This window comes from Chlorocebus sabaeus, chromosome X (assembly GCF_047675955.1).
Source record: "Chlorocebus sabaeus isolate Y175 chromosome X, mChlSab1.0.hap1, whole genome shotgun sequence".
NCBI lineage: Eukaryota > Metazoa > Chordata > Mammalia > Primates > Cercopithecidae > Chlorocebus > Chlorocebus sabaeus.
Window position 1 is genome coordinate 21,713,894 of NC_132933.1, and position 288,358 is coordinate 22,002,251.

At 38.6% G+C, this 288,358-nt stretch overlaps 2 protein-coding genes and 1 pseudogene across 4 annotated transcripts; 2 read left to right on the forward strand and 1 right to left on the reverse strand.

Moving 5' to 3' along the window:
* The first annotated feature begins 9,838 nt into the window (after positions 1-9,838).
* On the forward strand, positions 9,839-11,108 carry LOC103232574 (acylglycerol kinase, mitochondrial pseudogene; annotated as a pseudogene).
* Positions 11,109-13,095: 1,987 nt separating this feature from the next.
* Positions 13,096-64,854, forward strand: FRMD7 (FERM domain containing 7). 2 transcript variants are annotated; one of them, XM_007992715.3, is made up of 12 exons: positions 13,096-13,347; positions 41,117-41,221; positions 42,346-42,388; positions 44,301-44,379; positions 47,344-47,441; positions 55,408-55,522; positions 55,714-55,861; positions 56,850-56,945; positions 58,914-59,077; positions 61,032-61,100; positions 61,217-61,292; positions 62,339-64,854. In XM_007992715.3, the coding sequence occupies exons 1-12, from the start codon at positions 13,291-13,293 to the stop codon at positions 63,431-63,433; spliced, it is 2,145 nt and encodes a 714-aa protein (XP_007990906.3). In that variant the 5' UTR covers positions 13,096-13,290; the 3' UTR covers positions 63,434-64,854. The 2 variants fall into 2 exon arrangements, with proteins under 2 accessions (XP_007990906.3, XP_007990907.3); XM_007992716.3 differs by having other exon boundaries at positions 44,346-44,379.
* A 528-nt stretch (positions 64,855-65,382) lies between these two features.
* Positions 65,383-117,777, reverse strand: STK26 (serine/threonine kinase 26). 2 transcript variants are annotated; one of them, XM_007992717.3, is made up of 12 exons: positions 117,603-117,777; positions 117,352-117,502; positions 86,596-86,826; positions 78,095-78,151; positions 73,282-73,390; positions 73,037-73,194; positions 71,980-72,165; positions 70,417-70,565; positions 69,285-69,378; positions 68,450-68,512; positions 68,232-68,368; positions 65,383-67,192 (listed from the first exon to the last, which is right to left on the reverse strand). In XM_007992717.3, the coding sequence occupies exons 2-12, from the start codon at positions 117,391-117,393 to the stop codon at positions 67,168-67,170; spliced, it is 1,251 nt and encodes a 416-aa protein (XP_007990908.3). In that variant the 5' UTR covers positions 117,394-117,502; positions 117,603-117,777; the 3' UTR covers positions 65,383-67,167. The 2 variants fall into 2 exon arrangements, with proteins under 2 accessions (XP_007990908.3, XP_072869498.1); XM_073013397.1 differs by lacking the exons at positions 117,352-117,502; positions 117,603-117,777 and adding an exon at positions 116,566-116,588.
* Between the last annotated feature and the right edge of the window lie 170,581 nt (positions 117,778-288,358).

A 288,358-nucleotide genomic window follows, 5' to 3' on the forward strand; every position in this document is an offset into this window, starting at 1 on the left:
CAAATATTGGTTAGTAGTTGTGTTCAAACATCTTATGCCAGAAAGATTTTCTCTCTCTGCGGATGGATCTGTGTGTGTGTGCTGGGAAAACATTTAAACTTCAGACTGTTTTGAAGTGTTCCAAAGGTTTTGCTTTTTGCCATGATTCCTCTGGAGGTGTTTACTGTCTCCATCAACCAGGTATGTGTGGGTGGCTTAAGTCTACTACAATCTCTGCTGCACATGTGCACATCTTATTAAGCCAAGATATGTGGAAAACATATCAGCACCCTATGTCTGTCACCTCCCCAAAAACCCTGTTACATTCCTAGCTAGTCCACTGGTATCTTGCTTGCCCAAAATAGGCACACAACCTCAGGCTAATGGAGCCATTAGCTCTTCCTATTCACTTGTTACCTAGTTTGCCACTTTCACTATGAATGCTGCCAATCAAGTAAGCCCCTCCCACTGAGGCATCACAACTGCTGGTTTGCACAGCCTTCCTCATCCTGGGTTCATTACACCACATACAGAGCTGGGAGATGGTGTCTAGAACTATCCCCAGGCAAAAATACCAGAAACATGCTGCTCTTGTACAAAGTTCAGTAGTTTTCACAAATAATTCTCAGTTTGCTTTGTACCTTTGTTTGAATTCCAGAATGTTGAAATGGTTGTTTTTCACTATCTTGTATAGCTTTATAGTTGCTTTTTTAGGAGAGAATTTCTCAACCTCCTGTCATGCCAGAATTCCTGTCCTGTAATAAATATTTTAGAATGACTTTTATCTTTTGGCTTTCCTAAACTCAATTATTACTTTTCATAGCTTTTTGTATATTCCTTAGCATTTTTTGCATACAATCATACCATTGGCAAAGTGGGTAATTTTACTTCCTCCTTTCAAATCTGTATGCTTTTAGTTTTTCTTGCCTTACTGCAAGAGCTGAGACCTCCTGTATTAAATTGCATAGGAGGGGTGAGATCAGACAACCTGTCTTTTTCTCTGATCTTATAGAGAAAGAATCAGTTTTTTACCATTAATTATTATGTTATCTTTACATTTTTTATAGACAAGCAATGTTTTGAAAAACACACATAATTCTTGGATAAATGAGAAAATATGATGAATTGTAAGAAGATAGTAAACTGTGGCCAAAAGGCAAAATCTTCTATTATCTAGCTAAATGACCTTGAGCAAGTCTCTCCACCTCAGTTTCTTCATCTCTAAAATGCAGAAGGTTGAACTGACCACAGCTGATCAGAAGTTTTCAAAGTTAAAACAAAACAAAACAAAAAAAAAACCTTTCTTGAAAGTTTTTTCCATGAAATTCTAATATTTAAAAAGAATAAAATAAAATCTGATCTGGTCCAGTAGAAGTAGGAGTGGTAGTACCGGATCCCAAGTTACTCATGCTTTCTACCTGTCCTTTTACAATGGGAGGTACTGCCACAGAGGCGGTAGGGTTCTGTGAATGGAATGGAGTTTGAAAGGAGCACATAACATTATTAACATGACTTGGAGAGGTATAAGTGGAATAGGAGATCAGCATTTACAATAAAACAGCATATAATATGTAATATATGTATATATAATGGTTACCATTATATAAATATAATATTACATACATACATATATATGATGGTTACCAATAGTTATATGTATGCAATGATATACATGGAATACATATACTTATACAGTCATGTGTCAGTTAACGATGGGCATACACTCTGAGAAATGCAAAGTTAGGCAATTTTGTCATTGTGCCAATATCATACAGTATACTTACACAAACCTAGATCATATAACCTACTACACACCCAGGCTATATGGTATAGCTTATTGTCCCTAGGCTACAAACCTTTACAGCATGGTACTGTACTGAATACTGTAGATAACTGCAACACAATGGTAGGTTTTTGTGAATCTAAACATATCAAAACATAGAAAGGCACAGTAAAAATACCATATTATAATCTTATGGGGCCACTGTTGTATGTGTGGTCTGTCATCGACCAAAACATCATTATGTAGTGCATGACTGTGTATAAGCAAGATATTAATGGTGGTTATTTCAGGTTGGTGTCATTAATTTCAGGTGACCTGACCTGAATTCCTTCTTTGTGTTTTGGAGTTATGAAACTTTTTAAAAATGGATTTTATTTTTATTTTTTGAGACAGGGTCTTGCTATGTCACCCAGGCTGGGGTGCAGTGGTGCAATCACAGCTCACTGCAACCTCCACCTCCCGGGCTCAAGGGATCCTTATCACCACAGACTACTAAGTAGCTGGGATCACATGCATATGCCACCGCACCCAGATAAGTTTTTTCATTTTTTGTAGAGATGGGGTCTCACTATGTTTCCCAAACTGGTCTCAAACTCCTGGGCTTAAGCAATCCTCCTGCTTCAGCCTTCCAAAGTGCTGGGATTTTAGGTGTGAGCCACTGCATCTGTCCTATTTTGCACATAATCAGTAAAAAAGCTATTTTCATGGGGGTACAGGAAATAAAGAAAAATACACATAAGAAAGACCCTTTAAGTTGTGACATTATATTAACGTCACATTAAATTAATTAAATTCACTATTAAATAATAAGGTTGACTAACATCCAAGAGTGTTGGCAGTTTAATAAGGGACCCTATAAACGAACAGACTAACCCCAAAAGGAATAAGGCGCTAGTGAAGAGATGCCAGGAACTGGGGCCATAATTTTTATCAGGACTTTTAACTTATATCTTCCAAGTTACACCACAGTGGTAAAAGACTACTCTTTGAATCTTAGGTAAAACCAGTTGTGTGGTGCTTTTTAGTTTTTATTTAAGTTTGTTTTATTTATTTTTAAAGGATAATGGTAAAATCTATGTAGACTCACTCTTCTATTTCTATCCGGCTCACAAACCCTGGAATTCATTTACCAATCTCCTCGTGCTGCTATTCTGGCCTCCTGCCCATCTTTCCTGCTCCACTTCCCTATGTGTGGAGAGACTAAGTGAAGACAGACTGGCCAGACTAATTTTTCCAAGGGTGAGCTCAACTTTGGATTTTTACTTTAAAGTAGAATATGAAAATTCCCTTTAGGACAGTTTCCTGTTTTAGATCACAGTCTATTTAGTAAAAATTTTGCCAGTAAATCTGAAGGAATAAAGTCTAGGTGGAAAAAGAGAGACGAAAGAGATAATCCATTCTTCATTTACTCAGTTATTATTTTAAACTTTCACAAAAAAGTGATTTATACATGTGTATTTTCTTAATATTCACCTATTCAGCAAACATTTGTTGAGTGTCTACTGTGTGCCAGGCACTGAAATATATGATTTCACCAATGTACATCTTTTCTTTCTCATAACAACCCTATTAAGTAGAATTGTCAGTCAGATGTGGTGGCTCATGCCTGTATTCCAAGCACTTTGGGGGGTCAAGGCAGGAGGATCACTTGCGCCTAGGAGTTCAAGGTTACTGTTAGCTATGATTTTGCCACTGAACTTCAGCGTGGGTGACAGAGGTGACAGAGCAACCTCAAAAAAAAAATTGTCACCTTACTTTATAGGTCAAGAACTGAAGTGCAGGGAGTGGAAGTGACCTGCCCCAGGTCACAGTGTTGGTTAGATTCCAAATAGAGTCTTTGGTCACCAGAGCTACTGCTTTTCCTACCAGCCTTGCAGTTGCCTCTCCAGTTGAAGTTGTTGTGGAGACTGTGCTATAAGCAGTCAAATTATTAGCAAAGGTATGCACCCTTGTCCATCGGATGACAACATTTTATTAGTCTAATTTTACCAACCTATTTATTTAGTGACATAGAATAAGTTGGTTCAATAAAGACAAATGGTGGTATTTGGGCTTTTTGCCTAATCAAGTTTAAATGTACTTTTTAAAGGGTTTCGTTCAAAAGCCACTGTTTTACTTAATGTGGAAGTCCTGGGAGCTTTCCCACTAAAATCAAGAGGGAAAAAAAGATGCTCACTCTTGCCACTATTATGTAACAGTTCATTGAAGGTATTAGGTACCCTAACCAGACAATAGAATAAAATAACTATTTTAAGAATTGGAAAGAAAGCAATAAAAACATTTCTACTCACATATAATAGAATTGTCTTCTACCCGAAAACCAAAGAATCAAGTAAACAACTTCTACAAACATTTAACAACATTTAGTACATTAGTAAAATATAAAATTAATGCATAAAAATAAATTCCCTTCACATATGCAAGCAACTATCAGTTAGAAGATATAATGGCAGGGAAGATCACATGTTAAAAAGCAGCCAAAAACATTACATACATAGTAGTGAATATATAAGAAATCTACAAACCTTTATGAGGAATACTTTCAAACACTTTGATATTCATCACCTAAACACATTGATTAATCTTAGAATCACTAAAAATGAAACAGCCAGACATATGCCTTCTGATCCAATATTAAGTACCCGGCATCAACCATGAAATATCTTTAACAAATAAGTGAATCTTATCAAGAAATATAAGGAATAGAAGAACAAATTAAATGACACAATGAAGTAAGCAGACAAATCTAGAACATGAAACATTCCAGAAGACAATTGACCCAGGTTCTTCAATTGATTTATTGAAGGGATAAAAAGGGAGAAAGGACATTGCTTTAGATTCAAAAAGAATCAATGGATGTGACAACCAAATGTAATGTGTGGACCTTGTTTGGATCCTGACGCAAACTAATTAACAAAAAATAAAACAAACTTTTTGAGACAATTGAGAAACTTTTAGTACGTATTACAGTTGACTCCTGAACAATGCAAGGGTTAGGGGTGCCGACCCTCGCACAGTTGAAAACTAGCATATAACACTGACTCCTCCAAAACTTAACTGCTAATAGCCTACTGTTGACTGGAAGCTTTATCAACAACATAAACAGTCAATTAACACACATTTTGTGTGTTGTATGTATTATTTTCTTACAATTAAGTAAGCTAGAGAAAAATGTTGTAAGAAAATTATAAGAAAGAGAAAATATATTTACTATTCATTAAGTGGAAGTGTATCATCATAAAAGTCTTAATCCTCGTTGTCTTCATGTTGAGTAGGCTGAGGAGGAGGAGAGGGGTTAGTCTTGCTGTCTCAGGGGTGGCAGAGACAGAAGAAAATCATGTATAAGTGGACTCATGCAGTTCATACCCATGTTGTTCAAGGGTCAATGGTATATGATAATAAGAGAGTGTTTAATAATTTTGTTGGATGGGATAATGGCTTTGGGGTAATAGAAGAAAATTTCCACATTATAATGAAACACATACTAAAGATATTTAGGGAGTGAAAAGAAATAATGCTTGGAATTTGCTTTAAAATCATTTGTGGGAGGTAGAGAGAGAGGAAAAGATAGAGGATGAAATCGAAAAATCTTAATATTATTTGTATTAGCTTGCTAGGGGTGTGTCTTAGTTTATTTTGTGTTGCTATAAAAGAATACCTCAGGCTGGGCAATTTATAAAGAAAAGAAATTGACTTAGCTCATGTTCTGCAGGCTGAGAAGTTCAAGGCATGACTCTGGCATCTGGCAAGGGCTTTCATGTATGTTACAATGTGGCAGAGAAGGTCAAAGGGGGCAGTGGGCACATACAAAGAGAGGGGAAAACCTGAAGAGCATCCTGGCTTTACAACAAGCCACTCTCTCAGGAAGGAATCCATTCCCACAAAAACTAATCCTGTATCATTACAACAAGCACTCATTACCCCGAATACAGCACCAAGCCATTCATGAGGGATCTGCCCCCATAACACGAACACACCCCACTAGGCCCCACCTCTCAATACTGCCATATTGGGGATCAAATTTCAACATGAGTTTTCGTGGGGACAAACAAACCATATCTAAACTATAGCCAGATGCTGTAACAAAATATCACAGACTGCGTGGCTTAAACAACAAATTTATTTCTCAGAGTCCTGGAGACTGGAAGTCTGAGATCAAGATGTCAGCAAGTTTGGTTTCTCCGGAAGCCTCTCTCTTTGGTTTATGGAAGGCCACCTTCTTGCTGAGTCCTCAGTGATCTTTCCTCTGTGCACATGTTTCTCTGTCCTAATAGCCTCTTCTTACAAGAAGACCAGTCAGATTAGATTAAGGCCCACCCAAATGGCCTCATCTTAACATAATTGCCTTTTTAAAGCCTATCTCCAAATACAGTCATGTTTTGAGGTACAGGGTGTTAGGGCTTTGACATAAAAATTTTGAATAATGAGTGTATGTGAGTTTATAGTACTATCTATACCCTTTGCTTTTGTGTATGTATAAAAATGTGTATTAAATACAACAACATTCCAGAGGAGGACATAAAGGTACACCCAAGGCTGGGTGCAGTTGCTCACGCCTGTAATCCCAGCACTGTGGGAGGCCGAGGCAAGCAGATCATGAGGTCAGGAGTTTGAGACCGGCCTGGCCAATATGGTGAAACCCCCGTCTCTACTAAAAATACGAAAATTAGCCAGCGTGGTGGCACATGCCTTTAGTCCCAGCTACTTGGGAGGCTGAGGCAGAAGAATCGCTTGAACCCGGGAGGCAGAGGTTGCAGTGAGCCAAGATCATGCCACTGGACTCCAGCCTAGGCGACAGAGCAAGACTCCATCTCAACAACAATAACAACAACAACAAAGTACACCCAAACAGATAAACATACATAGCATGTCCCATAAATAGGCACCATCAGGAAGATATTAATTATTCCTAAGCAAATTCACAATTTTAACATATCTCAATAAATACACCAACATTCGTTTCCTGGAACTGAATAAGCATATGCAGAAAAATAAGTAAACAAGAATAGTCAGGAAAATTCTGGAAAATGAAAGAGTAATGGGGTGTGGAGCAGCCTTATTGGATACTAAAACATACTCTAGAGCCTCAAAAATTAACAGTGTGGTATTTGTGCATGACTGGAAGAGAAGAAAAATCCCAAAATAGACCCAAGTGCATAAGATGATTTAATACATGATAAAAGCAACTTCTCAAATCAATGGAGGTAGAAATAAACTTTCTGATCAATATTAGGACAAGTGGGAAGCCATTTCAGAAAAGATTAAATTGAATCTATACCTCATGCCATACATCACGATAAAACCCAAATAGATAAAAGATTTAAATTTTTAAAAAAAACAAAACCATAAAAGCACTCAAAAGAAAGCCTTGAAGTCAGTGCCTTCCTAACTATGACTCAAAATCCAGAGGCCATTTTTAAAAATGATTGAAAAATTGTGCTACACAAAAAAGAAAAACTCATGGCAAACACATGTGAGCACACACACACACACACACACACACACACACGCCATAAGACCATGAGCAATGTCAAAAGACAAAGGAGAAATAGGGAAAATATCTGTAACTTAGATATCACAGACAAAGGACTAGGCTAATTTCCCTAATTTTTAAAGAGTTTCTAGAAATCTGTGAGAAAAGACAATAAAGCTTTTTTTTTTTTTTTTTTTTTCAGGGAGACCTAAAAAGAAATAATCGACAGCATGAACAGACAACCTACAGAATGGGAGAAAATATTTGCAAACTATGCATCCAACAGGGGACTAATATTTAGAATTTACAAGGAACTCAAACAATTTCACAAAAAAACCAACCACATTAAAAAGTGGGGAAAAGATGTAAATAGATATTTTTCAAAAGAAAACATATAAATGACCGACAAGCATATGAAAACAATGCTCACCATCACTAATCATCAGAGAAATGCAAGTTAAAACCACAATGAGATATCATCTTATACTAATCAGAATAGCTATCATTAAAAGGTCAAACAAATAACAGTTGTCAGTGAGTATGCAGAGGAAAGGGAGTGCTTGTCCACTGATGGTGGGAATGTAAATTAGTACAACCACTATGGAAAACAGTATGAAAATTTTTCAAAGAACTAAAAATAGAACTGCCCTTCAATCCAGCAATCCCACTACTGAGTACCCACAAGGAAAATAAATCATTATATTAAAAAAAGATATCTGCACTCATATGTTTATGTTTATGGCAGCACTATTCGCAATAGCAAAGATATGGAATCAACCTAAATGTTCATCAACAGATGATTGGATAAAGAAAATGTGGTATGTGTACACAGTGGAGTACTATTCAGCCACAAAATAGAATGAAATGTGTCTCTTGCAGCAACATGGATGGAACTGGAAGCCATTATCTTAAGTGAAACAACCCAGAAACAGAAAGTCAAATACCACATGTTCTCCCTTATAAGCTAAAATTACTTAACCAGTACAATTAATTTCTTAATGGGTACATTATTTGGGTGATGGACATAATAAAAGCATAGACTTCACCAGTACTCAGTATATATCCAGGTAACAAAATTGCACTTGTACTCCTTAAACTTTATACAAAATCTTTTAAATAAGAAAAATAAAATGGGAATGCCAAAGTAAATGAACACATCTTTCACAGTAAAAGAAATCCACACACAAAAAAGAAATTAATATAAATGTAATGGCACTGGGGCCAAGCGTGGTGGCTCGTGCCTGTACTCCCAGCACTTTGGGAGGCTGAGGTGGGCGGATCTCCTGAGGTCAGGAGTTCCAGACCAGCCTGGCCAAAATGGTGAAATCCTATCTCTACTAAAAATACAAAAAAAAAAAAAAAAAACCACTAGCCGGGTGTGGTGGTGCACGCCTGTATTCCCAGCTACTCAGGAGGCTGAGGCAGGAGAATCGCTTGAACCTGGGAGGTGGAGTCTGCAGTGAGCAGAGATCTGCCACTCCAGCCTGGCAGACAGAGTGAGACTCTGTCTCAAAAAATAAATAAATAAATAAATAAATTTAAAAATAAAAAAATAAAAAATATAATGGCCCTTAAACATATGAAAAGATGTTTGACTTCTCTCATAATATGAAAAGTTCAAATTTAAAACTACACCAAGATTTTTTTTCTCACCTATCAGTTTGGTAAACATTCAAAAGTTTGATACCACACTCCACTGTCAAGCCTGTATAGAAAACAGTCACTCTCATATATTACTAATGGGACTGCAAATTAGTACAACATTTATTAGTTTGGTAGGGCTGCCACAAGAAACATCGCAGACCGGGTGGCTTCAACAACAGAAAGTAATTTTCTCACCATTCTGCAGGCTAGAAGTCTGAGATCAAGGTGTTGGCAGGACTGATTTCTTCTGAAGCCTCTCTGCGTGCCTTATAGATGGACATCTTCTCCTCTATGTGTCTTCACGTAGTCTTCCCTCTTTACATGTCTGTGTCCTAATCTCTTTTCATAAGGACACCAGTCGAATTGAATTACGACCCACCCTAATGACCTCATTTCAACTTAATTATTTCTTTAAAGACCCTCTCTCCAAATGCAGTCACATTCTGAGTTACTAGGGCTTAGGACTTCAATATAAGAATTTTATGGGTCACAATTCAACCCACAATTACCCTTATGGAAGGAAATCTAGATATAGCTATCGTGACTACCAATTCATTATCCTTGACCAGCAACTCTACTTCTGGAAATCTATCCTACAGATATACCCGCACACATATGAATTGACATATGTATGAAGATATTCATTTCAGTCTTGTTGAGGCTGAAATATTCATTTCAGACTGGTTGAGTGAACTTTGGTTTGTCTACACAGTGCAAAATTATGCAGCTGTGAAAAGAAATGAGGAAGTTCTCCATGCACAGGTAAGGGCAGATCTCCATGATAAATGAGGAAAAAGAAAGCACAAAACAGTGTAATACTAGTATGCTACCTACATAGGATATATACATTTGTATTTGCTTGTATAAAATTTGCATAAGGAAACACTGAAGGCTGAACAACTACAACAAAATGCTAATAAAAGTGGTTACCGAGCGGGACCAGCCATGCAAATCTCTAGATGACAGTGTAATTTAAAACACTTCAAAATCATTGGAAGAAAGCTATTGCTGGTCTCTGCCTGCTGACCTGGGGAGGTCAGTGGCTCTATGGAAAACACTGTGATAACCTACTAAGGAGAGCAGCCTGTGAAGAAGCTCAGGTGTTTGGCAATCAACTCATTCCTTCCAATGCACAAGTGAAGAAGGAAACTGTTTTTCTCAATCCTGCAGCTTGCAAAGGCAAAGCCAGGACTCTATTTGAAAAAAATGCTGCCCTGATTTTACATTTATCCTGGCATAGGTGTGACTATTGTTAAGGCAGATTATGAGGTACAAGCCAAGAAATTCCTGGAACTGATGGAAAACACATATGTGATCATTGTTGCAGGAGGAGATGGGACACTGCAGGAGGTTGTTACTGGAGTTCTTCGACAAACAGATGAGGCTACCTTCAGTAAGATTCCCATTGGATTTATCCCACTGGGAGAGACCAGTAGTTTGAGTCATAACCTCCTTACTGAAAGTGGAAGCAAACTCCAACATATTACTGATGCTACACTTGCCATTGTGAACAGAGAGACGGTTCCATTTGATGTCTTGCAGATCAAGGGTGAAAAGGAACAGCCTGTGTTTGCAACGACCGGTCTTTGATGGGGATCCTTCAGAGACGCTGGCATCAAAGTTAGCAGGTACTGATATCTTGAGCCTCTAAAAATCAATGTAGCCCACTTTTTCAGCACTCTTAAGGAGTGGCCTCAGACTCGTGAAACCTCTATCTTGTATATGGGACCTACAGAGAGACCTCCCAATGAACCAAAGGAGACCCCTGTACAAAGGCCTTTTTTGTACAGGAGAATATTACGAAGGCTTACATCTTACTGGGCACAACCACAGGATGCCCTTTCCCAAGAGGTGAGCCGAGAGATCTGGAAAGATGTGCAGCTGTCCACCACTGAACTGTCCATCACAACACAGAACAATCAGCTTGACCCAACATGCAAAGATGATTTTATGAACATCTGCATTGAAGCCGACACCATCAGCAAAGGAAACTTTATAACTATAGGAAGTCAAAAGGTGAGAAACGCCAAGCTGGACGCCGAGGGCATGGAGTGTCTCCAAGCCAGCCAGTGCACTTTGCTTGTCCCAGAGGGAGCAGGGAGCACTTTTAGCATTGACAGTGAGGAGTATGAAGTGATGCCTGTGGAGGTGAAACTGCTCCCCAGGAACCTGCCGTTCTTCTGTGATCCTAGGAAGAGAGAACAGATGTTGGCAAGCCCCACTCAGTGAGCAGGCAGAAGACAAGTACTCCCAGACCACATTTTAAGCCACCAGTGGGACCAAAAGGGAACAGGTGCCTCAACCATCCCAACAGTGTTGTCAGAGGGTCCCAAGGGCATTTTCATGACAAGTACCCCTCTGCCCCCCTCCAGCAGTGCTTCCCAAAGTGTTCTCTGTCACCTGCTTTGCAATCAGCTTCTGTTAGTGGATGTTTTGTTTTGGTGTGACGGTCGACCCTCCTAAACACGGGCTTTCCTCAGGCTGGTTCAAGATGGAAAAGGACTTTCTTCTGTTTTCTCCCAAAGTGCAACCACAGTGGAGAGCCCACAGTGGGCTTAGCCTGCCTAAGCCCTTCCATTCCCATTTTGTTCTTTGACCGTACTAGGAATTCCGGGGAAAGTGCATTCCTTCCCTGGGGACCTTTTCCTATTTCTAGGTTCCTCCACGGGTGCTGCTATTTTGTGAGCTCCGGCTCTTGCTTAGCTTTTATTTTAGTTCTATCCTCAGTCCAGAAATGTATGCAAGGTTGTTTCCCCTTTCAGCCATGGCTACAGTACTGTAAAATGCTAGTTTTTATTTTTTTAAGTAGTGCCTCCTAAATGGTTTGCATGAGAGTCACTTGGGGTGCATGTTGAAAATTGATCTATTTGGGGTCCACCCCAAACCTAACAACCCAATTTGGGGATGGGGCTGAGGTATCTGCATTTTTTAAAAAGTCAGCCACCCTTCCCAGGTGATTCTGTAAGTTGGTCCCTCAACCGCACTTGGAGAAATAGTTTTAAAGCAGTGGTCCACAAAGTATTCTGCTCATGTGGCCCCCAAAAGTATTTTGAAAAATGATGTATCCCCTCAGCCACCTAAGTTGACATCTAAAATTTTTCATGGGAAGTTAAATAGTTGACAAAGTATGTATTTGCTGGTGTCATGTAAATATTAGTATTTTAAAATAAAAACTGTTAGATCAGTATTTTAAACATATCCAGTACAATTTAAATATCACAACAGTTTGACACCCTTTATTCATTTATAAAAATAAATGAGCTAGTTCTTTAGTAGTTGAACATTTTAAATTGGCTTTTCTCCTTCTATATTTCCATACCACTTTCAGTCGAGAATCCTATCATGATGTAATCTACTGTGCTTGGCATCTTTTACTCATTCACCCATTATCTTCTTGTCACAAAAAATATAAATGGAAATCAATTTTTTTAGTTCTTGCTTTAAGTATTATCTCAGTCCAGAACAAATGTTATCGTAATTATTGGTATATAATGAAAATGATATTAATATAATTCTTTGAAGATTTTTTTAGAATGTTCTTTATCCTCATTAGTTCATTTATCCAAGAATACATGAATGTTATTTACAGCTGAGATGGGGTTCAACCTCAATTGTATTCCTTGTTTCATTTATTTATAGATGTAAGCACATAAATTCTATGGGAATAGAAAGAAAAAACATTGGTTACCAATAAGGGTGTATTGGGGACACAGAAAAGAGAGAGCAGGAGTAGAAGTGAAGTTTTCCATGTACCTTTTTATACAGTTTTTATTTCTAAATCATGTGAATTCAGATAATTAAAATTATATCTAATTTTATATTATGTTTCTATATAATATGAAGTTATATAGATATATTATATCTATATGTAATTATCTATATGTAATTATCTATATGTAATTATATAGATAGATATATAAGCATAGATAGATAGATACATAGATAGATGCTTCCTAGCTTGGCTATGAAATTTCTAGTACAATTTGAGATTAACTCTAATCTTTTTACTTTTGAAAATGGCTATTCTCAGTTTATTAAAGCTTCATCTAGGGTTTTCAAATTGTGCCCTTGTGAAATAAAGAAAATCCCCAGGGACCGCAAATGCTTGCTTTCTTTATATTTTTCTTTGAAGAAAGGAGCTGAGTTTAAGAAGGCTAGAGGAAGTCCAGTTGGATTTGATATTGACCAAACAGGAGACTGCCCAGATGCTATTGATTCCCTGCACTCAGCAGCACAAACGCCCTTGGGTGTGCATTACTTCAAGCAAACGGAAGTGTGCCCCGCTGAGAGTGGGGATGCCTGGCTGGGGGTGGGAGGACCCGAGTGCACCACATCCAGCTGGGAGTGAAATTCCTGTAGAAAGCACCCACAGCACTCTGAGCCTGCTTGCAGCCCAACGGCCTCGCTGAGAATGCTACATTTAAAAGTGCAGTTTTTGGATGATTCCCAGAAGATTTTTGTGGTTGATGTAAGTGGAAATCACATTGCTATTATTCCTTCATTATTCATTCAATAATGGTCATTTGTGAACAGCCCATTAGACAGCAATGTTATGTCTTCTTTAGGAACGAATGAAGGAGGACTGTGATTTTTAGCTTTGGAAAAATAATCTGTATTTAACATCACAATGTAGTTCATATTTTTCCATTAACCTTTCTCTTAGAACAAGTTGTCTTTTCTCAAGGGACAACAATAGCAAATTTTAAAGACAGGATAACTATTTGCAAAAAGCAAAGCAGCAATAAACTAGTTCTTTTACCCAATAAGGTATTATTGTTCATTGAAATTATGTCTGTGGGTCTCACCCCATGAGCATTTGTGGGGAGAAAACTGTTGTTCTGAGGGAAAGGAGTGGGGGAAGCTATCCTCCTTTTCTGAAGAAAACCTATGGGTTACAAGGGGTAGAATTATGTAGTTGTAATGAGAACTTCAGGAAGTAATGACAAGTATGAGAGAGAAAAATAGGATAAGAGACTATTTAGTTTGATTTAGTACTTATAGTTCAGAGTTCTTAATAAATTCCTAGCTACAAGATGATTGCATACAATTATACCTCATCTCTTCAAGAAAGAACAAATGTATTAAGCACATCATTTGGTGCTCATGTTCCAACATCTTAAGATTGTACATTTTGATGTCAGGATTTATGTATGAGCATTTTGAAAAGTTCTATGTTTTTATTGGAACCAAAAATGCTATTTGCTTTGATATTTACCTTAGCTACTAACAAGAGACAAATAGATTATTTTATTTGAAATTCATACAAAATGTTGGTTCTTTTCTTTTATACATAAACTGACAACTGCTGTGGCTCAGCCATGATGTTGGGTGTGTGGGTAGCCCATTTTTCCAATGAGTATTTTATTTTTATTTGAATCATGTGCTTTGTGAGTGATGACTTCATGTCTTCAGCTGCTGTTTTGCTGTCTCTTCCTTTCAGTTTTATGCGCAAAAGGCATTTTGAGGTCCATGGACCTGAATGATTTGTTTTTGTAGCAAATAGCTTCCATTAGAGGTATGAGGCATTTCCTATTATTTCTTGGAACTATATTTAAGGGGTGGAAAATATCTTTTGAGTAGTTTATCCATTTGCAGACCGGTGGTGTATGCTCACAGTGCTGCAGTACCTGAATTAGTGAGCTGGGTATTCAGAAGATATTGCTTTAGGCTAAGTTTTTAATAGATATTTCAAGGAACTCAAAGAGAAATCTTTGACAAAAAGTGACAGAAGAGTTTTTTGAATGTGCAGTCTAATTCAGATCCATTTAAATGGGGTGGGGGGTGGATGGGGAACACAGTACCATATCTTCACAAAATTCACCCACAGAAGAGCTAGTTCCAGCAACTTAAAGACTTGATTTGGCTTCAAGTCAAACTTTCTCTTTCCAGCTGCAACACATTGTGTTCCTTAGAAAGATAATGGGAGAGATTTGATACCCAGCAATTCTGGTGTCAAAGCATGTGATCCCTTTTGCTCTGTGGAAGACTGCTTTGTAAGTAGCAATCGTGGTGTTACCCAGAGTGGCAATAGCACTGGCTGCAGTACTGTGAGTGGCTTTGTCCAGAGGAGTTAGAAGCTTAAGTTAGCATTCAGTCATCCAATAGTACCTTCTCTGCTTAACAACAGTAGATTGATGATGATGATGGTGATGATGATGATGATGATAGTGATGATGATAATAGTGGTGATGATGATGATGATGATGATAGCAGTAGTGAGTCATCTGTGGATAGCACTTTAAAATTTACAAAGCACTTTCACATCCATTAGTTCATTTGATCCTCCATTCTACCTTGTGAGTGAAGGTAGGAAAAAGATCTTTTCCCATTTTGTAAGTTAAAAGATGGGGACTCAGGGAACTTAAGTGACGTGTGCACGACCACACAGCATATAATTGCAGAGCTGGACTTCCAATCCAGAACTCTGCCCTCTTCTTCATATACAATTGTAACCAGAAGACTCATCTGTCAGTAGCCTTCAGTATTGCCGATGCACATTGTTTATTTTCTGATGACCTTAAAAGGCATAGAACTTGGCACACAGTGAGCTTTTGATGACTATTGTGAACCAGTTAGTAGATCCTTCTTTTCTTAATCATGGTTGAAGAATTATGTGGGACAGTGTTCCTTCAAGGTCAGGGAGACAATGGTGTGAATCTTTTCATCTATTCAAACACTTAAAAAGCAACCTAAAGAATGCTCTATTTTATTAGTACTAACAGTCCAAATTTGATGAGGAAATGCTTGGAACCATAATAAAGAGAACCCATTAATAGCTGAGGAAGGCCACATGGAGGACCTTTTGATGCTAAACTGAAGTCTCGAGAGGCATGGATCATAACCAGGGAAAATTGTCCTTCAAGATAAGATTCAAGAAAATAATTGGTTGCATAAGGGAAAATAGTGGACTCTTGGGTATTGGTGTTGATTTTACAGAAAGTGCAGTGGTAGAAATATAAAAAGGACTCATGATCAGATAAAATAATGTCACCTGGGGAAAGCTCATTGACATCCAGAACCCTTCCTCCACCCCCAGTACTATTATCTTGCTGAATTTGCCAGTGTCCAAGGTCTAACTTAGGCCTCCTAAGAAGCCTGTTTTGTCAGTACTCCACAAAAACTGGAGTCAGAGACTGACATTTAAAATTAGAATGCTAGTGTCACCATTTACAGTGGGATTGGGGACACTGGGGTCCTCTCATCATTTATATGCCAAATGATTTCAGAAGAGCCAGATCTGGAGGAATTAGATATATGATCCTAACATTCGATGGCTTGGTAATGCATCCATGTCCACAGAGGCCATGGCATTGAGACCTTTTAGTCATGTATTCATTAATTAACTCATTTAGTTAACAAATTATTATTGAGGACCTAATATGTCCCAGGCCCTGTTCTGGGAACAGTAGACTTTCCTATATTGATAGGTAAAGTTCGTGAGCAAGAGCACACTCTGGTCTGGACAATACTGCCTGGATGCTACCAATTTTGGCCTTGGTTATTCCTTTTTCTCTCATTGCATGATTGACAGCTCTGCTTTCTGATCATCTTACTGTTTTTGACTTGTTAATACTTTCAGTTAGTTTATTAGAAAGAGTGGCTGCTCCCAAATACATCTTGTTTTCCTGAGGTTTCTTCGCATGTTTGTGCTCTGAGTCACTCGGTGTTGATTTTACAGATAAATTCTCTGAAAATATTAGTCAACCTTTTCTTTCACGAACTTCCAATAGTGTTTGGGGGTGCAGGATAGGTTATGGGACTTCAGAATTGCTAGAATGTGCCTACTAAAGTACAATCCAATGAAGAAAATGAATTTCATGAAAACGTCATCTTACTTTTCAAGCCCTCATATTTATTTTATAAAACTGATCATTGTCAAATATTAACATTATTCTTAGGGCTGATCTTACCATGGACAGCTTATCTCTAGACTGTCAAGGAAGGCTCTCTAGAATGATGATGGGAGTGGGTGAGCGGGACTAAAAATTGAATAAGGTCATGATTTACAAATTAATTGCAGGTTTTAATTGTATATTTATTTTTGCTTCTTCAACATGGAGACTAGAACTTTTCTCGATGGAAAAAAGGAAGATAAGACCAAAGTTAAAGCTTTGTGAGATATTAGAAACAATACAGGGTCAAGTTTCTAGCTTGACTATGAATCTCTTCAATATACACACATGTACATGTGTACACACACTCTCTCACACACATTTAGTAGTAGTGATGAGTGCCTTTGGAGAGCAACCTCTTGTTTGCTCATCTCAGGTTACATAGAGAGTTGTACAAAATGGTCATCCCATCACCATATTTGACACAGTTCTATCTGATATCCCTTTAAGCCTGCTGCATTTCTGTCTTTGTAAAAGCTGTTATTTCTGAATTTCCAAAATGATGTTTCACTTTGATGGATTCTGGAGCCTAAAGTCAAAACAAGATGTTAAAACATCTCTACTTTCACATTTACCTGATTGCTAAGTGATTGTACTGGCCATGCAGTTGGTACCAAGTAAGAGAATATAGTAAGTTAGCTCACCTAATTCCCTTGGGAGTCCATGATAAAGGCCACTAGGCCTCATTTTTGAAAAGAGACAGAGGAGAGGCAGCGCCAGGACCGAACACCGCTCAAGTTAAGTAGGAAAGCAAAGCAGTGATTTTTAAATTTATTAGTGGTGGAATTTACCCTGGGGATGTTTGCCCAGGGGTTGGTTTTTAAATTTGTAATGATGACGGATCTTTTGTAGTTTGGTCAACAGTGAAACAGATAACCGATTCCATCACTTCATAAGGCAAAGTTCTTCCAACTTCAATGATATGAAATTGTTTGGTGTGGCCGGGCGCAGTGGCTCACGCCTGTAATCCCAGCACTTTGGGAGGCCGAGGCAGGCGGATCACGAGGTCAGGAAATCAAGACCATCCTGGCTAACACGGTGAAACCCCGTCTCTACTAAAAATACAAAAAATTTGCCAGGCGTGGTGGCGGGCTCCTGTAGTCACACCTACTCTGGAGGCTGAGGCAGGAGAATGGCGTGAACTCAGGAGGTGGAGCTTGCAGTGAGCCGAGATCGCGCCACTGCACTCCAGCCTGGGCGACCAGCGAGACTGTGTCTCAGAAAAAAAAAAAAAAAAGAAAAGAAAAGAAATTGCTTTGGTGTGATAGAAGGTACCTGTATTTGGGACTACAAAAACTACCAAAAAAACCCCACCACTTTAGCTATGTAATCTTGGACTAATCACTTATCTCCTTAGCTCGCTGAGTTGTTGCGAGGAGTAATACAAATGAGGTAATGTATATTTGGAGTCTGATAAACCAGGATAGATTTGACTCTGCCACTGACAAGCTGTGGAGCCGTGGGCAAGTCACTTAGGCTATCTGAGCCTTAGTTCTGTCAACTGTAAATCCTAGACTTGGGGTGTCACGAAAAACTTCCAGAAGAACAAACCATTTAAGTTGCTGAGTAGGAGTTAAGAAGGTGAAGATTGAGAGGTAGATTGTGGGGGGAAGTATGGTGATCTACACAAAGGAAAGAGCGAAGGCCAATATACAAAAGAGAACATGGTCCTTTCACAGAACAAAAGGGCCAATCTGAGTGAAGAATGGAGTATTGAAAGGAAAATGGGAGTGACTGGAGGTCAAAGTTGAAAAAGAGGTTGGTACCTAGACCATTCAGGCAATGTATTCTATATGCAAAGAAGTGTAGTCTTTATCCTGAAGGTGTTAGAGACCACTAAAGGGTTTAAAAGTGGGGACATTAGCCTCTGCTCATCGTTCATTAATTTATGCATTTATTCATTCAGCCTATATTTAATAAAACTATGTTCTAAGTGCTAGAGATGCCAGGTAGAATCTGAATGTTCCCATCAAGTTTAGTGGACCCAATTTTAGATAGTCAAACTATATCCAAACACATATGCCCAAACATCAATATTGCAGCCTACTAGGGTTCTGAACTTAGTCAATGGTGAAGACAGACAGGAAGGATAAATAAAAGACATGCTAATGAGGTAGAATTTCTAGAACCATTTGATGCCACCCTTTTGGATATGGGAGATATGTGAGAAAGTATCTAAATGACCATCAAGTTTCTGGCTTAAGTGGCTGGTGGGATGATGGCCCCATTCACCAAGATGGAGAACAGAATAGGAGGAGCAAGTTTAGAAGGGATAATGATTGGTTTTGTTTGAGATTTATAGATAGAATGATGGAAGGAAAAACACATCTGGAGTAGGGCAGACCTGAATTCTAGACCAAACCCCAATAATTTGAAGGTGTGAGACTTCAGGTGGATCACTTCAGCTCTCTCAGGATATGCCCTTATCACTAAAATGGAGATAATCCTAGCACCTACCTCATGAGGTCATTGTCATGATAAATGAGATATCAGGGATAAGTTTCCTGACACAAAGCGGATGCTCAAACTTGTTAATTCCCCATCTCCCTGGCTTACAGACCTCTTTATTTCCATACTTTGCAAACCAACACAGAACACTCTTTCACTTTCAACTTGGACTTTCTTTTGATAATGCTTGATTTTGCAACCCACCTCCAGGTAATAGAGCTGTGCTCCCCCATTTCTGAGCTTCCTGTAGGGTTAATTTATCCTGCCTTTTTGCATGCTTTGGCCTCTGTTTAGTCAGCAGCCCCAAGAGATTTGCTCTTCCCTTTGGAGTCATTAATCCTGTCCATAAGAACTCCCTAGAGTTACCTAAAATAATGTAGGGCTTCCTTGAGGAAGCAGATGGAAATGGCCAAACCCTTTGCATTTGACTACATTCTAAATTGTTCCATGGTCACTACTCACAGTTAGGGTAACACAGTTAATAATAATGATAACAATAATATTACTGAATAATAATCACAAATGGCATTTATCAACAATTTTCTAGATGTATTTCCTATGCACTACCTTACATAAGTCTCACACACATCAAATAAGTGTCACTGTTTAGGGTTGTTATATAACTTCTCTGTGCCTTGAGGTTTTTTTTTTTCTTTATCTGTAAAATGGGGATAATATTAGTACCTGCTCCATAGGGTCCTAACAAAGGTTAAATGATTAATATATGTAAAACACTCAGACTAGTACTAGTAAGTGCTATATAAGTGTTTGCTACACTCATGCCTCATGGAATTGGCTCCAATTGTAGATAGTGAACACGTCCTGCTTCTTATGTCTGAGCAGTAATATTCCAAGCTGACTAGGCCTAAAATATTATGTTTATCTCTATTTTATGAGTATGTGAACTGAGGCACAGAGAGGTTGACTTACCCAAAGTCATATGGCTATTTAAGTTAGAAGGTGAGCTGGGATTCAAGCCCCAGTTTGTCTGACTTCAAAGTCCTGTCTGGTCATTGATTAGATGGTAGGCTTCTTACTCAAGTGTGATTTCTGTATATGCAGTGAAACTTCCTGGTTTTCCAGGACTTTGTGATGTATCCTCTAGCAGATACATCACAAGCAGCCTGCCTAAGCAGCCTGCCCCATGCTAGGTGGGATCAATCGATGTTTGTTGATAGACTAACCAACAGACTGAGCAGCCTGCCCCATGCTAGGTGGGATCAATCGATGTTTGTTGATAGACTAACCAACAGACTGAGCAGATCAGCTCACCACCACCCCGTGCCTGTACAAAGAAAGCTAAGTGAAGGAGCTTCTAAATCGAGGTCAGAAAGATCATCCTGGAATCATAGCGTTCCAACCTAGCCAATGTTGGCTGTCTCTTTGCCAGATATTCATTTGTCATTGCAGGGGACCCATACTGCCTGGTGAATGTCTTTGTTTAAACTGAGCTTCCTTTGTCATTCATATCCTGAGGTTTGTTGATTGGGAGAATAAATTGAACTGAAAAAGAAAAAACTGTTTGTGCTTCCTCTGGACCCAGGCCAGGCTGAGCAGTGGGGTCAAGCATGGTTTGGGCACTGCCTGCCCCACCCTCTGAGAGCCCCACATCTTCTGCTGTCACATGGCTTCCAGGCTGCTTTCCTGCTCCAGCTCAGAGCAAAGGCAGGGCCTCCAGCCTTCCCACTCCCACTCCTACCTGCCCCTTGACTTCCCATCCCCACAGCTGAAAGGAGGAGGGAACCTGAATGCAAGAACATTTGAGGCTATGGTGGAGGAGATTGGGGAACTGACTTTGGAGCTATAGGTGGGTGGTGGTTGGGTGTTTGTTCAAGTCTGCACTCGTGGGAATCTCTGTGAAAATTTCAGTTAGTCAGGGCCTTGCTGCCCCTTCATCTTTCATCGCAGGGAAGGCCTGCCTGCTGCCTGGTGCTGGGGAGGAGTAGCAGAAGTTGGTTCACTGCCCTGCAGCCAGAAAGATCTGCAGATGGTCCCTCTGAATTAGACTCACCAGAGGAGAAGGTTCCTCTGAATTCTATAGGAGTTTCTCTCTCTCTCTTTTAAATACCCTGCATTTGCATCATTGTTTTGACCTGTCACAAACACAAATGTATTATTCTAATAAAGCCTTAACTTTAATTTGTGCCTTAAGACAATGAAGCTGTCAGTTGCAACTTGGAGAAATTATTCAAACTGACTGAGCTGAGTCCAAATTGTCTTGGGGTCAAAAGGGCATGGCCTGAGGGGGGAAATCATCTGGGAGGCGGCTGGACTGGCCCAGTAATTTCCTAAAAGAGCCTGGAGACTGCCAGCCCAGCAGCAGGGAGCAGCGCCTAGCTTTTGTGATACTAGGTGCCTCTTAGCAGCTTTGTGCCAGACTGTCAGAACTGGAAAACATTCCGTGAGACCAGTTCTACTGCTGAAAGAACCACCCTTAACAGTTCATTTGCACCCCAGGAGGTAGTGCCGAGCTGGCCAATGAGGTGCTAGGGCAAGACACCACTGAGAAGATCTGCTGAAGGCTGCAAAACTCAGGAAGAATGAAAGGTGACAGGTGTTCCGAGGAACATTTTTCTGGGGGCTGTGGAACTCTCTGATGTATATAGCTTGTCTGGTTCTAAACACAGCTGCTGTGCAAAAGCTACAATTATTACCCCCACATCATCTAATTCCAGCCCCTTTTTCTTTATTCCATCTCATCCTCTTTACTCACTTCCTCCTCTTCTGTGTCCAAGGTGTGGGGCCAGAAAGGGGAGGTTTGTCTGGGTGAGCTGACCCCAGGCCCTGGAAGCACTTAGGCATGGCGCCTCACCACTAATCACTGGGCTTAGTTGTCTTAAACAAGAGGTCCTTTGTCCTCTGACATTCTTTCTATGATGACGAAATTCACCTTTCAACAGACTTTTAAAAAGACAAAGATTCTCCAGAACTTCACACTCAGAACGTTTTAAGTGATTTTAAGAGATTTGTGACAAAGTTACCGTCAATTGCCTTTAATGCTATGAGATATCATTTCCTGACCTAGCTGCATGCCAGGAATTTCCACTTACATTATTTCATACAATCATAGCTTAATACATCTGTGAAACAAGTATGATTATGCTCCTTCATTCATTCATCACTCATTTAACAAGTCCTCATGAACCCTCACTGAATCCACACACTGTGTTGGCTATCGAGGATGCAGAGATGAATGAGAAATTGTACCTAATCTCAAAGAGCTCATGGGCTAGGGGAAGAATCAGAGATATAAGCAGGTATGTATATTATGGTGTGATGTGTACAACTGACAGTGGAAAGGATAATTTTTTTCTAGCACAGCAAAAGAGGGGCATCTAACCAAGATTGAAATGTGTATGTGGAGGGGACAGACAAGCAGAGTTTTCTAAGGAAGGTGATGTCTAACCTGAGCCCCAAATAGCCAGTACTAATTATTTAGGTATGTGTTGGGGAGTTGGGGGACTGTAGGCAAACAGAGATGAAGGTTGGTCCAGACAGAGGGAGAAGCAGGAAAAGGTTTGTGGAGTAGATTAATCTGATTGAATCTTAAACTTGAGGGCAGAGGGGGCTGAGAGAGAGTTGTGAGAGACTGAGGGCTGAGACAGGAGAGACAAGCAAGAACTGATGAAACAGCTAAATGCCTAGGCAGATAAAAAGGGGTCCCCAGCCGGGCGCGGTGGTTCACACCTGTAATCCCAGCACTTTGGGAGGTCAAGGCAGGCAGATCACGAGGTCAGGAGATCCAGACCATCCTGGCTAACACGGTGAAACCCCGTATCTACTAAAAATGCAAAAAATTAGCCAGGCGTGGTGGCGGGCGCCTGTAGTCCCAGTTGCTCGGGAGGCTGAAGCAGGAGAATGGCATCAACCCGGGAGGTGGAGCTTGCAGTGAGCCGAGATCATGCCACTGCACTCCAGCCTCAGTAACAGAGCAAGACTCCGTCTCAAAAAAAAGGGGGAGTCCCCAGAGAATCTCTGACCCACCCCAGAAGTGTTTACTTCAGTCGCTTTTGTGCAGATGGGGGAACCTGCCCAGGGCCTTGTCTGAGCATTCCCACATGCACACTGGGAGAATAGGGCAGAGCCATGGGCAGGGGGAGGAGCTTGGCCTCTTCAGTTCCTGTGCAGTGGTCTGGGATTCAATTTTCTGTTAGGTCAGGGACCTATTAGCAGGAGCGCCATCTCCCTTTGCTGAGTTTTTTTTTTTTTTTCTTTTTTTCCCTTTTTGCCCAATAAAATCCTGCCCTACTCACTCTTCAATGTGTCCGTGTGCCCAATTTTCCTGGTCGTGTGACAAGAACCTGGTTTTGGCTGAACTAAGGAGCAAAATTCTGCACCACAAAGTCATAAAAAAGATTTTTCATATAAAGAAATCAAGGTTCAGCAAGTTAAAATATGAGCTCAAGGTCATACAACTGCAAGTAAGTACAGAGTCAGGAATTAAAAGTAGATGTGTTAATTCCAATCCCCAACTCTCTCGCCTATGGTTTGGTGCCTCCAGAATTCTGATGCACAGTTTGGGTTCATATAATTTTTTCACTGCTTTACCAAGCAAGAACTACCACTGCCACGATTCCTTCCCATAATTTGTATTCATATTTCCATATTTAATTAAAGTTTTACACAAAAAAATTAGACATTTTAGTATTTAATTCAAAGTGTCAAGCAAAAACAAGACAACCAAAAATGTACCCCAAATAAGCTGGGAAAATTCAGTTTCTGGAAAAACATATCCTAAGGAAATAAAGTTGTATGTAAAGATACATGTACATCTTTGTGTACTAAGATGTTTATCTTAGTGTTCTTTGCAATAGCTCAAAGGAGAAAACAACTTACATATCCAACAAGGTAGTTTCGTATAACAGAAACTAATGATGATATTCACAATATAATACTAAATTTATTTTGAAGTCGGTCACCAAAAGGTATTATTATGTCACGTGCATTGAGCTTTACTCTGTGATCCTTAGAATGGATCTTGATAGGTGGGATTAGGAGTACTTTATTTCTTCTTGCTTTTCTGTTTCTTTTGTTCCCTGTTTTTTAAATAAGCATATATTGCTTTTGGAATGAGGCCAAAAAACAAACAAACAAAAAAGAGAAAACAATAAAAGAATCTTCATTGAAAACACAGTTCCAATGATAAGTATGTGAAGTAAAGCATATGTTACCTCAATTTAACCATTCCATAATCTACATATTTTAAAACTTCATGTTGTACATGATAAATACATGTAATTTTTATTTATCCATTAAAAATAATAAATAAAAATAAATAAAAACAGTTGCTGTATATGATCCACTACCTGCATAAGCAGTCAAAAGCCTCTCATAACGGCAGGGCCACACTTTCCCAGCTGCTCATAGCCACATTATATGATATGTATAGGTTTGAGGCAATTGCTCCAAAATATCAACCCCATTCCCCACTAGCCTAAAATTATTACTCTTTTCCAACCTAAATAGTAATGGTAATAGCTAATATATATCAACAGAATGTTTATTATGTGCCAGACACTAGTCTAAATATTTTACATGTATCAGCTCATTGAAATCCTCAATGAAGTAGGTGTTACCAATATTCCCATTTGACAGATGAGCTAACTGGAAAGAAGTGAAGTAACTTTCCCAAGGTCACAGAATAGTGAGTGGTACAAACAGGATTTGAACAGGGATAAGCTGGATTAAGAGCGCATGCACTTGACCACTCCATCCACTCTTTGAAGCTAGCCCTTCAAGAACCACCATGTTGGAGTTATCTCAGCATTTTATTTTATTTATTTTATTGTATTTTTAAATTTTATTTTATTTTAAGTTTCGGGATACATGTGCAGAGCGGACAGGTTTGTGACATAGGTAAACGTGTGCCATGGTGGTTTACTGCACCCATCAACCCATCACCTAGGCATTAAGCCCCACATGCATTAACTATTCATCCTAATGCTCTCCCTCCCCCGGCCCCAACCCAAACGGGCCCCAGTGTGTGTTGTTCCCCTCCCTGTGTCCATGTGTTCTCATTGTTCAGCTCCCACTTATGAGTGAGAACATGTGGTGTTTGGTTTTCTGTTGCTGTGTTAGTTTGCTGTATCTCAGCACGTTATATCTTAAATGGCTCTTATTTGTATTGGGAGTGGTTGTGTAAAACACAGGGTCAGCAGTTGCTGGCGAAGTGGGCCCTGTAAGAGCTCTAAGAGAGCTTTCATAGGACAAATGGAAAATGGAAACGGTTCAGAGAACTGGAAAAAGTTAGAAAAATATGTGGCATCTGAGAATCATATGAGGCCAGAAAGAAAGGTCATTCTTTGGAGCTCAGTGGGTGGGGTTATGAGGTCAAAAGGATGCAGTAAATTCCTTTGATTTTGAGAAGGCAAGCAATAGTTGTTGAATAGTTACTGCTTACTCTGAAACATAATAGATATTTAGTAAATATCTGTTAAATCAATGTAAGAGTGGATTCTGTTCTTGCTCTCAGCTGCTAGGCAGCTAATCCTTGCTCCAATGAGTTAGCTGATAGAATGTCAGTCGATAAAACATCCTAGGAAGTTAAGTGTTAAGTCGGAAGGGGTGTGGTGCAAACATTTCATGTATTGCAGTAATAATTTTTTTCCTGGACCAGCCCTGCACACATGTGAAACTGTGTGGTCACAGTATGCCCTCACTGACTATTTGAAATGGGGTTGCCAGAATAAATGAGAAACGCCCTGCCTCAGACTTACCCAAAGTATAACAAATGAGAGATCATCTCTACTCCTAGGAATCTACAAAGACTCCTCAGGTCTCTCTGTGGAAGCCACCGTGAACCTGTTTGTTCATTTCTGCATTTGGAGGAATGTGAACTAGAGCCTCCTAAGCTGAGAAAAGCAAATGTCAAATTCAACATTCAGAAGGGAAGAATATCTTTGGTTTTGATTTTTAAATAGCAGTGAGTCAGCTTAACCAGATCCTTCTGTACAAATAATTCCACCTAAGCAATTAAAGGAGAAAAGTATTGGAAGAACTTGCATTGGGAGTGTACAACTAATTTTAAGACACAAAGGTTAGTATCCCTTGGGATGTAGTTTCCCATTAAAGATTGCTAATAGGTTATAAATCCTACCACTACTCCCTTCTCAGGTTTCCCACAATTCTACATTTAGAAAGTTAAACCATGCTTTCTCTTTCTGTCTTGTGCATTAGTCTTTTAGATGTGTAGTACTTAAAAGAAATACACGAATTAAAAATGTTCTGGGTTTGGCTGTACTTGTACGTGGGTACAATTAGAGAATTCCAGACAACATTTTGAGTTATGCTGCATACCCTAAAAATAGAGCCACCATATTTAAATAGCCTTGAGGAGAAAGGATGGCAGAGGTCCTTAAATCTGGGGCCAGCCCCAGACTAATCCAGACTGAGAAGAATCTGTAATCACTAGGCTTACAAGTTCAAGTCACTCCAAGGCTCACAAGTGTGAGTTAGCACTTAGGACTGGGATGACTACAGGCTGGTGTAGGCTAAAAGAAAAGGGGCAGAAAGCTGTAAAGCAGGCCACGGAGTTAAGTTACACTGCTGAGCTGTAAGCAGGCCCACCAGTTAAATTCAACAAATCTTTGAGAATCACCTACGGTGTGCACGACATATTTGGCAATCGGTCAAGAGGAGAGTAGACCTAAGTGGAACCTAACTGGTTGCCATTGTAGGTCCAAGTTAGTACCAAGCAGCAGGAACCCAAGTGAAGAGACTAGGTGAACATCAGGATTAGGGACTTAGGTAGATGTGTGGGTAGAAAAAGAAGAGTGAAATAACAGGTCCTAAGTGACTGCTGCAAGGGTGGAGCTTGGCAAGAAGCCAAGTCAAGACTGAGGCAGGGGCCTCTTTTAGGTTTCCTGCTCTAGGGCAGAACTGGTCCCTTAGTGTAGTCCACAGGTGTCAACAAGCAAGCGCACCTGGCTAACGTGGAGATGTGGGAAGGGTGAGAAATAAGACACTTCTGGACAGGGAGATCAGCTTGAGTGATAGCTCATATGACCTCTCATTTTTGCTAATCAGTTTGAATCCTGTAGAGGTTGTATATTTTTAATTTAAAATTGTATATCCAGCTTCAAAAACAGTAGAACCTAACTTCATTATAAATAGATGAGAAAATTCTGGTAAGCAAATGAAGAAAATAAATTTCAAGTATAATCCTACCACCAAGATTTTAGCATTTTGGTGTGCATTTTATACATTGAAATTCTACTTCTTTAATGGATCCCTAAATTCCACATGTGCCTCCCCATTCCATTTAGTTTGGGATAGTTTCCTGAATATATTCAAAAAGATTTTCTGTTCAGTCAATGCAGATTCCCCACAGTAACCCTAATATGCTGGCTTTCGTGGCCTCTTAGTAAGTAGATGTTTTATAAGGCATTATTCCTTGATTACTTCTTTATAGGGTTTCTGTGAAATTCACAACCTGTCAGAACAGCATGGCTTCCAACCTGCTCACAGTCCTGCTGGGCAACACAGTGAGCACTCTTTCTAAATGGAGTAAAGCTGATTCTAGGAAAAAAGAGACAGACTCAGGGAGCAAGTGAGAAAAGGGAGGCTAAAGGAGAAGGTGAAACATTGAATTCATAAGCAGAAGGCGGGAAAAGTGAGTCAAGGATGCAGTCCAAAGGTGAGAAAAGATAATAAAGTCATGTAACATGGTTACCAGAGGCTGGGAAGAATAGTGGGGGGTTGGAGACTTGGGGGGAGGTGGGGATGTTTAATCAGTAGGAAAAAAAATAGAAGAATGAATAAGACCTGCTATTTGATAGCACAAGGTGACTATAGTCAATAATAACTTAATTGCACATTTTAAAATAAAAGAGTGTAATTGGATTGTTTGTAACTCAAAGGATAAATGCTTGAGAGGATGGATACCCCATTGTCCATGATGTGCTTATTTCACATTGCATGCTTGTATCAAAACATCTCCTGTACCCCATAAATATATACGACTACTATGTACCCACAAAAATTAAAAAATGTAAAGTGAGGTAAACAGAGTGACTATGACAGGAAGAAATGAATGAAAAAAACAAGTTCTAGCTGTTTATCTCTCTCTTATCCTTCACACACCTAGATATTAGTTTTCTCTTTACATTTAAGGAGAGCCTGGTATAATGAAATGAGCCCATTACTGGAGGCCAGAAGACCTGGGTTCCACTCCCAGGTCTGCCATTAACCTGCTGAAAGATCTTAGGCAAGTCTCTTACCTGCTCTGGATCTAAATCTCCCCACTTGTAAAATATGGGCTCGGAGTACATGATATCTAACGGTCTGTTTTGTCCTGGGTGTCTCCTATTGCTAGGTATATACAGAATCAATTTCACGTTAAAATATAATTCCAAGTACCATTTAGAATTTGATTGTGCATCATGCCCACCACATGGATTTAATGCTAAAGCGTCATGTGGAAACAAACAATTATAATTGTTTTAATTACCCAGAGTAGCTAGTAATTTCTATAAGACTTGGGAGCACTGTCTTAAGAATGCTGTTATTACACTGTCACTTTTCCACGGTCTTTCCAATTTAGGCATGATAATTTCAATGTCCCAGGAGTGGGGACAAGATTGCTATTAAGCTGATAATCTTGCTGGTAATCTTGTACTTCCCCCCTTCCCCCCAACACCACCCTTAGTATGAAGGTTAACACTGAGCAGTGAGAGTCTCTTAGACTCCATCCAGTTACTGCACCAAAGAATGTGAATCAGATGCAACCTGTCCAGGTCATTGTCAGGCCTGCATAAGGTCTCAGACAATTATACATAATCACTTCCTTGTAGCTTTGAAAAGGTGTCTGACAGAAGGTATCGTCTATCAGGTGCTGGACTAGCTATCTGATTCCAGAGTTCTCTTCCTAGCTTGGTTTGGTCGGCGTCAATATGGCTGTGGGCATAGGGGGTAGTGGTCAGGCAGCTGTTCAGCTTGATTCTCCAGGACCCCCCAGGATAGTCACGTGGGCCAGAAATCTTTCTGGGCAGTTAATCCTAAGCAACGTTAAGCCTTCCATCTTTCACACATGCAGCACTTTGAACTGCTTTATGTTTTCAGAAATAAAATAAAAACCAGTTGTAATTTGGTGTGAATTTCACACGTGCACAAGCATCTAAAAGGCTTGTTCTCTCTCCTTACCCCCACCAGGAAACCTTAAGTACCCAGTCAAACTGTGCTTCCCTCAAAGGTTTATTGCTGAGTCCTGTGGGCTCTGGGGAAAGGGCCTTGGTTCACTTCCTACTTATTCTTTGTTCTTTGATGTGTCTAACTGCACCTTGCTCTCCACCAGATGCTAAAAGATTAGACTGCCTGCAGAGAGAGTTCCATTTTAGAAGGAACTGCTGCTACCTGGTAATTAGCCTCTCACCACTCTTAGCAGTTTTCCTTTTACCAGGAGTTAAAACCCCAGGAAGGGTTACAGTTTGGTCAATGAATTTCTTCTGCCTCTGCCCTGAAGGAGCTCCCTTTCCTAGTTCCCTAGGTGATTTACTGAGTGCAGACTTTCAAATTATGTTCAGCTTATTTCCTAGAAAACTTGTTGCAGCTGACTATATTGGTAAATGTGTAAAATATGAACCTTTTTTAAAAATGTCAGAATATTTGCATTTTTACCAAAAAGTAAAATAGTCTTTAAAAAGAATCCCTCCTAGGGTTTATCCCTCAAGAAGTTCTGAGATTCCTGGATGTAGCCTGCAGAAAAAGTCTTACCTTCAGAGGGGTTTAAGCTCTCTGTAAATAAGGTGCACACCTATTGATGTTTATAAACAGAGCTCAGTCGAGTTGAAGGAGTGCAGACCAAGATTTCGCCAGATGGCTGAAATTAAATCAGCATCACTGAAAACATGCTTAGCCTAGAATTGCACTAAATGGTATCAAAATGTAGAACTATCTCCACACTTCCTGTTCTAATTAACACAAGTCCAGTCCTCTCAGTGGAGTGTTCTGCTTGGTTCTGGCTTCCAAAATGCTATTTGGAGTTCAGGATTTGAAGAGTAAATGACTGATGGAAATTAGCCAGAAGGAACTAGTTCACAGTTGTCCCCACAAATATGCTGAATGACAATGAGCTTATACTATTATGGATGGAACTGGTTCTGGGCCAGTGTCAGAGTGGGTGATTGGTGTAAGTTACAAAAGGGATAATACATGGGGAAGCTCTGAGGTTTACCAAAAGACCAGAAGGAAAATACCAGGTGGTTGGCCAGACACGCTGGCTCATGCCTGTAGTTCCAGCACTTTGGGAGGCTGAGGCGGGTGGATTGCTTGAACTCAGGAGTTCGAGAGCAGCCTGGGCAACATGGCGAAATCCCATCTCTACCAAAAATAAAAAAATTAGCCAGTCTTATAACCCAGTCTCAAAATAAGTAAATAAATAGATAAAAAATTTAAAAACAAAATTAAAAATTTAAAAAAGAAAATGCCAGGTGGTGGACTTAATTTTTTATGTTTATTTTTCTTTTTATTTGACACAGAGTCTTGCTCTGTTAGCAAGGCTGGAGTGCAGTGATGTGATCATATTTCACTGCAATTGAACTCCTGGGCTCCCACTTCAGCCTCCTGAGTCACTGGGACTACAGGCATGCACCACCATGCCCAGCTAATTGTTTAATTTTTATAGAGACATGATCTCACTATGTTGCCCAGGCTGCTCTTGACCTCCTGGCCTCAAGCAATTCTCTTGCCTTGGCCTTCCAAAGCTCTAAGATCACAGGCATTAGCCACTGTGCCTGGCCCAGGTGGGTGACTTTAAAAGGAATTGGTGAACAAAATAGGTTGTCAGAAGGAGATTTTATAAGTTAATGCCACAGAAAGCTTTTGCTATGAGAAGCCATGATTTTCTTTTCAGACCTGTGCAAATGCTAGGGAGTGTTGAAGGAGGGGTTCAAATACGTGCACACATTGGTGAGGAATATTCTGAGCATCCCCACTCTCAGATAGGTTGGTGTGGGGAGAATTCAGTAACAAGGGATGGGGAGTACGCGAGGCAAAACTGCTTGGGTAGCCCCTTGTTGTGCATGTGGTCTGTGGGCCAATTGGTAAAGAAACAAATGTCAAGGATGAGCAAAGTGATGCATAAAGGTGAATGAAAGACGGTAAAATGAAGCCTAAACTCAGGGACGATGCACGTAAACACTTATCCCGGCAGAAGGCAAAAGGGGAGCAAGCCTGTAGGACCTGAAAAGAGAATACCAGGAATCTCTAGGACACTCCCTTTCTCTTAACCTCCCCAAGTCCAATTGCACCTACTATAGAACCATCTCTCCCATTTTTACCTCTTTCTATTCTCACTACCACTGTCTTAATCCAGGCTACCATCTTTTCTCACCTGAACTATAGCAGCCCCAACTTGGCTACCTGTCACCTGTTTTACCCCCTCCTCCACCTATCCCTTAAACCATCATTCCTCAAAGTGTAGTCCACAGACCAGCAACATCAGTCTCACTTGGGAGCTTGTTAGAAAAGTATATTCTCAGGCCTCACCACATATCTATAGAATCTGAACCGGCATTTTAACAAGATCCCCAGGTGATTCATATGCACTTTACAGCTTGGGCAGCAATGCCCTAACTACTTTTAGGCTGGTGTCTCTAAGACACAACTCTGACCATGTCAAGTCCCTGCTGAATATCATCCAGCTACTCCTAACCCCACCCTGTACCTCACCTTCAAGGCACATGGCTTCACATGCCACAAACAGCTCCCCTTGGTATGACTTCTGCCCACTTTTCCAGGCCCAGGGTCTCACTTTCTCCTTTAGCAAAACCAAACTACTTGCAGTTTCATTGTTCAAACCAGGTTTTCTAATCTCTTCTGCCTCTAACACTCTTCTTCTTTCCCCTGGCTAACTCCAATTCTTGCTTCACACCTCAGCTTAGATGTCCCATCTGTTAGAAATCCTTTCTACTACGCTCTCACCCATCTTTATGGGTTAGGTAATCTCACATTACCCCCTGCATACATCCCTCCACAAAATCACTTAGCTCAACCTGCTGTGATTAACCATGGATGTGCCTGTCTTGTCTGCCAGCCTATGTGTTCCTTGGTGGTAATTCCTATGTCTTGTTCATCTCAGTGTCCCCGGAGCCTAGGAGAGTATGTGGCACAAGCAGGTGCTCAATAATCTGTGTTGAATTGAAGGGACAGTAGAAAGGATCACAAAAGGGTAATGGCATACACAAAAAGGAAAGGGCAAGCACATGAAAATTAAGCCCAGAGTTTTGGCAGATAAAAATTACAAACAGGAAAAGAAAAAGAGCTCCAAAAAGACAAACAATAGAGTAAAAAGCATGCTAAAGGAGAGATGAGGCGTTGACTTTTACAGTGTTTATTAAGGAGAAGGTTAAGACTGATGAGACAGTTCTCTGTCTCTGTTTTTGTGTGTGGCTGTTATGGCTGAGACTTACCTATGAAAATGTGGAATCAGAAGGTTAAAATGACCAAAAGGTAATTTATTTACTTGCCACCTGGAGAAATGATCAGCTGATACTGGTTTATCTGACAGAAAACCAATAGTTACGTATGTGATTCTAAATATTGCAGATCTTGAACATTCAAATAAATATTGCCCTTGTCAAAACGGACCCCTCAGATGGTATAAATGCTAATAGCTAGGTGTAATCCATTCTCACACTGCTATGAAGAAATACCCGAGGCTGGGCAATTTATTTTGTTTTTTAAGAGCTTTAATTGATTCACAGTTCCGCATGGCTGGGAAGGCCTCAGGAAACTTATAGTCATGGCGGACGGCACCTCTTCACAGGGCTACGGGAGAGAGAATGAGGGCAAGCAGAGGAAATGCCAGACACTTATAAAACCATCAGATCTTGTGAGACTCACTCACTGTCACGAGAATAGTATGGGGAAAACCTTGCCCATGATCCAATTACCTTCATCTGGTCCCATCCTTGACACGTGGGGATTATAATAATTCAAGATGAGATTTGGGTGGGGACACAGAACCAAACCATATCATCAGGTGACCACACACCAGGATTTGTCCAAGACAGGCCTGGTTTATACCTGTTGTGACAATATCCTTATTACAAGTGCCCCTTGTTATCCTCTAAAGTGTCCAGGTTAGGTTCATAAATTATATGGGCACCTAGAAGTAGTCAACACTTATTGAGTTCTTCCTATGTGTCAGACACTGTGTAAAGTACTTCACATGAATACTCTCACTAGAAGCTCACTATGATCCCTTTTGAAATAGACATGCAATTCACATAACAGTAAGTTAATCAAATTCATCCTTTTAAAGTGTACAATTCAGTGGGTTTTTGTATATTCATTATGTTGTGCAACTATCCCAACCATCTAATCCCAGAATATTTTCATCACCTCTAAAAGAAACTCTATGCTCATTATTAGTCACTCCCACCCAGCTGCTGGAAACCACTAATTTACTTTCAGTCTCTAGGGATTTGCCTATTCTGGCTAGTTCATAGAAATTGAATCATATAATATGTGACTTTTTCTTTCTGGCTTCTGACAATTCTGTTTTACAACTCAGGAAACTGAGGCTCAGAGAGATTAAGTAGTCTGCCCACGATCACTCTTCTACTGGGTAGAGGAGTCGGAACTAGACCCAGGTGTGTCTGGCTCCAAAGCAAACATTCTTAGCCACAATGCTGTGCTGCCACCTCATATTTATTGCAAAGGCTCAGCACATTCTTGGATCTCTTCTTTGGCCCTCTGTAGCTGGGCACATTCTTTCCAAAATGCCTCACAAATCTTCATTATTTGAGAGGGAATTTAGTGTTTGAGAAGAGCCAAAAGTCATAAAGAGCAAATATGGTAACTAAAGTGGACCATCAAGCTGGGTCATTGCTATAGACTGACTTGTATTCTCCCAGAATTTATATGTTGAAGCTCTAACCTTCAGTGTGACTTTATTTAGTTAGGACTTTTAGGATGTAATTAAGGTTAAATAATATCATAAATATGGAGTCCTTATCCGGTAAGATTGGTACCTTTATAAGAAGAGGAAGATTCTCTCTCCCTCTTTCTCTCGCTCTCTCTCGCTCTCTCTCGCTCTCTCTCCACCATGTAGAAATGTAGTGAAAAGGCAGCCATTTACAAACCAAGAAGAGAGCCCTTACCACAGCCCAACCATACTGGCACCCTCATCCCAGGTCTCCAGCCTCTAGAAATGTGAGAAAATAAATTTTTATTGTTTGAGCCACCCACTCTATGGTATTTTGTTATGGTAGCCTGAACTGGCTAAGACAGTCATATTTGGGGATAAAAATGAGGCATAACCATAAAGTCAGGAGAATGAGTGATTATCATCTGTGACTTTGAGAATAATTTCCTGAAGGGGGCATAAGAAATATTTTGAATGCTAGAGTCAGCATTGGAAACAGGGGAAGCATCTATAAGACATTTTGTATGACACTATGCTTTTAACTTTTAGAATACCTATTGTATTTCTCTGGAAAATATAGCAAGTATAAGAAAAAAAGTAAAAATAACCCATTATGCTACTATTAATGATATGCTATATTTCCTTCCAATCTATCTTTTTCTGAAACCTTAATTGTATAGTCTGTATTTTTTTAAAGCACACAATTAATATGTAAGATACATTAAAATTTCTCTCTTTTTAAAAATCCTTTAATTTTAGGTTTGGGAGTACATGTGAAGGTTTGTTACATAGGTAAATTTGTGTCACAGGGTATTCTTGTACAGATTATTTCATCACCCAGGTATTAAGCCCAGTACCCAATAGTTATCTTTTCTGCTCCCCTCCCTCCTCCCACACTCCACCCTCAAGCAAACCCCAGTGTCTGTTGTTTCCTTCTTTGTGTTCGTAATTTCTCATCATTTAGCTCCACTTATAACTGAGAACATGCGTTATTTGTTTTTTTGTTCCTGTGTTAGCTTGCTAAGGAAAATGGCCTCCAGCTCCATCCATGTTCCTGCAAAAGACATGATCCTGTTCTTTTTTATGCCTGCACAGTATTTCATGGTGTATATGTACCACATTTCCTTTATCCAATCTGTCACTGATGGACATTTAGGTTGATTCCATGTCTTTGCTATTGTGAATAATGCTGCAATGAACACTTGCGTGCCTGTGTCTTTATGGTATAATAATTTATATTCCTCTGAGTATATACAGTAATGGGATTGCTGGGTCCAATGCTAGCTCTGCTTTTAGCTCTTTGAGGAATTGCCATACTGCTTTCCACAATGGTTGAATTAATTTACACTCCCACCAACTGTGTACAAGTGTTCCCTTTTCTCCACAACCTCACCAGTATCTATTATTTTTGACTTTTTAGTAATAGCCATTCTGACTTGTGTGAGATGGTATCTTATTGTGGTTTTGATTTGCATTTCTCTAGTGATCAGTGATATTGAGCTTTTTTATATGCTTGTTGGCTGCATGTATGTCTTCTTTTGAAAAAATGTCTGTTCATATTCTCTGCCCACTTTTTAATGGGGTTGGTTTTCTCTTGTAAATTTGTGTAAGTTCCTTATAGATTCTGGATACTAGACTTTTGTCAGATGCATAACTTGCAAATATTATCTCCCATTCTGTAGGTTGTCTGTTTACTCTGTTGATAGTTTCTTCTGTTGTGCAGAAGCTCTTAAGTTTAATTAGATCTCACTTGTCAAGTTTTGCTTTTGTTAAGATTGTTTTTGGTGTCTTTGTCATGAAATCTTTGCCCATTCCTATGTCCAGGATGGTGTTATCTAGGTTGTCTTCCAGGGTTTTGATAGTTCTGGGTTTTACATTTAAGTCTTTAATCCATCTTGAGTTAATTCTTGTATATTGTGTAAGGAAGGGATCCAGCTTCAATCTTCTGCATATAGCTAACCAGTTATTCAGGCGCCATTTATTGAATATGGAGTCTTTTCCCCATTGCTTGTTTTTGTCAGCTTTGCCGAAGATTAGATGGCTGTAGATGTGCAGCCTTATTTCTGGACTCTCTATTCTGCTCCATTGGCCTATGTGCCTGCTTTTGTACCAGTACCCTGCTGTTTTGGTTACTGTAGCCCTATAGTATAGTTTGAAGTCAGGTAACTTGATGCCTGCAGCTTTGTTCTTTTTGCTTAGGATTTCCTTGGCTATTCGGGCTCTTTTTTTGTTCCATGTGAATTAAAGAAAATTTTTTCTAGTTCTTTGAAGAATATCATTGGTAGTTTGATGGGAATTGCATTGAATCTTAAATTGCTTTTGGCAGTATGGCCATTTTAATGATATTGAGAATGTCTTTTTTCAAATGTTGTCGAAGGTTGTTGTTGATCAGTTAATTGACAAAATTTGCTAAAGCAAAAACTAATAACAAGTTATATACATATACATACAGACATCTCAAATTTTTTATTTTAACATAAAATGTATACATTTTATTCATATCCCAACCGTTTGATATAGGGCCAAGACCTTTTCTTTAGTATGGACTTCTCTGATTGTATTCCCTTTTGTCTTTCTTCCATAAACCACATCCATAATCTGTCATCAATGATTTCCAGTCTTGGTTTACTAACTGTGGAACAAGAATATAAATGCTTGCAAAGCATGAGTACAGAATCTTTCTGGATTTTGCTGTCTTTCCTCCCTCAATCTTTTATTGCTGTCATATCCAAAACTAATTTGGCAGCACATTTTTGGGACTCCCCCTTATTGGGTCTTTACAAAAATATCAGTTTAAGTTTCATAGAAACAACCTTGCTATTAGTGCTCATTATAGTTTTTGATATACATACCATTTAATTAAATGATGTAATTATAATAATAAGTAGAGCTTGTCAAAATATTTCCAACAACGTAATCATTAGTAAGCATGGGACTCAATTGGTCGCTGTCAAAGTGTACAATTGTATTCGAGTCACCTACTAGCCATGAGCTTTCATCACAATGTGGGCATCTGCCAATTTTTGTTTGTTTGTTTGTTGTTTTTTGTTGTTGTTTTCTTGAGATGGAGTCTCGCTCTGTCACCCAGGCTGGAGTGCAGTGGTGCGATCTCAGCTCAATGCAACCTCCGCCTCCCGGGTTCACACCATTCTCCTGCCTCAGCCTCCCAAGTAGCTGGGACTACAGACACCCACCACCATGCCCGGCTAATTTTTTGCATTTTTTAGTAGAGACGGGGTTTCACCGTGTTAGCCAGGATGGTCTTGATCTCCTGACCTTGTGATCCGCCCACCTCGGCCTCCCAAAGTGCTGGGATTACAGGCATGAGCCACCGCGCCTGGCCCACATCTGCCAATGTTTTAAAGAGAGAATGGAAAGCATTATATGTGCATTATTAAATGGAAGTTTGGTTAAGAAAGTTTCTACCATCCTTGTTTATTTAAAAAAAAATTCAGACATGTACAGAGTAAAAAGTCAAAGTCCCCCTTATTCTATCTCCTCTCTAGGAATATTGCTGTTACCAATTTGGTATATATTCTTCCAGATTTATTACTATGCATACATCTATACATGTGCATTGCTGAAGTGCTTATGCATATGTGCATGTGCAGATGATGTGCTGGGCACTGTACTAGGACCTTGATGTGAATTATTTTATTTAATCCTCACAACAGCCCTATGAGATAATATCACTATTATCTCTATTTTACAGATGAGTAAACTGAGGCTCAGAAAGGTTCAGTAATTTGCCCAGGGTCACGTAATGACTAATTTGTCTCCCTCTTAAGAGGCCTATTATACTAATGTACATGAATCAAGTTAAATGTTTGGGTTCATTTATCCACTTATTCAGTAAACATTTATTGAATGTCCACTCTGCCAGGCACTGTACTTAATTCCAAAAATTCAAACACATGGTTTTTATCTTCAGGTATCTAGAAGAGGTAGATCAATCTGTGAGCTAAATGATTTGCCCCAGTTCGTCCAGCTAGTAAGTGAATAGAGAAAGATTACAATCCTGATTTATTTTAACAAATTGGTATATAACAGTCCTAGGTGCACAGAAAATTTGGTAGATTTGTTTTTAGAGCTAGCCATTTTGAATATTATTGTTTCCATGAGAAGATGAGTTTGGAGCCCCCAGGAATCAGTGTCTAATTGTTATGAACCAGTAAATTAAAGATTATAAATCCAAGTTATGAATGATTTGTTTAAATTATAGAGATAGATAGATAGATAGATAGATAGATAGATAGATAGATAGATATTTAAAGGCAGATATTAGGATGAGACAGGATTCAGGATTGGAGTTCCAATTCCTTGGGTGGGAGGACTGACGGGTGGTAAAGAATTTAGATCTACTAAGGAGCTTGATTAGGATATTGAAAAGTACCAGCTTAAAAAAGAGCAAGCAATTGTACAGAGAATCAGAAGTCCAGAGAAAACAGAAAAGAGAAAGAGAAAACAGGAAAGTTGTATATAAGGCGGTATTACGAGAAAGAGAATCATAACATCAAAATTGAGAAATTTGATCATAATGATAGAAAAAATTAAAGGCTGCATGTTGAGACAGAACCAAGACCTTACCTATTACATAACACATTCCACAAAGCTGGCCAATTTCAACGTACGCTATGGAGGACTGAAGGAAAATGCCTCTCGCAGAGATGGGGGTGGAAAGCTTGAGCTACATGAGTATCTGACCTCCAAATGCATAAATGCCAAAGGCTTTTAGAGCCAGTTGGCAACACTTACAGGGATGGAAGAATCAGGGAATTATTCTTATAAACATAGTATGGGATCTTACAGAAGGAAACAAAAATAAAGCCTTAATTAGAAACCTTAAAAGAATGGTTACATATTCTTTGTAATTGCAGAAACATGTAAATATACAAACACATGGAACATGGCAGTGTTGATAGGGAGGATTAAGTGCCCTGATGGAAAATAAGAATAAAATATGAAAAGGAGAAAGGAAAATATTGAGCTTCTTAAATTGCTTGCAAAAAAACTGGAGTCTATGACAGAATTTGGTCCTCATGACTGAAATGTTTCTTTGGTGTTAGAAAAAGTATTGCTGTCATCTCTCTCTTTAGAAATTTTTTTTTTTTTTCGTAATAAAAATCCCGTGGCAGCTCCTTGTCCGTGAAGGATTTTAAAAATAGGAGCGATTTCATGTGTCTGCAATGGTCTGTGTCAGCACTTGCCCTAGGCAAGGTTGCCACACAGGCAAAAATGTACCCCTCTCCTCTATAAACAGGCCCTCCCTGGCAACCCCATTCCCTTGGTGCCCCCCCAGGGGAACTGACCCCCTTTTCTTGGACTACAGCTCCATTGTGATCTCCCACATCAAATCAAACCCCCTTTCCCTCGGTAGAGCAGTTCTGTCTCCAGGTGCAAGGGATGAAATAGGTTTCACCCTTTGCAGCCTATTTTCATTTAAAAATAGCACCCGGGTTAACCCAAATGAATCTTGAGTCGGTGGAGCTCTGGGCAGTAAAACCAAGTACAGAGAAGTCCATGGGGAGAGGGGCATAGTTTTTGTCGGTGGGGGAAGGGGGTGAGGTAGGTTGCCTTCCTGAAAGCTATTAAATCCCAGATGTGGGCTCTGTTCAGTGTGGTGCTGCCTTGAGGGAGGGAGGAGGTGGTGGTGGATGGACTCTCTGACCTCTCAAGGTTGCTGTTAATTCTATGGGTCGGTGATTTCCAACTACATTTCCCCGCGCCTGGCTTCCTTTGCAGTACTGTAGGCACCGCGTGACTCGGCTTTAACTAGGGGTTTTCAGCAGCCTGTCTTTGTGCCTATCAGCCAGGGCTCAATTTTCCCATCACGGTCCTCCCTGCAACAGCAACCCCTGGGTTCAGCAATAGTGGAGGCTGAAAATCAGCCCCAGCCATACTCAGCTCAAAGAAATTTTTCACAGAGAGCTCTTCAAAGCTCCTGTTCTCAGAGAAGTATAAGAAAGGGACTGTTTTGTGCTCACAGTGTGTGTGGGCTTTATGAAGAAAAAAAATCTGTGGCCTTATGTGAACAGAGTATGCTGTATGCAGATTTGGTGGGCAAAGCTACAAAATGAAATCTACTCAAGGGGCTCATATAATCATATGGTCAATTTCATGTTGGATCAACAAACATTCAGGAGCCCAATACTATGTGCCAGTCTCTGAATTAGAACTGGTGAGTAACAAGAAAAATAAAGCAAAGTCCCTGCTATGGAGAAATTCAGTCTAATGGGGAAGATAGACATCCAGGGCAAGAAGTGCTAGGCTTGAGGTAAGTGAGGGTGTTTGGAGGCGTAGGGGAGCTTGCCCTTGGCTCAGCCTGTGGCTGATAGGGATTGAAGAAAGCTTCCCTGGGGAGATGACACCTGAGCTGAGTGGGAGTAAGCCAAACCAAAGAAATGTGGAAAGAGCGGTAGGTGGAGAAGGATGACATGAGCAGTGGCATGTAGGCACACAATGACTGGACAGGTACGGGGAACTAAGAGCAGGCTGCAGTTATTAGAGAGGAAAGTGTCAGGAGGAGGTGGGCAAGAGTCTGGAGGGGCAGGCATGGCCACAGGAGGGAGAGAGAGCTGAGTCTCCTGTGCTGAGGAGTACAGGCTTTATCCTGAGGGGGAGCCACTGAAGGATTTCAAGCAGGGGAGTAATAGGGTTGGATTTACACCTTGACTAAACTATCTGTCAATTTGGAAGAAATCATTCAAATTGCCCACGGGATGAACTGATTAAAGAATTCCATTGAATGAGTAAATTTGCAGATGTAGCCATAGTTAAGTGCAAGGCTCTCTTTTTCCAAGATGGTTTGTCATGAGACTTTTTTAGGGATGTCGCTAAAACAGCATACAGACAGATACATGGATCTATCTGTAAAGGTCAACATCTTTGAAAAGGATGCAGGTCCTCTAAATAGTGCTTTAAGGAAATAGGGCTTGCAGAGAGTCTTGTGACTTCTACCCTTTATTCTGTGCTGCAGTAACAGTATCGGGTTAGGAATGCAAATTGTGCTATCATCTTTTTGTTTTGTTTAGCAAAAGTCATCTGGGAAGGCATTGTTTAACCTGAGTTGCAGCCATCTAAATCTTGCTGAAAAGGAGTATTTTGGATTAGAATTCTGCAGCCATTCTGGAAATAATGTAAGTTGGTTTCATTATATGGTTCTTTGTGTCTAGCATTGCTTCTAAACGCAGTTTGCGGCTAGGTATACAGGGTTCAATTCCCTGATTGAAAATGAAAAACTATGTGCACCCTTGCAACATGATTAGATTTAATAACTAGTGTTCCTCCTCCCTCTTTGTTTATTAACAGTCACCTTGGCCAGGTGCGGTGGCTCATGCCTCTAATCCCAACACTTTGGGAAGCTGAGGCAGGTGGATCACCTGAGGTCAGGAGTTCAAGACCAGCCTGGCCAACATGGTGAAACCCCATCTCTACTAAAAATACAAAAATTAGCTGAGTGTGGTGGTACCTGCCTGTAATCCCAGCTACTTGGGAGACTGAGGCAGGAGAATCGCTTGAACCTGGGAGGCAGAAGTTGCTGTGAGCCAACATCGCACCACTGCATCCCAGCCTGAGCAACAGAGTGAGAGAGACTCTGTTTCAAAACAACAACAACAACAACAACAACAAGAAGTCACCTCAGTTTGCCAAACACAAACTCTTTTACCCCACATTCCTGTTTTGTCATTCTGTGAGCAGCTATGCATGCTTTAGCAATTTTGCCTTTCCAGAGCCTGGACCTCAACCTGCAGAATTAAGACTTTTAACCTCACCAGTGAATATTCAGAGGAATCTCGTTTCTCCTTTCTCAGGCCCTAACATTCGTGATATTCTTCTGCTGTGTCCTGCCTTGGTATATCTGTGATCTGGCACCTTCCCAGAAAGGCTCATTATGTCTATTAGACTGGCATTTGGGGACTGGAGGGTTCAAATGTGGAGCCAAATGCCTTCATTAGTCTTTGTAGCAACTAATGAGCCATGTATGTGACACCTCTGTCATCCTACTAAGGCAGTGGAGCAGTGATTCAAATGTCAACAAGAAAGAGTTTATAGATCAACAGTGTTCACTGTCATTGGGAAAATATAAGGGGGCAGATTAAACATGGTATGCCACCTATTTGACATTGCTGTTTGTTTCTACCTTTAGAAGTCTAAATAGTCCTGGTACTCGTTTATTTCATGTTAATCTTTATCTATTACTGAAAAAAAAAACTCTGCTCAGTGCCATGCTCTACCAATTTTTTCATTAATGTTATTACAGGTTTGGTTGGAACTTTTGAAGCCCATAACAAAGCAGGTAAAAAGTAAGTATGGAAAAGCATTTAAGGAATAGAGTTCACAGTTAGAGCTTGAAAAAGGTTTCAGCAACCTCACACAATTTCTCATTTTAATATAAGGGGAGAAAAGGGCTTTGAGATATTATTTCAATCCTTAATACATCCGGTGAATTCAGCAATTTAGAAAATTATTTTAATTTTGCCTGAGATGAAAGAAATCATGCTGCTGGATCTTTGAGTAAATCTGAAGAACTCTGGTAATTACAGTACTCTGTGGATTGGTTTGAGGAATATATCTCATTTTCTGGCACTGCAAATCTTCGAGCATCCTTGATGTCAATCTGCAATGCCATTCACTGTCTGCCTGAAGATTCTTTAGTTATATCCTGTCACAAGCATTATTCATTCGCTTTAGTTCATATTTGAGTGCCTACTATGTATGAAATATTTTCTCCCTATATTTTACAGTCTAGTGTGATGGATCTCAAATTTCAGTGTGCATTAGGATTGCCTGAGTTTCTCGTTAAATGCCGATTCCTGGGCCTTATTCCTGGGTTGCCAACAACCTGCATGTTTACAGAATTCCACAGATGTTTCTGAGGCAGGTGGATTTCTTTCAGGATTTTGCACTGTTTTAATGTCTCTTTTACTGGTTCCTCTTCCACTACCTGCTCTTTACATGTTAGTGCTTCCCAAAGTTCTGTCTGTTCCCACTGCATAAGTATCACCTGTCACATTATTCCAACAGCTTCCAAACCGATTCCCCCTATTCATCATCTACATTACTCCCAAAGAAATCTGTTGAAAATACCAACCTGATCACATCACTCTTCTTCTTAAAATGCTTCCATGTCTCTCTACTACCTACCCTTCGAGCAATAAAGTCCCATTTCCTTAGGATGGTACACAAAGCATTGAAATCTGGCTTCCTTCCTAGTCTCGTTCCTGTCACTAGCCACTTCGTATTTCTACCTCTGCTGACTTTGACAAAACTAATCTCAGATGGAGGCTTAGCAGATAAAATACAGAATGCCCTATTAAATTATAATTTTGATAAACAAAGAATAATTTTCTTATATAAGCACATCCCATGCAATTGTTGTTTATCTGAAATTCAAATTGAACTGGGAGTGCTGCACTTCTTATTCACTAAATCTGGCCATTCTACTCGGGTCTCAAGTCCTCTAGGAGGACATCCTTGGCCTCCTCCAAACTCTTTTCTCCCTTCTCTGCTTCCCCAGCACTCAGTGCTTATAGCATTTTAGGGTGTTGTAATTGTCTAGGTGTCTGTCTCTTCTACTAGACAGTGAGCTCTTAGTTGTCTTTTTACTCCCAATACCTGCTTTGCACATAATGGACACCAACAAATATTTACTGAATCAATGGTGTTAATGCTGCATGTGTGCATTTATGTTTTGTGTAAAAGTTAATTTTCAAATGCAAGCAGGTGTGAAGATAAGCATATGTGTTTTCTTAATGTATATTATAAGATAGATAGAGGCATCAGTCCATCGTGCTTCGAATTCTCTTTATGAGATATTTAGGCCCGGTAATGTACACCTGCCTCAGCTGAAGTTGAACCTTTCTCTCAGTCAGGAATGCAGAATCCCAACTAGCAAGTGCTGTATTTCTATAAATGGGATACTTCTTAGGAGAGGACATAGTAGGTCCCAAAGGGGCACATTTATACAAATAAACTCAAAGGAAGACAGGGTAGAAAGAGGGGTGGGAGAACCTCCCTAATCGCTGTACACATAGAGACACAATCCAGAAATTGTGACACTTTACACATGTGATAAATGGAAACATAGAAGTCTGTAGGAGGGAGTGATGGGGAGGGGAGGGAAGAGGAGAGGGGTGTGTGTGTGTGTGTGTGTGTGGACCTATAACTGTTGTGATGGACATTTAAATAAAACTTATGGAGATATTGTATTTTAAGATCCTAAGGAGATTGTTTTCAAATTTATGGTGAAATTTTTCCCAGTGGACCCTGGACATCTGCGGGAAGAACTTACAAGGTATAGTGATTACCTGTGTGTCTCTGCATGATGTTACTTAAGAATCATTATTCTCCATTTATTGGGGGCAAGTGCTTCTGGCCCTTCTCACAAAACTTGGCTTTAAGTCACTCTCTGGGAGATGGTGAGGATCTGGAGAGAGGGTGGGCCTAGCTGGTTCCCCAGGTGTTCATCTTCCAAAGGGTGGAGACTACAGGAAGAAAGAGGGGTGTTCTAGAAGTTCAAGCCTGGGCATCCACTTGGGGATTATGCCATTAACTACTACAACAATGAGTGTGCTGTCCTTCATGACACCTGTGTTTCAGTCAGAGAGGGCAGCTTAACAGCACAGGTATAACGCCAGCCGATTTCCATGGAAACTGAAAATGTGGCGGTTGTGAATGTATCTCACGGAAGACAAAATATTCTGTAATGATGATAAATACTTATGAAAAAATGTCCTTCAGAATTACAAAGTAAACCTACTTCTGCAAAAATATATTGTCAACAAAACACTCCTCAAACCTTACTCTTATTTTTTTTTTTTTTTTTTTTTTTTTTTTTTTTTTTGAGATGGGGCTTTGCTATATTGCCCAGACTGGTCTTGAACTCCTGAGCTCAAATGATTCCCCTGCCTTGGCCTCCCAAAGTGCTGGGATTACAGGCATGAGCCACCACACCTGGCTTAGATTTAGACTCTTATACATGAAAGAGATCTGAGAGATAATCTAATCGAGCCCTCTTAGTTTACAGATGAAGAGATAGGTCATGGGAGCTAAAATGACTTGTCCAAGATCGCTGGAGGTTGCCAGTTATTCTCCTTGATGTCTTCCCCCGAAAAGAGTTCATGGCCAGTTCAATCTTTGCCCCTTTTGTAAAGACTTTTCTCAACAGCCTTTGCAAAAGTCGCTTTTTACAAGCCTGTCTTTCCCTCTTTCTCTACCCTAATTCTCTCTTCACATTTGTGAGCTACAGGCCACTTTCCCAAATAACTTGATACCTTGGTATATATATGTATGTGCATTTGCTAACCCATTTCAGTCGAGTTTCAAATTGTGACCAATTTTGATTGAGATAAACTCCCCCCACTCCAAAAATAAAGAAAGAAAGAAAGAACGGGAAAATCAATGTGATGATAAATGATTCATCAGCTGTTCAGAGCAAGGATTTGGTATTTGTAGCAGGCAGCTGCCTTCTTAACAGCAAGGAACGTGTCAAATGACAAGAAGTTCCCTTTCTTTCATGCTAGGAGCAAAACAAAATTCACCTTTCCTTTAGCAACTCAAGCTGATTATTCTCATTTACAACTATATTTGAAAACAGGCAATGGCAAAGGTTAGGCTTCATTTATTTGTTTCCCATTGGTCCATTTAAATAATACTTAACTGTAGTTGAGTTTACAAGGATGCCTTGTCTAGGCTAATACGTGGGTTTCTGAGAGTAGTGTGCAAATGTAATTTTTCTAATTGAATGGTTTCTAATGTATAAGGGGAGCTCATAATTTGAAGGAGTATAATGATGAACACTTTTGTAAACTGAATAATCACCTACTAATTTATCTGCTTTTTCAATCTAGATTTTCATGTATCACTTGTGATTAATTTTGATTCACTACATTGCCTTCAAGGCTTAATTGGTTAAAAAGGAGGTCCACATAGACCTTTATTTAGAAAATCACATTTTTATAGGGAAATACCCACAGTACTCAGTGTTTTAATTTATAAAACAAAATACTGGGGCCAGACATAGTAGCTCACGCCTGTAATCCTAGCACTTTGAGAGGCCAAAGTTGGGGGAACACCTGAGGTCAGGAGTTCAAGACCAGCCTGGCCAACGTGGTGAAACCCCGTATCTACTAAAAATACAAAAATTAACTGGGCATGGTGGTGCATGCCTGTACTCCCAGCTACTAGGGAGGCTGAGGCAGGAGGATCGCTTAAACCCCAGAGGCAGAGGTTGCAGTGAGCTGAGATCGTACCACTGCACTCTAGCCTGGGTAACAGAGCAAGACTCTGTCTCAATAAATAAATAAATAAATAAATAAATACATACATACATACATACATAAAATATTGGAACCAATCTTGGACCATGTAAGAAGGTAATTAGTGGTAGGTAGCCTTTATTATACACATTTCTTTCCAAAATTTGATTCTCCTTTGAGAATGACTTTTTTGTAAGTGTGCAATAAATGTTATCTGTTTAGCAGAGCCCTAGATACCAAGCTGCATTTCACAGGTCCCTGATGAGCTTTTGGTGGGAAAAAGGGCAGTTTGGTTTAGTTCTTTTCAGCAAACATTAATTATACTGACTCTGTAAAATTATGTGTTGGGCACTGGTGATACAGAGAAGGTGGTCCAGGCAAAAGGAATAACAGGCAGAAGCATAGCCCCAAGTTCTTCATTTCTGAAACACAGTCTTTTGGATAGGAGGCAGCCCGAATTCAGGGGCAGACCTAAGTTCTAGCCACAGATTCACTATCCTTGGATGATATGACCTTGTCAACATCACCTAGCCCCTCTCTTTCTATAATTGTAAACTGGGGTGATCATTTCTTGCTCCACCAACCTAAGTTGTTATGGTAGTGCGTACTTGATAGCGTTTTGTAAACTGTACACTACTGGCCTCCTGAGTGCATTTGTTCTTGCTGGATCTCCTATTCTCTCTAGCTGGGAATGTGGCTTTGCTACGTGGCAGAAACCACCAGAGGATGATTGGCCAACTTCCTCAAGTTGGCGGGAGGATTTGGCCAGGGTGATTCCTAATGGCTGTGAGGCCTGCCAAAGTGTTCGATCAGCCAAGTTGTGGTCCAGGTCTGGTCTGGGGCTGAAGCAAAGCCTATGCATTACTCACCACCCCAAAAAAGGCATCTGACTGACTGGGGGCACCATTCCTTTCTTGAATCATCTTGGATCTGGGAGAAAGAAAATGCTTCTTTCTTATTCCTGTTTCTTTCTCAAGAGATTCTTCCCAATTTCTTTGCAGGTATCTTTTTACTCTTCAAATAAAGAAGGATTTGGCTCTAGGAAGGCTTCCATGCAGTGACAACTGTACAGCATTGATGGTATCTCACATCTTACAATGTAAGTAGCAAATGTCTGTCTGCTTTGGGACCTATCAGCCAGGTAGAGAACCAAGCACAGGAGCTGAGCTCCCCACACATGCCCATCACTGTGTTAGGGTTTACAGAGGAGAGAAAGCCTGGATAAGATACAGAGAAACAGCATAGCCTGAGCCTGAGTTTCCTTGTCTTTAAAATAGTGACAAGAATACCTTTGGTTCTGTGGATTAAATGTAAATGCTGATTTTCTTCTACCCCAGTCCAACCTTACCCTCCTACCGTCTCTGGGATTGCTGTCCAGGAGCTGGTTTGGGCTAATCTGGGCATGGGCTTTGCCAGACAGGTCCCCACTCCCTCTGCTTGCCCCAGGATACTTCTCTGATACATGCTCTCTGTGGCACATTGTCACGTTTGTTGTGATTTCCCTGTTGCTCTTTATCATGATTTCAGAGAACAAAGCACAGAGTACAGCAGGCAGGGAGAGGCTAAAAGGGAAAAAAGCCCCAGGCATTTATTAGCATTCCCCATATCCTAACAACCAACAAGTAGCTGGACTAGGCTGAATAACGAAGGTAGGTAGAAGGTGGTCTGGAGAATAGCAGGGGCCTTCCAGGGAGGGGGGTGATGCCTGGCAGGCCAGGCTGCTCCTACAGCCCCAAGGGCAGGGTGTAGGCAGCTGGAGATAGTATCTTTTCTAAAGCCAGCTGGATGTTTTCTCCCTTCTAGAGAGGCCTCCAAAGAATAGGCTGTTTCTTACTAGTCCTGCAGGATCAAAATTTCATTTTTTGTATCTTAAGTTCATTTTTGACCTCTGTACCTTACCTTTCTGATAGTCCAGAAATGGCAGATTTCTAATTTCACCCCAGAGCCCCAGAATGCAGTGCTTAGATAGGGACAGTGTCTGAATAAGTGTTTACCAAGTGACTCCTGACAGGGACAAGCAATGAGAGCTCTAAGATCTCAGAAAGGCAGGGGGCAGTAAGAGAAATGGTAATCATGGAAGGCTGTTGGAGAAGGTAGCTTTTGTGCTGGGCCTTAAAGGGATACATAGGAATTGGATACGTACTGGTCAGTAAAGGAAACAGCATGAAAACAAAAATGGTGGTTGGACAAGAAGTGGCATATATAGAGGATGAAAAATGACCCAGTATAGCCCAAACACAGGGTCTGTTTAGAAGAGGTGATGGAAAATGCACCATTTTGAAGGGTCTTGAATGCCGAGGACACTAACCGTCATGTCCAGTATTGTACTTTGGCACTGGGGTGGGAGTACAGGGTAGAGCAGGTAGAGGAAACAGTGCTAGAAGACATCCTTCTCCACTAGCTGCCTGTTGAGGCAGCAGTCAGAGGATTGGGGCTCCCAAGCAGTCTCTAACGGGGGAGCCCAATTTCATGCTTAACAGTTCTGCCTTAAGGATTTGAGCATTCCCTAGTGGCCATTTCAGGCATAGCACAGAGCACTTGAGCTTTTCTAGAGGATATTGTTTGTCAGTAGAAACTCTTTCCATGGAAAAAAGCTAAAGTTCCAACTAGGTAGTTCTTCGCAATTGATCCCAGTGAAGCTATTTCACCAAACTCTAACGTGGTATGCAGAACACAACTAGATTTGTCTAATTTTCCATTCATCTAATATTTGTTGGATACCCGCTATATTTTAAGCATTCAAGAACCTCCACATTCCAACTTTCTCGTCTCCTTTGGTTTCACTTACACACCTCCTACTCTAGCCAGACACTCCCTCCCAAACACAAGTTGTGCATTTCAAATGAAGCGTCCCTCTTTTATGAACTCCCTCAGTAACTCTTCTTGGTCGTTAATTCAAGAAAATTGTATCATGTACCTACCACATGCCAGATACTATTATAGGCACTGGGAACACGGCAATAAACTAAACAGACAAAAGTCCTTGCCCTTGTGGAGTTCACATTTTGGCAGTGGGGTAGAATCAGACAATGACCAAAATAAGTAAATAAATTATATAATACGTGGCAGCATGTGATAAGAGCAATGGAGAAAAATGAAGCGTAAGAGGGAGATGGAGGAATTCTGCGGGCAGATACTGAATATTTATATTTTTAAATTTTATTCTTCTTTTATGGACAAGAGTTAACATTGGCGTAAATATTTATTTTATGAGATGGGGTCTCACTCTATCGGCCAGGCTGTACTCGGCCCACTGCAACCTCCACCTCCCAGGTTCAAGTGATTCTCCTGCCTCAACCTCCCGAGTAGCTGGGATTACAGGCACATGCCACCACACCCGGCTAATTTTTGTATTTTTAGTAGGGACAGGGTTTCACCATGTTGACCAGGCTGGTCTTGAACTCCTGACCTCAAGTGATCCTCCCGCGTTGGCCTTCCAAAGTGCTGGGATTACAGGCGTAAGTCACAGTGCCCAGCCAGCATAAATATTTAAATAAGGTGGACAGGGTAGGCTTACTGGGAAGATGACAGCTAAACAAAGACTTGAAGAAGGTGGGAGGGTAAGCTATGCAATAAAATCATGTGAAAGAGAATCCTGGCAAAGAGAACATCCAGTGCAAAGGGCCTGAGGTGAGAGCATGACTGGGGTGTTCAAGAAACATCAGAAAGGCTTTTGTGGCTGGCTGGAGCTCAGTAAGAGAGGAAGAGAATAAATATGAGGGCCTTAAAAGCATATTAAAGGGTCAGGTGTGGTGGCTCCTGCCTGTAATCCCAGCACTTTGGGAGACTGAGGTGGGAGGATCGCTTGAGGCCAGGAGTGCACATCCAACTGGCCATCTCTTTTTAAAACAAAAAGTATTAAAGACCTACAGCATAACTCTAAATGAGCAGAAAAGCCATTGAAGCAATTTAAGCAGAGGAGTGAAATAATCTGAATTAGGTTTTGACAGGGTCATGTTGGCTGCTGTGGTGAAAACAGACCTCAAGAGGAAATGGTGGAAGTGGGGAGACTAGATAAAAGGGTATTACGGGAGAGCGAGACCATGGTAGTTTGGACCAGCATGGTAACAGTGAAGGTGCTTATAACATTTGTCACCTTCTGTTACTGGAGATATTTACTCATTCGTATATCATAATTGTGTTCTTAGGTTGCTATAGTCTTGTATGGAGAGAAAAATAAGCACAGTCTTATGTGCTTTTGTTTTTCTTAGGGTCAACATGGGATTTGTGGTTAATAAACTGGAAAATTGGGGTGTGTGTGTATGTTTGTGCATGTGATTTATTTTTTTAAAAAAACAGCTCTATTGAGGTATAATTTACACATCATAAAATTCACCCATTTTAAATGCACAACCCAATGATTTTTAGCAAATTTACAAAGTTGTGCAATCATTACCGCAATCCACTTTTAAAACATTTCCATCACACCAAAAGACATCTCTCATCCATCCCTACTTGCAGTCACGCCCTGTTCCCACGCTCAGCCCCAAGCAAACACTAATTTGCTTTCTGTTTCTATAGATTTGCCTTTCCTGGACATTTCGTGTAAATGAAATGATAAAATATGAGTATTTTGCATTTGACTTTTTTCACTCAAAATAATGATTTTTAAATTAATGCATACTCCAACATGAGTTGCAGCAGTTTGTTCCTTTCTTTTGCTAAGTAGGCTGAGTAGTATTCCATTTATAGATTTACCCCCCGCTTTTTTTTTTTTTTTTTTTTAGACGGAGTCTCACTCTGTCGCCCAGGCTGCAGTGCAGTGGTGCGATCTTGGCTCATGCAACTTCCACCTCCTGGGTTCAAGCAATTCTCCTGCCTCAGCCTCCTGAGTAGCTGGGATTACAGGCAGGCACCACTACGCCTGGCTAATTTTTGTATTTTTAGTGGAGACAGGGTTTCACCATGTTGGTCAGGCTGCTCTCGAACTCCTGACCTCATGATCCACCCACTTCAGCCTCCCAAAGTGCTGGGATTACAGGAGTGAGCCACTGCGCCGAGCCACAGTTTGTTTATCTATTAACCTGGTCGTGGACATTTGGATTCTTTTCCAGTTTAGCTATTATGAATAACGCTATAAGCATTGGCACACAAGTGTTCTTGTGGATACAAGTCTTCATTTCTTTTGGGTACATTCCAAGGAGTGTAATTGCTGGGTCTTATGATATATTTATATTGAACATTTTCAGAAACTGCCAAACTGTTTAGAAACGTACAGGGTTTCTGATTTCCTCACACCTTCACTAACACTTGGTATTGTATATCTTTTTGATTATGACCATTTTAATGGGTATGAAGTATCTCACTGCAATTTTAATTAGCATTTTCCTAATGACTAATGATGTTGAGCACAGTTTCATGTGCTTATTCCAATGTTTTCTTTGGTAAAATGCCTAGTCAAATCTTTTGCCCATTTTTAAATGAGTTTTTATGTTATTATTGAGTTTTAAGAGGGTTTTATAAATTCTGATTAAAAGTCCTTTATAAGATACACAATTTGCAAGTTTCTCTTTTAATATGTGGCTTGGCTTTTCATTTTGTAAGGATATCCTTTGAAGTACAACAGTTTTAAAATTTGATGGAATTTCACTTTCTGTGTATTTTTAGTGGATCATTCTTTTGGTGCTGTATCTAAGAACTCTTTGCCTAACTTAAGGTCAAAAAGATTTTCTCCTAGAACTTTTACAAATTTACCTCTTATAGTTAGATCTATGATCCACTTTGAGTTAATTTTTTGTATAGTGTGAGGTAGGGGTCCAATTTCATATTTTTGTGCGTGGATGTCCATTTGTCCCAGCAACATTTGTTGAAAAGAATATTATTTTTCTTCATTGAATTGTCTTGGCACATTTGTCAAAAACCAATTGACCATAAATGTAAGGAATTACTTCTGTGCTCTCAGTTATGTTTCATTGATCTATATTTCTATTCTTATGCCATTACCACACTGTCTTAATTACTGTAGCTTTGGGGTAAGCTTTGAAATAAGGAGGTGTACACATTGCCCAACTTTGTTCTTCTTTTTCAAAATAGGTTGGTTATTCTGAGATCTGTGCATTTCCATGTAAATTTTAAAGTCATTTGTCAATTTCTATTTTTAAAAGCCTGCTGGGATTTTGATGGGGATTGCATTGAATTTATAGATCATTTTTTGGAAAACTTGCCACCATAACAATATTGAATCTTCTTGTCTGTGACCATGAACTATCTCTTCATTTATATAGATCTTTAAAAAATTTCCCTTGGCAGCATTTTGCAGTTTTCAGTGTGTAAGCCTTACACTTCTTTTATTAAATTCATTCCTCATTATTTTATTCTTTTTTGATGCTATTGTAAATGGAACTTTATAAAAATATCATTTTTAGATTATTCATTGCTAGTATATATAAATACAATTACTTTTTCTATATTGATCTTCTATCTCATGCTACCTTGCTGAACTCATGTATTAGTTCTAGTAGTTTTTCATAGGTTCCTTGGGATTTTTTTCTTTCCTTTTTTTCCTTTTTTCCTTTTTTTTTTTTTCTTTTTTTTTTTTTTTTTGAGACAGAGCCTCACTCATTCACCCAACCTGGAGTGCAGTGGCATGGCCATGGCTCACTGTAGCCTTGAATTCCTGGGCTCAAGCAATGCTCCCACCTCAGCCTCCCAAGTAGCTGGGACCTGGGACCACAGGCACATGCCACCACACCCAGCTAATTTTTACGTGTTTTTGTAGAGATGGGGTCTTGCCATGTTTCCACAGCTGGTCTTGAACTCCTGGGCTCAAGCGATCCTCCTGCCTTGGCCTCCCTAAGTGCTGGGATTACAGGCATGAGCCACCACGCTCAGCCTTGGGATTTTCTACATGCAGGATCATGTTGACTGCAAGTAAAGACAGTTCTACCACCTTCTTTTCAGTGCAAATTCTTTATGTTTCTTCTTCTTGCCTGATTGCACTGACTAGAACTATCGGTACAATGTTGAATAGATGTGGCAGGCACTTGATATCTTTACCTTATTTCTGATCTTAAGTGAAAGCATTTAGCTTCTCACCATTTGGTATATTCCTTGTTTGTCAAGTGTTTTGTTTTGTTTTGTTGATTGTGAGTGGGTATTAGACTTTGTGCAATGCTTTTTCTCCATCTCTTGAGAAGATAATGTGTGGGTTATTTTTGTCCTTTATTCTATTATCATAGTGTATTATAGTCATTGGTTTTCATATGTCAAACTGACCTTGCAGTCCTGAGATAAATTCGACTCATTGTGTGTAATATTTTTCATATGCTGCTGAATTCAGGTTACTAGTATTTTGTTCAGAATTTTTGCCTCTGTATTCATGAGGAATGTTGACCTGTTGTCTTCATTTCTCAAGATGTTTTTGTCCTGTTTTGGTATCAAGGTAATATTGACCTCATAGAATGTGTTGCTAAGTGTCTACTCCTCTATTTTCTGGAAGAGTTTGTGAAGAATTGGTATTTATTTCTTCTTTGAATATTTGATAGAATTAATCAGTGGAACCATCAGAGCCTTATTGGATTTTAATGTGATTTGTACATTTATCAGTATTGGTAAAACTAAATTAATAAATTAATGAGCCATTTCTTTGGTCTTTTTAAAAATGTTTACTATATGGAGATTTTCATTATATTGTGATTTTTGAGATACAGATATACACCCACCTGTCTAAAACACAAATGGAAAACCAAGAAAGAAGAGAAAAAAAAAAAAAACAGCCCTCCAGCACTCAAAATAGGTATACTATTGTCCATGTATCTTATTCAATAGAAGAGCACCATAGGATTCCATGGAACATCTATTTACTCTTACAGTATATAGAATGCTAACAGGTTTGGATATTTGCTTTCCCATTTTATGTTAGATTACATGTCTCACTTGAGAACAAAGTATTCTAAAGTTTGACTTCAGGGGAAGTCAGTGACCAGGAAGTGATTCATATAAATCCGACAGAGAGGAAAAAGGCACACAAATTATAAAGAAGAAAAAAGAATCCAAAAATCAAAACAATCTGAGGCAATTTAGGTTAAGGGCACATAGTCCTAAATGCCTTTGTAAACATAGTGCTATAATAGATGTTTTATAAAAATAAAGTGGAGGCATCTAGAAAAGAGCAAATTATGATCATGGATAAACTGGTAGCTATTTGGAAAAGCCAGAATGATTTTCAGAATGATTCATCTGTTGGGGATTTCAGATAGCTGGGGATTTACTAGACTCCCAATGTACAGAGTGATGAATTGGCTTGCAATGTAGTTGGCATTTATATTCCTCTTTCTTGATAATATATGATCAGGATGGAGTGGGGTTGGATGACTGTATTAGTTTTCTAGGGCTGCCATAACAAAATACCAGAGACTGGATGGCTTAAATGCCAGAAATATATGTTCCACAATTCTGGAGGCTTCACGTCCAAGATAAGCTGTCAGCAGGTTTGTTTTTTTCTGAGGCCTTTCTCCTTGGCTAGCAGATGGCTGCCTTCTTGTTGTGTTATCGCTTGGTCTTTTTTCTGTGTACTCACATCCCTGGTGTCTCTCTGTGTGCCCAAATTTCTTCTTCTTATAAGGATACCAATCAGATTGGTTGAAGGCTTGCCTTAATGGAGTCATTTTACCTCAATCACCTCCTAAAAACTCTATCTCCAAATATAGTCACATTCTCTGCTACTGGAATTAGGACTCCAACGTATGAACTTGGCAGAGGGTAGGGACATAGTTCCACCTATACTAGTGGCTGATTGAAAGTAAGAGAGATCATATATACAATATGGTAGAAGAAAAATCTAACAAAATGTTCAACTGTGATCTTGGAGTCCTTAAGATCTATACTTGGTCTGTGACTTCCTGTACTAAGACTGCAATGCTTCCAAACAGAAAAAGAGTCAGTAGAACCCCCAAACACACACACCCCTATAGAAACATAAATATACATAAAGCATGGGGTTGGAGGCTTTGGACTGCACTGGCTGCAAATAAAGGGCTGTTTGATGGAGGACAAGGGTATACTGGATGCTCCATTGCTAAGTTCCTCAGAGGTAATGTGAAAAATGTATTTTTCCTGTCATGCAGCAGAACTTGGAGACTTTCATGAAGAAACAGATAGGAAGCATCTGGCACAAACTCGGTACTTACCAAACCAAGACTGTTTAGAGAGGAAGATCATGCACTTTCATCAGAAGCACATGTAAGTACTTTCAACTGGCACCTGCTTCCCCCAGTAGAGAACACTAAAGCTGGGGATGGACTCTTAAGAGCAAGCCCTTAAACCTGAGAAGTTTCAGGCTCCGTGAAATGCTGAGCTGCTCACGGAGCTCTCAGAGTGGAAATGTCATTCTTGTGGCATTTATTAGGCTCATAAATTCTTTCCCTTTTCAGTGGCAGGAGCCCAGCGGAATCTGACATTCTGCTACTGGACATAGCAAGAAAGCTGGATATGTATGGCATCAGGCCTCACCCCGCCAGTGATGGTGAAGGGATGCAGATTCACCTGGCTGTTGCTCACATGGGAGTACTGGTGTTACGGGTAAAATCTCTTTCCTTTCAAGCCCTTTGGCTTTAGTGACGGGTGGTTATCTTGGCTCAAATTTGGGTGTCCATTCCCAAGGTGATCTCACCCCTCAGTATTATCACCAGCCAGAAAGGGAAATGGTCAATCATATTTACTTGTAGTTGCATGAAAAGTATACATGACAAACTAATAAACGTAGTTAACTGTAGGGAATGGATAGATGGGGACAGAAATAGGGGTGACAGTGGTGGGAGTGAGACTTCTTTCTGTATATATCTTTTTGTATACCTCTGATTTTCAGACCACGTGAATAGATTACCTGTTTAACAAACAACAGATAAGCAAAAACAAAGCTGGTTGGGCTGACCAGAAAGCCAAGGGAGTTTAGAGGAGTTGGAAATGGGTGTAGGCTGCTGTAATTAAACAGAATAGCCTAGAGAAGGGTCTGTCAGAGCTGGCAAGAAGGCTTGACTATGTGGAAGGCATTGTGGGCAAGGAAAATGAGGAGACTGCAGGAGAGAGGTATAGAGTTGGATGAAAGGGTGTTTTGGAATTAGTGGAAACAAAGGTTATATATTCAATATAGAATGAGGCAGCAAGATATGGCCAAGATGTGATGTGGGCAGTGAGGAGCTATTGAAGGTGTTGGAGCTCCTGTCAGGAGAAAGAAGACATTGTTTTTAGCAGATGAATCGGGAAACATGGGAAAGGGGTGAGATTAGAGAAGCTATTGTAGTAATCCTTTCCTCTTGTGATCTCCCTGTGCTGGCGAGAAACCTTCCCTAGGCATACCCCTTCTTGCTTGCATTCCAGAGCATCCTTGTGTCCCACCTGAAATGCCTTCTTTGACCACAGCTCCTACCCAGTGCAGCAGGATCAGTCTGTTGAAGAGATGGGTCAAGGGTGGTCCCTTTTATGAAGTGCATTTTCTATCAGGTTTGTACTGTCTTACAAACCAACTTGTGTTAATACATTCTGAAATCTGCCACATTTTTTATTGTAGGGAAATACAAAGATCAATACTTTTAACTGGGCTAAAATCCGCAAGTTGAGTTTTAAGAGAAAGCATTTTCTCATCAAACTTCATGCCAATATATTGGTAAGTAGCTTCCTAATAAATTCGTTTACTTTCTGTTCACTGGGAAATTTTTTGGTTGTTTCTGCAAATCGTTTGAATGTAAATGGTGAAAGCTGATTGGCCCTGAGTGATTATATGTCTTTTATTTTGCCTTTAATGAAATCAACCAGAGTTTTAATCATTTTTTAATAAAGGTAAAACACGAAGAAATCTGGTTGGCAGTTTAGAATTAACAAAGTGATAGGAAAATGGGGCAACTGGGCTGAAAGGCAAGTCTCCCTGGAAACTATTTTTTAGGGATTTGAAGAGTCAAATGGGAGTGACCAGATCTAGGACTAAGAACAAATTGATTTGATGTTATCTGTTCCATTTTATAAAGTATCTTTAATTACCTTCCTTAAGCAAAAATTACTGAACACCTAGTATATGCCAAAAACAAGCAGGATGTGGGAGTCAGGTATACACGTAAGCAAAATAAACAATTATTGGGCAAGGTTACATAGTAAAGGGTGAGACAAAGGTGCCAGAAATGATCTTCTTCTTCTTCTTTTATTCTAGAGAGAGGGTCTCACTGTTGCCCAGACTGCAGTGGAGTGGTGACATATAGCTCAGAGCAGCCTCAACCTCCTGGACTTAAGTGATCCTCACGCCTCAGTCTTTTGAGTAGCTAGGACTACAGGCATGCACCACCACACTTTGCTAATTTTTAAAACATTTTTGTAGAAACAAGGTCTCACTATGTTGCCCAGGCTGGCCTCGAACTCCTGGCCTCAAGTGATCCTCTTACCTCCCAAAGTGCTGACGTTACAGGCATGAGCCACTTAGTCTAGAAAGGAATTTTTTTATGACCATAAGGAAAATAAAAAATGTGTATCAACTAATTTTTCACCTACTGAAGATCCAGCAGTTTGGATTTTATTCTCTGCATCTTGACCCTATAGAAAAGTGTTCATTGAGCAGTTCAAGTAACTGGACTCAGTGTGAAGCTCATGGAGAGCCCCAGAGGCTACATGCAGGAACCTAGAAAGGAATGAGAGAAGTGGGGTCAGTGCAGTGGGTTGATGCGGCTGCTGAAAACAGGGCTGCAAACATGCCATGTGATGGGTACATATAGTCAGGAGATGGGGCAAACTTGAACTTTAGGTCTGGAAAGCCAAGATTAGAATATGCTAGATGAGCAATATAGAGCATTGTACAAGATAGCCTATAGAGGAAAAAGTTTTTCTAACTGTTACACTAAAAAGACTCATGGACTGAGTGTGGTGGCTCTCATTCATAATCCCAGTGCTTTAAGAGGCTGAGGTGAAAGGATCACTTGAGTTTAAGAGTTTGAGACCAACCTGGGCAACATAGCAAGACCCCATCTCAACAACAACAATAAAAATACAAAGAAATTAGCCAGGTATGGTGGCACATGCCTGTAGTTCTAGCTATTCAGGAGGCTGAGTCAGGAAGATTGCTTGAGTCCAGGAGTTCAAGGTTATAGTGAGTGATGATCATGCCACTGCACTTCAGCCTGGGCAACAGACACCTTGCCTCAAGGAAACAACAGACTTACGTACATGTAATCATCTTATAAACCCTTCCATCTATAAGGAAATCTTCTCCTCCCTCCTGTTTCCTGTTGGTCATTTATAACTTCTCCTGACCTTGGAAAGATACACCCTTTGACATCATTTTAATCTAATTTACAACTTTATAAAAATGTTTCTGGCAGAGAAGAGTGAGTTAAAAAGGTATTTAAGGTGAGGGGAGTGTGCAAAGCAAGATTTACTTCTTAGAGAAGGCTCTGTTTGTGAGCAGTGGCCCTGTCTGTTCCTCGAAAGGTTGCCAATCATTAGGTTTCAGTAGGTGTGAAACTTACAGGGAGCCAAGTGGAAAATCAGAAGCTGCATGGGCCAATGGAGCAATAGTTTGGAAGGCATTGGGATTTGAAGGTCTTTGATATTCTTGAAGGATGTTTTACTTGATGGAAATTGGGTTATACAGGTGTTGTGCAAGGATACCTTGGAGTTCACCATGGCCAGCCGAGATGCCTGCAAGGCTTTCTGGAAGACTTGTGTGGAGTACCATGCTTTCTTTAGGCTTTTGGAAGAGCCCAAATCAAAGCCCAAAACCCTACTCTGCAGCAAGGGTTCCAGTTTCCGCTATAGGTAATTAAACAATGCACATAGGCAAACTACACTGCTTCTTTTCAATAACACGGGAGGTTTAGGAGGAGTTCACATTCTAGAAGCAACAGAGAATCCATTTCAGTCACATCAAGGATCACACCGTTTCCTACTCATTCTCTGTGTGACACATTAAGTCAATGATTCCTAACTAGGAGGCAGGAAGAGGGGGACACCTTACCTAAGGGGTAGGATCCGAGTCTCAGCAAGGATGGGTGGATGTGTGCAGTTTGAGAATACATGTTCTATAAACCCACTGTTTCTTTTATATTTAACTTATATGCAAACCATGGAAAGAAAAGCTCAACATCCTTTGGGTTGTAAAAGCTAGTGTGAGAAAGCACTGGAGGGGATAAGAGATTTAGAAAATTGAACAATATGCCACTAGAGGCTCCTCACTACAGGTCATACTTTGGAGGAATCAAAGCAAGGTTGGGTTAAGATCTTGTCTTTGCTTGAATACATCAGCCTAGGAATCCACTGGAGGAAGTTTTCAAAACTTTTAGCTAAGGTACTAAATTCTGATTAAAAGCTTCCCCATAAAGGATTTTTTTTTCAAAGAGTGGTATCCTACCCCAGTAAAAATTAAGATCTATGAAACTTACATATTTCTGATTGAATCTTTCCAACCTGTATTCTACAAATCTCTGCCTTCTTAAACAGATGATACTGAGCATATTTTGCCCTTTTCTTAATGACCTGAGTTATTATAAACATCAGGTATTATCTTTTGCAGGCAGCTGTAGTGCAATGATGGCCTCAGGGCAGGAGAGGCATGTCAAGGTCCTGTACTTAGTGATAAATGGTCCAGACTTTTTAGGCTTTATTATTCTTGCGATTTTTTTTTTTTTTTTTTTTTTGAAATGGAGTCTCGCTTTGTTGCCCAGGCTGGAGTGCAATGGCGCGATCTTGGTTCACTGCAACCTCCGCCTCCTGGGTTCAAGCAATTCTCTGCCTCAGCCTTCCAAGTAGCTGGGATTACAGGCGCGGGCCACCACAGCTGGCTAATTTTTGTACTTTTGGTAGAGACAGGGTTTCACCATCTTGGCCAGGCTGGTCTTGAACCCCTGACCTTGTAATCCACCTGCCTCAGCCTCCCAAAGTGCTTGGATTACAGGCGTGAGCCATGGCGCTTGGCCAATTCTTGTGATTTTTTTATTTTTATTTTTATGTTTCTCCCGGCCGTGATCTGACTTTCTTTGCTAGTGTATGCCTGACTAGAACAATCCTCTTCTACTGTTTAGTTAGCTGCTTTTCTTCTGCTGTGGACTGGGAAACCAGATAAGTAACCTCATTCAAAGTAGTATGGAAAATCAGTCAGTTGACTCTGATTTGGTGGTACAGGAAAAGGCTTTAAAGGAAAATATATTGTTGTTATTATTATTATTTGAGACAGGGTCTCACTGTGTTGCTCAGGCTGGAGTGCAGTGGCATGATCTCTGCTCACTGCAGCCTCGACCTCCTGGGCTCAAGCAATCCTCCCACCTCAGCCTCCCAAGTGGTTGGGACTACAGGCATGCACTACCATGCGCAGGTAATTTTTATTATTTTTGTAGAGATGAGGTCTCACTATGTTGCCCAGGCTGGTCTCAAACTCCTGGGCTCAAGTCATCCTCCTGCCTCAGACTCCCAAAGTGCTGGGATTAAGGTGTGAGCCACCGTGCCCAGACCAGGTATATTATTTGTAAAGCCCACAATTTTTAGCTGTTACATAACCCTGTTCAGAGGCCTTTAAAAAATACCTGCGTTCTGAGTAGTTGAGGTTGTTCTCTGCCTGGTCCTTGAATAAGTGGGTATTATCATTGTGATAGTCAAAGATTCATGACATATGTCATTCATCTAGTCTTTTGATTTCAACAATAAATGAGGCTTTCAAGTTTTGGTACCCTATTGGTTTATGGCTAGAACTAAGGATTTTTATTGTTCCTTATGATAGTGGAAGAACCCAAAGGCAACTTTTGGAATATGGGAGAAAAGGGAGGCTGAAGAGCTTGCCATTTGAAAGGTACATCATTTTGTTTCTCTTGCTCGTGTTGATTTTATGTTGAATTTGGAGATTTCTATGTATCCTGGTATTCACATGAAGGTTATTTCAATGACTTCTCTGCTTGGGGATTTCAGGAAACATTACCCATCTCAGTACCATGAACGACAGTGCAGGTCCTCACCAGACCTCCTCTCTGATGTGTCAAAACAAGTAAGGTTTCTGAAAATTTCTACTTCTTTAGATAAATGTAATTTGTGCAAATTTCAAATGCTTCCAAGGATTGATTCTGTCAGAATCCCAGTGTGTAAAAGGGTTACTCTGTTCGAGTAGGTTAGCTTCCTGGGGAGGTCTGTCAGCTCAGTCTTTCCTGCCAATAGAAGACCATTTAGTAAACTACCACTGGTGTGTACCTTATAGACTGAGCGTTCTGGCACATCTTCAAATTGCAACCTGTGTTGCTAACATCTTGCAAAATGCAGATCCAAATGAATTCTATGGCTTTGAATTTTCAAAACTGAAAGCTCCATCTTTTTACCTATGAAAATCTTAAGGTGTAGAGGAAGGTATAAGGTCTTGGGTTAAAGTTTTAGAGTACTTTTCCTGTGTAGTTTTGTAAGTTAAGGACAAAGTGTTGTTCCCCTGGAACTGTGAGACGATGACTTCCTTTGACATTTTTAGTATGAAAATTGTGAATTATTATTATTTTACTTTCCCTAAAAAATAATTATAGGTCTCATAAACCCTCAAGCCTTCAAGTCACTGGCAGTTTTTATCCAAAAGACATCAGAAGCATAATGATGAAAGGAGCCATTTAGTATATGAACCTCTCCTACCATTCATAGCCCTCCTCCCACCATTTTACAGAAAATAGGGAGGAGGCTGGAGCAACAAGGTTAGGAGACTTGTCTAAGGTCACACAGCAAATCAGAGACACAGCCAGGACTAAAAGGCAGGACTCCTGGTTCACTAATATAGCTATTAAACCAAACTGCTTGTAGTGTATACACTCAGAGTCTGGAAGTAGGATGGCACTGAGAAAGAACAGTGTCACATGTACTTTTTAATACATGCACTGGGATGTGGTACAAGTTATTACCCTTTCTTTATATATTTATCTACCCTAGAATAGAACATGGATCTTGTTAAATGACTTTATGAAGAACTACCTTTCAAACTTTGAGGCTAATTTAGATCCCTCCCCCAGCCCTAACCAAATGGCCTTTTCCTTCTTTCACCAATGTGTCCTTTGTCTCAAGGTGGAAGATTTGAGACTAGCATATGGTGGTGGCTACTACCAAAATGTGAATGGAGTGCACGCATCTGAGCCGGTGCTGGACAGTAGGAGGAGGAACTCTGCAGTGGAGGTGACATTTGCAACTGAACTGGAGCATTCCAAACCAGAGGCGGATCCCACATTGCTACATCAGTCCCAAAGCAGTTCCTCTTTCCCTTTTATTTATACAGACCCTGTCTTTAACACTGAGCCTGATCCTAACCCTGATCCCAGAGACTTTTTTTCAGAGAGGAGTCCTCTAAGCTCCTTCCAAACGAGCTGTAAGTTTGCTGGTAATCACATGAGCACATCTTCTGGCCTCACAAGCAAAGTGAGTCCAGCAAAGCAGCTAACTTACATGGATGTGCCCTATATTCCTTGTACAGGTCAGCAGGTTGGTATTATGCCTCCCCAGGTCTTTTTTTATGTGGACAAGCCACTCCAGGTGCCCAGACGGTCCCCAATCAGAGCAGAGGAAAGGACAAGGCCAGATAGCTATATAGAGACCACTGCAATGAAGCCAGCCAAAAGAAGCCCAAGGAGTATCAGAATGAAGAGCTTTCAGCAAGACCTGCAAGGACTCCAAGAAGCTATAGCCAGGACTAGTGCTAGGAGCAACATCAATGTAGGTCTAGAAGAGAAAGACCCAAATTTGGAAGATGCATTTGTATCTAACATTCAAGAGCAAACCCCTAAAAGGTCCCAGAGCCAATCAGACATGAAAACTATTCATTTTCCTTTTGGGTCAGAATTTAGACCTTTAGGGCCTTGTCCTGCTCTCAGTCGTAAAGCAGACCTGTTTACATATATGTTTGCAGAGCAGGAGTTGCCAGCAGTTCTAATGGATCAAAGTACAGCACAAAGGTATGTAGCTAGTGAATCCAGTGATTCTGAATCAGAGATTCTTAAACCAGACTACTATGCTTTGTATGGCAAAGAAATAAGGTCACCCATGGCCAGAATCCGCTTGTCTTCTGGTAGTCTACAGTTAGATGAAGAAGATGAAGATGCTTCTTTCAACACACCAAATGCTGAAGACAGGACTTCACTAAAACCATGTAATTACTTTTTAGCTTAAAAGTGTGAACCTATGGACATTTCTGAGCCAGTTCCATGTTACCGACTTAGGCAGAAAATAATGAAACTTGTAGAAACCATTTTCTTGGTTACTACATATTCATTGGTCTGAAGAAAATCTCATTTTTGACACCTACCTTATGAAAGATCCAGCTGTTGCCTCATTCCTTGAGTTTCACTCTTCCAGTACCTCTGAAGGGACTCTAGAACATGCCCTCTCCTCCCCAGCACTGTGGCAAGGTGAGGTGGGTATTTGTCATCTCCACTGCATACTTCCACACAGAGACATTGTGAGTGAAGGTCAGGTTCTTCAATGCTGAAGAATGGTGACAGTATGGGTTGGCATTTGGAATTGGCTTCTAATGGCATTTAGTGATTTAGTAGATTGTGAATGTGTTGATCTTTGTGCTCTTAAAAAACACTGAACGAATATTTCAGTCTTTACTATTTGTATGGGGCCTAGTAGAAATGGTCTTGTAATATGTTAAAGACTTCCATTTTTATAACATATGTAAGGGGAGCATGGCCCTCCTACAGCCTCAGGAACAAGGTGGTGGCATAGATCCTCTCAAGAGAATACAGGTTTAGAATTAATCTAGGACTTGGCAGAATTCTAAACCTAGGAAATTCATGAATTAAATCAATTTCTAGAGCCAGACATAAACCTGATAAAAATATCCTGTTGTTTTACTTATAACTTCTATATTCTTAACTATCTACTATATCTAGTAAAAGAGAAACATTAACAGGTCAGTTTGTTTATCTAATATTTCCTGCCAGAATTTATTTTTTTGTCATAGCTTCTTGCATGTATGCAGGCCAGGAAATGAATGTTATTGTAATAAAGTGTGATGGAAAATCCAGGTAATTAAAAAATAAATTATAATTATGTTCTTCCTTTTGTTTTAATCAATTTCAGAAGTGATTGGTTCTGGCCTATTTTACTAAGGAAAGGGACAGTTACACAACAAGGAAAAGGAGGGAGGCAAGTGAAAATGTATGGCCAAGGAGAGGAAAAGTAGTAGAATTGAAGGGTAGCTGAAACAAAAAAGGATGGTACTAATACCAGGGTGAGTTAATGAACCAGAATTCCATTTTTGACCCATTCGAAATTTCTCTAATGGTCCTCCTAGAAGGTATAGCATTCTATTTGAGAAGTTTATTTTGTTTGATTTTAAAGTCCAACATATTTACAAGATAATGTTACTACAAACTTCAAAGAAAGGAGGCAATTCTATAGGCAAGTTATTTTTATATACAACTTAAAGGAGAAAAAAAACTAATGGAATAGTTTCCTTACTCTCCTAGTCTTTACATCAGAAAAATCCCTTTTAATATACCTCATCCCACTCCTTTCCTCCATCCTAGCACTTTCTTGTCTGCTCCCGGACTCATATTTAGTAACTCACAAGTCAAGAGTAACTATCTAATAATAAGAATATATTGAAACCCAATCACCTGGGCTTAATAATATAGTATAATATTAAAATATTATATAATTAATATATGAATATATTAATACATATTAATACCATAGATCCTTAATGCTATGTTAAGTTCACCCTCAACCTCTTCTCTAGGAAAAACTTAAACTCCTTTATGTTAATGGTATTTCTCATATCAATTTCTAAAAATCTTCACTAAGTTATATCTGCATATGATCTCTTAATAATATAATAATCAGGGTGACCATATAATTTATTGTTCAACCCAGGACACTTTCAAGTGAAAGGGGACGTTATTAATAATTTGGTCAAGACAGGAGGCTTAGAAATTAGGACAGATGTTCACTGTAGCTATAATTAATGCTTAATGAAATGTGAAGAGTATCTTCTGGTTTCCAACAGAAACTTCGATTTTAGTGTTTGAACAATAAAGGACATAGAAGAAATAATTTGAAACACTGAAGTCCCATACCACACCCCCACCTCAAGGAAAACAAACATTGAAGACTGTGAAATTTAAATATTTATTTTCAAAACCCCAAAACACTGGAGTATGCTTCACCTAGAAACAGTTTACAGGACGAATAGCTATAATGAATAAGCAATACAATTTGTATTTGGGATGCAATTGTGTTGTAAAGTTTCAAATAATCAATTTTTAAATTTGCTGCTTTTACTTTTACAAAAATATTCATTTAACCCATAACATGAGTTGCAAAATTATCTCCAGACTTCTACAGATTATAAACTGTAATTGTGTTTCAGTTACACAGCGGGTGAAAAATTTAACTGAACCATTACTTCAAAATACAATGCATTAAAAATAATTGTTACAATATAGGCACCAATAAAAAGAATTTTCTTGGCATACAACACCACAACAACCTTCTCAAGTATCTATACCATGTAAAGTAAAAAGAGGATGTAATGGCCACTTTGACTAAAAACTGTATTCCTTACAGGAAGAATATCTTTCGTCTAATATTTGGCAATTACTCAGATTTTTTAAAAAATGACTTTTGTGCAAAAACCAAATTGTGCAGATCCAAACAATTAAACATTAACTATCAAAACTAAATATCAATAATTCTACAACTACTGAAATATAGCCCCAGTTCAGAACTTAGGCAGGCATAATACTGGGCTTAAAAGAAAAAGGCATCACCAACATAATAGTGCCATAAATATAAGTGAAAATTAACTGTGCAATCTAACTTACCTTTGAGTGGACAGAAATCATCCTGTACTATGGTTATTTTCATATGAACTAGAAAATGCTCACTTAAATATCCTTTTAAAAACAACCAACTGATACTTATTAGTGACAATTATGAAGAACAAAAATATATAAATAGTTTATAGGACAATTCATTACCATGGCAAAAATATGCTGGTGTAAGTTATATTCATACCTATGGATCAGGTATTTAATCACATGACAATCAGCTTTTTTTTTTGGCTCTCAAAATCCAAGCAGATAGTATGGGATTTTAGTTGAAGATGTAAAACATGAAGCCAGACTAACTCCTCCAACATTACCAAACACCTATCCTTGGGTAAATGATCTTGCTTTAAATTTCTAACCATGTTAAATAAGGGTAAAATTGCCTCTTCTACCTAAAAGAGAATGTAAATACTATACACCAAGAGGTACCTCTGTTGCTGTACATTGCCTGTAAATGCTTCAAACACAGGGTCTCAAATGTGATAATCATTGAGCTGCCTGGAATATCATAACAACTTGGTAGAAGAATCAATACTTTTACAGGTTTCATTTAAAAGACTTTACTAAAATTTTCTGTTTTAAGAAGGTATGCCTTATTTACACCTCCCCACCAATAGTCATTTTTAGAATACGCATGTTTTAAAAAAAAAAAAAAAACACAACGCTTTTTGAAGCTTGATAATTTACAAAAGCTGAATACTGATAATGACTTTGAAAGACCTGTACATTTCATGACTGTAGTCAACGAAAGATCAAGACGTAAAAGGTATTCATCCTAGTAACTTAACTTAAGAAATAGGGATACTTAAAAGCAAAACGGTGTCTCAACATTTACTAGAATACAGGTGAAACTATAGTATTAAAAGTTACTCCTTACAAAATAATCCTTTCAAAATATAAAATGATAAACACCATCACAAAATAGTTTAATAGCTTCTTTCAAATCTTCAGTGTCGCAAAGATCCAAAAGGCACATGGAGCTCATGGGTTAAGCATTGTTAAGCTTGAAGTAGCTTCGGTGGGGCTCTCTGGGTCCATATGAAACAGAAGCCAATAATAAGTTTCTTAGGGGGATTCCTCTGCTGAACACCTATAAAATTTTTAAAAAATGTAAACAAATGTACAACTATGCATACTTATATTTCTCTTTTGTATGAACTCTGCAATGAAGAAACTGATTCCACAAAAGGGATACATTGTTTTTATGGAATCTCATCATGTAGATGTTAAAATATAAACAAGTTCAAAAATCCCTTCTGTATCTGATTTCACAACTTCCAATTGATTTGTTTTCAAATGGGAGGTCTTCATTAAAATATAAGGGATTTTAAGAGGGGGTTAGGTTTACGAGTACAAGTCAGCCTTATCAGATAGAAAGATCTTTGAGAGTGTGTGATTTCACAGGTCACAGAGTTTGTTCCAACTCAATCCCAGTGGCATCACAAACAAAGAAATATAAGATGCACGAGAAGAGATATAACAAGATCAAGGCTAAAATTAGTATCACCTTACAGCTTGCTTGAGCTAAGGAGTGTATATGTATGTACATGTATACAAAAGTCTTGTTGACAATTTTTTAAAAAATTAAATGTAAGAACTTTTTTGAATGTGAACAAAATCAAATGAATATTTCAAGAGACAACATAGAAACTGAAGTTGAACATAAGAGCCCTTTTTCAGTCTGGATTGAGTCCCTCTACCTTTTCCTTAACTTTTCATATGGAGGTCAAATGTAGGAACTTTAGCACTGGAAATTATGCAACTAGTGGTGTTTTGTTAAATTCTGAGGGTAGTGGCAAGAAAGAAAGCATCCCCCAATGATATTAATGAGAGCTCAAATGAGAATATGCTCAGTGACCTTTTGTCCATACTCCTACTAGTGGAGAAAGAAAAACAGGCCATTTCATGCAGTGGAAAACTACCTTGTCATGCCTAAAGATAATCATTCCAAAAGCTAATGTTTAAGATACACAACAAACAAAAACTATTTTTAAGTATATAACTATGTATTAAAAAGTGACTTTGTTAGGAATAATTAGAATGGTTGAATCAAAGAAATTACATTGCATCATAAATTAACATACAACAGAAAATGCAAAATAATTTTTAAAATGACATTTCCAACTTACTTTTGAAATTTTTCAATTAGCTTCTTCACCATTTTATCTGTGATACCGGGACAGGCGGCTTCGGCCACAGCAATACTTTTCTCGAGTTCTTCAATCGCCTGATTCCTGCTAGCATTATTCTCGTCCTGCTGTTTAAGCTGAGAAAGAGTAATAATTAAAACACTTAAAATATTATACTACTTCAAACAGATATCCAAGGCCAATTAATCTGTACTTACTTCAGCAAATGCAGGTGTGATTATCATAGACAAACAGCTCAGGGTTTGCACAAGATCTTGCTCCTTTGAACAAATGATACAGATTATACACATGAAATTAAAATAATTGTTATGATTTTCTTATTCTTTAACAAATACGAACTAATTTGAATGCCCCACTGAAAACAAAATATTGTATGCAAGGCAAGTATCTAAGCTTTCTTCCTGTCATTCATTCCCATTCATCATCCAGAAGTCCTCTAACTTCTAGGATTACAATAGATACCTATGATTCCCTGGGTTTATGTATCTCTAGGTGAAATGCACTTAAAAGATACCAATATGAGCCGGGCACAGTGGCTCAAGTCTGTAATCCCAGCACTTTGGGAGGCCGAGACGGGCGGATCACGAGGTCAGGAGATCGAGACCATCCTGGCTAACACGGTGAAACCCCATCTCTACTAAAAAATACAAAAAACTAGCCAGGCGAGGTGGCGGGCGCCTGTAGTCCCAGCTACTCGGGAGGCTGAGGCCGGAGAATGGCGTAAACCCGGGAGGCGGAGCTTACAGTGAGCCGAGATCCGGCCACTGCACTCCAGCCTGGGCGACACAGCGAGACTCCGTCTCAAAAAAAAAAAAAAAAAAAAAAAAAAAAAAATTCCAATATGGCCACTTAAATAACTTCTATTAACTTTTTAAATTAGCTCAAAACTAATGACAAATGAAGCATACTACAAACACAGTGAGGCAGACAGGCATTTGGGGTATTCAATCCTAACAATTTTGGGCCATTATAATCTCACTACATAGTTTGAAAAACCGTATGAAGAGTAAGTAATTGTCTCCATATACATACTGCCCCATTCTGTACTTTCTTTGGATCAGGCTTCTTTCGTACGGTGGTAAAGCTCCATTCAGGATGAGTATTGTTTTCCCTGCTGGTAGATTCCCTAAAGAGATTGCCAAAGATACCTCTATAAGTGACCGAATGATTCAGCTTGGCAAAAATATCAAATCGATGTATGTAGAATCTAAAGGAATAATTGTCCCAATGTTTAAAAACTCCTGGTACAAAAAAGATCTGATCTCAGCTTCAGGTGAATACTACATTTTACTACAGAGTGGTAATGGAGTGTTTCTCAGCTCGATGTGTGCTTCATTGAGACCTCCTACCAAATGTAAATACCTGTCCCTCACTGCTCCCCACCTATTGAATCAGGATCTCCAGTGGTGTGGCTTATGATTGCTTTAAGGTTCCATGAGTGACTCTTATGGGAAGCTAAGACTAACACCCATCAGAATAGGGCACAAATTATTCTGATATTTTTTATCCCTTTCCAACATTGAGCAATTTCTCATAAATGGAAGAATCTCAGGGTAGTATCTAAATAAATTTGGTGTTGCCTTTTTGCCAGTTCAGCTGGCAGAGGACCAAATTCTGGCATAGCATACAGACTTTCCTAGTCTAAATTAATTGACGGACTTAGAGGCTGAATTTTTAATGTAAACGCTGCTGTTATAAAACACTACAACTTTTTCAAGAAATAAAAATTACACATAAATGAATATTCAAATGTATCAGTCTGATCTTGATTTGGTACATGGCCAAGAGGTGGGAAAGGAAAGTTCTTTAGAGGGATTTTGCAGGTTGCCATCAAAGTATGAGAAAACACAGCTCCTTATTACTTTGGGCAAACTAATATAACACTTTTAATTGAATCTTGCTCCAAAATTTTGTAATATATTCAAGTATCCACTAGGGGTTAGACCAAGACCATTTAAAACTAGAGCTATTCCCTTCCAAGAAAAACATGTTTCCAACTTCATTGTATTCCAGACTGTGATTGAAAAAGATTTTTACAGTTTCTAAGGTGAAATTTCAAAATATGGTTTATATTTTATGCTAGAACAAGCACACTGATCATAGCTAAAAGATATACAATATTTAAATAGGCTACCTACATAAAAATTAAATAATTTATACATACGAATCAGAGCCCTCGGAATCAGATTCATCATCACTGTGTCCTTCTGCCTTCCATCTCTTAAAACGATCTATCAGTTCAGTTAGATAAGAAGTCTTCTTTGAATTTTTTACAATGAATTTGTGTTTCAGAAGTTCTTTTGCTGTAGGACGCTAAGGATAAAAAGATCAAGGCTGAATATTACAATTGTTGAACTCTTATGATTATAAGGAATGGTTAAAAAAATCATCTGAATTATTAAGCTGAAAGGTATAAAGGTATGTCTGTAGATATAAGAACAACTAAAATGCTGTAGGAAAATAGCTAATTCTATTATTGAAGTGGCTCAAGGCAACTGCATTGAATCTACTACTTTGGTGTCTGAATTTGTTAAAGCCCAATGGGCAGCAGGTGGCTTACCTACCAGCAAACTGGCAGGCAGGGCCTTCTCAAAAGCAGAGAGACACATGACAGTATTTAGAAAGTAAACATTTAAAAACATTTCAAAGAAGTGTTCTAAAATACTTTAATCACATTTACTGTAAATTTGAAAAAAACTGATGAAAACTTGCAAGGCTGTAATTTTGTTATTATTTACAAATATCTTATAATCCCTTCTCCATCAGACATCAATGTCTATTGCATCTAAATACAAACACCAGGTGCTGTGGAGAATGTCCCGCCTTCACTTTATTAATATCAGAATGTTTATCATCAACTTAAAAATAGTTATATCACGTTTGGACTGCTCTTGTGTATTTCTCGTCTCGAAAAGTCACAAGGCAGCTTTGTTTCAACAACAGTAAAACAACTGGAATTGAATCTGCCAAGTAAATGAATGGAGCTCACTAGCCTAGGAAAAGTATACAACTTCACGGTGAAGTTTCTAAACACTAAATAAAAATAGTTAAACCTGGCCAGGCGCAGTGGCTCATGCCTGTAATCCCAGCACTTTGGGAGGCTGAGGAGGGCGGATCGCTAGAGGTCAGGAGCTCGAGACCGGCCTGGCCAACATTGTGAAATCCCATCTTTACTAAAAATACAAAACTTAGCCAGGCATGGTGGCAGGTGCCCGTAATCACAGCTACTTGGGAGGCTGAGGCAGGAGAATCGCTTGAACCTGGGAGATGGAGGTTGCAGTGAGCCGAAATCACGCCACTGCACTCCAACCTGGGCAACAGAGCAAGACTCTGACTCAAAAAAAAAAAATAGTTAAACCCAAACATAACTTTTCATGAAAAATGAAAACAGCTAAATAAAAATCACTGTATTTATACATGCACTTTAATAATGACATAATATAAAGATAACTTTACTTCTCAAATTTATTTCCCCCTGAAATAGGAAATAATGAATAGAATGAGGAAACTGGGGACCAAGAAAAAAATGAAGGGTAAGGAGAAAAAGAATGAAGAATCTGGTTAATAACTCAATAGAAGTAGAAGTACAGAAGGAAGAACCAAGTTCCTGGATGGATCTTAGACAATTCTCACATGCACTGTATTCCCTATTGCAGGAAAAGCTGCCTTTGCTATAAGTAGATCTAATAATAGAAAATAAATAGTAACGATAGCAATATATACTCACAAATGATGGATCTTTGTTCAGGCAAGCATCAATAAACTCCTTAAAAGACTTAGTAAAGTCTCCAACAAGAGTTGGAGGATTGTTTTTGGGAATAAGAAACAGAACTCTCATTGGATGCATATCGGAGTTAGGTGGCTCTCCTTTGGCTAGTTCAATAGCAGTAATTCCCAACGACCAAATGTCAGCCTAAGATAAAAGGAAAAACAAATATATATATGTATATCACCTTGAAACTCCATTACAATATACTACCACAAAATAGTCTGTGGAACCTAATGGTCATACAGTACTTGTCTCTCAAGAAAATGTGGTGTTAATAAATTTTTATTACTATAATTCATTTATTTAAAACATAATGAATTCCATACTTTGTGTCAGGTACCCTTCTCAGAATGGAGGATTTCAGTGGTGAATAAGCCAGACAAAAATCCCTGCTCTTAAGGGGCTTACATTCTAATAAGAGAGACAAATAAATAAATAAATAAATACATAATATGATGCCAGATGGTGTTAACTTCTGTGAAGAAAATAACAAAGCATAGTAAGAGAATAATGAATGATGGGGGCAAGGGTGTTGCAAATCTACATAAGATGGCCAGGGAAGACTTCTCTGTGTAAGTGATGTTTAAGCAGACCTGATTGTGGGAGGAAGATTTTTTCAGACAGAGGGAAGGGCAGGTGCAAAGGTCCTGAGGCCAGGGTGTACTTGCTATGTTTGAGGAACAACCACGAGGCCACTGTGGACGAATAATCTAGAAGAGAGTGGTAGGAGATAAGACTGGAGAGGCAGATAATGGCCAGATTGTGTAGAGCTTTATATGTCACAGAAAAGACTTAGGATTTTATTCCATGTGGGATGAAAAGCCATTGAAGTGAATAGGGTCCAAATATTAGTTAGCTGTGAGGGAATTTATGATTAAGCAGCAAAATACGACATAACTCTAGCTTAAGAAACACTTGTGAAACAAGGAAAAATAAGGTAGTGTATTAACTAGGATAGTGTGCCATATACAATTTATTAACAAACCCAAAACAGTTTGAACAGGTAATACTCTACTTTTGAGTCATAAGCTGACTGTTGAATAACTTCAGGAGCCATCCAAAATGGAGTTCCCACAAAGGTGTTTCTTTTAATCTGTGTATCCGTCAGCTGACCAGCAACTCCAAAGTCAGCAAGTTTAACATCTCCTTGTTCTGAGAGCAAGACATTGGCAGCTAGGAGGAAAAAAAGAAAAGAAAAGAAAACTCAGCTTGCTCAGAATGCTTCTATTTTTCTCAGGTTCATATTAGATTTTTGTATACCTTTTATGTCTCGGTGAATTTTCTTTTCTGAATGCAGATAGTCCAGACCTTTTAAAATTTCCTTTAGCATGGTAGCAATCTGGAACTCATCAAATGGACCAGCTCGAAGCTTAAGGGGAAAAACACACACACATACACACATGTGTAAAAGTTTGGAAACATCAAATTCAAAATTGGTGTCTTTGAAATGAAGAAATCACTTAAACACATGATGCTGTTCTGTTTATCAAACCAATATCTAAACAAAGGAGGAAAAATGTAAAATGTGAAGGAAGAAAGCAAAAGAATTCAATCAAAGGGCTGAACAGGTTTTTTAATGATTCAATTTAATGAAAGATAATATGAGCCCTTTCACCTATATACTAGGCTTCAGATTCTGAGGTTCCTGAATATTTACATAAAAGATGGAACAAATATGCTTACATAATGACAGAACCAACTATCTTTTCTTTAGACAGAAAAAAAAAGATATCAGTTACTTAAATTCTGGCATTTGCTGTGAAAAAGTTACTACATATTGACACGAAACTGATTTTTAGGTCAGAGAATCCATAAGATTTCCACAGCAACTATTTGATAACATCAGTCAGCATTTACGTATTTTAATAATATTGTAAAGAATAGCCTTTTTGAGACTGAAATTGTAAATTTAGCCAAGAATATAATAATTAAACTATTCAGACTATGATTGTAAAAAAAATAAATCATGGAGGGATAATGTTTTTCAAATAAATGTAACACATATCCCTTTATTTCCCCATCCCTGTACCAAAGCCAATAGTTCCAACTGGAATACAAGGAAAGCAATGATTAGGTTTCAGGAGAACTTGTAATGGAATATCTGAAAATCCCTCTTTAAAATAAATGGTTATTTTAAAATTCTGGTACCTCATAAAGCACAAACAGTGGACTGTACAATATTATTACAGGAAAGGGTGGGAATCTAAAGTCAGAGTCGAGGTAGAGTTCTGTTTGCTTCTGGAAGGAGGGAATAGGTGGTGAAAATCAAACATTGCCCACTCTGCCTCACACTGGGAGGGATCCACAGCTCTTTGGCACCTTGTGTATTTCATCTTTTATGAATGCCATATTTATGCTGAATAAAGGGCACTTTCATGTTGAAATTTAACAGCTGAAAATAGAACTCATACTTTGGTCTCACCATCTAATATTAACTGTGGTCTGGGTATATAGTATCCTCCAGGGATGTCTGTAATTCAATAGGTCCCTTTCCTAGGTAACATTATCTATTTACTTTTAAATCTATCAACTTCCACCCCAAAGTTTCTACTCAAACAGTAGTGATTAAAGTAGTTTCTAAAGTCTTCTAGAAAGGGTGAAAATGGCACACTATTTTATTGATGGCTGGCAATGAACTTCTGAGGCACTACAAAAGAACTGAAGGACAAACGTCACACTACTTAAGATCAGTAATTAGTATCATCTGATCATAGGACATTGGCAAGGCCAGAGGAGGTATATCCTTGGTTATTTAAGTGATTGGGCAAGATTAATGTATGGCCTACTAGCTATCATTCTGAAGGATATCTAAAAGTAACATAAATAAGCCAGTATATTAGCTAATACAGAAGTTTTTAAAAATATTCAAGTAAAAACAACAAAAAGGGGATCCTAAAGATTCATGAGCTTATCTGCTATATTTTAGGTTCATGTTAAAATTCAATAAAAGTGAAGTCTCAATTAACTGGGTGCTGGAGGAGGATGGGAAGAAAGACTCTGTGGCAAGGAGACACATTTCTCCATTTGAACTTATCTTCAATAACTGAAGACCTTGTCATGTCTCTAACAGATAACATCTCTGTCCCAGGGCAGCGTACTTGCCTTGTATAATTTGCCTCTGTTGTCAAGTGAGAATATGCAAGAGAGGGACCCTGACTCTTTCAAAGACTGTACATTTGTGAGCTTGTGGATCTTCGTCACACTTCTTTAACTTCCAGCCAGTCCCTAACGCAGTCTGCTATGTTATGCCCTCTCTTATGGTTAGCATATTATTTCTTTTTTCTTGGGGCTCATGTTTTATTCTAGTCATCTTACTATATGTGTTTTTGTTGCAAGCCACCACGATTCTTTTTGGAAAGAAGTGGAGCATAATAAACTCAATAAAATGATGTGCAATATACTCAAAGTCTGCTCACATACAATAAATTGCTTTTCAAGAATGGGAGTGACTCAAGGTAGACACTGTATAATGTTGACATAAATGACAAGTTGTAATCTTATGTTATTCCATTAGTTAGGCACCAGGCACCAGTTTAATGTGAGAAACACTCTCCGCTAAACATCCCTCTTAGTTCCTGTTGTTCTTAGTAGCAGAGCCTTCCTCTACACCTAATCCTGTCTTAGATTCCCCCAAATGATAGCATTTATTTGTACAGGACTATACATGAAAAGGGAATAGCACATTTTCTCATTATCTGCTCTCCCTGTAAAGTCTAGTTAAATGAGTTTTCTAATTAAATCACAATATTATTGAATTTTAGAGCTAAGAACACAAAATTAGAGATTACTGATTCAATTTCTTCATTTAACATGTGAAGAAATTAAGACACAAAGAGGCTAAAGGGCTGCCCAATATTTGCCAGGCAGTCAGTGTTTGTGCTGGGTTTACGACCTAGGTTTTTTGATTCTTAACCAATACAGTACTAACAACATTTTTCATTCATTGAAACTGATACTAATGGCTATTTGTTTTATTAAGTAGAGTTCAGAATAGCAGGATGAGATTAAGATCTCACAATCATTTAACTTGGAGATTTCATAAAACTAACCAAACTACTACTAGGGGACACAGATTTGGGTTGTTGGTTGGGGTTAGGCCAGTGTTCACTGCTTAACATTGCTATCAGTGATCCTGTTAAACAGAGTCGCCTAGCTTTGCCAATGCTTCCAAAACGGGGAAGAGACATAGTGAGCACCCTAAGGGACCAGATAAGACAACTGATAAATTTGGAAAGGGCTTTTAATATTCAAAAAATGGAAGAAGGATCATGAAACAATTGAGAGGCTTCTTGTAGAGCTAATGAAAAAACTATTGAATAATATGACTCTGTGACAAGACAAATAAAAATGAGACCATTTAATTTCAAGAGGAGAATGAAGCCTGACTCCATATGCATGAAGGATTATTACACAAAGAAACATCAGTGGTGTTCTCTCACTAGAGAGGAGAGAAAAAAAAATGAACTCAGGCTTTAGGATATAAGAACTAGATTAGACACAAGGAAAGATTACCAAATTCAGCAACTGATTAAACTGACATGAATTCCTAGTAGTAGATGAGGCTCTCCATCAAGTTTAATTACCATTTCTTTAGAATGGTTTAAATATGGTTCTGCCTAAAGGAAAGAAAATCTCTTACAGTCATTTCTGTTCATAAAATTATTTGAAACTTTGAGTCACTGGCAGTCAGGGTTAAAGCCTTTAAAAATATTTAATCACTTTCAGTTAGGAAAACTCATCTCCACCTAAAAAAAATAAGAATTAAAATATTACTTGATTATTTTAATCAAAACACTTTCTTAGAAACAGCATACGCTATAATTTCTAAGGCAGAAGCATGCAAATAAAAAAACCATATAATATTAAAGATGGAAGGGAACTTAGAAATAACTTAGTGCAACTTCTCTGTTTTATAGAACACCTAAGTCCAGGAAGTTTGTGTCTGGTTCACAGGCACCTATAACCTCAACACCCTAGGCCAGCCCAGTGGTCATTCTACTACACTAAGTTGCCTCTCATAAGTCATACTGAATTTTAAACATAGTATCATATTAATAAAGATTTTTAAGGATGGGAAAGAAACTCAACATTGATAGGATCATACTAAATTGGGGAACAACCAGTGTTTCTCAAAGGCATTCTGTGTGTGAATGCATCTTCATTGGGTTGAATTTTCCTGCACACTGTAGGATTTTAGCATTTTTAGCATTCTGATCCATGACCACTGAAATGGTAGGAGCACTTCTAAGTCATTGTGACAACCCAAAATGCCATTACATTTCCAAATAACCTATAGAGGGGCAGAGAGAACTCTGCAAAGAACTGGATCTGTAGGCCTACCTTGGTTAGAACCCTAGTACCACTATCTTAGTCAATTCAGGTGCTATAACAGAATACCACAGACTGGGTGGCTTAAACAATATTTACTTCTCACAGTTCTGGAGACTGGGAAAGAAGTCCAAGATGAAGGGGCTGGCAGATTTGAGTTCCAGAAGGCCTTCTTCTCACTGCATGTTCCCGTGGTGGAAAGAAAGTCAGAGAGCTCTCTGGGGCCTCTTTTATAAGGGTACTAATCCCATTCATGAGAACTCACCTTCATGACTTAATTACTTCCCAAGGTCCCCACCTCCTAATGCCATCACATTGAGGGTTAGGATGTCCACACATGAATTTTGGGGGGACACAAACATTCAGTTCATAAAAATCACTTTTAGTGACAGTTATCTCAATTACATATTTTTTAAAAATATAAGAAAACTCAGTTTTTTTCAGGGATAAGCTTGCAAAAGTCAAACTGACAGCAACGGACACACACATCCCCTTCTAATTTGGGATACTTTATTTTATTAAGGTATTTGCATTCTTATGTAGTCTTAGGATGCCAGCAACATGTCCAAACGTACAATACATCTGTACCTACATAAGGTAGTGGTCATGAAAAAAGAATTTAATTTGAACATATTAACTAAAGCAACCACTTAGCATGCCCAAAAGCCATTGATCTTCAATTAAAAAAAATAAGGTATGTGCATATGCACACATTTGCATCTGTGTGTAATTTTAAAATACTTACAAGATCCAGTGCTGAACCACCGCCCAGGTATTCCATTATTATCCATAATTTAGACCCCTGTAAAGCCATGAAACAATTTAATAATTACAAACCTGAGCCAAAATAACATACTAGCAAAAATATTAAATCTCACATACTAAAGCACAGATTCTATTTGCATGTTCTCATTTATTTGTGTGAGCTAAAAATTAAAACAATTGAACCCTTGAAGATAGAGAATAGAAGGATGGTTACCAGAGGCTGGGAAGGATAGTAGGGAGGGGCAGTTGGGGATGGTTAATGGGTACAAAAAGTAGTTAGAGAAAATGAATAAGACCTAGTATTTGATAGCACAACAGGGTGACCATAGTCAATAATAATTTAATTGTACTTTTTAAAATAACTAGAAAAGTATTACTGGACTGTTTGTAACATAAAGAGTAAATGTACCCTGATGTGATCGTTATACATTATATGCCTTTATCAAAATAGCTCATGTACCCCCATAAATATTTACACCTTCTTTGTAGCCACAAAAATTAAAAATTAAAAAAAAATAAAGAACAGATTCCAAAATATAGGTTTAAAAGTGGTTGCTTGGGAACCCAGAATATATTTTTTCCATAGAACATTCCAAATTTAAGTTCTGAGCTTAGACTACCCCCATACCTTTTTGCCTATGATATAGCTAAACAAATGAAAGTACTGTTTGTTATTGTTGAACTATTAGTAATTTTTATTAAAAAAACAGAGCTTTAAATAATTATCTTGAATGATATTGGAAAGAAAATATACTTGCATTAAAGAATGAGGAGGTAAATGATGGCTTGTATAAATTTTGGGTTTGAGTTTGAGGACAATGGACATTTTGCCTTATTTCAGTTGTTGGCTTTCATTTGTTTTGATGTACTTCTAACTTTTATCAGCTATGGTTAACGGGCATTTTGGGTACACACATGGAACCTAGAATATTGTTCATTTTACCTCTGATGTAAATGGATAAGAAAAAGGGAGGGTGTAGCTTCAAAAACATATGATTACTCCAGGTGGAATTAACTTCTCTGTGAGCTGAACAAGAGGAAATGGGGCTTCTGGGAGGAATATATGTATACAAATTCTAAAACGGGTGTACACACACACATACCATTCAGTACCATCAGTTAAACACTGGAATAAACCATTAAACCCTTTTTGTTTTAGCTATAGCTTGAAATACAAGGGACACCTCTCTCTCCATACCATTTCATGAGTGGTATTCTCTGAATTTTTGTGGGACCACAGAGCTGACTGGAAGTAGAATGGCTGATTTTACTATACTGGCGGCAGCCAAGTAGTGACTGGACTGTGTTCCAAAAGTTGATTTTTAAGTAAGATGTTGGGAAATTTAAAAGCAAGCATTTCCCATAAAAATAATGCCTAGGTTCCTGGGGTAGTCCTCCCAAAAAACAATTTCACACAAATGTATTCATTCGTAGTATAGCATGAAAAGTACCAGGGAAACTCACTACTATTTATATCTTAACAATATTTCAAGTGAAAAAATATATTCAGCATTGTGCTTCAACTTGGGATGCCAGAAACACGTTTCTCACCTTCACAACCCCAGCTGCGGGGTGAAGACTCTCAAGCTACTGCCAGTAGCCCTCAAACTCAAAAATCCCTGGGAGGTATTCAGGAGTCCAATTTAAAATTTCCAGGCATCTCCATGAGGATGTGACTTTATCAAGGCAGAGAATGGACTCCAGTGACATGATGATGAGTGCTTAGGGGATGGGAGAGAGTTGAAGAATCAGAGTGGAACTGACGTTGTAGTGTGGAGAATGGGATGTGGCCTAGGGTTGGGCCATGAAGGGAGGGCTCAGTTAACTAAGACAAAATGATTCTCCTTTCCGTATGCTGACACTATGTAGAATTTGTAAGAGAAAGGGAGGAACAGTGTTCCCCTACCACTTCCTCCAGTAATCTTGATACCCACTCTTCCTGCCATAGATGACCAGCATGCACTGCGAGCAGAAAGCTGAGAGTTTTGGTTAGCAATGAAGTCTACATTAGGAAATAGAGGAAATAAATTCCCACAGTACTGGTGAGGGAAGAGGAGTTCCAGGAAAGGTTCATATAACTTGTATTTGTGTGTAGAACTTAGGCACTCACAACCTGAGAATTGTGAATCTGACGTATCTTTACACTTTTTGCAAGAGAAGAAAAAAGTCGTTCTTAAAATGGTGGATAGGTTAAAAATTGTTTCTTTTGCCACAAGTTTGTTTCTAACAAGTACTATACTCTATCATATGAATTCAGAGAGCTTCCCATTCACCTGACATTTAAAAGAAAAAGATCTTATAAAACATGCCTGTCTATTTTGCAGTTCTGCATGAATGAAAGCACCTGTTTTCCAAGTTAAAAACAATGTGTGCCTTTTTGTTTGTACTAATTCAAAACAGAAGCTTGCCAACTGTCACTAAAGCGTGTTCATAGAAAGCTTGAAATGTGACTTTACAAAGTAGTATATACCATTAAGCATTAAAATTACAACTACTCAATTTCTAGATCTGAAAATAAGGAATCCTTATTTGTTCTGGAAATCAGTGGTGGTGAGGGCTGCACAACATGCCTGTAATCCTGGTATTTTGGGAGGCCGAGGTGGGAGGATCGCTTCAGTCCAGGAGTCTGACAGCAGCCTAGGCAACATAGTGAGACCTCATCTCTACTAAAAGTACAAAAAATTAGCTAGGTGTGGTGGCATACGCCTGTGGTCCCAGCTACTCGGGAGGCTGAGGTGGAAGGATCAATTGAACCTGGGAGATGGAGGCTGCAGTGGGCTGAGATTGCACCACTGTACTCCAGCTTGGGAGACAGAGAAAATGGCAAATTTAGTGTTTATTTTGCCTGATTTAAAAAAACATACAGCACGTAAGATTTTATAAAACTGGAAGTGACAGTAGAGATCATCTTGCCAAGAATATGGCTAGAAAATTTACCACTTCTGAGTCATTTTCTTCCAGTTTGGAATGCTGTGTCCCTACCTCACTCTCACCTTCCAACCCCTACCAAAATCATACTCAAGATTTAGTTCAAATGCTACCTCCCTAGTTTGAGGGTTATTGCACTTGATGTACTCACAGATAAGCAGGCTATTAATATGAGGCAAGTTATAAACACATATCTGGGGCTGAGCAGAGAGGATGAAACCAGAGACATCAATTTAGAAGTTGTCAGACCAAAGTAGATGAGATTAACCATAATATGCAAAAGAATAGGAATACACATAGTAGGCATTAATAAATAAACATCTGTTGGATTGAATCTAACATGGGGCTTCTTAGAGGTATATTATATTAAGTTTAAAGCTATTCCTATTTTGAGAAAAGAACATTTTAAGAAGGAACAAACTTTCCAGCCTCCATTTTCTTCAAGTTTTATAAGAGAACTCCAAAAGAAATGTTAACAATAAAGGAATATTCCAGAGGCATTGAGCATACATACACTGGCTGTAAGCACATACAGTTTCAGTGAAAAATAAGGAGAAGGCCACAAAGTAATACAGATGATTCTGAAATATTCTCCTTTATTCAATTCTTTTTTTCATAAATATTGGTGATGGTGGGTGGGAAGCAATATTTCCTTAACATACACAGAAATCTAAAGGCAATTTTCAGCAGCAAATAAAGGCATGATTCAAATTCTATTCAATGCCTGAGTGTCATTTTAAGATTTACATTGAACTAGAAAAATATTTAAAGATTATAAAAGATTATTCCAATATTATGAGATCAGAAGGGAAGGGTTTGCTTATTTTAGCACTCTTCATAAAGACTAACTTTGTCAAGAAAATCTGCCCAGTGAACTAAAATTAAAGGAAAACACTGTGGTCATACTGATGTGTTTGTCTGGTTTTTAACTCTTGTTTTTAAAAATGAAGTTATACAGTGAGCTCAGTCAAAAATGAATACCTAGTACATTTTTTGCATGACTCAAGGAAATCACTACAACTGCATACAGTTTCAAAGAGCATATAATTTTCTCTCAAATGTAATAACCTTTTCCTCCAGCTTACAGTGAGGTCTTAGTTATGGATGACATCCTGGGTAAGAACAACCCATTTCCCAGTTTGTTTAATTAACTTGACTCAAAATTCTCCATGTTACCTGAAATGGAACAACGGGCCACAATAAGTATGTAAGTTGACTGATAACGCACTTCCCTGATGGTACTAAGAGGATGTAGCCTTGACTTATGTTGACTACATGGAACAGAACCCTATTGTATTTGATGTGATTTTAGTTTAGAAAAAAATACAAACCCAAACAGTCATACTATGTTGTAATATATATGATAAGTAAATGAGTTGGTCAACTTAAGAAAGTGATTTAAATAAATAGTATGAAAATGTTGTAAGATTACAGAATATTTCTTTCTCTGTGTGTACATACATATGTCTTGTAGAGAGACATATGTATATACACACACATTTATTTACTTTAAATAGATTCAGAACACAAATAACATAAGCCAGCTGCACATTTCTACAATTTTATCATGAAGCAACATGTTCTTTAAAGTAGTGTTTTACATCATAGAGTTTAATTAATGATGGGTGAAGGAGATAAAAATAATTCAATTTAATCCCTTAAGAAGCTATCTTGGACAATGGTTTTGTAGCACTGGCTGGTCTGAGTACACTTTACAATCAAAATTTGGGACAAACAAAAAACTAGTTTTTAATTATTTAAAGATTAAGTAAATACTGGGTGACTAGCACATGTATACTACTATGCTACTTAAAAAACACCCTATATGAAATCTCAGGAAAAGAAGATATAGCTGTAACTCATTTTCTATGAGAGTATTGAATATGAATAAATAAGCAATCAATAAAATGGTCAAACCATATCAGTACCAATTTTTCAATATATTATGGAATAGCCATTTTAAATAGGGCTTATTTAATATTTTAGGTCAGCAACCAAAAATAGTGTATTTGTCACAGGTGCCTAAAAGTAGCAAGGATTCAGATTTGCCCTAGAGAGGGTCTAGAATTACCGGGATTCAATCCAGAAAGAGTAAACCAGAATGAGCAAATCTCACACACACACACACACACACACACACACACACACACACACGAGACAACAAATTCCTGGGGCTATGTACCACCAAGGAATTGTATGGGAATTAGGAGGAGAACCTAAAACTACTGAGACTGCGTAATCACTCATGAGATCTCTAAAAAAGAATATGATGGGCTGAATTAGCTTTTTAGGAACAAATATTACAGCAAAATTATCACACAAAGGAGCAGATAATTATGTATGTAGTAAAATACAGCAAGAGCTAACACTTATAAGTAAATGCTGAAATTGGATAGAAATTACTAGCATTATCACCTCCTTTTGGAGGCCTTTTATTCATGCCACTCCTGAAAAGGACAGAAGTGACTACTTATTTATTTGTGCATCATCTATACCTTGTGCATACTTTAATCATAGAATCTGCATCATTTCAGTGCAATACTGGACTATGAGTGCCTTGACAGCAGTAGTGAGTTTGTTCATTTTTTTTATCCTCAGCACCTAATACAGTGTATAATACATAGTGGTTGTTTGGCTGTTTAATGATTCATTCTACTATGCATTCATTCCACATACATCTAATATTAGAATAAGTCAGGTTTTGTAAACAGGCAGTGAAATTTGTGATGAATTTCTATATCAGTATTAACGAATATAGACATAGATAGATCAAGAAAGTGATGACAAAGTTACCAAGATGGCAGAGGAGATACCAGTTTTAATCACCCCCTTCCTCTACATATACATAAAAAAAAATCCCAAATATAGACAGCTATCCACAAACCCAAGTAACCTTGGAGGATTCAAGGACCCATTTAACAATCTGCAGCAACACAGTGGAGAAAAAAGAAAGAATATCTCCACAGAAAGGATCACTGATGAGATCAGCATACCTGAGAGGCCAGGAAATGTCTAGGAACAAAGATGAAAGGTGGAGGCTACTGGTATCACTACACAGTAGAAGCCATCATGGTCCCCAGTGGCCTGCTCTGCAGAGGACACTGGCCTCCCTTGCTGCTGAGATAGCCAACAGCCATTTCTGCCAGGGAACCCCAGAGAGGGATACATGACTACAAAACTCTTTCATCTCAAGAAGAAGACATTGTTGAGCCACATGGAGAAAGAAGCCACCACTCTCAAAACTGGTGCAGGCTCCTGACCTCTAAGTCATGGCTGCTCCACTAGTGCCCGCACTACAGACCCAGTTTCTGTGTCTTCTCTGAGCTCAACCATACCTCAGACATTGGAGCTACTGCCACAGTGAGCTAGCTCACACCCCAGGGCCCCGGAACCAAGGTTTCTCTCAGTGTGCCTATGCCCCGGACATCCACACAGTCACCACTGAAAGCTAGCCTGAGTTCTGGACTCCAGACCAGCTGAGTGGTTGTACTACACCCACCCACAGCTCAGACACTTGAGCCAATCACTGCCATAGTGAGCTAGCTCACATTCCAGGCTCTGAAGACAAGGTCCCCCTGAGCGTGCCTATGCTCCAGACACCAGTTCAGATGCTACAAATAGCTAGGCCCCACCCCACCCTTACAGCCACTGTAGCCTTGTGCAGCAGTAGTGGGTATTTGTACCTAAGACATTGGTATTACTATTGGCTTGGGCCCCAGAGCATGTCCCTCCAGATATGCCTATGCTTAAAGCCTTAGTTCTGTGGCCACTCCATGGGCATCACTCACTAGACATTAGTGCCACCTCAAGTGGGCCCACAAGCCAGACCCAATGCCAAAAGGGATCTACTCAGCAATGATTTCTCTTGTGGAAGAAAAAGAGACTGGGGGGACCCTAGCAGTTCTCGCCACCAAAGACCTCAAACAGCCCTCACCACTGTTGTAGACACCCAAGGTATTGACCACTGGGGATCCCTGCAATCTTTGTCAACACTAATCTCAAATGACAAAGCTGCACAGGGACTATGCTCCTATGCCCTCATTGGAGCCAGAACCACTGCAACCCACCCAGCCATTGCTCTCACACCGTCCTACAGAGGAAGGTCTTTTCACATTGAAACCTGTAATGTCTGGAAGAGGCGATTGCTCTACCAACTGCAGAGACATCAACAAAAGGCAATAATAAACATGAGAAACCAAGGAGACATCTCATCACCAAAAGAACACAATAGTTTCCCAGTAGTTGACTCCAAATAAATGGAGATTTATACACTGCCTGACAAATAATTTAAAATAATTGTATCAAGGAAGCTCAGCAACCTTTAAGAAAATACAAAGAAACAAGTGAAATCAGGAAAACAATAAAAGAACAAAATGATAAATTTAACAAGGAGATTAAATCATTTTAAAAACTCAGAAATTTTAGAGCTGAAAAATACAATGAATGAAATGACACAATACAATAAAGTGTCAATAGCAGAACTAATCAAACAGAAGAAAGAATCTGTGAACTTGAAGACAGGTTATTTGGTAAAGGTATAGATGGATATTCGAAGTTTTATTTGGTCAGCAGAGCATAAAATGATAGCATTAATTTTTACGCAGGTCAACAGCTTAATTAGTTATAGATACACTCTTTTTGGCCTATAGATCAACCAGTAACAACAAACACTTCCCTCCTTTTAAACCCTGAATGGCAAAGATCTAGTACAGTCTTCATTTGAAAAACTGCAATACAAGGATAAACAGTTTTAATTTAAAAATGATTCAAACTGCAAACTAAGCTAGAATTCGTGGAGGCTTTTTTTTTTTCAGCTACTTATTGTTCACATTTCAACAGACACAAATCCTGACTTCTAACTATGGAACCCAAGAACCATTGGGTTTTACCAACCAGTTTTCTGCTATGTAGTAACATCTCCATCTGCTGGAACTTTAGGTATCTGCTAATCCCATGATCCTGGAACCAGTAAAAATCCAACTTTTATTTGGAGGCAGAGGCAGATGTTATTCCACTTAATTCCATTTTAACAAATATTTATCACGTGCTTAAGATGTGCCATACCCTGTGCCAAGGGATATAAGTACCAGAACTGATTAAGCTAAACTACCTGCTATGAAGGAGTTCACAACCTGGTGGGGGAGAGAAATGTGTAAATAACTACCACAACTCAATGAAATAAATGACATACTTACATGTTCCATCAATTCTGAGGTTGAGACAGTCAAGACCATTGAGAATAGTGTCTGGAAATGCAGGGGGATAGCTCTTTCCTGACAAAGGATATGTCTCCAGGACCAGCTGCATTTCTGCTCCTCCGTCAAACCAAAAGTTCAGGTGTGGAAAAGGGGTGCAGCTGAGTACTGGGATGCATTCAGGATACAGCTGCTAAATCTAACAACGGTTTATTTGGCACTATAAATGGAGCTGGATTCTGCCTGGAGGCCATAGACTGCCAAATCCTAATTTAAGACATTGCCTTTCAAAAAAATAGAATTAAAAAACTTCTAATGAAAATACCTTATGACTTAAATAATACAGCACACACATTACCTTTAAATATGACCCATAGTATTTTGTCACATATGAGCTGTCACATTGACTCAAGACAGTTATTTCTTGCTGAATGTCTTCTATTTCATCTTCGGCTTCCTCAAGGTCTATGATTTTAATAGCAACGACTTGCTGGGTACGGTTATCAATTCCTTTGAAAACTTCCCCAAATGAGCCTTTCCCAATGCGCTCTAATTTTGTGAACAGTTCTTCTGGATCAGCTATGTTATTCTAAAGGGAGTGGGGAGAGAGAAAAAGAAAGAACATAAACGTTTTGAATCAGATTTTTTTAATGAAGGAAACTAAATCACATAAGACAATAACAAATTTTTGTAAAAGCATACAAACTTCTTTGACTCCCCATATGTGCTTTGTTAGAACAATTGTAATCCCAAACAGGCAGCTAGTCCATATTCTAGTGAAACACACACACTAACTGAGCTTAGCTGATGCTGCTACCACAAACATTCTCACACAGAAAATACAATCGGTGCATGCCAAAACATCAGGCACTTTTTGGAATAAAGCTGCTGATTATACACAGTTTACACATTGATGCAAATGTAGCAATAGTGGGAGAATATCTAACCTAAGCTAAGGTGAACTGTTTTAAGTTTCTAACATTCTGCCAATATTACCTTTTAACTCTCCTCTCTCTCCAACTCGCATATCCCAATCATCTTAGCTATACTTCCAAACCGCCATCTAAATAATACAGACCGCAAAAGACTCCAGGCTTTACAGGTCTTTGTTTTTCTTTAGTTGGAATCTTATCTATGTGAAATGTTATCATCAATAGCTGAACTAAGATTCTATACCTTTGTACTAATTGCTAGTAATCATGAGAAAATGGTAATACATTGAACTTTCACAACTCATCTCACAGTGAAGATCCAGAATAATTTAACACTTCAATAAAATCTGGAATAAGCATAGGCTTTTAAGGTTAACAAATGTATAGGCATGACTTAGATTTATAAATTCACTGTTGTTTCCTGATTCAGAAATATTCTGTATCTTATAATATACAATTTTGAATTAAAATTTTACCCCAAGACAAACTTTATATACTTATACTTACTTAAACTCATATTGCTGGAAATATACTGCTGATCAAGTAGAAACTCAAGATGGCCAACCCTGCCAAAAGCACATTAAGTGCTTTATTAATCAAAAACTTTGAGTTTCTTCAAAATATAGGAGGATTCTCTCAAGTTCTGGTGAGCTATCTGTGTCTAATTTGTCAACTGTACATAGAATATCTGTTCATTTACTACAATTTTACCTAGTTTCATTTCATCGTCAATTTCAGAAGACTATTATGGAGTCAGCGTGTCCCTTTTATCTTCCTTATTAGACAAAGAGGCCACTGAAAATACTGTTTTTCTCTTATCAAGTTCTTTGCACCATGATCACCAAATGGACACACTACTACTCCAGTAAACCACTACCTTTTGAGGTAACTCCAAGACCCATGACTGCTTTTAAAGAATTTCACCAAGTTCTCTTTTTACACAGCCTAAAATACAGTTTGTACATGACCTGTTTACCTTATACGCTTCCCCATTCTTTCTGATTGGATGTTTTTCCATTTCTAAAAGTTGTACTTTCCATATAGAAGTCTCTGAAACTGCAAGCTACTTGTGTATCCCCACCCACCTCCAGTACCCACGTGGAACAAACACATCTTGAGCTTTCCATATGGGCTTTTAAAAATAGTTTAGGCTTCCAGTAGGTTGCAAATGCATTTTCAATGCTCATATTTTGTTATAATACCCTCTCAAAAACTTGAGTGCCATCATTATTGATTTCCTTGGTGTCCTCTTTTACCAAGACCTTGTATTTCATTGTGACTACTAATACATAGTGGCTAACCCACAGTTACCTCTTCCTACTTTTGGTGATGGTTCTTGGTTTTGTAATACCTTGTGGAAAAATTACTTACTACATAGTTTGGTGATGGGTTCACTCCTTATAAATTCCTTTGGAAAAAAAGTATTTCCATTTTCCTGACACAGTTATAAAACAATTCTAAAATTTGGAAATGTATCATTTATTTGAAGACACATAGGATATATCTTCTGATAAGACACTCTGGGAAGTGTATGTATTCACTAACTTTATAACAAGAATCTTCTGTTGTTAAGGAACAAAAATGAAATCTTCATCTTCCTAATTAGTGTTTTAAAAGGATTTCATTGAAACAGTCAACCTCAGGGAGGATACGGCTGTTCCTTGCTTCCTACAATAAATGGGTTCTTGCAAATATGTAAATCAAAAAATGTAAAAACAGGTCACATTTTGCATTTTAAAGAAGCACTGAAGTAAACCCTAATCCATGGATATAGTTTAAGATTTTAAATTGAGGAATAGCAAGTTAGACACAGAAAAAGAGAAAGATCCATCATTTACACAATGTTTGCACTTCCTACTCTTTTATTTTGGGTCTAACACTGCTCCTACAAAACACCAACTTTCAGAGTGGAGGGAATCATGAAAACAAGATTTCACTAATATAACCTCACTTCCCTAGCTAGCTAAGGAATAGAGACCCCTGCCACATTTACTAATTGTGAATCCCTGATAGATAATACAAAAGTTATAATTCCCCCTTCATCATTTTAAACTAAAGTATCCTAAGTCTTTGTTAAGACAGGTTTCCTTCCTGTTTTTAGCACAAGGGCAAAGATCAAGTAAATAAATAGCAAACATCCCAAGGAATGCAATTAAAAGCCACTTAAATAAAGAACCTAGTTTGCCTAATCATTCCCATCATTCTTTGGAACCTCTGAGAAAAGTCAGCTCCCTCTCCATCTAAATCAAATATTCTTTTAAGAATACTGAAATTCCAACCCAAATGCCCATCAATGACAGACTGGATAAAGAAAACGTGGCACATATACACCATGGAATACTATGCAGCTATAAAAAAGGATGAGTTCATGTCCTTTTCAGGGACATGGATGAAACTGGAAACCATCATTCTCAGCAAAGTAACACAAGAAGAGAAAACCAAATACTGCATGTTCTCACTCATAAGTGGGAGTTGAACAATGAGAACACATGGAAACAGGGAGGGGAACATCACACATCAGGGCCTGTCAGGGGGTAGGGGCTTGGGGAGGGATAGCATTAGCAGAAATACCTAATATAAATAACGAGTTGATGGGTGCAGCAAACCAACAGGCACATGTATACCTATGTAACAAACCTGCACGTTCTGCACATGTACCCCAGAACTTAAAGTATAATAATAAAAAACACTGAAATGTCTAAATATTCCTTACCTCTACTGCAAAAATCACAATGTATTACTCTATCTGCGTTTGTATTGCCTTCTCAAAGCTGCCCCCAAAAAAGAGCTCTATGTTCTGTAGCGTCAAATAGGAGGAACTGCTAAATTAACCTCATATTGACTTATTAATGGCAGACGACTTCCACATGGCATACCAAAACAGGGCTACGAAAACGAAAACCTCACAGATCCACCTCCTCAGGACAATCAGATTACTCCTTGGCCCTGTTTTACCTGTTATTTAACTTGAATTTGCACTCTTCAGCTTTAAGTACACTGTTAGAAATTTAAGTCTTATTCAGAAGGTATCATTACCACTAAAACAACAATAACAACAACTATTTAGTATGGAAATACTCTGAAGAAAGTCCAGAAGGAAACAATGTTAGGTGAACATCTTGTTTGTCTTCTGTGTAAAGTCAGGAGCAGATAGAAGGCTTCTTGGATACTTAAACCACAGAAACAGAGAGCTGAAAGAACTCTTACAAGTTCTCTAAGTGCTCTCTGATCCTGGCTATACATTAGAACTGCTTATATCACTTTTAAAATGTGGATACTTAGGCCTTACCCCAAAACTACTGATTCAGCCTATCTGAGACTGGGGCCTTGCAAGCAATACTTCTGAAAAAGCATCCCAAATGATTCCTGTGTAGTCATTTGAATATCAGTCTTGACATCAGCACTTGAGAACCACTAAGCAGATGGATGTGAAATTTGTATCCCTGATTACAGGGAACCAATTATCCTTATTTTTCCCAGGCAAGCATATGGGTCTCATTTAATTTTGTACACTAAAAGTAGACAACTTGGAGATTAAAGTAAAACCAAGAGGACTTTGGCATTTACTATACATACCTATATTTTAAAAAATGAAATCTGCAACACTTCTTCTAAGGACATGTCTCTAAAATTAGCACTGGTGACCCTTGAACAATATGGGTTTGAACTGTACAGGTTCACTTACACACGAATTTTTTTCAACCAAACACAGATCAAAGATACAATATTTCCTGAATGTGAAACCCATGTATAGGGAAGGCTGACTTTTCATATATGTGGGTTCTGCAGGGTCGACTGCATGACTTGAGTATGCACCAATTTGGTATACACAGGAGAAGAAGGTATCCTGGAACCCCGAGGGATGACTCAAGATTAGAAACATAATGTTTGTCAAAACACAAGCAACATACCCCATACTCTTTGTGCACATATTATTAAACATTGTTTACACCCAATATAGTCTATGTATCATCGATAGGGCCTATAATAGGTTAAGATGTGATTGATGACACAGTTTTGAGGATAACAGCCAACACTGATGAAGGATAAAAATTTAGATCTAGCTAGTAGAAAATGGGTCAACTTGTGGAGGAGGGCATTAGGAATTGGTGGCCAGGAGAAACAAGAAAATTGAAGACAGATTCAGAATGAGTCTTGGAGTTCTCACAGAATGGGGACCTGGAGAGCAAAATGTGACAAAGAATCAAGGTAAAAAAACTAGTTCTTTGAATTTGAGCAAGCTAACTAAGATCCCCAGTAAGACTCCGGGACTGAGAGTAAAAACACAATAGATGCAAGGAAGAGGAGGCAGATTTCTCACAGGATTTGACCTGGAAGGGTTCAACTCAGGTGTCCTAAAAGAACCTTCCAGAACTAAGAACCAAGCTGAGTAAGGTTGAATTGTTTTGCACTTGCCTTCCTACCTTAATAAAGCCCATACTATGAATGCTCTAGCTATAAAATAACTTTTTGCATTTCACAAAGACTGGCCCGTGTGTAGGCCTATCAGTGACTCATTGATGAGGAGGAATGTTACAGGAAATAATGAGCAAATAATGTGCTAATGATATCAAGGCTTAAAAGAAGATTTCTTACTTCCTTGAAATCCTCAAGTGGGAACACCAGGAGTGACTTGAAGTGAATACAAAGTGCCCTGACCATCACAGAGAGCAACTAAAAACTTCAGCCTAACAATGTACTAAACTAGAGATACACCTAGTTAGCTACCTGTTTAAATTGATCAAATCAGTTCTCCTAGGCTAGAGATGAAATGCTTTTCTGTATTACTTCCATGTACATACAGTTTCCTGTCATCTAAGAAGCAGAATGCATACAAATAAAAGTCATTCTCTAGTTGGTTTATGAGCCTCAAATTAAATTACTATTCTACTATGATCGCCTGTGTTAAGATTTTTCACTTGCCCTTATGAACATTGCCTAAAATGTTTGCTGAGTGTTTCCTAATCAACATATCATTCTTTTTTTTTTTTAAAAAAAAGGAGATTTAGGCCAGGTGCAGTGGCTCATGCCTATAATCCCAGCACTTCCGGAGGCTGAGACAGGTGGATCGTTTGAGCCTAGTTGAGTCCGAGACAAGCCTGGGCAACATGGTGAAACCCTATCTCTACTAAAAAAGAAATACAAAAAATTAGCCAGGCGTGGTGGCACGTGCCTGTTGTCCCAGCTACTCAAGAGGCTGAGGTGGGAGGACCACCTGAGCCTAGAAGCGCGAGGCTGCAGTGAACCATGATCACACCACTGCACTCCAGCCTGGGCAACACAGTGAGAGCCTTTCTCAAAACAAAACAAAACAAAACAAAACAAAAACAAAAAAACCCACAAAGGAACAGCCTGGGCAACACAGTGAGAGCCTTTCTCAAAACAAAACAAAACAAAAACAAAAACAAAAAAAACCAGAATTTTAAAGTCAACCAGCCATATAACTCTTACTAGTGCTGAGTTGGAGAAAACAGGACACTATCTTTTTTTAAGTGCCAGATATAATCCAAATACAATTGACTGCTCTCTCAATCACAGGCTTTTAGAAATGGAGGAAAACGTATATAGGTCATTCAATTCAACTCTTTATCATCACCATCAGCAACAAGCACTTATTGTATACCCGTTTTGTCCTAAGCTAGGATCACCAAATGGAAGCTATGTAATTTAAGGTCATTTACGTTAAAATGATGGTAAGTCTTAGAGAAGTTAAGAAGAGATACAGAGTCTTGAAGTTAAAAGAATTAGATAATCTTTGAGATGAACAGGAACTTAGCAAACTTGTTGTCCAAAATCTATTTTTACAGGGAGGAAACTATACCCTGGAGAGGTTACAAATTGTTCAAAGATATAAGTAGTTAACTAGTAGCAAAGCTTAAAGTTGAACGCAAATCTCCTGACTGTCATGTCTAAGGTTCCTTCACTACAGCTTGGATTTATTTGTAATTTAAACTATACCCCCTTTTGCTATAAAACCAAAATTATTTTCCATTATAAAGAGATCACACAATTGTCCAATGTCTACTCCGTACTATCCCAATGCTTAAAGAATTTGAAAAATTTAAACTTAAAAGAATTGGAAAAATTTTAAATAGGACTTTTCTATATTTCAACTGATATAATTTTTATTAATATTTTTAAATTGACAAAATTGTATGTATTTATCATATACAACAAGATGTTTTGAAATATACAGCATATACATTGTGAAATGACTAAATGTAGCTAATTAACATGCATTACATGCTATATTTCTTATCTTTGTGGTGAGAACACTTAACATCCACTCCATTTGCATTTTTCAATAATACAATATGTTATTATTAATTATATCACCATGTTGTATAGTATATCTTCTGAACCTACTCCTCCTAACTAAAATTTTGTATCCTTTTACCAATCATTTGCAACAACATGGATGATCCTGCAAGACAGTATGCTAAGTGAAGCAAGCTAGGCACAGAAAGACAAATACTGCATTATCTCACTCACATGTGGAATCTAAAAAACTGACCTCATAGAACTAGAGTAGAATGGTAACCAGACTGTGGTGGTTGGGGGTTGGTGGGAAAGATGTTGCTGGAAATGATATAATTTTTTATAATTATTGAACCACTATGCAATTGATTGGCCCCCATATGTATGCACAACTACCAAATATTTCATATCACAATTTTAAAGAAAAATGATCCGTAAGTAATCTTGACTTTCTGGCATTTCTCAGACTATTTTTTTTCCATGTCAATAACCAGACTGGAATGGGTTAGCCTCTAGAGTGTAGGAGATAAAGTAGTGATGCTATTCCATATCATGATTCCCATAGGATCCAATGTCAAGAAGCCAACAGCTCCAATTCCAGCTTTGTCAGTGATTTGTTGTAGACTTCAGTAACCCTTAATACTAAGGTTTCCAGTTCTGTTCATTAAAAAACCCTCACAAATTGATGAAATTGTCCAGGAATAAAAAACAACATTTAGCATCAACTGTTAATTTTGTGCTAGGTTTATGCAGGCCTAGAATTGTTCAAATGACCATGCATGCTCAGATTACTTTAATAATCAGAAGGATAAAATAAACTCCCGACAAAATTTTCTCAACCTTTGAAGAATGTGATGTTAGCAGAGTAACTTTTTACTTTGTGCAACTTCAGGTTCATATTACAAGTTATCAGATAAAATTTTATGGAATTCTTAAGAGATCTCTATGATTTATATTTCTGAAGTAAAATACTTAGCTCCACTATATTTTGCATATGACAGAATAAGAACTAAGATAAAAATTAAGTATGTCTGTATATGTTTCAAATTAAACATGAAGAATTTGGCTTGAAGTTAAATTTCTTTATGCGGACAGTCATTTAATTTTGTATTTCCATATTTATAAGGACTCAAAATATTTTAACTAAGTGTACAATGAAAATGGTATTAGCTTACCTATTTTTACAGTATACTCACATTTTTACATCTTTATCAAAGTTTATTATAACTTGCCTTTGCAACATAAAGTAGCAATCAAATTCCCAGATTTTACATGCATGAAATGAGATAAATGAAATGTAGTAGGATATGTCATTACATCAACCCTGGGCTTCCTTGTGGTCATCAGACAGCGTTTTATCAACTCACAGTTGACTCCTTATCTTTATCTACCCACTTAAAAGGCAGTTTTGAGACGAGTGAGGCAACAGCACTCCAACCCTGGTCTCAATGGTGAAGCATAAAGTCAAAGGTCTAACACAGTATTATTTCGTACTATTAAGGCAAATGTTTAAACTTTCGGCAATTTTGTGCATAGCAACAGGAAAAACGTGTTCATAAGGCAGAAATAAAATTAAATGTATAAGTACTTTTTCATCTTCTCTTTATTTTATTATTCTTATTTTTAAATGCATCTCATTAGCAAAAATACTTAGAATGGAGATATTTTAGTAAAGGATAACTTCATTAAAATTATTACAAAAGATTTTGACATAGTGTGTGAATAACACAGCAGTTTGAGGAGTTTCTCCTGATTAATAATTTTGAGTCTACTTCATCTTTAAGAACAAAAGAATAATTGATAATATTCTTTCATCTTAATTCCTCCTACTCAATAGAGGATAGGAAAAGAGCTTCCTCTGCCTCCTAACTTGCATTCGTCTTTTTACCTGAGCTCAGATCAGAGGAAAAGAACAAGGAAGCAAGCAGGATACATTCTGGGATGCGAAGAATGCTGTTCTTTACATGTTTGTAAGACAGTTCATTTTACAATGGGGTAAAGAAGAATGAGACATTTCTTTGATTCTATTGTCACTTAACCACATATCACATTTTTCCAAAGAAAAATGAAATATAGAAAGAAAGAGAATAAATTTAATAACTTTCCTTATCTTAAAAATCCTCAAGCAAGAACCAAAGTAATAATAGGCAGCACTTACATTAGCTCCATTTCCCAAATATGTCGGTCTTTATATTCCTGTTATTTTAATTAAAAGAAGAAACGTCAGATTATTTTGTTCAACCAGGTAAATCACCTTTGGATATACGCCCTTTTAAGTGAAAAGAAATAACTACTTTTTTTTTTTTTTTTTTTTTTTTTTACTAACTCTCTGGGATCTGAAGTTCCCTTAAACCTTTAATTATATCCGTGGGTAAAGGGAAGGAAACATCCTGCAAACAATCACATTCTTCTCTCAATAAACCAAAAGTCAAGGCTATCATCACAATAAATGCTGGATGCAAATTCCATTGCATCATTTAGCTAATTCCTCTCTGACCTTACAGCCATTCCAAAGGAAAAAGGAGGTCTGGTTTCTTATAAGTACTACAGAGGTAAAGAGAGCAGAGAGGTCAGGAAAAAATTGACTTAATTTCACTTATCTTGAAAATTACAAGAAATCAGTGATTTAATGTCGATTTCACCATCTGTATGAGGGAGAGAGGTGGATTCAATCTTTAAATTCCTTACTGCTCTGAAGCTGTGTGAATCTGTGAAGTATTAGAAGCCAAGTCCCTTTGTTCTCCTTCCTTGATCACTAGCAATCACCAACCCTAGTTTTGAAACAAGGTAATGGATTCATTGGTATTGGCCATGTGGCCAAGCCTATAACAGCACACAATAGCTCAAATGAAAATTATATACCACTCCATTGTTACAGTAAGAAATTCAAAATCACTAGTAGACCGTATTCAAGCCCCAACACTCTAATACTGTAATGAAGTTGGCCTAGACACCAAGAATAGATAAAGAGCAGCAGAATGAGTCATTGTCCAGACTGATTTCTCATCCTTCACACTGGCCATGTCCCATTATATACACATGACTGTCCCGGAGGAAGTCAAGGGGTTCATACAGCTCATACAGGACCTAAATAAGGACCTAATAAGTTCAGCTCATACAGGAACTAAAGTTCTATTTGTCTTTCTCTCCTTTAGGTGTGAAGTAAATTCACTCAGAACATAAAGTAGTACTCAGAAAGTAACATATATATACACATATATATATGTTTCTCTATATAGATCTATATACATGTTTCTCTGTATATATAGATATATATCTATAGATCTCTCTATATATAGAGATATATATAGATCTCTGTGTGTGTGTGTGTGTGTGTGTGTGTGTATATATATATATATATAAAAAGAGAATTTGAACATCCAGTGAAACTAAGTGTCCAAAGGGAAATTTCCAGGGATATCTTAACATATTTCAGGCCCAATGCTTCAGTAGGTAATACTTTAGACATACAAACTTAAATACAGTGATCCATTAGGAAATGACTCTATTTTTAAATTTTTGAGCCTTTGACTCATGCCATTTTCTCAGTCTACAATACCTTGCTTCTCCTTCTCCATCTCTGAAAATTACAGCATCTTTAATTAAAAACAAAACAAGCCTTCTCATCCCCCTAGGGGAACCTGATTAACCAATCCATTGCTTCATCTTCTGCCCTCCCACAGGCCTTTACTTGTGCCTCCATTCGAGCACACATTTTACTATGTTTGCATTCTCTTTCATTGCCATGACTTTCTATTTTCAATAGTAGGTTTATTAAGGATAGGGCTCTGCCTTACTCAGTGGCAGCTATCCTCACAGTATCCAGTATGGCCCTTTATAGACCATGGCCGTTGGATGATTGCAGGGTATTTACCTGGGGGCCCTCCTAAAATGAAATCTTTGGTGTGTGATTGTCTTTTCATTTGTAACTTGACTTCTGACTTTTGGCGAAAGGGAGATTATATTCAATAAACTGACGGATGTTAACATAGGTGTGAAATTTTAAGTCAATCCCTATTTTCATGTGATTAACATAATAAAAACTTTGCGAAATCACAACTTTGAGATTTTTTTCTTTCAACTGGAGAGAGTTCTTTGGGTTGCAAAACAGCAATTCTCGAAAGAATATGGAGCTATACTCAAAGAGGAGTTGGTAGTAGCCACACACACAAGGATGCATATCAGTGGTATATATAAATCTGATTCTAGAAGCACATCTGCAATCACTATTAACCAGAACCACATGACTACTGTATGTCCTGGAGCATCCAGGATGATTTCATACTCTAATGCAAAGATTAGAGGCCTTGAAGAGCCACAGTTTGCATACCACTCTGCTGTAAATTTCTTTTCATTTCATTGTGCTAAATACATATAGAAATACACATAGAAATACACAATTCAACCAGGCATCAGGTTTAACCATGAGCATTAATGTTAAAATTACAGGAATTATTACTGACTAAACAGGACATTACATAAATATGGCCTGGGATTGATAACAAGACCTAACTATAAAATATTCATTTGGAAAGGGGGAAAAGGCCATACAATGAAAGAAAGACAAAGACTCTCTTAATATATAAATGATAAAACAGGTATCCTAATTTATTCAGGCCATTATTTAATCAAACCCACACAGGGCACTTTGAAGTGACAGATGCTGAGAGCCTCATTTTATGCTATCCATATTAGAGGGAAAATAAAAGGATGTCATTCTAGTACTTTCAGAAATAAATGCCTTTGGTTAGAATCTAAGGCAGCAGCCCCTTATAGCAAATATCAAACTATCATGGGTAATGTTATGGTGAATCTTTAGCACACTTATTAAAATGCATTGGATTAAAACAAAATTGATTTGCTCACTGCCTATCTTTCTTCTAGATGTGGAACTCCAATTAAAATCAATAGGTTTGAAGCTTGTAAGCACAGCACTAAATTATTAACACCATGAGTTCTTTTAGAAAATTAACACTGATTGAAAAAGTGGAATTTTACATAGACTTACCTTTTCATTCTTAATGAGAAAGTGGCTGCAGAATAATTTCCCTCCAACATTTTCCTCCTTAATCAAATCTATATTCTGAACGAATTTAATCAAATAGTATTTACTAAGAGTTACCCAATGGAATCATAGGACTAGGGAAAATTATCTCTTGGGTCCTGCTGGCTTTAACATTTTATGATCAAAAGAAAATGATATTGATGGCATGATGGCATCAATAGCAAATGATTTTAATCTTGGCAAAAAGAGAGGAAGTTATTGAACAAAAGAATGGTCTCTAGTCTTTCAATAACCACCTTTTCATTTTCCCAAAGTGAAAAATATCATCAAAGTCTGTGTTTATGTGTGTGTATATGTGTGCAGGGCTAAACAAATGTTTATTGTTAGTTTTTATTACTCTAATTCTTTAAAAGATTTGGAACAATGCATTAGAATGCATTAGAAGAATACACTTAAAAACCAAGTAAAATGGTATGTGTGTGTGTGTATGTGTGAAATAGTTGTACCTGAAAGCCTAAGAAGAACTACTACAAATGAACAGAAAAGCTCCGTACTATGCACCATGATACAGTCAATATATATGAGAAAGTAGCTTGCATTAACAATACAGGGCTGAGATTTCAGCAGTCTCACTGACAATTTTATTATTGCTGTTCCCTTTCCTTTGCATGGGGAATACCACTCATTTTGGGGAAAAAGCACTAAATATTGTCATATTTTCACTTTCCCAAATAATTCCAGTTCAGAAGACTCTTCTACTTTTTGTTGTGAGTTAATCTCCTCTTGAAGGTCCCCACATTTTCTTTAAGATTTCTGAAACCTATCTCCATCCTACCCCATTGTCCTCATTGTCAATAGCACTTGTAAATATCTTAATCCCAGTCTCTAGAGGTACAAATTCACCCATTTTTACACCCATTGATCTGTGCTGACATTGCTGAAATTACCAAAGCACAAATTAAATGTTTGATAAATCAAATGTTCAAATAGAGGAGAAAATGCTACTGAAATTATGAGATATCTACTAATGAGTTGAATCTTTTAACAAATATCATTTCAAACATAAAGCTATTTCCATGTTCTCAACACACATATGACTAAGTTAATTTTTGCTAATATAAATACAAAGCATTATATTAGTTGATATTTATAGTCCTTGTCTATTTAGAAATCAATTTAACAAAACTGTAATTCTCCAATTGTGATAATCAACATCTAGTACTAAATCTAAATACATGTACAAAAGTTGATCTTTTTCCTTCAGCAAAAAAAATGCTATATAGTCTGTTTAAGAACGTTAAAAAGCAGTAAGACCAGAAGTGACCCTTATAAAATACTTGGCTTTTTAAAAAGTTTTATACTGAGTGATTTCTAGCTGGGGGTGGAGTGGGAGAGCAATGACAAATAAGTAAACTCAGGATGGAGATAAATGACAAAGTTCCTTAATAAGTTCTTAAATTGCTATAGCCAAAATCATCTTGATGGGCAATTCTAAGTAATTAAAATCATTTGAACACTGTCTACCCAAAAAGATCAGTGATCTACAACTTGAGCTGGTTTGTACCGTATTATTTTACAATCCTAACCAGAGAGAAAGTACTATTCATCAAACAAATCCTCACTGCCTACACCAAAAGGACTTATAAAACATTTTGGAAAATGAAACCTTAGAATTCCTTTTGTTCTTTCTTGCCTTGGCTAATTTCATCTCTCCCCTTTCTTTCCCTTATTTACACCCAGTCTGAAAGCCAGCTCAGCTATCTAGTACTGCCTTTCCTGACCACCCCAGCAAGCCTGGCTTGACTCATCTTTCCTCAGAATTTCTGGTCAGGCTAGTAGGGAGCCGCTGAAAGCCTTCAGCAAATGAGTGAAAAAATAAAGGTTGTGTTTTAGGTAACTACATCATGTCTACATGCAGCCTGGAGTCTACTTAATGACAAAAGAATGGTGTGACAAAAGAAGAGATGATGTCTGATATTTTGCAGGAAAAAACACTGATAGAACGTCATGATTAACTGAATACAGAGATAAAGGAAATCAGCAGCAAATTACAAATAAGTGCTGATGGTCATTTTCTTTCCTTTGATAATTCTGTGACATACCAATACGTGTTTCATGGTGGATGGTACCTCCCCCACTAAATCAAGTAGTCAAGTGGCACTGGAAAAGCCTGATTACTTCATATGCTATGATCTAACAATTTTATGCATTTTTGATTAAGTATTATCCTCCTTACTTCAGACAAGGTACCTGAGATGTTAATTGTAGGGTGAAGACACTTACTCAGTACAAGGAGGAAACAAATGTGATTATATCTGACACTTAACACTCCCTATTCACTTTCCTTCTCTAATAGATGTGGCCATCTAATTTTAAATACTGAGAAAAGCAATTAAGCTTCTCCCCTGTCCTCCTTTATATTACTTTATAAAATTATCCCACTTTTATTTTCTTTCTCTAGAAACTGAGAAAAATATTTAAATGTATCTGCATGCAAACATATAAATGTAATTTATCATTCATTGTCATTACCAATACAACATTCTATGTAATTCCATGGTTAAAGTGTATCTCTAAAAAGCAAACAGAAACATATCTGCCTATTTACTCTGATCTGAGGTCTTTCCTTGAATTAAGCATCACAATAATGGAAGCAATAGGCAAGTCAGTTACCTTAGTAAAGTGAAAATCTTCTCTATTGTCATGCTATATCCACAACCTCAGTGAAAGTATTATAAAATGCTTCCTTTCTTCAGATCAGCAATTCTCAGTCTTAATGCCCCAAGGCAGGGATGGGCAAACCTTTCCTGTAAAGGGCCGGATACTAAATATTTCAAGCTTTGTGGGTCAGGTACACTTTACAGTCTCTGAGTCTCTGTCACATCTTTTTAAAATAACCCTTTTAAAATATAAAAAATATTTTTAGCTTGCAGGCCTCACATGACTAGGTCACAGACAGTATTTGGCCCTTAGATATAGTTTGACCACTGCTACCCTAAAGAATTCTTGTATGTAAAAAATTAACTGCTCTATAGTGCATCTAGAATTGGGCTTCCTTATATGTCCTTCTTGAGAGAATTGAGAAGACAGTAACTAAAATCATTTTCTGTTTTATGGTTCAGATGAGGAATTCTGGTTGAGAAAGACTGCATTCAATTAACAAAGCTCCAAAAGCACTACTGGAAGATGGTAGATGATCATTATTTTCCAGAAATACAGGGAATCAAAATATTTGTCAGGGAGAACCTAACAATCCAAAATTTCAAAGAACTTTCCTTTTGTCCAAAGCATAAGCCAAACATTATAGCTTTTCTACCTCTTAGCAGAAAATTCATTACACACAGTAAAAGCATAATTACACATTCATTGCTTCAGTTAAAAATTATTTACATCAAATTCAAAATTTGCCTGGAATGAGTACCTGATCCCTTCAATATATAAAATGTTGTGTGTACCCTGTCTTTTACAAATAATAACCTAGTCCCAACTCCTGAGTAGAATCTCCAAAACTCAGTTTTAGAGCTTAAGGATTACCTATGCAATCCCTTTACTTTACATTTGCAGAGAGGTACACAGGCAATTTCACAGTATAGTGGAACAGCATACACTACATTCTTCATTCATTCTAGTAGTTAGGAGGAAATGATTTAGTGTCCTATCAGGAAAAATAAATAAATAAAGTATCAAGCTCTGGAGCCACTTGGCCATATTAAATAAAAAGTATTCTTTCACAATTAATAGATAATCTTTTCAGGTAAAGAAATTTTTAAAAAATATCTAAAATGTGCTTTATCTTTCAACCAAGATCACACCTATACTATAATTTCATGATGCACTACCATCAAAAATACACCCCAGAGTAATCAAATTAAAACACTTCTAGTTACACAGATTGACCCAGAATCCAGGCATGTGGGTGGACAAAGGGAGAGAACTGTCTCTATCTTGGAATGGGATAGAGAAAACAGTGTGTTTTTGTTTGTTTGTTTGTTTGTTTTAAGCATAAAGACATTTATACCTTTTAAACTACTGTAAAGTTAAAAGTTAATAATGTAAACAATACAGTATGTAGTATCTGCAAATATTCCTAGAAAAAAGTAATTGGACTACTACTATTTAGAACCCTTAGCCAAAACATAAATCAAGTGGTGCTAAAAAGTCATTAGGCAAACTTATTTTAGAGAATATATGAGATGCTACTCAGCCTTGAAATGCTCCACAGAACTGTTTTAATCATTCCCCAAGGGAGACGTTTAATGCCAGAACTTACTGGAAAAATAACAATGATATTAAGTCCAGTCATTTTAAAATGAGCCTCCTCTTTAGCCCCCCGCTCCCCAAAAAATAACAGTTCAAATTAGCCAAGTAAAATCAAGTGAGAGATATTCTGGTATCTTTCTTTATTAATGAAAAGTATTCATTTTGGCTACCAAGGGAAAAAAAAGGCCACCCAAAATGACTCTAAGTGTCTAGAAACAATGTATTGGTCCAATACACATGCTACCAAAATTGCACATCTTAAATAGAAAAGCAACTGTAATCACCATTCCCATTATGTTAGATCTTTTCCCTGATCTTGCACAAGCTTTCTACCAACCAAAAAGGCTCTTTAGACATTTTCTTGCCATAACAAATTAATTATGTAAATGTCACTTTTATCACAAAAGTCACACACAACAAGAAAAACGAATTACTATTACCTCCCCAATTTCCTTTTCTGTTAGCTTTTTCTCATCTCTGCAGAAAGTAGAGAAATTTCCCATTCTAAAAAAATACAGAAAGAATTCTCAATCTTTAAAGCAAAGGATTACTTTTCCCCTTCCTTGGAAATACTGTTTTTCTGTTCTTCCAGAGTCCAACACCTTTTCCCTCACCTACATTTTCTGTTTGCTCATGAGGCAGCAGTAATCCGCAGGGTTTACACCGCAGCCTCCAAAAACGATGCCTGAACCTCAGCAGATAGAAGATCCATAGCAACAGCCGTAATAGTTTTTTTTCACTTGCTATTACCAGAAATCACAGTCCAAAAAGACGACCATGGAGGTGTCACCTATGCTAAAACCTCGAAACTGATTCATTATTTAACTAGCTGAATCCCACGTTTTCATTTTATGTGCCCTTTGAGAAGCCTGTGACAGAGTAAAAAAGATCTTTCAGTGACAGTCACCATTTTTCATGAAGAGATAAATAGTTAAAAAAAAAAAAACAAAAACAGAAAAAAAAACAAAAGAACGCAGCTCTCCCGGTACAAGATTTTGTTTGTCACAGAAACAGAATTCAATGCCTAGTCCCTTCCATTCTCTATCCCTTAGAATCTATAGTGTTAAGTACTTATAACAATTTGAGCTTCAAAATAAGAGCTTAGACAATGGTAAGTTTCTGTGAAGTAGAAGTCATTCGTTTACTGTCCACATATCTCTGATTTTACTAACAAGTAAACAAATATATATCAAAACAGTTCCTTTAATGCAATGATTCTCTGTAAAATTATTCTACCGGAAAAATTAAGCAAAGAATTGAAAATCTTGATAAATATAATCCTAGATAATGTTCAATTCAATCCTAATTCACTAAAACTGCTTAACATTGGTATTGAATTTCACTAAAAACCATTTCCCATGATCTGTACTCTGTATGTTATAGACTGCTGTGAGTTCAATTTCTTCAGGAATACTAAGAGTTTAAATATCAAAGGTAGAAAGAACTAGCCACGATAAACGTGCAACATGTGCTACAATAAAAGTGCATCATGTGTAAAATACTGACAATGCTATTATATATTTAGACATAGGTACATACTCACATGTTTTTACCTTCCAGTAAATGAGGCTTTAAATGAGGTAAAGAATTCTATGTATTTTCCATATATTTTCATATAATAAAAATATTTAGCAAGTCCATGGACACCACAATTTTTAGTGAATACATATTTTTACATAAATTACATTGATTTCCTTTAATTTGCAGACCTTCTTAAATGACATTTTCAAATGATATTTTTCTGCTCCTTGAACTTAGTGACCATCCTGTTATTCATTTTTATTTTGACAATGAATTTTTCTACTTTTAAAACATAGTTGTATCTACTACTAGTATAGTTTATTAAAAACTCTGTAGGCAAATATTGAGCCTTATTTTTAAAAAATAGATTAAAAGTATTTTCAAATGTAAAATATACTTCATGTGCAATACACATTGAGGGTGCATATATACATTCATTCATCTATCCATTTATCTATCATTTTCCCCAACAAATCTTTACAAAAAAGTGTGAGGTATAAGGTAAACATATCAGCATTTTTACATCCAAATAAATTTAACTCCCTGAAGAGGAAGCAAGTCACTTAGGGATTCTAGTGATAATTAAATACAGCTTAAATTATTATTATTATTTTGAGATAGCGTCTCACCCTGTAGCCCAGACTTGAGTGCAGTGGTGTGATCTCAGTTCACTGCAACCTCCGCCTCCCAGGTTCAAGCGATTCTCCTCCCTCAGCCTCATGAGTAGCTGGGATTATAGGCATGCGCCACCACACCCAGCTAATTTTTGTATTTTGAGTAGAGGCAGGGTTTCACCATGTTGGCCAGACTGGTCTCAAGCTCCTGACCTCAAGTGATCCATCCACCTTGGCCTCCCAAAGTGCTGGGATTAAGGCATGAGCCACGGAGCCCAGCCAAACTTTTTTAAGAGAATATTTCTTCACACGCTTTTGCACATCCTCATTGGTGGCAAATCTTTGATTCTGAAGGATGGATTCATTTTTGTTGGTTGTGTGTTCATTTTAGAAATTGAAAAGTGATTTAGGTCCAAAGTTGGTGAATGAGGTGGGTAAATCAAGTTTGCTCACATTGTTTGGTGTTGCCCTACTTCCTTCTCTTATTTTCAGTTCTAATCCTTTGTTTGAACTAAACTCAGAGTTTTCCTATGGGTACCTGTTGGCAAAAGATAATGTATGAATCTGACAGGTATCGAGAATATTTCAGAGAGCAGAAAGGCCATTTAGGAAGTGGTTTGATATTTCTTTAATGATTCAGAAGTGACTTCCTCTCCCTTCCAGGAATTTACATATATAAATACAAATCGGCTTTGAAATGTCAGGATTGTGAATGTGTGTGTGTGTGCATATATATATATATATATATATATATGCAGCCAGAGCTACTAAGTCTGTTTTTTTTTGTGTTTTTTTGTTTTGTTTTGTTTTGTTTTTTTGAGGGGGGATATAATAATAAGTCTAAAAAAGTCTACCTGTGGGGGAAATATTGCTACTTACTGGAATTTAAGATACTGCCATTTATATTACTTTAGCCAAGTTGCATTTTAGCAACTATAAGCATAAACAGATTTCATGTTCTTAATAAGGGTCTGCATTTGAAGATAAAAGCATTAATGAACTGTTTACTACAGTAAATACCTAACCATACTGAGCATGGTAACATCATTCCACAGAAAGGTTCTATTTGTAAGAATTTGTCATCTAAGGGGCTTATCCAGACCAAAACAATAAAAATAAATATAACAAAATAAACAATAAAATTAATATTGTAAAATTTATTATAATAAAATTATATAACAATAATAAAATTAAATCAATCAATAAAAACTGAAGTAGGCTACTTTACAGCACACACGGGCCAATGGTAACTATATAATGATGAGGATGGGTGTTTGCTAAGTCACAAACCTGCCTAGATTAAGGAAAACAGAAGTCACGGGTGACCATGAGATTTTGGAAGCTGTAGAACTTAACACAAAGTTGAGTTTGGCTTCTTGGAAAGATAACTGGAAATCTTGTTTTCATCTCTCACAATTTCATCTACTATCTTCACATAAGATTCACCAATCTCCATCTCCTCTCTTCAACAAACGTGTTACTGATTGCCTCTGCTTGGATGTGTGACCAGCACTTCAAATTCAACATTCCCAAAACTGTACCAATTTTCTTCTAAACTTAACCTTATCTCTGACTCTACTCTCTCATCATGTTTCCTCCCTTCTCATATTTAAGGGGTCGCCAATGTCTGTTAAAGTCATCCTTGAGTGGTGCTCAAAGTGCTCCCCAAATTGGCAGAGCAGCTGAGAACTCATGAGAAATGCAAATTCACAGGCTTCACCTCAGATCTATTCCATCAGAAACTCTGGGGCTAGGGTATAGTAGTCTGTGTTTTCGCAAGCCTTCCAGGTGCTTCCCATACATGCTCCAGTTTAACCATCACTGCCCTAGATTAAACCCTTATCAATTAAGCCTTCCCTTATCTCCAGCCTACCCTGTTAGGTTTCCAACAGCCTAATGCAATCTTCCAAAACAAACAACGTTATTCCATCATTTCACTATATTGCTAAAAAATAAAAAAATAAAAACCCAAAACTCCTTGTTATGGACTGAGTGAAGAATAAATCAATCTGGCATTCAAGGCCTTTTACAGTGTAGCCCTAACACAATTCATACCAACAGGTACCTACCTCAAATCTCTCTTATACAAGGAGCCTGTGTGTGTCCCCTTGGGCCTTTTCCCCTGCTTGCCTCCTACTCTCTTTTAAAGGTCTGTTGAAGGCCATCCTGCTGAGAAGCGATGTAGTGGAGTAGCAAAACATGAATGCCTAGCAGAAAGGTATTCTATAATGGATAGTTTCATTTCTTACTCCAGGCTTCCTTGGGATGGATGCTTCTACATCAGATTCTATCTTATTTGGGATTCATTACTACTGTTCTGCATTGTTAGATTTCTAAATGTGTAGGTGTCTAGTCACTCTGGTTAGAGTATAAACTTCTTGAACTCAAGGACTCTCTAATACTTTTTGTATTTCAAAGATAGGCAGCAAGCACTCTGTCCTACCCAAAGTAGGCCTTCCAAACTTTGCTGCTAATAATTTTCTGGCTTAAATCAAACCTCGTAGATTCTGTGTGTAAAAATATAAAACCTGGGTCACCACTGTCCAAGCTGGTAAAGTCCAATATATTACCATTTACTGACAAGCACATAAGAAAGCTCACCGCTAAGTTCAAACAAAAGATTTGAACTAAAACTAGAGACTCAAACAGGATCCTAATTAAGGAGTTTGCCAAGTGTTCTTCCCGTGGGGCCAGTAGCACTTAAAAAGCATACATTTGAAATATGCGTATTTCCCTGAGGCTGTCAGATACATTGACTTTAGTCTCTTTAACCACAACAGGTCAAAGTTCTACTTTCTGTCACCATACTTTAGTAGCATGTGTGCGTACTTTGCTGATTGGTTTCGTTTGTGCTTCTGCTTAAAGTTAAGGCAGGCAGCAGGAAATTGAGATCAGGGAGTTTAGAAACTTTCCCAGCTCTAGTGGGCAGCGATAATGATGAGCCAGAGGCTTTGGGAAGAAATTCTGACTTTACGGTTTCTACTGGCTCAGCTCCCCTAAATTGTCTTGCATTAATAACAGTTTATGCTCCACCTGATTATCTATATTGCCCATCCCTCCCCTACCACCCACTGCTCTGTTATTCATACTATAGTGCATCAAGCAGTCAAACCTAGCTTAATATAACATACTGTAAAGTGATATGTCCCAAAGCCAATGGTTTAGTGGAAAGCTGAGGGTGGGAAGAAGGGTTAAAAAGGGACTAACGGAGCAACTCAAAAATGCATTTTCAAAGAAAAATCTGGATGCTTCTAGATGTTCTTAAATTATTTCCTCCACCTGCCAAAAATTCACTCCTAGGATTGTGTTACCAGGCACGATTGAAACCTGGTAGAGTAATTCACTAGCATGCTTAGAAATTTCCTAACACATCTAGTATAGTATGGATTTCAAATTCAGTAAAACTTCATTAAGTTGATACTGGGAAGCTTTTTCTATAATTCAAAGCAACTGTTAATTCTTTGGTTAGACACCCTATTGTTCCATAATAAACAAACTGAAAAAACCCCATTGATGGTTGATTTGAACTCAACGCATTTCAGTCCTTTGTATTTTAAGTTAATAAGGTTGTACTTGTATAGATTTCTTTTCCCCACTTTTTCCTTAAGAGGTAATAGAAGGAGAGGGAAAAATTTAAAACACTGTTGACAATACATAATCTCTGTTACAAGGATCACAAAGAAAGGCTGAAAACTTTTTCTGTAAACATTTTTCATGAGAAAAATGCAAAAACACAATGGCTTCGATTTCCTCAATGGCACATTTTTTAAGATGCTTGACCAAAAAAAGAGAAAGTGAACATATAAAAAAGATAATTAGACTATTTTCACCTGTTTCATCTAAGCGATCTACAATTTTGTTTACTCTGGGGCTCAGGAAGTATGAACCACAGTTTTGTTCTAATTTTGCCAGACTATCCAAAGCTAAGACATACCAGTGGTTAATCTGATATTTTGAGACACAAATCATTCTCATCCACGATGCTATGAAAAATGGAGGAAAAGAAAGGCCAGCAGGCTGCTGTCAGGGGTAGGCTGGAACAAGTCCAGAACAGCCTGAGGGGGAGTTTTTAGGTACATCCTGTAGCTCTATCCCCAGCAAGGTATATGCTAGTGAGGGGTGGTGGGGAGAGGCAGGCAGGAATGGAGGACGGTATATGTTCCATATATAGGTCTTCCGGTTTCTCTGAATGTTCAGATAGGTGATTTTCCTAAATCATATGTGGTTTTAGGGAGGGACAACAAAGAGGATCATGGGTAGAGTTGGCTGTCAATGTGCCCTTAGTTTTATGTTTAAATCCAAATGTGAAGGCATTTTCCTACAGAATCACTCTATGTTACAGGAGTATTAAGAGAAATTAGTTAATATCTTCAATAAATATTTGATTTCTACAAACATTAATTCAAAGATGTGGTTCCTGTCATCTAACACTTTAGTCTAAAATGGCGGATGACCAAGTGAGAAATGCACAGAAGATAGGGTTAAGAATGGATAAAGAAAATGTGGTATGTATACACAAGAGAGTACTATTCAGCTGTAAAAAGAGGATGAGATCCTGTTACTCACAGCAAAATGGACGGAACTGGAGGACATTATGTTAAGCCACGCACAGAAAGACAAACACTGCATGTTCTCACTCATATGAGAAAATAGATAGTAGAATTGTATTAGAGGCTGAGAAGGGAAGCAGGAGGGGAAGATGTGGACAGATTGGTGAACTGACACAAAATTACAGCTAGATAGGAGTAAATTCTGTTCTGCAGTACTGTAGGGCGAATATGGTTAACCATAATTTATTGTATATTTTCAGAAGGCTAGAAGGGAGGATTTGGAATGTTCACACCATAAAAAAATGATAAATATTTGAGGTGATAGATATGCTAATTACCCTGATTCGATCATTACACATCATATATGTGTATTGAAATATTACTCTCAGATGGGCACGATGGCTCATGCCTGTACTCCAGTACTTTGGGAGGCCAAGCATGGTGGATCGCTTGGGCCCAGGAGTTCAAGACCAGCCTAGGCAACATGGTGAAACCCCATATTTACAAAAAATACAAAAGTTAGCCGGGCACGGTGGCGACTGCCCATAGTCCCAGCTACTTAGGAGGATGAGGAGGGAGGATCACCTGAGCCTGGGAGGTTGAGGTTGCAGTGAGATATGATTGTGCCACTGCACTCCAGCCTGGGCGACAGAGTGACACCCTGTCTCACAAAAAAATATATTACTCTGTATCCCATAGATATGTATAATTATTACATGTCAACTAAAATAAAAGGAAAAAAAGAAGTGATCAAAATTTTAGTTCTGTGTATTTAATTGATTTTTTTTTTAATGAGTTACATTCTGCCATTCCTTCAGAGACATTGTCTTACATGTACCTGTGGTGGAAATTCTTTGAGTCTTAATTATGAGAAATGAAAAAGAGTTTGTTGTACTATAGCTAATAATACTGTTATTTTTTGTTCGCCTAACACCATTTTTCTAGCAACAAATAAAACCAGTAAAACCACCACTCTTTCAGAACACAGAACTCAGTCAAAACTGCTATCAAGATGTCTGAAATTCTACTATTAGATTTCCATTTCTTAAGGTATAATTCCCTGTACAATGTGAATATCCATGGAGAAGTAAAGCACTGAGCCATTAATCAAAAACATCTTAGTATGAGTGAAATTATCAGATTCTTTCTAATGTGACAGTTCAGACAGGAAAGTAAAACAGTTTTTTATTTATGTTTGTTTTTTGGGGAGTGGGATGGCAGAGGGAAGAAACAAGAGGTAGATAGGTCCAAATCACCAGTGAGAGGACCTTGAAGAGCCATGGGAAAGAACAAGTAGAAGGAAGGAGAAAAGGAGAAGAGATCAGGGGAGACACAAATTTGTCTGAAATCAGCCATGGTTACTAAGAAAGCAATGAAGCTCATTTTTCTCTCAAAGTCTGTGGAAGGCAAGAGAATGAGAGCTTCAGTGTGTGTGAACAGATGATTAGTTACAAGAATATTTTGCTAGACATACTACACATAATACATGAAAATCATTTAAATAGGTACAGAAAGTCTACATTGTACACACATAAATTAGTCTTTAAGGTGTACAAAGTTCAAGCATTGTACAATACTTTTAAAGAAACAGAATTTTAAACAATGAGACACATCCACTCTATAGTACAGTGATTAGCCAAGACTTTTACATATAATTCATACCTAATGGTACAAAGAAAACTGAAATCCATGGTCCCTGATTTCAAGAAATGTACAACCTCATTTGGGAGACAAGTATAACACATATAATTAGAGAAAATCTAAGGCAGTATATACATTAAGGACAAGAGTATCTACTACTGACAAAAGACAGAATAGGTGCTTGGAAACAGAAGAGATTTCTATAGCCTGGGACATTCAGAGAGAGTTCACGAAGAAGGTAAGATGGAGGACCTTGAAAATCAGGTAGAATTTGGCCAATCATTGATTATTGAACTGTGACTGGCATGGTAGAATTAACGGGATTTCTTGTTGGGAAGTAGTGGGAACTAAGTGTAGATCTACAGAGACAAGCCATATAACAAAAAGTATAGAAAACTGAGCAGAGGGCTTTGGGTCTCACTGGGGTGATGTGGGGTGGTGATTGGGTTTCAAAAGAAAAATGTGGGTTATCAAGGAGAGAGATGAGATAATGACAGTGTCTTCATGTGATTAGCCAAGCATTGTTTTGCAGGATGAACTGCCCCATACATCATAACACCTTTTACAAAGGAGCTCCAGCTCCACAGACGATAGTTAATTCATCCTAATAACCTCTCATTGAGGCAAAGGAAATGCAGCTTTTATTATTCCCCATTTTGTAGATGATTTACTCAAGGTCACTGAATAAATGAAAAGCAGAATAAAAAATACAGCATCACAATGTTCAATGGTTCCTAAGTACCAGCTAAATTATATTCTCTCATTTTCTGGGACTCAAGCAAGGGAAGTACATGATGATGGACCTTTGTACTCAAGTGCCATTTCTAAACTCTGATTACTGTTGAAGGCACATGTCCTATCATACCCAATTTCTGTTTATTCTCCCTACAGTCCCTACTCCCCTAGTGTTAAAAGTTCTAACTATCCCCCCACAACCCCCCTGCTCCTCTCAGCTAACAGTCTTTGATTATTTTGTTCCAGCTGGTCTTCTGCCATTATCATTAGCATATTCAACACCTCTGCATTAACTACTCAACAACAAGGACAATAATTCGGGTTCACCAATGAAAAGCAATGTTTTCAACCTCAAATTGCAAATCTGATTATCCCCGTAGGGAGGTGTAAGGGAGGTATGAACTCCACATACTGGACTCTGGTACCAACCTGAATTCTTTCTCCAATGTAGGTTTCCTGATGACTGTTAAATAAAGAATCCGCACACCCCACCCCAGTTAACTCTCTCTCTAACTTGACACATTTTCTCATCTTTTCATACATCTTAAAGCCATCCTTCCTTTTCTTACAACCTATGTGTCCTGTCTCATGAGGGCCCTCACTTCCACATATTCTTTCTGGCATTATGAACCTCTCCCTCCTTGATGTCTCTAGTCCTTCATTTTCAAGTGACGTGCCCAGCATAGAGTACATGCTCAGTAAATATCTGATGAATGACTAAAGCTTCAGTTCTACATCTTCAACTACTTATTGGACATATGTACTTTGTCATCCCATTGTTACCACAAAATTCACAAGTCTAGAACAGAAATCCTTAACTTCCTACCAGATCTGGCTCTTCTCCATTACATTCCAATTTCTTTCAGATGTATCATAAGTCTCCCAGGTCCCTCATATTCAACACCACAAAGTCTTTAACTTTTCCTTCTGAAACTAGCTAATTATTAAGCCTAGTAATTAATTTTTCTTCATAGTACTAAACATATGGAAGGGAACCTGCCCATGGAAGGCCCATCGCATCTGTATAACTATGATTGACCCATGGAAATAGCCTCTGTAGCCAGGCACAGTAGCTCACGCCTGTAATCCTAGCACTTTGGGAGGCCAATGTGGATGGATTGCTTGAGTCCAGGAGTTGGAGACCAGCCTGGACAACCGCTAAACATTGTCTCCACAAAAAAAAAAAAAAAAAAAAAACATAAAAATTAGCCGGGCATGGTGGCATGCACCTGTAGTTCTAGCTACTCTGCAGGCTGAGATGGGAGGATTGCTTGAATCCAGGAGGTGGCAGCTGCAGTCAGCTGTGATCGTGCCACTGCACTACAGTCTGGGTGACAGAGTGAAACCCTGTCTCAAAAAAAGTTAAAAAAGAAGAAATAGCCTCTGCAGATCAAATTCCCTTACATCTCTCAATCCTCCAGTTGATTCATTCATCCAATTTTGAGATTTCCCTTCCGATATATAACTTGGTACATTGAGTCTCCCTTACTCAGAACTGTTTAATGGCCAGTTCAAAGGCCAAAATCCTTCCCTGGCATTTAAGGACAATCATGATCTGTACTCAATCCAGTTTTCTGATATTATAGTGCATCATTTTTCTAGAGGAATTCTCTATGACAGTCCAAATGACTTTATGCTGTTGTCAAAGATTGTGTGTGTATGTGTGTGTGTGTGCATGCGCTCACAAATGCAGTGCACCCTTCCTTATCTGTATTGTATACATATGCTCCTTGACTTAAAATGTGGTTATGTCCCAATAAACCTATCATAAGTTGAAAATATTGTAAGTTGAAAAGGCATTTAATACAGTACACCTAATCTACCAAACATCATAGCTTAGCCTACCTTAAATGTGTCCACAACATTTACAGTAGCCTACAGTTAAGCAAAATCATCTAACACAAAGCTTATTTATAACAAAGTGTTGACTATCTCATGTTATTTACTGAATACTGTATGGAAAGCGAAAAACAGAATGGTTGTGTGAGTACCATTGTCAAGTCGAAAAATCCTAGTCTGTCTACCTCTGCTGGGGATTTTTCCTTACTTGGAAATGCCCTGCCCGGTGTGCATCCTAACAAGACTTTGGGGTCAGCTTACTTTTTGGAAGCCTTCAATGCTTCCAGTCTGACACTTCTATTATACTTACAGTGAATTCACAGATTTTGCATTATTTGATATTTCATGTGCTAGTTTTAACAACTCAACAAGATTTTAAGATCTTTAAGGGCAGAACATGTAATATATATTACTATGCTTCCCAGAACCCAGTGATTATGTTCACCAACATTGGGCAATGCTTCCCACCACTTAGATAAAAGTCTTCAATAAAGTGTTCATTAATCGTTAAACTTCATTTCTGCTTCTCATCTCAAATGACAACTGGATTTAAACTGTACCACCTGGGTCATATTTAAAGATGCATGAAGGCTAATTTTAAAGTTCGTTAGCAGAAGCTTTAAAAGTTCTTTAACAAGAGGCACAGGATAAAGCATAACATTTAGTACTCTAATTCAACATTTAACTTTATTCTCCCACCTACATCTTACGAAAGATTTAACAATTAACAATATTCTAAATGAAAATTTGTCCTCAAAAATACTATTGTAGGTTCTAAGGGGAAATATCTTAAACTTAAGTATGATTTATAACTGAAAACTTCAAAGAAAACAGGTTTTGAATCATTAAAGAGTAAATATTTGAGTGGAAAGAGATAGGCTTATTGGGTTTTTTTTTTAAGGTGTACTTTAAATAGTTTGAAGAGTTCAGCTACTGCTATGGAAAATTCCTCTAGTTACACACTAAAGAAGTAAGCACAAATTAAGTACAAAAAACTTCATACCCTCAACATTTGGTGTAATATGGCAAAAATATTCATTACTACAATATTAAGAAATATCAACAATATGAGTTTGAGTAACTTAATTCATAAGGAAGAATTTGAACTGGACCAAATCCTGGGTTTTCTTTCTTCACTCCAAGTTTCTTTTCTATTTTAAACTAGTGGCAACAGCAACTTCTTTGTTTGAAAGTCAGGAATGCTGGAAGTCTTAAGTGATAGAACAGGTAGCTGAGCTTCTACTTCACATCTCTCCTCAGAGGGAGAAAAAAATTGTGGAGAAAGCAATTTTGTTTTTATTTCTGGAAAAATCATTTTTCCCATCAATCTACATAATTCTCTAAAATAAACTGTTAAAAAGTTATAGGCTGGTCGGCCACCTCACCCTGATTTGTGGAAACACTATACAGTAATTTCAAGAACACATGGTTAACTCAAGTTTTCTAAAGGTCTAAAAGTTGCTCCTGACGCTTTCATAAAACTCTAGAATTTTACAAGCTCACAATAGATTTCTGCATCTCATCCGCAATATTTTGCTACATAACAATAATAAAAATAGTCTAGGTTCAAGAGTCACACTGCATGCTATCAAATTTATTATTAAGGTATTGTACAATTTCAACTATGGAAAAAATTGTGTGCTGCACAAAGTGCTTAAGAACTATATTAGAAAGAAAATGGAAATAAGAAGTTAAGAATTTACCATTTCATTAAGATGAAGAGAATGACCAAAAAAAAAAAAAAAAAAAAGATTCCTCTCTTCTTTGCTAACATTGAGATGTTTGCCCTACTCAAATTAGGTGGGACAAAGTAACCACAACTCAGAGGGCATAGAGTGAAAGGCATAATTTGTAATTTAAAGTATGTGATTCACATTCGAATCCACATTAATTAAGATTTAAAAATTCAGGAGATAGGCAACTCAGATAATTAAACAAAGCAGGGAGCAATCAGAAATACTGAACAGCAAGCAGCTCCTAAACCACATAAATTCAATAAGGTCAAGACAAATAAAATAAAGATCAGAAACTATTTTCCTCCCAGCACACAGAGTTCCCCAGAATCACAAACTTGATGAACGCGAGGCACTCACTCTGCTGACGCACGCACGCAGGCTCGCGCACACAATGGAGCCAGAAGCATGGAGACCCTCACAGACAAACTTCACATGTGCATCGTTTTACTCTCCACAGAATGGAAAGAAGAGCACGGTGAGAAAATGTCACTTTTTCCCAGATCAAACAGCAAAACTGTACTAGTATTGCGAACTATGAATTCCCTTGATACAATCAAAGGCAGAACTGAATGAATGGGGTGTGGGGCAGGGTGCATGGGGAAAAGAGGGAGGGAAGGAGGGGGGAGGCCGCCTGAGAGGAAGAAATTTTGAGGCATTTTGCAAGGCTTGAGTGGATTAATCTTTTTTTTTAAGCCCTACTATTTCCTATTTCCCTTTCTCTCTCTCTCTATTTAATATACACTAACTTCCTGAGACTCAACCCAGACTTGCCCTAAATGCAGCTGAAATGTCTGGTGTTTAGGACACACCAGGAGTTCTAGGTGCACAAATAATCCCTTTTTGGGAAAGAATTTAAAAATCACTTTTGTGGCCATTCATAAAATGAGAACACTGAAAAACAAACAAAAAAAGAACTCCATGCATCAACAAGTAAATTGAGGCCCCAGTCTACAACTCTTTGATTTCTACTAGAAATATAAGCTATTTACTACTAAACATTTTATTTTCGAACTTGAAAAAAGGTTGTTTTCACATTTTAGATCATGAGGGACTGAGGCTTTAGTGGTTTTAGCCTCTAAACTATTCATAAATGGGTTGTTTGGGCCATCTAGCAAAGGAAAAAAATAGAACATGAACGCTTTAAAAAGTTAGTAGATTTGGATAACATTTAGCAGATAGCCTAAAGTGCACCGATTTAAAAACATAACAGCATAAAAAGTTTTCTGACATAGCTTACCTTTAATAAAATGAAAATATAATGGGAGGGGGTTGGGCCGGGTAGACTTCGAGTAACAAGTTGGGTTCCATGCAGTAGTAGTCCCTTGTCCAAGACAAAAAGCTTCCTTTAACCACATGTAACAGTCATCTTGTGGGAAAGGCACAGAGGGGGCTGAGAAGTCATCACCTCAGCGACTCTCAACAGAACCAGCATTTCTCACGCCACACTATGGGCTGGCCTGGGTCGGGGAGCAAGCTACAACTTTGCCCTTAAGCAGCAGTACCGAAAGGGAGAAAGAGGTCACCTCTCTCTTAACCCTACGCACACAGGAAGAGCCCAATGCAAGCCGCCGCCGCCGCCACCCCTGGTCTTGCCCCGCCCCAACTTGTGTGTGTTTGGGGTGGGGGGTGTAGGTCATTCACTACTCGCGTTTTACCCCACAAATTCCAAAGCACTTCCATCTCTCCCAGGTTAAGTTCCGCCCCCCCCCCCCCATCCCTAACCGTGCCAAGCTCAGCAGGCGCAGGTGTCTGTGGCTCTGGCCTATTTTTATACCCCCAACCGCCCTCAATCCCCACCTAGTTGCGCGCTCCAGTCCCGCCTCGCCTTCCCAGCGAAGAGCACTACTTAGCCTACACACCAGGAAACACCTCGAGCCCTACTCCCAGGTCACCTGGCCAGAGTGACCGGCCCTGCCCTCAGGGGAGCCCTGAGGCCATCCCTTGTCGCCGGTGCCCAGCACCGAGAGCGCACCGGGCTCCCAAGTAGTCACGTGGGCGGCGGGGGCGGCCTGCGCTTCCTCACCTGCATCCCAGGCACTTGGACAGCCACCGGTGAGTGGGCCATGGAGGCAACTGCTGCCTCGCTCCGCTTCTGCGGCGGTGGCGCCTTGGGTTCGGACTGGCTCCTCCTCCGGGGGTAGTTCGGCGGCCCTCCCAGGCTTTTCGATCGGGGCCTGGAAGGACACACAAAAGTGGGGTTACTGGGCTGGCGGCGCGTAGCCCGGGGCTAGGAGGTGGGCTGTTCGCGGCGCAGCTCCCCGGGACTCAGTCTACCTTTCTGGCGCCCGCCCGCCGCTGAAACAGCCGCCTCCGCTGCTGCTCCTCTTCCTGAACGCCGAGCGCTGTGAGTGGTGGTGGCTGGGACCTGGGCTCGAGTGATGCCGCTCCTCTGCGCCTCGCCGCTTTAGGAAGAGGAGGTGGAGGCGCCCCAGCCACCCGCCTGCTCGCCTGGCCGGGGAGGCGGTTGGGGGCGGTTCCGCCGTTGGCCCTGCCCCCGCCCCGCAGTCGGGCGGTGTCGCGGGAGCCGAGGCTCCAGGCAACGAAGGGGTTTGGCTGGGGTTGCTGGAGTCTGAGAAGCTGGAGACTCTCCCGGCACGCGAAGAGGAGAACCCGGGGACCGGGAGACCTGGAACACGGCTGCGCCTGGGAAGAGAATGGAAGAGTTTGGGAAACCCTGAGGGTATGAGGGCGCCCCAGATGCGGCCACGTTGCAGGGAGGCGTGCGAGGCTGGGGCACATGCAGCCTCGGAGACGACTTGAGTTGAAACTTGGGGAGTGTTGGAAGTCTTTCTTGGCTCCCCGGCCTGGCCGAGGGTAGGATCACAGATAGCCGCGGAGTCGGTGGACCCCCGCTTTTTCCCGCCATCTGGTCTCCTCAGCTGGGAGCCGCGCCTCTTGGCAGATCCGTGGCCACACTCTTGCTTTCCGAGTTCCCTGACCCCAGACATGCTTCAGGTGACTTCAACTTAAGATTCCCCCTACCTCTTGGGCTATCACTTGCAGAACTGCCAAACTGGGGCTTCTCTCTACCACAAGTTCTGCACGTGTAAGGCAGAGGGAAATTGGAAAACAGACGGTATGTCGGCAGAAAAATTAATGAGGATAGTAGAGGCTTGGGAAATGAGATTGGATCTTTAGCAGTACAGGTTATTGAATTCAGCATACACTACAGTGGTTTTGGTAACTCCCTGCCTCCGCCCCATTTTAAGTTCCACTGCAGGAGGGAGACGGGCTCTTTTGAGAGTACTCTAACAGTAGCGACAGTAAGACTGGTAATAATAGCAACAGGAATTTCATTATGAAGGCACCTTTGGGAACACGTAAGGGGTTAATTACTTTTTAAAAACGGAATAGTCAAGTGCCAGTTTTAAATGAAGATGAAGTTCCTTACCTTGAAATTTGTTATGGGTCTCTACGCACCACATTGTGGGAGGCCTCTAGTGGTAAACGATAGTTTCTCTTCTTCCTTTTAAATCTTTTTCAGAGAATAGTATATGATTCTTATCAATATCGATATTATTAATGGATGTCATTTTCATTGTGCCAGGGACTGCTAAGTGCTTTCTATGTGTTATTAATACCTTACTGAACCTTTACAAGGGCCTTCTGGAGTCTTATAGATTTCCCCTCATATTACAGATGAAGAAAAAGGCTCAACCAGGTTAAATAATTTGACCCAAATGTCACACAATTAAGAAATGGTACAGCTGGAAAATTCAGACGCAGGTCCTGCTGACTGGTGATAAACGTACTACTTTCTCTACGGTTTCTGTTTGTGTTTAATTATGATAAAGGGTACAACTGCATTTTCCTTACTCCTGGTTCCTCAAGTCCAGCCCTTCCCTATTTTTAACCTAATGCTAGGCTCCAATCTAGTCTCGATTTCCCACCAGTCCAGCTCACAACATTGCCAGCCTGACCAGAAACCTGCAGCACCACCTAAACTGTTAATGTCCATAGAAATCCGAGGGTTCTTTTGATCCCTCAAAAGCGCAGATTTTGATCTCCCAAGTCTGGAGTGGGCCTAAGATTCTGCAATGCTAACAAGCTCTCACATGGTGATTATGTTTAGATCACACTTTTAAGTCGCAAGGGTCTGAATCAAGCTCCCTCATTTAAGACCTGTCTCAAATCTCACCTCCATCGACCCTTCCTAGTTGCTCCAAGCCCTCCTTCAAACTCCTCCAATGTGAGCAGCGCTCACGCTGTAGTTCTTTCTTCTTATTTCATGTATTTCATTTCTTTTGTCTGCCCATATTAGGTCCTTGAGGCCAGAGATCCAGCCTCTCTTACATGAGAATGATTCAGGTAGGATGGCAAGACTTGGAGGGCAAGCTTTTTATACACTTTGTCCATTGCTGTATCCCCAGAGACTAGGTTCATGGCGTATAGTAGGCCCTCAATAAATAATTGTTGAATGAATGAATGAACTTCTTTTGAATTCTCCACTGAGGTTACTAGGTGCATAATGTGTACACTATATATTTTATCGATGTCAGGTTAAACCCCTAGGCATTGACCTTACTGAACATTTAAATTGTTCAGTTTATCGTGTGTTACATCTTTCATTATTTAGTCTCCAAAATTCTTTCCTGCTACTTTAATTTCACAACTACTTATGAGCCAGTTGTATAATTTTGATAGATAAGTAAATTAAGCATATCAGAGAAACGACTTTCTCTGACATCATTCTGGACCAGAGTTATGTAACTATGTGGAAGAATGAAAGCTTAATGCTGAGGCCTGGAATATTTAGACATTTCCTAAAAGACATTACTTTTGAGATCTTAGTGAGCTTTTTATCCTTTATTTAGGTTTACTGCTATTAAATAAAGCATCAGTTGTTGTTATAATTGATAGAGATCACTTGAGTGTTTGCATGGGATTGCTTGTGGGCTTTTAAATGATTTTTCCTGTGTGTGTATGTGTGTGTGTGTGTGTGTGTGTGTGTATGTATCTATAAACTAAATCTTATGGAGGTGTCAAAATTTGAAAACAATTCAAATTTTATGAGCATTAGAAACTTTTTTTCCACTTTGAACTGCATTATTCCTCAAATTCTTAATTTAAATAAAATGACAAGAAATTCAAGTATGCTTTTGTTACACACACACACACAAAGGAAACTTAAATATTTTACTTCAAAGTGTCAGTGCAGGCCAGGCGCGGTGGCTCACCCATTTTCCTGGCACTTTGGGAGGCCGAGGCGGGCAGGTTACCTGAGGTCAGGAGTTTGAGACCAGCCTGACCAACATGGCGAAACCCCATCTCTACTAAAAATACAAAAATTAGCTGGGCATGGTGGTGTGTGCCTGTAATCCCATCTACTCTGGAGGCTGAGGCAGGAGAATTGCTGAACCTGGGAGGCAGAAGTTGCAGTGAGCTGAGATGGCACCACTGTACTCCACCCTGGGCCACAGAGCGAGACTCCATCTCCAAAAAAAAAAAGTCAGCCCAGAGTCTGATAATACATTATAGTGTATTCCCATAGTTTACTGGAAAACGTTTCTTAAGGAGAGACACAACTTATGCATTTTGGTCACACGTAGCGTGTAACATAGCACCTCAGAGAGGATTTGGGACCTGCTTGATTGGCGTGACCTGAATGACTGTGAATACTTAATGACCATATAAACAAAATAAGATTATACACAGATTAGGTAAGGTTTTGAGTAACATTATACACAGATTAGGTAAGGTTAATGAATTTCAAGTTAGACAGTGTTCTTGAGGCCTCAAAACTTAATAATTTAAGTTTGGCATCTGGTTTCAATTTCCTGACATATGTCATACCCTCTATTCAGGTTCAGTATCCCTTATGCAAAATGCTTAGGATGAGAAGTGCTTCAGATTTTGGATATTTTTGGAGTTTGGAATAATAGCATATACATAATATCTTGGGTATGGGACCCAAATCTGAACATTAAGTTCATTTATGCTTCGGACACACCTTATATACATAGCCTGAAGATAGTTTTATACAATATTTTTAATTTGTACATGAAACAAAGTTGGTATACATTGAACCATCAGAAAGCAAAAGTGTCAGGTGTGGAATTTTCTACTTGTGACATCATGTCAGCACTCAAAATGTTTCCAATTTTGGAGCATTTTAGATTTCAGATTTTCAGATTAGGGATGCTCAAACTGTATTAAATATTTAACTTTACCCGTGTTTACAAATATTTACTGAATTAACTGGTTCTTAGCTAAAGTGTAGGTAGATGGAAATAGCCAAACTTTAATATAGGCGACAGTGAGATAAGGGCATGTTTCTCAACTAGGAGCAATTATGCTTCCTGGAGAACATTTTTGGGTATCACAAATAGGAAGGGAGGTGCTACTGGCATCTAGAGAGTGGAGGCCAGGGATGCTGTTAAACATCTTACAATGCACAGGACAGTCCCCACAACAAAGAACTCTCCAGTCCACAATGTCAATAATGATAAGGTTTGAGGCACCATGCTCCACACAGTTTTTGTATTAGGAGCTACTAACCAAGAAACAGACTTGAAAATCATTGTTCTGAAGATTTTAGCTCAGTGTTGTGGCTGGGACCAAATAAAGAAAAGACTCATAAGATATTGGGCCACATCAAGTGGGTAATGGAAACAAAACAGTATTCTTACTTTACCTCTGCACTGAGCCATAGATCATCTGCCCCCTAAAAGTGAATACAACTTAATGAAAAATAATGTTGAACAGAAAGTAACTTTAGGTAAAAAATTAATGATTTCTTTTAAAAAAATTAATCACTGAGCATGTTCCAATATACCAGATATTACCTAGCCTTCAAATATGTTAACTCATCATGATAAATCTGAACTCTTATTCTACTTTACAAAACTTAAAGATAGGATTTCACATTTTGGACTTACACATTTTGAGCCTACTGACTATGATGAAATGGATAAAATGTAGATATGTATCAAATATAATGGCAAATTGAAATAGTTGCCTGAATACTTGAAACTAAACAAAATTATCTGAGTAATTCTAGAAGCTCACCATCCAGTGATGGGAATATTATGATTCAGGCTGTGGCGTCTACTGATATTCTGAAGGACAACATTCAAGGGCCATTTTTTATTTTAATAAAAGCATAGATGATACCTCAAATTTCCTCTTTACTCTCTTTGAGCATCAAGTTGGAAACCATGTTATGATAGTTCTTGCAGATGTTGTATGTATCGTTGCTGCTGTTCCAGCATAGCCTCCCAAGGAGAAACCTATTGAATCAGACCTTGGTCAAGGAACATTAAACAGTAAACCTGTGTGATTTCCGAATTCTCCTGAATAACCTTGTATCTTTTGTGGCTTGTACAACACGCTATCGTAGTATTATATGTAATGGAAGCTATGCTATCCAAGACATCCCTGCTGAATATTCTCTCTAGCTTTACTTCCTGATGCTGCTGAGCGGAATAGAACAATAGAGGAGGTGGGTGGAAGCAGTTGCCATTTAAGTAGTTTCCTGCTTATAACATTTCTTTACATATATGCTTACTTGCTTTGAAATGTTTGCATTTAGGTACCAAAAGAATCGAACTCATAACTTCTGGCCTTTATCAATTGGTTACAGACCTAAGAGAGGTAAGCTGGCCTGGACACTCATTCGCATGCAGAGGCAGGAGTCAAAAGATGGAAGAGCTCCCTTCCTGATTCCAGTTTTGCTCCTCTGCCTAAACTCTCACTTACAGAATCAGACTGTTGACCTTTAGATGCCTTGGACCTAAGGTGAAGGCCCTCAGAAACATGCATAGGCTCACTCACAGTCTCTTCAATGCTGAGAGAACCACTGTACCATCCATCCTAAAATGGTAGTTTATTTTGCCATACAGGTACCTGAGGAGACTGGGGAGTTTCTTGGGAGAGACTCTTTGGAAGCCTGGGCCCTTTGTAAGGAGGTCAGGTAAGTTCTCTTGTGCTCTCCAGGGTGCAGTTTTTAGTCACAGGAGAGCCTTTCATGTGTCATGATGCTAAACAACCCATTTGAATGGTATTTTCCACTTTGAGTTGACTTTTTAAAATGTATTGAATTGACCACTTGTTCTTGCATTTGTAGGCTTCTCAAGAAAACAGTTCTAGTCAAAGGTGGCAGTTAAAAACAGGAAAAAACTGGCAGTTGAGACCAAATAGGAAGTGACTTTGACATCAGCTCACACCGAGGAAAAGGAAGTTGCCAGGACCTCTAAGAAAGGCAGTTGTGTAAAATTACCACCCTTCAATTGCTTGGCTGAGGCTCTGTCACCCTGTGGTAAAAACTTCCATGGTTTTGTTACTGCAGTACTTGAGAGAATGTGAACAGAATAAGGGAATAACAGGCACCCCTTGCAGGAATGTTATCAGGGACTACCATAAGTTTCTAGTGGGGGCAGAAATTCAACATTGTAAACAAGAAAAGCTCCCATCCTCCTTTTTTTTCCTGGGGCACATCAATATTTAAGATTAGTTAACATTCAGTATCTTATATCATGAGGCTCACCGCAAGGGTCCAACTGTAGACTATAATGGGAATTTTTGCTGAAAAATAGAAGATAGAATGTTTTTTATACTTTCACTTTTGCCCCAGGTCCAGCCTACTCCACACCACCTTTCCTTATTTCCCTTACTTTCTCTTCCCTTACTTTCTCCTCCCTTCTTCTTCTTCTTCTTTTTTTTTTTTTTTTTTTTCCTCACATATTTCTTGCGCTGTGGTAAGTGCTCGGAATATAAAGAAATGCAAGGAGTTTGCTTTCCCACAGGAGAATGCCACAAAAAAACAAAGAGCATTCACAGAAATAAATGATAATAGCAGCCTATTACTACAGCAACAGACACCAGAGAGCAATTCATTTTACCTCTGTAGATCCTGGAAGGCTTCATAGAGGAGGTGATATTGAGCTAAACATTGAAAAATGAATAGGAGATAGCCAGGTAGAGAATTGAGGATACGGGATGGAGAAAAGAAGCCATTCTAAACAGAAGGAACAGCATAAACAAATGCCTAAACCAGGCCTGTGTATTCCCCCATCACCTGAATACCTGGTTAAAATACAGTTATTGCAGTTCATTTATCCAGTTTCTGAATTTGTCCATCTGAGGTAGACAAAGGACACTTGTATTTTATTTTTTAAAAACTCCCCAGGTGATAATGTTGGGTACTCTTGGTTAAGAACCTCTAGAACTAGCTGATAGTTTGATTTGATTTTACAGGCAGAAACACAGAGTACATGAGGTGTCCTAACAGTGAGGCTGGAAGGATCCATTAGGGGCAGACTGTGAGCCTTGTATGGCAATCTGAAGAGTTTATACTTGATCCCTTAGGCTCCCAGTAGTCTTTTGGGGTTTTAAGGAAGAAAGGAATTTGATCCAGATTTGTTTTTTCAAAATAAAACTCTGCTTAGCACATGAAGGATAGATTGGATATGGGAGAGATTGGAAGCAGAGGGACCTATTAAGAGACCATTAAGAGGCCATTGTAAAAGTACAGAAGAGGGACTGAACTAAATTAATGGCTGTGAGAATGAAGAGGAAGGAATAGATTCCAGAAACAAATTACGGTTGGAATCAACAGCATCCAATTGATTGGATGTGGACAGCACCAGGGGGAGAGGTTTAAAACACCAGTGACATCTAGCTTGGGGAACTGGATAAATGTTAATGACTGGAACTTTACCAGAGAATGTAGAAGGGGAACCAGGATTGGGGAAAAGATAAGGAATTCAGTTTGGGTATACCGAGTCTGCAGTGCCTGTACAACCTCTAAGTGGAGATATCCAAAAGACAGTTGAAAATAGCAAGAGATCAGACTGCAAATATAGATTTGAGAACTGCAGAGAGAAATCCTTTGTAACCTCATGTCAAGATGTCAATAAAGGACATAGAAAATAGAAACCAAGTTGGAACTGTTCAGTTCCCATTTAGAAAACTACTTCTTAAATAATTGTCCTACGTTTTGGGCCAGTCAAATGTGTCCTGTGTTTACTGGCATCATATCTATCTTCAGAAAGTCTACCGTTTCCTTCAGGGTAATGATTGTTAATCTCATGTCGGTGAGATCATATTACTAAATATTTCTGCTGTGTTCCTGCATACATAGATTTCCCTTTGAATGCACGATAATGACAGTAAAGAAAAGAATGGAGTAAAGAACAGAAATCATGTGAAGAGATCTGAATGCTACGTTGCCAGCTTTTCTGGTATGGTTTTCTTGCTTGCAACTGTAAAATAGATTATTGTACACCAGAACAGTTTGTATTATATTTCCCTTCCTACACTCAAAAGAAAATGAGGTGGGAGATGACATGCATGCCTGGTTTCACGAAGCCAAGTGAGTGTCTTCTACAATGGAAAGAAAAACAGGAACAATTTATTGCAATCTAAAGCACAGATTACTGGCAAAACCATGATATTTGCCTGCTGTGAAAGTGCATAGCAACTTTAGTTAATATTCCTCCAATTTTTCAAAATCATTCATACTGTTCTGGTTCTTCCATTCTTTCTGTGCTATTGACCTTTTATGAAACTTCACACATTCTTATAGTTTACCATGTGTGAAGGTAAGCATTCAAATGGCTAAATGCCAACTTGAAATTAACATAGATAAATCATGCTTTCTATATAAATTGTGAAAATAGTGGTAGACATTTACAGTATGAGATCATGAAAGCAGATACAAATAAATTATATTTCAAATGTTTTGTACACTGCATTTTATTATGTGTTTGGGTTTTTCTCAAGTGTTACAAGAAACTGAAATGTACCAGCTCTTAAATTTTAATGTTACTTTAGCATCTGACAATATACAGATTCTTGCTATGCAAATATAGAGAAATGGGTGCTTACTATGTTATGAAGGATGGATTTAGTTCATGAAATATAGTTTTAAAAAATATACATTTTCCTATTTTTTCCAGACTCTAAAAGCATTAAAAGGTTATTGCTGTATGGAAAGGTCATTTATATGAACAATAGCAGAAGAAACTATGTCTGGGTTGTAAAATGCTGGGTTATTGAATATGTTTCCTAGTAAAATTGCAAGGTATGGAAAGTGAGTATACCTAGTAAAGTGCTTCAGTATCACTTCTCTACTTCGGTTCTGCACATAGCATATGAGATATAAAGTAATTATTTTTCAAAGCAGAAGCCCAAGCCAAACTTGAATTAATTCAAATAGAGGAATTATTTAATTATAATAGGTATCATGTATATAGTTCTTACTGTGTGTCAGGCATAGTTGCAGTTTCCATATATTCTCATTTAATTCTCACTACAACTTAATGAGCTAGGTACCACTATCATCCTATCATTTACATTTTAGAGATGAGGAAACTGAAGCACAAAAAGATTAAGTAACTTGTCCAAGGCAGAGTTGCCAGACAAAATACAGAATGCCAGTTAAATTTGAATTTTAGATAAATGAATGATTCTGCAGGAGACATGTTTATACTTTAAAAAGTTGTTTATCTGAAATTCAGATATAAGTGGCTGCCCTGTATTTTTATTTGCTAAATGTGACAATCCTACAGGCCAAAGTAACAAAGTTATTCAGGGGTGAAGCCAGAATGTGAACTCAGGGAGTGTAGCCTCTAACCCCTATACCTATACTGATTATAAGAAATGGAGGGCAGAGGCCAAGGGTGGTGACTCATGCCTGTTTTCCCAGCACTTTGGGAGGCCAAAGAGGGTGGATCACTTGAGATCAGGAGTTCAAGACCAGCCTGGGCAACATGGTGAAACCCCATCACTACTAAAAATACAAAAAGTAGCTGGGTGTGGCGGTGCAAGTTTGTAATCCCAGCTACTTGGGAGGCTGAGGCAGGATAATTGCTTGAACCCAGGAGGAAGCATTTGCATTGAGCCGAGATCACACCACTGCACTCCAGCCTGGATGATAGGGCGAGACTCTGTCTCAAAAAAAAAAAAAAAAAAAAAAAAAAAAGGAATGCAGAGTTGAGTACTTCATTATCCATATCTGGAGTATTTTTTATTTTTAAATCACAACTAACAGTTAAGCCTCATGGGCAGGATCATAGGTCTATAATAACTTTGAATTTAATTTGCTCTAATTGTTAATAACATTTGGTCACAGTATTTTTACTGAGTTCTTTGTTCTAAAAGTGATAAGATCTATAATAGTTTTGAATCACCTTTTCCTTCAGTGCTTTCCAAGGAGAGAGATTAAAGAAAAAGTATGATTCACTGTAATGATCCATTGTCATGAGTGGAATTAACTGATATAGTGCTGTTGTTCAAAACACCTTTCCCTATTATCACAAAGCAGCTACATGTTGTTTATAAAGAGCTACATGTTGTTTATAAAGCTTTCCTTCAATAAGAGCTTTTTAAAAGAAAAATATAGTTTGACTCATGTTGTCATCTCTTTTCATTTGATATTTTTACTCTAAAACAGGCAACATGACATCTACTTTTTGAAAGATATTACAATTTAATGGGGGAAAATGGGTTTCAAAGCCAGACAGACCTTATTAGCTGTGTAACCTTGATGTTTGAGGCTCATTTTCTTCATGTGCAACATGGGAATTATTATTACCTACTCCAAATGGTGATGGTAAGGATTAAATGAGTTAATGAATATAAACCACTCTAATATGATGTCTGGTACAAACTTGACACTTCACAAATAGTGGTAGTTCCTTTCCTCTGTCTATTTGCCCCTTCACCTGAGCCTCCACTACTCACAATTTATGAGCAACACTCATGAATCTCTGAAAAATCTAACCCTTATTTACTAAAGCATTCTGGCTTGTCCGAAAGTTACACAACAATCAGGGGTAAAGTCAGTTGGAATCCAGAGTGCCTAAAATGTTTTCCTCCTGTGATTTTCTGAATCCCTAAAATGTTTGGGTTAGAACAAAAGACTACAGTGTTGTTTGTGCTCTTAGAGATTAGTAGGAAGGATTTTTCAGGGTGCCTTTAAAAAAAACACTGAGAATGTTCTTAGACTTTCAGGTTGATATTTATATAATTTAGTTTCATGGGGAGATTCACCGTGGGCATCTTTGGGGGACACAGAGAGACACAAAAATAGATGCCAAAGTCAGGCAAATTATGTAATTAAGGCATTTTCCTTACTTTTCTCCTCTAAGTATGTATGTGTGTGCAAGCTCATTGAAGCAGGGGGTGGTGATGTATAATGAGGGGAGATACAGAAGTAAATGCAGTTAGGACTAAATACAAAGTGATCATAAGATTAGAAGGCAACTAACTTTGCTACAGAAAAAAATCAATTCTGAGAGGTGATATATAGTGTACATGTGAAAAACATAGACTCTGAATCCAGACTACTTAGCTTCAAATCCTAGTTTTGTCCACATACTAGCTCTGTGATCATCAGCAAGGTACTTAACTTCTCTATACCTCCCTTTCCTTACCTGTCAAAGAGCATAATAAAAGGAACTACCTAATCAAATTGATTTAAGGGCTTAAATGAACCTTATTTTTTCTTTAAACTTTGATCAAAGCATGAGATACCTATTTCTATAGATACAAATCATAAGTGTCCAACAGCCCAATGAATTTTCACAGTGAACACATTCATGTATCTATCAACTAGATCAAGAAAAACTTGTACCCCAGAAGTCATCTCAATGCTCCCATTCAGTCACTACTTCCCCCAGCCCAAAGTTATCCACTTCCTTGTCTTCAGTCATCATAGATTCATATTGCCTCCTTTTGAACTTTAAATGAGGATCTACATACAGTGCTTAAACAATGCTTGGCATATTGTAAACACTATATAAGCTTGGCAATGTGATGTTAACAATAACAAGAAAGTAGGTATGTTTTGGGGTTAGAATTCTTAATAAGAGTAATAAAACCAAAAGCAAATATCTGAGGTAAAGCCTATGACAATAAAGCTAAATGTAACAAGCCTATTTGTTTTTTCAAAAATTAGGTTCTTGGAATCATTTTTCCTTCCATAAATGATATCTATTGTGTATTCCATGCTAAGAAAAATACACTCCACTTGAGACATCCAAGAAAACATATGCCCAAACATTTCAGCATGATGCAGAATGAGAATTTTACTCAAATTGTTAACAAACTAATAAGAAAAACAAATTTGGCAGATGCCTTTCTAGGCCTCAGTTTTCTTATTATAAAATGAAGGGAATTGGGCCAGCATTGACATTTAGTGTTTCCACGAAAAAAAAAAAAATCTTAAAAAGCAAAATCTGGAAATGTTGGAACCACTGTTTTATAGCCAAATAATAAATCTAGAGTCACAGTCAAACATGACCTTTTGGAAGGAAAGCAGGAGGGTTTCCGTGAGGGAAAATCATGTCTGACTAATCTATTAGCACTTCTCAAGAGAGTAAATAACATATGGACAGGGAGGAACCAAAGAATATAATTTACAAAGACTTTTTTAAAATTATTATACTTCGAGTTCTAGGGTACATGTGCACAACGTGCAGGGTTTTACATATGTATACATGTGCAGTGTTGGTGTGCTGCACCTGTTAACTCGTCATTTAAATTAGGTATTCCTCCTAATGCTATCCCTCCCCCATCCCCCTACGCCATGACAGGCCCCAGTGTGTGATGTTGCCCACTCTGTGTCTAAGTTCCCTCATTGTTCAGTTCCCACCTATGAGTGAGAACATGCTGTATTTGGTTTTCTGTCCTTGTGATAGTTTGCTCAGACTGATGGTTTCCAGCTGCATCCATGTCCCTACAAAGGACATGAACTCATCCTTTTTTATGGCTGCATAGTATTCTATGGTGTATATGAGCCACATTTTCTTAATCCAGTCTGTCACTGATGGACATTTGGGTTGGTTCCAAGTCTTTGCTATTGTGAATAGTGCCTCAGTAAACATATGTGTGGATGTGTCTTTATAGCAGCATGATTTATAATCCTTTGGGTATATCCCCAGTAATGGGATGGCTGGGTCAAATGGTATTTCTAGTTCTAGATCCTTGAGGAATCACCACACTGTTTTCCACAATGGTTGAACTAGTTTACAGTTCCACCAACAGTGTGAAAGTGTTCCTATTTCTCCACCTCCTCTCCATCACCTATTGTTTCCTGACTTTTTAATGATTGCCATTCTAACTGGTGTGAGATGGTATCTCATTGTGGTTTTGATTTGCATTTCTCTGATGGCTAGTGATGATGAGCATTTTTTCATGTGTCTGTTGGCTGCATAAATGTCTTCTCTTGAGAAGTGTCTGTTCATATCCTTTGCCCACTTTTTGATGGGTTGATTTCTTCTTGTAAATTTGTTTAAGTTCTACAAAGACTTTTTAAAAAGCACTTCACAAGCTTTTATATTGTTGACTTTTTGTTGTCATTCAATGACTGCCTGTGGATTGGGGGAAACGTTTTTTCATGGAAAGCAAGCTAACTTGTGGAATGAATTGGAAGATAGGAAAAAGTGGGTGCTTCTCTGGATGGAGCAGTGTCAGCGCTAAGATTACCAGGGGCCCAGGCTTGTTGAAGTATTATAAGTGGGTTACACTAAGGCATACAGAATGGTATTTCTATGTTTGTACCTGGCACTAAGTAAGCTCTTCTCAGTAGTGAGATGCCAAGCTGACATAGGATAAATGGCAAGACAATCTCTCAAAATAGGGGAAGTGGGGAAAAAGAAATAGTGGATCATCTTAGTAAGATAAAACATTTACAGACTAAGTAAAGTAGCTGCACAATACAAATCATTAGATCTGTTGTTACTTATGGCCCCAGAAACTGAATCTAGGAGTTGTAGGTTATTTCTGGAACAATTTCAACTTACTGTGCCATTTTGGCCAGAAAGGTCAACAAAATTCTGTGCATAAGTAGAAAGTAGACTAGAAATAACGTGGCATGTCCTATATTTGAAAAAAAAGATTAAAATCTGGAACATAATGTTTAAGTCAAGGGGTCACAAATCAAGAAAGACAAAATGGAGCTCAAGGAGGCATAGAGATGGGCAGCAAAAATGAGAGAATGAGAAGGAGCTCTACAGAAACAGACTCAAAGTATTAGCATTCATTAAACCAAAGAGATGAAGATAGAGGCAATGGCCGAAGTGAATACTGATACTAGGGCTGCTAATAATGATCACTTGTGTAGAACTCACTCTGAGCCCAGCACAGGTCTGAGCACTTTATATGCACTGCCTCCTTCAGTACCTATCAACCCTATGAGGTAAGTCCCACTATTTTCTTCATTATAAAAGCATCATGAAGGGTATGTGTGAAGTAAATAGTGATCAAAGCTATTTACTGGCTAGAGCTCAGCACAGACCTTTAAACTCAAAAGAGTCCAATCCAAGACAAACAAAAGGAAGTGAGACTTTATACAGTAGGCAGTAAAACCTACAGAACACACCAACTCGAGCAACAGTAGCAGTTGATCTGTAAAGATATTCAAAAAGGAGTCAGACTAGATTTGTAGAAGATACAATCAAGCTATCTTACCAAAATGTCTTTACCCTTTGAGGTCGTCATTAAGGAGGACAACCACACCCTCTCCACTCCTATTGCCAACATGTTTGTGTGTCCCCCTGTAAAAATTCTGGGCTGGGTGGACCAGAAATTTGGCCAAGTGTGGTTTTTTCTTTTTAATTACGACATAAGTTGGGGAATGGTACATGAATTCTTTGTGGGTATCTCAAGATGGTTGTAATTTATGCTCTGCTTGAATCTGTTTTAATTGATAGCCTAAATTCCACAGAAGCCTATTTAAAGCAAGCTTTGTACTCTGTAGAAATGGGATTTTTCAGAAAAATGACTTGCTGAAGAATGAATTGCCAGAAAGAAAGCAGGTAGAGGATTTTCCCTTTGGCATCTATCATCTAGTCAGCATTTATCTGGGGTTACTTCATGGCTTTATTTCCTTAAGAAATTACATTTCAGAGAAAATACATTTCATGTCAGGAAAATAGGAGATTAGCTTAAAAGAGAATCCCCATGTAAAACTCACATAGTGGCTTCAGTCCTCAGGAAACCCAAGGGTAGACTCATCTGGTGTTGCTCGAAGCTGCCTCTGTCTTGTTTTTCTAACACTGGTGGTTTCCACAAAATACACTAGCATCCTCCTTTGGCTTTGTGACCTTTACCCTAATTGAAACACTGTATGTATTCTGGACAAACCATGAAAAAGAAACAGAAGAGAAGAAAGAGCAAGAGTGACCATCTAGTTCACAGAGAACTAACCTTATCTTTGGAAAGGAAGTACAAAAAGAAAAATGAAAGATACTGGAGAGTTCAGAAACCTCCAGAGGAAGGGAGAAAGGACACGCGAAGAGACAGGATTGCTCTATGTGTCAGGAAAAATAGCTAATGCATGCGGGGTTTAATACCTAGGTGATGGGTTGATAGATGCAGCAAACCACCATGCACACGTTTACCTATGTAACAAACCTGCACATCCTGCACATGTACCTTGGAACTTTAAAAAAAAAAGTAACTACTTTTGCACCGACCTAATATAAGAAGGTGTTTTATAAACTGGAAGCAAGAATTCACTGAAAAGAGACATGAGGAAAATTTTTGGGTTGATGGAAATGTTCTTTATCTTAATGAGGAGGTAGATTCCATGGTTTTATGCATTTCTCATAATTCATCGAACTGCACATTTAAGATCTGTGCAATTTACTGTACACAAATTGTGTCTCAATTAAAAAAAGAGATAGGATTGCTCTGTAAACATGTTAGACTTCAATTGAAAAATTGTTGAAAAAGGGAGATAGGATTAAATGTGGCTTTAAATGGTAATATGAGTAGTTGGGTCATAAAATGATGAAGCTTGTCAATCCTTGTGCTCTCCTACTTCTTGGAGCAGTGTTTCTGCCTTCCCCTCACTCCTCTCACTCTGACCCTGGGTCCTCTGGCTAGGCTACCCAAAGTCCATTTCTGTGGCTAGCAGCTAAGTCAGTACTCCCCCAGGCAGTGCCTGTTCTCACCTCTCTTTATCAAAATGTATCTGTGTTGTGACCTTTTGTTGCCCTGTACTGAGAATGTTTTCATCTTAAAAGAGAGTAAGTTAATACTTCTTAAATATTGCTTTCTACTTCTAGTAGCCAATGGAGATATAATGGGGGCAGAGGTCTCTTTGCACCCTCAAATAACAGGTGGAAGGCCAGCAGGGTTTTTTTAAGCCAGGTAACCACTTTGAGCTTACATTTCCTCTTCTGTAAACTGAAGATCATACCTTTTCCCTTCTGTTACAGTTTGGAACACTTTCACATACGTTTGCCTATTTAATTTTCACAGCCACCTTCTGAGATAATTATTACTCCTATTTTACAGACAAGGAAACTGAAGCTCAGCAAGGTTAAGCAACTTGTCCTGAGATAATATGTGAAAGGGCCAGTGCACAAAGGGGAAAATCAGCTAGCCAAGACAGTGAGTTGGCATGCGGTTACAGAAGCTCCCCAGACGATGGTGCCAGGCACAGGAGCCATGTGGCTATGAGGAGGTAGTATGGGATCAAGGTTATGAGTACAGACTCTGGAGCCACAGAAACCCAGTTATGAATCCTGGCCCTACTCCTTATTGCCTGCATCCCTTGAGCAAGTCACCTTCACTGGGTCTACATTTCCTCATTTGGAAGATGAAGATAATGCCTAGCTTGTAGAGCTGTTGTGAGGATTAAGTGCAACAGTAGATACAATGTGGGTTGTTAATGCAATGCAGAGCACATGGGAAACAAAAAATATATACAGAAGCTCCTGAAATGATTAGTAGTAATACTAACACTTGGCACACATGTTAGCCCAGAGCATGGAGTCCAGTGGCCCAAAGGTAGAGTTAGTCACTAGTGACTAGGCCGGAGACAAACAGAACCAAACACGATTGATAACAAGGAAAGAAAGAGGAGGCTATATGCTCTGCAAGGTAGGACCCGTCGGGGCTACCCAGGACTAGGTTGCAGTTTACTTGGGCCAGTGGTTCTTAAACTCAAGCATGTATCAGAATCCTCTTTAAGGCGTATTCAAAGATAGCTACCTGGGCCCCACTCCTAGTGTTTCTGATTCAGTAGGTCTGGAGTGGGGCCTGAGAACTTGCATTTTTAACAAATTCCCTGGTGTTGCTGATGCTGCTGGTCTAGAAAGCCCCCTTTGAGCATCATTGTCTTGGAATAAAGAATCTCAGGACTATAGTCTTATTCAGTTCTAGGCATCAGAGTTTCGTTGCTTTGGGGTTCTTTTTCCTTCTTAGTAAAAATCCACTTTAAAAATTCCACCTGTCTTGGCAGAATAAGGGGAATTGCCTGTAACTGGTCCAGGAGAGCTACGGCTATCAGAGGGCTGCTCAAAACCAGGGATGGTGGTGACAACAACTGCCCCAGCTGGAAGACTGGGTAGAGGTCTTAGAGCAAAACAAAGGGCAAAGCGTAGACAGGAAAGAATCAGAGACAACTGTGATTATTGAGCCTTTCCATGATTGGATTTTCCCTCACAAGCTTTTTCTTGCTTAAGCTTTTTATCCCTTTTATACCTATGACTATATTTTGGGGGTGGGATATATGTGGGAAGGATTCATCATATTTTCTATGTGTACTTTTCCTACTCTCTTGTTTTAGTCTTTGTCAACCTCAATGCCAGCATCTACCTCTTGGAGAGCCTAGAGCAGCATGCACAGATTATGGCAGTCTGAGCTAAAAAAACTGAGCAAAATTAGACATCTCTCTCGAAGTAAAGTATGTGCTCTGTGCTCTGTATCATGTTACAGCAAATTTGAAAAACAAGAGCTGTGTTCCAAGTCACCACCTGGCAGTTGTCAGTAACTAAGCCTCTGCTACCTGTTAAACATAGTTAATGAAGCAGTCTGTGTTTATAAATTAGAGGATTTATCTTTGAAAATAGTAACCCATTAGAAAAAGAAAAACAGCCTTGGATTTAGACTTCTGGATTAGAAATCATCTGTCCCATGAATATCAAAAGGGTGAAAGAACTTGTGGCATCACATATTAATGAGAATATACATTTAAACTGCAAATGTTAGGAAACAGACACAAATGTGAAGCTACTATAATTATAAGAATGTAAGATTCTTAAGCTCCTGAGGCAGAGATATTTTGGCTTAGGGATTCCGTATAGGGTGCCTGGGCCTGTTCAGTGCCATTATGCTATCAGGTGTTTGCCTGTACCAACCTGCCCACATTACATGAAAGCAGGCCTCCCTCATTCTTTCAGAATTCTTTCAGAATTCATGTCTTCTGTCCTGAACCATTCACCCCAGCTTATCTCATACTCCAATTCCTAACTCTTCTTCAGTCTGTTCTAATTTCTGACCTCGTGACTCATTTATCCTCCTACTGACTGGCCTCATGCTAGGGGCTGGCACTTGGTATTACTCTTCCAACTCAAACCTTTTGCAGTCCTCTTTGGCCAGTAATCAGATTCTCCAGTTGGCTACACTGCCGTCATCCGTGGGAGAGTGCTCCAACGGGACCAGCCTGTTTCCTGGGACCTAATGCTTTCACACAGTTCCCTGTGGAAGGTTCCCCTGCCTAGTACACTCAGTCCTGGGAACAGAACTCTGACTTGAGAGATTTGTAGCCTCTTGATACCACTTTCGGAAGAAGAGAAGACAAATGGAAAGGAAGGAATTTGGTTGCCCAATCACTGCATACAGAAGAGCCAACTGAATTTCTATATTTTCTGAAGTACATGAGAATAAAAGGTGATGCTTTGTAGTATAAACTATTTAGTAGTCCTTACTTCTCTGATTTGAAAAATTACTGTTTCTTTCTTTCTGTCCTTCATAATCATCTTTCCCAATAACCCACCCATTGATTGATTGCCAGGACTTATTAATTCTGCCCTCTGTAATATCTTATGAACCCGTCATCCCTTGCTTGAGCTGTTTGCAACAGTATTCTAATAACCAATGCCCCTGCCGCCAGTTTCTCCTTCTCCCCCATTCCGCTGTTCCATGACCTTCATCCCCTGCCAATCTGTTTTCCACACTGTTCCAGAAGTAATCTTTCTAAAATACAGATCTGATCATGTTATTCCCTTTCTTAACAATTTTCATTCCCATGTATATAACTGGTTGTAATCATATATATGATTCTGGTTTTTTTAGAAGATAGATTCTTCTAATTAGGGCAATAATATTGATCTACTACATCTATATCATGCTTTAGATTATTTTCACAGCTTTTATGTAACTATTTTACAACAACCTAGGTCAAGAGATCAAGACTATCCTGGCCAACATGGTGATACCCAATCTCTACTAAAACTACAAAAATTAGCTGGATGTGGTGGTGCACAACTGTAGTCCCAGCTACTTGGGCGGCTGAGGCAGGAGAATCTCTTGAACCCAGGAGGCAGAGGTTGCAGTGAGTCGAGATTGCACCACTGTACTCCAGCCTGGCAACAGAAAAAAAAAACCCGTATGAATTAGATATTATTTTATCTCTATGTTTGAAGAGTGTACTTTTTATGTATAGTAAATGATACATATTAAGAGGTAGATATGTTAAACATTACATACTTATTAGATATCTTTGGCTAAGTAAATAGATTAAGTACTCCTAAAGAAAATTTAAATTTTCAGTTCCAAAGAATCAATTCATTAAGTCTTATTTGAATACTGGTATATCACAAATGTTTACAGCTTGCAATTAAAACAAATTTAAACTGCAAATGTTAGGAGGTCAAAGTCAAAATTCCATCAAACCTGGTATTTCAACCTGCTTTTAGTCACATAGGTAAGGATTCTACTTATGTCCTAAAGAAGCAACAGCTGTAACTTGGTAAGTTGTAACTGAGGTCAAAGTTGGTGGTTCAATTCCCATTTGTTTGTTAGTTGCATTAGGTTTCATGGACATAGTCTGTAACCCTAACCTCAGCCAGCTATTTTACAATTGCAGATCCCAGTGGAACCTGGATAATAAAATATGGATACGTCTATAAAGTGACTCCATCTTTATTACTTAAAAATGTAAATATACTTGGAGTTCCACAATGTTCTATAGGTTTTTGTATATGCAGTTATGCAGATAATTTTTAGTAACAATCATCTTGTCAAAAGGAGATGGCATGCTTCTCCAAGATGGTACTGTGAGGATCCTCAAAAATGGTTCATAAATATCTTATTCCAATAGTAGTTTCCTAATTTTACAATTCTCATCTAATAATGCTAGTTCCATCTCTGCTGATGACTTAGGTAACAATTACTAATGGAGCTTCAGGTAAGCCCCATAATAATTCTACTTATTAGCTTCTACTTCCTCTTTTGAATGAATAATGCAATATTTTCCAGATAATACCAGCTTTCTCATTCACAAAGATGTGATAAGTATCAGGTTTAACTTTTTATACAGATGGCATTGCAAGTTGCCTGTGTAGTAGCCCTGAGAAGACCCAGATCTGAAATTTTAAGATTCCCTCTTATTTATCTAGGTCAAGACGAGAATCCATTGTTTGTATTCAAATATTTCTGAAAGGAGTAACGAATCATTGTCAGTCATTAGTATCTAGGTATGAATTAATTTATCAGAGTCCTTCCGCCTAATACTTAACTAAAAGTGGTATCTTAAGGAAGACACCTAACTGCTACCTTTTGAAAGGAATATAGTGGAGGCAAATGTTCATATTCACAAAGAATAGACTTAGGTGACATCCTGACTGGTCACAGGACACACTACAGGCATAGGATAGGACTCACGGGGGTTAAGAGAAGTAGAATGGTATCAGAAGACAAACTTCTCTTACATTCCTGTTTGGCTTTAAGCCAGAAGTAATAAGAATATATGAAATGGTATTATATCGACAGTATCCTATAATAGTTAAGAAGCCAAGTTCTGACATCAGGGAGACCTGGGTTCAAATTCTACTTCTGCCTCTCTCTAGCTGTGTGGCCTTAGGCAACTCTTCTCTCTGAACCTTGAGTTGCTAATATTTAGGGCACTAGTAGTACCTAACTTACAGGGTTGTCTTGAGTATTAAATGGGATAGTTCATGTAAAACAGTTAGTAGGATGTCTGGTAAAGAGTAAGTGATCAATAAATGTTAGCTATTATTATATAAATAGAAATTTAAGGATTCTTGTTCTTGAGTATATATATTTTTAGTGGAAGATTGCTTCAGTGGAGTTAGATTTATGCTACCTCAAAATAATCACTTAAGCAAGTTTTTCTGATGCTGAAGGAAATAATCCTGGTCAAAGTAATACAACAAATAGACCCAAGAAATACATGAAAATGGAAGGGTCCCTTTGTTCCAACAAAAATCTGAAAGTCATACTATACAAAATATGAGGTCTAATCAAGTGCAGATAGCTGGCAACTGAATAAATACTAATGAGGACTCGGAGGAGTGTAGAAGATCCACAGATGAAACAAAGCTGGAAAAAAAGCAAATCTTACCTATTCACCCAGAAACTCTGCATGATCTCTGATCAACCTGTAAAGACAAGATGTTGTTTCCTTCACAGAACAATTTAGAGGAAGAGAATGAAAGTGTATACCCCTTTTCAGAATACGAGTTTGAGGGCAAGACATCACTGATGACCAAGTCAAAGGTCATGTTAATTATTATTTATGTAGAATTTTCGTTGACTGTTCAAAGAATTTTGTGTTCAAAGCATTTGTATTTGTGTCCTCCTTGAACCTGAGGGCATTTTTCTGTTCAGAATCCACTGATTAGCAGGTATAAACAATCTCAAATTACTAAGTTACAACTATTGCTTTTTTAGGACATAAGTCGAATCCTTACCTATGTGACTAAAAGCAGGTTGAAATGCCAGGTTTGATGGAATGTTAAAAGTATAGCTGTTAACTGTCACCTGCACAGTAACCTCTGACAACCATTTCCTGCTTGGCAGCATAGGGAAGAGGGCTGGGGAGTGTGGGTGATCGACTTGTCATTTTGACTCATCATTATGACTTGAATAATCCGTTCTGCCTACCTGTCCTACATAAGCAACATTTTCTTTAATTATGAGAGACATAGTATCAGTAACTGGTTCTTAGGAGCAAAGTCACTGTTTGATTCTGCTAGATTCAAGAAATGTGAGTTCTCAAGTCAACAGAATAATGATGAACATTTGTATTTAGCATCTTCATCTTCCTGCATATGATGTACATTTATATACATGATTGCATTTAATTTTTACAACAGACCTGTGAGGTGAGTTGTAGCTATTTTTCCTTCTGTGAAGAAACAGTTTCCCAGGTGGAAAAGACTTGCTCCAAACCTTATAGCTGGTAAGTTGTGAATGTTCCAGCTCATACTACAAACTCTAGCTTCTTGGCATCATACCTAATCTTGATTTAACACCATCTCCATCTACCAGGGTTCCCAGTCTAGAAACCTTGTGTCTCACCTCTCCTTCAAACTCTTTCCTGTATTAGTCATGAGATGCTGTTTATTTCACTTCCGTAGTGCTTCTCAAATTTATCACTATTGAACTTCCAGTAGTTACTTCCATGATCCTAGTGTAAGCCATCATTGTTTCCCACCTAGATTATTCCAATAGTCTGCTAATTGGTCTGCTCATGATATTCTGAACTGTGCTCCATGTTGCTGCTAGAGTGGGCTATGTAAAAGTGCAAATGTGAACATGACCCTCTCTTGCTTAAAACTTTTAAGTGGCCCTCCAACTTCTTTGGAATAAAATCCAAATTCTTTAACATGGCCCTGCCTCATCCCTTTCCCCATCTTCTTCCTACACACCCTATTCTCTGACAAGAACTAGTGTGCTTCTCTTCCCTGAACATCTCATGATGTTTGTTTCCATGTTTTTCATTCTACTGGAAAAACTTCTTCCCCTGTTGTTTACTTTCTTTTATTGAAACAGTTTATAACAAATGTCTTTAGTGAGATTTTCTCATCCTGATCTAGTGCTTCCATTCACCTTTATATAAACTCCTGCTATGACATTTCACAGATTTAGTTGTCACTATTGATTTACATATTCATCTGACCCACAAGACTCTGAAATAAGGGTCAAAGATATGTTTTGTGAAACATATAGCAAGCCTGTCTGCATAGCACAGTGTTTGTAACATAGTAGGGAGTAAGAAAAAACGTTTATTACATCAAACTTATAAGCAATGATTATCTATTATTATATGCTCAGCTCTATAAAATGTAGTGAGGTAGGCCCAAGCCTTACTGAAAAGAGAATTATATAATTCATTTTGCTAAGGAACAGCATAAAACATTTCAGAACTGCGAGATTGTATAGTACTGACTGAAAGTCTATAGCAGTTCAGAAGATTTGAAACTAAGAAGGCACCTCTTTCTTTAGAAATGATGATTACTTATGAAAGGCCAACAGCAATTGAATATTTGCCATCTGGCAACTGTCACAGTACTCATTGTAAATCAGATTTAATAAACCCAAGCCCTTCTAAAGGTGAAATTGTTTTATGTTATTTAGGGAGAACTCCTAGGAGTCTCCCTAGGAGAGTCCTATCTCCTAGGAGGCTGACTCAAGAAAAGTACACGGAAACTGAAAGTAAATGCCTCCTAGTGTTGGGAGAAATAATTCTACCTGACTGGGATATGACATTGTTGGAATACATTTATTAAGGGAATTCATGTTCATTATCTTCACTGAAGAGAATAAAGCTGCATTTAACCAGTTAAAGTTTGAATAAATCAGGGTGGACATTTGGTGGTGCCCATTGGGCTGCATTTCCCAGGTCAGTACTGCCAGTGAACTCAAGCAGAATGTATGCCAGTGGCTTTTCTGCTTCTGGCTTGCATTCTCTGTAAGAATATAGCACAACCTGTATAAATATTTCTCTTTACTATCAGTTAGCTAACTAATTTCTCTCAAAAGTGATTGTGAACAGCCCCCAACCATCAATACAGAGGGTTGGAAGTAATTGTTTTCATGTATAAGTGTGGGGCCTTAAGTATTTGCTGAGTAAAGTTCAAGTAAATTGAAATTGTCTTTAAAACATAACTGTGTAACATCACCAATCATCAGAGAAATGCAAATCAAAATTATGCAAATCAAGGTATCACCTCACACCTGTTAAGATAACTATTATCAAAAAAAAAAAAAAAAAAGACGCGTTAAAGAGGATGTGGAGAAATTGGGACTCATATACACTGTTGGTGGGAATGCAAAATGGTGCAGCTGCCATGGAAAATAGTATGATGGTTCCTCAAAAAATTAAAAATAGAATTACTATATGATCCAGCAATCCCACTTCTGGGTATTTATCCAAAAGAATTGAAATCAGGAGATACTAACATCCTACGTTCATTGCAAAACTATTCACAATAGCCAAGATATAAAAACAAACTAAGTGTCCATTGACAGATGACTGGATTTAAAAAATGTGGTTTATCCATATAATGGAATACTATTCAGCTGTTAAAAGGAAAGAAATTCTATAATACACAACATGTATGGACTTTAAGGATATTATGTTAAGTGAAAAAAGCCAGTCACAGAAGGACAAATACTGCATGATTTCATTTATATGAGGTATTTAAAATAGACCCATAGAAGCAGAGAGAAAAACAGTGTTGTTGCAAAGTGTAGGGGTAGGGGGCAATGGGGAGTTGCTATTGAATGGACATAAAGTTTCAGTAATGCAAGATGAGCGAGTTCTAGAGATCTGCTGTACAACATTGTGTCTATCATGAACAATGTTGTCCACTTAAAAATCTGTTAAGAGGGTAGATCTTATGTTAAATATTCTTACCACAATAAAATTTAAAATTAAAGTAGTACACATGTCAACAGTATATGCCAACCTAACATATATAACTGAGAAAGTATAACATATATATTACATATTATTATATATAAATGAAGTATACCATATAGCACATATACCATATATTATATCAAATATGTAATTGTATATAAAATATATATGATACATATTATATATGCAAATGGTCCTCAATTTATGATGAGGCTATGTCTCAATAAACCCTTTGTAAGTTGAAAATATCATAAGTCAAAAAAGAGTTTAATACGCCTAATCTACTGGACATCCTAGCTTAGCCTAGCCTATCTTAAACATGCTCAGAATACTTACATTAACCTAGAGTTGGGCAAACTCATCAGGCAACACAGTACACTGTACAGTATCAGCTGTTCGCCCTTATGTTCATGTGTCTGCTGGGAGCTGCAGCTGCCTGGCATCTCAAGAGAGTCTCCTACTACATATTGCTAGCCCAGGAAAAGATCAAAATTCAAAGTATGGTTTCTATTGAATGTGTATTGCATTCACACCACTGTAAAGTTGAAAAATCATAAGTCAAAGCATTGTAAATTGGGAAACATCAGTATATAAAATATGTATATATATATGATAGGGAGAGCAAGAAAGATTACATGACTACATTTTGCTCTTTGGCTGTGCAGTATCCATCCAAAATCATTTTGACATAACACATCTGAATCTGCTCCTTCTTTAAGTAAATATATGATAGAAGAAAGTATTTCAACTATACCCATTCTGAATAAAAGACAGTGATACGGTAAAATAAATAGATAAATAAATAAGTGCATGAATAAATAATTTAAAAAGTCATCAACCCCATCATGTTCTTTTATTCTGTTCCTGTGCCTTTATTTCCTTCATCTTTACTTCCTTCCCTCTTCTCTCTCCCATTCTCTTTTTCTCTCTTTTAATATTTTTTAAATTGCTAAAGTAAAAAATATATTCCTGGAATATGGGCACTGTCCAGTTTTTCTTCTGATTTTTTTCCATTTAACCTCATTCAACACTTGCCAATGTCAGACTTTGTATAAATGTTTAGTATATATTGAATAATTGCTTCAAATTCTGTAGAAATAAAAATGATGTCTCAAATTGCCTATTCATTTCCACATATTATTTCTGTTAACATATATTTCTACATCTTGAAAAGGCAGCACCAACATAGATGGAGCTGAAGGCTGTCATCCTTAGCAAACTAATGCAGGCACAGAAAAACAAATACTGCATGTTCTCACTTATAAGTGGGAGCTAAATGATAAGGATGTATGAACAGAAAGAACAAAACAGCAGACACTGGGGTCTACTTGAGGAGGCATGGTGGGAGGAGGGAGAGGAACAGAAAGGATAACTATTGGGTACTAAGCTTAATACCTGCGTGATGTAAAATATGTATTAGGTTGGTGCAAAGGTAATTGTTGTTTTCATCATTAAAAGTTATAGCAACATCTGCAATTATTTTTGCACCAGCCTAATACAACAAACCCCCGTGATATGTGTTTATCTATGTAACAAAACTTCACATGTACCCCCAAACCTAAAATAAAAATGTAAAAAAGGAGCATCACTTGGATTGGTACATTGTATCACTAAGCTCTTAAGTTTGCCCAATGGATAAGTCCTGAATTAAGATGGAAGAGTGGGAATATTAACCAATTCATTTAATGTAGAGTAAAAGGCAGAGTACTTGCTTAAGAGTTTTGCATTCTCCACAAATTTGTATTACTAATTTTCCTATATGTTACTTAAACATCTGTTAAATTTGCTCTTATACAGAAGTAAAAAAAAAAAAAAGTAGACAAAATCAGCTATGAAGAGTCAAATTCAAGTTGATGAAATTATGAAGTGCTGGTCATAGAGAATATTTTGGTCTCCTAATCACATTTAATTCTCCACATCATCACCACTCTACCACACACAGTTTTCTTGAGATTTATAGCCTATTTTCCATATTAGAAACAAGATATTTATGAGGCAACACATCTATTAACCCAAGAAGTGACAACTCTTTAGCATACGAGCATGGCATAGCCTGGAGCAGGTGAATGTCATGTTCATTCATAGTCCCAAAGTTCTTCTATCATTAAAACACTGTTGGGAATGCAGTAGGATGAAGTCAAGGAGTCTAGACAGCTGACAGTTGTAGTTATCCAGGAAAACTCAGAATGTTCTACATCAGGGTGATAGAACGGAGGTCAAAGAGGAGGAATATTTAATATTACAAGTGGTAACAAATAGGATTTGCTGATTTTTTTTTTTTTCATTTGGGAAAAACACATGAGGGGAATAGAGAAAAGACTGAAACTGGTCCTAGATTTCTGGCAAAAGAAACTGAGTAACATCTGCATCCAATTTGTAAAAGAAGTAATTTGGAGGGTGCAACTATTTTGAAATATCTGCACTGATTTTCTTCTGCTATTAACATTATATCACGATCGTTTTTAAGTACCTGCTGCAAAGAACGTTAGGCTCATGGAGTCAGAAGAAAACAAAACGTGTTATCCTTTTAAAAGAATGACACACAGATGTGCATTGTGGAGCTCAATATAGGGGATATTATTCAAGAAAACCAAATCACCAAATCTTTATTGAGTACTGGTTATGGGGAAACACTGTGCTTATTGCTGTGCGTGAGAAACTGAAGCATAAAGCATACCTCTTGCTTTTTTTTTCATTTTTTAAATTATTATACTTTAAGTTCTAGGGTACATGTGCACAATATGCAGGATTGTTACATAGGTATGCATGTGCCATGTTGGTTTGCTGCACCCATCAACTTGTCATTTACATTAGGTAATTCTCCTAATGCTACCCCTCCCCTAGCCCACCACCCCCCGACAGGACCTGGTGTGTGATGTTCCCTGCCCTGTATCCAAGTGTTCTCAATGTTCAATTGCCACCTATGAGTGAGAACATGTGGTGCTTGGTTTTCTGTCCTTGTAATAGTTTGCTGAGAATGACGGTTTCCAGTTTCACCCATGTCCCTGGAAAGGACATGAACTCATCCTTTTTTATGGCTACATAGTATTCCATGGTGTATATGTGCCACATTTCCTTAATCCAGCCTATCATTGATGGACATTTGGGTTGGTTCCAAGTCTTTGCTATTGTGAATAGTGCCGCAATAAACATATGTGTGCATGTGTCTTTATAGTAGCATGATTTATAATCCTTTCAGTATATGCCCAGTAATGGAATGGCTGGGTCAAATGGTATTTCTAGTTCTAGAAAATTGAGGAATCGCCACACTGTATTCCACAATGGTTGAACTAATTTACACTTCAACCCGCAGTGTAAAAGTGTTCCTATTTCTCCACATCTTCTCCAGCATCTGTTGTTTCCTGACTTTTAAATGATTGCCATTCTAACTGGTGTGAGATGATACCTCATTGTGGTTTTGATTTGCATTTCTCTGATGACCAGAGATGATGAGCATTTTTTCATGTGCCTGTTGGGTGCATAGAAGTCTTCTTTTGAGAAGTATCTGTTTATATCGTTTTCCAACTTTTCAGTGGGGTTGTTTCTTTTTTCTTATAAATTTGTTTAAGTTCTTTATAGATTCTGGATATTAGCCCTCTGTCAGATGGGCAGACTGCAAAAATTTTCCCCCATTCTGTAGGTTGCCTGTTCACTCTGACAGTAGTTTCCTTTGCCATGCAGAAGCTCTTTAGTTTAATTAGATCCCATTTGTCAATTTAGGCATTTGTTGCCATTGCTTTTGGTGTTTTAGTCATGAACTCCTTGCCCATGCCTATGCCCTGAGTGGTATTGCCTGGATATTCTTCTAGGGTTTTTATAGTTTTAGGTCTGACATTTAAGTATTTAATCCATCTTGAATTAATTTTTGTATAAGGTGTAAGGAAGGGATCCAGTTTCAGCTTTCTACATATGGCTAGCCAGTTTCCCAGCACCATTTATTAAATAGGGAATCCTTTCCCCATTTCTTCTCCTTCTCAGGTTTGTCAAAGATCAGATGGTTGTAGATGTGTGGTGTTATTTCTGAGGCCTGTGTTCTGTTCCATTGGTCTATATCTCTGTTTTGGTACCAGTGCCATGCTGTTTTGGTTACTGTAGCCTTGTAGTATAGTTTGAAGTCAGGTAACATGATGGCTCCAGCTTTGTTCTTTTGGCTTTGCAATGCAGGCTCATTTTTGGTCCAATATGAACTTTAAAGTAGTTTTTTCCAATTCCTTGAAGAAAGTCATTGGTAGCTTGATGGGGATGGCATTGAATCTATAAATTACACATTGATTTTTCACACTGATTCTTCCTATCCATGAGCATGGAATATTTTTCGATTTGTTTATGTCTTCTTTTATTTCGTTGAGCAGTAGTTTGTAGTTCTCCTTGAAGAGGTCCTTCAAGTCCCTTGTAAGTTGGATTCCTAGGTATTTTATTCTCTTTGTAGCAATTGTGAATGGGAATTCATTCATGATTTGGCTCTCTCTTTGTCTGTTATTGGTGTATAGGAATGCTTGTGATATTTGCACATTGATTTTGTATCCTGAGACTTTGCTGAAGTTGCTTATCAGCCTAAGGAGATTTTGGGCTGAGACGATGGGGTTTTCTAAATATACAATCATGTCATCTGCAAACAGGGACAATTTGACTTCCTCTTTTCCTAATTGAATACCTTTTATTTCTTTCTCTTCCTGATTGCCCTGGCCAGAACTTCCAACACTATGTTGAATAGGAGTGGTGAGAGAGGGCATCCCTGTCTTGTGCCAGTTTTCAAAGGGAGTGCTTCCAGATTTTGCCCATTCAGTATGATATTGGCTGTGGGTTTGTCATAAATAGCTCTTATTCTTTTGAGAAACGTCCCATCAATACCTAGTTTATTGAGAGTTTTTAGCATGAAGGGCTGTTGAATTTTGTTGAAGACCTTTTCTGCATCTATTGAGATAATCATGTGGTTGTTGTCATTGCTTCTGTTTATGTGATGAATTCTGTTTATTGATTTGCATATGTTGAACCACCCTTGCATCCCAGGGATGAAGTCAACTTGATCATGGTGGATAAGCTTTTTGATGTGCTGCTGGGTTCGATTTGCCAGTATGTTATTGAGGATTTTCGCATCGATGTTCATCAGGGATATTGGTCTGAAACTCTCTTTTTTTGTTGTTGTGTCTCTGCCAGGCTTTGGCATCAGGATAATGTGGGCCTCATAAAATGAGTTAGGGAGGATTCCTTCTTTTTCTGTTGATTGGAATAGTTTCAGAAGGAATGGTACCAGGTCCTCCTTGTACCTCTGATAGAATTCGGCTGTGAATCCGTCGGATCCTGGACTTTTTTTGGTTGGTAGACTATTAATTATTGCCTCAATTTCAGAGCCTGTTATTGGTCTATTCAGAGATTCAACTTCTTCCTGGTGTAGTCATGGGAAGAGTGTATGTGTCCGGGAATTTATCCATTTCTTTTAGATTTTCTAGTTTATTTGCATAGAGGTGTTTATACTATTCTCTGATGGTAGTTTGTATTTCTGTGGGATTGGTGGTAATATCACCTTTATCATTTTTTATTGTGTATATTTGATTCTTCTCTCTTTTCTTCTGTATTAGTCTTGCTAGTGATCTATCAATTTTGTTGATCTTTTCAAAAAACCAACTCCTGGATTCATGGATTTTTTGAAGGGTTTTTTGTGTCTCTAGCTCCTTCATTTCTGCTCTGATCTTAGTTATTTCTTGCCTTCTGCTAGCTTTTGAATGTGTTTGCTCTTGTTCCGTAGGTCTTTTAATTGTGATGTTAGGGTGTCAATTCTAGATCTTTCCTGCTTTCTCTTGTGGGCATTTAGTGCTATAAATATCCCTCTACACACTGCTTTAAATACGTCCCAGAGATTCTGGTATGTTGTGTCTTTGTTCTTATTGGTTTCAAAGAACATCTTTATTTCTGCTTTCATTTCACTATTTACCCAGTAGTCATTCAGGAGCAGGTTGTTCATTTTCCATGTAGTTGTGCGGTTTTGAATGAGTTTCTTAATCCTGAGTTCTAATTTGATGGCACTGTGGTCTGAGAGACAGTTTGTTGTGACTTCTGTTCTTTTACATTTGCTGAGGAGTGCTTTACTTCCATTTATGTGGTCAATTTTAGAATAAGTGCAATGTGGTGCTGAGAAGAATGTATATTCTGTTGATTTGGGGTGGAGCGTTCTGTAGACATCTATTAAGTCCGCTTGGTGCAGAGCTGAGTTCAAGTCCTGGATATACTTGTTAGACTTCTATCTCATTGATCTGTCTAATATTGACAGTGAGGTGTTAAAGTCTCCCATTATTATTGTGTGGGAGTCTAAGTCTCTTTGTAGGTCTCTAAGGAGTTGATTTATGAATGTGGGTGCTCCTGTATTGGGTGCATATATATTTAGGATAGATAGATCTTGTTGAATTGATTCCTTTACCATTATGTAATGGCCTTCTTTGTCTCTTTTGATCTTTGTTGGTTTAAAGTCTGTTTTATCAGACTAGGATTGCAATCCCTGCTTTTTTTTTTGTTTGTATTCCATTTGCTTTGTAGATCTTCCTCCATCCCTTTATTTTGAGTCTATGTGTGTCTCTGCATGTGAGATGGGTCTCCTGAATACAGCACCCTGATGGGTCTTGACTCTTTATCCAGTTTGCCAGTCTGTGTCTTTTAATTGAAGCATTTAGCCCATTTACATTTAAGGTTAATATTGTTTTGTGTGAATTTGATCCTGCCATTATGATGTTAGCTGGTTATTTTGCCCATTAATTGATGCAGTTTCTTTATAGTGTCAATGATCTTTACAATTTGGCATGTTTTTGCAGTGGCTGTTATTGGCCGTTCCTTTCCATGTTTAGTGCTTCCTTCAGGAGCTGTTGTAAAGCAGGCCTGGTGTTGGCAAAATCTCTCAGCATTTGCTTGTCTGTAAAGGATTTTATTTCTCCTTCACTTATGAAGCTTAGATTGGCTGGATATAAAATTCTGGGTTGAAAATTCTTTCCTTTAAGAATGTTGAATATTGGCCCCCACTCTCTTCTGGCTTGTAGGGTTTCTTCCAAGGGATCCGCTGTTAGTCTGATGGGCTTCCCTTTGTGGGTAACCCGACCTTTCTCTCTGGCTGCCCTTAGCATTTTTTCCTTCATTTCAACCTTGGTGAATCTGACAATTATGTGTCTTGGGGTTGCTCTTCTCAAGGAGTATCTTTGTGGTGGTCTCTGTATTTCCTCAATTTGAATGTTGGCCTGCCTTGCTAGGCTGGAGAAGTTCTCCTGGATAATATCCTAAACAGTGTTTTCCAACTTGGTTCCATTCTCCCTATCACTTTCAGGTACACCAATCAAACGTAGATTTGGTCTTTTCACATAGTACCATATTTCTTGAAGGCTCTGTTCATTTCTTTATACTCTTTTTCCTCTAATCGTGTCTTCTTGCTTCATTTCATTAATTTTATCTTCAATCACTGATATCCTTTCTTCCACTTGATCGAACTGGCTATTGAAGCTTGTGTGTGCATCATGAAGTTCTCATGCCATGGTTTTCAGCTCTATCAGGTCATTTAAGATTTTTCTCTACACCTATTATTCTAGTTAGCCATTTGTCTAACCTTTTTTCAAGGATTTTACCTTCCTTGCAGTGGGTTAGAACATGATCCTTTAGCTCAGAGAAGTTCGTAGTTCCTTATTACCAACCTTCTGAAGCCTACTTCTGTCAACTCGTCAAAGTCATTATCCGTCTAGCTTTGTTCCATTGCTGGTGAGGAGCTGTGATCCTTTGGAGGAGAAGAGGCACTCTGGTATTTAGAATTTTCAGCTTTTCTGCTCTGGTTTCTCCCCATCTTTGTGGTTTTATCTACCTTTGGTCTTTGATGTTGGTGACTTACAGATGGGGTTTTGGTGTGGATGTCCTTTTTTTTTTTTATGTTGATGTTATTCCTTTCTGTTTGTTAGTTGTCCTTCTAACAGTCAGGTGCCTCGGCTGCAGGTCTGTTGGAGTTTGCTGGAGGTCCACTCCAGACCGTGTTTGCCTGGGTATCACCAGTGGAGGCTGCAGAATAGAAAATATTGCAGAACAGAAAATATTGCTGCCTGATCCTTCCTCTGGAAACTTTGTCCCAGAAGGGCACCCACCTGTATGAGTTATCTGTTGGCCCCTACTTGGAGGTTTCTTCCAGTTAGGCTACATGGGGGTCAGGGACCCACTTGAGGAGGCAGTTTGTCCATTCTTAGAGCTCAGACACCATACTGCAAGAACCACTGCTCTCTTCAGAGCTGTCAGACAGGGATATTTAAGTCTGAAGAAGTTCCTGCTGCCTTTTGTTCAGCTATGCCCTGGCCACAGAGGTGGAGTCTATAGAGGCAGTAGGCCTTGCTGAGCTGTGATGGGCTCCACTTAGTTCAAGCTTCCTGGCAGCTTTGTTTACCTACTCAAGCCTCAGCAATGGCAGAGGCCCTTCCCCCCACCAGGCTGCAGCCTTGCAGGTGGATCTCAGACTGCTGCACTAGCAGTGAGCAAGGCTCCATGGGCATGGAACCCACTGAACCAGGCATGGTAGGGAATCTCCTGGTCTGCCAGTTGCTAAGACCCTGGGCAAAGTGCAGTATTTGGGTGGGAGTGTACCATTTTTCCAAGTACAGTCTGTCACAGCTTCCCTTGTTTAGGAAAGGGAAATCCCCTGACCGCTTGCACTTCCCAGGTGAGGTGAAGCCCCACCCTGCTTCGGCTCACCTCTGTGGGCTGCACCCACTGTCCAACCAGTCCCAGTGAGATGAACCAGGTACCTCAGTTGGAAATGCAGAAATCACCTGTCTTCTGTGTCAATCATGCTGCGAACTGCAGATTGGAGCTGTTCCTATTCAGCCATCTTGGAATGGTGCCATCTCTTGCTCCTAAATTGTTAGTTAGGTGGTACAGGGATCCCTTAGCTAAATCAAGAGTGGGAGGAGGCAGTGAAGTTAATCCCCAGTTGGTGCATTATAAAGAATTAATTGGGGCATTTAAAGAAAACTAACAGAGCCTACAAGCTATGATAGGAGAATGTAGGCTGGGGGAAAGAGATTGGCTGAAGAGCTAGGAAAGAAAAAAAGGAATATCTAAAGCAGAGGAACCTAGATACACAGTAATGGGTAACACTGGGCAAAACTTCCTAAAATAGAAAAGTAATCTAGGCACAGTGGCTCACTCCTGTAATCCCAACACTTTAGGAGGCCAAGGTGGGGGGATTGCTTGAGTCCAGGAGTTTGAGACCAGCCTGGGCAACATAGGGAGACCCTGTCTCTACAATTTTTTTTTTAATTAGGTGGGCGAGACTGCAGTGAGCCATGATCATGCCACTACACTCCAGCCTGTGCAACAGAATGAGACCATCTCAAAAAAAGAAAAGTATAAGATATATAGGAAAGCTCATAGAGAGAACAAGACCTGTGTCATAGGAGTGGGACAGGAAGGTGAAAAGAAGCAAAATTTCTGGAGCAGAGTAGTCAGAATGTATCAGTTGTGTTGGTGATGAAGGTGCAGACTGCATAGGCAGAAATGAGTTCTCCTAGAAGCAAATGTGTTCCATCTAAGTTACAAACAAAAACAGAACCTTATGTTTCCAGCAACCAGCATGAGACCCAAAGGCAATAGCTCCACCCTGGACTAGAGGGTGGAAGTAAAGTGAACCAACCAGAATCCCAATCACTCTAAGGCCTATGATTTAAAAGGAATGCCAGAAGATAGATCCCGGATAGGTTCCACCCAGAGCTTATCTCTGTGTAAAGTGAGTCATGTGACTTGTACTGAGGAAAAACTGTACAGCTACATAGCTTGGAATTTCTTTATATTGCAGAAAAATTTAGTTATAAATCCAAAATACTTGTTAAGCTGGTCCTCAGCTGACAAGGTGAAAGGAGAGGATTGCTACTAAAAAATCCAGACAAACTAGTAAAAAAAGGGAACCTACATGTATGAGAAAAGAGATCTCGTTTTCCCATCACACATGACATATTAAGAACCAGTGATATACCAAAAGGGAGAAACCATTCCTTAGGGTCTAAATTCCCACCCTTAGATTGCTTCTTTTATAGCCTTGTGAAAACACATATTTTGATTGAACTAAGATTTTGTTACCTGCAAGGAATTTAACACTTTCTCAGATTCATTAGCTTTGTTGTCATTTATTCAACAGATATTGAGGGTCTGGCACTGTTTTAGGGGACACACATATATATAAAACCTAATCCTTAACCTCAAGAAGCTCACAGTTTAGCTGAGCCCATGGCCTTAGATGAGGATGGTATAGAAATATTTGTCTTATAAAGCGGTGTAGGTGCGACGAGGTAAGATGATAGAGAGAGACAGAATTTGCTGGGGGCTCAGAAAAGTTCAGAGCCTGGAGCTCCGTGGGGGATGACAATTTAACAACTTAGGCACTTGGGGAAGTGGGAGAAAGATGGCAAGAGAAGGGTTAGGGTGGGAAAATAGTTGATTCTGTGGATTAAAAGACAGATAGCAAAATGTCTGAGGAGGAGAGAGGAAGAAACCAACACTGCAGGAATCTAAGTTTTCTAAGTTTCTAGTGGATAGAATGTCTGCCATTTTAATATAAGCCTTTGGGGTGTTTGTGTATAAGAGAGAGAGACAGAGGGAGACAGAGGGAAACAGAGACTGAGAGCAAGCACTTGAGGCTCTCTTGACCCTTTTTAACCATTGGTAACAGAGTGGAGACTGTAACCACTAAAACAAAAGCAACTAGATCAGTGAGCCTAAATTGAACTTTAAAAAAGAGGAAGTGAGGAAAGTTTGTTTGTGAACTCTTGTGGCAGGAAATCCTGTGACTAACCTTATTTCACACATCTCAGATTATTCAAAAGAATCTTAACTTTCTCAAGAACAGTTACAAAGTTACAGATAGGTAGGAAGAATAAGTTCTAGTGTTCTATATAACACTTTAGGGTGAATATGGTTAACAATAATTTATTGTGTATGTTCAAAGGGCTAAAAGAGAGGATTTTGAATGTTCCCAACACAAATAATTGATAAATGTTGGAGGTGATGAATATGCTAATTACCCTCATTTGATCATTACACATTATATATAGTATTAAAAAATCACTCTGTAGCCTATAAATATTATACATATTTATATATTATAGCTATATATTATATAAAATATATAATATGTGATTGTATATATTATACATATTTATATATAGTAATATTTTCATGTGATAATAATTATATTATTACATGTTGACAAAAAATAAAAGGAAGAAAGAAACTTGGTAACCTAAAATGGAAGGAGGTGTCTCAGAAGCACTGATATCTGGGAAAAGTTGACACCTTCGCTAAATAAACTAATCCAATTTGAGTTGTCCTTTACTGTGTGAAGGGAGGCTTTAGAGAACATGCCCTCCTGGTATTTCTAATAAAGACAGCAATGCAGCATTAACAAATAGAATTTGAGAGTATTGAATAAAAATGCCAATGTACTGGAAACAAATGAAATCAAAGGCTGTCCTCTGTTTACTTGTAGAAATGTTTCTACAGGGCTGAAAGAAATCATTTTATATGAGCTATCGTCATTTGAAATGGCACTGATGAAAGTCTGGACTATGGTGAGGACTGCAGGAGGCTGAAGAGTTGGTGAGGAAGGGAGAGGATGATAGTCAGCGTCAGGCAATTACAAAAAAACAAGCATCCAGGCAAGTGATGACACGTACTCCTGGAAAGGCACAATAAAGGAAGAAGCCCCTCTGCTGGGCTCTGCTGGCCCATTAACAGGGAGGGTTAGGGTTCCAACAACCTGGAGCGCTAATTTCCAGCTGAAGTTGCAAGTGTAGCAAGAAGAGGGTCTCAAACTTATCTTTCACTGACCATGGGTGAAAATGTATCTCAGGCAAATACATAAGTGCTTTGCTTTGTATATTCTAGAAGTGTTTATAAAACATGCTCAGTTTTCTGAAGACAATAAAAGAAGAAAGTGTAAATAGTGTTTCCAATGTATATGGAGGGTTGGCATGGTTCAGTCCAGCTGACTGGATTTCCTAAATTGCCACCTATCAACCAGAACACTCATTACAATACATCACATCACTGCTCTCCTTGATGGAGTCAACAGGACTCTCACCAAGTGGCTAGCCTCCATTTTAAATGGAATCATACATATAGAGGTGCACAAACCAAATCAATACTCATCTTACCACCTCCAGTTGGTACCACGTGTCTCTGTGATGATGTGCTGTGGGGCTGCATGTCTCCACAGGCAGTTGAGCCTCAGAAAAGGCTGGAATCTATTTACAAGCCTGACTTGTCATTTCACTCATGGACTGATGAGGGCAGGGCTCTTTCTGTGCTGTCTGAAATCATTTGGGGGAAACTGCTGTGTTGAAAGAGCTCAAACAAAAAGCAAGATGAGTAAATAAGTCAGATATTTGCAGGAACATGCTGGAATCCAGGCCTCCAGCTGACCAAGACAGACTGGTGGTGACCTCTCAGGGCTCTCTGCCTCCTTATCAGGCGCACACAGGCCAGCCACCAGATCTGAGGGGTCAGGTCAAGGTTGGAGACCCGAGTAGCCTGAAACAAGTACCCCTAGTTGGTCTGAGAGCAGGGACTGGAGACTGAGGCTGGAATTACATTTGTACCTGGTTCAGGCAAGTTTCAGGAATCTGAGACTAGAGCCAAACAGAAGCCAAGACATGGGGGTGGGGGCCAGTCCAGTCCAAGGGAATACTGTGAACAAAGGCAAAGAGGTAGGAAGGAAAGAAGCACTTCTCAGGAGTAAGGAGGATCTGTTGTCAATGCCCAGGAAAATAGGAGAAGAAACCTGATGACCCAGGAATCAAGCTTCAAGACCCAGGAGAACACCTTGAAAATTGTCCAAAGCTGTGAAGGGGATTGGGGTGGGTGTAAAGGAAAGAGCTTCTTATCATTGACTTAAGAGGGAAGAAGCAATTACTTCAAATCTTGGTGATAGAGTTGATTATAGTTTCAAGCTTAAGTGAGAGGCTTAAGCCTGGAAACCAGTCAGAAAGAAACTTGGGACTCAATTCAATCATTTATTTCTATTCGTTTATTGAGAGCCTACTATTTGCAAGGCACTCTGCTAGGTTCTGAATCAGAAAAATGACAATTTGGAACTCACAAGCCGTATCAAGTATGCAAATCATGCGAGACTTGATTCTGTCAAAAAGCCAAGTGTATAGAATCTATAGACCTGATTGGGTGTATGATGCTGTGTTGACCCATTATCGACATAACAATTATATTTTATCAATCTCAGATCAGACACATGGTCTGATTATTGAAAGTAATAGGTGCATACGAAGAGAGATAAAAATGCAGTAATAAAAATATATATGAAAGTAGAAAACATATGAGCTTGAGAATCAGAAAAACATGATTTCAAACCCTATCTAGGCTAAGTACTAGGTGTGTGACCCCGGAAAAATTACTCACTTTTCTGTGCCTCAGTTTTCTTGTGTATAAGATAGGGATACAAATAATAACTTTCAGAGATATTGTAAGGATTAAATGAGATAGTGTACATGAAATATACAGTAAATTGTCTATACTTAAATAAGTACTCAAAAATGACAGTTTTGTTGTAAATTTTCTCATTCATGTATTGTTGAAGCTGATAGCATGTTCTTCTAGTTATACTTTCTTTTAAATTGCGTTCAGTTTGTTCAATAAATCTTTATCCTTAATTGTTTTTAAATGTATTCAGCTTCTTCCAGAAGTCTTTGTTCTTAATTTTAAAAAATATATTCAGCTTGTTCCAGAAATCTTAATCGTTAATATTTTTCAAACAACTCTTGGCAAGCATTTGAGTATTCATTTGCGTTATTCAGAAAATGTTTACATTTTTCAATGATCAGAGTGGCTTTTCCTAATCCCTCTGATTTTTCAATTTGTGAAAATGACCTTGATCCTAACATTTTTACTCCACACTAAAATGATGATTTTCCATATCCCTTGCATTTAGAAGATTGCTATCATCAAGAGGAAAGTATTTAAGCATATTCTACTATCTCTGATCTATAGTTACTCTCTCTGTATCCCATTGGGCTAATACGTTCTCATTAGGTTATCATCTAAGAACCAAAGTTTCTTTATAGAGATTATTATAAGACCAAATGCCAAAAAGCACTTCGAAAAAGTTTCTGTCGCATTCAGGGCTCCTTATGGACTGACCCAAGATTGACATGGTATCTTTGTATGGCTTCTCCAGGAAGTAGATCCTGAGACAAAGATTCCAGTGAAAATGATTTCTTTGAGAATTGCAGGTAACACCTCTAAGCGGGTAGAATAGCAATAAAGAAAATGAAGGCTGTCAATAGAGTGTGCTTTTAAGCCAGCTACCACAGTGAAGGACTGACATTCATATGTGGAAACTCTGGGAAATTGTGCAAAACACGCACGTCAGAATTATCCCACCTAAGGAGCAAGGGAGCTGGGAATTTTTATTTTTTGGAGACAGAGTCTTGTTTTTTCACCCAGGCTGGAATCCAGTGGTACAATCATGACTCACCAGCCTCCAACTCCTGGGCTCAAGAGATCCTCCTGCCTCCACCTTCCAAGTAGTTGGGACTACAGGTGCGTGCCACCATGGCCAGCTAATTTTTCAAAAAGAAATTTTTAGAGATGGGTCTCGCTATGTTGCCCAGGTTGGAGTTTGGGTATTTATACATCAGTTCATTAATCACATCTCACTGCTCCTGGGGGCTGTTAATTCACTGGTATTTGTAGATTGCTGTACAGATAGACAACAAAGATTTCTGCAGCTCTGGGAAAAGAGCCTGCAAGGAGTAATGCAGTTAGAACTTGCCTGGGATATGGGTGGGGCTCTAACAATACCTGTTACACCAAGAGAAGCACAAATGGGCTTTTATTCCATGGGATGCAGGGCTACTGGTTAAGGTTGGGGTTCAGCGCCGCTCTGATTCTGGCTCTCTTACTCTGTTGTCTTAATCTTCTCACTGACATGTATTTTCTTGGTACCAGAATAGTAAAATCTAACAGCTGAGAGTGATCTTAGGGGCAAAATGGAAAGAGGGGTTCAGAGAATCAAAACAAGAGCATTTTCCCCTATATCTAGAAACACTGGCCCCTGTCTTTCTGTGTCTCTATCCTCTTCTGACCTTCCTACTTCACCGAAGGAAACAAGCCAAAAGAGAGAGAAGAAGGAGGCAAACAGAAACAGAGTTGTTACCTATCTGACCTCACAGAAGCAAGAGAGGTTGCCAGGAGAGGAGATCACAAGAAAGAAGCAGACTATTGTCTCCTAGCATTCTAGAAGGTCATGACTCTTTTGCTGTGTTCCTCTTCTTCAATGTGGATAAGGGATAGTGGGAAGAAGGAACAGGTTGACCAACATTAAGATTTATGTTCCTAAGATCTACATCAGCAGTTTTCATACTGTATTTTAAAGTAGTAGACATTTGCCATGGTTTTTCTGTTCAATATTGAACTCCTCCTCCTTCTCCTCCTTCCTTTGTTTTTTTTTTTGTTTTTTTTTTTTTTTTTTTTTTGTTGTTGTTGTTGTTGTTGTTGTTGTTGTTGAGACGGAGTCTTGCTCTGTCACCCAGGCTGGAGTGCAGTGGTGCGATCTTGGCTCACTGCAAGCTCCGCCTCCCAGGTTCACGCCATTCTCCTGCCTCAGACTCCCGAGTAGCTGGGACTACAGGTGCCCATAACCACGCCCGGCTAATTTTTTGTATTTTTAGTAGAGACGGGGTTTCACCGTGTTAGCCAGGATGGTCTCGATCTCCTGACCTTGTGATCCACCCGCCTCGGCCTCCCACAGTGGTGAAATTACAGGCGTGAGCCACCGCGCCCAGCCGAACTCCTCCTTCTAAGTAGTTTGCCAGCCTTCTTTTGGGGGACTCCTGCATTGTATGTGGTCTTAGTGGGAGGCAGTGCCTACCTTTCATTACAGTGTCCCAAGGAGCCATAACCTTGCTTTCCCGAACTCTGTATAGTCACTGCCAGAAAAAATTGGGGAATTGATTTGCATAACTATAACTCGGGGCATAGAATAGCAACTTAAATGAATCTATAGTCTTAGAATCAGAGGATAAAAGGAAGAAGCTTCTTTACTTTCATGAATATTAGAAGCAGAATGTCCTGGAGTTAAACGGAAGGAGTTTTCTGTGTGAGGGTTATCTGGACAGTTTCATCACACTGAAATCAGGAATGATAATTATGCCTACTCTGGGCCAGGCACTTCACGTGAATGATACAATTACTCGTACAACAATCCTGTGATCTAAGTGCTATTATGACCTCCATGTTTTAGAAAAGAAAATTGTGGCTTGGAGAAGTTAAGTAACTTGCCAAAGGTCATCCAGCCACCAAGTGGGTTTCAAATCTAGTTCTGTCTGATTCCAAAGCCTTAACTCGTTATCATCATGCTGGGCTGCTGCTGCTTCCTATAACCAAGAATTTAAATTGTTGGAATGAGCTTAGTGGAAAGTCATGGGAAGAGACTCCAAGGTAGTGAGGAGAGCACCATTAAATTAGCTAACTACAGAGTGTGACCTAGGAAGAGAGGCTGTTGTGACCATATCATGTGTTCATGATTCAAATGAAATGGGAAGTACTGGGTGATTAGATATTACAGGTAGGGTGAAGAACCAGTTCAGTAACTTCAAGGAGTGATGGAGACAGCATGGAAGAATGACATGATTAGAGATGGGACTGCTGAGTCTAAAGTGGCAATTGCTATTCTGTGATTCTGTGGCTGATGTGGATTTAAAGGAGCCAACTCTTCTACCTCCTGCGATTATGTTCTTCAGTATTCCTGTTGATGTCCTGATTTTACCAAACTCACCGGAGTCTTGACTTCATAGTTAGGTTCTTCTCCTGGTTGCTCAAGTACAATTTACATTAACTTTAATTCTCTGTTTTTAAACATTCTCTCATGCAGTTCTGAGTTCCATTGGCACAAAATTTGGGTAACAATGTGGGTGTGCATGTGTGCACATGTGTGCTTGTTTAGTGTATCTCAGCTTATTTCTCTTGGGTTGCACACATGCCTATTGATAGGAAAATTGTATTCAAGAAGACTCGGTTCAAATGTATATGGTATTGCATGCTTAAGGGGTTCTAATAATGCTGATTTACATATTTCAAATGTAAGAAAACTGACTTTTGAGGTTCCTTTGTCTGAGAGTGCCTAAGGATTTAGAAAAGCTGCTTTTGGATATAGGCCTGAGAACTATGCTTTATGCTGGGTTTTGAGTGTGTGAGTGTGGATGTGTGTGTGTGCTTGCCTGTGCTCGCTCAAGAGCTCACATGTGCTTGCTTCCCCCACCTCCTGTGCTTTGCTGTGATTGAAACATCACAGAGCAGCCCCCAGCAGGACGCCAGCAGGTACCCTGAGGGCTGCTAGCTGTGTGATTTTCTTAGAGTCGTGAAAAAGAAACTTGAGAAATCATATTGAATAAAACCTGTTTTTAATCTATTTGGCCCTTAGGGGATATCATATAGATTGCTGTAAAATTCACTCAGGTATCTAACCTCAGGATAAATTGGAAAGGATGAGACCTAGTACCCCTGACTCCCACATACTCCTTATAAACACTTCCCAAGGACCCTTTGTTTATATTTGTTATTGGGGAAATGTGCTTTCACCTGAGGGACAGAAAGGGTTGGAGGAGAAAAAGAGTGTGTGTTCAGGTGTCTCAACAGCTGTGTGAGAGCCATACATGCTCTGCTCATGGAAGTCAGTTGTTTGCCAAAGTACAGGGTCCCTACATATGTCTGAGTGTACTGCCCCCAATTCCCATTGTTTTGAGTCTCCAGACTAGTGAGAGTGAGCCTGGCAGGCTTGCAGGCTGGCTAAGCCCCAAATCGCAGGTTCATTATTGTATAAAGGGACCATATAGTTTATGCAAATTACCGAGACAAGCATCATAATGGGGGCCACGTTTAATTTTTTATTTCAGGAACTTTTTGATCAGAAGGGTAGGCCACCAGGAGTCTTATTTGCATAAGAACACATAGGCCTCCTGGGATAAATGTGAACAAAGAAGGGGAGACAAAGGCTATTTGATGGAGATTGACAGAAACTCACTTGAAATTAGGAGAGAACTGAGGTTCCTCGGTTCCTTCTTGTGACAGTGGTTTGGGGACATTGAGAAATTTACTTGAGGGAGACTAGATGGTGACTCTCATATGCCCTCTGGCCTCATCTCTCAGACCTTATGGAATAAGTTCCATAGAAAGGGAAAAACAAAACCAAAATAGTCAGGGTCTCTTTGCTAATAAAGGATAGTGTGAACATGAGAATAGACCACACTGGGCTGACCAAGAGTGTTACTCACTGAAGGGAAGAGATACTCCCCTTTGGGGATCCCTGTAGCAATTATGATGACAATGATAGCATCAATGGAATGGTGACAATTGCATTAACAGAGTGTTGAAAGCAGTTGATGGTGTGCCAGAAATACTAACAGTAATAACTACCATTTATTGAGGCTTACTATGTATCAGGACTCTTTCATACATTATCCTAGTCCTATGGAGTAAGTACTAACTCCAGTCTACATATGAGAAAACAGAGAGACAGAGAAGTTAAGTATCTGACACAGGTTCACAGAGCTGCCAAGTGGCAGATCCAAAATGCAAACGTTTTACCTCTAAACCCCATGCTTTTAATCATTAGACTATATGATAGTGAGAGTCGCCAAAGAGAGCATGAGCTTCCTGGTACTAAGCTTGGAGTTCCAGAACACTTCTGCTTAGAAAATCTAGGTGGACCCCACTGAAAGGCTGCAGTGGCCCAGTGAAAGAAAGGCAGCATGACTTGATCCTTTCATTCTCTGGGATGCAGTTTGTCCATGTGTGAACTGAGGTCATTCCAGAGCAGTGATTCTCAACAGTATTGCTCCGTAGAAGAGGCTTTGGACATATATGGGAGCATGTTTGTCTTCTCTTGTCATTGTGCCAAGTCTTTATATGTAAAAATAAAGGTTGTTTTATAATAAAGCTCTTTCCTTTTTTACTTCCTGTATATCACAGGCCATCATTTATTTATTTTTATTTTTAAATTACTCGTGTAGACAGGGTGAATCACCTATGTTTTTCATTTCAGGATAATGGGAGGAGTTCATTTCGTTAAAAAAAATCAATGAGTCATTAGGTTAAGAACCACTGTTCTAGATGATTTATAATGATCCCTCCAGTTGTGACAGTCTGTGGTTCAAAATCATTCTTGGGGCAAGCGAAACAATGCTTACACTATCAGAAGTATTTGGATGACTCCGGAGCAAAGCCTGCTTCCCTGCCTCCCAGGTGTAGATGTACCCAGATTACCTACAGCTAGGGTACCCTGCAGATAAGGTTCCTTATCCACTTAGGGGCCAGAAGTTTCTCCATAAAAGACATCATACCTTTGGACTTTAATCTCCTTTTATTTATATCAAGTACTAGCATCTTTTCTGACTCATGAAACTACAGGGAGAACCATCCTCTTTGCTATTCTGGGCCAGAGGGACGGGATAACGGAAAAAAGTCCATTATTACAAGTGTGTCTCCTGACCCCTCTCAGGTTAGCTCAGGTTACAATGATTAGGTTCTGACCATAAATAGTTTGTTCTACTCACCTAGCTCCACTCCTCCCACACATGCTAGTGGGCTGTTCCTTACTCCTAATTTTGGGGAAACTCCTATCATTTCTTCCTAGGCCAGCTCCAGCCACACCGTTTGAGTTTCAGTTCAAGACTGCTCATAAGGTGATAAGCTAAACTCAACTCCATGGCTGTGTCATTCCAACATTTCTGCCAGCATCTCTTAACAAGTTTCTTCTTAGGGTCTTCTTCTTAGCCTGCCGGAATTGTGTCCGGCAGCCACTTCCTCTTCTAAGGCCTTTCTGAAATAATCCCTAGCTCACTGCTTTCCTCAGCTATTCCAGCTTGAATCAATTTCTTGATATTTTTATTGACCTCATTTTCTCTGCACAGCATTTTAATCTCTCTGTACGGGCCTCCACTGAGTTTAGTTCCATCATCCTTTCAAGCAAGGGGCTTCCTAGTTGTCTTACTGGTGATCACCATGCTACACAGGAAGCTCCATGATGATGGGAACACATCTGTGATATTCACCATCATATAACCTCAGTCTAATGGCATAGATCCTGGAACGAAGTAGACACTCAATAAATGCATTTTGGTCCACTGACTGTGAAGTCCATATGTCCACTTACTAATAAATGTAATGGGAACCATGGTACGTGCTTGGTTCCCAAGTAACAACTGAATCTTTGGATTTCTATAAGAAGCCATGGATACTGATCAACCTGGTCCTCACTGGGGGCCAAAAAAATTTTCTGGCCCAGATTTATAAAACCTTTTTCCTAGATCCATTTCTAGAGAATTTCACAAATCCCGAAGAATGTTCCAGCAAGGCCCATGCAAACTGTTTGCATGAAACATTTTGACTTGGAGGAGTGGGAGAAATAAGAAGGAACACTCCTACATTGTCATTCATTTCTCTTCCAGTTTGGAACAGGAACTAACTTGCATGCTCTGGTCTTTCAGAGATGCCCATAGCTTGGGAATTCAGTTTAAATAGGACTCTCTACTTAAAATTTGATTCAAGTCACACAGTATCTTTTCAGGAAAAGATACTGGCCTGTGAGTCATACATGGAAAGTGTTTATCATGCTGCAGTGAAAAACTATTTCCAAAGGGCATCCAGATACTTTGTGTTGTTTCCACTGTACTCTAACTCTAGTGGCCAAGGAAGTTAATGTGCACTCCATGAAGGGGACATTTCTTATTGCATAGGGCCCTGCAGTGATCGGCAAGGTCCTCATTCTGTTTCCTAGAGTATACCCACAAGAAAGTTAGTGAAATTTGTGACCCTGGGCAAGGCGACTCACTTTTTGGGCCCCAATTTCTCTATTTTTAAAGTAAGGGGACTGGACCTGTTTAGGTCTTAGGCTCCTTCAAAGAGGCAGTATTGAGAACACACAGGCTCTGAGACAGATAAACGCAGATGTCATTCACGTCTCTGCTATTTGGTGGCTGTGTGATCTTGAACAAATCAATTAACATTTTTCAGCCACAATTCCTTTATCTGTAAATGACAGATAAAACCCACTTCATTAAATGACAGAGGATAAAAGAAACATGTAACACAGTGACGGAACTCAGCAATTATTACTTTCCTCTTCTTTTCCGTTTCTATCTTTTCGCCTTCTTTGTGTGGCCATAAATTACTGTCAGTGGAGTGTTGAAAATGTGCATAGTGATGCTACATCACTCTGCAGTGTCCGGAGATGTAGAATAAGGTCACTTCTCTTCTCAAATAAAGACATACGTGCGGCCAAGAAACATATGAAAAAAAGCTCAACATAACTGATCATTAGAGAAATGCAAATCAAAACCACGATGAGATACCATTTCACACAACTCAGAATAACTATTATTAAAAAGTAAAGAAACAACAGATGCTGGCAAGGTTGTGGAGAAATAGAAACACTTTTTTTATTATTTTTTAAGTTCTAGGGCACATGTGCACAACGTGCAGGTTTGTTACAAATGTATACATGTGCCATGCTGGCGTGCTGCACCTGTTAACTCATCATTTACATTAGGTATATCTCCTAATGCTATCCTTCCCCCATCCCCCCACCCCACGACAGGCCCTGGCGTCTGATGTTGCCCACTCTGTGTCTAAGTTCTCTCATTGTTCAATTCCCACCTATGAGTGAGAACATGCTGTGTTTGATTTTCTGTCCTTGTGATAGTTTGCTCAGAGTGATGATTTCTAGCTTCATCCATGTCCCTACAAAGGACATGAACTCATCCATTTTTATGGTTGCATACTATTCCAATAGTGTATATATGCCACAGTTTCTTAATCCAGTCTGTCACTGATGGACATTTGGGTTGGTTCCAAGTCTTTGCTATTGTGAATAGTGCCGCAATAAACATATGTGTGCATGTGTCTTTATAGGAGCATAATTAATAATCCCTTGGGTATATACCCAGTAATGGGATGGCTGGGTCAAATGGTATTTCTAATTCTAGATCCTTGAGGAATTGCCACACGGTCTTCCACAATGGTTGAACTAGTTTACACTCCCACCAACGGTGTAAAAGTGTTCCTTTTTCTCCACATCCTCTCCAGCATCTGTTGTTTCCTGACTTTTGAATGATCGCCATTCTAAATGGTGTGAGATGGTATCTCATTGTGGTTTTGATTTGCATTTCTCTGATGGCTAGTGATGATGAGCATTTTTTCATGTGTCTGTTGGCTGCGTAAATGTCTTCTTTTGTGAAGTGTCTGTTCATATCCTTTGCCCACTTTTTGAAGAGGTTGTTTGATTTTTTCTTATAAATTTGTTTAAGCTCTCTGTAGATTCTGGATATTAGCCCTTTGTCAGATGGGTAGATTGTAAAAATTTTCTCCAATTCTATAGGTTGCCTGTTCACTCTGATGGTAATTTCTTTTGCTGTGCAGAAGCTATTTAGTTTAATTAGATCCCATTTGTCAATTTTGGCTTTCATTTCTATTACTTTTGGTGTTTTAGTCATGAAGTCCTTGCCCATGCCTATGTGCTGAATGGTATTGCGTGGATTTTCTTCTAGGTTTTATGGTTTTAGGTTTAACATTTAAGTTTTGGATCCATCTTGAATTGATTTTTGTATAAGGTGTAAAGAAGAGATCCAGTTTCAGCTTTCTATATATGGCTAGCCAGTTTGTATAAGGTGTAAGGAAGGGATCCAGTTTCAGCTTTCGATATATGGCTAGCCAGTTTTCCCATCACCATTTATTAAATAGGGAATCCTTTCCCCATTTCTTGTTTTTGTCAGGTTTGTCAAAGATCAGATGGTTGTAGTTGTGTGGTATTATTTCTGAGGACTCTATTCTGTTCCGTTGGTCTATATCTCTGTTTTGGTACCAGTACCATGCTGTTTTGGTTACTATAGCCTTGTAGTATACTTTGAATTTAGGTAGCATGATGCCTCCAGCCTTGTTCTTTTTGCTTAGGATTGTCTTGGCAATGCAGGCTCTTTTTTGGTTCCATATGAACTTTAAAGTAGCTTTTTCCAATTCTTTGAAGAAAGTCATTGGTAGCTTGATGGGGATGGCATTGAATCTATAAATTACCTTGGGCAGTATGGCCATTTTCACGAGATTGATTCTTCCTATCCATGAGCATGGAATGTTCTTCCATTTGTCTGTGTCCTCTTTTATTTCATTGAGCAGTGGTTTGTAGTTCTCCTTGAAGAGGTCCTTCACGTCGCTTGTAAGTTGGATTCCCAGGTATTTTATTCTCTTTGTAGCAATTGTGAATGGGAGTTCACTCATGTTTTGGCTCTCTCTTTGTCTGTTATTGGTGTATAGGAATGCTTGTGATATTTGCACATCGATTTTGTATCCTGAGACTTTGCTGAAGTTGCTTATCAGCCTAAGGAGATTTTGGGCTGAGACGATGGGGTTTTCTAAATATACAATCATGTCATCTGCAAACAGGGACACTTTGACTTCCTCTTTTACTAATTGAATACCTTTTATTTCTTTCTCTTCCTGATTGCCCTGGCCAGAACTTCCAACACTATGTTGAATAGGAGTGGTGAGAGGGGGCATCCCTGTCTTGTGCCAGTTTTCAAAGGGAGTGCTTCCAGATTTTGCCCATTCAGTATGATATTGGCTGTGGGTTTGTCATAAATAGCTCTTATTATTTTGAGAAAGATCCCATCAACACCTAGTTTATTGAGAGTTTTTAGCATGAAGGGCTGTTGAATTTTGTTGAAGACCTTTTCTGCATCTATTGAGATAATCATGTCGCTTTTGTCTTTGGTTCTGTTTATATGATGGATTACATTTATTGTTTTGCTTATGTTGAACCACCCTTGCATCCCAGGGATGAAGTCAACTTGATCATGGTGGATAAGCTTTTTGATGTGCTGCTGGGTTCAACTGGCCAGTATTTTATTGATGATTTTCACATCAATGTTCCTAAGGGATATTGGTCTAAAGTTCTCTTTTTTTGTTGTGTCTCTGCAAAACTTTGGTATCAGGATGATGTTAGCCTCATAAAATGAATTAGGGAAGATTCCCTCTTTTTCTATTCATTGGAATAGTTTCAGAAGAAATGGTGCCAGGTCCTCTTTGTCCCTCTGGTAGAATTCAGCTGTGAATCCATCTGGTCCTGGACTTCCTTTGGTTGGTGGGCGATTAATTATTGCCTCAATTTCAGAACTTGTTATTTGTCTATTCAGGGATTCAACTTCTTCCTGGTTTAGTCTTGGGAGGGTGTAGGTGTCCAGGAGTTTATCCATTTCCTCTAGATTTTCTACTTTGTTTGCATAGAGTTGTTTATAGTATTCTCTGATGGTCGTTTGTATTTCTGTGGGATCCATGGTGATATCCCCTTTATCATTTTTTATTGCATCTATTTGATTCTTCTCTCTTTTCTTATTCATTAGTCTTGCTAGCAGTCTACCAATTTTGTTGATCTTTTCAAAAAACCAACTCCTGGATTCATTGATTTTTTGAAGGGTTTTTTGTGTCTCTATCTCCTTCATTTCTGCTCTGATCCTAGTTATTTCTTGTCTTCTGCTAGCTTTTGAATGTGTTTGCTCTTGCTTCTCTAGTTCTTTTCATTGTGACATTGGGGTGTCAATTTTAGATCTTTCCTGCTTTCTCTTGTGGGAATTTAGTGCTATAAATTTCCCTCTACACACTGCTTTAAATGTGTCCCAGAGATTCTGGTATACTATATCTTTGTTCTCATTGGTTTCAAAGAACATCTTTATTTTTGCCTTCATTTTGTTATTTACCCGGTAGTCATTCAGGAGCAGGTTGTTCAGTTTCCATGTAGTTGAGTGGTTTTGAGTGAGTTTCTTAATCCTGAGTTCTAATTTTATTGCCCTGTGGTCTGAAAGACAGTCTGTTATAATTTCTGTTCGTTTACATTTGCTGAGGAGTTTTACTTCCAACTATGTGGTCAATTTTGGAATAAGTGTGATGTGGTTCTGAGAAGAATGCATATTCTGTTGATTTGGAGTGGAGGGTTCTGTAGATGTCTATTAGGTCCTCTGGATGCAGAGCTGAGTTCAATTCCTGGATATCGTTTTTAACTTTCTGTCTCATTGATCTATCTAATGTTGACAGTGGGGTGTTAAAGTCTTCCATTATTATTGTGTGGGAATCTAAGTCTTTTTGTAGGTCTCTATGGACTTGCTTTATGAATCTGGGTGCTCCTGTATTGGGTGCATATATATTTAGGATAGTTAGCTCTTCCTGATGAATTGATCCCTTTACCATTATGTATGGCCTTCTTTGTCTCTTTTGATCTTTGTTGGTTTAAAGTCTGTTTTATCAGAGACTAAGATTACAACCCCTGCTTTTTTTGTTTGTTTGTTTTCCATTTGCTTGGTAGATCTTCCTCCATCCCTTTATTTTGAGCCTATGTATGTCTCTGCATGTGAGATGGGTCTCCTGAATACAGCACCCTGATGGTTCTTGACTCTTTATCCAGTTTGCCCGTCTGTGTCTTTTAATTGGAGCATTTAGCCCTTTACATTTAAGATTAATATTGTTATGTGTGAATTTGATCCTGTCATTATGATGTTGGCTGGTTACTTTGCTCATTAGTTGATGCAGTTTCTTCCTACCATTGATGGTCTTTACAATTTAGCATGTTTTTGCAGTGGCTGGTACCAGTTGCTCCTTTCCCCGTTTAGTGCTTCCTTCAGGAGCTCTTGTAAGGCAGGCCTGGGGGTGACAAAATCTCTCAGCATTTGTTTGTCTGTAATAAATTTTATTTCTCCTTCACTTACGAAGCTTAGTTTGGCTGGATATGAAATTCTGGGTTGAAATTTCTTTCCTTTAAGAATGTTGAATATTGGCCCCCACTCTCTTCTGGCTTGTAGAGTTTCTGCCAAGAGATCCGCTGTTAGTCTGATGGGCTTCCCTTTGTGTGTAACCCGACCTTTCTCTCTGGCTGCCCTTAACATTTTTTCCTTCATTTGAACTTCAGCAAATCTGACAATTATGTGTCTTGGAGTTGCTCCTCTCGAGGAGTATCTTTGTGGTTTTCTCTGTATTTCCTGAATTTGACTGTTGGCCTGTCTCGCTAGGTTGGGGAATTTCTCCTGGATAATATCCTGAATAGTGTTTTCCCACTTGGTTCCATTCTCCCCGTCACTTTCAGTTACACCAATCAGACGTAGATTTGGTCTTTTCTCATAGTCCCATGTTTCTTGGAGGCTTTGTTCGTTTCTTTTTACTCTTTTTTGTCTAAACTTCTCTTCGTGCTTCATTTCATTCATTTGATCTTCGATCACTGATACCCTTTCTTCCACTTGATCAAATCAGCTACTGAAGCTTATGCATGCATCACCTAGTTCTTGTGCCATGGTTTTTGGCTCCATCCGGTCATGTGAGGACTTCTCTACACTGTTTATTCTAGTTAGCCATTTGTCTAATCTTTTTTCAAGGTTTTTAGCTTCTTTGCAATGGATTCCAACATCCTCCTTCAGCTCAGAGAAGTTTGTTTTTACCAATCATCTGAAGCCTTCTTCTCTCAACTCATCAAAATCATTCTCCATCCAGCTTTGTTCCATTGCTGGCAAGGAGGTGCATTCCTTTGGAGGAGAAGACGTGCTCTGATTTTTAGAATTTTCAGCTTCTCTGCTCTGGTTTCTCCCCATCTTTGTGGTTTTATCTACCTTTGGTCTTTGATGATGGTGACATACAGATGGGGTTGTGGTGTGGATGTCCTTTCTGTTTGTTAGTTTTCCTTCTAACAGTCAGGACCCTCAGCTGCAGGTCTGTTGGAGTTTGCTGGAGGTCCACTCCAGACTGTGTTTGCCTGGATATCACCAGTAGAGGCTGAAGAACAGCAAACATTGCAGAACAGCAGACGTTGCTGCCTGATCCTTCCTCTGGAAGCTTCGTCTCAGAGGGGCACCCAGCTATATGAGTTGTCAGTCAGCCCCTACTGGGAGGTGTGTCCCAGTTAGGCCACTCAGGGGTCAGGGACCCACTTGAGGAGGCAGTCTGTCCGTTCTCAGATCTCAAACTCCATGCTGGGAGAACCACTACTCTCTTCAAAGCTGTCAGACAGGGACGTTTAAGTCTGCAGAAGTTTCTACTGCCTTTTGTTCAACTATGCCTTGCCCCCAGAGGTGGAGTGTATAGATGCAGGCAGGCCTCCTCGAGCTGCAGTGGGCTGCACCCAGTTTGAGCTTCCTGGCTGCTTCGTTTACCCACTCAAGCCTCAGCAATGGCAGGCACCCCTCCCCCAGCCTCACTGCCGCCTTTCAGTTCGATCTCAGACTGCTATGGTAGCAGTGAGTGAGGCTCCGTGGGCGTGGGACCCTCCGAGCCAGGCATGGGATATAATCTCCTGGTGTGCCATTTGCTAAGGCCATTGGAAAAGCACAGTATTAAGGTGGGAGTGTCCCGATTTTCCAGGTACTGTCTGTCACGGCTTTCTTTTGCTAGGAAAGGGAATTCCCCAACGCCTTGTGCTTCCCAGGTGAGGTGATTCCCCACCCTGCTCCATAGGCTGCTCCCACTGTCTGACAAGTCCCAGTGAGATGAACCTGGTGCCTCAGTTGGAAATGCAGAAATCACCCATCTTCTGTGTCACTCACACTGGGAGCTGCAGACTGGAGCTATTCCTATTCAGCCATCCTGGAACCTCTCTCCTAGAAACACTTTTACAGTGTTGGTGGGAATGTAAATTAGTTCAACCACTGTGGAAGACAGTGTGGCAATTCCTCAAAGATTTGGAACCAACAATACCATTTGACCCAGCAATCCCACTACTGGGTGTATACCCAAAAGAATATAAATCATTCTATTATAAAGATACATTGCATGCATATGTTCATTGAAGCACTACTCACAATAACAAAGACATGGAAGCAACCCAAATGCCCATCAATGATAGACTGGATAAAGAAAATATGGTACATATACACCATGGAATACTATGCAGCCATAAAAAGGAACGAGATCATGTCCTTTGCGGGGACATGGATGGAACTGGAAGCCATTATCCTCGGCAAGCTAACACAGGATCAGAAAACCAAACACCACATGTTCTCACTTATAAGTGGGAGCTGAACAATGAGAACACATGGACACCGGGAGGGGAACAACACTCACTGGGGCTTGTCAGGAGAGCAGTGTTGGGGAGAGCATTAGGGAAAAGAGCTAATGCATGCTGGGCTTAATACCTAGGTGATGGGTTATTAGGTGCAGCAAAACACCATGGCACATGTTTACCTATGTAACAAACCTACACATCCTGCACATGTATCCCAGAACTTTTAAAAGAAACCAGTAAAATAATTTTTTAAAAGAGTAATACTGCTTCCATTCGCTGCTGAAAGTGCAAAAGGCAGTGCACACTCTAGACCATGAAGAGCTTGTGTTCTGGGAACATGTTGCCATGGACCCAGAAGCATTAACAGGATTTCTGTCTCAGTATATTTTCCCAGATACAATACTGTAAACTGTACTTTCAGCTGACCAACATCCTAAGATTAGGATTTGCCCTCTCAGTCACTGCTGATGTATAAATTAAGGAGATTAGGAGTCACTTTATTGACTAAAGGTGAGAGGTTAGAGTCTCTTTAAATCCATGTCAAAAAATATTTATTTCTGAGCCTATCCAACAAGGAAAGACAGAGTGAGCATGAGCATACTTTGTCTTGTTATCCATGGAATGTACATTCCTGTTGCTTAGCATAGATTACAAATTCCACTGAAAACCAGGATTTGTTTTTCAGATTTCAGTAACTCCTCATGGCATGTACTTTGGCAATCTTGCTGTAACTAGGAAGCATATATTGGACAGTATAATTTAATGGTTAAGAAGCTATGCTTTGGAATAGAGGTCCTCAGTTTTAATTACTGCTCTGCCATTTTACTAGCAGTGTGATCTTAGTCAAATTAATTATCTTTGTGTGAGTTCCTTCATTTTCAAAATATAAATAATACCCTCTTCATATAGTTGTTGTGGGAATTAAATGAGCTAATGCATGTGAAACACTGAAAACAGCACTTGGCATAAAACAAGCACTCAATACACATTAGGTCTTACTAGGATTCTCATTAAAACTAGCATCACTATTATTATCGGGGCCCTTCGTGTGCATATACCTAATTATATATTTACTATAAAGTAAGGTTGTGGAAAAAACTATTTATAACTTTTATTTGCAGCAAAACTTTTAGCAACAAGGTAAAAATATACCCCTAAAGCTTTGTTCATAGCCAAAGTGAGGCTTGTAGTAAATCTTGAGCTGGTCGAACTGCTATCTCTACCTCTATACAAAATTGATTCAAAATATATATAATGATTTCAGGGAAATGCAAATCAAAATCACAATGCAATACCAACTCAATCCTGCAAGAGAATGACCATAATCAAAAAATCAAAAAATAATATTGGCAGGGATGCAGTGAAAAGGGAAAACTTTTATACTGCTGGGAGGAATGTAAACTAGTAAAACCACTATGGAAAACAGAGTGGAGATCCCTTAAAAACCTAAAAGTAGAGAACTACTAGAAGATTCAGCAATCCCATACTGAGTATCTACCCAGAGTAAAAGAAGTCATTATATGAAAAAGATACCTGCACACGCATGTTTATATCAGCACAATTTGCAATTGTAAGGAAATTGTGGTATCTATATACATACCATTGAATACTATTCAGCCATAAAAAGGAATCAAATAATGACATTTGCAGCAACCTAGATGGAATTGAAGACCACTATTCTAAGTGAAGTAACTCAGGAATGGAAAACCAAACATTGTATGTCCTCACTTATAAGTGGGAGCTAAGCTATGAGGATGCAAAGGCATAAGAATGATACAATGGACTCTGGGGACTTGGGGGAAAGGGTGTAGGTTGTTGAAGGATAAAAGACTACAAATTGAATACAGTGTATACTGCTCGGTGATGGATGCAGCAAAATCTCACAAATTACCACTAAAGAACTTATTCATGTAACCAAACACTACCTCTTCCCCAAAAACCTATGGAAATAATAAAATAAAATAATATATAATGAGCACCCACTGTGTTTCAAGCAGATTTGTAATTTTCTACTTCATCATACAGTTACATAGTTACACAATGTATGGTTTTATTGATTTCCGGTTGCCTTAAATAATCAGTTTGATTTTGAACAACATAAACAATTGTGTTGGGGTATGAGGGAACTAATAAATATTTCTATGCTTCCTACCTGAGGTTACGACCAACTGAGAGATAAAGCCAGGGGTCAAGCAAATGGAAATCAAAATAATCAGCTTTACTATTTCTAAAGCTGTTGGGCTAACATAGCTTAGCTTTGAAGACCTAACCGATGCTATATATCCCTCTCTCCCTTAATTGAAAGTATCCCCCACAAAATTTCATGTCTACTCCACAGAGGCATGTCCTGCCCCACAGAGCCTTTGGGAACATGGAGCCAGCAGACCAGAGAGCATCCCAAAAGAGAAGAGGAGGGCAAAGCAGATATACCCAGGTTAATCAACCATTGCTGGTTAATTAAGGCACTCCTCCAGTGGGGAACAATGAGTAAAAGATGAGGAAAGAGGCTAGGAGTGGTTAAGCAATCTCTTTACATGGAGCCATGAAGGGTGGGGGTTAAGTGTCCCTCCAACTTACCTTAGCTTTTTGTTCTTTTAATCATTAAGTATGTGGCCAACCAGGGATATGACTCCTCCTCTGGGAAAGGAGATCAATGGCCTGTTGAGATTCCCTCCTTCGTGAGGCCACTTGCCCAGTACCAGGTCTCATTGGGAATATTCTACTAGGGTTACTGGTGGGCAATGTAGATTTTTTTGTTTGTTTGTTTCTAGAAATGGTTAAGAACCATACATTAATTTCATGAAGGCTGAAACTTAGATGAACATGGCTAGAGAAAAACACATCTTATCTCACTTTATCTTCATGGCAATGAATTTCAAGTAGGCCCTTACCTCTGCTGCCAGTCATGACACATTTCCCTAGCTCATTCATTCTCCACTCCTGCAGACAACTATTCCTATCTTCTCCCCCACTGCAACAACTCCTCTCCCATGCTTACTCTCAGCTGATGGTCATGCTTGTTATTTCACTGGGAAGACAGAAGGACTCAGAAGAGATTTTTCATAAGCCCATACCATTATATGTATACACCTACTAGCCCATTCATTATGGTCTGCCTTCTTTCCTGTTACTATGGCCATTACGTTTCTGCTCCTAGCAAAGGTACTTTCCTTGTACATGTGAGCCAATGTCCTCTCCCCTATTCAGGACATTACTCCAATATTTCTTTGTTCTCTCCTCTATGTCACTTATTTTCCTTTTTTTTTTTTTTAACTGGAGTTTTTCCATACTCAAGTATTTCTCCTATCCTAAAAACATAACAAAATAAAACCCCTCCCTCTATGTACTACCTCCTTCAGTGTACTGCCTGAGCTCTCTTCTGTTTGCAGAAATACTCCTTGGAAGGGTTATCTATATTCCCTGTCTCCAATTATTCTCTTTTCATTCTCTCATGAGCCCATTCCAATCAGTGTTTATCAAAGTCATCAATGACTTCCTCAATGTAGTGATTGATTCTCAGTTCTCATCTTATTTGACCTTATCATCAACATTTGACAACATTTATGGCTTTCTCCTCTTTAAATTCTCTCTTCATTTGACTTGCAGATACCATGTTCTACCTCTCTGCTGTTATTTCTCGAATGTCTTTGCTCATTTTCACCTTATTTTCTTGGCCCCTAAATATTGGGTTTGCAAAAGACTCAATCCTGGAACCACTTCTCTTTTGTAACTGCTATCACTCATGCTAATAACACCTACATTTATATATCCAGCTCAGAACTATCTGTGGAACTCTACACGCATATATCCAACCACCTACTAGGTATCTCTGCTTGGATAGTCTAGTTGAAAACTCAAAGGTAACATGTCCAAATCTCCTGACCTACTTTTCCTAGTCTTTTCTATCTCAGTAATAGTAACTGCATTCTTTCTGTCACTCAGGCCCTTTACAACTTGGGGTCATCCTGATTCCTGTCTTTCCCTTACATCTTACGAAAATAATTCATCAGCAATTTTCATTGACTCTACCTTCAAAAGATGTCTACAATTCAATCACTTCTTACCACTTCTACTGCTACTACTCAAGTTGACACCACCATCTTTTCTCTTCTGGATTATTGCAACAAACTCCTAACTGGTCTTTATGCTTTCTGTCTTGCCCCCTCATTGCCAGAGTTTATTTTCTGCACAATAGCCAAAGTGATCTTGTTAAAACTTAAATGACTCCTCTTCTCAAAGCTTCCAATGGCTTTCCATCTCCCTCATGATCTGACTCCCTGTTACCTCTCTGCCATCATCTGTGACTGCTCCTCCCCTTAGTTACTCTTCTCCAGACACATGGGCCACTTTGCTGTACCTCAAACACCTTAAGCGTCACCCCTACTTCTTTGCAATTCTTGTTCCCTCTGCCTGGGCCACTCTTCTCCCAGACAACTGCCTGGCTTTCTTTCTCACTCATCTTGTTCAGATCTTTGCTTAAGTGTCACCTACTAAGTACAGCCTTCCCTGACCACCATATTGAAACCATATTGAAAATGGAACTATTCCCCCCTCCCAGTTCTTCTTTCTACTTACTATTTATTATAATGTAACTCATTATATATTTTACTCATTTGTCCTACTTATTAGCATTTTCTGACTACTCTTCCCAAAATGCAAGCTACTTGAGTCATGAGGGCAGGGATTTTTGTCTCTGTCTTTACTGCTTCATCTTCAGTTCCTGGCACATAGCAGATATTTCACACATATATATGTATATATGTAAATATATATTTGCCCTTCATATATATATGTGTGTTTGTATACATATATAAGAGGGGCAAATATATATCCATATATACATATACGGATACATGAAATCTATAACATATATTATAAAGTATATGAAACAGTGCTTTTCACAACAAAGGGCATCAGGCAACAAAGGACAGGAATCCTTGCAAGATGGCAGACAAGTGAGATTGGCCATATGACTGGTCTCAGTGCTATGAGAGTGTTTCCAGATGGTTCCAGGAAGGAGAGAACAGTCACATTTATACATATACCTATATATGTCTATTGTACATATATGTATATGTCTATATGTATATTACATGTGTATATATATACACACGTATATATAATATACATATAAACATATACGTATATGTATAAGTATATAATATATAGGTGTATGAATATATGTGACTGTATATACATATATGTATATATGGGGCAAATATATTTACATATATACAAATATATATTTACACATGTATACATATATGAATGAGCCGGAGGCTTAAAGCCCCAAGGCTTTATTTTTTTAATTTTTTATTCTTTCGAGATAAGAGTCTCACTCCATTGCCCAGGCTGGAGTGCAGGGGCACAATCACAGCTCACTGCAACCTTGACTTTCCAGGCTCAAGCGATCCTCCACCTCAGCCTCTCCAGTTGCTGGGACTACAGGTGTGTGCCACTGTGCCTGGCTAATTTTTAAAATTTCTGTAGAGATGGTGTCTTACTATGTTGACCAGGCTGGTCTCAAACTCCTGGTCTCAAGAGGTCCTCTCACATCAGCCTCCCAAAGAGCTGGGATTACAGGCGTGAGCCACCATGTGCAGTCCCCAAGTCTTTAAAACCTGTTCTATTTCCCCTCAAAAAATTGTATCCAGTCAGGTAAGCATTATAGTTCACCAGAGTTTGTGCAATGAGATCAAACATCAAAATGAAGAGCCAACAGCATAGAGATGCTCTGAATTGGAATGCAAATCTCCTTCCATTTTGAAGAGTCTAGAAAAAATTTAAAAGTCTAAGTACAAAAAGGTAAATATTGATTAGAATTAGACATAGAATTCTCTAGATTTTATGAGTTAAAGTCCAAAGAAATTAGAGTCTGATGACCTACAAACTTAAATTCAACAGGGAATTCTACTTACTCCTGACCAAGGTGGAGAAAAGGGGTTGATTTATCCTTCTGCCTGAGAAACAATAACACCAAACAAAATGTATGAAACAGTGCTTTTCACGGCACTGGGCATTAGGCAACAAAGGACAGGGATCCTCCCAACATAGCAGACAAGTGAGATTGGCCATATGATTGCTTTAACTCAGTGCCAGGAGAGAGTTTCCAGATGGTGCCAGGAGGGAGAGTGCAGTCAGAGCCTGGCAGATTCCCTGAATTAAGGTTATGGAGCTTAGAGTCCTGGGAGACCAAAGTAGCAGGCCAGTGTAGTGGAGAGGAGAGAGCTTCAGAGAGGTTGGAGGGGTGGGGGGGGGGGAGGGGGAGGGTGCGGGGAGGAACTGAATATCTGCAGAGGGTCTCTCTTGATTAACCTAGCAGTTAGTAGGTAAGTTCCTGATCAACACTTGCATGTCAGGAAAATAACAAAGACCATAGAAAGAACCAGCTGAAAGAATTAGAAGTAATAGCGATTAGTTCTCACACAGGGCGAGGATAGTGCCTGTTCTCAACCGGCCAGACTGGAAAGCCTCATAATTCACAGGGCATTGGGTAGAGTACTCAGAAGGGTCTTGCCTCATCAATGAGAAAGAATTAGTCCTAGACTAAACAGTACTCTGGACCTGTCCAACAAATCATAAAAGCAGGACTCAAAAGGATGATACTGTTTCCAAGTAATTTGAAAGTGTCCCAGAACAAAGTTCAAGAATATTTATAGGAATACAAAAATATACAGTACCCAATAAAGCAACATTCACTATGTCTGGCATTCAGTGAAAAATTACCAGGTATGCAAAGAAGCAGGCAAATATAACCCATAATGAAGAAAAAAGAAAATCCTTCAATCAGTCAAACCCAGAGTTGACACCACAAGATATATTAATGCATTTTCTTCAGGCAGAAGGAAAAATGATACCAGATGGAAATATGGGTCTATACACAAAAAATGAAGAGCACTACAAAAATAACAGAATTGGTAAATGTAAATATATAAGATATTTTGATTTCTTATTATTGAAAACTCTTTAAAAGATAATTGATGTTGTAGAATGGGATGCATAACATATGTAGAAGTAAAACACATGATAACAAAAGCACAAAGGCCTGGAAGGGATAAATGACAACTCAATTGGAAGAAATTTCTCACAATGATGTTAATTACTGTATTATTTTTACTTAATATTTTGAAGGTTCCAGGTTTTGAATTGCTGTATGTTTTCTGCAGTAGTGGAGTATACTTCAAGTGTTGCGTCATCTTCTCTAGTACTTTCAGAAAGGCTCAGCTAAGATTCTAACAGTTGAATTTTCTCCTTAAGTTTTCTCTCTCTTCTCTTTATCTGTGTTCTGACTCTGGGTGACTTCCTTCCTTTTACTTTCTCTTTGCTTTCTGTCTTAGACATTTTTTAAAAAGACATTATCCTAGGTTCTGTGCTGTGGGGTCATCCTCTGTGAGTGATATGAAACATAAGTTGTGATTCTTCCAAAAGCATCCACTATGCAGAGAAATCTTGTCCACTTTCACCTCTCTAAATTGCATAGGCAGGAGATACTTTCCCATCAAAGCAACATTTAACTAAGGACCAGACTCTATTATTTCCCTGGCTGGATTCCCTTTAACATGGTTCATCTTTGCTATGCCTCTCTTTAGAGCCTTAGTCCCGTAAATTTTGCTGCCGTATTCCTCTAAGGATACAGACAAGTACTTATTGCTGCCTACAAAAGCTGTTTCATCCTGAAACTTATTGAATAATTATTAGAATATTTGATGCTGATCTTCCTTGTCTTTTCCTCTCAATTCAGTCCAAAGTTTCTGAAATTACTTTCTACAGCTATCCTTCTCTTTGATGGTATCTCCCAATTTTTTAATTGCTATCTTGCAATTTGAATGGGGACCTACAATGCTAGCAACACACACTGTAGCTATAATATGGTTTATTGAGAATAACTTACATTCAAAGGAGTAACAGAACTCACAGGATCCACAGAACCCCTGTAACTATAGAATATTGATTCCACTGAAGGTTGTACTTGAGCACACAAGAGCTGGAAAACAATAGTAGAGGAAACCCTGATGTCACCGAAAAAAAAAAACAAAAACCAATATGTATATATACTTGTGAAAGAAAGTAGTTTCCTTGCAATTTTATTTTTGCCTGTTAATTTTTAATTAACTAATTTAACTAAATTTTAATTTTTGCCTATTAAAATGAAACTAAGAGTTAATGTATATATTTTTATTGATGCATAATATAGGTACATAGATTCAAGATACATGTAATAATTTTATGCATTCATATAATTTGAAAACATCAAATCAGTGTACTTCGGATATCCATCACCTTAAATATTTGTCTTTTCTTTATACTAGAATCATTCAAATTTTTCTCTTCTAGCTATTTTGAAATATGCGATATAATATTTTAAACTATAGTTGTCCTACTGATCTATCCAGGTCTTATTTCTTCTATCAAACCATGTATTTGTATTGAATAATCAACTTATCTTTATTCCCCTGCTCCTCTCAACCCTTCCCAGCCTCTAGTAACCACCAATCTACTCATGTCTTCATGAGATTCATTTTGTAGCTCCCACATATGAGTTGAGAACATACCATATTTGTCTTTCTGTACTTGGCTTATTTTTTGACTTAACATGATGCCCTCCAGTTCCATCCATGTTGCTGCAAATAGAAACAGGATTTTATTCTTTTTATAGCTGAATAATATTCCACTACACACACACACACACATACATAAAATTTTTAAAATCTGTTCATCCACTGATGGGCACTTATGTTGATTCCATATCTAGGCTACTGTGGTTAGTGTTGCAATAAATATGGATGTGTAGATGTCTTTTTGACATACTGGCTTCCTTTCTTTTGGATACATACCCAATAGCGGAATCGCCGGATCCTATGGTAGTTCTATTTCTAATTTATCAAAGAACCTCCCTACTGTTCTCCATAGTGGCTGTACCAATTTACATTCCCACCAACAGTGTATGAGAATACCCCTTTCTCCATATCCTTGCTAGCATCCATTATTGCCTGTCTTTTTTATAAAAGCCACTTAAACTGGGGTAAGAAGGTATCTCTTTGTAGATTTTATTTGCATTTCTCTTATGGTTAGTGATGCCGAACATTTTTTCATATATCTACTGGCCATTTGTATGTCTTCTTTTGAGAAATTTCTAATCAGATTTTTTGCCCATATTTTAATTAGAGTATTAGCTTTTTTGTTATTGGGTTAAGTGCTTCATATATTCTTATTAATCCCTTGTCAGATGGGTAGTTTTAAATATTTTCTTCCATCCCATGGGTTGCCTCTTCACTTTGTTGATGCTTTTTTCTGTGCAGAGTTTTTTAGCTTGAGGTAATCCCATTTGTCTATTTTCACTTTGGTTGCCCGTGCTTTTGAGGTCTTACACAAAAAATCTTTGCCCAAGAATCAGCGTCGTGGCTCATGCTTATAATTCCAGTACTTTGGGGCGTTGAGTTGGGAGGATAGCTTGAGGCCAGGAGTTCAAGACCAGCCTGGTCAATATAGTGAGATTCCGTGTGTACAAAAAAAAAAAAAAGATTAACCAGGTGTCACAGTGTGCACCTGTTATTTCAGCTATTTGGGAGACTGAGGCAGGAGGATCACTTGAGCCCAAGAGTTTGAGGTTGCAGTGAGCTATGATCACACTACTGCACTCCAGCCTGGATTACAGAGCAAGACTCCATTTCAACAAACAAGCAAACAAAAACACTTTACCTAGACCAATGTTCTGGAGTGTTTCCATAAGCTTTCTTCAGGTAGTTGTACAGTTTCAGTTCTAGACTTAAGTATTTAATCAAATTTGGTTTGATTTTTATGTATGGTTAGAGATAGGGGCCTGGTTTCATTCTTCTGCATGTAGTTATCCAGTTTTCACAGTACCATTAATTGAAGAGACTAGCGTTTCCCCATTGTATATTCTTGGAAACTTTGTCAAAAATGAGTTGGTTATAAATGCATGGATTTGTATCTGGTATCTCTATTCTGTTCTATTGGTCTATGAGTCTGTTTTTATATCAGTACCATGCTGTTTTGGTTACTGTAGCTCTGTAGTACTATGTGAAGTCAGGTAACATGATTCTTTAGTTTTGTCCTTTTTTGCTTAGGATAGCTTTGACTATTCTGGGTCTTTTGTGGTTCCATATATATTTTAGGGCTGTTTTTTCTATTTCTGTGAAGAATGTCACTGGGTTTTTTATTGGGATTGCATTGAATCTGTAAATTGCTTTGGGTAATATGATCATTTTAACAATATTAATTTTTCCAAGCCACGAACATGGAATGTCTTTCCATTTTTTGTGTCCTCTTCAATTTTTTCATCAGTCTTTTAAGAGTTTTTCTTATAAAGACCTTTCACTTCCTTAGTTAAATTGATTCCTACATATTTTATATTCTTTGTAGCTGTTACAGATGGGATTGATTTCTTGATTTGTTTTTCAAATTGTTCACTGTTGGTGAATATAAATACTACTGATTTTTGTATGTTGATTTTGTATCTTATAACTTTGCTGAATTTGTTTATCAGTTATAACAGGTTTTTTGGTGGGATTATTAGGTTTTTCAAAGTATAAGTTCATGTCACATGGAAACAAGGCTAATTTGACTTCTTCCTTTCCAATTTGAGTGCCCTTTATTCCTTTCTGCTCTGCTCTGGCCAGGACTTCCAGTACTATATTGAAGAAAAGTGGTGAAAGTGGGCACCATTGCCTCGTTCCACATTGTAGAGGAAATGCTTTCAATTTTTCCCCATTCTGTATGATGTTAGCTGTGGGTTTGTCGTATTTGTCCTTTGTAATTTACAGGTATATATTCTCTATATCCAGTTTAATAATTTTTTGTCATAAACGATGTTAAATTTTATAGAATGCTTTTTTAAGATCTATTGAAATAATCATGTTGTGTTTATTCTTGATTCTGTTGATGGGATGTATAGCATTTATTGATTTGTACATGTTAAACCATCCTTGCATCCTTAGGATGAATCTCATTTGATCATGGTGAATGATCTTTTTTAATGTGTTGTTGAATTTCGTTTGCTAGTATTTTGTTGAGAATTTTTGTATCTATGCTCATCAGTTATATTGACCTATGGTTTTATTTTTCTTTCTTTTTCTTTTTTCTGTGCTCTTTTCTGGTCGTACTATCAGGGTAATGCTGACCTCATAAAATGAGTTATGAAGTACTCCCTCCTCTCCAACTTGTTAAAAGAGCTTGAGCACAGTTGGTATTAGTTCTTTAAATGTTCAGTGGAATTCAGCAGTAAAGCCATTAAATCCTGGGCTTTTCTCTGTTGGGAAACGTTTTATTATGGCTTTGATCCCATTATTTGTTATTGGTTTATTGAGGCTTTCTATTTCTTCATGGTTCAATCTTGGTAGGTTGTATGTATCCAGAAACTTATTCATTTCTTCTAGGTTTTCAAATTTGTTGGCACATAATTGTTCATAATAATCTCTAATGATTCTTTGTATTTCTGTGGCCTCAGTTGTATAAGACTCAATTATTTGTTTATTCATCCATTCCATGCCTTTTAGTTGGAGAACCTAGTCCATTACATTCAATGTTATTATTGATAAATAAGGACTTACAACTGCCATTTTATTTCTTACTTTCTGGTTGTTTTGTTACTCCTCTTTTCCTTTCTTATTGTCTTTCCTGTGGTTGGGTGACTTTTTTCCTGGTACTTTTAATTTTTTGTTTTCAATTTTGAGTGAATCTATTATAGGTTTTTGCATTATGGTTACCACAAGGCTTATAACAATCATCTTATAGATATAGGAAGTTATTTTGGAGAAATCATGAGTTTTATCTTAGATAACGAAGAATAGAAACAAAGAAAAAAATTTTAAACTTCTATACTTTAACTTAATCTTCCCCCACATTTTGACTCTAATTGTCTAAATTTACATATTTTTGTATTACCTATCTTTTAACAAGTTGCTCTAGCCATTATTGGTTTTGGTATATTTGTCTTTTGGGCTTCAGACTGGAGTTATGAGTGAATTGCACACCACAGTTGTAGTGTTACAGTATTCTGGGTTTGTCTGTGTGCCTAATTGTGTGCATGTTAGTGGAATTTTTTCTGTATTTGTTTGTTTTTTCGTTTGTTAGATTGAAGAACTCCTTTTAACATTTCTTGTAAGATGGGTCTAGTGGTAGTGAATTCTGTCTGTCAGCTTTGTTTTTCGGGTAATACTTTATCTCTGTTTCATGTTTTCTTTCAGCACTTTGAAAATGTCATTCTACTCCCTCCTGGCCTGTATGGTTTCTGTTGAGAAGCCTGTTACCAGATCAAGTGGAGCTTCTTTATATGTTATTTGCATCTTTTCTCTCATTGGTTTTAGGATTCTGTGAAGAATGATGGTGGTATTTTGATGGGAATTGCATTGAATGTGTAGATTGCTTTTGGCAGTATGGTCATTTTTGCAATATTGATTGTACCCATCCATGGCATGGGATGTGTTTCCATTTGTGTCGTCTATGATTTCTTTCAGCTGTGTTTTGTAGTTTTCCTTGTAGAGGTCTGTCACTTCCTTGGTTAAGTTTTTTTTGTTGTTGTTTTTTTGTTTTTTTGCAGCTATTGTAAAAGGAGTTGAGTTCTTTTGATTCTCAGCTTGGTTGCTGTTGGTGTATACCAAGGCTACTGATTTGTGTATATTAATTTTGTACCTGGAAACTTTACTAAATCCATTTACCAGTTCTAGGAGCTTTTTGGGTGAGTATTTTAGGGTTTTCTAGGTGTATGATCATGTCATCAGCCAACAGCGACAGTTTGACGTCCTCTTTACCAATTTGGATGCCCTTTCTTTCTCTTGCCTGATTGATCTGGCTGGGACTGTCAGTACTATGTTGAACAGAAGTGGTCAAAGTGGGGATCCTTGTCTTGTTCCAGTTCTCAGGGCGAATGCTTTCAACTTTTCCTTGTTCAGTATAATGTTGGCTGTGGATTTTTCATATCCAAATTTATTTTTGTTTTTCAAGATTATTTTGGCTATTCTGAGTCTTTTGCAATTCCATATGAATTTTAGGATTGATTTTTTTATTTCTGAAAAAAAAAAAAAAACCTTTGTAATATTGATAGAATCCCATTGAACCTGGAGATTGATTTCAGGTGTATTGCCACATTGACTATACCAAGTATTTCAACCCATGAGGATGATATGTGTTTCCATTAATTTAGGTCTTTGAATTCTTCAGTCGTGTATTGTGGTTTTCATTGCATGAGTCTCGTACCTCTTTGGTTAAATTTGTTTCTAGTATTTTATTCTTTTTCATGCTAGTATAAATGGAATTGTTTTCTTAATTTCTGTTTCAGATTGTTTATTTCTATTATATAATATATGTTGTCTATGGCTAATATTTGTCTATATGTGCCCTGAAACTTTGCTAAATTTGTTTATTAACTCAATTTGGTTTTGTGGATTCTTTAAAATTTCCTATTTATAAGATTGTATCTCTTGTGTATAGAGTTTGAGAAATATATTTTCTGCAACTATTGAGATAATCATGTGGATTTCACCCCTTCATTCTATTAATGTTGTGAGTTATATACACTGATTTTCTTATGTTGAACCACCTTTGCATTCCTGGTTAAATCCCACTTTTTTTTGATGTAGAATTCTTTTAATATGATGCTGGGATTTAATTTCTAGTATTTTATTGAGAATTTTTACATCTACATAGAGGACATCGGTATGTGGTTTTCTTGTGATATCTTGTGATATCTTAGTATCAGGATAATGCTGGCATCATAAAATGACTTAGGAAGTGTTTCTTCCTCTTTTGGTTTTTGGAAAAATTTCAGAAGAATTGATGTTACTTTGTGTTTGTTTGAGGCAGGGTGTTGCTTTGTCACCTAGGCTGGAGTGCAGTGGCATTCTCTGCTTATTACAGCTTCAACCTCTTGAGCTCAAGTGATCCTCCTACCTCAGCCTCCTGGGTAACTGGAACTATAAGCATGCACCATCATGTCTAAATAATTTTAAATTTTTTGTACATATGGGCACTCGATATGTTGCCCAGACTGGTCTCGAATTCCTGGGCTCAAGTACTCCTCCTGCCTTGTCCTCCCAATGTGCTGGGATTACAGGTGTGAGCCACCATGCCTGACCAATTATTCTTTAAATATTTGGTAAAACATTGGTAAACTTAACAAAGAACACTTCTTGTCCTGCCCTTTTCTTTGTGGGTAGTTTTTATATAATTAATTCAATCTCTTTACTTGTAATAAGTATATTAGAATTTTCTTTTTTTTCTTTTTTCTTTTTTTAGTCAATTTTGGTACTTTGTATCTTTCTAAGAATTTGTCTATTTTACCAAGGTTATTTGTTGGCATGCAATTATTCATAGTATATTCTCATATAATCTTTTTAATTCTGTTAAGCCAATAATAATGTCCCCACTTTCCTTTCAAATTTTACTTATTTGAGTCTTGTCTCCTTTTTCTTCATGAGTGTATTTTATTGCTGTCTTTGAAGAGCCAACTTTTGGTTTTGTTGATTATTATGTTTTCTATTCTCTATTTTGTTTCTCATTGCTCTAATATTTATCATTTATTTTCTTCTGCTTGATTTGTGGTGAGTTTGATCCTCTAGTTTAGTTCTTTATGTTACAAAATTAGATTATTTGAGATTTTTCTTCTTTTTTCAAAATGTAGGCATCCATTCATAAATTGTCCACTGAGCACTGTTTTCACTGCATCTCAAACGTTTGGGCATCTTGTGCTTTTGTGTTAGTCTTCAAGCATTTTTTAATTTCCCTTTTGATTTCTTCTTGAACCATTGTTTATTTAAAATGTGTTCTTTTGTTTTCATATATTTATGAATTTTCTGGTTTTCTTTCTGTTATTGATGTTCAGTTCCATTCCATTGTGATTAAAGAATATACTTTGTATGATTTCAGTCTGTTTAATTTTTTCAAGACTTGTTTTGTGGTTTAACATATCTTTTATCCTGAAGATTCTTCCAAGTGCACTTGACAATAATGCATAGCCAGTTGTTATTGGGAAGGTGTTCTACACGTGTCTGTTAGTTCTCATTGGTTTATGGTGTTGTTCAAGTGCTCTGTTTTCTTATGGCTCTCCTGTGTAGCTCTCTCCATTATTGAAAGTGAGGGATAGAAGTCTCCACATATTGTAGAACTGTCTATTTCTCCATTCAAATCTGTCAATTCTTGCTTCATACATTTTAGGTCTCTGTTGTTAGGGGTGTGTGTGTGTATGTGTGTGTGTGTGTGTGTGTGTATAATTATTATATCTGTTTCATGGATTGACCTATTTATCAATATATAATGCTCTTCTTTATTTCTTATAACAGTTTTTGGCTTAAAAATCTACCTTTTCCTAATATTACTATAGCTACCCCACTCTCTTTCTGTGATTGTTTGTATGGAATATATATATTTTTTCATTATTTCACTTTCAGTCTAGTAGTGTCATTGGATCTGAAGTGAGTCTCTTCTACACAGCATATAGATTGATCATTTTTTTATCCATGCTGCAGATCTCTGTCTTTTAATCAGAATGTTTAATTCATTGGCATGTAAAATAATTATTGATAAGAAATAACTTACTTCTGTAATTTTGTTATTTTACATATGCCCTATTTTGGCTTCACAATTCCTAGATTCCTGCCTTCTTTTGTATTTAGTTGATTTTTATAGTGTACTATTTAATTCCCTTCCCATTTCCCTTTGTGTATTTTGTCAGTGATTTTCTTAGTCATTACCTAGAGGATTGCAATTAACAGCTTAAACTGATAACAGCCCAGTTTGAATTCGATAGTATACAACAATTTTGTTTCTATATATTTTCATTCCTCTCCATGTGTATTGTTATTGTTAAAAATTATACCTTTATATGTTGCAAGCCCATTTACGCATGTGTAAATTATTGCTTTGTGTGTTTGTCTTTTAAATTGTATAGGAAAAAAAGAGGAGTTACAAACCAAAAATGGAATACTTGCTTTTATATTTCCTGTGTAGTTACCTTTATTAATGTTATTTATTTCTTAGGGTGGCTTAAAGATAATGTCTAGAATACTTTTATTTCTGAATCACAGATTTCCTTTAGCATTTATTGTAGGGAAGGTCTACTAGCATTAAACTCTCACCTTTTGTTTCTCTGAGCATGTTTTAATTTCACCTTCCTTTTTAAAGGATAGTTTTGCCAGATGTGGAATTCTTGAGTGACAGTGTACTTTTTCAATAAGCACTTTCAATATGCCATATTACCTCTGGCTTACATAGCTTCTGATAACTAATTGGCTATTAATCTTACTGTTTTCCTCTTATAATAAGTCACTTCTCTCCTTTAACTTTCAAGATTCCCTCTTTTTCTTTGGTTTTTGACAGTACGATTATAATTTGTCTTGGTGTGGATCTCTTTGTGCTCGTAAGTACTGAGAGTTGCTTGGACTCCTTGGATATGTAAATTTATTAATTTTATCCAGTTGGGGGGGGGTTTCAGCCATTATTTATTTAAAATTCTTTAGTCCCTCTCTCTGTTTCCCCTCTTCAGGGATTCCCAATATGTATAAACTGGTACACTTGATTCTGTACCACAAGTGTGTTAGACTTTGTTCATTTTTATGCATTCTTTTATCTTTCTACTCCTCATAGTGGATGGTTTCAGTTGACCATCTTCAGGATCATTGATTCTATTCTCTGCCTGTGCAAATCTCCTGTTGAACTTCTGTAGAAATATTTTTATTTTATTCATGTACATTTTAGCTCTACAATTTTTGTTTAGTTTCTTTTCATAATTTATCTTTATTAAATTTCTCTATTTGTTGACAAATCGTTCTCCTGGTTTTCTGTAGTCATTTGCCCATGATTTTCCTTAGCTCTTTGAGCATAATTAAGACAGTTGGTTAAAGTCTTTTTCAAATGAGTGCATTTTCTTTCCTCAGGGAGAGTTTCTGTTCATTTATTTCTTATGTATTGATGATACCTTCTTGTTTCCTTGCATGCTTCATTATTTTTTGTGGAAAACTGGACATTATGAATATTGTAATGTGGTAACTCTGATAATCAGATTTTCTCCCCTCCCCAAAGTTTGTTGACTCATTCTACGAGTTTTGGTTGTTCATTTAGTGACTTCTCTAAAATTTTTTTAAAGATTGCATTCATTGCCATGTGTCATCTGTGAAGTCTCTTTTCTTTAGCTTAGTAGTCAGCTAGTGGTTTGACAGAGATTTCCTTAAACACCTGGAGACAAGAAAAAAAAAGAAATGAAAAAAAAAAAGGAAAAGAAAAGACTCTTAAGGTCTTTGCAGATTGGCTCTGTGTTGTGACACTCCTTCAGTGCTTGCCCAGGTCATTCAAAACTCTTCCTTATCCTTCATTTCCTGTTGTGCTGAGCCTAATGGTCATGCAAGAGATGAAAGCATTAGGTATTCTCAGGTCTTATATGAGCATGCCCTTGGTTCTGAGTATGCACTTGACTTTCTACATATTCTGGGATATGTGGGACCTTTTCAATGCTCCATTTCCTCAAAGTATCTTATCCCCCCCATTTTTCTTTCTTGTGTGCCTATTGTTTGTTCCAACTCTCACATTTTGTCCCAGATATAAGCAGCTTGTTCATTTGCCTTTTAGTATTTTAAAGGAAAATGCTTCATGTAGCTGCATCTCCAATTGAGAAAGTTCCAAGTTAGGCAAAACAAAAGCAAATTCCTATATCAGTCTTTAGGAATTCCCCCAATTAAGTATGAACTAATAACTACAATTCCTTAGGAATAAAGTCAGCCATGCTTCATCTGGAACCAAGAACCTACACTAGGAACAAAAGCGGTGATCTTCAATACTGCTACCTTCCTGGGGATGTGGAATAGACAAGGTATGTTAAAATGCCATGAAGGTTTCCTAAAGAAGATGTCAGTAGCCAATTTTCTGGTTAAGCTATAGTTTGACTGACATACACCTTTGACTATCTTTCAATGTCTAATAAAGTTGATAAGTGTCTGATAAGAAACCCTCTGTAATTCCTTCTATGAAGCCATTATCACCCTAATACCAAAACCAGGAAAGGACATAACCAAAAAAGAAAACTACAGACCGATATCCTTGATGAATATAGATGCTAAAATCCTTAACAAAATACTAGGTAACCAAATCCAACAACATATCAAAAAGATAATAAACCATGATCAAGTGGGTTTCATACAAGGGATGCAGGTATGATTTAACATATGCAAATCAATAAATGTGACACACCCCATAAACAGAATTAAAAACAAAAATCACATGATCATCTCAATAGATGCAGAAAAAGCATTAGACAAAATCCAGCATCCTTTATGATTAAAACTCTCAACAAAATCGGCATACAAGGGACATACCTTAATGTAATAAAAGCCATCTATGACAAACCCACAGCCAACATAATACTGAATGGGGAAAAGTTGAAAGCATTCCCTCTGAGAACTGGAACAGGACAAGGATGACCACTCTCACCACTCCTCTTCAACATAGCACTGGAAGTCCTAGAGCAATCAGACAAGAGAAAGAAATAAAGGGCATCCAAATTGGTAAAGAGGAAGTCAAACTGTTACTGTATGCTGACGATATGATCCTTTACCTGAAAATCTTAAAGACTCCTCCAGAAAGAGCCTAGAACTGATAAAAGAATTCAGCAAAGTTTCTGGATACAAGATTAATGTACACAAATCAGTAGCTCTTCTATAAACCAACAGCAACTAAGCAGAGAATCAAATCAAGAACTCAACCCCTTTTACAATAGTTGCAAACAAACAAACAAACAACAACAACAACAAAAACTTAGAAATATATCTAACCAAGCAGTTGAAAGACCTCTACAAGGAAAACTACAAAACACTACTGAAAGAAATCATAGATGACAAACAAATACAAACACGTCCCATGCTTATGTATGGATAGAATCAATACTGTGAAAATGACCATACTGCCAAAAGCAATCTACAAATTCAATGCAATCCTCATCAAAATACCGTCATCATTCTTCACAGAATTAGAAAAAACAATTCTAAAATTCATATGGAACCAAAAAAGAGCCTGCATAGCCAAAGTAAGACTAAGCAAAAAGAACAAATTTAGAGGCATCACACTACCTGATTTCAAACTACACTATAAGGCCATAGTCAGCAAAACAGTGTGGCACTGGCATAAAAATAGCTACATAAACCAATGGAACAGAGTAGAGAACCCAGAAATAAAGCCAAATACTTACAGTCAACTGATCTTTGACAAAGCAAACTAAAACATAAAGTGGGAAAAGGACACTCTTTTCAACGAATGGCCTTGGGATAATTGGCTAACCACATGTAGCAGAATGAAATTGGATCCGCATCTCTCACCTTATACAAAAATCAACTCAAGATGGATTAAGGACTTAAACCTAAGACCTGAAACTATAAAACTTCTAGAAGATAACATCGGAAAAACTCTTCTAGACTTTGGCTTAGGCTAGGATTTCAGGACCAAGAACCCAAAAGCAAATGCAATAAAAACAAAGATAAATAGCTGGGACCTAATTAAACTAAAGAGCTTTTGCACAGCATAAAGAATAGTCAGCAGAGTAAACAGACAACCCACAGAGTGAGAGAAAATCTTCACAATCTGTACATCTGAGGGAGGACTAATATTTAGAAACTACAACGAACTGAAATCAGAAAGAAAAAAAACAAACAATCCCATCAAAAAGTGACCTAAGGACATGAATAGACAATTCTTAAAAGAATATATACAAATGGCCAACAAACGTATGAAAAAATGCTCAACATTACTAATGATCAGGGAAACGCAAATCAAAACCACAATGTGATACCACCTTACTCCTCCAAGAATGGCCATAATCAAAAAAATTGAAAAAATAGAAATATATCTATTATATTAGATGTTGGCATGGATGCAGTGATCAGGGACCACTTCTACACTGTTGGTAGTAATGTAAACTAGTACAGCCGCTATGGCAAACAGTGTGGAGATTCCTTAAAGAACTAAAAGTAAAACCACCATTTGATCCAGCAATCCCACTACTGGGTATCTACCCAGAGGAAAAGAAGCCATTATTCAAAAAAGATACTTGCACATGCATGTTTATAGCAGCACAATTCACAGTTGCAAAATCGTGGAACCAACCCAAATGCCCATCAATCAACAAATGGATAAAGAAACTCTGATATATATATATATAGGAATATATATAGGTGTATATATATATATATGAGAATACTACCCAGCCATAAAAATGAATGAATGAATGAACAGCACTTGCAGTGACCTGGATGAGATTGCGGACTATAATTTTAAGTGAAGTAACTCAGGAGTGGAAAAATCAAACATCATATGTTCTTGCTGATATTTGGGAGCTAAGTTATGAGGGCACAAAGAGCATTCAATTGACTTTGGGGATTTGCAGGGAAGGGTCGCGGGGAGCGAGGAATAAAAGACTACAAATATGGTGCAGTGTATACTCCTCGGGTAATGGGTGCACCAAAATCTCACAAATCACCACTAAAGAACTTACTCATGTGAGCAAATACCACCTGTACCCTAAAAACTTATGGAAAAATAAATAAATAAAATGCAGAGAACTTACTTAGTGGGCCCAAATCAATAAATTCAGCCTGATGCAATTCTATGTTCCTTCCACCATTTTTCCCACAACGTTAATATCCATTCCCATGCCTGTTCTCCAGATTTCTGCTTATATAAATTAGAAAACTCAAGCAGTTCTTTTCAAGTGTAGTGCACCTCTTCATGGGCCACACTCTCAACCTCGCCTCTAGGGTCCCACCAGGACTTTAGTCTAGTTATGTGTCTAGAAGTAAACAGAAGTGTTGAGTGTGGCTTCTGAGGAGAATCGACATTATCTTGCCTGACAACTGCCTCAGGGGAAACCATCACTGTTGCCTCAGGCAGAGCAGGGTTTATCTCCTCAGACAAAGGTGGAAAGGCTGATGGCAGCATGGGTCAGGGAGGGGATGTTGCCAGTACTGGGGATGGGGAAGCTGTTTCTTCTGGCAAAAATGTTTATCAGAGTTTACAAATTCAGTGTCCCCCGCTTCATCAGGGTCCTCCCACACATCCCCATTCCAAGTTTCAGGGTCCCATTCTTTTCCAATCAATGCCCTCACTTTAACAGTAGACACCTGATGAGGCTGTGCATGCACCTTTCATTGCAAGTCAGCCACTCACATGATAAGACCTTGTGTCTGTTTTTCCACAATTTCAGCTCTTTCTCTACAGGAGATAAGACTCTCACTCAGGGCAATCTTAATAGATTTAATGCTCAGTATCTGCTTCTGAAGCTGGGAGACAGAATATCTGAATTCATCATTTTCTTTCATCACTTTGTCCATTGAAGTTAGGAGCAACCAACCAGCTCCATTATGTTCCTTTGTTCTCCACATACAGTCAAATGCATTATGTATAGAGTCAATAAACTCCTTGCCTCTCACAAGCGGTGAGTCAAGAGTATCAAATGCATTTTTTTTTTTTTTTTTTTTTTTTTTTAGAGATGGAGTCTCACTCTGTTGCCCAGGCTGGAGTGCAGTGGTGCAATCTCAGCTCACTGCAACCTTTGTCTCCCAGGTTCAAGTGATTCTCCAGCCTCAACCTCCTGAGTAGCTGGGATTACAGGTGTGTGCCACCACACCCAATCTAATTTTTGTATTTTTAGTAGAGACAGGGTTTCACCATGTTGGCCAGGCTGATTTCAAACACTTGACCTCATGTGATCCACCTGCCTTGACAAATGCATTTATTTTGCAGACCTCTCTAAACAGTTCACACCAAGGACTATCAGTGTTCTCCATACTATTAGAAGTAGAGTCCTTAGCATTTTTGGGTCTAATCATATTAAGCAGCCAACTCCAGAAACCCCAAACCAACAAAAGAACTCCATTCTTAATATTCAGTTCCTCTAAAACCACTCCTGGTACTAAAATCTGTATTAGTCAGGGTTCTCTACAGGGACAGAAGAGGATATATATATATATATATATATATATATATATATATATATATATATAAAATATTAACTCATAGGATCATAGGGTCCCACAATAGGTTGTCTGCAAGCTGAGGAGCAAGGAGAGCCAGTCTGAGTCCCAAAACTGAAGAACTTGAAGTCTAATGTTTGAGGGCAGGAAGCATCCAGAATGGGAGAAATATGTAGGCTGGGAGGCTAGGCCAGTTTGGTCTTTTCACGGTTTTCTGCCTGCTTTATACTCTAGTCCCACTGGCAACTGATTAGATGGTGCCCACCCACATTAAGGGTGGGTCTGCCTTTCCCAGCCCACTGACTCAAATGTTAATCTTCTTTGGCAGCACCCTCAGAGACACACCCAGGATCAATACTTTGCATCCTTCAATCCAATCAAGTTGGCACTCAGTATTAACCATCACACCTACTTAAAAAGCCTTATTTTTAAACCCAGTCCCATTGGAAGTAAGGGTTTCAACGTATGAATTTGGGTAGCGGGTAGAGAGACACAATTCAGGCAATAACACTGCACTAATATGCTTGATGGATGGTATACTTTCCCAAAATAATAAGAGATTACCACTAGAGCATTCTTTCTCTATCTTCCTTTGGCATGAGGTCATCAGGATCAATATGAATGCTCTGGGATGGGGGTCTTTGTGTCTGCCTGTGTCTGCCTGTCTTGTCTTGGTTGGTGTATTTTACTCTTCTTTTTCTAGTTTCTTAAGTTTGAAATTGAGGTAATTGGTATGAGATCATTTTTTTTTCTTTTCTAATATAACCATTTAAAAGCATAAATTTCTCTCTAAGCACTCATATCCCACAAAATTTTATGTGTCATCTATTAATTTTCATCCTGTTAAATATACTTTCTAATTTTTCTTGAGTCTTTTTCTTGGACCCATGGATTATTTGTGAGTTTTTTTTCCTTAATTTCCAAGTGTTTGTCAATGTTCCTGTTATACCTCTGTTATTGATTTCTAATTTAATTATATTATAATTAGAAATTTAAATTATTATATTCTAAGCTTATGAAGGTTTTTTTATGACCTAGTATATGGTATATCCTGGTAAATCTTCCTTGTGCACTTGATGGAATGTATATTCTGCTGTTCTTCTTGGGTGGCGTGTTCTATAAATACCAATGAGATACAGTTGGTTGATTGTATTATTCAGTTTTTCTACATTCTTATTTTCTATCTGAGTCTACTGATTCCTAAAAGAGGAATCATGACGTCTCCAGCTAAATTTGTGGACTATTTTTATTTCATCTGTCACTTTTGTTTCATATACTTTGAAGATTTGTTGCTATGCAGTGACAAAAACCGCAATTAATTTTGCACCAAACTAATAGTTGTATACACATTGAAGATATTTCTGTCAGGATTAATTGACTCTCTTATTATTAGATAATATCCCTGTTTATCCCTTGCCACACTTTTCACTCCGAAGTATATTTTGTTTAATATTAATACAGCCCCTCAGCTTTTTTTTTTTTTTTTTTTTTTTTTTTAGACGAAGTCTCGCTGTGTCGCCCAGGCTGGAGTGCAGTGGTGTGATCTCAGCTCACTGCAAGCTCCGCCTCCCGGGTTCTCGCCATTCTCCTGCCTCAGCCTCCCGAGTAGCCGGGACTACAGGCGCCCACTACAGTGCCCGGCTAATTTTTTGTATTTTTAGTAGAGACGGGGTTTCACCGTGGTCTCGATCTCTTGACCTCGTGATCCACCGGCCTCAGCCTCCCAAAGTGCTGGGATTACAGGCGTGAGCCACCGTGCCCGGCCGGCCCCTCAGCTTTTGATTAGAGTAAGCACTATATATTATTTTCAAACGTTTGCTTTAAACCCACCTATATCATTAAAGTGAATTCCTTTGAGACAGCATACAGTTGATTCATTTTTTGTTGATTCTGATCATCTCTGTGTTTTATTGAATGTTTTTAGGCCATTTGTATTTTATGTCATTATTTATATGTTTGGCTTTAGTTCTACTATTTTATTATTTATTTTCTGTTACTTTCCTCTGTTAATTTTTTTCTTTGTTTTTCCTCTCTTGCCTTCTTTTCAGCTATTTTGAGTTATCTGAATACTTTTAGTACTCCATTTAAATGCATCTATTGTGTTTCTTTCTTTTCTTTTTTATTGTACTATTTCTATGGATTGAATGTGTCCCCTTCAAAATTCAAAATTATTTAATAAGTTGAAACTTAATCCTCACTGTGTTGTTATTATGAGGTGGGGCCTTCTGGGAAGGGATAAAGTCATGAGAACTTTGCACTCATGCATACATTAGTGCCTTATAAAACGGCTGGAAGGAACTAGCTTAGGCCCTGCCTTTGTGTGCCTTTTGTCACAAGAAGACATAACATTTGTCCCCTCCAATGAATATAGCAACAAGGCACCATCTTGGAAGTAGAGAGCAGCCCTCACCAGACACTGAACCTGCCAATACTTTCAGCCTCCAGATCTGGGAAAAGCAAATTTCTGTTCTTTATAAATTACCCAGTCTCAAGTATTTTCTTATAGCAGCACAGCAGACTATGACACTGTATAGTTTTTTCATGATTAGTCTAAGGATTGTACTAAACATACTTAAATTTGTGCTGTATACTTAGAATCAATATTTTATCACATCAAATTGAATGTAGAAACTTTCTAAACATATAAGTTATTTTACCCTCCACTTTTTATATTGTAGTTTTAAAAAATATATTACATTTACATACATTGAAAATCCTATCAAATGTTATCATAGTTTTTTACTTTGAACATGAAACGTATTTTTAAAAACTCAAGAAGCGATTAGTAATTTTTTATATTTACACAGATTTTAACCATTTGTGCTGTTCTTTCTTGATTCTTGATGTTTTAAGTTTCCATGTGGGGTCATTTCTATTTCATCTGAATAATTTCCTTTAGCAGTTCTTTACAAGTGTATCTGCTGGCACTGAATTCTCTTAGTTTTCCTTCTTAGAAGAATGTATTTACCATACATTTATTCCTGAAAGATATTTTTGCTGGGGACAGAATTCTGAATTAACAGGTCTCTTTTTGCCAAACATTTAAAAAATTTTGTGCTACTTACTTCTGGCCTCCATGGTATCTATGAGGAATCTGCTGTCATTCAAATAATTGTTTCTCTTTAAGTAATGTGTTGTTTTTCTTGGGCTCGTTTCAAGGTTTTTTTTTTTTTTTTCTTTGTTTTTAGTTTTTAGTAATTTAATTATGGTGTGTCTAAGAATAGATTTGTCAGGATTTATCCTTTTGGGGGTTTGCTGAGCTTTGGAATTTGTAGCTTTCACCATAACAGGACGTTTTCAGCCATTATTTCTTTCTCTTTTTTTTTAACTTTTATTTAAAGTTCAGGTGTACAAGTGCAGGTTTGTTACATAGGTAAACTTCTGTCGAGGGGGTTAATTTTATGGATTATTTCATCACCCAGGGATTAAGTCTAGTACCCATTAGTTATTTTTCCAGATCCTCTCCCTCCTCCCACCCTTCACCCTCTGATAATTCCCAGTGTCTGTTGTTCCCGTCTATATGTCCATGTGTTCTCATCATTTAGCTCCCACTAATAAGAACCTGTGATATTTAGTTTTCTGTTCCTATGTTAGTTTGCTAAGGATAATGGCCTCCAGCTTCATCCATGTCCCTGCAAAGGACATGTTGTTGTTGTTGTTGTTGTTGTTGTTTTTGAGATGGATCTTGCTCTGTCGCACAGGCTGGTGTGCAGTGGTGCAATCTCGGCTCACTGCAATCTCTGCCTCCCTGGTTGGAACGATTCTCCTGCCTCAGCCTCCTGAGTAGCTGGGATTACAGGTGCCCACCACCCTGCCCAGCTAATTTTGATCTTGTTCTTTTTTATATTCAGCCATTATTTCCTCAAAATGTTTACATCACACTTTAGCACCTCTCCTTCTGGAACTCTAATTACATGAATGTTAAAACCCTGGGGCCTCACTGATTCTGATGGTTTTTTTAAATTGTTTTTCAATCTCTTTTTCCTTTTCTTCAAATTGGATAATTGTTTTTGATCTGAATATAAAAGTCCATGCACATTAAAACACGAAGAATTGGGAATAAGCATTGCTACCCCAACAGCTTCAATTTGTGTGTAACTATCAGAAATTCTGTCCCATAAATGTTGATTATGCTTATGATGCCTTGCCTTAAAATTACAAGTGCCATACATTCATTATCCATACCGTATATATTGGTATACAGACATTTGTGTCTGAAAGGATTTCTAGAACTTTTCTGTTTTGTTTCTTCATAAGAATTATTAGGCATGTCCTCTACTAGACTGTTCTGTTTATGTCACACTCCCACAGCATCTGGTTTACAGTTACATCTGATAATTTTTCTTCTTCCCTTTGAATATACATCGAAGACCCTCTTTAGGAGGTCATCAGCATTCCTTTAAAACAGGCTCAGATGTGAGATGCACTCAGTCACTTGCTGGTGGCTCATTCTTTAGGTATGGGGTTGATTCAAACCCAAGAGTCCTTAGAATGAATGACCTTTTCCTAAGAAAATGAGCAGCTGGAATAAAGCTCTGCTGTTTTTCTTCAGGTGACCTTTGGGTTCTTGCTGAATCAGTTTTTCCTCTGTGCCCCTATTTCCCCAGCTTCACAGCATCACAAATATTCCAGTATTAACAGGCTCTCAGCTTCAAGTAAAGTTCGTGCTGATTTTTTACACATTTATTACTCAAGTCCTTGCCATCTCTCTAGCTATCAAAGGAATAAAACTGCTTGGGGAGGTTATTGGGTTAAATGAAGTAAAGGCGAATTGTTCTGCCACAGAAAGTGAACAAGGACAATTAGTGTTGAAACATGTGGGAGTGAGGCAGGAACACTGCTGTTGTAGTCAGAGGTGTAGTCAAGATCTGATAAAAACTGCAGTGCCAGGTGATGACTACTCCTTGGTAAGATGTGTACGTGGGTGTGTATATACAGAATAGTTGGTGGGGGAGCATCTTGATGGGGACAAAAGTGACAGGTATCCTTTTCTGACTTTTTTCTGATGATTCACCGATAAGAATCAGCTTTAACAAAATTTATCAAAAGAGAATAGCTCTCTGGAATGAAGATTACAGAAGTCTAAGAGGCAAAAACAAAAAACCTAACTTTGATTTCTTTGTGAACAAAGAAGAGTGGAAAGGATTAATTTCTGAATGAGTTTTAGCAGAGTGTTGAAATGAGGGTGCAAGAATGTTAGAAGTCAGTGGGACTGCCTTAGGGCTAGCAATATATGTGCATTGCTGACCTAGAAGTCACTTGGTTAAAAGTAAGAACTCCTTCAGTTTTAGAAAAACCAACACAAACAGGCTTATGGAAAAAGGGGAATTTATTGACTTAAAAAATGGAGAGGTTAGGAGGTTGTCTAATTACAGTCACAGCTGGATTCAAGGTACAGCAATGTGATAAGGACTTGATTCTTTGCAATCTCTCAGCTTTGCGAACAACTTTGTTGATTTCATTCTCAGACAGGCTCTCACCTCAAGGTCTAAAGATAACTTCCCCAGCTTCTGACTTTAAATCCTTTTTGTTTCAGTCCAATGGGGAAGAACAAGAGTTTCTTTCCTACGATACTAATCAGTTGAACCCATGTCATTCTTAAGCCATTTACTGTAACCAAGAGAATGCAAGTCCAGGTCACAAGTGTTGTCCCCAATGAGAGGTGAAATTCTGAAACTGGAAGCACAGAGACTGAAGGTGGGGACTGTGGTGGTTTTCCAGAAAGAAATTGGGGTATGATTACCAGAAGAAGGTAACAATTTGCTGGTGTCAACTAGCAGAAATATCTCCAATATAGATGGTGAATGAAATGCCAGTTTTCTTTATTCAGGCCTCTGAGAAGGACGACCATTTTCGGGTAGCTCAAAATTTAAATGACGCGAAACAGTTTTACCTGGCAGTTAATCATATGACACAAGAGCCCATTCGAACTGGGTTTGTTAGGGACTTGTGAGTTAAAAATCACTTACATTAAGTAAGTGATGAGTATCAAGACCACCACATGTGCTTCTCTGAGATTTGAGACTGGTAGCTCAAAGAGTACAGATCAATATTGGGAAGAAGAGAAACAGTAAAATGATTAGAGAACTTACAACCAAATTTCCAGGGTTACACTGAATAGGCATGCCAAACTCTCACACCTGTTGCCAATTTTATGGAGTATAAAGAAGGTAGTGATCTTTAGTTTCCCCTCTCCCTAGGAAAGTAGATAGTGCCAGGATACTGGCTAAGGGTTTCTTAGAACTGAAAATCATGAGGCATATCTTGAATTATTTACATGTATAGCCCAGGTTTTCCAGGCCACACTAGCCTAGGGGTAAGAATCAGATTGTGTAAAAGCTACAAAAACAGCATTTCTATCACTTTTCTTCCATTCACTTTGGAGAAACCCAGTATCATTTAAATTTATGGAGTACCAGTTATCTCAGGGAGTTTCTAGGTATCTCATTTATGCCCAGAGAATGAGCCATCCTGGCTGTCATGTATGCATGTAATTTCCCATCTTTTCTGTTTTGCTTCATGTGGTAATGTTGCAAATAGTTGGCAATGCTAAACATTGAAAACAATGCCACCAGCATCCCCGGAGGACACCAATGCTGTTATTTTGTTGATATATACACTAAGACTCTAAGATATAAGGCTAAGATGACTGAAGTTTACCCAAAATGTACCAATGTCCAGTATTGAATGCAATGAAAGGGTTGCCAGTGCCTTTGTCATTGCCAGTACTTCTTTTGCTGGTATTTTTAGAGCTACTTACAATGAGAATGCCTTGTCTCATAGGGTCAAGCATCACATACGGTTGAATATTAGCCTTAAAGCACTGGAGCTGTGATGGAAGACATCCTGACTGACAGATGCTCCACTACGATTAGAATCTCTCTCTTCTGCTTTTCACAATTTCTTCTCCTTTTCTTCAACACTGAAGCATTTTCTTTGGATCAATAATTTAGGCCTTGACTCTCTGTTCCCATAGGGCAATGTCAGATTTCTAACGCTGGAAATAGTAAACAAGCTTATATCAGACCAACCCTCCCAAGGAAGGCAACCAGAAAAATTTAAATTATACACACACAAACATATACATTAAACCAAGACTTAAGGGAAGCTCAGAGAGGTGAGCTTTACTTTCAGCACCTCCTTTTCCTTCAGTGCATTTGCTGACTCTTGATTAGAAGCTGAAAAGGCTGAGAACCAGAGCAGAGATATTTTGAGAGTTTGACAGGGCTGGGGAAACAAAAATTGGAGTTTGGTGTCTGTCAGAGTATAGCAGGACCCAGTTGGACTTTCAGTTGTGGCCTTTAGAGGACTATACCCTGGAGTAAGAGTAAACCAGAAATACAGTAGCCCAGATAAAGACTGAAACCTATCATTGAATCAACTCAAACTTTGTCCCAGCCTAAGTATCAGCAAAGAGACTGAGAAGCTGAGCAAAACGTTTTGCCCACTTATGCTTCTGGGGAGATGTAAACTGAAGTTTAGGAAGGGCCTTGCAACCACCTCAGGCTTTCACTTGGTGCCCTGGAAGAACTACATTTTTAAGAGAAAGTGTGAATAAGAAATAAATTATTCTTCAGAAACGGTAGAAACACAGTCTGAAATAAACTGAATCACTAATTGAATTAAGGTAGTTCAGCCTTAGCATCACCTTACCTGCCATTAGTAAAAGCAAATCTTTTTTATGGGAAAATTACATGGTCCAGACACTCAAATTATCTCTAATTTTTGATGCATTATGTCAAGCATTCAATAAAATATACTAGTCATATCATAAGACAAGACAAAGTGATCAAAACCAGACAACAGGACACTTGAAAGAGATCTAAAGGAGATATAGATACTGGACCTAAAATAACTGTGATTAAAGTATGTAAGAAATTACACAGCCGGGCGCGGTGGCTCAAGCCTGTAATCCCAGCACTTTGGGAGGCCGAGACGGGCGGATCACGAGGTTAGGAGATCGAGACCATCCTGGCTAACACGGGGAAACCCCGTCTCTACTAAAAAATACAAAAAATTAGCCGGGCGAGGTGGCGGGTGCCTGTAGTCCCAGCTACTCGGGAGGCTGAGGCAGGAGAATGGCGTGAACCCGGGAGGCGGAGCTTACAGTGAGCTGAGATCCGGTCACTGCACTCCAGCCTGGGCGACAGAAAGAGACTCTGCCTCAAAAAAAAAAAAAAAAAAAAAAAAAGGAATTACACAATAAAACAGAAGATATCACCTTCTAACTACAATGTATAAAATGAAACAAATAGAAAATTAAAACTGAAAAATGCAATAACTAAAATAAAAAACTCAACAGGCCAGGCACAGTGGCTCATGCCTGTAATCCCAGCATTTTGGGAGTCCAAGGCCAATGAATCATTTGAGGTCAGGAGTTCAATACCAGACTGGTCAACATGGCCAAACCCCGTCTCTACTAAAAATACAAAAATTAGCTGGGTATGGTAGCGGGTGCCTGTAATCCCAGCTACTCGGGATGCTGAGGCAGGAGAATCACTTGAACCCGAGAGGTGAAGGTTGCAGTGAGCTGGGATTGCACCACTGCACTTGAGCCTGGGTAACAGAGACAGACTTTGCCTCAAAACAAACAAACAAACAAAAAAGAACTCAATGGATGGATTCAACACCAGATTATAATCTAGCATTGGCAAACTTTTTTTATAGAGGTCAGATAGTAAATGTTTTAGGATTTGTAGGTCATATTCAGTCTCTGTGTCATACTCTCAATCTGTTCTTTCACAATTCTTTAAATGGAAATAACATGCTTAGCTTCTAGGCTGTGCAAAAATAGGCTGTGGGTTAGATTTGGCCCATAGGCAGTAGTTTGTTAACACTTGGAGTAGATACAGTCAAAGAGGAGATTAATGAATTGGAATCTATATATCAGAAAAAAAGAGCCAGACTGAAGCAGAAGGTGAAGAAATGATTGAAAATGCAGGAGAGCCATCAGAGAAATGCAAATCAAAACCACAATGAGATACCATCTCACACCAGTTAGAATGGCAATCATTAAAAAGTCAGGAAACAACAGGTGCTGGAGAGGATGTGGTGAAATAGGAACACTTTTACACTGTTGGTGAGATTGTAAACTAGTTCAACCATTATGGAAAACAGCATGGCGATTCCTCAAGGATCTAGAACTAGAAGTACCATATGACCCAGCCATCCCATTACTGGGTATATACCCAAAGGATTATAAATCATGATGCTATAAAGACACATGAACACTTACGTTCATTACAGCACTATTCACAATAGCAAAGACTTAGAATCAACCCAAATGTCCATCAGTGACAGACTGGATTAAGAAAATGTGGCACATATATACCATGGAATACTATGCAGCCATAAAAAAGGATGAGTTTGTGTCCTTTGTAGGGACATGGGTGCAGCTGGAAGCCAGCATTCTCAGCAAACTATCACAAGAACAGAAAACCAAACACTGCATTTTCTCACTCATAGGTGGGAACTGAACAGTGAGATCACTTGGACTTGGGAAGGGGAACATCACACACCGGGGCCTATTATGGGGAGGGGGGAGGTGGGAGGGATTGCATTGGGAGTTACACCTGATGTAAATAATGAGTTGATGGGTGCTGATGAGTTGATAGGTGCAGCACACCAACATGGCACAAGTATACATATGTAACAAACCTGCACGTGATGCACATGTACCCTAGAACTTAAAGTATAATAATAATAAAAAAGAAAGAAAGAAAATGCAGGAAAAAAAGAGAGGATATGATTTTCTAAATGTGCAGTGTTATGTATAACTGATGTTCCAGAAAAAGTAGAGAGAGTGGGGAAGAGTCAATATTTAAATAAATAATGGCCTAAAATTTTACAAGATTCATTAATACAATCATCTGAAAGACTAAAGAAGCAATAAAAGCTCTCAATCAAGATAAATAAAAAGGAAACATGTGATCATACTATGATAAATGATGAAAACGAAAGACTAAGAGAGAATCATAGAAACATCTGGGATGGGGAGTAGAGACATTATTTTTAAAGAAGCAACAGTACCCTGTAATCCCAGCACTTTAGGAGGCCGAGATGGGCGGATCACGAGGTCAGAAGATCGAGACCATCCTGGCCAACACAATGAAACCCCATCTCTACTAAAAATACAAAAATTAGCTAGGCATGGTGGCACACATCTGTAATCCCAGCTACTTGGGAGGCTGAGGCAGGAGAATCGCTTGAACCCGCGAGTTGGAGGTTGCAGTGAGCCAAGATTGCCACTACACTCTAGTTTGGCAACAGAACAAGACTCCATCTCAAAAAAAAAAAAAAAAGCAACAGTATCACTATCAACTGCCTTGTGAATAGAACCATGGAAGCCAGAAATTAGAAATTAGTGGACAGATATTCTCAACAGACTGAAAGAACGTAACTGCCAACCAAGATTTCAAGAGTCAAGGAAATTATTTTTCTGGAAGGAAGGAAAAATAAAGTCATTTTATGACAAACAAAAATTGACAGAGTTCAATGCTTGAAGGCCCATGCAAAAAACAATGCTAAAGAAAATTATTCAGGTAGAAGGAAAATTATAGCTGATTGAAGCAAAGGAATGCAGGAAAGAATAAAGAGCAATGGAAGGGTATATATGTAGGTACACCTACATAAATATTGATTTGTTAAAAGTAAATATAATTACTTATGTTTAAACCATATATATAATAAAAATATTTGATCTTCCTTTTAAAAGGAGTAAGGTAGAACCATGAGAGAAAGAAGGGGCATAAATGGAATTAAAATATTCTAAGGTCCTTATATTGTCCAGGAACTGGTAAAAGTACTTTATAAAAGCAACTTTATATAAAACTTTAATATGTCACAAATGCATCTTGCATTCTCTCAGGCAGCAGTTCTCAATTACTTTTGGTTTCAGAAAAACTTCATATTTGAAAAAAAATTGAGGACATCAAAGAGCTTTTTTTCAGAGAGAGAGAGAGAGATATATATATTATTATTATTATACATTAAAAAAAGAAATGTTAAAAATATTTATTGTCATTTAAAAATAATTTTGAACTCATTATGTCAACAGAAATAAAATTTCTACAAAAACTAACTATATTTTCTAAAATTAAAAAAATGTTTTGAAGAGTGGCATTGTGTTACCTTGTTACAAGTCTCGTTAATGCTGGGCTTAATAGAAGACAGTTGGATTCTCATATTTGCTTTTGGATTCAGTCTCTTGCTATATATTGACTTGCTATATATTGACTTTGTAGAAGAATATGAAAAATATCTGACTTCATGTAGAGATGTAGTTTTCAAAAGGGAATGTTCTAATAGGCTTATCTGATAACTGTTGCTAGTTTCCTTAGATATGACACCAAAATGCAACAGGTGATTTTTTTTAACATCTATTTTAAGTTCAGGGGTAGATGTGCAGGTTTTTTATATAGGTAAAATTGTGTCATGGCATTTTGTTGTAAAGATTATGTTGTCACCCAGGTATTAAGCCTAGTACCCAGTAGTTATTTTTCCTGATCCTCTTTCTCCTCCCACCTCCCATCCTGAAGTAGGCCCCAGTGTGTGTTGTTCCTCTCTATGTGTCCATGTGTTCTCATCATTTAGCTCCCACTTATAAGTGAGAACATGTGGTATTTGATTTCCTGTTCCTGTTAGTTTGCTAAGGACAATGGCATCTATCTCCATCTATGTTGCCGCAAAGGACGTGATCTTGTTTTTTTCTATGACTGCGTAGTATTCCGTGGTGTATATGCACCACATTTTCTTTATCTAGTCTATCATTTCTTTATCTAGTCTATTATTGATGGGCATTTATGTTGATTCCATATCTTTGCTATTATCAATAGTGCTGCGGTGAATGTATGTGTGCATGTGTCTTTATAACAGAACAATTTATATTCCTTTGGGTATATACCCAGTAATGGGACAGTGGGGTCAAATGGTATTTCTGCTTTTAGGTCTTTGAGTAATTGCCACGCCGTCTTCCACAATGATTGAACTAGTTTACACTCCCACCAACAGTGTACAAGCATTCATTTTACTTAGCAACCTCATCAGCATCTGCTTTTCTTTTGAGTTTTTCATTATAGCCATTCTGACTGGTGTGAGATGGTATCTCATTGTGGTGTTGATTTGCATTTCTCTAATGATCAGTGATGGTGAGCATTTTTCATATGATTGTTTGTTGCCTGTATATTTTAAAGTTTCTTTGCAACATGGAATCTGAAACCATATCTATAAACTTCCCACACTGTGTTACGTTAAAATCCATTAATCTGTCTTGCCCTTTAAATATGTTTTTTTAACCCATATATGATTTTGTAACATCACACTGTGGTCTTTTGAAAAATATTGGTTCCTCACCCAGGCTGGAGTGCTGTGGTGCGATCTCAGTTCACTGCAAACTCCACCTTCAGGGTTAGGGTGATTCTCCTGCCTCAGCCTCCCAAGTGGCTGGGATTGCAGGCATGCACCACCACGTTGGGTTGATTTTTGTATTTTTAGTTGAGAGAGGGGTTCACCATGTTCTTCAGGCTGGTCTCTCTCAAACTCTTGGCTTCAGGTGATCTGCCCACCTTGGCCTCCCTGAGTATTGGGATTGCAGGTGTGAGTCACCACACCCAGCTGTCATGTAAAACTAAAACATTTGTTATGCTTTTAGGCTGGGCACGGTGGCTCGTGCTGTGGTCCCAGCATTTTGGGAGGCTGAGGCAGAAGGATCACTTTAGACTAGAGGTTCAAGGCCAGCCTGGGCAACACAGAGAGACCCTTATCTCTACCAAAAATACAAAAAATTAGCCAGGCATGGTGGTGCATGTCTGTAATCCCAGCTACCCAGGAGGCTGAGGTGGGAGGATTGACTGAGCTTGGAAGGTTGAGGCTGCAGTGAGCTGTGATCCCACCACTGCACTCTAGCCTGGGAGACAGAGTGAGACCTTGCCTCAGATAATTAAATAAATTTGTTAATGCTTAAAACAAAATAAAGAAAAAGGAAAGGAAAAAAGAAAAATATTGGTTCCTGGGGTTATGCAGATCTTCCAAATGATGATACATTTTAGGATACAATATCAAAAAAAAAAAAAGCAAATTAGTTAATATTTCCAGTAATCTCATCACAAATCTTTAAGTATTAGGAAGCTCTAATGCTCACTGTGGTGAATACGAGTTTTACAGAAAGCCAATATTTGCTTGAAAGCTTGAATTTTATCATTGGCAATGAATGCTGTCAGATGTTTCCTTTGAAGTGACAGGCTCACTTTGTTCATTTTTGAGAAATATCTGCAAAATACTCAAGTCTGAATAAACCATAGTTTGTCTCTCATTCTTTTAATTAAAAGTGGTGTTCTATGAAAAATAAGACTTTTCAGTTTGCAATTCAAATAAATGTACAATACTTTTCCTCCATTCAATCATCATACTTAGAAATATATCAGAAGTGCTTGATGTGGACTTCTTATTTTTGGTAAGAGACTATTTACATGTGTATTCAAAAATTAATATTTGGTAAAAATTAACTGCTTCATCGAGTACACCATTGCTTTTGTAGCATCAGTGCAAATGTCAACATAGTTAAAAATACAACTTACTTTTTCTTATTATTACAAAAATAGTTTTGACCTTGTGGGTCCCCTTATCTATGGCCACACTACCCTGAATGCTCCCGAACTTGGAAGCTAAGCGGGACTGGGCCTGGTTAGTACTTGGATGGGAGACCTTGTGGGGACCCCTTAAAGAGTCTCAGGAACTGGCAGAGATCTGTATACCATACTTTGAGTACCACTACTCTGAGAGAACTATTGAAATAATAATAAATGAATGTATAACTAACCCAGGTGCAGTGACTCATGCCTGTAAACCCAGCACTTTGGGAGGCTGAGGCGGGCAGATGCCTTGAGGCCAGGAGTTTGAGACCAGCCTGGGAAACATGGCAAAACCCTGTCTCTACTAAAAATACAAAAATTAGCTGGGAATGGTGACATGCGCCTTTAGTAATCCCAGCTGCTTGGGAGGCTGCGGCAGAGGAATCGCTCGAACTTGGGAGGCGGAGGTGTGGTGAGCCGAGATCATGCCACTGCACTCCAGCCTGGGTGACAGAATGAGACTCTGTCTCAAAAAAAAAGTATAACTAACAATCTGATACAAGGATAAAGAGGAATTAAAAATAGTAAGGCAAGAAAGGAGAGAAAAAAAATGTATGTGCATAGGTAGAACACAGAGTAAAAGGATAAATTTAAGCCCTTAAGGTAAGTTCATTCCTTGGTCTTCAATGCAAGTAGATTCTGACACGTACTCCTAATGATTCTATGTTCCCAGACAGACTTGAATCTTAGTTTGAGCAGAATTTATATTTAATCTTAGATTCCTGCTTCAAATAAGAATGCATGGCGGAAACTAAGACCATTGCTTAAAATTATTTGAACAACAGGTTTAGAAAGGAATGTTATGAGGAAATAACAGCCCTTACTTTGCTAAATGGAGAAGGCAACTCACAACAATTTACTTGAGAATGGATATTCAACCCTGTAGATGGAGATCAAAGATGCACACAGAATAAGTCCAAGACAGGAAAATCTTTTGGGTACATAGCCTCCCAAGTTTCAGGAGAAACTTGAGATTAGCATATTCATTTGCTTTATATTCTAAAGCAAATTCAAGGACAAACGGGGAGGAAAGGTGGCATCCTCTTAATTACCTTTCCCCAAAGACCAACTGTCTAGTTCACTGGCCTAGACACTGCTAGAATTCATCAATAGTATCTTTACCATCCATCTCAGGTATGTCTATCTCATTGATTGGTTGTCCATCAAATCTGAATCTAATCTATCTCATTGACAGACTATGTCTCTCAAAATATGCCTTCATTAGTTTACTGAGAGATGTTTGTCAATTTATTTAGAGTTGAATCACAGATCCATCATAGAATTATAACACAGTGGAGTTGGAAGTGACCTTTGCAGTCTTTTCTTCTAACCTCCTACCTAACAGGTAAATGTCCTCTATAGTCTCCATGCCTAGGGGTCATTCAGTAAGTCCTTAGATAGATCTGGGAGCTCACTAACATGTAAAACAGGCTTTTTCGATTATAATCAGCTCCATTTCTTTGTAAATTCTCCTCATATTGAACCAGGACTCCTTAGATTTTTCATCACAGTCTAAGTTCCCATTCTAATTTTCTACCTCTTAGCAGAATAAGCTTACTTTTTTTGCAGATGGCCAACTACTTTGGGATTAATGTAGTAATTCTCTATTTTTCACCCTGTATTCAAATTTTCATTAGAAAAATGGATACAGATGCCTCCGGTAGGGGACCTTGAAGTCTCTGGTTGGGGGTGAGGAATAGAGAAACACATGCATATTTTAAACATTATGGTAGTGGACATAGTTTAATGGGCACCTAACACCCTTTATCTCCATTCCTACTTTATAACACATCCCTGATTTTGTTCAGATGTCCATCATCCACTCCCCAATCACACTAACCCAAGTGACCCAGAGGAAAGTGGTCTTGTCCTGAGCACTAGGAGTGAATCTTGATTACCTAAGTCAATCAAGGTAATCCAAATGTCTTTGACAGTGACCAGTTCAGAAACAAAAATTAAGCTAATAAATGCATACCATACACCTCGCAACTATTACTGATACAGTGGAATGTGACTTTGAACTAATTGGCCTGAAAGGAAGTACTTTTTGTTTTATGGCTGAGAGAAACATTTTTCGCTCTCTGTCACTGAAAATGAACAGGAAGGATATTTCCTCAGTGGCTTTAGGAAGTCATCTTGCATGAAGGAAGTCAGTCTGGGACCTGTGTACACGTACAGAGAAGGACTGAGCTGAGAGAAGTGGAGAAAAATAGAACTGGGAACTTGATTGTACCGTGCCCAGAGTCCAAACTATTTGGGGGCTTCCAGTCATGTGTAATTAAAATTGTTTTTATTTGACTTAGTTTATGTTGGCTTTGCTGTTTCTTACAAACCAAGATATACTAATACAACCATCTACTCCCTCAAGGTGAAGCTTCTGACACTTATGGAGGATTGCAGGGTTCGTTTTATTTGGTTGGTGCAAGTGGTCTAGAAATTGAGATCAATGGATTAAAAAAGGTTTACAGAGGCAGAGAACCAATTATAAACATGGACTTTGGTTATAACTCTAGATAATTTTCATTGGCCCAGTGTTAGGGAAGGAAAATAGCATTACTTGAATGCCTATTATGTGCCAGGCACTTTCCAATATTTGAAGACACTTAATCCTCATGGTAACCCTGTGAAGGAGGTACAAGTTTGCCTGTAGAAAGTGAGGCTTACTGAGGTTAAATGCATAGCCCAAGGTCATACAGCTCATAGGTGGTAGAGTTAAAATCCAATCTTAATCAAGTTAGCTACAAATCCAGTGCTGTTTCTGCTACATCCTTGGCAGACAATTTTTTCCAGATAATTAGAGTCTCTACACCAGAGAAAGCCATCCAAAGCCTTAGACCAATCCTCTTCTACAATGGTGGTATTATGTAGTTGTTAAAAGCATGGACTCACACCGACATTGGCTTAAATTTTTGTACCAATTATTCAGCTCCATTTCTTATAAAGTTCTTCTTTGCACTAAGGCAAGCTGGCACCATTCGATACCTTTTTGACCTCTCTGAGTTTCAATTTTTCTCCTTTGCAAAATAAAGATAATATCTTCACTGTTGTTGGGAAGTTTAATGAGATAATGTCTTTAAAGTTCCTGGAATATAAGTGCAACGGTGAATCAACAGTCAGATGATATGAGTTGTCTGCCATGGAGGGGAGGAGTATTTTATCACTTATTTTTTTATCATGTTAAAGTCATTGTAGTAATAGTCAATGTTATTTGTTTCAAATCCTCTATAGGTACTTTATCACATTATTGCCAGCACTGGGGGCAGACCAATGTTAAAACGCTGCATTTGGCAGGTATCTGTGAGTGCCTGCCATCTATTTATATTCTTCAAAAACAGGAAGAATTTTACAGTGAAGACAGGAAATTTAAACAAACTTGGTCTTTACAACTCAGCTGAGAAGGCATTCATTTCACTGTGCATAGCCTTTGGATTAGATTATTAGTTGGGTCTTTCAAAATAAAAATAATATAGCTAGCATATTAGAAAGAAAGCACTGTGTATCACAATGGATGTTATTTTCCCTCCCAAACATGGGATCCTACAGATGAGATTTGTTCAACATTTCAAATGCTTACAGAGGTGAGCAGGGAGAGCTTAATCTCAGTGAATCTTCCTGACAACCTGTGAAGTAATGGTGGGAGGTAAGGTTATACGATCAATTTTTCTGAGGAGCAAACATATTTGTAGATGAAGTTTAAGTCCTTGGTAATGGGAGAGGGGAATTTGACTTTTCTATTCTCTCACTTTTCAAGGTATGCGAGGGCTACTAGCTTGCTTGAAACTCAGATATGTGTTTAAATTACATCCTTATTAGACTCAGTATGTATGTGATCCAGATTGGCTGAGCCAACTAGGCCTATAAATCAAGAGTGGATACCCAGAAGCTGGTTTGAATAATTTCCCACTCCCAGTTCTTAGCTGCATGTCCAGCCACCTCCACTAGAGAGTAAGGTCACTGAGAGCCAGGGACAATATTCATCCCTGTATTCAAATTATTTAGCACGATTTTCTCGAGTGTTCATGGAAACATTCATCTTTAAGTGGAGAGGGTACTGGATAGGAGAGCAGAAATCTTCAGGTCATTCTTCAGTCCCACATTCCTTCTAGTCTCTCAGATACTACAGTTTCTCTCAACATCAGTAAGTGCCTGTTGCAGCCTGAAAATATATATACACGTACATACATATGTATATGCCCATATGTGTGTGTGTGTGACTGTGTGTATGGAAACAGAATATTCAACTTCCATATCTACTACTGTGAAGACAAGAGTTTATAAAGGAATTAGATAGAGACCAGCAGGAAGAGAACTGATAAAGCATTGGGTGCACGTTCATGAAAGGTTGGATCTAGAGATAGAAGGTCTCGTCATTAATGCTCAGGTCTTTCTCCTGTAACTCATTGGGCTTTTCTCATACCACACCATTGGCTTCATATAAAAACAGGCTTCTGATGCCCACACAGTTTTCCACTCTATAGTGAACTACCTACTTGAACCCTCCTCGGTCTCTGCTTGCCAATTTATTCCTGATCTTCCCAGTTTCTGACTTGGTGACCTATGTTCCCCAATAAAGTGTCATCTACTCCTACATTCAGCACTACTTCCTCAACTCTTAAGTACAAGAGAAGAAGTGATGGATCATGAAGGCCATCTTTGAAATGTAAATATTAGACCTCATGTGATTATGAAATGAAAGTCATTGGAGGCCTCTGGAAACCTAGAAATACCATGGGATCTGTTCTTCTGAGGTTTGATTTCAAAATCACATATGCAACATCATATCATGCACAAATAGTGATAGTTTTACTTCTTCCTTTCCAGTCTGAATTAATTTCTCCCCACCTTTTTCCCTGCCTAATTGCCGTAGCTAGAATCTCCAATATAATGTTGAATAGAAGTGGAAAAGCCAGACATTTCTTGTCCTGTTCCTGATCTTACAGGGAAAGCTTTCAGTGTTTCAGTCTTTAAGTATGATGTTAGATGGGTTTTTTGTAGATGCACTTTTCACATTGGGGAAGTACCCTAGTTTGTTGAGATGATTCTTTAAATCATGAAAGTATGCTGAATTTGGTCAAAGCTTTTCTGGAACCACTGAGGTGATCATGATTTTTTGTTCACTGTTTAGTTAATATAGCATATTACATGGATTGATTTTTGTGGATATGACCAATCTTTATTCCTGGGTCAAATCCCATATGATCATTATGTATAATCCATTTATATAGTACTTTACTTAGTTTGCTATAATTTTGTTAAGTATTCTGCATCTGCATTCATAAAGATACTATTCTGTAGTTTTCTTCAGATGTCTTTGTCTAGTTTTGGCATAAAGGTAATGCTGGCCTCACAGAATGAATTGAAAAGTGTTTCATCTTCTATTTATTGGAAGAGTTTGTAAAGTATTGGTGTCAATTCTTTTTTGATGTTTGGCTTAATTCTCTAATGAGGGCATCTGGATATGGAATTTTTTATTAAAAAATTTTTTTAAATTACGAGTTCAATCTCTTTAGTTGTTATTGTTCTATTCAGCTTTTCTGCTTCTTAAGTCACTTTCAGTAACTTGCGTCTTCTAAGAACTTCTCTATTTCATCTAAATTATGTAATTTGGTGGCAGGCAGTTGTTCACGGTATTCCCTATAATTATTTTTAATTTCCTAGGTCATTAGTAATGTCCCCTCGTTTATTCCTGGTATTAGTGATTTGAGTCCTACATCTTTTTCTTTCTTGGTTATTGCAGCTAATGTTTTGTCAAATTTGTTGAATTTTTTTTCAAAAAACTTTTTGTTTCATTGACCTTTATCTACTTTTTTCTGTCCTCTATTCTATTTATATCTGCTCTTCTCTTCATTCTTTTTGTTTTATTTAGATTTAGTTTGCTCTTTCCTAGTTTCTTACAAACAAGGAAGTTTTCTCTTTTCACATGGCTTTCTAATTATGCCTGAAAGCCCCACTCCTTTTTTAGGGAGAGACATTCTAGCCAAAGCAGGGGCCATCATGCACCTGAACACAGGAGAAGGAACACGCGTTTGTTGTCCCCTACTTGAGGAAGGAATTAATCCTGAAGTCTGGGCAACAGAAGGACAATATGGACGAGTGAAGAATGCCCATCCCGTTAAAGTTAAACTAAAGGATTCCGCCTCCTTTCCCTACCAAAGGCAGTACCCCCTTAGGCCCAAGGCCCATCAAGGACTCCAAAAGATTGTTAAGGACCTAAAAGCCCAAGACCTAGTAAAACCATACAATAACCCCTGCAATACTCCAATTTTAGGAGTACAGAAACCCAACGGACAGTGGAGGTTAGTGCAAGATCTCAGGATTATCAATGAGGTCGTTGTCCCTCTATACCCAGTTGTGCCTAACCCTTATAGTCTGCTTTCCCAAATACCAGAGGAAGCAGAGTGGTTTACACACCTGGACCTTAAGGATGTCTTTTTCTGCATCCCTGTACATCCTGACTCTCAATTATTGTGTGCCTTTGAAGATCCTTCGAACCCAACGTCTCAACTCACCTGGACTGTTTTACCCCAGAGTTCAGGGATGTCCCCCATCTATTTGGCCAGGAATTACCCCAAGACTTGAGCCAGTTCTCATACTCGGACACTCTTGTCCTTCGGTATGTGGATGATTTACTTTTAGCTGCCCATTCAGAAACCTTGTGTCATCAAGCCACCCAAGCACTCTTAAACTTCTTCACCACCGGTGGTTACAAGGTTTCCAAACCAAAGGCTCTGCTCTGCTCACAGAAGGTTAAATACTTAAGGCTAAAATTATCCAAAGGCACCAGGGTCCTCAGTGAGGAACGTATCCAGCCTATACTGGCTTATCCTTATCCCAAAACCCTGAAGCAATTAAGAGGGTTCCTTGGCATAACAGGTTCTGCCGAATATGGATTCCCAGGTATGGTGAAATAGCCAAGCCATTATACATACTAATTAAGGAAACTCAGAAAGCCAGTACCCATTTAGTAGAATGGACACCTGAAGCAGAAGCGGCTTTCCACACTCTAAAGAAGGCCCTAACCCAAGCCCTAGTGTTAAGCTTGTTAACGGGGCAAAACTTTTCTTTACATGTCACAGGAAAAAAAAAAAACAGGAATAGCTTTAGGAGTCCTGATACAGGTCCAGGGGACCAGCTTGCAACCCGCGGCATACCTGAGTAAGGAAGTCGATGTAGTGGCAAAGGACTGGCCTCACTGTTTACGGGTAGTGGCAGCAGTAGCAGTCTTAGTCTCTGAAGCAGTTAAAATGATACAGGGAAGAGATCTTACTGTGTGGAAATCTCATGATGTGAATGGCGTACTCACTGTTAAAGGAGACATGTGGCTGTCAGACAACCGTTTGCTTAAATGTCAGGCTCTATTACTTGAAGGGCCAGTGCTATGACTACGCACTTGTGCAACTCTTAACCCAGCCACATTTCTTCCAGACAATGAAGATAAGATAGAACATAACTGTCAAGTGATTGCTCAAACCTATGCCACTTGAGGGGACCTTCTAAAGGTTCCCTTGACTGATCCCAACCTCAACTTGTATACTGATGGAAGTTCCTTTGTAGAAAAGGGACTTTGAAAGGTGGGGTATGCAGTGGTCAGTGATAATGGAATACTTGAAAGTAATCCCCTCACTCCAGGAACTAGCTCTCAACTGGAAGAACTAATAGCCCTCACTCGGGCACTAGAATTAGGAGAAGGAAAAAATGGTAAATATAAATACAGACTCTAAGTATGCTTACCTAATCCTCCATGCCCATATAGCAATATGGAGAGAAAGGGAATTCCTAACTTCCGAGGGAATGACTATCAAACATCAGGAAGCCATTAGGAGATTATTGTTGGCTGTACAGAAACCTAAAGAGGTGGCAGTCTTACACTGCCTGGATCATCAGAAAGGAAAGGAAAGGGAAATAGAAGGGAACCGCCAAGGGGATATTGAAGCCAAAAGAGCCAAAAGGCAGGACCCTCCATTAGAAATGCTTATGGAAGGACTCCTAGTATGGGGTAATCCCCTCCAGGAGACCAGGCCCCAGTACTCAGCAGAAGAAATAGAATGGGAAACCTCATGAGGGCATAGTTTCCTCCCCTCAGGAGGGCTAGCCACTGAAGAAGGAAAAATAATTTTGCCTGCAGCTAACCAATGACAATTACTTAAAACCCTTCACCAGACCTTTCACTTAGGCATTGATAGCACCTATCAGATGACCAAATCATTATTTACTGGCCCAGGCCTTTTCAAAACTATCAAGCAGATAGTCAGGGCCTGTGAAGTGTGCTAAAGAAATAATCCCCTGCCTTATCGCCAAGCTCCTCCAGGAGAACAAAGAACAAGCCATTAGTCAGGAGAAGACTGGCAACTAGATTTTACCCACATTTTACCTCAGGGATTTCAGTATCTACTACTCTGGGTAGATACTTTCACTGGTTGGGCGGAGGCCTTCCCTTGTAGGACAGAAAAGGCCCAAGATGTAATAAAGGCGCTAATTCATGAAATAATTCCCAGATTCTGACTTTCCCGAGGCTTACAGAGTGACAATGGCCCCGCTTTCAAGATTGCAGTAACCCAGGGAGTATCCCAGGCGCTAGGCATGCAATATCACTTACACTGCACCTGGAGGCCACAATCCTCAGGAAAAGTCAAGAAAATGAATGAAACACTCAAACGACATCTAAAAAACAGCTAACCCAAGAAACCCACCTCACATGGCCTGCTCTGTTGCCTATAGCCTTACTAAGAATCCAAAACTCTCCCCAAAAAGCAGGACTTAGCCCATGCAAAATGCTATATGGACGGCCCTTCCTGACCAAGAGCCTTGTGCTTGACCGAGAGATGGCCAACTTAGTTGCAGACATCATCTCCTTGGCCAAATATGAACAAGATCTTAAAACATTACAGGGAACCTGTCCCCAAGAGGAGGGAAAGGAATTATTCCACCCAGGTGACATGGTATTAGTCAAGTCCCTTCCCTCTAAGTCCCCATCCCTAGATACATCCTGGGAAGGACCCTACCCAGTCATTTTATCTACCCCAATTGTGGTTAAAGTGGCTGGAGTGGAGTCTTGGATACATCACACTCAAGTCAAACTCTGGATACTGCCAAAGGAACCCGAAAATCCAGGAGACAACCCTAGCTATTCCTGTGAACCCCTAGAGGATCTGCGCCTGCTCTTCAAGCGACAACCATGAGGAAAGTAACTAGAATCGTAGATCCCCATGGCCCTCCCTTGTCATATTTTTTTCTTTTCTGTTCTCTTACCCCCTTTCACTCTCATTGAACACCCTCCATGCTGCTGTACTACCAGTAGCACCCCTTACCAATATTTCCGGGAGAATTTGACTTTCTGGAAATATTGATGCCCCATGGTATAGGAGTTTTTCTAAAGGAAACCCCACTTTCACCTCCCACAGCAAATGCTCCTGCACTTCAGGCCATACATTTCAATCCCTGTATCTTTAACCTCCTTGTTAAGTTTGGCTCTTCCAGAATCAAAGCTGTAAAACTACAAATTGTTCTTAAAATAGAGCCCCAGATGCAGTCCATGGCTAAGATCTACCACGGACCCCTGGACCAGCCTACTAGCCCATGCTCTGATGTTGATGACATCGAAGGCACCCCTCCCGAGGAAATCTCAACTGCACGGCTCCTACTATGCCCCAATTCAACAGGAAGTAGTTAGAGCAGTCGTTGGCCAACCTCCCCAAGAGCACTTGGGTTTTCCTGTTGAGAGAGGGAACTGCGAGACAGGACTAGCTGGATTTTCTAGGCCGACTAAGAATTCCTAAGCCTAGCTGGGGAAGGAGATCGAACCCATCTTTAAACATGGGGCTTGTAACTCAGCTCACACCCGACCAATCAGGTAGTAAAGAGGGCTCACTAAAATATCAATTAGGCTAGAAGCATGAGGTAAAGAAATAGTCAAATCATCTATTACCTGGGAGTACAGGGGGAGGGACAATGATCGGGATATAAACCCAGGGCATTCGAGCTGGCAGTGGGCAACTCCTTTTGGGTCCCCTCCCATTGTATGGGAGCTCTGTTTTCACTCTATTAAATCTTGCAACTGCAAAAAAAAAAAAAAAAAAAAAAAAGAGAGAGAGAGATAAAGTTTAAGATATTAATTTGAGACTTTTCTTCTTTTGTAATATAGGCATTTAAAGCTATACATTATTCTCTAACCACTTCAATAGATGCATTCCATAGGTTTTGAACTGCTATGTCCTTTTTTAATTTTTAATTTTTGTGGGTACATATTATGTGTATATTTACGGGGTATATGGAATATTTTGATACAGACATGCAGTGTGTAAAAATCACATAAGGGTAAATGGGGTATCCATCACCTCAAGCATTTATCCTTGGTATTACAAACAATCCAATTATATTCTTTTAGTTTTTCTTTTTTAAAAAGTTTTTTGAGACGGATTCTCGTTCTGTTGCCAAGCTGGAGGGTAGTGACATGATCTTGGCTTACTGCAACCTCCAACTCCTGGGTTCAAGCGATTCTCCTGCTTCAGCATCCTGAGTAGCTGGAATTACAGGCATGTGCCACCACGCCTGGCTAATTTTTGTATTTTTAGTGGAGATGGGGTTTCACCACGTTGACCAGGCTGGTCTCGAACTCCTGACCTCAAATGAACCACCCATCTCGGCTTTCCAAAGTGCTGGGGTTACAGGCATGAGCCAACGTACATGGCCTATTCTCTTTTAGTTACTTTATTTTATTTTTCTATAAGTTATTGGGATACAGGTGTTATTTGGTTACATGAATAAGTTCTTTAGTGGTGATTTGTGAGATTTTGGTGCACCCATTACCCAAGCAGTATACACAGCACCATATTTGTAGTCTTTTATCCCTCATCTCCCTCCCACTCTTTCACCCAAGTTGCCAAAGTCCATTGTATCATTCTTATGCCTTTGTGTCCTCATAGCTTAGCTCCCACATATCATTGAGAACATACAATGTTTGGTTTTCCATTCCTGAGTTACATCACTTAGAATAATAGTCTCCAACTTCATCCAGGTCACTGCAAATGCTGTTAATTCATTCCTTTTTATGGCTGCATAGTATTCCATCATATATATACATATATATGTATTCCATCATGTAACAGTTTCTTAATCCACTCGTTGATTGATGGACATTTGGGTTGGTTCCACGACTTTGCAATTGTGAATTGTGCTGCTATAAACATACGTGTGCAAGTACCTTTTTCGAATAATGACTTCTCTTCCTCTGGGTAGACACCCAGTAGTGGGATTGCAGGATTAAATGGTAATTCTACTTGTAGTTCTTTAAGGAATCTACACGCTGTTTTCCATAGCGGCTGTACTAGTTTACATTCCCACCAGCAGTGTAAAAGTGTTCCCTGATCATCACATCCACGCCAAAATCTACTGATTTTTTATTTTGGCCATTCTTGCAGGAGTAAGATAGTATGGCATTGTGGTTTTGATTAGCATTTCCCTGATCATCAGTGATGTTGAGCATTTTTTCATGTGTTTGTTGGCCATTTATATTTCTTCTTTTGAGAATTGTCTATTCATGTCCTTAGACCACTTTTTAATGGAATTATTATTATTATTATTATTTACTGATTTGTTTGAGTTCGTTGTAGATTCTAGATATTAGTCCTTTGTCAGATTTATAGATTGTAAACATTTTCACCCACTCTGTGGGTTGTCTGTTTACTCTGTTGACTGTTCCTTTTGCCATGCAAAAGGTCTTTAGTTTAACTAGGTGCTAGCTATTTATCTTTGTTTTTATTGCATTTGCTTTTGGGTTCTTCATTATGAAATACTAGCCTAGGCCAATGTCTAGAAGAGTTTTTCCAATGTTATTTTCTAGAATTTTTATAGTTTCAGGTCTTAGGTTTAAGTCCTTAATCCATCTTGAGTTGATTTTTGTATAAGGTGAGAGATGAGTATCCAGTTTCATTCTCTTACATGTAGCTAGCCAATTATCCCAGCACCATTTGTTGAAAAGGGTGTCCTTTCCTCACTTTATGTTTTAGTTTGCTTTGTCGAAGATCAGTTGGCTATAAGTATTCCACTTTATTTCTGGATTTTCTATTCTGTTCCATTGGTCTATGTGCCTATTTTTATACCAGTACCATGCTGTTTTGGTGACTATGGCCTTATAGTATAGTTTGCAATCAGGTAGTGTGATGCATCCAGATTTGTTCTTTTTGCTTAGTGTTGCTTTGGCTATGTGGGCTTTTTTTTTTTTTTTTTTTTTTTTTAGAATTGTTTTTTCTAATTCTGTGAAGAATGGTGGTGGTATTCTGATGGGGATTGTGTTGAATTTGTTGATTGTTTTAGGCAGTATGATCATTTTCACAATATTGATTCTACCCATACATGAGCATGGGATGTGTTTCGATTTGTTTGTGTCATCTATGATTTCTTTCAGCTGTGTTTTGTAGTTTTCCTTGTAGAGGTCTTTCAACTCCTTTGTTAGGTATATTCCTAAGTATTTTATTTTTTTGCAGCTATTGTAAATGGGATTGAGTTCTTGATTTGCTTCTCTGCTTGGTGGCTGTTGGTGTATAGAAGAGCTACTGATTTGTGTAGATTAATCTTATATCCAGAAACTTAGCTGAATTCTTTTATCAGTTCTAGGAGCTTTCTAGAGGAGTCCTTAGGGTTTTCAAGGTAAACGATCATATCATCAGCACACAGTGACAGTTTGACTTCCTCTTTACCAATTTGGATGCCCTTTATTTATTTCTCTTGTCTGATTGCTCTGGCTAGGACTTCCAGTACCATGGTGAAGAGGAGTGGTGAGAGTGGGCATCCTTGTCTTGTTCCAATTCTCAGAGGGAATGCTTTCAACTTTTCCCCATTCAGTATTATGTTGGCTGTGGGTTTGTCATAGACGGCTTTTATTACATTGAGGGATGTCCTTTTTATGCCGATTATGCTGAGAGTTTTAATCATAAAGTGATGGTGGATTTTTTTCAAATGTTTTCTCTACATCTATTGAGATGATCATGTGATTCTTGTTTTTAATTCTGTTTATGGGTGTATCACATTTATTGACTTGTGTATATTAAACCATACCTGCATCCCTGGTATGAAACCCACTTGATCGTGGTGGATTATCTTTTTGATATATTTTTAAATTCCATTAGCTAGTATTTTGTTAAGGATTCTAGCATCTATATTCATCGAGGATATCAGTCTGTAGTTTTCTTTTTTGGTTATGCCCTTTCCTGGTTTTGGTATTAGAGTGATGCTGGCTTCATAGAATGAATTAGGGAGGGTTCCTTCTTTCTTTATCTTGTGGAATAGTGTCAAAAGGATAGGTACCAATTCTTCTTTGAATGTCTTGTAAAATTCTGCTGTGAATTCATCTGGTCCTGGACTTTTTTTCTTGGTAATTTTAAAATTACCATTTCCATCTCACTCCTTGTTATTGGTCTGTTCAGGATATCTAATTCTTCCTGATCTAAGCTAGGAGGATTTTATTTTTCCAGGAATTTATCCATTGCTTCCCAGGTTTTCTATTTTATGTGCGTAAAGGTGTTCATAGTAGCCTTCAATGATCTTTTGTATTTCAGTGGTGTCCATTGTAATATCTCCTGTTTTGTTTCTTAGTGACATTATTTGGATTTTCTCTCTTCTTTTCTTGCTTAATCTTGCTAATGGTCTATCAATTTTATTTATCTTTTCAAAGAACTAGCTTTTTGTTTCATTTATCTTTTGTATTTTTTTGGTTTTGAATTTCATTTAGTTGTGCTCTGATCTTGGTTATTTCCTTTCTGCTGGGTTTGGGTTTTGTTTGTTCTTGTTTCTCTAGTTCCTTGAGGTGTGACCTTATATTGTCTGTTTGTGCTCTTTCACACTTTTTGATGTAGGCATTTATGGCTATGAACTTTCCTCTTAGTAGCGCCTTTGCTGTATCACAGAGGTTTTCATAGGTTATGTCATTATTGTCATTCAGTTCGAAGAATTGCTTAATTTCCATCTTGATTTCGTTTTGGACCCAATGCTCCTTCAGCAGCAGATTATTTAATTTCCATGTATTTGCATGGTTTTGAAGGTTCCTTTTGGAGCTGATTTCGAGTTTTATTCCACCATGGTCTGAGAGAGTGCTTGAAGTAATTTTAATTTTCTTAAATGTATTGAGGCTCATTTAATGGCCTATCATATAGTCTATCTTGGAGAAAGTTCCATGTGCTGTCGAGTAGAATGTGTATTCTGCAGTTGTTGGATGAAATGTTATGTATATATCTGTTAACTCCATTTGTTCCAAAGTTTAGTTTAAACCCATTGTTTCTTTGTTGACTTTCTTTCTTGATGACTTGTCTAGTGCTGTCAGTGGAGTATTGAAGTCCCCCACTATTATTGTGTTGCTCTCTATCTCATTTCTTAGGTCTCTTAGTAATTGTTTTATAGATTTGGGAGCTCCATTTCTTAGGTGCATATATGTTTAAGATTGTGATATCTTCCTGTTGGACAAGGCCTTTTACCATTATATATTGTCCTTCTTTTACCATTATATGCTGTCCATCTTTTCACTGCTGTTGTTTTTTGTTTTGTCTGATATACGAATAGCTACCCCTGCTCACTTTTGGTGTGCATTTGCATGAAATGCCTTTTTCCACCCCTTTACTTTAAGTTTATGTGAGTCCTTATGTGTTAGGTGAGTCTCCTGAAGGCAGCAGATAGTTGTTTGGTGAGTTCTTATCCATTCTACAGTTCTGAATCTTTTAAGTGGAACATTTACGGCATTTACATTCAATGTTAGTATTGAAATATGAGGTACAGTTGCTTTCGTCATGCTCTTTGTTGCCTGTGTACTTCGGGTTTTTTGTTTTTGTTTTTACTTTTTAACTTGTATTTTTGTTTTATAGATCCTCTGTGATTTATGCTTTAAAGAGGTTCTGTTTTGGTGTGTTTCCAAGATTTGTTTCAAGACTTAGAGCTCCTTTTAACAGTTCTTGTAGTGGTGGTTTGGTAATGGCGAATTCTCTCAGCATTTGTTTGTCTGAAGACGACTGGATCTTTCCTTCAAATATGATGCTTAGTTTCATTGGATACAAAATTCTTGGCTGATAATTGTTTTGTTTGAGGAGGCTGAAGATAGGTCCCCAATCCCTTCGTTTTTGCTGAGAAATCTGCTGTCAATCTGATAGGTTTTCCTGTATAGATTACCTGGTGCTTCTGTCTCACAACTCTTAAGATTCTTTCCTTCTTCTTAACTTTGGATAACCTGATGAAAATGTGTGTAGGCGAACATCTTTTTGCAAGGAATTTTCCAGGCGTTCTTTGTGCTTCTTGTATTTGGCTATCTAGGTCTCTCGCAAGGCTGGGGAAGTTTTCCTCAATTATTCCCCCAAATATGTTTTCCAGGCTTTTAGAATTCTCTTCTTCCTTAGGTACACTGATTAGTCTTAGGTTTGGTCGTTTAACACAATCCCAGAATTCTTGGAGGGTTTATTCATATTTTCTTATTCTTTTTTCTTTGTCTTTGTTGGATTGGGTTAAATTGAAGATCTTGTCTTTGAGCTCTGAATTTCTTTCTTCTACTTGCTCAATTCTATTGCTGAGACTTTCTAGAGTCTTTTGCATTTCTCAAAGTGCGTCCAAAGCTTCCTGAATTTTTCTGTTTTTTTTTTTTTTCTTTAAGCTATCTATGTCCATGAATATTTATCTCTTCACTTCTTGTGTCATTTTTTGGACTTTATCTTTCTCTGGTCCCTCCCTGATTAGCTTAATAACTAACCTCCTGAATTCTTTTTCAGGTAAATCAGGGATTTCTTCTCAGTTTGGATCCATTGCTGGTGAAGTAGTATAATTTTGGGGGGATGTTGAAGAGCCTCCTTTTGTCATATTACCAGGGTTGGTTTCCTTGTTCCTTCTCATTTGAGTAGGCTAAATCAGAGGGAATGTCTAGGGCTGAAGGCTGTTGTTCAGATTCTTTTGTCCCATGAGGTGTTCCCGCCATATAGTATTCTCCCCCTTTTCCATTGAATGTGGCTTCCTGTGAGCCAGACTGCTGTGATTGTTGTGTTTCTTCTGGGGTCTTGCCACTCAACGAGTTTACCTGGCTCTGGGCTAGTACTGAGGGTTTTCTGCATAGAGTCCTGTGATGTGAACCATCTATGGGTCTCTCAGCCATCAATACCAGTGCCTGTTCCAGTGGAGGTAACGGAGGGTGCATTGGACTCTGTGGGGACCCTTAGCTTTGGTGGTTTAATATTCTTTGTGCTGATTGGCCTCCTGCCAGGAGGTGGAGCTTTCCAGAAAGCATCAGCTGTAGTAATGTGGAGAGGAAATGGTGGTGGGCAGGGTCCTAGAACTCCCAAGATTATATGCCCTTTGTCTCCCACTACCAGGGTGGATAGGGAAGGACCATCACGTGGGGGTGGGGCTAGGAGTGTCTGAGTTCAGATGCTCCTTGGGCGGGTCTTGCTGTGGCTGCTGTGGAGGGTAGGGATGAGACTCCCAGGTCACTAGAGTTGTGTACCTAGGAGGATTATGACTGCATCTGCTGAGTCATGCAGGGTGTCAGGGAGGTGGGGGAAAGCTGGCAGTTACAGGCCTCACCCAACTCCCACGCAAACTGAAGGGCCGGTCTCACTCCCACCGTGCCCTTTCCCCAACAACCCAGAGTCTGTTTCCAGGTGGAGGGCAAAATGGGCTTGAAAACTTGCCCAAGGCTGTCCACCTCCCAGCTGCAAGAGAAAAGGGCTTTAGTTCTTCCCCCACCTGTGATATTTGCGCCCTCCCCTGAGTTCTGGCCAGGAGGCTTCTTGCCCTGTTCAAATGGTTACAAAGTTCAGCTAGAGAATTCCTTCTCCCTGTTTACCCCCTGCTCCTCTGGCCACCCTCCCAATGGATCCCTGTGGTGCCAGGCAGGAATGGACTGCTTGGGGACCCAGTGAGCTCCCAGGGCCTTTCTGCTGCTTCCTCTACCCCTGAATTTCACTCGGCTCTCTAACTTGACTCAGCTCCAGGTAAAGTCGGAAACTTCTCCCACAAACAGACCTTCAGCTTCTCCGGTAGGGGATGTGTTTGGGAGAGGATGGTCTCCCTTTCCCACTTCCACAGTTGGGGCACTCACAGTGTTTGGGGTGTCTCATGGGTCCTGCAAGAGCAGTCCACTTCCTTCAGAGGGTCTGTGGATCATCTCAGGATTGCTGGTTTGTTATTGCAGTTGATCTCTGGCTAAAATTCATAGTGCAAGCCTCCACATGCTGCTCTGTCCAGAGCTGCAATCTAGTCCTGCGTCCAGTCTGCCATGATCTCCTGAATCTAGTTATTTTTAAATGTACAATTAAATTATTATTGACTGTAGTCACCCTGTTGTGCTATCAAATATTCGATCTTATTTAATTTTTCTAACTATCTTTTTGTACCCACTAACCATTCCTACTTGCCCTGTACTGCCCCCAGCCCAACGCTTCTGCTTCCCAGTCTCTAGGAACCATCGTTCTACTCTTTCCATGAGTTCAATTGTTTTCATTTTTAACTTCCACAAATAAATGAGAACATGTAAAGTTTGTCATTCTGTGCCTGGCTTGTTTCACTTAACATGAAGACCTTCAGTTCCATCCATATTGTTGCAAATGGCAGGATCTCATTCTTTTTTGTGGTAGAGTAGTACTCCATTGTGTATATGTACCACATTTTCTTTAGCCATTCATTTGTTGTTGGACACTTAGGTTGCTTCCAAATCTTGGTTATTGTGAACAGTGCTGCAACAAACATGGGAGTGCAGATATCTTTTTGATATACTGATTTACTTCATTTTGGGCATATACCCAGCAGTGGGATGGCTAGATCATATGGTAGCTCTATATTGAGTTTTTTGAAGAACCTCCAAACTTTTCTCCAGAGTAGTCGTACTAATTTACATTCCACCCAACAGGGTACTAAGTAGGATTTCCTTTTCTCCACATCCTTGCCAGCATTCGTTATTACCTGTGTTTTGGATAAAAGCTATTTTTACTGGGGTGAGATGATATCTCATTGTAGTTTTGATTTCCATTTCTCTGATGATCAATGATGTTGTGCACATTTTTATATACCTGTTTGCCATTTGTATGTCTTCTTTTGAGAATTATCTGTTCAGATCTTTTTGCCCATTTTAAAATTGGATTATTAGATTATTTTCTTATAGAGTTGTTTGAGCTCCTTTTATCCTGTTTATCAATCCCTTTTCAGATGGTGTATTAGTCCATTTTCATACTGCTATAAAGAACTGCCCGAGACTGGGTAATTTATAAAGGAAAGAGGTTTAATTGAATCACAGTTCAGCATGGCTGGGGAGGCCACAGGGAACTTAGAATCACGGTGGAAGGTGAAGGGGAAGCAAGGCACCTTCTTCACAATATGGCAGGAAGGAGAAGTGCTGAGTGAAGGGGGAAGAGCCCCTTATAAAACCATCAGATCTCGTGAGAACTCACTCACTATCATGAAAACAGCATGGGGGAGAACTACCCCCATGATCCAATTACCTCCACCTGATCACTCCCTTGACACTTGGGGATTATGGGGATAATGGGAATTACAATTCAAGATGAGATTTGGATGGGGACACAAAGCCTAACCATGTCAAATGGGTAGTTTGCAAATATTTCCTCCCATTCTGTGGGTTGTCTCTTTAGTTCGTTGTTTCCTTTGCTGTGGAGATGCTTTTTAACTTCATATGATCCTATTTTTTCACTTTTGCTTTGGTTGCCTGTGCTTATGGGGTATTACTCAAGAAATCTTTGTTTGCCCAGTTCAATGTCCTGGAAAGTTTCGCCAATGTTTTCTTGTAATAGTTTCATAGTTTGAGGACTTAGATGGAAGTCTTTAATCCATTTTGATTTGATTTTCGTATATGGCAAGAGATGGAGTCTAGTTTCATTCTTCTGCATATGTATATCCAGTTTTCCCAGCACCATTTTTTGAAGAGACTGCCCTTTCCCCCAATGTATATTTTTGGCATATTTATCAAAAATGAGTTCACTGTAGATGTAGAAATTTCTTTCTGGATTCTGTTCCATTGGTCTGTATGTCTGTTGTTTCTATGTGTATCTTATTGCACTGTCTATGTCTTGAAAAGTTGTGGTAGTTATTATTTTTGATTGGTTTATCTTTTCATCTTTCTAGTTATCAGTAGTTTACACACCACAATTACGGTGTTGTAATATTCTGTGTTTTTCTGTGTACTAACTATTACCAGTGAGTTTCATACCTTCAGATGTTTTCTTATTGCATAATAACATCCTTTACTTTCAAATTGGAGAACTCCTTTCCGCATTTCTTGTAGGACAGGTCTGATGAAATCTCTCAGCTTTTGTTTCTCTGGGAAAGTCTTTATTTCTCCTTAATGTTTGAAGGGTGTTATCACTGCACATACTATTCTAGGGTAAAAGTTTCTTTCCTTCAGCACTTTAAATATGTCATGCCACTCTCTCCTGGCCTGTAAGTTTCTACTGAAAAGTCTGCTGCCAGAGGTATTTGAGCTCTATTGTATGTTATTTGTTTCTTTTATCTTGCTGCTTTTAGGATCCTCTCTTTATCCTTGACCTTTGGGAGTTTGATTATTAACTGCCTTGAGGTAGTCTTCTTTGGGTTAATCTGCCTGGTGTTTTATAAACTTATTGTCCTTGGATATTGATGTCTTTCTTTAAGTTTGGGAAGTTCTCAGTTGTTATCCCTTTGAATAAACTTTCTACCCCTCTTGCTCTCTCTACCTCTTCTTTAAGGCAAATAACTCTTAGATTTGCCCTTTCGAGCTATTTTCTAGATCTTGTAGGTATGCCTCAATGTTTTTATTCTTTTTCTCCTCTCACTGTGTATTTTCAAATAACCTGTCTTCAAGCTCACTAATTTTTTTTTCTGCATGATCAATTCTGCTATTAAGAGACTGTGATGCATTGTTGAGTATGTCAATTGCATTATTCATCTCCAGAATTTCTGCTTGATTATTTTTAATTACTTCAATTCCTTTGTTAAATTTGTCTGATAGAATTCTGAATTCCTTCTCTGTGATATCTTGAATTTCTTTGCGTTTTCTCAAAACAGGTGTTTTCAATTCTCTGTCTGAAACATATCTCTGTCTCTCTGGGATTGGCCCCTGGCACTTCATTTAGTTAATTTGGTGAGACCATATTTCCCTGCATGGTCGATGTTTGTGGATGTTTGTCGGTGTTGTGGCATTGAAGAGTTAGGTATGTATTGTGGTCTTTGCCATCTGGACTTGTTTGTACCTATCATTCTTGGAAAGGATTTCCAGGTATTCAAAAGGACTTGGGTGTTGTGATCTAAGCCATGTCTGCCTTAGGGGGCACCCTAAGCCTAGTAACACTGTAGTTCTTGCAGACTTGTAGATATACCACCTTGGTGGTCTTGGATTATATCTGGAAGAATGCTCTGGATTATGAGGCAGAGACTCTTTCTCTTCCTTTACTTTCTCCCAAACAAACAGAGTCTCCCTCTCTCTCTCTCTCTCTCTCTCTCTCTCTTTCTTTCTCTCTCTCTCTGTTCTGATCCTCCTGGAGCTGGGGTAGAGTGACACAAGCACTTCTGTGGCCACCACCACTCGTATTACACTGTGTCAGACCTGAAGCCAGCACAGCACTGGGTCTTGCTCAAGGCCTGTTGTGACCACTACCTGGCTACCATCTATGTTTGTTCAAGGCCCTAGGGCTCTATAATCAGCAGGTGGTCAAGCCAACCCATCTTGTGTCTTTTCCTTCAGGGTAGTGAGTTCTCCCAGGCCCTGGGCAGGTTCAGAGATGCTGGAGTTGGAAAGTTTAGAAATCTGCCTGGTGCTCTACTCTACTGCAGCTAAACTGGCACCAAAACCACAAGACAAAGTCCTTACCACTCTTTCCTCCCTGTTCTGGAGAAGAAAGAGAAGTCTCTCCCCATGTCCATCACAACCACAGTCCCACGGTGGGTACTGCCAGGGTACCACTGATATTCATGTAAGGCCCAATGGCTCTTCAGTCAGCTAGCGGTGAATGCTGCCAGACCTAGGACTCATCTTTCAGGGTAGTGAGCTCTCCTCTGGCCCAGGGTAGATCCAGAAAAGCTGTCTAAGAACCAAGGATTGGAATCAGGGACCACAAGAGCCTGCTTGGTGCTCTTCCCCAGCTGCAGCTGAGTTGATACCTAAGCTGCAAGACAAAGTTCCTTTTATTCATCTCTCTCCTTTTCTCACCACAGCTGGGAATATGCTGGGTCATAACTGAAGCCAGCATGTCTCATTATCACCCAAGGCCCACGATGTGTACTACCTGGTTACCACTGCTGATTATTCAGGGCCCAAGGACTCTTTAGTAGGTGATGAATCCTGCCAGGACTGAGTTTTTCTCTTCAAGGCAACAGGTTCCCTTCTGGCCCAGGGTATGTCTAGAAATACTGTCTGGGAGCTATGTCCTGTAATGGGGCCTTCAGGACTCTGCCCAGTGCCCTATCCCACTATGGCTGAGCTAGCATCCAAGTTGAAAAACAAAATCCTCTTTACTTCTTCCTCTCCTCTTCTCAAGTGGAAGGAATGGGTCTCTTTTAGAGCTGCGATCTGTGCTGCCTGGGGTTAGGGAAGGGGTGATCCCAGGACTCCCTTAGCCATCCCAACTGACATCTCCCTAGGTCACATGCCCCCCACATCCACTGGCTCCGAGCCCAGCACAGCACTAGGACCTGCCTAGGTGTTGCGGTCTTTGTGGCCTAGACAGCCTTTCAAGTTTATTTAGGTCCTCCAAGCACTTTAGCCTATGGTGATGAGGCTTGCTAAAACTCACATTCTTACCATTTGGATGAGTGATTTCCTTCTGGCTAGGGCTGGTCTAAATGCTCCTGCAGTAGGCATGGACTGTTTTGCCTAGTGTTGGCAGCACTGACTTCCAATGCGAAGTCCCACAATTGCTGCACTCTCCCTCCCAAGTGCAAAGATTCTCTCTCTACACCACAGAGCCACTTCTGGGTGGTGAGGGAAGAGTGGTGTTGACAAATCAAAACTGTCTTTCTTACCTTCTTCAGTGCTTTTTTCAGCAATATGAAGTTACAAACAGGTACTGTGGTTGCTCACCTGATTTTTGGTTCTTATGAAGGTGCTCTTTTGTATAGACAGTTGTCAAGTTTGGTGTTCCTATGGGGAGGATGATCAGTGGAGGCTTCTGTTATGCCATCTTGCTCCAACTCCCTCTTGCTGTGTCTTCATTTTCATTAATCTGAAAGCATTTTCTAAATTCCTATGATTTCTTCTTTGACCCGTTGGTTGTTTAGTAGTGTGCTGTTGAATCTCTACATACTTGTGAATTTTCCAAACCCAATTGTCTTATTTATTTCTAATTTCATCCTATTGTGGTTGGAGAATACACTTTGTATAATTTCAAACCCAGAGTGACACTCCTTCTGTGTATGGTGGACACTGAAGGGCGGTGGTAGCTACTAGTCTTCTCGGCTTATCCTTCCCTGCAGAAAAAACTGGTGCTAAGAGCGAGCTAGGGAAGAGGTGATTGGAGCCAGTATTATCAGCCTCCTACAGCTGGAGTAGTGTTTATATCATATGAGTGGAGGTAGGTGGGGGAAGAGAGGTGCAGTCCTTTCTGTTGCACCTTTCTGGAACATAGTTTTTTCAACACAGTGCTGAGGGGAATGAGGAACACCAGCAGCCTGCTCCTCCTAGGTGAAACTGTATCCTGGGTGAGACTGGAAACTGGAGAAGAAAGAGCCCTGTCTTCTTGATTACACATGTCCAGGGTAGACCTTCCATAACATGGAGCTGGGAGAACAGGGAGAAGGTACTGGAGTGAGTTGTGGCTCAAATGCCATAGACTCTCACTGTTCCCACTGATACTTAGTAGATTCTTTTGAATGACATTTCTTTCCCTTTTCTACATGCCCTTAGAAAAATTTTCAGAGACTTTGACTGACTGCCTTTTTTTTTTTTTTTTTTTTTGAGACAGAGTCTTGCTCTGTCACCCAGGCTGGAGCGCAGTGGCAGGATCTCCGCTCACTGCAAGCTCCGCCTCCCGGGTTCACGCCATTCTCCTGCCTCAGCTTCCCAAGTAGCTGGGACTACAGGCGCCCGCCACCATGCCCGGATAATTCTTTATATTTTTAGTAGAGACAAGGTTTCACCATGTTAGCCAGTATGGTCTCGGTCTCCTGACCTCGTGATCTGCCCACCTCGGCCTCCCAAAGTGCTGGGATTACAGGCGTGAGCTACCGCGCCCAGCCCAATGATTGCTTTTAAAGTAATTTTCATCAGATAAACTGTTGTTTGGCCGGGGCGAGGGTATGCTGGACCCCTTATTACATCATCCCTGTAGTCCTGCTTCCCCAATAGTATTTTTATATAGAGAAATTTCTCCAGAAAGCCATCTTCTATCTGTCACCTTTCCTGATTTAACTATGATCAAATGTATTCAAGAAGTGTCCAAAGACCCAAGTTCCCTAGTAATAACCCGGAAGTTCAGTGATGAGGTAGTATAGACGGACAGTAACCTTAAAAAATGCCTGTGTTGAGTGAATGGTAGTTTTGGCATATTCCATTCTATTTTTGCTCTTGACGAATTTCACCATAGCGCTCCTATGAGAGATGGAGATCTGATAATTTCTAATGACAATTGGTGTATACATGATCATGAAAGACCTGGAAGGTGAATACCATTCTTTGGCAAGAATGAACACCTTGGGTACCTGGCCTACCTTACAGTTGCATCTACGTTTACATTTACATTTTAGCATTTACTACCTAGTGTTGCCTCACATGACCCCTCAGTCTAGGATTCAAAAAATATATATATTGTGTTGGATTTGGAAGTGGTTTGGACATAATGGAGAGGAAATACTGCGTGATGAATGGAGCAAATTGATTTGATGCCCGATGTCTTTTTTCTTGTCAAGTTTAGTGTACCTTCAGGGCTCAAAGCCTTTTGCTAGTTTATTGAACCCAGCTCATGAATTACTTCTCTTCCCTGCTAAGGAAAAATGGACATTTCATCTCTGATGAAGATATCATAGTCTCTACACAATATCTGTTTTAGAATTCTACTTATTCCTATTAATCTTCATGGATAAACTTTATGGAGCAAGGATCTTTGAATATTTAAATATTTAAGGCCTTTATAATATTGCTTCTGTGTGTTAACAAAAAACCCATGCTAAAAAAGATAAAATAATGATTGAATAAACTCCAGTGAAATTTCTTACCTATGTTTTCCCCAGCCAAAGATGTCTTATGATTCTGGACAAAGTGACCCAGAGGGTCTACAGTGGGAAACTCTCATGTAAATCAGAAATGTTCATCACTGTCTGGGATTCATTCTATAGTATTATAAAAAGAACACTTCCTAACCATTCCCCAGGCCATGGAAGACAGAGCGCCTATCAACTCTTCTACCTTTCAAAGATAGTGTTGAGGACAGAAATTCTGCCCCTATCTCCATCCATTACTTGCTTTTGCCCAATGAAAGAAGTTTAATTAACATGATTGGAGATTGTCTGACATCCATTAAGCCATACTCAGCAAACGGGTGGAGTAACAGTGATTCCAAATAAAATTAGCATTTTTCTTTCTCCTTTTCACTGCCTTACTCATATACTGGTAAATGTGAGAGCAGTTGTCTTCTCCTGTGTGTAAGCGGTTATGTGTAGTAAGCATACTTGGGACAGGGCCTGTAGCATGCCCTCCATATAGAAACTTGGTCAGTCTCTCTCTCTCTCTCTCTCTCTCACACACACACACACATACATACACACACCACACACACGCACACACACTCACGTACACACACATACACTTTTGTTCCTTTTATCCTTGCTCTTGCTGGTGACTGTGTGTGTAAGGAAACCTGTGATCCTTAGAGATGGCTTTGTAAGCCAGTGTATACTCAATAGATACAACTTTCTGCACAGGCATGCCCTAAAATCTCATTTTAGTAAGGAAATAGGAAGATGCTATTTTAGACTCAAGATACAGCCACATTTCTCTAATCCAGCTTTAGCAAGAGCAGCATATGTTTTGGGATCATTGAGCCCTTGTCTGGTTCACTAATTAAGCTGATACTCTGATCCTCATTTAGCTATTAGTTTACCATATCTATTTTTTGCATGAGACAGAAACCAGAATGGAAGAATGAATCTTACTTCCTCCCTCCAATTTACAAAAGCTTCAACAATTCATTCGGCAATTCTCTGTGTTGACAGTCTCAGTAAACAACTTACGAAAAAGAACGAAAGAATATATGGACTTTTAAAATATCAAGTCAAGTTCCTTAATATCTGTACATCTGTTCAGACCCCAACCTTGATCTGTGGTTTTGAATCCAGTCCCAAAAAGATATCTGACCTCGTGATAGTGGCTCTTCTTGTCCCAAGATGGCTCTGACTCCAGCTACCTTCACACCAGAGCTTTGATCCAATCAAATCCTATATATCTGGAAAACAAACGTGTGAAAGAGATCATCTCATCTGGAGAGTACTGAATAGTGATAAAGATGATTCTATACAGCTTTATTGCCAACAGGGAACACCTACACCCATGACCTTATGGTACAAAACCAGCACTGTGACTCTTTCAATATACAGACTAAGGTCATCAAGACTTTTAGCAGCCCCATATTTTATTTTTACTTAAATTTTTATTTTTAATTGACAAATAATAATTTCATGTATTTAGGGGGTACAATTTGAGGTTTTGATATATATGTACACATTGTAAATGATTATATCAAGTTAATTAACATATCCATCATTTCACATACTTATAATTTTTGGTGGTGAAAATATTTAAAATCTACCCTTTTGAAGTGAAGGAGCTCTTCAAGGAGAACTACAATCCACTGCTCAACGAAATAAAAGAGGACACAAACAAATGGAAGAACATTCCATGCTCATGGATAGGAAGAATCAATATCGTGAAAATGGTCATACTGCCCAGGTAATTTATAGATTCAATGCCATCCCCATCAAGCTACCAATGACTTCTTTCAAAGAATTGGAAAAAACTACTTTAAAGTACATATGGAACCAAAAAAGAGCCCACATTGCCGAGACAATCCTAAGCCAAAAGAACAAAGCTGGACGCATCACGCTACATGACTTCAAACTATACTACAAGGCTACAGTAACCAAAAGAGCATGGTACTGGTACCAACACAGAGATATAGACCAATGAAACAGAACAGACCCCTCAGAAATAATATCACACATCTACCACCATCTGATCTTTGACAAACCTGACAAAAACAAGAAATGGGAAAAGGATTCCCTATTTAATAAATGGTGCTGGGAAAACTGGCTAGCCATAAGTAGAAAGCTGAAACTGGATCCCTTCCTTACACCTTATACAAAAATTAATTCAAGATGGGTTAAAGACTTAAATGTTAGACCTAAAACCATAAAAACCCTAGAAGAAAACCTAGGCAATACCATTCAGGACATAGGTATGGACAAGGACTTCATGACTAAAACACCAAAAGCAATGGCAACACAAGTCAAAATTGACAAATAGGATCTAATTAAACTAAAGAGCTTCTGCATAGCAAAAGAAACTACCATCAGAGTGAACAGGAAACCTACAGAATGGGAGAAAATTTTTACAATCTACCCATCTGACAAAGGGCTAATATCCAGAATCTACAAAGAACTTAAACAAGTTTACAAGAAAAAATCAAACAACCCCATCAAAAAGTGGGCAAAGGATATGAACAGACACTTCTCAAGAGAAGACATTTATGTAGCCAACAGACACACGAAAAAATGCTCATCATCACTGACCATCAGAGAAATGCAAATCAAAACCACGATGAGATATCATCTCACACCAGTTAGAATGGCAATCATTCAAAAGTCAGGAAACAAGAGGTGCTGGAGAGGACGTGGAGAAATAGGCACACTACACTGTTGGTGGGACTGCAAACTAGTTCAACCATTGGGGAAGACAGTGTGGCGATTCCTCAAGGATCTAGAACAAGAAATACCATTTGACCCAGCCATCCCATTACTGGGTATATACCCAAAGGATTATAAACCATGCTGCTATAGAGGTACATGCACACGTATGTTTATGGTGGCACTATTCACAATAGCAAAGACTTGGAACCAACCCAAATGTCCATCAATGATAGACTGGATTAAGAAAATGTGGCACATATACATCATGGAATACTATGCAGCCATAAAAAAGGATGAGTTCATGTCCTTTGTAGGAACATAGATGAAGCTGGAAATCATCATTCTGGGCAAACTATCACAAGGATGGAAAACCAAACGCAGCATGTTCTCACTCATAGGTGGGAATTGAACAATGAGAACACTTGAACACAGGAAGGGGAACATCACACACTGGGGTCTGTCTTGGGTGGGGGGAGTGGGGAGGGATAGCATTAGGCTATATACCTAAAGTAAATGACGAGTTAACGGGTGCAGCACACCAACATGGCACATGCATACATATGTAACAAACCTGCACATTGTGCACATGTACCCTAGTACTTAAAGTATAATAAAAATAATCTACCCTTTTTGCAATTTTTAAATCTACAATACATTATTATTCACTGTGGTTATCATGCTGTGCAATAGATCTTGAAAATGTATTTCTCTGTAACTGAAGCTTTGTACTTTTTGATCAACATCTCACTGTCCCCCAACCCCACCCAGCCTCTGGTAACCCCCATTCTACTTTCTACTTCTATTAAGTTTGGCTTTTTGAGATTCTACATGTAATTGAGATCATGCAGTATTTGTCTTTCTATGTCTGGCTTATTTCACTTAGCAAATGTCCTCCAGGTTCATTCATATTGTCACAAATGACAGAATTTCCTATTTTAATCCTGAATAATATTCCACTGTGTTTATGTACCACATTTTCTTTATCCATTCATCTGTTGATGGGCATTTAGGTTGATTCCATATCTTGCCTATTCTGAATAATGCTACAATAAACACAGGAATGCAGATATATCTCCAACAAACTGATTTTATATCCTTTAGATATATACTCAGCAAAGTTCTCATGGCTTCTCATTGGTTCAGATTTAGTCACATGCCAATACATAAGATCATCACTATAGCCAGGGAGATCCTGACTTGCTTAGACCAAATAAGGTCTATTCCTAGAGCTGAGGCTGGAGGCCAATTCCAACCAAACCAAATGAGTTGAGAATAGGGCAAAGTGGGTCATCAAGCAAAAGATGAAGTGATATTGCTGGAATACTTGAGAATAAATATTCAAGAGATATATCAGTGTCCTCTATAGCTTGTCTCTTAATCATGACTAGAACTCTCCCTTAGGCTAAACTATTATTTGCAGCCCTGGATAAATACAACATTTCAATCCATAACTTTATGGTGTCTTAAAGAAGCTGAGCACCAAGATTTACCTAGGCTTTCTTCCAGAAGCACTGCCTATGTTCTACATAGTTAGTATGTCCTTCTTAGTGCCCAAAATATCAGACAAATATAAAGAGGATACCTCGTAGAAAAACTTTTCTGCTGTCCTGTCTTCAATAGGATATCTAAAACACACTCTAGCTTGGTTAACAGTAAGGATTGAGTGGCTGTTCAGTGCTAGTCTCTCCAGCAATGTGTCATTTGGTTTTCTGGCTACAGATGTGTTTCTGGGACAAGAGTTAAAGCAAGAAATTTTCCATCTTTGTTAGAATGGGATCCTAAAAGCCAAAAGATGAGCCAACTCAAAATCCTTTTTGAGAGAACAGAAACTCAAAAACCAAGTTCCATAATTATAGTCATGAGGTAAGATGGTTCCTCCAGACTTTTAATACTACCTTGAGTGGCGTGATTAATTTCTGCCTGCAACTACAACATCTACATCCCTAGTTTTCATGATAAACATGCACTCGGGCCAGATATTTTGCTCAGGGATTCTCATACATAAAAAGATGGCTCACTGTGTTGTGTTAGAAGAATCCATCCCTACTTAGTAAAGGCACATTAGGTTAGGGTGATCCAGGGTAATGGAAGAGTTTGTTGAAGAGCATCTAGAGATATTGAAATGCTTCAATTACTACTGGGGTCCAAAAGATAGCTGCATCTCCTTACTTGTTTAGGTGGGAGAGTGGTCAAATAAATTAGTGCAATAAAATAACAATTACTATTTATTGACTAATGACTATGATAGGCACTATGCTAAATATTTTACATACATCACCCCATTTAATTTGTATAGCAAGCCTATGAGGTAGTTATGATTACTATCTGCTACCCTAATAAGAGACTAAAATAGGACAAAATTAAGTAAGAATGACCCTGAGGCAGAGCAAGGGAGTGTAGAATGATTTCCCAGAATGTAGGAATAAAACAGGACTTGAGTAAGCATTATGTCTAAAACGTTGTGAGCTTCAGATAACACTATAGTTTTCTGTTGATCATAGGAGCAATAAAATAATTATCAGGCACTGGAGAGGAAAAAAGAAGCAACAGTGAAAGTTGCCAGACCTAAAGGGTTTTTCAGACAGGCAGGCAGCCAATTCAGCAAAACTTGAATGACAAATGGCAAAGGACCAGATGCAATAGTTAACATGTCAGTGATGCCAGATAATACAGACAGATAATATTGAAGACAAGATTCCCATTGTACCCCTGATCTTTATGCCCTTGTACCTTGTAAACTCCTCCAAACTTAGATATAACCTTTTAGAGAAGGCAAAGATCACTAAAAATTAGTTCAGATTATTTTCCCTACATGGAATATCTGGAATGAAGGTTGCATTGTACTTCAGAGCATGTATAGGAGGAATACACATGAAATCCCACACCCCATTTATATTATAGTGCTTCATATAGTTGGCCTAGAAAGTGGTGAGAAACAAAGATATTGTACCATAAACACTTTAGTTCATTGTCTCTGATTATTCAGATGGAATGTAAATGAATGGGATATGAGTGAGCTAAAGAAAGGGTAAATATAAGGAGTTAGAAGCTGAATGTAAAGAAATGAGAAGCTGGAAGTGAAAAGTAATAGGTTTTGCAACATTCTTAACTTGGAATTGGCCTGGAGTTGGTACTTGAGATTTCCACAGGATCAAGTGAAGTGGATGTGACAGAAGAAGCAGATTGGGTCTCTTACTCAGTGGTTTACCTTGGTGAGAAGCACTTGGAATGATCTTTGCTCCAATTCAAGGTCCTCTTATAAATGATGTAGTTCCTCCAGATATAGACTAATGCCTAATGTCAAAAGTGTGCTGGCTGGTGCAGAAAATACAGGGGTGAAACTTGTAATTGCCCTAAAAGAGAGTCTGCTTGTGGACGAGAGCAGAGAAATTTCTTTGCTCTTCAAATACTATATTTATTTCACATCCTTTCCTGGGGCATTGGTTTGAGAATGTTGATGTCACTGATATGTAGATTGGAATTTGGAGTGCCTTAAAAGTGTATCCTTCAAGCCAGGATAATTTTGTGTGATTCAACTGAGTGCAAGCCCTGATCCAGAGAGAAACAGCCTAAATATCAAAGGAATTACAAGACCTAAGGAATTGACAAAATGTAAGTCTGAAAAAAAGAATTTATTGTTACTGGAAAATTCATCTATGCATCAGAACATTTTTAAACTTTTGTTTTGAATTAAGTAAAAACTTAGGAAAAGTTTCACAAATGGTACAAAGAGTCTTCAGGTTCCCCAAATGTTAATACTTCTATATTTGCTTTGTTAATCTCCTTCCCCCAACTCCCTTCCTCCCTCTCTCTTCCTCTTCCTCACCCTATTATCTTCCTCAGCACATAATACATATTAACTATTTGAGAGTAAGTTGGAGATGTCATGCCCTTTAATCCTAAATAATTCAATGTATATTTCCTAAAATCAAGGACATTCTCTTACAATGACAATACAGTTATCAAATTGAAGAAATTAGCATTAATGCAATATTTTTGCTCATCTATTGACCTTATTCAAAGTCCACCAATTGTCCTAATAATGTACTTTATAAGCACATGAAATTGCAACTCACAAGTGGCATGCAGTTGCCACATTCCTTTAGTATACTTTATGTGTGAATTTGAATTTAATGATCTGGCAAGGCTACCTAAAGATGATCTTAATATTTATTTGAGAGGCTTCTTGAAGCTCAACCATGTTGATGGGTTATAGTAACCAAGGTAGAGTCATCTGAACTTTCTTGGCATAGTATGTACTAAGAAAGTAAGCTCAGGGGGTTAAAATAGATTTATAATGTAAGACTTGGAAACCCACCACTTGACTCTGTACCACAGAAGAACTAGAAGTTACCCCTTTTACAAAGCATGCACTAGTGATGGAAACAATAGCATCTTTGAGCTCAATGATGGCTATTATCTGTAGGCTATGGTTGACAGTGTGAGATTCTGCTAGGGAAATTGGCTCTCTAATACTGTTACAGGATCTCTAGGATGTCGATTTTTCTGGCTGGAAACCTCTGTGGCCGAGGCACCTTTGTCCTAGTTCTTGCCCTGCATCCAGGAAGAGTGAGGTTCTCAGACAAATGAAGGGTGAAGAAGTAGAAAAGTTTTATTTACTGTTAGAGCAGTTGCAGTGAGCCGACAGGGTGCCATTGTATTCCAGCCTGGGCAACAGAGTAACACTCCGTCTCAAAAAACAAACAAACAAACAACAACAAAGAAAAAAACAGCTCAGAGGAGTGAGTAGCTCCTCTCTGTAGGCAAGTCATCCCTTTGACTGTTCAGCTATCAGCAAAGAGGAGGCGCTGGAGAGAGTAGCTCTTCTCTGCAGACAAGTCATTCGGACATCTCTGCAGGTCTCTGAAGCTCTCAGCAGAGAGGGTAGCTCCTGTCTGCCGGCAGGTCGTCTCTGCAACATTCAGTGGAAGGGTACTCCCCTCTGTAGCTGGTCGTTCTGTCCCATCATCTCTCTGCCCTCTTCGTCCTCTGGCCGTCCTCTCTCCAACTCTGGCTGATACCAGGGCTTTTACGGACCTCAGAGGGGAGGAAATGCTTGCCCATTGGTCCATAGGAGGCCATGGCAGGCTGGAAGAGGCACCATGAGCTGCATCCCGCCGCCATTCGTGTCTCCCCGGGCTCGGCCCCAAGCCCGCTCGGAGATCAGAGCAGGGGCAGGGAGTGGAGAGAGGCCAGGCAGCATGAGAAGATATCCCCTAGCCTGCAGGGACGGGGTGGGGCGGTCCTTCCTAGGGCACCCAAGGATACAGGCTGCAGAGACACCCAGCTCCCACACCTGGGAGGGAGTCACAGCCATTCCTGGGATGGGAGATCCCGCCTGCTCCCAGCCCTCTCCAAATAGAACAGGGAGGCTCGGATCCACAGCTGCAGTTTAGGCGGCTGTAGCTGGGCCCAGGAGGGTGGGGCTCCTTTGTGCTTCGTGGAGCAGGAGGCCTGGGTCTGCAGCTGCGGTTTGGGCAGCTGCAGCAACAAACGAGGAGCTCCAGTCCCAACTCAGAAGGGGCGGGGCTCCCACCAGCTCCGTGGAGTGTGCAGCATCAGCCACACCTCCCTGCTGCAGCCGGAATGATGGCAGCAGCTACTGCCGTCAATACCAACATGGACGAAGAGATTCTGGAATTACAGAGGCCACATGGCAACTCTCAGCCCCCAACCCTTATTAACATGGCAGGTAGCAAGGATTGAATGTTGACTGCTATGCCATGATTCATAGAAACTTACAGCAACTGAAATAGACGATGGTGGTGTTCCTAGATGGGGATTCAACTAGGCTGTTTCTCTATTTTGTTATGATAAAGAAATAGAAAGCTGGTGATTAGAAGGTTGATGTCAGATGCCATAAATGAAAAATTGCACTTCTCATGCAGTTTCCAGATCTATGTCATTCACAGACCCATTGATTCACGGTCATGCTGATTCACCTTAAGTACAAACAGTGAATATTTCTTTAGTGTTTCTTTTTTCAGCCTTTGTCCAGGATACATTTAGACTGGGGAAAGGGAAATATTCAAATTCTAGTACTGTTATATATAGGGTTTGAGGTGACATTGATCACAGAGGTCCTAAAACACTATCATGTTCATCTGACTCATATGGAGGCTTTAAGGTTCAGGTAAGAAACGGAGTTTCGGCTGAAGCCCATCTTATATCGGGTCAAATGGGTCCACACACCCACACTGTGGCTTTTTCTCTGGTCTCTGAGTGTATAATTGGGAGACGCATTCTTAGACGCCAAGAATGAAAGACTTATATTGTTTCACTGACCTGTGGATGAAAACCATTATAGTGTTAAAAAAAAAAAAAAAAAAAAAAAAAACAAGTGAAACCCTTCCAACCTTTTGACAAACATTCAAATCAGAAAACAAAATTATATTTCTAGAGTCACTGCAAAAAATTAATGTCACCATCAAAGATTTAAAAGATATATTCTGTTTTCTCTGTTTTCGCATCTGAACTCTGTAAAACCCGATGGTTCATGACAGATGACAGTGATTACTGTAAACTTAACCAACTGGAAGTTCTGATTGCAGTTGCTGTGCTAGATATAGTGAGGATTGAAAGCAATTCACAATTACTTTGTAAATAGTGCTAAGTTAAGTCATGCTCTTTGATGTTATATAGGCCATAGGAACCCTAAACATCTCAAAATTTCTAAGAAGTTGTTCTTCTCATATTGTATTAACTGAGTCTGCTGAGCTGGATGTAGCAATGCCCCTAAATTCCAGAGTAAGATACTTGTATGTCAAAAGGTGGAAGATAAGCTCCATAAACATTCATCGCCCTGCCATATTGATGAAGTTAAAGGAGGATCTGGAACCTGCTGGTATATTTTCCCAAGTAAAAGACAGATTGTTGCACCTACTGCCACCAAGAGACAGGGACAGCATTTAATTTGGCCCCAATAGAAGTATAATAGTACAGACGTTCAGGGCTCTGGAGGGAGGCCATGCCATTTATAGCAAAAACCTGTTCTCTGTTTGAAAATTGTCGTCTGATATGCTACTGGGCCCTAGTTGAGACTGGGCACAAGATACCAAGATATTTTGCAAGCTAGATTCCCATTGTGATCTGGTTACTATTAGATCCACCACATCATAACTTTAAGCAGACATAGCAGCTATCTATTTAATCCCCTGTACAATGAAGTAATCAATTTAGAATTGGCTCAAGCAGGTCTAGAAGGCATGAATCAACTATATGAACAGTGGCCCAGATGCCCATGTCACCTAACTTTGTTGCATTTTTGCCTCTTCTTCAACTTAACATCAAGCAATGTTAAACATGAAATTCAGGATAAAGAATTCAGAGCTACCAAACAGAAGTAGAGTTTTAAAGTTTATTCCTTGCATAAGAGCATCACACTAAGGGGAGACCATTTATATCTTAAACATCTTACCCATTTGATGTTTTTCTTACGCTTATTATAAAATTGTTGACTCCAAAGACAGGTAATTTGAATCTTTATTTCAGTAGTTGTCCACACATTGTGGTAAACACTCTTGTTTTTAACAAAATCAGTATCTGCAGAAACATTGTTTGACATTTTGTTGGAAGCAAAGTGCCTTTTTCTAATATGATGGATACATATTATTCCATTGAAAGCAACAATTGACAGTCAAGTTTGATAATTGAAAGACTTTGTTGATTCTAATAACATCTGAAATAACTGCTTTTATCTAATGATCAGTGATGTTGAGCCTTTTTTGTTGTTCACATGATTGTTGGCCACATGTATGTCTTCTTTTGAAAGTATCTTTTCATGTCCTTTTCCCACTTTTTAACGTGGTTGTTTGTTTTTTTTTCTTATAAATTTGTTTAAGTTCCTCATAGATGCTGGATATTAGACCTTTGTCAGATGCACAGATTGCAAAAATTTTCTCCCATTCTATAGGCTATTTACTCTGTTGATAGTTTCTATTGCTGTGCAGAAGCTCTTTAGTCTAATTAGATTCCATCAGTCAATGTTTGCTTTTGTTGCAATTGCTTTTGTCATCTTCATCATGAAATCTTTGCCCATGTCTGTGTCCTGAATGGTATTGCCTAAGTTGTCTTTCCAGGGTTTTTAGTTTTGGGTTTTATGAGATATCATCTAACAGCAGTCAGAATGGCTATTATTAAAAAGTCACAAAACAACAGATGCTGGTGAGGCGGCAGAGAAAAAGAAACACTTATACCCTGCTGGCAGAAGTGTAGATTAGTTCAGCCATTGTGGAAGACAGTGTGGCAATTCCTCAGAGACGTAAAGACAAAAGTACCATTTGACCCAGCAATCCCATTACTAGGTATATACCCAAAGAAATACAAATCATTCTATTATAAAGACACATGCATATGTATATTCATCGCAGCCCTATTCACAATGGCAAAGATATGGAATCAACCTAAATGCCCATCAATGATAGACTGGATAAAGAAAATACACCATGGTATACTGTGTACCCATAAACAAGAATGAGATAAATTTGTATAATTTATACAGAATGAGTATGATGTTTATATTTTTGATAAATAAATAATATGTTAACTAAAATGTTTACCAGGTGACTGGGCATCTTCTTCTAATTTGCATAAAATACCTGCTGTTTGGGCTAGTGGTAACACTGAGTGATGACTTTTGACGAGGCAGATGGAGGATGGGATACAAAAGAAGAATGCAGGTAGATGGAAATTACTGCTAATATTCTAGTTCTTGTTTGGGTGGCAGGTTTATTTGTGTTCAGTTATAATTAGATAGATAGATAGATAGATAGATAGATAGATAGATAGATAGATAGAAAGAAAAAATACATATATGGAGTAATGATGATGAAGTACCATGAAACAAAAATTATAATTAATTAATTTCTATTTACTGGAGGTCCCTCAAAATGTGTTTGTAGGGGGCTAGATTAAAAGAAAATGTGATTCATGTCTAGTAAGAGAAATGACCTGGTGCACTGGGACTTGCTGTATAAATCCTAAAAGGTTAGATTGCTTTTTCCCTCCTTTTGCCCCAGTAAAGATGGATCCAAATGCAGAACAGTTTACAAGAAGCCTACCGTGAAGCCTGGGTAGAATATTTATGGAATATGGGTAGCTCATGGGCCTATACCTATTAAGCAGGGGGAGGAATGTTAAAGGAGCATCAAACTGGAGAGGTGAATTGTGAAAGGAACCAAAGAGAGTAAGAAGGATTGGTGGATTTGTATGAAGACATAGGAGCGAACTAATCTATTTCAGGGATGACAATAAGTGGCATATACCTGCTATGCCCATGGCACACATCACTAATCAATTATTGCATTCTATCCCACTGAGCTTGAACATGGCCTCTGAATTCTTTTCAGCATAACACTATAGGCAGTTTTTAGTGATTGATCAGAGTTAACCAATGAAATGTAACCTGTTTGCCATATTTAGTCTATATAAACCATAAGACTACTACTCAGAAGAAATGACTAATGAATAAGCAGAACATTAGCCAAAATTTAGAATAAAGGAAAGTAAAGGAAGTTACACAGGGCATCAATCTGGAGTAGTGCAGTAGAAGAGGGGCCAGGGAACAAGAAGGATTGATTTCAAGTTGGCTAAAAAAAGAACTGGGAAAAATAGAAACTTAGATGTTAATTTGGACAAATTTAACTTAGCTCCCAAGACTTTGAATCACATTTAAGACCTTAGTACCCATGGTGAGTTCGTGTGTGTGTGTGTGTGTGTGTGTGTGTGTTGTAAGAAGTTTTGAAATGCAGAGAGAATGTGCAGGAATGAGAAGGGACCTGAAGATGGAAGGCCTCTTTTCAGTGTGATTACATTGTGAACTCCTAAACAAGCCAAGTAATCATCACTTGAGGAATATCTTTTTGTATGTGTGTGAAGGTTATATAAAATTTGTGGCCACACTGAGGGGAAAGTATGACCCTAGCATTAATATATTTTTCTTCCTCCATCAAGAAAGGAAAACCATCAGCATCTGTAACTACTCTCTGGAGTTTTATTGTTCATCGACGATTGGCCTTATAAGGACACCACATAACGGGTACAGTTACAGGAATTCTCTGGAACAGAGAAGTACAGATTAGTCTATAGAAGGAGACAAAATCAATCAGGTGGGATTGGGGGTGGTGGAGGGGACTTTTTGGGGTAAAAGTGGCCAAGGGTGCAGAGCCTAGGGAGGAGAAAATAATATATGTATATATATTACATATATATAGATATATACAAATATGTATATATATTTTAGATAGATACACATATATTATGGAATATAAATACATATATATTATGGAATATATATATATATGTATCCTATATATGTAAGCTGAAATTCTCTAGCAGTGTTGTTCAATATAACTTCATGAGGTTATAGAAAGGTTCTAAATCTATGCTCTCCAATGTCCAATATGATACCCACTAACATGTGACTATTGAGTACTTCAATTGTAGCCAATGTGACTGAGAAGCTGAAGTTTTATTTTGCTTAAGGCTAATTTAAATATACATAGCCACCTGTGGCTAATGGCTATCATACTGGACAACACAGAACTATGGAGTGTCATATGTAGTATCCTGAGTCATTCTCACTTTGGTCTCCCTTATCCCCTTTTCTTAAAAGAATGCTGATGGGATCTCCAGGATCACTGAGATTCTGGTAAATGCATTAGAAAATCACTTATGTGCATAAATACATAGTACAGCGTAATTATTTTGATGATTTACATTGCTTATCCCGTGTTTTCAAAATGGTAGCGACCCTCCTAACCACCACCACCCTCAAGCATTCACAAATTCATGTTTTATTTAACCATTCTGGTATTTCATGTAATAAAACTGCCAAAGAATGGTAAAATGTTTGCATGGCCAACACATTCCAATAACTATAGACTGCTTACCTCCTCAAACCTAGCTCACCATGACCTGTCTTTATCAACATAGACAGATGTCTCCAACAGAGAAGTGTTGGTAATCTTTTTGTAAGATGATCTCTAGAGACTTTGGCCCATATATGCACATCTTGAAAAAGAAGTTTCCAGCTGTAACCAACCACGTTGTATACGAATGAGAATTGGTGGTTCTAAAGATTAGAGGAACCAGGTCCAGGAGGTTTAGCACTGGTGATCATGAAATCAGAAGACAGCAGCCTGGAAAACTTCCAGATAATTTGGAAGTCCAGCCAGTGCCAGATGTGGTATACTCTATGTTTGGGAATCCCACAGCTGCTTTTGTTCTGTTCAGCATGCTTTCCCTTCCTTTTGGTAGACCACCAGCTGTCTTATGTGCCTCAACTCAAGTTACAACAGCAAAGTTCACTTCAGCTCCGGGAAACTGATCCCCCTTAGCAACTCCATAGCAAATTCCTGAGGAGATGACCTCAATTGCAAACTGTCTCAGTTGAAGTAGACTTATTGGGCCTACTTAGAATAAAACTGTAAATGGCTTCCATTGCATCTGTAAATGGTGTAACTTGAGGAGGGACTTTTCATAGTTGATTTCTGGGACTCTGGTTCACAGGGTGTAATTGGATGCACAGCCACCTACCCAGGGTTATTTGGAGGGCAGTCCCTGCAGGCAGCTAAGTGGCAGGTGTGATCTCAGTGACAGCTGCCTCTAAAATATACAGTGTCCACAAGTCTATATGCATGCTATTTAGAAATTAGCTCAATACTCCTCTTTGTTCTCCATAAAAATCTTATAATTTTCCCACGTTATCCTGGACATCTTATTCCATGTTAATAATTGGAAATCATTCAAGCAATTCCTCAGAGATGTTCTTAGTTCTTCAATTATTGTTAGTGCCTAATCTCACACATAGGAATACTGTATATAACCATTCTATACATATTGAAGTTTGAGGGGCCTTGACTGCTAAGGTTTTGCTTAAGGGAGAGTTGCTTTAGTGATGGATTTTGAGGGACTTTTGCTAATAGGACATGAGGCATAATTGGGATAGGAGAGGGGTTTTATCTTTAGATATATAGGAAGTAGCCAGCCCCCCACACCCTGTGCATTAAATGTGATTTGTGCTCAGCCCAGCAGCACCTATGTTAAAATTGGAACACTATAGAGATTAGCATGTCCCCTGTATCTGAAGTACAATGTGATTTGGGGAGCAAGTGCTACCATGGTCTGGGTTCAGGTTAACAAACATGTAATATATCCTCTCTAGGTAAGAATGTGGCATATCCTCATATGACATGTAGTCAAAGGGACACATGACAGACACCTCATATGAGATGCATTTGTGCATAAAACATAACAACAGCTGAACAAGTGATCTGACAAGCGATCTCCATGCAGTTTGGTTTCACTGGCTGTATAAATATTGTCTGGTTTGAGATACAGTCTTTGACTTTGGTGTGAACCTAAAGAGAGCTCATGTAATAGTGGGATTAGACTCAGAGATGATCCCCTATACTAGACGACTTCAGTGTTCGCAGGTGAGGCAAATGGAAACGGGATGTGATTCCTGCATTTGACGCCATAGGACATAGCATGTACATAATAAAACCATGAAGCAACAACCTTTAGTTAACATTAGACAGGTACAAGTAAGGGGCTTGGGGCATTCAGAAGGCAACAGTTGCCCATTTAGTTTAACATAGAAGCTTTTATGCATTGGTGGAGTGACCTGAAACACTATGACTTATGTGCAATATTTGAAGAGTCACTTGTCTAAGGTGACATTTGGGGGCCTGCCTGGTATGACTTTAGTGAAAAATACAGGGGCAGATGGCATCACTATGAAGCTAGTCCAGATGGCATCACTATGAAGCTAGTCCTGCTGGGGACAGCAGAATCTGGCAAAAACTATTGCAAGGGCATAGAAAAGCAGCTACCATTTATTGAGCACCAACTAGGTGCCTCCCAGGCTGCCATTTTATTTAATCTGCTTTTAATTTGCATTTAATTTAATTTGCTTGCTCTTCACCTTTGCAGATCAGAACACTCCCAGCAACCCAACCAACTACCTTCTCTTATTCTCTATACCCAGGTTGCTGATAACTACTTGAAAAAAATTTCAAAAACTTGTTGGCTAGTGTTCAACTTCAGCTGAACCTTCTTTACACTTACTGGCAACTGCTCTCTATCTCCTTTGGCTGGTCGTTCTCAAGATGTGATCCCCTGAACCAGCTGTCTTAGCATCACCTGGTAACCTGCTAGAAATCCGCATTTCAGGGCCCCAGCCAGACCTGTTGAATCAAAAACTCTGGAGGTAGGACTCAGTATTCTGTGTTTTAATGAGTGCTTCATACAATTATGATGTAAGCTCAAGTTTGGGGATCACTGCAGGTCTAGCCTTGTCAACACCTTTCCTCCATTTTCTCAAAACGTATTTCAAACTTTCATCAGTCTTTTCAAACACCCTACATTGCATACTCCTTCATTTTCACAGAAAATTGAGACCTTAGAGCAGAGGTTTCCAGTCTTTCTATTGCCATTACCAAAAAATTTTTATGCCAAACCATGTCCTTTCTAACCACTTTTTTTAATTGAAGAAGGCACCTTTCAGCTACTCAGTGAAAATCCATCTCTCTCAATCAATAGGTAGATGATGATGATGATGATGATAGATAGATAGATAGATAGATAGATAGATAGATAGACAGATAGACAGACAGACAGATAGATAGATAGATAGATAGATAGATAGATAGATAGATAGATAGATATTCTGGGTTGCAACTCCTCTGTTCAGTGACCTTTCTACATCAATTAACTATATTCTGATAAGCTTTGAATCTATCTATTGATTTTTGGTTCCTAGTCCATAAATTTCTCCATTCTCTCCTATATTGCCCTCTCTCCCATATTGCCCTCTCCCATATTCTCTCCCATATTGCCCTCTAACAGATCCTGTAACTTCTTCTGTTTTATACCCAAGAGAACTATAGTAGCTATTTGTTCTTCCTCGCCAGTATTTGATTCACACCTCACAGAAATCTCACATTTTACCCCTATACATCTTTGAAACCATCTTTCCAAATCACCAATGACAAGAGTGCCAGGGAGTTACAAATTTTAAATAAGTCATCAGGAAAAGCCTTACTGAAAAGGCAAAATCTTTCCTCCTATGTCTCTAACCACCTTTATTCATACTGCTTTCTGAAGTAGGTCCTCTTCCTGTCGCTTAAATGTTGATGTTTACCAAGATTCTGTGGTTCCATCCTCTTCTCTTTCCTTCCAAATTTATATGAGCAGCTTAGGCCTCTCTCCAGAACTCCAGGCAAACATGTTGGCTAAATCAGAACACATTTGAGTACGTATCCCCCACCTCATTATGTCATCACTCTCCTTATCTTTATCACCTGGGAATTGCTATTCATGCTTCCCCCTCTATACCCAACACCCAAAGAGAGGAGATTTTGCAAAGTATGGTTGAGAAATGCATGAAAAATCTACAAAGGGGAATCAATATAAGGATTGAAAAGTTTTGATCAAGAGAGATAGCATCAACTCAAGAAAACACTGGATTAGTGTAGGAGAAAGAAGGATGGGACAGAGGAGGAAGAGACCTAGTTACAAGAACCCTATAAACATGCTGTGTTAGAAGTCTTTGGGAGCTAGTTGGCCAAGATGGCAATGAGAAGGATTAGATAAGTTACATAATGTATATGGGGTCTCATGGGGAAGAAGGAGAAAAAGAATCACAATCTTGGCCATGATTTTCAGGGAGAACACAAATGCTAAGCTCAAAAGTGTGTGTAAGGATTGGGAGTAAAAATGGCCAGATGGGTTGTTAAAGTACACTATGGAAGACAAAGCAATGAAACAGGAGATGGGAGAGAATATAATTTATTCTTTTTCCAGTTTATCCTTTTTATGAGAAATTGATGTAATGAAAATCTAATACTTGTAGAAATGTTGAAAAAAAATTATTATGATACATAAAATGCTTTAAAAGAAGAAATTACGAGTATAAGGAATAATAATTTGTGCAATAATACTTCAAAAATGGTAAAGTATCTTCCATATGAAAGAGAATTTTTATCATGAGATGGAATCACCTTAACATGGAACTGGAGGATCTGTTGCACATTAGTTCAAAGAGGGTGTTTGCCTGTAAAATGAAATCTGAGGAGGAATTCTTTGATAATAGTTGCGTAAACCCTATATTGTATATTAATTCCATTCATCTTGTGTGACAAGTACCAACAAAGTGTAGGTCACAAAAAATTTGCTATTTTTACCCTAGAAAAGAACCTCTTCCAAGGAGCTGCTATGGTGGTTCTAGTTAGTACTACTCTCTCTGTATACTTAATTTTGAACACACTTGTGTTTTTAGAGCTTAAAGTGGTTTCCAAAATGCTTATATTCTACAATTAATCAAGATAAATGCTAAAGAGTTCCTTGTTCAACTCTAGCCATGACTTTGTAGAGTTTGTACAAATGTATTAGACTCTACCGTACACTTGTACAACTGCTTGAATACGAGCCTTCTTCTCTTTTTATTTAGGACCTATAAAGGCAAGGGAAGGCTGATAAAGATGTGTAACCTACTGGATCCTGAAGAAAGGTCCGTATATTAGGTTATATTACATCAATGATTCTGGTCCATTTCTGGCCAATAGTCAAACTTATAATTAAATAATCCTATTACTTTCATAAATAACATAACTGAGTGATTGACTGAAGCTTTGACAGAAAAAAGTAGTGGTTTATTTTTGCATTTGTGCTATATCTCCTCACAAATAATTTTTGCCAGTTTTTAAGCAAATTGGCTAGACATTTTGTACTTTTTTGTTAAATTTAAAATCAGACAGTTATGACGCCATGTGAATGGCCGTAAATTTATTTGCTTTTTAACTGATTGTTCCAGCTGTCATTTTAGATACTACCTAATATGCTAAATTAGACTATATGATGCTAAAACAACCAGGCAATTCAATGAAAACCAAACTATTAAAAGTGGCATAAAGTAAAGCCAACGTCTAGTGGATTTACGGAAATCTCACTCGTTGCTCAATTGTTCTGTCATTGTTCTTCAATCGATAGATACTTAATAGGTATAGATCCTCCATCTCCATATAAGCCCAAACAAAATCTGATTAATCAAAATGGTTCCACAAAGTCAAAGGTTACCAGAAATTATGAAGTAATACTAGTTGAGTTTCAGGATGCATGGTCCTTAGAGCCCTTAGAAAAAATTATGACAAACCCTGTAAGTGTTACGTGATTGAGGTAGATAAAATAATAGGTGAACCATTAAGAACTCTTTCACCTTTAGAATTTTCTTTTTCAAACATAACATCAAATCTTTATAAGTGGTAGATAAATAAAATGTGGTATATACATACAATGAAATATTATTCAGCCATAAAAAAGAATGAATTACTAATATATGCCATAGAGTAGCAATGGATGAACTTTGAAAACATGCTAAGAGGCCAGCCATAAAAGACCCATATTGTATGATTTTGTTTATATGAATTGTCCATATAAGAGGCAAATCTATAGGGACAGGAATTAGAATAGTGGTATCTGAGAGCTAACAGGGAATGTGGTGACATGCAGGTGATAGCTAAAGTGTACAGGGCTTGTTTTTGAGGTGATAAAAATCTAAAATTTACTGTGGTAGTAGTTGCACAACTGTGAAAATACAAAAAGCCATCAAATTGTACAATTTTAAAGAGTGAATTATATGGTATGTGAATTATTTCCTAGTAAAGCTGTTACTTTAAAATCCCTCTAATTTGTATATTCATAAAAAAATGTATTGTTTAACTGTATTCCAGACGCCAGAGGCTATATTGTCAAAAGGAGAAAAAAACACATAAGAGATTTAGAGTTATTTGTGTCTGGGTTTTTGTTGTCATTGTTGTTTTGGGTTTTGTTTTGTTTTGTTTTTTGAGACAGGATCTCCCTCTGTTGTCCAGACTGGAGTGCAGTGGCATGATCACAGCTCACTACAGCCTTGACCTCCCGGGCTAAAGTGAGCCTCCCATCTCCCAAGTAGCTAGGACTACAGGCCACGCCACCATGCCTGGCTAATGTTAATGTTTTTTTGTAGAGAGGAGGATCTCACCATGTTGCCTGGGCTGGTCTCAAACTCCTGGGCTCAAGAGGTCCTCCCACCTTGGCCTGCTAAAGTACTGAGAATATAGGTGTGAGCTGCTGCACTTGACTGAGTACTGAGTTCTTTTATCTGCTCAACCTCTAATAAAGCCAGTTTTCTCAGATGTGAAACAGGAATATCATCTTAGCCTCTTGCAGGACTACTCCAAGATGAGATAATTTCAACAGAGAGCCTAGCACAGTGCTTGGTGCATTTATAGCCACCCAAGAAATGTTTGCTCCCTTCCGTTTTCACACCCCATGAAGAATTTCTCTTTTGCCCAGATTTCATCTTTGTGAACATAGGTCAAAACGTCATTTCATCCCATCCTTCCTTGAGAGGTAACCACATTACCATCAAATCAGGCAACCTGAAGTTTTAAGTTTGAATAACAGCTGAAGAAAACTTGACTGTGTAAGTCATTAAAATTTGTCTGTATGGAAAAGAGAAGGACCCAAAAAGGGGTGAAAAATTAGGGCTAAAGCACAGCAACAGAGAAGTGCACCTCATTCAAAACAAGCATTTTGCAGTTGGTGACACCCCCACAAATGACTAATCCCAAAGAAGAAATTTGATTCCTTCAACTGCAAGGAAAAGAAGTTTAACACAGGCAGCTGTGGTGATAAATCTTCCTATCAGTTGTGGTTGTAAGTCTGGAAAATCTTGAGTTAACTGTGCTGGTGAATCATGCACATTTATTTCTACTTGTTTAAATATGTTTTTCCTTTATTTACACAGAGATGGCTTATAATAAAGCTACCGTTAAACACTGGTGTCAGAAAACCACCAAAGGGAATTCATTTTCTGACATCCATGATAAAAATATAGATGCCCAATTCATGACATGCAGTTTTCCTTTCTCTGTACAAATATTAAAATAATATTCTGTTTGCAGTGCTAAAGATATTGTTGCCTTGATCCCAGCCACAGAAAAATAAATTAAGGAAAGGACTATTTGATTATATGTAGAAATTTTAAATATATTGGCCTTTGCCAAAAATGTATAGTTTACTGACCGACCCCAAATATTTAACCAGATTAAAAAGAATTCACAATTCGAATGCAACTATGGAAAATTTTGTGGTGATTTAAATATTTATAACCCCAGTCTCAAAGTAGTGTTTCCACTTTAGGAACATAAAGGAATATGTCTCTGATTTGCAATTGAGTTGCCTAAAAAAATAGGGGTTTGTGTTAGGCTGGGGGTGGGAGGCAGGGAGAAGAAGAATACAATTCTAATGGAAAAGTAGACAGTTGTTATATTTGCCTAACGAAAAGTAATGTTCATTTTCATGTCAATGTATTTGATAAGAGTTTCCAAGAACTGTTACTTCAGCAATGACCCTGGGGAAACAAGACCTGATCTAAGATAATTTTTTTTCCACGTGGGCAATTTTTCTTTTCTTCAACTTTTATTTCAAGTTCCAGGGTTCATGTGCAGGGTGTGCAGGTTTGTTATATAGGAAAACATGTGCCATGGTGATTTGCTGCACAGATCAACCCATCACCTAGGTATTAAGCCCCGCATCCATTAGTTATTTTTCCTTATGCTCTCCCACCCACCGCCCCACTCCCGACAGGCCCCAGGGTATGTTGATCCCCGCCCCCGCCGTGTCCATGTGTTCTCCATTGTTCAGTTCCCACTTATAAATGAGAACATGTGGTGTTTGATTTTCTGTTCCTGCATTAGTTTGCTTAGGATAATGGCTTCCAACCCCATCCATGTTCGTGTAAATGACATGATCTCATTCCTTTTTATGGCTGCATAGTATTCCATGGTGTATATGTACCAGATTTTCTTTATCCAGTCTATCATTGATGGCCATTTGGGTTGATTCCATGTCTTTGCTATTGTGGATAGTGCTGCAATGAACATATGCATGCATGTGTCTTTATAATAGAATGATTTATATTCCTTTGGGTGTATACCCAGTAATGAGACTGTGGGGTCAGATGGTATTTCTGCTTCTAGGTCTTTGAGGAATCACCACACTGTCTTCCACAATGTTTGAACTAATTTACATTCTCACCAACAGTGTACAAGCATTTCTGTTTCTCCACAACCTCACTAGCATCTGTTGTTTCTTGACTTTTTAATAATTGCCATTCTGACTAGCGTGAGATGATATCTCATTGTGGTTTTGATTTGCATTTTTCTAATGATCAGTGATGTTGAGCTTTTTTTCTTTCATGTTTGTTGGCCTCATGAATGTCTTCTTTTGAGAAGCATCTTATCTGTTCATGTCCTCTCCATATGGGCAATTTTTCATTTATTCTCTCCTCTGGGAGATAGTTAAGTATTTAAAGTAGTAATATGAGGACCTGAATTAAAGATTTTATTTTTTCCAGCATCATTGAGCTATAATTGACCAATAAAAATTGTACACAAGGTGTGCAATACCATGTTTTTATATACATAAACATTGTGAAATGATTATTATGGTCAAACTAATTAATATGCCCATCACTTCCCATAGTTACCTTTTTTTGTGAGAATATTTAAGATATACCCTTAACATATTTCAAGCATGCAGCACAGTATTATTAATTATAGCCACCATGTTGTACATTAGATCTACAGAATTTATTTACCTCACAAAACTGAAACTTTGTAAATTTTGACCAACATCTCCCCATTTCCCATATCTTCTATCCTTTAGCAACCTTCGTTCTAATCTCTGCTTCTATGAGTTTCACTATTTTAGATTCCACATACAAGTGAGATCGTACAATATTTGTCCTTTTTTGCCTGGATTATTTCGCTTAGCATAATGTCCTCCAGGTTCGTCCATCTTGTCACAAATAACAGAAATTTCTCCTTTATTGCAGCTGAAGGCTATTCCACTGTACATATATACCATGTTTTCTTTATCAATCCATCCATTGATGGACACTTAAGTTGATTCCATATCTTGGCTATTGTGAATAGTATTGCAATAAACATGGGAGTGCAGATATCTCTTTGACATACTGATTTCATTTCATTTAGACATATACCCAGCAGTGGGATTTCTGGATAATATTGTAATTCTACTTTTAGGTTTTTGAGAAACCTTCATACTGTTTTCCATAATGGCTGTACCAATTTACATTCCTGCCAACAGTGTACAAAGGTTCCCTTTTCTCCACGTATCTGTCAATGCTTGCTATCTTGATTTTTTGCCATTCCAACAAGTGAGAGATAATATCTTATTATGGTCTTGATTTGCATTTCCCTGATGATTAGTGATGCTAAGCATTTATATGTCTTCTTTTGAGAAATGTCTGTTCAAGTCCTTTGCCCATTTAAAAAACTGGGTGGTTTGTTTTCCTGCTCTTGTTTGAATTCCTTATATATTTTGGATGTTAGCCTCTCATCAGATGTACCATTTGCAAATATTTTCTCCCATTAGTTAGGTTGTCTCTTCTCTCCGTTGATTGTTTTCTTTGCTGTGTATAAGCTCTTTAGTTTGATGTAATCCCATTTGTCTGTTTTTGTTTTTGTTGTCTGTGCTTTTGGGGTTATATCCAAAACATCATTGCCCAGACCAATGTCATTGAACTTTCCCCTTTTGTTTTCTTCTAGTAGATTTACAGTGTCAGGTCTAATCTATAAGTATTTAATCCATTTTGAGTTGACTTTTGCATATGGTATGATATAAGGGTCTAATTTTGTCCCCTGCATGTGGATATCCAGTTTCCCAGCACCATTTATTGAAGAGACTATCCTTTCCATATTGTGTATTCCTAAATCCTTTTTGGTCCCAGTTTTCTACAAAGCCTTGGCATTGGTGTTGCTGCTATTATGCCCTGCATTGAGACAGGCCTGACAGGAATTACTAGAGTCCCAGCGTTCTCAAAGAACACAGAAGAGAAAGTAATTTATCATCCTTGTAACCTTGCATTTGGTGTCTGCTCATTTCAAGTAGGCACCTCATCCAGTTTTACAGACAGATGTTGACAGGGGAAGCTCTTTACCAGTCAGTCCATCCAGAGATTCTCAGTGGGCTGACTGATAGGGTCCTCAGGTGGTCTAATCTTGTGCCTGGGTGCAGAGGGGCTGGTGTGGAGCTTGGGGCCACTGCAGTGGGCTTAGAATTTGAGTCCAATCACTGGAGTTCATAGATTCAGGTCTGCAGCCTGAGTCCCTGGGGGCTGGTCTGATACCAGAGTTCACTGGGGTGGGTCTGGTGCTGGGATCTGCAGTAAAATCTGGTGCACACTTCACTCTGCTTTGCTAACACACAGAGTATCTTGCTCTGCATATTGCTGTGTGGGCTTGGGGAAAAGGCGATGGAGGTAAAATGAAACTATCTTTTCTACCTTATTCAATACATCTTTTCTTATTTTTGTGCTCCACCAAGGTTCAGTTATCTCTCACCTGGATTCCTCAGCTCTTGTGATGGTATTTTCATACGTGGATGGTTATTTGAATTGATGTTTCTGCGAGTGGATAAGCATTGGAAATTTCTGTTCCGCCTTCTTGTTGACATCACCTCTCTCGATGTCTCCTGAATTAAGGATTTTAAAAGACCTGGAGACCCACCATAATATGCTGGCCTAACCTTGCTTAACTTGTAAACCTTCTGGATCCTTAGAATGTAGTATTATATTAATCAATCAGATTTTCCCCAAAGTATGATTGTGTTAGCTCAACTGTCAGAATATTTATCCTTTTTTTAATGAGGGATTTTAGACCCTGTATAATGAAAACTAATTTGGGCTCTATTCATTTTATAAGTTTTGAATTCCATACAACTTGAATTTACAGACCAAATTAATTTTCGTTCTCTTTTTAAGAGACTCAAGTTTAGCTTCCATGATATATATAGGGCTTAAAGTCCCTTGTGTTAAAAAAAGCTATCTATCTATGCATATATATGTGTATTTATAGTGTGTGTGTGTGTGTGTGTGTGTGTGTGTTCCAAACTTTCTGCCTTGCACAGAGAACATGTATACATTTTCTGAGCAAAGATCACATAGAACCTGGCTATGGCAATGAGTTAGGATGGTAAAGAGTAAGACCAGCCCAGAAGTTCTTATAGTAGTTCAGTAAAGAGACAGTGGTGGTTTGGTATATGGTGATAGCAATAGAGATAGTGAGAAAATTAAGCTAGAGCCATAGGATGTTTTGACAGATGGATGTGAGCAGAGGAGGAAGAGGAAAGATGGGAGTTTTGGCTACAGCAACAGAGTGTTTAGGATGGACCATGTTTTAGTACTAGTAATTTGGGACTGAGGCTTGCTTCATTCATTCATGTATTCGTTCATTCAAATAAAAGATTTATTGAGCACCCCACTATGTGCCATGTGCTGTGCTAGGTGCCAGGTATGCAGTGACTAACAATATAGACATAATTCTTGCTCTCCCGAAGATTTTGGTCCAATGAAAAAGACTGAGCCTGAGTCTGACAAGTTGATATCTACAAAAGAGTGCAGTGAGTAGTATGGTAGTGGCAAGAACAGCATGCTGTTGGGAATTAGAGGAGGGACAGCTAACCCAGATTTGGGATGTGTTGAGTAATAAAAAGCTTCCAACAAGAGTGACTTCTAGCATGAAACCTACAAGATGGATGGGAGTCAAACAAGTTAAGAAGGGGAGGGGAAAATGATCCAGGTAGAAAGAATGACTTGATAACTAGTCCTGGACAGGGGAAAACCATGTTGAACTCCTGGAACTAAAAAAACACATTCAGTGTGGCTGAGTAAGAGAGAGGAAATGGCAAATGATGAAGCTAGACAAATAGGCAGGGGTCAGAAAATGCAGGGCATTATAGGGCATGCTACCATATTAGTCTTTTTTTTTTAAATTTATTTATTATTATTATACTTTAAGTTGTAGGGTACATGTGCACAACGTGCAGGTTTGTTACATATGTATACTTGTGCCATGTTGGTGTGCTGCACCCATCAACTCGTCATCTACATCAGGTATAACTCCCAATGCAATCCCTTCCCCCTCCCCCCTCCCCATGATAGGCCCCAGTGTGTGATGTTCCCCTTCCCGAGTCCAAGTGATCTCATTGTTCAGTTCCCACCTATGAGTGAGAACACGCGGTGCTTGGTTTTCTGTTCTTGTGATAGTTTGCTAAGAATGATGGTTTCCAGCTGCATCCATGTCCCTACAAAGGACACAAACTAATCCCTTTTTATGGCTGCATAGTATTCCATGGTGTATATGTGCCACATTTTCTTAATCCAATCTGTCACTGATGGACATTTGGGTTGATTCCAAGACTTTGCTATTGTGAATAGTGCTGCAATAAACATACGTGTGCATGTGTCTTTATAGCAGCATAATTTATAATCCTTTGGGTATATACCCAGTAATGGGATGGCTGGGTCATATGGTACATCTAGTTCTAGATCCTTGAGGAATCGCCATACTGTTTTCCATAATGGTTGAACTAGTTTACAATCCCACCGACAGTGTAAAAGTGTTCCTATTTCTCCACATCCTCTCCAGCACCTGTTGTTTCCTGACTTTTGAATGATCGCCATTCTAACTGGTGTGAGATGGTATCTCATTGTGGTTTTGATTTGCATTTCTCTGATGGCCAGTGATGATGAGCATTTTTTCATGTGTCTGTTGGCTGTATGAATGTCTTCTTTTGAGAAATGTCTATTCATATCCTTTGCCCACTTTTTGATGGGGTTGTTTGTTTTTTTCTTGTAAATTTGTTTGAGTTCTTTGTAGGTTCTGGATATTAGCCCTTTGTCAGATGAGTAGATTGCAAAAATTTTCTCCCATTCTGTAGGTTGCCTGTTCACTCTGATGGTAGTTTCTTTTGCTGTGCAGAAGCTCTTTAGTTTAATGAGATCCCATTTGTCAATTTTGGCTTTTGCTGCCGTTGCTTTTGGTGTTGTAGACATGAAGTCTTTGCCCATGCCTATGTCCTGAATGGTACTACCTAGGTTTTCCTCTAGGATTTTTATGGTATTAGGTCTAACATTTAAGTCTCTAATCCATCTTGAATTAATTTTCATATAAGGAGTAAGGAAAGGATCCAGTTTCAGCTTTCTACTTATGGCTAGCCAATTTTCCCAGCACCATTTATTAAATAGGGAATCCTTTCCCCATTTCTTGTTTCTCTCAGGTTTGTCAAAGATCAGATGGCTGTAGATGTGTGGTATTATTTCTGAGGACTCTGTTCTGTTCCATTGGTCTATATCTCTGTTTTGGTACCAGTACCATGCTGTTTGGGTTACTGTAGACTTGTATTATAGTTTGAAGTCAGGTAGCGTGATGCCTCCAGCTTTGTTCTTTTGACTTAAGATTGTCTTGGAGATGCGGGCTCTTTTTTGGTTCCATATGAACTTTAAAGCAGTTTTTTCCAATTCTGTGAAGAAGCTCATTGGTAGCTTGATGGGGATGGCATTGAATCTATAAATAACCTTGGGCAGTATGGCCATTTTCACGATATTGATTCTTCCTATCCATGAGCATGGTATGTTCTTCCATTTGTTTCTGTCCTCTTTTATTTCACTGAGCAGTGGTTTGTAGTTCTCCTTGAAGAGGTCCTTTACATCCCTTTTAAGTTGGATTCCTAGGTATTTTATTCTCTTTGAAGCAATTGTGAATGGAAGTTCATTCCTGATTTGGCTCTCTGTCTGTTACTGGTGTATAAGAATGCTTGTGATTTTTGCACATTAATTTTGTATCCTGAGACTTTGCTGAAGTTGCTTATCAGCTTAAGGAGATTTTGGGCTGAGACAATGGGGTTTTCTAAATATACAATCATGTCATCTGCAAACAGGGACAATTTGACTTCTTCTTTTCCTAACTGAATCCCCTTGATTTCTTTCTCTTGCCTGATTGCCCTAGCCAGAACTTCCAACACTATGTTGAATAGGAGTGGTGAGAGAGGGCATCCCTGTCTTGTGCCAGTTTTCAAAGGGAATTTTTCCAGTTTTTGCCCATTCAGTATGATATTGGCTGTGGGTTTGTCATAAATAGCTCTTATTATTTTGAGGTACGTTCCATCAATACCGAATTTATTGAGCGTTTTTAGCATGAAGGGCTGTTGAATTTTGTCAAAAGCCTTTTCTGCATCTATTGAGATAATGATGTGGTTCTTGTCTTTGGTTCTGTTTATATGCTGGATTATGTTTATTGATTTGCGAATGTTGAACCAGCCTTGCATCCCAGGGATGAAGCCCACTTGATCATGGTGGATAAGCTTTTGGATGTGTTGCTGAATCCGGTTTGCCAGTATTTTATTGAGGATTTTTGCATCGATGTTCATCAGGGATATTGGTCTAAAATTCTCTTTTTTTGTTGTATCTCTGCCAGGCTTTGGTATCAGGATGATGTTGGCCTCATAAAATGAGTTAGGGAGGATTCCCTCTTTTTCTATTGATTGGAATAGTTTCAGAAGGAATGGTACCAACTCCTCCTTGTACCTCTGGTAGAATTCAGCTGTGAATCCATCTGGTCCTGGACTTTTTTTGGTTGGTAAGCTATTAATTATTGCCTCAATTTCAGAGCCTGCTATTGGTCTATTCAGGGATTCAACTTCTTCCTGGTTTAGTCTTGGAAGAGTGTAAGTGTCCGGGAAATTATCCATTTCTTCTAGATTTTCCAGTTTATTTGCGTAGAGGTGTTTATAGTATTCTCTGATGGTAGTTTGTATTTCTGTGGGGTCGGTGGTGATATCCCCTTTATCATTTTTTATTGCGTCTATTTGATTCTTCTCTCTTTTCTTCTTTATTAGTCTTGCTAGTGGTCTGTCAATTTTGTTGATCTTTTCAAAAAACCAACTCCTGGATTCATTGATTTTTTGGAGGGTTTTTTGTGTCTCTATCTCCTTCAGTTCTGCTCTGATCTTAGTTATTTCTTGCCTTCTGCTAGCTTTTGAATGTGTTTGCTCTTGCTTCTCTAGTTCTTTTAATTGTGATGTTAGAGTGTCAATTTTAGATCTTTCCTGCTTTCTCTTGTGGGCATTTAGTGCTATAAATTTCCCTCTACACACTGCTTTAAATGTGTCCCAGAGATTCTGGTATGTTGTATCTTTGTTCTCATTGGTTTCAAAGAACATCTTTATTTCTGCCTTCATTTCGTTATGTACCCAGTAGTCATTCAGGAGCAGGTTGTTCAGTTTCCATGTAGTTGAGCGGTTTTGATTGAGTTTCTTAGTCCTGAGTTCTAGTTTGATTTCACTGTGGTCTGAGAGACAGTTTGTTATAATTTCTGTTCTTGTACATTTGCTGAGGAGTGCTTTACTTCCAATTACGTGGTCAATTTTGGAGTAAGTACGATGTGGTGCTGAGAAGAATGTATATTCTGTTGATTTGGGGTGGAGAGTTCTATAGATGTCTATTAGGTCTGCTTGCTGCAGAGAAGAGTTCAATTCCTGGATATCCTTGTTAACTTTCTGTCTCGTTGATCTGTCTAATGTTGACAGTGGAGTGTTGAAGTCTCCCATTATTATTGTATGGGAGTCTAAGTCTCTTTGTAAGTCTCTAAGGACTTGCTTTATGAATCTGGGTGCTCCTGTATTGGGTGCATATATATTTAGGATAGTTAGCTCTTCCTGTTGAATTGATCCCTTTACCATTATGTAATAGCCTTCTTTGTCTCTTTTGATCTTTGATGGTTTAAAGTCTGTTTTATCAGAGACTAGTATTGCAACCCCCGCTTTTTTTTGTTCTCCATTTGCTTGGTAAATCTTCCTCTATCCCTTTATTTTGAGCCTATGTATGTCTCTGCATGTAAGATGGGTCTCCTGAATACAGCAGACTGATGGGTCTTGACTCTTTATCCAGTTTGCCAGTCTGTGTCTTTTAATTGGAGCATTTAGTCCATTTACATTTAAGGTTAAGATTGTTATGTGTGAACTTGATCCTGCCATTATGATAATAACTGGTTATTTTGCTCGTTAGTTGATGCAGTTTCTTCCTAGCCTTGATGGTCTTTACATTTTGGCATGTTTTTGCAATGGCTGGTACCGGTTGTTCCTTTCCATGTTTAGTGCTTCCTTCAGGGTCTCTTGTAAGGCAGGCCTAGTGGTGACAAAATCTCTAAGCATTTGCTTATCTGTAAAGGATTTTATTTCTCCTTCACTTATGAAACTTAGTTTGGCTGGATATAAAATTCTGGGTTTAAAATTCTTTTCTTTAAGAATGTTGAATATTGGCCCTCACTCTCTTCTGGCTTGAAGAGTTTCTGCCGAGAGATCTGCTGTTAGTCTGATGGGCTTCCCTTTGTGGGTAACCCGACCTTTCTCTCTGGCTGCCCTTAAGATTTTTTCCTTCATTTCAACTTTGGTGAATCTGGCAATTATGTGTCTTGGAGTTGCTCTTCTCGAGGAGTATCTTTGTGGCGTTCTCTGTATTTCCTGGATTTGAATGTTGGCCTGCCCTACTAGGTTGGGGAAGTTCTCCTGGATGATATCCTGAAGAGTGTTTTCCAACTTGGTTCCATTTTCCCCCTCACTTTCAGGCACCCCAATCAGACGTAGATTTGGTCTTTTTACATAATCCCATACTTCTTGCAGGCTTTGTTCATTTCTTTTTCTTCTTTTTTCTTTTGGTTTCTCTTCTCGCTTCATTTCATTCATTTGATCCTCAATCGCTGACATTCTTTCTTCCAGTTGATCGAGTCGGTTACTGAAGCTTGTGCATTTGTCACGTATTTCTCGTGTCATGGTTTTTGTCTCTTTCATTTCGTTTATGACCTTCTCTGCATTAATTACTCTAGCCATCAATTCTTCCACTTTTTTTTCAAGATTTTTCGTTTCTTTGCGCTGGGTACGTAATTCCTCCTTTAGCTCTGAGAAATTTGATTGACTAAAGCCTTCTTCTCTCATCTCGTCGAAGTCATTCTCCGTCCAGCTTTGATCCGTTGCTGGCGATGAGCTGCGCTCCTTTGCCGGGGGAGATGCGCTCTTATTTTTTGAATTTCCAGCTTTTCTGCCCTGCTTTTTCCCCATCTTTGTGGTTTTATTTGCCTCTGGTCTTTGATGATGGTGATGTACTGATGGGGTTTTGGTGTAGGTGTCCTTCCTGTTTGATAGTTTTCCTTCTAACAGTCAGGACCCTCAGCTGTAGGTCTGTTGGATATTGCTTGAGGTCCACTCCAGACCCTGTTTGCCTGGGTATCAGCAGCAGAGGCTCAGTTGAAAATGCAGAAATCACCGGTCTTCTGTGTCGCTCGCGCTGGGAGTTGGAGACTGGAGCTGTTCCTATTCAGCCATCTTGCTTACCATATTAGTCTTTCCCTTAGGAGCAAAAGGGAAAAAACAGTGAACTTTTTTAAAAAATCATATTTTAAAATTTAATCTCTGTTTTGATATAAATGTAGGCTCACATGCAATTATAAGAGATAATACAGAGAGACCCTCTATGCCTTTTACCCAGTTTCCCCAAAGGTAAAATCTTACAAAACTTTAATACAATACCACAATCAAGATATTGACCTTGATAGAGTAAAGGTAAAGAACGTTTCATCACCACATAGATCCCCCATTTTGCCCTTTTATAGCTGCCTCCACATCCCTCTTTCTCCCCATCTCCTTAAACCCTAGCCACCACTAATATATTCTCCATTTCTGCAATTTTGTCTTTTTAGTTTTTTATATAAATGAAATCAAATGGTATGTAACCTTTTGGAACTGCTTTTTGTTCGATATTTAACTTAGAAATATTTTCTCCCATTTTAGAGTTTCTCTTTTCGTCCTCTTAACAGACGTTTTCAAAAAGCAGAAGTTTTAAATTTTGATATAGTTCTATTTATCAATTTTCCCTTTCATAGCTCTTGCTTTTCAAGTCAAGTCTAGAAAGTATTTACTTCTTGAACTTGGTGATTTTTTATGTTTTATTAGTAAAGGCTTTCATTTTACATTTTATGTTTATGTCCATTATCTGTCTTCAGTTAGTTTTTTAATAAGGTGTGGGACTTACATTAAAGTTCACTTTGTTGCACATGGATGTCCACAAATTCTCCAGAACACTTTGGTGAAAAAGCTGTCTTTCCTCTATTGATTTCCCTTTGAGGATTATAAATCATGCTGCTATAAAGGATTATAAATCATGCTACTGTAAAGACATATGCACACGTATGTTTATTGTGGCACTATTCACAACAGCAAAGACTTGGAATCAACCCAAATGTCCATCAGTGACAGACTGGATTAAGAAAATGTGGCACATATACACCATGGAATACTATGCAGCCATAAAAAAGGATGAGTTCATGTCCTTTGTAGGGACATGGATGCAGCTGGAAATCATCATTCTCAGCAAACTATCGCAATAACAGAAACCCAAACACCGCATGTTCTCACTTATACGTGGGAATTGAACAATGAGAACACTTGGACACATGAAGGGGAACATCACACACCAGGGCCTGTCATGGGGTCGGGGGAGGCGGGAGGGATAGCATTAGGAGACATACCTAATGTAAATGACGAGTTAATGGGTGCAGCACACCAAGATGGCACATGTATACATGTGTAACAAACCTGCACTTTGTGCACATGTACCCTAGAATTTAAAGTAAAAAACAAACAAACAAAAAAAACCCTAAAGCTATAAAAAAAAACCCTTGAAGAAAACCTAGAAGATACTATTATGGACATAGGCCCTGACAAAGATTTAATGACAAAGATGCCAAAGGCAATTATAACAAAAATGAAAATTGACAAATGAGAACTAATTAAACTAAAGAGCATCTGCAAAGCAAAAGAAACTAACAAAGTCAACAGACAACCTACAGAATGGGAAAAAATACTTGCAAACTGTGCACCTAACAAAGGGCTGATATCCAGAATCTGTAAGGAACTTAAACAAATTAAAACTGAAAAGCAACAACCCCATAACAAAGTGGACAAATGACATAAACAGTTTTCAAAAGAAGACATATACATGGCCAATAAGCATATGAAAATACGCTCAGCATCACTAATCATTACAGAAATACAACTCAAAACCACAATGACATACCATCTTATACCAGTTAGTATGGCTATTATTAAAAAGTAAAAAAAAAAAAAAAAACAGATGCTGGCAAAGTTGCAAAGAAAGGAACACTTATACACTGCTGGTGGGAATGTAAATTATTTCAGCCACTGTGGAAAGCAGTTTGGAGATTACTCAAAGAACTTAGAACAGAGCTAACAGTTTACCCAGCAATCCATCGGGTATATACCCAAAGAAATATGAATTGTTCTACTATAAAGTCATATGCATGCATATGTTCATCACAGCACTATTCATAATAACAAAGACATGGAATCAACCTAAATACCCAGCAATGGTAAAATGGATAAAGAAAATATACATGTATACCATGGAATACCATGCAGCCATAAAAAAGAATGAGATCATGTCTTTTGCAGCAACATGGATAGAGCTGGAAGCCGTTATGCTAAGCAAACTAATGCAGAACAGAAAACCAAATACTGCACGTTCTCAATTATAAGTCAGAGCTAAACATTGAGCATACATAGACACAAAGAAGAGAACAACAGACACCAGGGCCTACTTGAGGGTGGAACATGGGAGGAGGGTGAGGATCAAAAAACTACCTATCAGATACAATGCTTATTACCTGGGCGATGAAATAATGTGTACACTAAACCCCTGCAAGACTCAATTTACCTATATAACAAACCTGCACATGTACCCGTAAAATTAAAGTAAAAGATTAAAAAATAATAAAAAGAAAAAATAAAGTGTGTTGTTTAATTTTCAAGTGTTTGGTGATTTTCCTATTGTTTTTCTGTTGTTGGTTTATATTTTGATTTTATTTTGGTTGGAGAACCACTTGTATGATTTCAATTTTTTAAGAATTTGTTGAAACTCATTTTATGGCTTTGGGTGTGGTGTATCTTGGTATATGTTCAGTGGGCACCTGTAAGAAATGTGTATTCTGTTTTTGTTTGGCGAAGTGGTTTTATAAATTTTGATTAGATCCTCTTGGTTGATGGTGTTGTTGAGTTCTTTTATATTCTTGGTGATTTTTTGTGTGTGTGCCTAGTTGTTCTATCAATTGCTGAGAGAAGGATATTGAAGTCTCCAACAATAATTGTGGAATTCTCTGTTTCTCAAGTATATCAGTTTTTGTTTCACTGTAAAATACTTTACAATTCTCTTGTTTGGCGCATTTAGAATTCCTATATCTTCTTGGTGAACTTGCCTTTTTTAGAAGATTCTTCTCTATCTCTGGTAATTTTCTTTGCTCTAACATCCAATATTAATATACCCACTCTACCATATTTTGTTTAATATTTTCTTGATATGTATTTTCCATCCTTTTACCTTCAATTTGCTTATGTCTTTGTTTAAAGTAAGTGTCCTATAGACAGTGTATAGTTTGGGTCATATTTTTGTATCCACTTCACCAATCTCTATCTTTAATTGATGTGTTTAGATCACTTACATGCGATGCAAATATTGATATATTGGAAATTATGTTTGGTATTTTAAAAAGTATTATTGTCATTATCTTTGTACTCTCTGTTTTTTGTGTTTCTGTTTTTTTTTTTTTCTGCTTTCTTGAGGGTACTTAGTTTTTTTGAATATCATTTTGATTTACCTCTAGCAATTTTGAATATTATCTCTTTCTATAGCTTTTTAAGAGGTTCTAGGCATTACATTACATATACATAACTTATCACAGTCTATTGCTATTATTTAAGAATTTGAGTGAAGTGTAGAAACCTTACCTCTCTTTACATTTGTTTACCCTTTTGCATTTATAATATAATTGTCTTAAATAGTTTCCCAACATACATTTGTAACCAATCAATGTCATAATTTCTGCTTCAAACATCAGACTTAACTTAGAGGACTCAAGAGGAGAAAAGTCTATTGTGTTTATCCATATATTTTACTTACCATGTTCTTTTTCTTTCTAGTGTTCCCAGATTCCTTTTGTTTTCTATTGTTTCCTTTTAGTTTAGAGAACTTCCTTTAGCCATTGTTTTAGGATAACTCTCCTGGTGACAAATTTTCTTAGAGTTCCTTCACCCAAGAATATGTTGATTTTCTCTTAATTCATTAAGGATATTTTCACTGGATATAGGATTCTTATTTGGCATTATTATCTTTCAGCAATCAAAAAAATATTACTTCCTTTTGGCCTTTATGGTTTCTGATGAGAAACTGCTGCTATTGAAATTATTGTTTCCCTGTAATATGTTGTTTTTCTTTAGCTCCTTTCAAGATTGTTTTGCCTTTAGTTTTCAGAAGTTTGAATATATGTGTCTTTGTATGGCTTTCTTTGTGTTTATCCTGTTTGAGGTTTGCCCAGCTTCTTAAATCTGTAGATTCATGGCTGCCAAATTTAGGAAATTTTCAACTATATTGTTTTGAATACTTTTTTAACCACTCCCTGCTTCTCCTCTACTTCCAGAACTCTGATTATAAGAATGTTAGATTGGCCAGGTGCAGTGGCTCACACCTGTAATCTCAGCACTTTGGGAAACCAAGGCAGGTGGCCTACTTGAGCCCTGGAGGTCAAGGCCAGCCTGGGCAACATAGTGAATCCATCTCTACAAAAAATACAAAAATTATCCTGGCGTGGTGGCATATGCCTGTAGTTCCAGCCACTAAGGAGGCTGAGATTGGAGGATATCTTGAGCCCAAGAGGAATAGGTTGCAGTGAGCCAAGATTGCTCCACTGCACTCCAGCCTGGACGACAGAGTGATACCCTATATCAAAAGAAGAAGTATAAGGAGAAGAAGAAGAAAAGGAGGAGAAGAATATTAGATCTTTTGTTATAATCCCACAGATCCCTCAGTCTATTCATTTTTCTTTAGTCTATTTTTTCTTATATTACTATTTTTAATTGACACATAATAATTGTACATATTTATGGGGTACAGCATATTTTCATACACGTAGACAATGTACAATGATAAAAAATCAGGGTAACTGGTGTCAGGAACATTCAAAATTTGCTCTTCTAGCTATTTGAAAATATCCAATAAATTGTTAATTATAATCACCCTGCAGTGTTATAGAATGCTAGAACTTATTCCTCCCATCTAACTGTAATTTTGTATCCATTAACCCACCTCACCTTTGGTTAGCCTCCCCACATCTTCCCAGTCTCTAGTAACCACTATTCTACTCTCTACGTCTATGAGACCAATTTTTAAGCCTCCACATATGTGTGAACGTGTGGTATTCATCTTTCTGTGCCTGATTTATTTCGTATTTTTTATTGCTGTGCAGATTAGATAATTTCTATTGTCCTATCTTCAAACTCACTGATCCTTTTGCCCTCTCCATTCTTCTGTTGAGCTCACCCTTTCAGTGTTTTTGTTGGGGTTGTTGCTGTTGTTGTTGTTATAGTTTCCAGTTCTAGAATTTCGATTTGGTTCTTCTCTACGTCTTATGTTTCTTTGCTGAAATTCTATTTTTTCACTGGTTTCGAGCATATTTGTGATTGCTCATTGAAGCATCTTGTGATAGTTGCTTTAAAATCATTGTCAGATATATCTAACGTCTTTGTTATCTCTGTGTTGGCAGCGATTTATTATCTCTTTTCATTCTGTTTGAGACCTTTCTGGTTCCTGGTATGCAGAGTAATTTTTTTATTTAAACTTACGCAGTTTGACTATTATGATGAGATTGTGGATCTTTTCTAAATCTTGTGTTTAACTGGTTTTTTCTTTTTTTACACTGCTCTGGAGGCAGAAGGGAGGAGGGAGGGAGTACATCATCTTTACTGACAGATGGAGGTAGAAGTCTAGTTTCCCCCATTTAACCTTCTACAATACCCAAGGGGGATCTTTTCACTACTGCTGGGCAGAGGTGGGATTTCTAGCTGTCCTGTAGGCTTCCACTGAAAAGTCCCTGAGTAGGAGGAGTAGGATGTTTCATGACTGCTCCTCGCATGACCTCCACTGACACTTTGTGGAAAGGAAAGGAAGCTCACATTGTTATCACTGAGTGATGGGGAAAGACCTTACTCTTGGCTGGGCGAAGTGGCTCATGCCTGTAATCCAACACTTTGGGAGACCGAGGCTCAAGATTGCTTGAGCCCAGGAGTTTGAGAGACCAGCCTGGGCAACATGGAAAAACCCCATCTCTACAAAAAATACAAAAATTAACCTGGTGTGGTGGTGTTCATCTGTAGTCCCAGCTACTCGGGAGGCTGAGGTAGAAGGATGACTTGAGCCCTGGAGGTGGAGGTTGCAGTGAGCCGTGATTCCACCACTGCACTCCAGCAGCCTGGGTAACAGAGAGAGAACCAGTCTCAATTAAAAAAAAAAAAAAGAACTGTCTCTCCTTCTTTCCACTAAGCCTCCTCTGACACCGTTCCAGTGGTGGTAGGAATTTGGGGCACCTCATGACAGCATGGTGTGGCTGGAAGTCTTAGATCCGCATGTGGCTTCTGCTGGCATGATCTGGGATTGAGCCATGGTTTTAGATGTGGTGTTTGGCTGCAGTAAAGCAGTTATTTTCTAAAAGCTTTCTCTCTTGCTAACCCGTCCCTTTCCTGGGTTTTTTATTAGAGAGAACAGGCTTTTGTTAGGGCTTTCTTTCTTGTATGCATTCCATTAGTGTTTCCTAGTTACCGGCTTCTCCATAATCAGACTTGTATATATGAAGCAAAAAGAAAACTCAGAGAAGTCACCACCTTGTCATTCTTTGCATGTCAAGGTCCCTAGTTGATCTGCCTTCTTCTCTTCACCTTTGAGCGTCTTTGTACGTTTATTTTATACATATTGCCCAGGGCTTTTCATTGTATTTAGTAGGGGGAATAGAGGAAAATGCAACTATTACATATTTAAGATACTGAAAGGTTTTACACAAAGAGATGGCCTGAATGGAGAGGTAAATCTGACTACAGCATGATGGATGGATGAAAGCACAGATGACTAAAGCTAGAGAGACCAGTTAAGAAGGCATTGTGGTAAGTCACGTGAGAAGTAATGGTAACCTGAAGTAGAATAGTAGCAAAGAAAATAAGGAGAAAAGTGCATACTCACTCATTTGTCAAATTACGGATTGATTCATTAATACAGCAATATTTACCAGCAACCTACTACATGCCACATGGTGATGAAACAGTAGAGAAAAAACTCTCTTCCTATCTTCCTGGAGGATTTTTTGTCTAGAATGTAGTTTTTTGTAAAATTTTAAGATATACAGTTAACAATGATCATTGATAGGTTAGATGTGGGTGGTCATGATTGAGAGTGAGAAATTGGAAGTGATATCAAAGATTTTGCCATTGTCAACTGTGTGGGTTGCAGTGCCATTCACTGAAATAAGAGACATAAGGGGAAGAGCAAATATTAAAGGAGTAATGGTTACATTTTCTATATGTAGATTTTGAGGTGCCTGCAGACATCAAATGATCATTGAAACTACTGGGAATGGATAAGTTCTCAAACAGAGAGAATACAATGTGAAGAGGAGAGTGCTAATAGCAAGTCTTGAGTAACTCCAATGTTTAATGACTATATTGAGGAGAGTAAGCCTCTGAAGGAGAATATGAATGAGTGTTCAGAGAAGTAGGATGAAAAGATAAACCTAATACCTTAAATTCTCAAATCAAAGCAGAGAATGGAGAATCAGAGTCTCTTTGGCAGTCGTAATTAGAATCCCTTCATTAGCCTACCTATATTAAGTGCAGACATGGCTGGGAAGCAGGACAAAGGCCTGACTGTAAGAATTCAAAAGTTGTAGCACTGTCACAACCCCACCAAGTTATGCTAGGTTAAGGGCAATAGTAGGAAAAGTGTGGGACCATAAGCTGTAGGATGGGGACATTTGGGCAGATCCAGAAGTAGTAGCAATCCACCCCAACCCATTAATGTGAGGGTACCATTCTTCCTTTGCATGAAATATTTTCAATGACTTCACCTGAGGAAGTTGCCTCACAAAATATCTATTCCTCTCAAAATCTATTGTCAGTATCCTTTATTGAATGTAGGATTTAAAATTAGGTCCCAGTATACCACAGAAGAAATGCAAGATGTGATCAGGGAGGAGATAATGTATGTGTTAAAAGAGTTGCAAGATTTGCTAATTTATGTCAGCAGGAATTTGAAGGGCAGATATGGAAATGTATTCAAAGAGTATTAGATCAACAAGGAAAAAAAGTGAAATTGTATTTGGTTGAATTTATTGATATGGGTATATTTATCTGAAATTCTGGATTTAATTTGTTAACTTGAGCACTTGGGAGTATTGTTAACTGTCTTTCAACTTGGTTATTTAAAATCAATTGTAGCATACAGTCAAATGCGTTAAGGTACCAGACTTTCTTAGTATACTTTTAAGAAAGGAACACAAAGACTTAAGAAGAAAGATGGGAAAGTCGCAGATCTGTTTCATGCAACTTGCTCAGTCACGCCTTAACTACAGCATTTGGGAGAGACCAGAAGACAGTCTCTTCACCAAGGCATTACAAAATCCATGCTAAGAAAGATCTACAGTGGTTTTCCTCCATATCCCGAGGTTATTGTGGTAGTTATCAACACGGAATTGGGAGCCCTGCTTTCAACAATAATAATTGTATCCCAGAGAAGTGTGGCCAGGTGGTGTGCTTAACCATCACTGACAGGATGGCCAAATTACCACAATAAGGCAGATATAGAACGTTTTCTGACCTGCCGTGATCGGTGTGGTAGCTAATTAATCACAAGGTTCATAGAAATGAATGAGATAGGTAGCCTACTAAGGTGCAATTAATCTGTGCAAGAGGAAATATTTTAACAGAAACCTTACTCAAGTTGCCATAGTAAGAAATCATAATGGTCTCTTATTTGGTTCCCAGCCTATTCCTTTTTACAGGCCTACAGATCCTTGATTATGGGGAAGGCGATGTCTCTTTATGGAAGAAACTTACAATGCAACCACAGGTCTATGCAGGTGTATGTCGGAGACAGTGCGTGTACAGTTCCAGAACACTATAATACAGTTAATATGTCAATGTGGCAAATCACACATATTTTTTGGTTTCCCAGTGCATATAGAAGTTATGTTTAAACTATACTTTAGTCTATTAAGTGTGTAATAACATTATGTCTTTAACAATCAAGTTAAAGCCTTCAGCAAGTGGTCATCCTCATGCTGGCAGAAGGTCTTGCCTCAATGTGGATGGCTGCTAAGTGATCAGGGTAGGGTGGCTATGGCAATTTCTTAAAATAAGACAACAATGAAGTTTGCCATGTCCATGGACTCTTCCTTTCATGAAAGATTTCTCTATAGCATGTGATGCTGCTTAATAGCGTGTTACACACAGAAGAACTTCTTTCAAGACTGGAGTCAGTCTCTCAAACCCTGCCGCTGTTTTGGCACAAGAGGCCTAGCTTCCAGCCTATCTCAGCTTTTGACCTGCTTTCCTCACTAAGCTTAATCATTTCTAGCTTTTGATTTAAAGTGAAAGAGGAGGGTAGTTCCAAGATGGCCGAATAGGAACAGCTCCAGGCTACAGCTCCCAGTGTGAGCGACACAGAAGATGGGTGATTTCTGCATTTCCAACTGAGGTACCAGGTTCATCTCACTGGGGCTTGTCAGACAGTGGGTGCAGGAGAGTGGGTGTAGCCCACTGAGCGACAGCTGAAGCAGGGCGAGGCATGCCTCACCCGGGAAGTGCAAGGGGTAAGGGAATTCCCTTTCCTAGCTAAGGGAAATCGTGACACACAGCACCTGGAAAATCGGGACACTCCCACCCTAATACTGTGCTTTTCCAAGGGTCTTAGCAAATGGCACACCAGGAGATTATATCCCATGCCTGGCTCGGAGGGTCCCATGCCCAGGGAGCCTCCCTCATTGCTACCACAGCATTCTGAGATCTGACTGCAAGGGGGCAGCAAGGTTGGGGGAGGGGCGCCCACCATTACTGAGGCTTGAGTAGGTAAACAAAGTGGCCAAGAAGCTTGAACTGGGTGGAACCCACCGCAGCTCAAGGAGGCCTGCCTGCCTCTGTAGACTCCACCTCTGAGGACAGGGCATAGCTGAACAAAAGGCAGCAGAAACCTCTGCAGATTTAAATGTCCCTGTCCGACAGCTTTGAAGAGAGTAGTGGTTCTCCCAGCACAGAGTTTGAGATCTGAGAACGAACAGACTGCCTCCTCAAGAGGGTCCCTCACCCCCAAGTAGCCTAACTGGGAGGCACACTCCAGTAGGGGCAGACTGACACCTCACACCTCACACGGCCAGGTACCCATCTGAGACGAAGCTTCCAGAGGAACAATGAGGCAGCAACATTTGCTGTTCAGCAGTATTCACTCTTCTGCAGCCTCCCCTGCCAATACCCAGGCAAACAGGGTCTGGAGCAGACCTCCAGCAAACCCCAACAGACCTGCAGCTGAGGGTCCTGATTGTTAGGAGGAAAACTAACAAACAGAAAGGAAATCTACACCAAGAGCCCATCTGTATGTCAACATCGTCAAAGATCAAAGGTGGATAAAACCACAAAGATGGGGAAAAAACAGAGCAGAAAAGCTGAAAATTCTAAAAATCAGAGCACCTCTCCCCCTCCAAAGGAACACAGCTCCTTACCAGCAATGGAACAAAGCTGGACAGAGAATGACTTTGACGAGTTGAGAGAAGAAGCCGTCAGATGATCAAACTTCTCCAAGCTAAAGAAGGAAGTTCGAACCCATCACAAAGAAGCTAAAAACCTTGAAAAAGTATTAGACGAATGGCTAAGTAGAATAAACAGTGTAGAGAAGGACTTAAATGACCTGATACAGCTGAAAACCATGGCAAGAGAATTATGTGACAAATGTACAAGCTTCAGTAATCGATTCAATCAAGTGGAAGAAAGGGTGTCAGTGATTGAAGATCAAATGAATGAAATGAAGCGAGAAGAGAACTTTAGAGAAAAAGAATAAAAAGAAACGAACAAAGCCCCCCAAAAATATGGGACAATGTGAAAAGACCAAATCTACGTCTGATTGATGTGCCGGAAAGTGACGGGGAGAATGGAACCAAGTTGGAAAACACTCTGCAGGATATTATCCAGGAGAATTTCCCCAACCTAGGAAGGCAGGCCAACATTCAAATTCAGGAAATACAGAGAATGCCACAATGATACTCCCTGAGAAGAGCAACTCCAAGACACATCATTGTTAGATTCAACAAAGTTGAAATGAAGGAAAAAATGTTAAGGGCAGCCAGAGAGAAAGGAAGGGTTGCCCACAAAGGGAAGCCCATCAGACGAACAGTGGATCTTTCAGCAGAAACTCTACAAGCCAGAAGAGAGTCAGGGCCAATATTCAACATTCTTAAAGAAAAGAATTTTCAACCCAGAATTTCATATCCAGCCAAACTAAGTTTCATAAGTGAAGGAGAAATAAAATCCTTCACAGACAAGCAAATGCTGAGAGATTTTGTCACCACCAGGCCTGCCCTACAAGATTTTGTCACCTACCAGGCCTTCCTGAAGGAAACACTAAACACAGAAAGGAACAACCGGTACCAGCCACTACAAAAACATGCCAAAAGGTAAAGACCATCGATGCTAGGAAGAAACTGCATCAACTAACGAGCAAAATAACCAGCTAACATCATAAAGACAGGATCAAATTCTCACATAACAATATTAACCTTAAATGTAAATGGGCTAAAAGCTCTGATTAAAAGACACAGACTGGCAAATTGGATAAAGAGTCAAGATCCATCAGTGTGCTGTATTCAGGAGACCCATCTCACATGCAGAGACACACATAGGCTCAAAATAAAGGGGCGGAGGAAGATCTACCAAATAAATGGAAAACAAAAAAAAGCAGGGGTTGCAATCTAGTCTCTGATAAAACAGACTTTAAACCAACAAAGACCAAAAGAGACAAAGAAGGCCAGTACATAATGGTAAAGGGATCAATTCAACAAGAAGAGCTAACTATCCTAAACGTATATACACCCAATACAGGAGCACCCAGATTCATAAAGCAAGTCTTTAGAGACTTACAAAAAGACTTAGACTCCCATACAATAATAATGGGAGAATTTAACACCCCACTGTCAACATTAGACAGATCAATGAGACAGAAAGTCAACAAGGATATCCAGGAATTGAACTCAACTCTGCACCAAGCAAACCTAATAGACATCTACAGAACTATCCACCCCAAATTAACAGAATATACATTCTTCTCAGCACCACATCGCACTTATTCCAAAATTGACCACATAGTTGGAAGTAAAGCACTCCTCAGCAAATGTAAAAGAACAGAAATTATAACAAACTGTCTCTCAGACCACAGTGAAATCAAACTAGGACTCAGAATTAAGAAACTCAATCAAAACCGCTCAACTACATGGAAACTGAACAACCTGCTCCTGAATGACTACTGGGTACACAATGAAATGAAGGCAGAAATAAAGATGTTCTTTGAAACCAATGAGAACAAAGATACAGTATACCAGAATCTCTGGGACACATTTAAAGCAGTGTGTAGAGGGCAATTTTTAGCACTAAACACCCGCAAGAGAAAGCAGGAAAGATCTATAATTGACACCCTAACATCACAATTTAAAAAACTAGAGAAGCAAGAGCAAACACTTTCAAAAGCTAGCAGAAGGCAAGAAATAACTAAGATCAGAGCAGAACTGAAGGAGCTAGAGACACAAAAAACCCTTCAAAAAAATCAATGAATCCAGGAGTTGGTTTTTTGAAAAGATCAACAAAATTTATAGACTACTAGCAAGACTAATAAAGAAGAAAAGAGAGAAGAATCAAATAGATGCAATAAAAAATGATAAAGGGAATATCACCACCAACCCCACAGAAATACAAACTACCATCAGAGAATACTATAAACACCTCTATGCAAATAAACGAGAAAATCTAGAAGAAATGGATAAATTCCCAGACACATACACTCTCCCAATGCTAAACCAGGAGGAAGTTGAATCCATGAATAGACCAATAGCAGGCTCTGAAATTGAGGCAATAATTAATAGCCTACCAACCAAAAAAACTCCAGGACCAGAAGGATTCACAGCCAAATTCTACCAGAGGTACAAGGAGGAGCTGGTACCATTCCTTCTGAATTAGTTAAGGAGGACTTCCTCTTTTTCTATTGATTGGTACCATTCCAATCAATAGAAAAAGAGGAAGTCCTCCCTAACTCATTTTATGAGGCCAATATCATCCTGATACCAAAACCTGCCAGAGACACAACAAAAAAGAATTTTAGACCAATATCCCTGATTAATACCTATGCAAAAATCCTCAAGAAAATACTGGCAAACCGAATCCAGCAGCACATCAAAAAGCTTATCCACCATGATCAAGTGGGCTTCATCCCTGGGATGCAAGGCTGGTTCAACATATGCAAATCAATAAACATAATCCAGCATATAAACAGAACCAAAGACAAGAACCACATAATTATCTCAATAGATGCAGAAAAGGCCTTTGACAAAATTCAACAGCCCTTCATGCTAAAAACGCTCAATAAATTCGGTATTGATGGAACGTATCTCAAAATAATAAAAGCTATTTATGACAAACCCACAGCCAATATTATACTGAATGGGCAAAAACTGGAAGCATTCCCCTTGAAAACTGGCACAAGACAGGGATGCCATCTCTCACCATTCCTATTCAACATAGTGTTGGAAGTTCTGGCCAGGGCAATCAGGCAGGAGAAAGAAATAAAGGGTATTCAATTAGGAAAAGAGGAAGTCGAATTGTCCGTTTGCAGATGACATGATTCTATGTTTAGAAAACCCCATCGTCTCAGCCCAAAATCTCCTTAAGCTGATAAGCAACTTCAGCGAAGTCTCAGGATACAAAGTCAATGTGCAAAAAATCACAAGCATTCTTATACACCAGTAACAGACAAGCAGACAGCCAAATCAAGAGTGAACTGCCATTCACAATTGCATCAAATAAAATAAAATACCTACGAATCCAACTTACGAGGAATGTGAAGGACCTCTTCAAGGAGAACTACAAACCACTGCTCAACGAAATAAAAGAGGACACATATAAATGGAAGAACATTCCATGCTCGTGGATAGGAAGAATCAATCTCGTGAAAATGGCCATACCGCCCAAGGTAATTTATAGATTCAATGCCATCCCCATTAAGCTACCAATGACTTTCTTCACAGAACTGGAAAAAACTACTTTAAAGTTCATATGGAACCAAAAAAGAGCCCACATTGCCAGGCAATCCTAAGTCAAAAGAACAAAGCTGGAGGCATCATGCTACCTGACTTGAAACTATACTACAAAGCTACAGTAACCAGCATGGTACTGGTACCAAAAAAAGAGATATAGACCAATGGAACAGAACAGAGTCCTCAGAAATAATACCACACATCTACAACCATCTGATCTTTGATAAACCTGACAGAAAACAAGAAATGGGGAAAGGATTCCCTATTTAATAAATGGTGCTGGGAAACTGGCTAGCCATAAGTAGAAAGCTGAAACTGGATCCCTTCCTTACACCTTATACAAAAATTAACTCAAGATGGGTTAGAGACTTAAATGTTAGACCTAACACCATAAAAACCCTAGAAGAAAACCTAGTCAATACCATTCAGGACATAGGCATGGGCAAGAACTTCATGTCTAAAACACCAAAAGCAATGGCAACAAAAGCCAAAATTGACAAATGGGATCTCATTAAACTAAAGAGCTTCTGCACAGCAAAAGAAACTACTATCAGAGTGAACAGGCAACCTACAGAATGGGAGAAAATTTTTGCAATCTACTCATCTGACAAAGGGTTAATATCCAGAACCTACAAAGAACTCAAACAAATTTACAAGAAAAAAGAACAAACAACTCCATCAAAAAGTGGATGAATGATATGAACAGACACTTCTCAAATGAAGACATTTATGCAGCCAACAGACACATGAAAAAATGCTCATCATCACTAGCCATCAGAGAAATGCAAATCAAAACCACAATGAGATACCATCTCACACCATTTAGAATGGCAATCATTAAAAAGTCAGGAAACAAGAGGTGCTGGAGAGGATGTGGAGAAATAGGAACACTTTTACACTGTTGGTGGGACTGTAAACTAGTTCAACCATTGTGGAAGACAGTGTGGTGATTCCTCAAGGATCTAGAGCTAGAAATACCATTTGACCCAGCCATCCCATTACTGGGTGTATACCCAAAGGTTTATAAATCATGCTGCTATAAAGACACATGCACATGTATGTTTATGGTGGCACTATTCACAATAGCAAAGACTTGGAATCAACCCAAATGTCCATCAGTGACAGACTGGATTAAGAAAATGTGGCACATATACACCATGGAATACTATGCAGCCATAAAAAAGGATGAGTTCATGTCCTTTGTAGGGACATGGATGTAGCTGGAAACCATCATTCTCAGCAAACTATCACAATAACAGAAAACCAAACACCACATGTTCTCACTCATAGGTAGGAACTGAACAATGAGAACACTTGGACACAGGAAGGGGAACATCACACACCAGGGCCTGTCGTGGGGTTGGGGGAGGTGGGAGGGATAGCATTAGGAGGTATACCTAATGTAAATGACGAGTTAATGGGTACAGCACACCAACATGGCACAAGTATACATATGTAACAAACCTGCACGTTGTACACATGTACCCTAGAACTTAAAGTATAATTTAAAAAGAATTTTAAAAAGTGAAAGATGTGCAACTCTTCCTTTCACTTGAACACTTAGAAGCCATTGCAGGGTTACTGATTGGACTAATTCCAATATTGTTTTATCTCAGGGAATAACGAGACCAGAGGAGAGAAAGAGAGATGGGGGAATGGCCGGTTGGTGGAGCCGTCAGAACAAGCACGATATTTATTGATTAACTTCACTGTCTTATATGGACATGCATGGCACCCCAAAGCAATTACAATAGTAACAATAAAGATCTCTGATCACAGATTACCATAAAAGATATAACAATCATGAAACAGTTTGAAAAATTTGAGAATGACCAAAATGTGACACAGAGACACAAAATTAGCACATTCTGTAGGAAAAATGACACCAGTAGACTTCGCCAATGCAGGGTTGCCACAAATCTTCTATTTGTAGCAAACATAGTATCTGCAGTGTGCAGTAAAGCAAAATGCCACTAAACAAGGTATGCCTGTACAGTTAATCTTCCTTCAAACCTCACCTGGAGAGAAATGCAACCCTTTACCAGGGCTACTATGTACTATGAAAAGAGAAATTTCCATTTCTTCCAAGAATCATCAGTTACTATTTATTAACTTGGAGATCCCAAATACCATCATGGCCTACTGATCAGAATGGTAGTTTCTGAAATTCAAGGTATAGATAGAGCACTGGCCCAAGTTTATACAACATTGGATCCACTGGTCCCACAGATGCACTCTGTAATATTTTTCCCAGTCCTTTGATATGTAGCAGGAATAAGTATACTTAGAAACTGTCAGAATCACCATGGAATGAGGGCTCTTGCAGTAGAAAGGGCCGAGCGAAGATCCTATTAACTTGCTTCTCCCCTCAATATCCTCACCCAAATAATAAATCCAAATCAATACCTTATCTTTGGGGGGAGCTACAGAGATCAGTGCCACTACCACGGCCTCAAAAGATGCACGGATGTTGATTCCTATAACAACTTAATTTAATTTACCTGTTTGTCAAGTGCAAAAGTCATACGGGTATTATAAATGACTGGATTATTATAAACAAAATTAGGTAGTGATGCAATTCACCACTGCAGTTTCAGACATGGTGTCTTCAGACTGTAGAAAATTGAAACAGCTCTGCCACTTTGTTATGCAGCCACTGACCAAGCAAATGCCTCCTTTTAAATTCCCATCAGAAAAAATCATCAGAAACAGTGCATCTTTACCTGTTAATGTCAACAGCACACCTTCTCAGTCTTACACTGACCAAAGTCTATTTTCCTGCTCTGTCATAATACAATCAGTCCAAGGAAGTCTTGATTATCTCAACATTCTAAAAAATATTACGCTGGTCTATTACACTGATGTAATTATGCTACTTGAACTGATAGGGAAGTAATAAGTACCTTAGATGCCCTTAGTAAGGCACAGATGTCAAAATGTGGGAGATATACTCCATGAAAGTTCAGTTGTCTGGGACCTTGGTGACTTTTTTTTAAAATTTATAAAGAAAAGAGGTTTCATTGGCTCACTGTGCTGCAGGCTCTACAGGAAGCATGCCTGGGGAAGCTTCAGGAAACTTAAAATCACAGCGGAAGGCAAAGGGGAAGCAGGCACATTCTACATTACTGGAGCAGGAGGGAGAGATAGAATGGGGAGGTGCTACACACTGTTAAACAACTTGGCGATATTTTTAAGAGTATAGTGATATGAGCGTGTGGGGTTATACCCTATAAAGTGAGAAGCAATTTGCTGTCACATTATATACTCATGATATATCCATCATAAAGAAAGAGTCACAATATATAATAGTCCTCTTTGGATTTTGGAAGAGGCAAAATATATCATGCTTAATTATGATACTCTAATCCATTTACCAGATAACCTAGTAGGACACCAATTTTTTTTTTTTTTTTTTGAGATAGAGTCTCACTCTGTCACCCAGGTTGGAGTGCAGTGGTGCTATCTCACTGCTCACTGCAAGCTCCGCCTCCTGGGTTCACGCCATTCTCCTGCCTCAGCCTCCTGAGTAGCTGGGACTACAGGTGTCCGCCGCCACGTCCGGCTAATTTTTTGTATTTTTAGTAGAGACAGGTTTTCACCGTGTTAGCCAGGATGGTCTCGATCTCCTGACCTCGTGATCCGCCAGCCTCAGCCTCCCAAAGTGCTGGGATTACAGGCGTGAGCCACTGCGCCCAGCCTAGGATACCAATTTTAAGTAGGATTTAGAGTAGGGGGAAGAAAGCTTTGCAGCAAATCCAAGCTGCAGTGCAAGCTTCCCTGCCACTTGGGCCTATGACTCAACAGAACCAATGATGTTAGAGGTAGCTGTGGCAAACACAGAAGTTTATGGAGTCCTAGTAGTTGAATCACAATAGAGGCTTCTGTAGTTTGGAGTTGGGCTATACCTTCTTCTGTCTACAAAGTAATCTCCATTTGTAAAGCAGCTTTTGGTTTGTTACTGGGCCTGGTAGAAACAAATATCTGACTATGGGGCAGCAAATGACTATGTGACTCCAGCTCACCATTCTGTGCTGGGTATTATAGAATCCACTGAACCAAGAAATTGAATGTACACCGGACCATTTCACTATAAAATGTAAATGCAATGCATAAAACAGGTAAGAGTAGTTCCAGAAGGCATAAGTAAACCATACAAGCAGGTGGCCAGACCCCTCTGGTATTTACCCCTGCTGCTTGGCTGCCTCTTCCTCTACCAAAACCTATAGCATCATGAGGAGTACTCTATGAGCAGGTACAATAACAAGAAATTCATGGGCCTAAGCATTAGGCACTTAGCAGAGCCACTCCTGAACCAGGCCCATTAATTTGTATATACAGGCACCAGCACTACACTATAGCCCCGTGCAGTGTCAGACCTAAAAAGCAAGAGTTATTCACAATAGCAAAGACATGGAATCAACCTATGTGCCCATCAGTGATGGATTGGATAAAGAAATGTGGTACATATACACTATGAAATAGGTGAAGGTTACAGTGAGCCGAGATCCTGCCACTGCACTCCAGCCTGGGAGACAGAGTGAGACTCCATCTCAAAAAAAAAAAAAAAAAAAAGTACTACATAGCCATAAAAAAGAACAAAATCATGTCCTTTGCAGCAACATGGATATAGCTGAAGGCCATTATCCTAAGTGAATTAACACAAGAACAGAAAACCATATACCACATGTTCTCACTTATAAGTGGAAGTTAAACATTGAGTACACATATACATAAAGATGAGAACAATACACCCTGGGGACTACTAGATGGGGTGGGGGTAGGAAACCATGGTCTGAAAAACCACCTATTGGCACTATGCTCACTGCCTGGGTGATGGGGTAATTTGTACACCAAACCTCAGCATCACAAAATATATCCATGTAACAAACCTGCACATATACATTTTAATCTATAATACATATTGAAATTATTTTTAAAAAATAAAAAACAGTAGTAAATAGAAATCCTCCCAGGGAGTAGAAGTATGAGTAGTATATTTGCTTCTCCACATTGTTCGAAAGGACAAATGGCCAGAGATATGAATCTATACTGCTTCATGAGAAATGGCTAACAGATTAGATGGCTGGAAAAGGATTTGGAAAAAATAACATTAAAATTTTGGGAAAAAGGAAGTTTCTAGGAAAGGTAAATGAATGAACTTCTCTGAACGGGGACAGGATGTGATGATCCTAGTGTTCCATCTAATTGCCAACCAGAGAGCCTGCACTGCAATATCAATAACCAGGTAGACAAGATGACATGATCTGTGAATACCAGTCAGCTTCTTTACCCGTGCCATCCTGAAGCTTGCCCAATGACCCGTTGTATAAAGCAGCAATGGCAGTAGTGAAGGAGGGCATGCTTTGGGTCAAGACAGAAGATTTCCTCTTATCAAGGCTCATCTTGCTACGAACACTGTTGAGCTCCTAATATTACATGAGCAGGGACAAATATTGATCTCTAGTCTGGCACCATTCCCTTTGGAGACTAGCCAGTCATCTGGAGAAGGTTGACTCTATCATATAGAGGGAGTGATATGTCCTCACAAAATAGATGCATATTCTTGATAAAGATTTGCCTTCATTGACCACAAATCTTTGGCTTTCACCACCAGTTGTGAACTTCAAAATGCTGTATTTGTCGCCATGGCATTTCACACAATGTTACCTCTGATCAAAGAACTCATTTTATACGAGAGAAGTGTGGTAATGGACATACACCACCATATTTCACTGATCTTAGATTTGCTCCTTACCCAAATGATAGAGTGGAGAAATTACCTTTTGAAGGCGTAGTTGCAGTTTATGGTGAAATAACCTGCAAGGTTAGGGTGCTATCTTACAAGATGCAGTATATGCCTTAAGTCAGGGTCTAATAAATGTTGTCATTTCTTCCATCTTTAGACTACAGACATCTAGGATGGAAGTAAGAGTGGCCGTCTCACTGTTACACCTAATAATTGGTTTATAATTTTTTGCTTCTTGTCCCAGCAACCTTGGTCTCAGTGGTTGGAGATCCTAGTACCTAAAGGAATTATGCTTCAATGAGAGATCAAGATCATTATTATGTTCAACTGAAAACTGATACTACCCTCTGAGGATTTTTATTACCTCATGCTGCTAAACCAACAGGCAAAGAAGGGGAGATTACACTGCTGGTCAAGGTGATTGGTCTCAATTACTAACAAAGAAATTAGGTTGCTACTATAGATTAGGGTCAAGAGTACTACGTCTAGAACCCTAGGGATTTAATAAGATGGAACGCTAGGGATTTAATAAGATGCCTCTTAGTACTCCCATATCCAAATATATGTTTGCTGAGAAACTGTGACAACTCCGTAAAAATGGGACCACTGAGCTCTTAGATTGAGTGAGAACTAAATTTTGGATCACTCCAACACACAAAAGCAAAAATCAATGTGCCAAGATTTTAGCAGAGTATAAGAGGAACATCAGATAGGTAGTGAAGGAAGGAAGCTATAATTAGGCCTTGTGACCAGCAATAAAAACTGGGATTGTACCAACTATGCTTTATGCTAATTGTTTCTTACTTTTTTTTTTTTTTTTTTTTTTGACACAGAGTCTCGCTCTTGTTGCCCAGGCTGGAGTGCAATGGCGCGATTTCAGCTCACTGCAACCTCCGCCTTCCGGGTTCAAGTGATTCTCCTGCCTCAGCCTCCCAAGTAGCTGGGATTACAGGCATGCGCCACCACGCCCGGCTAATTTTGTATTTGTAGTAGAGACGGGGTTTCTCCATGTTGATCAGGCTGGTCTCAAACTCCCGACCTCAGGTTATCCACCCGCCTAGGCCTCCCAAAGTGCCGGAATTACAAGCGTGAGCCACCGGGCCCAGCCTGTTTCTTTAAGAAATAGCTTTGTTGTGGTGTAATTGCACATATTTAAAAGTGTCCAGTTTGACAAGTTGGCATATATGCAGACCCATGCAGTTATCTCCACAATCAAACAATTAATATATTTGTCACTTCTCTGAAGTTTCTATGAGCCTCTTAATATTCTTTTTTCCATTATTCCCCTTCCCCTCCTAACTCCATAAAATCACATATCTGCTTTCCATTAATTTACATTAGCTTGCATTTCCTAAAATTTTACATAAAGAAAATGAGACAGTGAGTATGTTTTTTTCCTGGCTTCTTTCACACAGTATAATTACCTTGAGATTTATTCACATTGTAGCACGTGTTGATTGTTTACTTCTTTTCATTCCTGAATAGCATTCCACTGTATGAATATAACAGTTTGTACATGTGCATGTGGATAGACATTTGAACTGTTTGCAAATTTGGGCTATTATAAATAAAGCTGCTACAAACATTCATGTAAAGTCATTGTACAGACATGTGTTTTTGTTTTTCTTAAGTAAATATCTAAGTGTGGAATGGCTAGATCTTACGGCAGGTGTATGCTTACATTTTAAGACTGTCAGTTTTCCAAAGTTGTACTATTTTACATTTCCACAAACAGTGTATAAGCTTTCCAGTTCACCGAGTTCTTGCCAATATTTGATATGGTCAATCTTTTCATTTTATCCATTCAATAGGTGTGTAGTGGAACACACTATATTTATAGTTTGCATTTCCTTGATGAATAATGTGGTTGAACATATTTTTAGGTGCGTAGTGCCATTCATTTGTCTTTGTGGGTGAAATGTCTCTTCAAATATTTTCTTACTTTTAAAAATTGGATAATTTAATCCAATTTATGTATTCTGGTTATAAATATATCAGGAACATAAGCCTTTATATAATCTGGATATAAATCTTTATCAGATTACTCTTTTTCTGTCTGTGGCTTATATTTTCTTTATCTTAACTGTGTCTTTCAAAGAGAGACATTTATAATATTGGTGAAGTCCAATTAATCAGTTTGTTATAAGGATTATGCTTTTGGTGTTGTATCTAAGAAAGTTTTCCCTAATTCAAGGTCATAGAGGTTTTCTCCTGTATTTATATATAGAAGATTAATAGTTTTAAGTGATACATTTAGGTCTATAGCATATTTTCTGTTAATTATTTGTATGTGGTGCAAGATATGGATTGATGCTCTTTTGTTGCATATGAATATCTAATTGTTCTGTTACTATTTCTTGAAAAGGCTATCATTAATCCAATGAATTGCATCTGTGCCTTTGTCCAAAATAGGTTGTCAATATAAGTATGTGAATCTATTTCTGGATTTGCTTCTCTTTCATGGATTGATTAGCTTTGTATACCATTAACAATCATCTTGTTTACTGGAGATTTAAAATAAATACTGAAATCAGAAGTGTTAGTCTCAAACATCTTTCTTTTTCAAAGTTCTTTTGGCTATTCTAGGTACTTTGAATTTCCATTGAACTTTATAATCAGTTATGGCTTACCAAAAAGTCTGCTGAAATTTTGTTTGGTGTGGCATCTAATTTTTAGATCAAATTTGAAAACATTATTTGAGAATGAATGAATGAAGGAAAATGAAATATTTTATTTAGCATAATCTTTTAATTTTTTTCAAAATTTTAATGGAAAAACACACATAAAATTATGATCTTAACTACATTGAAGTGTACAATTCACTACTGTTAGGTACACTCATATTGTTGTGAAACCAATCTACAAAACATTTTTCATCTTGCAAAACTGAAACTCTATACCTATTAAACAATAGTTCCCTGTTCCTCCCTCCCCCCAGCCCCTGCCAATCATCATTCTGTTTTCTTTCTTCATGAATTTGAATACTCGGGGTAGCTCTATAAGAGGAATTATACAGTATTTGTCCTTTTGTGACTAGCTTATTTCATTTAACATAATGTCCTCAAGGATTATCCATGTTGTAGCGTGTGTCAGAATTTCCTTCCTTTTAAAGGCTGAATAATATTCCATTTTATGTGTACACCACATTTTGTTTATCCATTCATCTGTCAATGGGGACTTGAATTGCTTCTACCTTTTGACTGTTTTAAATAATGCTGCTGTGAACCTTGGTGTACAGATAGCTCTTCAAGACCCTGCTTTCAATTCTTCTGGGCAAACACCAGTGGTAGAATTGCTGGATATATATGGCTATTACATGTTCAGTTTTTTGAGGAACTGCCATATCATTTTTCCATAGTAGCTGCATGATTTTTCCTTCCTACCAAAAGTGCACAAGGGTTTTGATTTCTTCACATTCTATTCAACAGCTGTTGAATAGAAACTTAATGAGTATGTGTGGTTATTTTACTCATTCTCAACTGATCTAACAGATAATAGCTTATTCAAAATAACAAGAACAACAATATGGTAGGTTATAGCTTATAGATATGTGAAATGTATGAGAGCAATGTTATGAAGAGTGGGAGAGAGTAACCGGAAATACTCTGTTAAAGGTACCTTCCTTATCTGTGAATAGTATAGTGTTATTTGAAAGTGGACTTAGATTAGTTGTAAATGTTTGTTTCAAGTTCTAGGGTATCCATTAAAAAAATTAAAAATAGATAAAAGTGAAATACTAATATAGGAGAGAAAATGAAAACATATAAAATGCTCAATTAAAATCAAAGTACATCATTTAGAAAAAAACAGAGTAGACAAAACAAAAAGAGTGGAATATAAAATAAGAAACAAAGAACAAGGGCAATAAATAGAAAACAGTTACAAAAATTATAAATATTTATCCCACAATATCAATATTCACCTTTAATATGAATGGTCTAAATTCACCAATTAAAAGATATAGACTATCAGAATAGATTAAAAATGCAACCCAACTATATATTATCTACAAGAAACTCACTTTAAATAAAAAGACACAGATTAAAAGTAATGAGACGAAGAAAGATATACTATGCTAACAATAATTAAAAGAAAGCTAGAGTAGCTATATTAATTTCAGTTGAAGCAGACTACAGAACGAGAAAAAGTATCAGGAATAAAAAAGAGTGTTACCTAGTGATAAAGCAATCAATTTTCCAAGAAGACATAATGTTGCTGAATATGCATGCACCTAACAATAGAGCATGAAAATTATGTGTGGCAAAACCGATAGACCTGTAAGAAAAAAATAAACAAATTCACTATAATAGTGAAGACTTTAATGCTCCTCCATCAGTAATTGACAGATGCAGCAGGCAAAAATATCCATAGGGATATACCAGAACTGAGCCACATGATCAATCAACTCAATCTCTTTAACGTTTATAGAATAGTTCATCCAACAACAGAAGAATACACATTCTTCTCAAGCTCACATGGCACATTCCCCAAGATCGAAAATATAACTTACCACATTTGAAAGAATAGAAATTGTACAAAGTATGATGTCACAATACAATGGAATTTAACCAGAAATCAATAACAGAAAAAATGTTGGCCGGGCGCGGTGGCTCAAGCCTGTAATCCCAGCACTTTGGGAGGCCGAGACGGGCGGATCACGAGGTCAGGAGATCGAGACCATCCTGGCTAACACAGTGAAACCCCGTCTCTACTAAAAATACAAGAAAATTAGCCGGGTGTGGTGGCAGGCGCCTGTAGTCCCAGCTACTCGGGAGGCTGAGGCAGGGGAATATAGTAAACCCGGGAGGCGGAGCTTGCAGTGAGCCGAGATCGCGCCACTGCACTCCAGCCTGGGGCACAGAGCAAGACTCCGTCTCAAAAAAAAAAAAAAAAAAAAAAAAAAGAAAATCCCAAAATATTTGGAGATTAAACAACACACTTCTAAATAGTACATGAGTCAAAGAACACTCAAAAGAAATTTTAGAAATATTTTAAACTAACTAGAAATGAAAACACAACTTATCAAAATGTGTGTAATGGAGTAAAGGCAATATTTAGATGAAAATTTACAGTGTTGATGAATATACTAGAAAAGCAAGATCTAAAATCAATAATCTAACTTTTCATCCTTGGACACTCAAAAAAGAGGAATAAATTAAACTCAAGTAAGCAAAATAAAAGAAACTATAAAAATTAAAGTAGAAGTCCATAAAATTGAAAACAATAAATTAATAGAGAAAATCAACAAAACCAAAACCTGTTTTTTTTGAACAGATCAACAGGATTGATAAACCTCAACCTCAGCTAACCAAGAAAATCAGAAAGAAGAGGTATATTACTAATATCGTAAATAAAAGAGATGCCATCACAACTTATACTATGGATAGTAAAAGGATAATAAAGGAATATTATAAATATCCCTATGTCTACAAATTTGATAATTTAGATGCAATGAGCCAATTCCTTGAAAGACTCAGAGATCTATGAAAACTCACACCAGGATAAATACATAATCTGAATAGCCTTATGTCTATTAAATAGATTAAATAAACAATTAGTAACCACCTCAAATAGAAAGCATCATTCCCAGATTAATTCTATCAAACATTTAAAGAAGAAATGATACCAATTTTCTACAATCTCTTGCAGAAAATAGAAGCAGGGATAACACTTCTTAACTCACTCTATAAGGACAGATTACCCTAATACTAGACCAAAGACATAGCAAGAAAGAGAAACTACAGACAAATATCTTCCATGAGTATATATGCCAAAATCCTCAACAAATTATTGAGTTATATATAAACAGTTATATATCACAAATGAATGAAAAGAATTATATATCACAACCAAGTGGAATTTATTCCAAGTATGGATGACTGGTTCATCAATTAATATAATTGATCACTTCAACAGGTTAAAGAAGAAAAAATCATATGATCGTATCAGTAGATTGAGAGAAAGTATTTGATAAAATCCCACATCTATTAATGATAAAAACTCTCAAAAAACAGGGAATAGAGGGGAAGTTTCCCAACTCAATAGACAATATCTACAAAAAAACCCTTACAGATAACATCACAACTGATGGTGAGAAACTAGATGTTTTCTTCCTGGAATTAGGAAGAAGACATGTATGTCCCATCTCATCCCTGCTACTCAACTTTGTGCTGAGACAAGAAAATAAAATGAAAGATACAGAGATCGTGAAATAAGAAATAAAACTGTCTTGTTCCATAGGTGATATGATTGCCTGTTTAAGACCCCCTCCAAAAAAATCCCCAAATCTCTTGAACTAATAAGCAATTATAGCAAGTTTAGAGGATAAGAAATTAATTTACGAAGCCTTTTGTTTTTCTACATACCAGAAATAAACATTTGGAATTTGAAATTAGGAACACAGCACCATTTACTATAGCACCAAAAAAAAGACAGAAATACTTAAGTAAATTTTATAAAATATGTATAAGAAACATATATTTTAACAAAACTATAAAACTTAAATAAATAAAGAAATATTTCATGTTCATGGATAGGAAGGCAATATTATTAAGATGTCAATTCTTACAACTTGATCTATAGGTTTAATACAATCCTAACCAAAATACAAGCATATTATTTTGTGGATGTTAACACACTGATTCTAACTTTGCATATGAAGGCAAAAGACCCAGAATAGCCCACACAATACTGAAGAAGAACAAATGAAGGACTGATATATGACATCAAGATTTATTATAAAACTATAGTGATAAAGAGAATGTGGTATTGGCAAAAGAATGGACAACAAATCAGTGGAATAAAACAGAGCCCAGATGTGAATTTACACAAATGTGGTCAACTTATCTTTGACGAAAGAGCAAAGGTAACTCAGTGGAGAAAGGATAGTCTTTTCAATGAATGGTGCTCAAGCTACTGGACATCCACATGCCAAAAAAAATGAATCTAGATACAGACATGTAACCTTTTACAAAAATTAACTCAAAATGGATCATAGACCTAAATTTTTAAAATGCAATTTCAAGAAGATAACATAGGATAAAATTTAGGTGGCTTTTGGTTTGGCAATGACTTTTTAGATACAACAGCAAAAACATCATCTATGAAAGAAAAATTTGATAAATCACACTTCGTTAAAATGAAAATATCTGCTCTGCAAAAGATGCAGTTTAGAGAATGAAATGACAATCCACAGACCACGAGAATCCTTTCAAAAGACATATCTAATAAAAGACTTGTATCCAAAATATACAGACAATGCTTAAAACAGCATTCCTTTGGAGTCCTTTGTGCTCTCTGAATCCCTCATTGGAACTGAGACGTGGAAACATCCTGTTGATCTTAGTCTCCAGTCTCAATGTCCTCAGAGAACTCTGCATTTAAGTCTTCCAGTTTTTGTAGTCCTTGAACATGGTGTGAAACTTCTGCCAATCTAATTATGAGGTGTTAATAATTAGCAGAAATAACACTCATGTAAAAAATTCAGGTTTCCTTTAGTGAAACCAACTCATACCTAGACACGTTGACAGCCATTTGCCAAAACAATCAAATCTCCTTTTGCACCAGAGGTTGTGAGCATCCCTGGATGGCTGAAGCTGCTATTGGCAATGGGCCCTTTGGAAGAGCAGATAACTGACAGAAGACATTAGGGAATAGGGCAATAGATATTTCCACAAGCTGATGAATCCAAATGGCTACTCCATCTGAAAGAAAGAGGAAACTTGGTAAACATATTCCTTGTTCATGTACAACTATGTTTTCCCACTTTAAAATGTGTGCCTGCTCTTAAATTTTACAGAATTTTTATTTCACCCAAATTTTTGGATGAATTGACAAATGAAATTATAAATCTCTGTCTTTCTTAAATCAGAATTCAAAGTATAATTTAATTTTAAATTCCTGAGGCCAGATCTCTTGATGTGGTTTTCCCAAAACACCTGGATTTTAATTTTCTCATCTGTAAAGCAAAATGATCTCATTACACTATTACTATTTCTAATAAACATTTTATTTGACAAAAGAGAAAATGTGGGAACTACAAAAAACTATAGGCAATTGGACAAAACCACCCAGATTCATACTGTTTAGCCATGACCACTATCATCATATGG

Bases quoted from the DNA above. Each gene is read 5' to 3' on its own strand.
- FRMD7 (XM_007992715.3), top strand. From the start codon at position 13,291: ATGCTACATTTAAAAGTGCAGTTTTTGGATGATTCCCAGAAGATTTTT. The intron at 42,389-44,300 runs GTAAGTATGGAA...TTGTATTTTAAG, and splicing joins CATAACAAAGCAGGTAAAAA to ATCCTAAGGAGATTGTTTTC. The intron at 44,380-47,343 runs GTATAGTGATTA...ATTTCTTTGCAG, and splicing joins CTGCGGGAAGAACTTACAAG to GTATCTTTTTACTCTTCAAA.
- STK26 (XM_007992717.3), bottom strand. From the start codon at position 117,393: ATGGCCCACTCACCGGTGGCTGTCCAAGTGCCTGGGATGCAG. The intron at 86,827-117,351 runs GTGAGGAAGCGC...CACTCCCTTTAG, and splicing joins TCCAAGTGCCTGGGATGCAG to AATAACATAGCTGATCCAGA. The intron at 72,166-73,036 runs GTAGAGTATTAC...CTTTTATCTTAG, and splicing joins AGTCAGCTTATGACTCAAAA to GCTGACATTTGGTCGTTGGG.